The 235530-nt window shown below is 44.6% G+C and overlaps 4 protein-coding genes and 1 pseudogene across 17 annotated transcripts; 1 reads left to right on the plus strand and 4 right to left on the minus strand.

Moving 5' to 3' along the window:
* Positions 1-33976: 33976 nt before the first annotated feature.
* STARD8 (StAR related lipid transfer domain containing 8) lies at positions 33977-154399 on the minus strand. Of its 12 annotated transcripts, none has more exons than XM_087877731.1 (13): positions 154266-154399; positions 117262-117332; positions 110612-110666; positions 106740-108070; positions 101881-102054; positions 100159-100318; positions 96488-96686; positions 94869-95079; positions 93057-93171; positions 91385-91609; positions 89523-89740; positions 85706-85882; positions 33977-34452 (listed from the first exon to the last, which is right to left on the minus strand). In XM_087877731.1, exons 3-13 carry the CDS (start codon positions 110657-110659, stop codon positions 34227-34229), a joined length of 3084 nt encoding a protein of 1027 aa, XP_087733857.1. In that variant the 5' UTR covers positions 110660-110666; positions 117262-117332; positions 154266-154399; the 3' UTR covers positions 33977-34226. The 12 variants fall into 12 exon arrangements, with proteins under 12 accessions (XP_087733857.1, XP_087733853.1, XP_087733854.1 ...); XM_087877727.1 differs by having other exon boundaries at positions 110612-110735; positions 154266-154356; XM_087877728.1 differs by lacking the exon at positions 154266-154399 and adding an exon at positions 153090-153199 and having other exon boundaries at positions 110612-110735.
* On the plus strand, positions 61073-71522 carry GPR83 (G protein-coupled receptor 83). The gene is made up of 4 exons (XM_034434963.2): positions 61073-62056; positions 63512-63637; positions 65566-65699; positions 67453-71522. The coding sequence occupies exons 1-4, from the start codon at positions 61685-61687 to the stop codon at positions 68087-68089; spliced, it is 1269 nt and encodes a 422-aa protein (XP_034290854.2). The 5' UTR covers positions 61073-61684; the 3' UTR covers positions 68090-71522.
* A 17264-nt stretch (positions 154400-171663) lies between the features above and the next one.
* Positions 171664-181451, minus strand: YIPF6 (Yip1 domain family member 6). Its single transcript, XM_034435133.3, has 7 exons — positions 181326-181451; positions 178435-178563; positions 177708-177786; positions 177501-177543; positions 176729-176854; positions 175808-175965; positions 171664-173509 (listed from the first exon to the last, which is right to left on the minus strand). The coding sequence occupies exons 1-7, from the start codon at positions 181380-181382 to the stop codon at positions 173394-173396; spliced, it is 708 nt and encodes a 235-aa protein (XP_034291024.1). The 5' UTR covers positions 181383-181451; the 3' UTR covers positions 171664-173393.
* Positions 181452-182035: 584 nt separating this feature from the next.
* On the minus strand, positions 182036-205671 carry EDA2R (ectodysplasin A2 receptor). Of its 3 annotated transcripts, none has more exons than XM_034435132.3 (8): positions 205530-205671; positions 203766-203850; positions 201124-201240; positions 198792-198970; positions 196193-196278; positions 193753-193911; positions 188913-189053; positions 182036-183334 (listed from the first exon to the last, which is right to left on the minus strand). In XM_034435132.3, the coding sequence occupies exons 2-8, from the start codon at positions 203811-203813 to the stop codon at positions 183279-183281; spliced, it is 786 nt and encodes a 261-aa protein (XP_034291023.3). In that variant the 5' UTR covers positions 203814-203850; positions 205530-205671; the 3' UTR covers positions 182036-183278. The 3 variants fall into 3 exon arrangements, with proteins under 3 accessions (XP_034291023.3, XP_034291021.2, XP_034291022.3); XM_034435130.2 differs by having other exon boundaries at positions 182036-186886; XM_034435131.3 differs by lacking the exon at positions 182036-183334 and adding an exon at positions 186076-186305.
* Positions 197461-198733, minus strand: LOC148112202 (uncharacterized; annotated as a pseudogene).
* Positions 205672-235530: the final 29859 nt, after the last annotated feature.

The following is a 235530-nucleotide window of genomic DNA, read 5'->3' on the forward strand; positions in this document are numbered from 1 at the left end:
TACTACTATTAATCTTCTCATCGTTCCTATCACCCATCTCCTCCCACTTATGACTTATAACTTGTTGCTTGCTGAGGGGTAGTAGTAGTATAGTTTATTGAATAGCCCGAAGGCCCTTTCAAACAAAACAGAAGAGAAAAAGGGAAAAAGATAAAACAGTTACAAAAATAGCAATCTAAAAATATATGATAGATGACATTAAAATTTTACCATATCAAATTTCAATAGCTAAGTTGCCAAGACTAGAAGACTAGATAACCCAAATAGGATAGCTCCTCTCTAACTGAGCTCATCTTTCTTACAATCGATAAAATTTTCCTTGATATAACTGGCTCGTATTGCCGTCAACCTTTTAAGGTATCGAGTGATTGCTCTTACCAGGGGAGGAGAGTCAGCTCTCAACAGAAATGCTAATTTTTGGCTTATATTCCAGTGGGGAAATTTATTTATAATTGGGGACAGATATTGATTTCTAACTTCCTGATAGAGACTACATTCGAATATTATATGCGCCGTGTCCTCCACGACGTTTACCCCACATATGCATATTCTTTTGTCATACGGGATTTTCCGATAACCGCCGAATCTAACGTTGGTATCTAGAAGTTCGAATCTAAACTTAACAAATAACTGTCTCTCCACTGATGGCATTTCTAAATGTAAATACTTTTCCAGAGTGAAAGTTGTTTTAACTGCTGTCAGCAGTTTAAGGGAATGATTAGTTGAAAGGGTTGCCATGTCCATTTGCCCATGTATATCTTTAATCCGTTGTTTAACTTGGTTCAGTGTGTCACACAACGGGAACCCTACGCCATATCGGGTCAATATTTCTGACAGCCGGGTTAGCCAGGAATACCTTTGAGGATTTGAAATCTGCTGTTCCTCTAGACATATTTTAGGGAGTCTGCTGGCATCCATCTGGGTCATTTTAGCCAGTAGGCTACCGCCCTAGTGATTGTATAGGTGTACAGTGAGAAATGTCCCAATTCAACTCTGACCGCTGCAGCTGAAGTGGAATTGTTTACCCCAAGCATCCTCCTTAACAAATTATTTTGAGTTCTCTCTAATATGGGGGCCTCTGTAAGACCCCAAATTTCAGCACCATAGAGCATGATCAGGCTTGCTGAGGGTAAACTGCCCTCTGCAGAGTAGAGCGATGGACCAGACAGCGTTGCAACACAGATACTCTCAGACTCTGAACGTTGTTAGAAAAATAAATAGTCTTTACTTGTTGTAAAACAAACAAACTTGGCTTCTCATAAACAAAGATAACACTTTCAATCCAAAACAAAGTTTGCTTACAGTTCTAGTTCTGTAACACCGTCACAGTATCTTTAGCAGAAATATCACGAGCAGGAGTGAGCAGGAGTGAATGAACTTCCTGCCTTCCTTTTATTTCTGTTTTAACCACTTAATCAATCAGTCATCTTGTAGCAGTTAAAGTTACAGTACGTATTATCTACCCAACTGTAGGATAAGGATCCAACATTCTCCCCTATCTTTATGATTTATATTGATTGTTTCCTAGTATGATTTGATTGCTTATTTATACCCTATGACTATCATTAAGTGTTGTACCTTATGATTTTTGATGAACATATCTTGTCTTTTTATGTACACTGAGAGCCTATCCAATCACACTTGGCCAATAAAGAATTCTATTCTATTCTATTCTATTCTATTCTATTCTATTCTATTCTATTCTATTCTATTCTATTCTATTCCATTCCATTCCATTCCACTCCACTCCACTCCACCCTACCCTACCCTACCCTACTCTACTCTACTCTACTCTACTCTACTCTATTTTTTTCAATTCAGGTAATCCTAGACTTACGACCACAATAGAGCCCAAAACAAACAACGTATTTCTGTTGTTAAGTGAGACATTTGTCAAGTGAATTTTGCCCCATTTTACAACATTTCTTGCCACAGTTGTTAAGTGAATCTGGTTTCCCCATTGACTTTGCTTGTCAGAAGGTCACAAAAGTTGATCACATGACTGTGGGACACAACAACGGTCATAAATATGAACCAATTGCCAAGCATCTGAATTTTGACTACGTGATTATGGGGAAGCTGCAAAGGTTGTAACTGAAAAATGGTCATTAGCCTTTTTTCCCAGTGCTGTTGTAACTTTGAACAATCATTAAATGAACTGTTGCAAGTCAAGGACTACCTGTATGTAACTGTTCTGTCCCCGTCTCACACACGCACACAAACAGTCAGCCAGGGGTTAAATAAAACTTGCAGACAATAAATTCCTTCGATAACAGGATTGGCAGCAACCCAGTAGCTGCTTGCCAAGAACTTTGCTCACAGAGGGAGGTGTTCCTCCTCCGTCAGATAAACCAAAACAAATACACAAAGTCAAAGAATTGTCAAGTCCAGTCCATATTAAATCCAAGGCAGGCAGATAACGTAGTTTCAGAGATACAATGCAACTCGCTAGTTGTTTAGTTTTGTCCATCACAGAGCCTGAATGGCCACCACACCCACTTTTATCCCCTGTGGGGTGTGGTCCAGTGACTCAGCTTAATCTTTGGCACGCCTCCTTTTCTGCTGCGTGCGCTTGTCTCTCCGACACTGGTGTGGATCCAGCCAAGATTTATCTCCGTCACTGTCCGACTGCGACTGTTTGGAGATACGTGGCTCCTGGCCAATCTCTTCTCCCTCGGGAGACACCTGAGGCATTGCCAGAGAGGAGGGTCCTGGAGAGGGAGGCCTGGCCAACTCTGCTCCTTCACCTTCGGAGTCTTCTCCCTCCGATAAGATGGGCTCGGGGGTCGGAGTCACAACAGTAACAAACATTTAAGGGAGGAATGCCAATATCTTTATTAGCAAGTGTGGGATGAAGGATAATATGTTTAGTGGTTTGGTAGTGGGTACCACAATGGCTGAGAAAATGCCCCCAAAGAGGGATTCTCAAACATTCCTCAAATATTGAATTTGGTCACAATGTCCTACTCTGGATATTGGATTCACCAACATTTTAATTAAAGACTTTGATGAAAGGCGAGAGGGAATGAATGCCTCTTAGAATTGGGCATGGACCTCTAATACCATAGAAGACTGAGGGGCCATTGAGACCTTGGAGTTTGGATGTGTTCGTGAAGCTGCCAGGGTCAAGAAGGATTAAAATAAGGGTGTTTCCATCTGGAAATGGGCTGAAATGAATTGTGCAGGATTGATTGATTTGAATTTGATTTGATTTGAAATACATATCTCAAGTGAGAAAATGGCCTGAGAGCAAGAAAGCCAGAGTCTGAAATTATGCACACACAGTGCCTACTATTGGGTACAGCTGGTTATTATTAATATTGAAGGCAGCAGTTTAACATTGCATTCCTTTTGCCAGTCACAAGACTGTTTCCAAGGTGAAAGTTGGAAAACTTCTTAGAGAGAAAAAAGTGAGAAAGAAATGCCCAGCACTCATAGGAGAGAGGTGAGACACCCTCCACGGCTCCCCTGTAGACAAGAACTCACTTCCAAAGACACAGAAACAGCCTCCCACTTTGTATGTGTGATTTTTGTTTAACAATGCAAAGTTCTGATGATTAGTTTTGACTGAGCTTGATTGTGTTCTTGGCCACACTATTTCATCAGCTATTTCATGGTGGTGCCCTTGAGGATTAACTTTCAAAATAAAGTAAATTTATTTTGCAGGGAGCTATTTCAGATCCGTGACATGCTCGGGCATTAACCGGCCCCTGGGGTTTTCTCTTTAATCACAATGCCAACAAATGTCAGATTTATTTTTCTTTAGCCGCAGGTGCCGTGTATTCCCTCTGAGGCCAATTTTAAGACTGGAGCTCGCAAACATCTCAATTCTTCATGAGTGATTTAATTTGATCTCTGCCCTATCATTTTGAACCACATGGGAATTATTTCCCTTTCCTTTCTCTCCAAAGAAGTGCCGAACAATCTTTGAGTCCAAGAACTGGTTGAATTAGTCAGGGATCTCTCCCGAGAAGGAGAATTATCCTCCAAGTTTCAGCTCTGCTCTTTGGCCAGATCCTGCAGGGGAGCCTTTGGGCAGAGAAGGGAGTCAGGTGCAGCTCTCTTCTCACACTGACTCAGAAGGCCCGAAATGGAAATCTTTCCTGCTTGAGAACTTGGCTTTAGGCAACAAGTGTCACTGGATAATTTCAGGCTTTGGACTAAAGATCGGGAGTGTGTGGATTCCTTCCAGAGGTGGGATTCACTTACCTTCCCTACTGGTTCACAAATGTGAGTGCCTGGTGCGCACGCTCGATTCGCTCACATGGGCCGCCTCTCTGCATGCGCACAGCCTTCTGAGCATGCACAGTAGTCACGCATTACGCCCGGGCAGGTGGGCGGAGCCTCCTGCAATCACCACTACTGGTTCGTGCGATCCGGACAGAACTGGCTGAATCCCACCACGGATTCCTTCCCATCAAAGCATCTCCAGGGCAATTATGAAGGATGAGGCTCTAAACAGACCCTGTGTCAGGTTTCGATGTCATCTCAATTAAAATAAATTGCATTTCCAAACACATAATCTTTGAAGAAATCTTTCATTTTATTAAGCACGACAACCTGTCCCTGATTGTGGTGTAGCCAACTCTGACTTCCTGATCCCAAACCTTCCCTTTCCGTTCCCCAATTCTCTGCGTCTCATTGGCCCTCTTCCAAACCACTCTCCCCATATCTATTACTTCAGCTCCCAGGAATGTCCCTCCGTCCCATCTCATCTCCTAGGGGACATTATCTTCAGGGAAAATAAGTAGATGAGAAGTCAAGCGTCCTCTTGCCAGCTGCCCCCTCTTCTCCTTCTTATGTCAGCACTAGAGTAAATGCTGAAGAGGTTGAAGTGCTGACACGCTGCTTCTCTCATTTTGCAACTTGTCCCAGTTCCAACTCCTCCTCCAACAGGACTTCAAAGGGGCCATGACAAAGACCTCCTTGTTTTGCAAAGAAAAGCCGGGCCCCTTTCGTGGTCATAAGTCAAGGACTATCTGCATCCCTAGGGTTCTATAGGTGGATCCCTTGCAGTAGTGCAGTTGCTGTCATTAACCGAGAATTCCAGACATTGGCTGGTCACTCGGCAGATCCCACATGAATTAAAGCAAGGTGGCCCTTGATGTGGTGAGATCAGTCCCATTAATTAGACGGCTCCATCCAGGGGGTTTTCTTGAGAGCAGGATGGGTTGGCCGCTGCCTTTTTCTCTCTCTTCTTTATTTTTTATTACTTTATAGTATAACATGCAGAAATACAAAAGAAAATAGGAGGGAAAATAGGGGAGGGAAAGGGAAGAAAAAGAAAGAAAAAGTGTTGACCCTTCTCTTTTTTTTTTTATTGCAAAAGTTTTACAATTACATTTTCACCCCTTTTCTCCCCCACCCCCCCACCCCCCAAACTTCCCAACCTCCCTAACCCTCCCTAACCCTCCCCTCCCCCCAGACTTCCCTATAATATACTCATACTCATAAAGAACCCTAATATCACACTTATATATAAACTTAAACCCCTCCCTCCCCTATATAATTTTTCTCTTTACCTCATTACATTAAAAAAATTCTACTACTACATTATTTTCAAATAAAAGCTATTTGATACTTTCTAGTTTGATATTTGTTCTGAACATATTCTATCCACCTTTTCCATTCCCATTCATAAGTCTCTTGTGAACAATCTTTTAAATATGCTGAAATCTTCGCCATCTCTGCAAAACTGGCCATCTTCAAAGTCCATTCCTCGATAGTGGGCAAAGCTTCATTCTTCCAGTATTTACCTATCAACAATCTTGCTGCTGTTATCATATACAATATCAATTTTGTTTCACCCAATGTAAAACCCTTAACTATACCCAATAAAAACAGTTGTGGAGAAAATTGAATTTTTTTCTTCAAAACATTCTGCATGACCCACCAAATTTTTATCCAAAAAGCCTTAACTTTCCTACAGGTCCACCAAACATGATAATACGTAGCATCCAAACATTCATATCTCCAACATTTTGGCTGAACATTAGGGTACATACACGACAACTTTTTAGGGTCTAAATGCCATCTATAAAACATTTTATAGAAATTTTCCCTCAGGTTCTGCGACTGTGTAAATTTAACATTCTGAACCCAAATTTTTTCCCATGTTTCCAACATCACTGGTTCTTCGAAATTTTGTGCCCACTTAATCATACAGTCTTTAACTAGTTCAGTTTCTGAGTCCCTTTCTAGCAAAACATTATAAAGCCTTTTGATATGCATTGGACCTTTCTCTCTTATATGTCTAACCAATTCTTCCTCATGCAACATAATACCAGTTTTTTGGTCCTCTTTCCATCTCAATTGTAATTGATTATATTGTAACCAAGTTAAATTAATCCCTTCGTCCAACAGTGTCTGCAAAGTCTTCAGCTGCCATCTGCCCGCATCTGTAAAAAGAACCTCTTTGTATAAAACCCCCCCGAGTGACATTATATTTGTATTCCACAAAGTATGACCAAGATCCAGCCATAGCGGTATTTTATAATCCCATTTGAGTCGGTGCTTCTTCCAAACTCTCATCAAAGAATCTCTAAGTATATGACTTTTAAATACTTTATCTACTTTGTCGTCGTAAAATAAGTAAGCATGCCATCCAAATTCAAGATCAAAACTTTCTGCATTCAGTATTCCAGCCTTTTTACTTCCAAACCAATCACTTGTTAAAGTTAAAGCTGCTGCATCATAATATAGCTGTAGGTTTGGAAGTTTAAGACCTCCTCTTTCTGGAACATCTTGCATAATTTTCAATTTCACTCTCGGCTTCTTCTCGTTCCAGACAAACTTATTCACTCCAGATTGCCAAACTTTCAATTGTTTATCACTTTTAAGCACCGGAATCATTTGAAACAAAAAAAGAAATCTTGGCAAAATATTCATCTTAACTGCTGCTATTCTTCCAAGTAGAGACAGCTGCAGTTTTTTCCAAGTCTCCATATCTTTCTGCACCTCTCGCCACAACACCTCATAGTTATTTTGAAATAATTTCATATTTGATTCTGCAATCTGAACTCCTAGATATTTTACCTTAGGTACAGTCTCAAAACCTGCCCTCCTTTCAAGCTCATGTTTACGATCTTGTGTCATGTTTTTAGCTATCATTTTAGTCTTTTTTGGATTCAATCTAAAACCTGAAACTTTACCATAGTCTTGTATAATGTCCTTCATCAAGATTATTGATTCCATTGGTTGTGATAGGGTAACAACCAGATCATCTGCAAATGCCTTTATTCTGTAATCCTCTTGCCTAATCTTTATACCTTTCAAGATATTAGAGTCCCGTATTGTATTTAACAAGACTTCTAGTGTTAAAATAAATAAAAGTGGGGACAACGGACATCCCTGTCTTGTTCCTTTTTCAATTTTAAACTCTGTTGTCAGACTTCCATTAATAATGATCTGTGCCTTTTGCTCTTGATAAATTGCCGAAATCGCCTGTATAAATTGATCCCCAAAGTCCATCTTTTTCAAAGTCTTTAATAGAAAATTCCAATCCACTCTGTCAAAGGCCTTCTCTGCATCCAAGAAGACCAGCACTGCAGGGATCTGTTTATTCTTCTCAAGATATTCCAATAAATCTATTACTTGCCTTACATTGTCCTTCATATATCTGCCCTCGATAAATCCCGCTTGATCATCATGAATCACCTTCTGAATTACTGGCATCAGCCTGTTGGCTAGTACTTTCGCATAAATTTTATAATCTGTATTCAAAAGAGATATTGGTCTATAGTTCTCTGGTTTTTTAGGACCGATTTGTTCTTTTGGTATCAAAGATATGTAAGCTGTTGTCCATGATGGGGGTATTTTACCCCCTTGCTGAATGTTGCAAAATAAATCTCTAAATTGTTCCACCATTTCAGCTTGCAAAGTTTTGTAATACACTGCAGTCAAACCATCCGTGCCAGGAGCTTTGGCTGTTTTTAACTGTTTAATTGCTACTATTATCTCCTCCTCTGTTATAGGATAATTCATTCTTTCCTTTTGTTGATCAGTAATTTTTATAACTCTTTTATCGTTTAAATATTTTTCTATAAGTCCATTCTGCACCTCCTCTTTAGCATATAATTTAGTATAATAGTCCACAAAAGCTTCTTTAATTAATTTTTGTTGAAAGATTTCTTTCCCTCCAATATCAATACTATCAATAGTCTGTATGCTTTGTTTTTTCCTCAATGTGTAAGCCAACCATCTGCCCGGTTTATTAGCGTTACAAAATGTGTTATGCTTCGCATATTGTAAGTTTGTTGCAACTTGTTCCGCCATAAGCATTTGAAATTGGTCTTTCAAAAGTTTTATAGCACTACGTATTCTTTCATCTGTTGGATTTTTAATAAGTAACTGTTCTTTATTCTTTATTTCTATTTCCAGTTCAGATCTTTTCTTTTGTCGAAACAGTCTATGTTTAGAGTTCATGTAGATAAGTACCCCTCTCATATAAGCTTTACTTGCATCCCACACAATTTCAATTGGGGTACCTTTATTCAAGTTTATTTCAAAAAATTCTTTCAAATGCTTTTTAAGTTCTATTATATTTTTTTCATATCTAAACAAATTCTCATTTAATCTCCAAGAACGTCTCTCAACCTTGTCCATCTCAATTTCTATCCATACTGGGCTATGGTCAGTCAAAGTTCTTGGAAAAATCTTTGTTCTTTTTGTCTTAACAAGTAAATCATCTGTCAACAAAATAAAGTCAATCCTAGAGAAGGATCTGTGTCTGTCAGAAAAAAAAGTATAGTCCAATTCTTTTGGATTATGTATTCTCCAAACATCTTTTAGTTCCATATCTTCTTTCATGTCGAAAAAGGTCTGTGGTAATCTGATTCTAGACTTTGCAAAACTCTTTTTATCTAATTTAGAATCAATTACTCCATTCCAGTCTCCCATAATTAAAATAGATCTGTAATCCCATTGCAATATTTTAGTATGTAACATCTTATAAAAATAGTCCTGTTGCTGATTGGGAGCATAAATCCCAATCAGAAGAATTTGGCCATTCGATATAGACAATTCAATTGCTACAAACCTACCATCTTCATCTGTTTCTATAACTTTAGCTGTTAACTTTTTATTTACATAAATAACCACACCATTCTTTTTTTGCGAAGTTGAAGATATAAAATGTGTTCCTAGTTTGGAGTTTATCAAATATTTTTGATCTTGAGTTGTGATATGCGTTTCTTGTAAACAAATTATATCATTATTAAATTGTTTCAAATATGTAAATAATTTCTTCCTTTTCTGTGCTGAATTCAACCCATTAACATTCCAGGATAAACACTTAAGCATCATCAGCCTCTTTCTGGAACAAAGAGCAAAATAATTGAAGGTCATCCGAAAGCTTCGATCTCGCTCCTCCCATAGCCCCAATCTCTTGTGCAGTACTCTTATCTGCCTCCTTGTCTTGTCTTTCCTGTTGTTGTTGTTGCTTTTGTTTAAGTAACTTAGCTTGAGCTCGAGTTATACGTTGATCCTTAACTTCAATCATCCGAGCCGGGTCCAAGATTGGAGAAGATTCCAGCAAGGGCTCATCCAGAAAACCTCCTTCTGCACCTTGCACTTCTTCTAATTCCTGCTTAGACTGTTCTTGCAGTTCTCGTTGAGGTTGCTTCTCTTCACTCTCTTTAATCTCCAAAACTGTAGATGTACGTGGGGATGGTGTTCTTTCCTTGAAAATAGTAGTATAGAAGTGCTGTGCCTTCTCCACGGTATTCAAACGGTATCTTTCTCCCTTGTATCTGAAAATTATGCCAACTGGTGCGTCCCACCGGAAAGGTATCTGTAAATTTTGCAATTCCTTAACGAGAAAACCAAATTCTTTTCTAGCTTTCAGCATTTTAGGAGGTAATTCTTTATAAATTCCAATTCGTGAGCCCCCCACTTGTACTGAAGTGTAAAAGGATTTTTGCAGGATATCATTTCTTATTTCTCTGTCTGTAAAATATATGACTACATCTCTAGGTAATTGTCTTTGTCTGGCCACCCAAGAGTTCACTCTGTAAATTTTGTCTATTTTGTGAAAAACCACATCTGGATTAACTTGTAAAATCTTAGCCAGGGCCTCAGAACAGACTTGTCTCAAATCCTGTCTTTCCTCCTCTCGAATTCCTCGAATCCGTATAGCAAACTCCATTGCCCTGAATTGTATCATGACAATCTCGTCTTCAACTCTCTGCATTTTGTTGTCAACATCAGCAATTTTATAATCATTGTCTTTCATCTTAACATTAACTTCTGATTTAAATTCTTCAACTTTAAAATCAACTTTCCCAATAAATTCTGCCAGGCCAGATGCCACTTCTGATATTTTTTTGGTCACCTTGTTTTGATTCTGTTTCACCATATCTTTAACTTCATTAATTTCCTGCATAAATTCCTGGTCTGATTTTTGAAGTTTGTCATCTATCCCCTGATGTGATTTTTGAAGTTTATCATCTATCTCCTGTTGTGATTTTTGAAATTTATCATCCAAAGTTTTAGAAATAAATTCTTTTAAATCTCCCACATCAAATTCTTTTTTCTGGGTCTGTAACTGCTGAGCAGGGGGAAGTTGCGTTTCATGTTTATGTGTGGGGGATCCCCCCCCTGTTGCCTTCCCTTCCTGCTTCTTTGAAGCCATCCTGCCACGTGATCTAGTTTTTCTAAAGAGGGAAGTTCCTTTTCCTTTCCCTCCTGCACAAAGACTTCTAAAAAAGTCCCCCAGATTTGATCAAATAAAGGTTGAAGTAAAGCAAAGTCAAATTTTGAAAGGGAGAAATTTTCCAATTGTTTCTCTTATAACAAGCAAAGCAACTTTGTAGCAACTTGGAAACTTTGTAACAAAGCAAAATAACTTCATCAATCCACACTCGCTGGCTCGTTAACTCTGAGGCTAAACGCCATGTTTTTTCTAAGCACTTTCACTCATTCGCGTTTTCTCAGATTGAAAAGTCAACAAAGCGCTGATACTTGCGTTTCCAAGATTCAGGATTCAGATAGTTTCACTGTTGATTAAAGCTGGTTCTTTCGCTTTAAGTTTCCTGCAGCCGGCTTGTTCTGCAAAGGCAGAATCGTCCCACGTCGCCCGGAGTTTCAGCAGGTTGGGAGGGAGCCACGCCTGTTCTCTCCCCAGAAGCTTCCCTGGGGGGTTACAGGGGCTCGACCTGTGCCCTGCGATCTCTCCTTCTTCAATCCTACGGATTTAGAAGTTTTCGAGCCGCTTCCTCGTCTCGGAGCGGCTCTACGGGCGGCGGGGCTGGCGGAGCTTCAAAGGGCACCGCCGTCGCCGAAGACAGGGAAACCGGAAGTCCCAAGTGTTGACCTTTCTCAACCAAACCCTGGCATTTCCTAGTGGTCTCCCAACACTGCTTAAATCCAAGCCTGCTTAAGCTTTTCCAGAGCAGCCCACTGCTGTTTCCTTAAGGTAGTCCTCAATTTATGACCATAATTGGGACTGGTATGGCCATTGCTAAGCTAGGTGGTCATTAAGATGATCCACCTGTCAGGTTTTCAGGCTGTCTTCAAATAAATTGCATCGCAAACAAAGTCTTTTATAAAACAAACATCCATTTTATTAAGCACAGCACTTTTTACACTGACTCGTTGCAAACCCAAAACCCCTCCTCTTCCTTCCCCCACTCTTCTGCATACATTGGCCATCTTCCCAATCATTCACCTCTAATCTACTGCTCCAATTCAAAGAATTTCTCCCCTCCCATCCATCTCCTAGGGGACATTATCTCCAGAGGAAATAAGTAGGTGAAAGGCAACCGTCCCGTTGCAGATGCCTGCGTTTTCCTTTTTATGTCAGCAGTAGGATAAACGCATCTTGACATGCTGACACCGCCATGGGTGTACATTGCTATAATTTTAAACTGTTTTAATTGGGTTGTTGATTTTAATTTCATTGTGATTTGTATTGGATATTGTTTTTGTAAGCCGCCCTGAGTCCCTCGGGAGAATGGCGGCATATAAATCGCAATAATAATATAAATAAATAAATAAGATAAAGTGAGTTTTGCTCAGTTTTACAATGTTTTTGCCATGGTTATTAAGCGAATTACTGCACTTGGTGAGTCATGTCGTCATTAAGCAAATGCAGTTTCGCCCATTGATGCTACTTGTTGTAAATCCATGTTGATTGCCATGTACCCAAGTCCTGAGCATGCGACCATGGGGATGCTGCTATGGTCGTACATGCGAGGATCCGTGATAAATCCCTTTTTTCAGTGCCATTGGCACCTGGAACTTTCCTGAAATGAGAGGTTGTCAGTCGAGGACCACTGTAGGGTCCTTGGCTAGGGACTGTACAAAACTTAATCCATGTGTTTCTTTAGCCACATTCACACAAAGTCTTTTTAAGATGAAAAAATATCTAATTCTTCCATATATTTCTCTTTTAACTGCTATTCATCTGGACATGGAGAGAAAAATCTTGATTTTCTGGATCTCTAGTGCTAGATTCTGGATACAAGGGACAACATTTTCATTTAGACTTCACCCTCCAAAAAGGGGCAGAATATTTTGCTTCCCAGCTCTCCAGACAATGGACGGTTGTCCATTCACATGGACGAGTTCAGGTTGATGTGGATTCGGGGCTCCCTCGCTAGTCTGAAAAAAGGTATTCCGAAGGCCAAGACTGATTATAAGAGCAAGATTGAGGATAATTTTTATAGTAATAACATGAGGAAGGCGTGGCGAGGGGTTCAACAAATTACCAGCCATCAACAAACCAATGTCATCCTTGTTGAGGGGGATGCTTCGTTGGCAGAGGAGCTGAATCATTTCTTTGCTCGCTTTGAAGTGGAGACATCAGAGGCAGGTAAAATACAGCCACCAGCCCATTGTAGCCCCCACCTCATTGTGAAGGAAGAGGAGGTGAGGGGCATTCTGTGGGCTATGGACCCTAGTAAGGCTGCCGGTCCTGACAGTATCTCTGGTCGAGTGTTTAAAGACTGTGCTGATCAGTTGGGTGGAATCTTTACCAGGATCTTCCATCGGTCTTTATCCCAGTCCACTACTCCATCTTGTCTGAAGGCTTCCACCATTGTTCAGCTGCCAAAGAAGTTCCCTATTAATAACCTCAATGATTACAGACCAGTAGCACTCACTCCTATCATCATGAAGTGCTTTGAGAAACTGGTCTGCCAGCACATCATTTTTGGTCTTCGGCATACATTTGATAAACACCAGTTTGCATACAGAAGAAATAGATCTACAGAGGATGCTATAGCCATCACTCTTCACACTGCTCTGACTCATTTGGAACAGTGTGTGTGTGTGTGTGTGTGTGTGTGTGTAAGTGAGGATGCTTTTTGTAGATTTTAGCTCTGTATTTAACACAATAATTCCACATACTGTAGACTAATGTCTAAATTTATGGATCTTGAACTTTCTTATTCAATCTGCCTTTGGATTATGGATTTCCTGTCTCAGAGGCTTCGATTAGATCATCATATCTCCTCAGCCCTTATTCTTAACACTGGTACACCACAGGGCTGCGTGTTGAGTCCCTTACTCTATACTCTTTATGTGCATGACTGCATTCCCACTCACGCTAGTAATACTATTACTAAATTTGCAGATGATACAACAGTGGTGGGACTCATTTCCAGGTGGGGATGAGTCTGCCTATTGAGATGAGGTGGACCGGTTGCTTTCGTGGTGTGGAAAGAATAACCTGGTCCTTAACACCAATAAGACCAAGGAGCTTATAATGGACTATAAATGGAATAGATCAGATATCCAGCCCTTGCTTATCAATGGAGACTGAGTGGAGCAACTGGCCAGTTTTAAGTTTCTGGGTGTTATCGTAAAAGAGGACCTGACCTGGGGGGCACACATTGCAGCCCTGGTCAAAAGGGCCCAGCAGAGATTATACTACGTGAGACTTCTCAGGAAACAACAACTGAATGGAAAACTGCTGGCGACCTTCTACCACTGCACCATAGAGAGTATTTTAAGTTACTGCACTTGTGTATGGTTTGCCAGTTACACAGGGGCAGATAGGACAGCGCTCCAGAGGGTCAACGTCATTGCCCAGAGGATCATGGGTTGCCCCTCCCCTCTTTGGAAGAGCTTGATAGCTCCCGCTGCCTTAAGAAAGTTCAAAACATTCTTAAAGATCCATTTCATCCTGGGCACCCTTGGAATTATTACCATCTGGTAGACGGTACAGGATAATAAAAACAAGGACAAATAGGCTGAAAAACAGCTTCTATCCCACTACTGGATAGTGCAATATTAATGCAATATCGGGTTTTCAATTCGATTGTATAGAATGTGAAGGAATGGAGCACTCAAAACTTTGGGAGGCAAGCTATTCCATTGCTTAATTGTTCTTACTGTCTGAAAATTTCTCCTGAGTTCTAGATTGGATCTCTCTTTAACAAACTCCCACCATTTCTTCTTGTCCTGCCCTCCAGTGCTCTGGAGATGAAGGCTCTCCCCTCTTCTTGGTGAGAAGACTATATCATGTCTGCCCAATCCTTACCACCTTGTTTCGGCCAGACATAGTGAATTCCCTCAACTGCTCATCAAACGATTTAGCCTCTAGGCTTTAAAATATCTTTGTTGCTCTTTTCTCTTCACACTTTCCAGAATCTTTTTCTTTTCTGGAGTGACCAGAATTAGATACCGTATTCCAAGGGTGGTCTGACCAGTGCGGTTTAAAGTGGTATCAGCATTTCTCGCCATCCTGAATCTACCCTTCTCTTATTGCTGCCTAAGACTGCACTGGCCTATTTTGTTAGCTGCAACTGACTTCTGGCTGATCCTTAAGTGCTTTGCCACGAGATCCCTCTCAAAGCTACTATTGCTGAGCCAGGTACCGCCCATTCTCCACCTAGGCATTTGGGTTTCCTAAGTGCAGATCCTTAATTTTCTCACCAATGAACTGCATCTTGTTAGGTAGGGTTCAAAGTTTAAGTCTGTCAAGATCCTTCTGGATATTGAGTTTATATTCTAATAATTCCAACAAACTTGGTGCCATCTGCAAATTTGATGAGTTCCCTTTGTATCCCTTCATCTAGGTCATTTAGGAAGATATGGAAGAGTACTGGGCCCAAGGCAGAACCTTGAAGTACCCCACCAAATACTTCGCCCCATGTAGATGTAGCTCCATTAAGGACTACACACTGGGTGCAGTTGGTCAGCCACCTGAAAATCCATCTGATAGTTGTACTGGTGGATGTGTGTATCTAAGGTGCTCACTAATCGCCCACTCAATTCTCTGTTCCAGGATTTTCCCAGTTCTCTGGTAGTTCCCCTGTGCTACAGTTCCCCTGTGCCTTTCAAAGATTGCATTCAATGACTCCAAAATTAGCTCTGCATCTCAGGGCCGGATTTAGATAAAAAGAGGCCCTAGGCTATTCCACTTATGAGGCCCTTTCACCTATAGTGAAAGTGTAATTTTAATTTTGCTAACAATTTGAATGTAGGCCCCTCTTGATCTTGAGGCCCTAGGCTGAAGCCTAGTTAACCTATAGGAAAATCCAGCCCTGCTGCATCTCCTTCACAACCCTGGGATGCAAACCATCTGATCCATGTGATTTGCCTTGTCCCAAGGGGATAGGTATTCTCTTACTAATTTCATACCAATTTGGAATTGTATACCGATTCCATCTCCCTTGGTGTTGCTTTTGATACATTATTTTTTTCCTTTTGCATAAACTTAAATGCAAAGAAGGAGTTAAACATTTCTGCTTTCACTCCGCTGCCTGTCTCCTTCTTACTTTTTGCTCCCATTAGTGGACCCATGGTTTCTTTGAGTTTCTTTTGTTCCTTTCATAAAAGTTTCTTTTATTATTTTTATCATTAGTTGCAAGTGAGGGAATTCATTGTTGGAATGTACTTCTATGCAACAACTGCAGTAGTATTTAGCCAGTAGATGGCAGTGTTTACAAGTTTGGATCTATATATTCTATGCTCTTTTGTTCTAAGTAGAGTTTCTGTTTCCTGTCACAGTTGAGCAATTAAGCAGTAAAACACATGGTAACTGTACTTTTTGTTTGGTTTGTGGTGCTATATATAATAAACAGAATTTTGTACAGCACGTTTTAGCCCATTTCTGGCCTTTGCTATCCTGACTCCCTCCTTGTAAATTCAGTCTGCTTGCTGGATTCTGCTTTAGTTCTGTGCCCCTCTTTCCATTTTTTCTACTTGATCTTTTCTCCCTCTACTTGTAAGAGGGCTCTTTGCACAATCATGCTGGTATTGCACTGTATCTTTAATTTTTCTGTGTCATATTGTTTTTGCTCGGTCTTTCATTGTTTCATTTTTCAGGGTTTCCAACCTTCTTGAAGCTAAAAGTCTCTTAAAGTCTAAACTATTAGCCTGCCTGAGCAGTGCTTGGATCAGAACTCCAAGGTCCATTCAAACTCTCTTATACTGTTACTGTTACTAGCTTAAGTTCCCTGTGCTTAATTAAGTATGCTTGGGGGGGCTCCTCCTAGAGTGCGAGCCAGAGTGGTTGAATGGGATATTTGCCAGCTTCTTCGTGGGATGAGAGTCAGCTCTGGGGTAGTGTGGGATGGATGGATGAGGGCGAGGAGGGAGCAAAAGTAAGGTATATGTTAGGCATGGCCTCATCCTTCTCCTCCTTCCCCCTGAGAGGCTCTGGATCAGCAGGAGCTTCTGACTGCCCCCAAGACCCTCCACCCAGTGCTGTCCTCCCATTCTGCCACCTGCTTCCTCAACCTTGCTGCCTTGGGGCTCTCTGCTCCCCCAAAGCCTCTCCTGGGGACCCCTTGGCTCCTGCTTCAGCTTCTGGCTGCTCTCCTCTCTTCTCTTCTCCTCTCCTCTCCTGTGGGCTGCTTGGCTCTCAACTGCTTGGTCTATTTGGCTGCTCTGTTCCGGCTCCCAGATCTGGCTCTGGCCAGACTCACCCGTCACACGAGGTAGCAAGTCCCCCACCCCATCTCCCTCCCTCTCTCCCCCAATCCTCCATTCCTGCACTTCCTGGGTGAGTCCCTGATGCCAACAATAATCATTAAACAATGCAAGTTTTCAAATTGCTTAGTGCATTGTAAACCGCCCTGAGTCTCCGGAGAAGGGCGGCATATAAATCAAATTTTAAAAAAAAATAAAATGCAGAATTTTGATTTTTTTATTCCAGTCCAGTCCTGTATTTATTGCTCATTTTTTGAAGGTGTGTGGAGAGAAGGAGAGAAGGATTTGCGACTCTTGGCCAGGCAGAAAAGATGGAGGATGGAGAGAATTTGGAAGAAAAGAAGAGAAATTTAGTGGCTAGAAAGCAGAGCTCAGAGTTTGTCTGAAATAGTATATAGTCTCCTGCTTAAATTGGGGTCAGATTAGAAGACCCAAAGTTCCTTCCAGTTCTGTTATTCTGTATTCTGTTGTGGAAAGCCCCCCTCCCCAGAATAAAATACTCTTTATTCTTAGTATTAAAAAAAGGCAGAATAGAATATTTCCTCTGAAGGAGAACAGGAGGGATATCTTCTTAAAGGCAGAAAGCAGCCCCAGTCTTCCTGCCATAGGAAAACAGCCTCAGGCAGAAGCAAGAAGAGGCCAGTCTTTAGGCATGGAGATTTTGTATCCATTCAGAAAGGCTGGGCCCCTCTATTCATAAACAAAGAGCAAGCAGAAACTCCAAATAAGCAACACAATAGCCAAAGCTGACAAGATTAGCTCAGACAAACATCTAGGATTTGCATATCCCCTTTTGCCTGTAGAGCCAGCTATGACCCCTGCATGACCCCATAAGAAACTGGCAACACCCATTAAAATATTAAAGGACATATTCTTGCACAGAAACAAGCATCTCAATCACGAAGTCCCAAAGAATGCATAAAAGCCCACCTACTCTCAGCCCCATCGTGTCAGCCACCCCAGAAACATGCTGCAGTCACAGTAGTTTCTGGCTACCAAATAAACAGAGATCTCCTTTCCTGCAACCAGTCTCCATTTTATTTCAGTATCTTTCTCCCAGCTTGGAACTGGATCCAATTTTTCTTCCCGCACTGTATACAGATTTAAAGCTTTCCACTGTGTGAGTCTGCTGCTTTCCTGCTTCTCTCCTCTAGAGCTGCCACCGCACTTTCTTGGCCCTGTGGAAACCCCTCTCTCCTGCCCATCAGGTGTTTACACATCTTGTTGTGACCCCGACTCCCAAGCCTGTCCTAACAGAGGAAGAGGACTCAGAAGGTGGTGAGGAGGAACTGATAAGGCCTCCCTCCTCTCTGGCAATGCCTCAGGTTCCATCCAAAGGCCAAGAGGAACCGCCTGGGATATGCCAGGAGGAAAGCATATCGGAACAACAACAGATAGGGAGTGAGGATGATGAATCCTGGCTTGATCCCAGGCAGCATCGGAGAGAGAAGCGTGCGCAGCAACGAAAGAGGCGTGGGAGGGCCAGAGATTGAGCTGAGTCACTGAGCCACACCCCACAAGGAATAAAAGTGGGTGTGATTGCTCTTCAGGCTTTGTGACGGTCAAAGTTAAAAACCTGAGAGTCACATCGCGTTACCTGATATCTGGCTTGTGCATATTTTGGATTGGACCTTGGCTAACTCTTGCTTCGTGGATTACTTTTTGCTACTGAACCGGACTGAGGGAAAACTCTCTCTTGCTTACTGTGAGTGAAAACTGACTTGGTAGGCATTTCGCAGTTTACTGCCAAAACTCTTATCTCCAAGGGTTTCTAGTCTGATTGCTTAATAAAATCTTGGCAGGCGTGCCTGGTGGTGTGTTTGCCTGTGTGGGGAAGGGGGACAGAACACATCTATCTTGTCCATGTGTGTTGTTGGCATATGATTACTCTGGGAAAATCAAAAATATTTGAATAGAAGATGCAGTAACTTTACCTGCCTGAGGGCAGGCTTTGAGCTGATCCTCCCAGTGTCTTCATAAACAGTCACAGGGAGGGTTTGCAGAGTCAGGTAAACACTTACTCTGCATGCAGAAAGGCTGAAAGGATGAGGAGCAGAGAAGCAGGCTTGAAACAAGAGGGCTTCAGCTGGATTTATCAATCAAATGCAAGAGAAGCCACCTGGGATCACCCCGCCTGACAGCTTGGGCTCCAAAGAGGGAGGACCAGAACACCCAGATTTCAGGGAAGTTTATGAGGGCATCAGATCTTGGCTGAGCAAGCTGATCCCTTGTTTGGGCTCTAGGCTCCAACACCATGTCCCCATGCCTGCGGTTCTCTTCCTGGTGCCTTGATTAATTTGTTTGTACTTTAAGGTATTTTGATCCCCTTTGCTTTTCTCTTAATCTTCAGCAGAGAGAAATTCTCCTTTTCTTCATATCCCATACTGAGAAAGATACGATTTAATGTCAAAGAACATATTTCTCTATTAGATTTTCTAATAGGAATCTATTTTATGTCTGCTTCTTTAAAAGCAGTTGATGTGAACTTCTGGCTGGCTTGGATTTTTTTTTTTATTTTTTTTTTTAGAGAAATAGAAGCCAGAGTAGCCTTAAAGGGAACTCTAAATAGCTTCATTTCAAAGGAAAACATGTTCTATGAACTTAATTTCTCCCGGCGCACACAGAGAAGACCTGCAAGATAATGGAATTATATTGGACATATCCTTCAAAATTAGAGGAGGGCGGGGGAATGGTAGAGACCATTGAAACAGCTTGCACAAACCTAAGAATAGGTGAGGCATCCATAACTCCTTTGCTGGGAGATGCCTCCAAATCCCTTTGAGAGGGCCGTGGATTCTTGTGATTGGAGTCCACTCATTCTTGGTTTTCTCTAATCTTCAAAGTAGCTGACATGTTATAGGACCTCAACTTACTTAGGATGTTTGCTCACCATTTTTGATTTAAACTTGTGCCATGGGATTAGTGTCAGTAACTATACAGGATGTGGATGAAATTGTGCTGCAACTTGGTAAATGTTTGACTCCAGATGAAAGCAAATCTGCTGTAGAAATGTTCAAAGGTGCTGTGGTCCGCCAGCAGCCTGCAGAGCTGGCAGCGGAGTCGGACAGCGATGAGGCTGAGGAAAAACAGGGGCCAGTCCTGGAGGCTGGGGAAGGCCCGTATGAGGGCTCCGCATCAGAGGCAGAGATGGGGCCACGGCCATTGGGGAGTGATGTGCGGACTCCGGAGCCTCCAGAGGCTGACAGTAGAGAGGCAGAAGAACAGGAGGAGCCTGTTCCTAGTGCACGCATGAGAAGAGCTGCCAGAAGGCAAGAGCAGCTAAAGCAGAGAGGACGACTCGGGAGTAGGCCCAAGAGATGATGGGCCCCTCCCATAAGGCTTAAAAGACCAGCAACGGCTCTTGGGCTTTTTGTCGGAAAACAATGTTGATAGACTTATTCTTGTCTTGCTGCATTTATCTCTTGTTGGCGTCTTCTGCTTCTGAACTTTTGCCAAGAGAAGCCTTTGGCACTTTGCCTAATTATACCAAGGTTGGTGATTATACTGAAGAATTTGTGTTATGAAAAAATTGTTTTAATTTAGTTTGGACTATGCTGAGAATGAGTTAATTCTCAGCTGTTCTAATAAAGTCTGTTTGTTTTGGAACTGTTTGCGTCTAATAATACCTACTTGGGCCTGGGTCACAACAGTAGGAGGAAAAAGCTTTGATAAAACTGTCATGGATGTGTTTGTATATGTGTGTGTTTCTGCACTTACTTAGCAAAGAGGCAGCCAGTATTGTATGTGAATGTGCTACTTTTCATGGAATGGTTCTCTTTTCTGGGGGCCTTTGCAGCCTCCTTGGCTTCTCCATCTTCTGCCATGAAGGAGGCTTCAGGATAACAGCAAGCAACCCCAGCTGCAGCATCTCCTGCTACACTTTCAGGAATGCAGGCACTAAAGCATTTGAATAAGGAATCCAAAATAAATCCCTGAAAAAAAAAGAGTAGGAAAACTGGAATCCCAAAAAGAAGGCAAAAAATAGGGAAATCATTTAGTTCTTCTGTCTACAAATGTGAGAATCTCCATTTCATTTGCCTTCAGCTCTCATTTTTGCATTTGATTTACTTTTGAGATGTAAATTGCCTTGAATTTTTGGTCTGGAGCAAATAATTAAATAAAGTATTTCCAGGTTTATTGCTTCTACTTTGCTGCCCTGTGGAGATTTAATACCTGTGTCACTCTTGGTGGTTAACTCACTTGCTCATGTCTCCTGTATGCTTTAAAAATGTTTGGAAATTTCCAAGGGCACCAAATCACTGCAGTTCAGAAGCGACTTTGTGCTTTGTGTGCCAACAGCCTCAAATTCAGGGATGGGAAAATAAATTTGTTTAGCTTATATCAGAAAGCACATTTCACACCCTCAGAGCCAGATGTGAATCCAGACTTTGCACTTTTCCACATTTTGCAACAAGGAAGGAAGGAAGGAAGGAAGGAAGGAAGGAAGGAAGGAAGGAAGGAAGGAAGGAAGGGTTGAGCTAAATGGTTGATATGGAATGGGTATGAACTGATGTTGAAACTTTCAGTGTTCTTTGCTATGCTTCCTTCCTCATCACTGCTTCATTTCTGTTAGAAACATCAGGTGAAAGGATCCAGAACATGTGTATGTTCCCAAATAGCTCACTTCTGTATTAATTGTATTATTGTAATGTCTTTTATTATATACATGCATACATTATTCCAACAGGATGCCTTAAGGCTACCATACGTGAGTGTTATAATAGTCAACATTTTTCAAGTGCTGCATTTTCATGGGACTTAATTGTTAGGTAAGTTTAGGTAAGCAATTGTAAGATAAATTTGGGCTGCCACAAAGAAGAGAGGCTCAACCTATTCTCCAAAGCAAGACAAGAAGCAGTGATTGGTAACTAATCAAGGAGAGAAACAATTTGTAGAAAAATAGCAGCAGGAGCTCTGGATTGATGAGTCAAAATTTGAAATATTTGGCTGTAGCAGGGGGCAGTTTGTTCATGGAAGGGCTAAAGAGTGGTACAATAATGAGTGTCTGCAGGCAACACTGAAGAATGGTGGAGGTTCCTTGCAGCTTTGGGGCTGCATTTCTATAAATGGAGTTGGATCGTGGTGTCCTCAATGCTGAGAAATACGGGCTGCTACTTATCCATTTTCATTTTTCATTTTCATTTTATTAAATTTGTATACCGCCCTACTCCCGAAGGACTCAGGGCGGTGAACAGGCACAAAATAAAACACATAAATACGGAAGTTAAAACATGATTAAAACCTAATTAAATAATTTTTGCCCGAGACAATTTAAAACTCCCAATAATTTAAAACAAATTAAAATTTGAGTTTAAAAATTTAAAAGAAGGGGAAAAAATTAGGCCAGGCCGGCCTGCTGGAATAGGAGTGTCTTCAAAGCACGGCGGAAAGTGCGCAGATCCGGGATCCTTCGTATCTCCGGGGGGAGCTCGTTCCAGATAGTAGGTGCCCCCACAGAGAAGGCCCTCCCCCTAGGGGCCAACAGCCGACATTGTTTGGCCAACGGCACCTGGAGGAGCCCCTCTCTATGAGAGCGTACCGGCCGGTGGGAGGCTGTTTGTGGTAGTAGGCGGTCCCGTAAGTAGCCAGGTCCTAAGCCTTGGAGCACTCTAAAGGTGGTAACCAAAACCTCGAAGCGCACCCGGAAGACCACTGGGAGCCAGTGCAGCTCGCGCAGGAGAGGTGTCACACGGGAGCGCCATGTTGCTCCCATAACCACCCGCGCGGCCGCACTCTGTGCCAGTTGGAGCCTCCGGGTGCTCCTCAAGGGGAGCCCCATGTAGAGAATGTGACAATAGTCCAGGTGGGAGGTAACGAGGGCATGAGTGACTGTGTGTAGGGAGTCCCGATACAGAAAGGGACGCAACTGGCGGATCAGGCGAACCTGATGAAAGATCCTCCCGGTCACGGCCGTCAAGTGCTCTTCTAAAGACAGCCGTGAGTCCAGGAGGACACCCAAGTTGCGAGCCCTCTCTGTGGGGGCCAATGATTCGCCCCCAATAGTCAGCGATGGCACCAGCTGACTATATTGGGACGTCGGAAACCACAGCCACTCGGTCTTGGATGGGTTGAGCCTGAGCCTGAGCCTGTTCCTCCCCATCCAGATCCGCACGGCCTCCAGACACCAAGACATCACTTCAAGGGCATCGTTGGGGTGGTCCGGGGTGGAGATGTACAGCTGGGTGTCATCAGCGTACTGGTGGTACTTCACCCCGAAACCACGGATGATCTCACCCAGCGGCTTTACATAAATGTTGAACAAAAGGAGCGAGAGGACCGACCCTTGTGGCACCCCACATATGAGGGGCCTCGGGGTCGACCTCTGCCTCCCTGCCAACACAGACTGCAACCGGCCGGAGAGAAAGGAGGAGAACCACCGTAGTACAGTGCCTCCCACCCCTAACTCTTCCAACCGGTGCAGCATGATACCATGGTCGATGGTATCAAAAGCCGCTGAGAGATCTAACAGGACCAGGACAGAGGAGCACCCCCTGTCCTGAGCCCTCCAAAGATCATCAACCAATGCGACCAATGCCGTTTCCGTGCTGTACCCGGGTCTGAAACCCGACTGGAATGGATCCAGATATGTCGTCTCATCCAGGTGCTGGGGAAGCTGTTGTGCAACCACACTCTCGACAACCTTTGCCACAAAACGAAGGTTGGAGACCGGACGATAATTAACCAACATTGCCGGGTCCAGGGAAGGCTTCTTGAGGAGAGGCCTCACCACCGCCTCTTTCAAGGCGGCGGGGAAGACACCCTCACCCAATGAAGCATTTATAATCCCCTGGAGCCAGCCTCACGTCATCTCCCGAGAGGCCAGCACTAACCAGGAAGGACACGGGTCCAATAAACAAGTGGTCGCGTTCAGTCTGCCCAGAATCCTGTCCACATCCTCAGGGGTCACAGGATCAAACTCATCCCAGATAACATTCTCAAGACCTGCCCCAGTCCCTCCCCCTGAGACTACCCAGTCGGAGTCCAGATCTTCCCGAATCTGAGTGATTTTGTCATATAGATACTGAACAAAATCCTCAGCTCTACCCTCCAAGGAGTCCTCCCGTGCCTCCTGGTGGAGCAGGGAGTGGGTCACCCTAAACAGGGTGGCCGGGCAGTTATCTGATGACACAATAAGAGCAGCAAAATAACTACATTTCGCTGCTTTTATCGCCACTAGGTACTTCCTAATATGGGATCTTACCAGTGTCCGGTCCGATTCAGAAAGACTGGCCCTCCAACTGCTCTCTAGGCGTCTTTTCTGGCACTTCAACTCCCTCAGCTCCTCAGTGAACCAAGGAGCCAAATGAGATCGGCGCCGGGTCAGAGGCTGCAAAGGCACGACCCAATCCAGAGCTCCAGCGGCCGCCTTGTCCCAGGCGGCCACTAGGTCTCCAATCGAGGCGTGTGCCAGAGCCTCAGGAAATGGCCCAAGCTCTGTCTGGAGCCTATCAGTTCCATCAGGTGCCTGGGGCGGAACCATCTTACCGGCTCCGCCTCCCTGCGGCGGGGTGCAGCGGTTCAAAGGTCGAGACAAAGGAGAGAGTGATCTGACCATGACAAGGGCTCAGTGACTATATCCCCTATCTCAAGATCACTCAGCCACTGTCCAGAGACAAAAAACAGATCCAGTGTGTTTCCCCCCGTGTGGGTAGGGCCATGAATTAACTGGGTCAGGTCCATGGCTGTCATGGAAGCCATGAACTCCCGAGCCACCTCAGATGCCTCACCCACGGACGGCAGGTTGAAATCCCCCATGACCATAAGTCTGGGGGTATCAGCCGCCACCGCAGCGATGACGTTGAGTATCTCGGGCAGAGCTGTTGCCACGTGGCAGGGAGCCAGGTACATGATCAGCAAACCCATCTGAACCCCATGACCCCACTTCACAAGGAGGAACTCACAGCCGGCCGTCTGAGGAACAGTGGCCTCCCTCGGTCTCAGACCTTCTTTAATAATAACTGCTACTCCCCCGCCCCTGCCCTGTAACCTCGGCCGATGGAATGCGAGGAAACCTGGTGGGCACATCTCGATGAGGGGGACCCCCTCCTCCTGGCCCAACCAGGTCTCCGTAATACCCGCCAGGTCCGCTCCCCCCTCACAAATAAGATCACAAATGAGGGGGGTTTTATTTACTACGGACCTGGCATTGCACAGCATCAGCCGAAGGGTCGGGTCCTGAGGGTCTGTGCAACCTGGGGAATGGGTGGAGCCTTGGGGGCCGGAGCATGTCACCGCTTGTAAACAGCGGGTACGTGCTCCCTTGACTCGATATGGCCCCCTGCTCCCACCATACCTACCCCTCCCACTCATGGTAATGATATTCAGAACACTATCTGGACAAACTATGACTCCCCCCTCGACCCCGAGATCCCCACCTCCCACGCCGTGCTTCCTTGCCAGGCCCGCCCCTCCCCTTTGTGGGCTATCCCCCATTCCCATGACCCGCATTCCAATCAAACCCTCCCCCTCCCTAGAACCCCTTTAAAAATTTACAAAAATTTTTGATATAAAAAACCCCTCAACCCTCTAGTTTTTGCATGCCACCTCTCGGAGTTCATCATTCATCATCCATCATTTCCTGCCACACAGAGGGTCTCCTCAGGGTGCCATCGGCCAAGTTATGTCAGCTGGCGACACCCAGGGGGAGGGCCTTCTCTGTGGGAGCCCCAGCCCTGTGGAATGAACTGCCCCCGGAAATACGTAAGATCTCCGACCTCCGGGTGTTTCGCTGCGCTCTGAAGACCCTGTTGTTCCGCCAGGCAGGGCTGTCAATATAATAATTTTAAATTGGGGTATTTTAATTTTTGGGGGTTTTAATATTGAGCTGAAATTATTTAATAATTTTAAATTATTTTAATTGTTGTTTGTCTTTGTGCTTTTAATAGGCTGTACACCGCCCTGAGTCCTTTGGGAGAAGGGCGGTACAGAAATAAAATTATTATTATTATTATTATTATTATTATTATTATTATTATTATTATTATTATTATTATTATTTAATCTTTAGTGAGATTCACAGCTTTTGAGGCTGGTTAATAGCTCAGCAGCTCGAGTCCTAACCAAGGACCTAGGAACTGTTAAGGTATCGTCGGAGGATGTAAGCTGTTCCGAGTAAGGTGGTTTTTTGTAGAGTCAAAATGTTCAAGTCCGGCAAATTTAGAATTTCTAAATAGCGGGGTAGCCCTTTGGGTATTGCTCCGAGGGCTCCAATTACAATCGGGACAACACACGATTTCTTTTTCCACAGTCGCTCAACTTCAATTTGCAAATCAATTGCAATTATTATTATTATTATTATTATTATTATTATTATTATTATTATTATTATGTGATTGGCCCCAAATTTATTTGCAGCAGGACAACAGCCCCAAGCATATAGCCAATGTCATTCAGAACTATCTTCATCCTCAGAAGACTTGTGGTCAATTCTCCAAGATGTTTGGAACAACCTTGAAGGAATTTAATTTAATTAATTAAATTTATATGCCGCCCTTCTCCGAAGACTCAGGGCGGCTCCTGTTGCATTCCTTCAAAAACTGTCTGCAAGTGTACCTAGAAGGATCGGTGCTGTTTTGAAGGCAAAGGATGGTCACCCCAAATATTGATTTGATTTGGATTTCTCTTCTGTTCATTTACTTTCAATTTTATCAATTGATAACAAATAAAGTATTGCTACTTCTATTTCTGAAAGCATTCTTAATTTACAGCAGTTTTACACAGCCGCCTAAAACCTTTGCACAGTACTCTGTGTGTGTATATACATTTTATTTATTTGTATCCTGACTTTATTATGTTTACAAATAAGGCAGAAACATATCCAATACACTTTCCTGCTCCAGTTTTCCCCCTACGCCCCTCTGGGATGGGGTGGGCTGAGAGAGAGTGACTGGCCCAAAGTCACTCAGCTGGCTTTGTAATAAAAGGGTCAATGCCCATTGTCCACAGCAGACATTTCGCCTTGGGCTACTGAGCAGCTGCTCCCTTCTGGAGGAAACTTACAACAGCAATCTAGTAAAATACTTGTCGGGTCCGGTCCAGTCCTCTCCCCTCCCCTCCCCTCCTTAAATTCTATTCTTAATTCTATTCTTAATTTATTCTATTCTATTCCATTCCATTCCAAATTCTATTCCAAATTTTATTCTTAATTCTATTCTTATTTCTGTTCTATTCCATTCCAATTTCATTCCATTCCTTTCTTGTTAAAGAAATTCACCTTTACCAGGTTCATTGGTGGACCAATCAAATGCTGACCATTTTTTACAAGTTTACCAGTGGAGGGATTAAATTAGTGATGTAGTTTAAACTGATGTTTCTTCTAACTCAAGTAACAGAGCAACAGCAAAACAGTGGTGCTTTCTAACCAAGAGCCTGGTGGCACAGTGGACTAAGTGCTGTTAAAGTAGCACTTAAGTAGCATCAGCTGCCTGCAATTACTGCAAGTTCAATTCTCACCAGGCTCAAGGTTGACTCAGCCTTCCATCCTTCCGAGGTAGGTAAAATGAGGACCCGGATTGTGGGGGCAATAAGCTGACTTTGTATAAAAAAGAACACCTCTTAGGTGGGGGGGGGGCAAAAGCCCTACTAAGCAGGTATATATACCTGCTATACAGGCTAGTGCTTAATGCATTGTAAGCTGTCCTGAGTCTCCGGAGAAGGGAGGCATATAAATCGAACTAATAAATAAATAAATAATTGGCATCAATCCACCAGTTTTGCAGCAGGTGGGTCAGATGTGAGGAGGAGACCACCAAGGGGACTGATGGAAAAAGTCTTCATGTGTCACTGGAGACCCAACCCCCAGTACCCCCCCCCCCACCCAGAAGAATAAGGAAGCAGCAATCAGGGGGAGAACTCCTGGCCAGCATCATTGCCACACCTGACGATGTTCTGAAATCTGGACAGAAGCCCCTTCTCTACCAGCTGTTTCAGCACCATCAGAGACCCCACGAGAGCCCCAGATGATGTGCTTTATGCCTGCTGGAGTGATATGATATTTCTGACTTTCCCTTTTGGCTTTGTGTTCATCGCACTCACTTTTGGAAGTTAAGGTTTAAGCCACAAGTCTCAAAAATATGGTTTTCATCATCAAAAGGCAACATCTTACTTGAAGAGGAAAGTATCAGTTTGATGTGAAAGGCTGAAAGAAGACGGTATGCTTAATTTTTAAATCTTCTCTGGCAGCTGAGCTAACCTGTACTCCGCAATTTTTATTCTAAAGCTTCTCATAATGGTTATCTTTAATACATTTATTTCATGATTATGAACATTATTAATGGAGAGTATCTGCAAACTGGCCACGAGAGAAGCGACTCAGGCCTATGCTCCAGCTGAAAGGTTTTTTTTGAGAGCCCAATAATAAAACAACCCATTAAGAACATCAGATGGTTCATAATGTATCGCATTAAAATAATGGCCGTCTCTGAGAGGAACATAGGCAGAAAAATAAGGAGAAACATACGCGGGGAAAATAATAGCTTCAGGTGACTGTTTTTTCAACATTGAACTCAAAATGAAATCCACAGTCAAGAGTCAGAAACTTCCAAACTAGATACTTTAACTTAACCCACAAAGTTCAACCCACCAATATTCAAAAACAATGAAAGGTTGTTTAGTATTCCTGGATCTGATTCATGTCAGGTGTGAAAGATCAGATCCACAGGTAAATGTCAAATGTAACTGATTTATTGCTGATCCTGCCTATCCACAAGAGTCTTTTCAACTAAGGTTAGCAGCACCGTCTTGGAGTTAAATGAGGGTCAGCAGAATTCAAGGGAGGTTGGATTTAGTTCACCTGTTACCATGTAAGGATTCTAGGCTAATCCTCTATTTAACTCCAACCCTGGGTTCTGCCACTCCGACTCCTATAATCTTGCTGTTTTTGCAGAGAGAAAGGGTGTGTCTTTAATCACTGTGCATGCGACTTTTGTCTGAGTGTGTGACAGAAGATGGAAAGACATCCTCCAATTTTATTTCTGTTTCTACAGAGAAGCTTGAAAGGGAGTTGAAGTTGCCTTTGCTTGGCTATGAACACAGTGCTGGCAGTGGTAGGTTGCTACCGGTTCGCCCCGGATTTGGCGAACCAGTAGCAGCAGCGGGAGGCTCCGCCCATCTGCCCGGACGCTTCTGCGCATCCGCAGAAACCTTGTGCAAGCATGCAAGCGCACCCGCGCCCACAAGAGAACCGGTAGCAACGGGTTTTAAAACCCGCCCCTGAGTGCTGGGTCAGATCTAGGATCCTAGTAAACCATGATCCCTGTTCCTATGGGAAGCCAATCTCTTCAGGGTTAATGCTCTTGATCTTCGTGACAAGAACAGCTAAGCTCTAAAGGAAAAGTGCAGGATCTTGTCTGCGTCTTATCTTCAACCGTCCCTGTGCCTGCTTTTTTTCTGTTACTCAGCCACATCCACTTTAAGATGGGTGGACTTCAACTCCCAGGATGTCTGGCTGGGGAATTCTGAGAATTGAAGTCCACCCATCTTAAAGTTGCTGAGGTTGAGAAATAGTCCTCTAAGAGATTGGTAGTCCGAGGTCACTTCCTCCCCAGGCACTTCAGACACTGTCCTGGAAAGATGTAACGAATAGCAGTCAGGCGTTGCTCATTCCTGAAAGGCATTTCTTGTAAATAAATCCCCTTTCAGTTCTACTGCTTCACTCAACCTTGCTCAGATCAGATTCTCCTCTCAGAAATCCTCACCTGCCAGCCTGAATGCTTCATTTCCAGTGCCCAGCTGGAAACATGAAGACTGGAAAAAGACCATTTGATTGAAAGCCAGACGTGTGCTAGTGTCAGGCCAAGAGCTATTACCTAAACAGCAGCATGCATAAAATAATTTCACTATCCATTTGGAGAGGATTCCAAGAATCTATTCCCATTAATAAATGCAGGCGAGAAGAAGGCAGCACAACTGTCCATCTGTATCCTCACTTCAAACCTGCCACATAGACGTGATAGCAAATTCCCAAGTTAAAGAATTTAGCAAACTTCAGGAAAAAATCCAGAGACAACATTGCCCATATATTTTTCTGCACACATCTTATTTTATGCAGTCATAAAATGAGTACATTATACAAACATAATAGCCTGTTTGAATTGAATAGACCTTCTGCTTTAGCAGATCCACCTTCTTCCCCATTTGTCTATTAAATTGGAGCTTTAGTGCATAATAACTGCTTAGATACGTGCAGGGATTCGGCCTCTGAAGGTGGTGGAGCCAGAGAGCTGAGTGGGTGGACATGGTTTGAAAAACAGTGAGAAAGAAATTTAAATGGAGATGGGGCAGGTCAGTTGGTAGATTTGACTGTGTTGGTGCTGCCATGGGGCGGAGAGGGATGGTGTTATGGTTTTTATGTTGTGGTTTTTAATGATGTAAGCTGCTCGGAGCCACCTGTGTGCGAGTTGAGTGCACATATAAATTTGTTTAATAAATAAATACATAAAAACCCAGCCATCATCAGTGGCTGACAGAAGCAGCCAGAATGGTCCTTCTTTTTCTTTTTCTCCAGAATCTTTCCATCTGCATGAAATCTAAGTTTTAGAAGATGAGGCTGCTACTTGCCATTGACTGATTCCCCATCTATACTGTTCTGTATTTTTAATGTTGCACTTGCTGCTTCTTGAACATTTACCATTCCATGTTGATCTTCAGCACTCTAAGCTGCTCCCAGCAATGCATTAGGAGGCAGGAGGGACCTTGTGATTCGGCCTCACAGAGGCTCAGTGGTCATTTCTCTGGGGATCTTTGCAGAGGTGGGTTTCAGCAGGTTCTGATCAGTTCTAGAGAACCGGTAGCAGAAATTTTGAGTAATTCAGAGAACCGGTAGTAAAAATTCTGACTAGCACCACCCTCATCTATTCACTGCCTCCCTAGTCCTAACTGATTGGGAGGAAATGAGGATTTTGCACTAACCTTCCCCTGGAGTGGGGAGGGAATGGAGATTTTACAGTATCCTTCCCCTGCCACGCCCACCAAGCCACGCTCACGGAACCGTTAGTAAAAAAATTTGAAACCCACCACTGGATCCTTGTGTCAACATGCCCGGTTCTCCAAGGAATTAGATGAGCATCACACGAAACCCCTTCTGGCAGGCCGAGCCCTAAAGCCACAAATTCTTACAAAGTTTGCATTCGTGGCCTACAGAATTCAGGTTTTGTTAACATTGGAGGCGATTAATTTGGGACTGATTGCTGTTTGTGGTGTGTAGGTTGCACTGTCCTTGTCTGCTTTGGTATGTCTGTAACTTGTATTACATGCCTTCAGATAGACAGGCAGAAAGACAAGGAAAGAACATATTCCTGTTGTTATTTCTTTCATCTCTACTTCATACCAGATGTTCCTGCTGTGAAGCGTATGGTGTAAAGGATGTGATCAACAGGATACAGAAAAGCAATTTCCAGGATTCTTCAGGCTCTGTATTTTAAAGTCTAAAGTTTGGCTGAGGAAGAATGAAACCACAGACAAAGGAAAAGGTGTAATGGAGCTACTGTTGTTAGACAAATCAGACATTTTATCTAGAAGCAAAAGGAAAATGAAAGAAAGCAATGCAGTCAACTTACTAGTTCCAATTTTTATGCAAAGGGAAGGAAAATTCTTTTGCCTAGTATAGAAGACGGTGCAGTAAAAGATTACACTAGCTGGAAGGAGAAAATAGTTCTCAATGATTGTCAGTCAGTCTTGTGGGGGGCGACAGGGGCTGATCTCAATCATATGCCTAGCAGAAGCTGAACCCAGAGCAAATCTGAGAAATGTCCATAAAGACATTGGTGTGGAACATCCAGATTTAAGCAGTATGCATTGGAGGGGCCTGTAAGAACTGTAAACCAAGCAAGCATGTTACTTAGAATTTGCAAATGACACCAGGCTGGCAGGAATAGCCAACAGTCCAGGAGATAGGCTCAAGATACAGAAGGATCTTGACAGACTTCAACACTGGGCCCTATCTAACAAAATGAAGTTTAATGGTGAAAAAAGTAAAGTTCTATATTTAGGCAAGGAAAACCAAACACACAGGTATAAAATGGGTATACCTAGCTCAACAGTAGTAACTGTGAGAGGGATCTTGGAGTCCTAGTGGACAACCATTTAAATATGAGCCAGCCGTGTCCAGCAGCTGCCCAAAAAGCCTACACAATCCTAGGCTGCCTTAACAGAGGGATAGAATCAAGATCACATGAAGTATTAATACCACTTTATGATGCCTTGGTAAGACCACGCTTGGAATATTACGTCCAGCTTTGATTGCCACGATATAAAACAGATGCTGCAACTGTAGAAAGAGATAGAGAAAAACAACAAAGACAAAAACAAAACGAACAAAGGGGACTGGAGACTAAAACATACAAAGAACAGTTGCAGAAATTGGGTATGTTTAGTTTAATGAAAAGAAGGACTAGGGGTGAGATGATAGCAGTCTTCCAGTATCTGAGGGGCTTCCCCAAAAGAGAGGGAGTTAATCTATTCTCTAAAGCACTTGGCCAGACAAGAAAAAATGGATGGAAACTAAACAAGGAGAGAAGCAACCTAGAACTGAGGAGAAATTTCCTGACAATGAGGACAATTAATCAGTGGAACGACTTCCTTCCAGAAGTTGTGGCTGCTCCAATACCAGAGGTTTTTAAGAAGAGACTGTTTAAAATGGTATGGGGGCAGTGGTGAAATTCAGCCAGTTCTATCCAGATTGTGCAATCCAGTAGCGCTGGTGGTGGGACGCTCTGCCCACCCGCCCAGACGTCATCATGTCCTGTTTTTGACCCTCTGTGCATGCGTGGAGGAGGTGCGCACAATCACATTTGCAAACTGGTAGTGAAGGTAAGTGAATTCCATCCCTGGTACAGGGTCTCCTGGTTGAGGAGAGTGTTGAACTAGAAGACTCCAAGGTCCCTTCCAACTCTGTTATTCTGCCAAACATCAATAACAGAAGAGTCACTGTAGGGACACAGAAATCCAGCAATTAGACCCATTTGCAAACCAATCAGGGAAGAAATGGATCTGCATTATAGGTAATCTTTGATTTACTACCGTCCATTTATTGGCCCTTTGAACATACAATGGCCCTGAAAAATATGACTTACAACAGATCCTCACATTTATGACCATCACAGCATCTCCATAGTCACATGACCAAAATTTGAGCACTTGGAAACCAGCATGTATTTACAACAATTGTAGGATCTCAGGATCATGTGATTGTCATTTGCAACTTTCCCAGCCCGTTTCCAACAAGCAAAGTCAACAGGGAAAGCTGAATTGACCTAATGATGGCGTGATTCACTCAACAACCATGGTAAAAAGTCTGGTCCCAATTGTGGTTGTAGGTTGAGAACTGCCTGCATACTTACTATTTAGAGGTATTTTTATTTTGTTCATTTATTAAATAAATAAATATCCAAAGCAACTCTAAACTTCTGATAATTTTAATTTCAATCAATCAATCAATCAATCAATCAGAACAGAGCTGGAATAGAGCTTCTAGTTCAACCACCTGCTCAAGCAGGAGACCCTCAACCATTTCAAACAAATGGTTGCCCAGTCTCTTCTTAAAGACCTCCAGTGATGAAGCACCCACAACTTCTGAAGGCAACTTCTGAAGGGACATGTATATTCACCTTCATTCGCAAGCTGTTTCACTGGTTATATCCTGTGTCCAGACCATGTAAGAGTTTTCTAGAATTGGTAAGACACAATAGAAGATCAAACTAATGAGTTTTGTTCTTTTTAAGAACCAAAAGAGCATGCAGTAGTCCCCGCTTCTATGCCTTAATAACCAGGAACATTGCTTTCAGAGGGAGCCAGAGCTGCAAAGAGGATGTTGGAGCCAATACAGTCTATGATTAGATTAACTGAATTGATGGAGGGTGAGAATACCAAAAGGGATAGTATTCTGGTTTCAATTGTAATTTTTCTCTCTATTAAATATAAGGCCAGATAAGATAGGCACGAATACATGGTGTTTGATTGTATATATCACAACTGCAACAAGAATATGTTTTGCTCAATATTGGAAGGGGAAAGACTTACCGGCTGAAGATTTGATTTCGGGAAAAATTATGGAATATGCGGAAGCTGACAGGTTAACAAAAATTTTGAGAGATCAAAAGGATTCTGCATATTTTCTTTTTTTTTTTATTGAAAAGTTTTACAAAAAAGAAATACAAAAATTTTCCCCCCCATGTTCCCCCCACCCTTTCCCCCCCTTCATCCCCCCCTCCCCCCGACTTCCCAGAGCAAAATACAAGGTATTTCATTTAATCAAACATAAACTAGATTAATCTACTTATCCTCAAAGTACTACCTCCCCCACTGAAACCTTAACTCCACTACAAATAACCAAATACTTCTAATACTAACATTCATTCATAAGCTATTTGATATTTTCTTGTCTGATACTTATTTTGAATATAATCAATCCATCTTCTCCATTCCGATACGTATCTTTCTTGCGTGTGGTCCTTCAAATACGCCGAGATTTTCGCCATTTCTGCTAGGTTTGTTACTTTCAATATCCACTCTTCAATAGTAGGCAAAGAGTCCTTCTTCCAGATTCCGCATATTTTCAATGCTGGGACCAATGGTATACTTGGTTGAATAATAGAATAAAAAGAAGATAAGGTTAGTGTAGATGTTATATCTTATTTGTATATTTTGACTAAAGTTAATATATTGTGTAAAGCTCCCGTCACAATCTGTATGTGAATAAATACTTTGTTTGTAAAGAAATAAATTTTTTTTAAAAAAAAATACCAAAAGGGGTCATTTAGTTAGCCCCAAGAGCCCTAGACATGGCCCCACAGAGACTCAGCCGTACATAACTCCATCTATTCAGCCACGTTATGAGCACACCAATTTTTACCTCTCAGAAAAAGGGCTAGAAAATTAAAGCATCTAAAAAAGCCCAGGGTTCATTTTAAATTATGCTGCTGGAGTTACAAGTGCATGCAGGGCTGACTGCAGAATATGATTTAAAAAATAGTCAAGAGATCAGCCACAGCAGGGTGACCACAAGACGCAGGAAAGATTTGATAGTCTGTGGACACACCAAATGTCTCTAAAACTCCTTTCGTTGCAAAAGTCGCGAATCGATTCCCAGTCCTCTTAGGCTGCTTACAAATATGATTTCCACAAGCAGCAACTGAAAACAACTGAGAAATAACCCTCTGCCTGGTGTCTGTTGTAAACTCTGCAAACTTTCCCTCACTTTCTCACAAAACCTGCCAAGTGCCACCAAGGGACCCTAAGATTTTTCACAAGCGTCTCACTTGTTCAGGTCATGGAGCTAATCCTGGAACCAGCCCTGTTCCTTTCAAAGCAGTTGGGACGGTTTTAAGCACCTCAGGCTTCCTCAGCTGAGTGTAAGGTGAAAGAGACTTTCCCCATAAATCTGGAACATTCTGGGTTTGATTTTCTGCCTTCTGCTTTTTATTACGGGCTGCTGTTAGCCTCAGATTCTATAGAATGCAGGCACTCTATTTATTGAGGGAGAGCTTTGAAAGAATCTAATTTCAAGAAAAGCTCATAGGGGAATTAGTGGAATTATTGAGTGGATTTCCTAATGGAAAAAGGAAAGGTTAAGCCAAGGGCTTTGTTTCTGGTTGAAATTTTCTTTGAGGCAGTATAAGCCAATGTTTCTCAACATCAGCAACCTTAAAATGTATGGACTTTAACTCCCAGAATTCTGGCATGTCCACACAACTTAAAAATATTAAGGTTGAAAAACTATATAAATTATTTGGTTGCATCTTGAATGACTTGAGCATGCTCTTTAGTTTTAAGAATAGCTATCAAATGTTCACTTGCAAAGTCTCTTCTAAATTAATTAACTATAGCAAAGAAGTCAGTTGCAAAAACTAAAAGGAAAAACGTTGCAGGAAAGAATAAAAGGGAGGGAAGGAGAAAGGAATGAAGGATGAATGTGCCAACATCCAGAAGTAATGTATTTTATCAGCAAGTTGATCACTCTATTTCCAATGTATCTTTTTTTTTTCTTCATTGTAATATTAGAATGCAGCGTCAAAGGAATTTCTCCTCATTTTAAGAATGTTGGATTTGGAATGGCTAAGACGACTTCCCAAAAATGCAGCACAGTAGAGATAGTGGTGGGATCTCCCACTACTTCTAAAAGGGTAAATTTAGCCATCTTCTTCTTCTTCTTCTTCTTCTTCTTCTTCTTCTTCTTCTTCTTCTTCTTCTTCTTCTTCTTCTTCTTCTTCTTCTTCTTCATCATCATCATCATCATCATCACCATCATCATCATCATCATCATCATGCTACTTCCATGTTTTCTTAATATGCTCCTGCTTTATGTATGGCATACTTCTGAGTTTTTAAAATATCCTGATTCTAGAAAAGAATAAATATCAAAACCAACACCCAACTCTTGGAAAACAAAATAAAACAGTAGCATCAAGTCTTATTGCTCCTAGAATATGTCTTGATCCTCCCTATTTTAAATCCCAAATCAAATGTCTGTATTACAAAACAGAGGGGGGGAATGAAAGTATAGCTGAGGAAACCTGAAATGCTCACCCTTGGAGTATCTCAACTGGAAAATCTATCTCCTTCTGCCTTTATTTCAGCTGGAGGGTCCTTCCATCTGTTCTCCAGGAGGACGAAGCTGGGCAGAAGATGCTGAAGAGACCATTGTGACTCAGGTTGGAAAAAAAGAAGAAGAAATTGCTATTTGCAATTTCTTGAGCAGAAAAACGTTCTGCACAAAAATGCAGTTTTCTGTGGAGAGTAAAATAGAGCAGCCGTAGGGTGGGAAATAATGCCTTTCCCCCCAAGAACAGAAAGTCCAATATCTTTAAAAGCTTTTAAATAGCCTCTTGAAACAACCGAACAGGAGAAATGGAATCATTTCAGTACAATACTTTAAAGTGTGTAAATAATGCTTCTACATTTTAAACAGCTCAGAAAGTGCGGTAAAATGCTATGGGGTGGTATAGAAGTCCAAGTGCTACTGCTGTTGCTACCTCCAATTTCAGGCAAAACGTTCCTTGAATTCTTGAATTGTGGTGCCCAGCAGTGTCAATCTGTTTGCCATTTCAATGTGGTCCTTCCCTTTTCACCAACTTGACCAGCAGTTCTCCAAGAGCCTCAGCAACACAGGTTGCCCTCCACCCACCCACTCCCCAAGGATGGATGGACTGAAGGAGACCCACTCCCAAAAGAAAGGCAAGGCTTCTGTCCTGTGGACGCACCTGCTGCCCTTGCTCTGTTGAACTTCTGGGCTGTGCATGCTTCGGTCCAGCCAGAGGCCTTCCTGAGGTCAGTTGCAGGATCAGATCTACAACTCTTGTACTCTTGTACTCTTGTACTACCAAGGAGCCTTGGTAGTACAGCGGTCTAAAGCACCCTGTTATTAAGACCAGCTGCCTGCAATTATTGCAGGTTCGAATCTCGACAGGCTCAAGGTTGACTCAGCCTTCCATCCATTCTAAGGTAGGTAAATTGAGGACCCAGTTGTGGGGGCAATAAGCTGACTTTGTATAAATATACAAAAGGATGAAGGCTATTGCTTAGCACATTGTAAGCTGCCCTGAGTCTCCGGAGAAGGGCGGCATATAAATCAAATTAAAAAAAAAACAACTCAGGGAGGTTTGCAGGTTGCCAATGACCCCTGGTGGCCTTCTGCTAATGCAGAGATTCTCCTCTGGGCTAAACACAGGTTAACATCGCATTGCGGCCATTTCACTTCCTTGCTTTTTGCGGGTTCATTTTCTCTCCTTTCCAGATTCGCTTCTTAATAGAGATCAGGGAAAGTTACTGCATTGCCTGAATGCACCTTGAATAGAATAAAATGGACTTTGTTATGGACCCAAAACAGAAAAGAAAAAAGAGTAAAACATTGCAAGCTATGTACCCATTTTTTTTTTTTTAAAAAAAAGGGGATTCAGAGAGGAAGATGTAGTTTCACAAACCATTGATTTATACTTTGAGTGGGCACAAATGACTTCTCAAAATTCTCCACCCAATTGGTGGGCAGTTAAATTGAGTAGACAATTTTGCCAATATTATCTTGAATCAGAATAGAGCTGGAAGGGGCCTTGGAGGTTTTCTAGTCCAACCACGGCTCAAGCAGGAGACCCTATATTATTTTAGACAGGTGGCTGTCCAGTCTCTTCTTAAACACCTCCAGGGATGAAGAATCCACAACTTCTGGAGGCCAGCTGTTCCACTGGTTAGTTGTCCTCATTGTCAGGAAATTTCTCCTTAGTTCTAGGTTGCTTCTCTCCTTGATTACTTTCCATCCATTCTTTCTCATCTTTCCTTCTGGTGCTTTGGAAAATAAGTTTATCCCCCTTTCTTTGTGGCAGCCCTTCAAATACTGGAAGACTGCTATCATGTCACCCCTAGTCCTTCTTTTCTCTAAACAGCCATACCCAAATCCTGCAACCATTCTTCATATGTTTTTGTCTTCAGGCCCTTAATCATCTTAGTTGCTCTTCTTGTTTCAGTGTGTGTTGGGAGAGAGACTGGCACTACTACCAAAGTCCATAGGCAGTGCCGCTTCCCCAAATTTCCATTGGGATTTAACAACTCTAGAAGTTGCAACTCAACCCAGAGAAGCTGAGAAACAAGGACATTCATGCACCTCCCCTATGAGTTGATACTGTCCCCTTAAAATGCAAAAGACTTTCAGAACAGTAACGCTTGTATGGAGAAGGAAGGAAGGAAGGAAGGAAGGAAGGAAGGAAGGAAGGAAGGAAGGAAGGAAGGAAGGAAGGATATAACTCCCCATATATATAATTCAGAACATGTTGAGTTTCCTGTGGCTGCTATTAGAATAACATTCTAAGTTGTAATGTATTGTATGGTTTTACTTCATTTTATTTCCGTTTATGCAATTAACTCGTTGTTCAGTTCCGGCTGAAATGTTCTATTACATAGGTCACTGTTTCAGAGATTTTATAACAGAGGATTGGCAATTTAAGCACACTTTATCTACTTAAATGAAGGAATATGGTTGAAAAATCCTGAGAAGGGGTAATGTTTTCTCAGAATTTCTAATTCCACAACTACATTTACTATTCAAGTAAGGAAATAAACGCCATTTAGATAATTTAGATGTTTGCTCTCTGAAACATCTAATTAGAAAAAATTGAAGTTGGAAATGGTATCTGAATTATTACTATAATTCAGATTATGATGGAATAAGGCTGGTACTCCATTGGGCCTACTCATCGCTCTCCAAAGATACAAATGGTTGTCCAGTTCTCTAGTGGTGGAGAAACAGCTCCATCCCCAGTGGTTGGTTCTGGTGTCTGGTGTGGGGGAAAGAGGATTTTCAGTTAGAAGATCTGCAAGATCTGGGCTGCAAAACTACAGGTTACCATAAGGGGGCAACAAGGAGTTATGGAAATTGCTAGCTGTACTGCCACCTAGTGTTGAGACTTCTGGATTTTTGAAGTTTAGCTCTGAGGGTTCTCGTTAAGCCTCTTAAGAGTCACACATAAATGCTCACACTTTTCCTGCTCCAGATGAGTGAAACGTCCATTATATCTATAACTGGATTGTTTGGTTTTAAATTCCAAACAAAGTCTTTTCATTTGCAAAAGTTTGCTCCTGTCTTTCCCTGAAGTGTTTTCTATTTCAGCTGCCTACTTTAGAAAGATTTATTAAGGTCAGGATAAGGAAGTCAATAATCAATTGCACACAATGCGAGTTCTACTAATGGATCCCAGTATAACTTTTGTCCATTTTTGATTAAGTAGCAGAGGAGATGGATATTGATGGAGCATTGATGGGCTATAAATGCTAGAAGCAACAATTGAAAATAGTTGGTACTTGAAGATGGAAAATGTAGTGATCACTGTTAAGAAAAAAGGTTGGGAAACATCAGCATTGCATGCGCTCAGCTCAAAATGTGCCAGAATTTTATCAATCCTACGCCAGGTTAAGGGACCTCAGCTGATGGTGTTATGCATGTGTTTTCCTCTTCAACAAATCTAGATGAAGGACTGGTGGTGAGGCTGAGATGAAAGATCTTCTGCAGCTACCTGGGATCGATTGGAGCCTGTGAAAATTAGACAGGGTGTTCTCTGTTATTAGCTCTGTCACCTGTAGATTAGAACCCCAAATATCTAGTGAGGAGATGCGATGAAGGCAACATCTCAAAGATGTTTTGAGGGCATTTTTATGACTTGGTCTGGTGCCATGGGGAAAGATCTTAGTGTTGTGGCCTGCCAGCGGCCTGCGTGAATCGTGGCTGATCCCGACGACAAGGAGGCTGGTGTGGGGTCGTGCCAGCAGCCTGCGCAGCCAGCGCTTGCGTCGGATGGCGAGAAGGCTGAAGAGGATGTGGTGCCAGAGGCAGAGACTCAGCCAGGGCCTCCAGAACCTCCAGAGGCTCCTTCAAGTGGAGAGAGTGAAGTGGAGGAGCCTCTCCTCAATGCTCGAGCATGCAGGGCTGCCAAAAGGCAGGAATGGCTACTCAGGAGGAGGAGGAGGAGGTTTCCTCGAGAGTAAGGTTTGAGGATAATTGGCCACTCCCTTAGCCTATTTAAGTAGCACACAGTTAGTAATTTCTTGCTGGAAACAATGTGTAATTATTACAGAGCATTTTGGAGAGTGAGTGTCTTATCGTATCTTGTTTTCTGGGCTGGTTGCCAACCTTTGCCGGACTTTGTTTATTCTTGGTACGTTATAACTTTGATAAGGACCGTTGGTGTGTGTCACAATCCTTGGGAATCCGGAGCTGGGGCAGAACATTTATGTTGGTGGTCGGAGGGTAATTGTTGGAGTCCTTCCTGGGAATGAGAGTGATTGACCACCCAGCTGACTTTTTGACTAAGGGAGGACTAGAACTCACAGTCTCCAGGTTTCTAGCCTTAACTATTATATCCAACTGACTGTCTTCACCAGAACTGCAGGAGCAAAGTTCCCAAAGAGACCTCCAGAAGGCTGCAAGTTCTTCCTGCCAAGTTAGCATTTTCATGGCCCCCACTAGCACCAGCCACTGAGCTTCTGAAATTATAGTAGGGTTTTTCAACCTCCACAGCTTAAAGATGTGTGAACTTCAATTCCCAGAATTCCCCAGCCATCCATGTGGGGTAGGGAATCATGTGAATTAAAGCCCACCCATCTTAACGCTGCTGAGGCTAAAAATATTGCCTTAGAGAAAGACCAGGCAGTGGGATAGATGAAAACGAGACACAGACACACACATGTCCTTTATACATAGAATCATAGGGCTGGAAAGTACCTTGAAGGTCTTCTAGTCCAACCCCCTGGCCAAGATTGTAGTCCTAATATCATCCCAGAAAAATGGTTGTCCAATCTTTTTTTGAATGCTTCCAGAAATGGAGCACCAACAATTCCCAGAGGTAAGCTGTTCCATTGATTAGCCGTTCTCACTGTCAGCAAATTCCTCCTTATTTCCAGGTTGGACCTCTGTTTAATGATCTTCCATCCATTACTTCTTATCCTGCCCTCAGGTGCTTTGGAGAATATTTTGATTCCCCTCTTCTCTGTGGCAGCCCCTCAAGGAGTGGAAGACAGTCACCATATCACCCCTAATACATCTCTTCCATAGGGTGGACAACGGCTCCCTCAACTGTTCATCATATGATGTAGCCTCCAGACCTGTTATCGTCTTTTTTGCTCTTCTCTGCATAATTTCCAAGGTCTCTCAACCTCTTTTTTGTATCGTGATGACCAGAATTGAATGCTATATTCCAAGTGTGGTTGCACTAGTGTGGTATAAACTGGTACTAGAACTTCTCGTGATCTTGATGCTATCCATACATTGATGCAGTTTAGGACTGCATTGGCTTTTTTGCCAGCTTCAACCCGCTGCTCGCTCATAATTAAGTGGTGGTCCATTAGGACCTGTAGATCCCTCTTTACATCTTAATGTCTTCTCTCACAAAGAATCAGAGCACCAACCCTGAAGAAATTGGCTTCCCATAAGAACATGGAATTTGGTTTATTAGGATCCTAGATTTGGCCCAGTACTGTGTTCCTAACTGAGCAAAGTGTCAATGGAGATTCTCAGTCAACCAGGTCCTGGTTGTCCCAAAGATGCTTTTTCAAGAGGCAACTGGACTTTCTTGGTTTTTCTTTAAAGATGTTTCGCTTCTCATCTAAGAAGCTTTTTTGGCTAAAGAAGGTTCTTGGATGAAAAGTGGAATCTCTTCAAAGAAAAACCAGAAAGTCCAGTTGCCTCTTGAAAAAGCACCTTTGGGATACAGATACCGATTAACAGAGTTGGAAGGGACCTTGGAGGTCATCTAGTCCAAACCCCCACCCAAGCAGGAGACCCTTCACCATTTCTGACAAATGGCAGTCCAGTCTCTTCTTGAAAGCCTCCAGTGATGAAGCTCCCACAACTTCTGAAGTTCCACTGGTTGATTGTTCTCACTGTCAGAAAATTCCTCCTTATTTCCAGGTTGAATCTCTCCTTGTTCAGTTTCCATCCATTATTCCTTGTCTGGTCTGCTTAGTAGAATAGGTTGACCCTTTCGTCTCTGTGGCAGCCCCTCAGCTGCGGATAGCTGAGGATAGCTGAGCAAAGACAAGTTCAAGTCTCTCTCAAGCCTCTCAGAGGAAAGTACCAATTCACCATAAATTAAGCCTCACTCCTACTCTCCCAGCATGCTCTCCACTGTCTCCCCTATCAATGTACCCAGTCTGTGGGAATTCCTGGTTTCATCCATCAAAATCCATCTTGTCTGCACATATTGACCCTCTACTGATATTTTCAAAGACCAGGGTAACGATGGCAGCTTGGCATCTGCAGGAGAGGCACCACAATTGATGCCTTGAAGAGTGATGCCATGATCCACATATCACGGTAACTTGTACAACTCTAGGTACAGCAGGGACAAGTTTGAATAAATGAGATAAATTGCCCTGTAGCTAAAAGCCAGAAATGTCCTGGCCACTTGGTAAATATTATGACACAAACACCAGAGTGGTTGACTCAGCCTACTTTGCTTAGCTAACTTCTCTTTCCACCCACATTCTACAAGCAGGATGGTTGTGAGGCTTTTTATTCCCACTCTTGAAATTCTCTTTTCACCTATTAGTCATGTGCTGGTTTGCTCTGAGGAAACAAAAGAGGAGGCATCATGAGGAGGATCAACAGAGGCAAAACCAGGGAGGCCCTGGGGTCACTAATGGGATCCCCGAAAAAAGACTAGGCCTTAGGAATCCCAGAATCCCCTTCCCTTGTTCCTCTGGAAGGAGCAACTCAGCCATCATCTTCCTTTATCTCATATTATATTATATTATATCATATTATATCACCCCTTATATGTGGGGTGCCACAAGGATCGGTCCTCTCGCCCCTTCTACTCAACATTTATGTGAAGCCGCTGGGTGAGATCATCCGTGGTTTTGGGGTGAAGTACCATCAGTACGCTGATGACACCCAGCTGTACATCTCCACCCCAGACCACCCCAATGATGCCCTCGAGGTGATGTCCCGGTGCCTGGAGGCCGTACGGATCTGGATGGGGAGGAACAAACTCAGACTCAACCCATCCAAGACCGAGTGGCTGTGGTTTCCGTCATCCCGATATAGTCAGTTGGCGCCATCTCTGACTATTGGGGGCGAGTCGTTGGCCCCCACAGATAGGGTTCGCAACTTGGGCATCCTCCTGGACTCACGGCTGTCTTTTGAAGAGCATATGACGGCCGTAGCCAGGAGGACTTTTTATCAGGTTCGCCTGATTCGCCAGTTGCATCCTTTTCTGGATCGGGACTCATTACGCACGGTCACTCACGCCCTTGTCACCTCACGCCTGGATTATTGTAATGCTCTCTACATGGGGCTCCCCTTGAGAAGCACCCGAAGGCTCCAACTGGTACAGAATGCGGCCGCGCGGGTGGTAATGGGAGCAATGTGGCGCTCTCATGTAACCCCCCTCCTGCACGAGCTGCACTGGCTCCCGGTGGTCTTCTGGGTGCGCTTCAAGGTTTTGGTTACTATCTTTAGAGCGCTCCATGGCTCAGGACCAGGGTACTTACGAGACCGCCTCCTGCCACCAATAGCCTCTCACCGACCAGTTCGCTCCCATAGAGAGGGACTCCTCAGGGTGCCGTCGGCCAAACAATGTCGACTGATGGCCCCCAGGAGGAGAGCCTTTTCTGTGGGGGCACCTACCATCTGGAACGGGCTTCCCCCGGAGTTACGAAACATCCAAGACTTACGCATATTCCGCCGTGCCCTGAAAACATTTCTATTCCAACAAGCTGGTCTGGCCTAACTCTCCCTTTTTAATTGGCTTTTAAACTGGCTTTTAAATTGGGTTTTAAACTTCTTTAGATAAATTTGGATGTTTTTAATCTTTGAGCCTAAATTACTTAATCTGTTTCTTAATAGTTTTTAACTTCTATATGTATTTGTATTTATTATGGCTGTTCACCGCCCTGAGTCCTTCGGGAGTAGGGCGGTATACAAATATGAAAAATAAATAAATAAATAAATAAATATTGCAAGGACTGCCAATAATGGAGTCTTCTCCCAGAGGTGGAAATCTGGAGTAGTTGTAAGGAGAAAAGTGGCTGGGGTGGAGAGAAGCATTTATTTATTTATTTATTTATTTATTTATTTATTTATTTATTTATTATTTATTTATTTATTTATTTATTATTTATTTATTTATTTATTTATTTATTTATTTATTTATTTAATCTAATTTTTATACCGCCCTTCTCCCAAAGGACTCAGGGTGGTGCACAGCCAAAGATAAAACAAACACATACATAACATTTAAAAGCAATTTAAAAACATATTAAATAATTTGGCCCCGACATCATTAAAAAACAAAAGCAACCCTATTAAAATTCATGTTTAGGCCAGCCCAGCTTGTTGGAACAATAACGTCTTGAGGGCACGGCGAAAGGTGCGTAGGTCAGGGATCATACGTATCTCCGGGGGCAATTCATTCCAGAGGGTGGGTGCTCCCACAGAGACTGGCTGGGGGATTCTGGGAGTTGAAGTCCACCCATCTTCAAGCTTCCAAGGTTGAGAAACACTGGTCTAAGGACTGCATGTAATTAGAAAGATCTACAAGTGATATGCATGTTGGAAATTCATAGAATCTCTTTCCTGATTGAACAGGATAGGAAGGTTCAGCTCAGCGGAAATCTCTGGCAGAGAAAGGGTCAAGATCCTTCTACCCCTCCTCTCCTTTGTGGCCTTCAAGGATTCTTCCCAACCAGTAAGGAAAAAGCTGAAGAACCAGTGGTGAAATTTGAACCAGTTTACTACCAGTTCGCTGGCTGTTCGCTACCAGTTCGCATGCTCAGTGCACACCACACATGCCAAAAGGAGGCATGGGGTAAGTAGAACAGTACGCGGGGGAAGGGGGGATCAGTACATGGGGGAAGGGAGGATACGCGGGGGAAGGGGGGAGCCCTGGTAGCGCAGCAGACTAAAGCACTGTTATTAACACCAGCTGCCTGCAATTACTGCAAGCTCAAATCTCACCAGGCTCAAGGTTGACTCAGCCTTCCATCCTTTCTAAGGTAGGTAAAATGAGGCCCGGTTTGTGGGGGCAATAAGCTGACTTTGTATAAATATACAAAAGTATGAAGGCTATTACTTAACGCATTGTCAGCCACCCTGAGTCTCCGGAGAAGGGCGGCATATAAATCAAAAAAAAAAAAAAAAAAGCTGTAGCACGCCATTTTTTTTTTACTTTTAAAAGCATTTTTTTACAACCTATTCGGCGGAATAATGCTTTTAAAAGTAAAAAAAAAAGGCTTTGACGATCGCGCGGCTCAGCTGGAATCGTCAGAGCTTTTTTTTTTACCTTTTAAAAGCATTTTTTAAAAGAAGCGACAAGCAGGCGATTGGGCGATTGGGTGGGCATGGGGGGTGGGGGAGGGATTTTTGCTACCGGTTCTCCAAACCACCTGCCACCATCACTACCGGATCAGCTGATCCGGTCCGAACTGGGAGCATTTCACCCCTGTGAAGAGCCCAATGCCCCATCGCATCTGGTGCCTCACAAAGCCATGAGTCACCGCCTTGTGATGTTCCAGGATTTATCTATTTATATCTAGCAGTTGTTCAATAATCTCTTAGTACTCTGTGGTTATTATTCCAAGCAACTTGACAATGGCCATCCTTGACCGTGGGGAGCAGAACAAATCTGGCAATTACCACACATGAAGAATAGGTTTCTAACCCTCTTGCTTGCAGAACCTTGCAAGGCAACTCATCTTCTCATTTAACAATTGTAGAGTTATGCCGAATTTCTGTACACTTTTATTTTTGCGCTCTGTTTTGTACTATTGACAAGGAAACATAATTCACCGAGGAGGGTTCAAGCAAAAAACATTTCTGGCAAAGAGGTATTGAAAAGGAAGAAGAGGGCATTAACTGCCTGGTTTTTTCAGTTCTACTTTCTGGTTGACATTTCAGGATTTGTTCTAGGGTTGTTCTGACACAAGATCAGTGGGTGAGGACTGCAGATGTAGCACTGACTGTCCTGGTTCAGGTCTTAAATTCACACACAGTTACTAGGTGAAAAAAAAACAATTTACTCAAAGCTGAGTCAAGAACTGCAGACAAAGGAAGGAATCTAACTCAAAACAGAACCTATGAGAAAGGAATTTTCCTGGGTAGCTTCAGTGGGAGCAGGGGTGCAGAGAAGAGAAGTCAAATCCAATCTGAAGACCCCAGTCAAGTTTGTCAGCTGGTCTAATGGCCAGACTAACAAAGTTTCAGCTCAGAATTCACGGGAACTACATGCCAGCACAGGAGATCAGATGGTTGTTTCCAACAGAGAAACGTGGGTCATGGCTGCCTCTTAAAACAGGCTGCAGGCAGCTAGCTTGAATTAGGATACTGATTTCCTTTCTTGTCAAAGTGCCTCTTGCCTTTCTTAGTTTTAGTACCACTTTATAAAATCTTAGTAAGACCACACCTAGAATTCTGCATCCAGTTTTGGTACTATGTTATAAAAAAGATGTTGAGGCTGCGGAAAGAGTGCAGAGAAGAGCAATGAAGATGATTAGTGGGTTGGAGGCTAAAACATATGAAGAAAAGTTGCAGGAATTGATATGTCGAATCTAGTGAAAAGAAGAATTGGGATGACAATAATAGCAGTATTCCAGTATTTGAGGGACTGCCACAAACAAGAGAAGGAAGAGAAGAGAAGAGAAGGGCGGCATATAAATCAAATTAAAAAAAAAAAGAGTGGGGCAAACTATTTTCCAAAGCAACAGAAGGCAAGACAAGAAACAGTGGATGGAAACTAATCAAGGAGAAAAGCAACCTAGAACTAAGGAGAAATTTCCTGACAGTGAGAACCATTAACCAATGGAACAGAAGTTGTCTCCAGTAGTTGTGGCTGCTTCATCACTGGAGCCTTTTAAGAAGAGACTGGACAGCCACTTGTCTGGAATGGTACAGGCTCTCCTGCTGGAACAGAAGGTTGGACTATAAGGTTACAAAATTTTGCAAGCCAAGAAAGTTAGCCAATTGCTGAAACATTACAACATGGAACAGCATTGATTAGGAAAGTTGTTGGGACTACAACTACCAAAATTCCCAGCCAGCCTGTTGTGAAAAATTTGGGCAATGCAGTCCTAGCACATCTGGATTACATCGGGCTGGGGAAAGTTCAGAGAGGACAGACGATGGTCTATCTGAGAGGAAGATGCAGCCTCCCAATGAAAGTTTCTTCAAGAAAAATCTTCAAATCATCCCCCGCATGGAAAGAAGTAATTCTTCTTTTGTGCTCATTTGATAAATAAGGCTCCAATTTTCTCCAGACACCTTCTGTCCTGGCTTCATACTACATCAGTAAGCTGTTTCGGGAAACTAATTTTTATCTGAAGATGCTAATGAGAGGTGGAATCACTTTTCTTTTACATTGAATTTCTATTTGAAGGCAATGAACTGTTTCAATTCTTTAAAAACAGCTTAAAATATCTAGAAATGACTACTAGAGGATACCTGAGGAATTTGCAATACTTTATTTTCATTTTTCATTTTGTAAATTGACATGAGATTTTCTGGTTCTGAATTATTTGTAGTGTTATAATTTATTGTCAGTCATTTTACCGATGGCCTTGTTTGTTTAACCCATCAAACTGCCTTTCTATTTGAAGAATAAACACTCGATGACTTACAACTAAATCAAAACCATTCCCTTAGGGTCTTGCGTAAAAACAGGGTGGAATGACAACTGATGACCTCCTTTTACTGGGCCACAATAGAAAGCATCCTCACTTATTGCATCACGGTATGGCCTGACAGCCGTGGATAGGGAAACATTACAGAGGGTGGTGAGGACAGCACAAAACATTGTCGGCTGTGCCCTGATACCACTAGACGAAATCGCTAGGGCTCGCTGCCTTAGAAGAGGGAGGAAAGAGCCTTGGTAGTACAGTGGTTTAAAGCAGTGGTCCCCAACCTTTTTATCGCCGCGGCCCGCTGAGCGCGCGCAGGGGTGGGGGCACGGCCCAGGAGCTTTTGCGCATGGCCCATTGCGCACGTCCCAGGAGCCTTTGCGCTGCAGCGTTCATGTCCCCCGGCCGCTGCGCGGCCCGGTGCCAGGTACTCCACGGCCCGGCACCGGTCCGCGGACCAGGGGTTGGGGACGACTGGTTTAAAGCACCCTGTTATTAACACAGCTGCCTGCAATTACTGCAAGTTCAAATCCCACCAGGCTCAAAGTTGACTCAGCCTTCCATTCTTTCTAAGGTAGGTGAAATGAGGACCCGGATTGTGGGGGCAATAAGCTGACTTTGTATAAATATACAAAAGTATGAAGGCTATTGCTTAGCACATTGTAAGCCGCCCTGAGTCTCCGGAGAAGGGCGGCATATAAAATCAAATTAAAAAAAAAAAAATCCTCAGGAACGACTCTCACCCTGGTCACCACTTCTTTACCCTCCTACCATCGGGAAGGAGATATAGAGGCATAGCCAGCTGCACAAACAGGCTGAAGAACAGGTTTTATCCATGGGCTGTCAGACTCCTGTGTGCGAAATAACATCATAACTACGTAGTACAATGGACTTGCAGGGCCGGTGCAACGTGTAACATGTTCACGCTGGTGCAATAGGACTGGGTGTTTGCAGCGGTGGGATTCAAATAATTTAACAACCGGTTCTCTGCCCTAATTATTTCTTCCAACAACCAGTTCACCAAACTGTTCAGAAAGTTAACAACTGGTTCTCCCGAAGTGGTGCGAACTGGCTGAATCCCACCACTGGGTGTTTGTTAATAGGGTTGCCAGGTCTGCTTCCAAAAAATAGCGGACAAGTGGGGGGGGGGTTTAATTAGTAAAAAAATTTTTTAAAAATTACAATTAAATTATATATTTTCTTACAAACATTTTTTTAAAATTTGATTTATATGCCGCCCTTCTCCGGAGACTCAGGGCGGCTTACAATGTGCTCAGCAATAGCCTTCATACTTCTTTGTATATTTATACAAAGTCAGCTTATTGCCCCCACAAACTGGGTCCTCAATTTACCCACCTTAGAAAGGATGGAAGGCTGAGTCAACCTTGAGCCTGGCAAGATTTGAACTTCCTTTAATTGCAAACAGCTGGTGTTAAATTACAGTGCTTCAGTCTGCAGAGCTATCCAGGCTCCTATTTTAACACATATTAAAATAATCACTTCAAAATTTTACTTAAAATTCAAAACATCAAATATATTATAATAATATGTAAAATATTAAATTACATTTTAATTTCATCACAAAGCTTTTGAATAAAAAAATATCCACTATTTTGTGAAAAAAAATAGTGAACATAATGTGAAAGAAGTGTACTGTCCGCTCAAATAGTGGACACCTGGCAACACTATTTGTTAATATGATTTATTGGGTTAGGGATTTTCTGTTTCCACTGTGAGTTGCATTGTGTTGGGGGTGGGGTGCACCAATCTCATTGTACACATGTTGTGCAGTGACAGTAAAGGTTATTATTATTATTAAGAACACAAAATAGTCAACATGACCTTGAAATCAAGATAATTCAAAGTAGCTTCACTACTAAAAGGCTGGTGGCTCAGAGAGTTCCCTGATTGCTGGAAGGGCCAGGGTTGAGGGCACCTCCTTAGGATACACATCAGTGGTGGAATTCAATTTTTTTTTACTACCAGTTCTGTGGGCGTGGCTTGGTGGGCGTGGCAGGGGAAGGATAGTGCAAAATCCACAGTCCCATCCCATTCTGGGCCCAGCCAGAGGTGGTATTTGTTGGTTCTCTGAACTACTCAAAATTTCCGCTACTGGTTCTCCAGAACCTGTCAGAACCTGCTGAGAAGCACCCTTGATACAATTCTCCAGGCTGAGAAGACCCTGTCCCACACACACTGCAGCCATGTTCTGGCAACAGGAGCATCTCCACAAGGTTCTCTTGATGACTGTGAATAACTGGGCAGGTTCATAGCAGGAGAGACAGCCCCATGGATCAGTGTTTCTCAACCTTGGAAGCTTGAAGATGGATGGACTTCAACGCCCTGAATCCCCCAGCCAGCGCTGCTGGCTGGGGGATTCTGGGACTTGAAGTCCACCCATCTTCAAGCTACCAAGGTTGAGAAACACTGCCATAGATAAATAAGTCCAGAGATGTCTATAGTTTCAAAACTCAACATCAGCCCCTCAAATTGTACCTATCAGACCACTCAGCCAGTGCAGAGTATTCAGTGTAGGCAAACTCTGTACCAGTATGTGTTATACCGCTTTGGTCCATGGTACCCAGCACTACCCGTTGGACATATCCCAACAAGCAAGACCAGAACCACTACTAAACAGTCTCCTCCATGTATAACCATACCAGGAAGAAACTAAGCTTGATGGTATCTAAAGCCATCAAGAAGCCCAGAAAATAGCAGAGTTGCACTCTCTGCGTCCAATTTCAGGCATGGAGATTAAGGCATCTGAGCAGTCAGAAGACGACTTTCACCAGCCCATTAAACAAGAATGGGATATTTGAGAGTGGCTTATAAAGTGGGAGAAGGCAGTTCAAGTAGAATCTTATAATTTCCTCCTCCTAGCAAGAAACAGCACATCCCTTACTGAAGGAATGATTAATCACCCTCCTTAAACATAGAGCGAATCCCAGCCAAGTCAATTGACTCAGCCAGAAGGGATAAGAATCGAGTAAATGAATGATGGCCCTCATGCCTCCCCACTTCAGCTGAACATCCTAGAGAGCCACGAGCAGAAAAGAATCCCTGTGAACAAGACAAGTGGTTGCCAAGGTTACTTCTGACTGACCTGGCCCAACATAAAGAGGATCCAATTAACCTTGCTTACAAAGGTTGATGGAAATTGCTGACCATGAACCTCTGGATCTTCCACTTCCCCTCCCCAAACGTCTTAATGGAGGAGATGCCATACACAATGGCCTTGCCCATGGGCAGAAGCAATGGAGACTGAGCCAGTCGTGCAACACAGAAGCATTTCTGATGGGCCTTAAAAAGGGACAGTTCCATGTCCCAGGAGTTCTTCTCCTGGCAACCCACTCTTCCTCGCATTCCAAGCAATCAGGGTCTTGATTCCACTTCGATTTCTGCGCTGCACATGGGGTTGCCCTTGAAGAGTATTCAGAAGCTTCAACTGGTGTAAACTATGGCAGCGGAAGAGGCAGTTATGGGTGCCGCTCGTTCACCACATGTGACACGATTGCACGAATAGCATTGGCTACCAGCATTGCTTCTGGGTGCAGCTCAAGGTCTTGATGGTTACCCTTAAAGCCCTTCATGACTTGGGGTGAGGGTTTTTCCGGGGCCACCTCTCCCAGTGGTGTCTCCTTGTCCCCTTAGACCAGTGTTTCTCAACCTTGGAAGCTTGAAGATGGGTGGACTTTGACTCCCAGAATCCCCCAGCCAGCAGCGCTGGCTGGGGGATTCTGGGAGTTGAAGTCCACCCATCTTCAAGCTTCCAAGGTTGAGAAACACTGCCTTAGACTTTTACAAGGCATTGAAAAGCTGGCCTTGCTTTTTTTAATGGAAGGTCTCGGCTGCTCTGCTATTTTGTTATTTCTGTTATTATTAAATTTGATTATTTATTTATTTTTTTACTATTTTGTTCTGTTTTTAGCTGTTTGCTACCCAGAGTTTTGCGAATCAGATAGGTGGCCAGATACATTTATTAAATAAACACATCAATAAATAAGTTGGTTCACTAAACAGTGGAAGCTGTTTACAGAGAGGATGTCGGCTGCCAGGCTACTCAATCTCAGAAATGTCTGCAGGGGATGATGGCTGTGATGGTGCCAACAAGATAGAAGAGAATATTTGTAGTTCAGGGTTAAAATGAGGGATGATTTGTGCTCTCTGTGCTTGTTGGTTTTCTTGCAAACATTTCATTACCCAACATCATCAGACCTGGAAGGGAGTAAAGTTTGCTTTTCAATTCTTCTAGCATTGATTTTACCTAGATTGGGCAATGATATGCCTGCAAGGAAACCACCAAGTTTGGAGAGCAAACAAGGCTCTGCCTGTATTTTATAGGAAATTCCCTGTCAGCTGTCACCTTATGTGCTTTGCTGCTATGCGATGATGCTAAACGGGTCCAGATGGGAATGATTGATGTTGCATTAGGATGTCACCTCCCCGAAGGGACTGCGGTCCCTGGTGAGGAGGAAATTGGGAACGTTTCAAAGAAGAGAGTTTGCAGCTTCACCCAAGAGGAGGAGGATACAGGAAATGCAATTTTATCATCGCTGGCAATAGCAGGATATTAAGCTCGATTGTGAAAAGCCTCGGTTTAAATTGAGCACCTATGAAACCCGCCATGTCATTTCATTTCATGTTTCATTGTAGCAGAAAACAGTTGAATTGGACTGTGCTGATTTTCCATCCTTCTTTCATGTACTCTAAATAGATGAATATCCCCTGCCTGGCTTTGAGAGCAATCCTAATGACCGCCATGGGGATGTTTTCGGAGCACTCCTGGTACTCGACATGGCAAGATGCTTGTGGAGGTGGCCCAGAGCAGCAGAGACACAGGAAGGTCCAGGGTCACCATTCATCTCTCCATACCCTTTCCCCCTTTCTGAGTTGGGTCTCCCCTACTTCATTGGAAAGACCCAAATTCAGGACCCCTAAAAACAAAAACCCTCTACCAATTACTTGTTGTGTTCCTTCACCCCTTTCTAGGGAGAAATTAAAATTTTGGCTGTAATTACAGTGTTGTTGCCACACTTTTTTACAGGAAAGAGAAAATGAGTTGCCAAGTTGAAGGAAACTGAGTGCATTTGTGGGGGAGGGGAGTGTGAGAGGGAGGGAGAGAGAGAAGCCCTCGCGAGAATGTGGGAATGTGATATATATATATATATATATATATATATATATATATATATATATATATATATGTTTATGTAAGTTTTCACGGGTATGTATGTGTGTATAGTTAATATTTCGGGTTTCTTCCCGTGTAATTGTGGATATATCCCTAAAAGGGTAGAAGCGACGTTTCGACAGAATCCCATCTGCCATCATCAGGCTTATGTCAGTAGTCATTTTGCACTAACTGACGTTGGAATTTCAAATCTGGTGCTGGTATTCTGGGATGGCTCCACCTTTTCATTCTGATTGGTTGGGAGTCCCAGTATGTGTTTATTGGCTTGGCTTCGGGTGTATGGTCGGTTTTTCTCCACTAGGTGGCAGGGCTTTATCTTTGTGGCTGGTTTGAATATGATTTGGTTGGGATTTTTTTGTGCAATGTTTGGTCCATGTTCCACATATGGTGTCAAGATTCGTCTATCTATGAGAGCAGGTTTCCAAATAGTAGGCAGACGTGAAGTGTCATCCCGTTTATTCATGCAATATGGTCTTTTTTCCATTTCTATTGCTTCTCTGATTATCCTGCCATTGAGATGTTCTATTTTTGCAACTGTTTTTGTTTTATTAAAATTAATGTTGTGTCCTGTTGTATTTATATGTTGAACTAATGATGATGTGTGTTCTTGCTTTTGTATTGAGTTTTTGTGTTCCTCGATGCGCACACTCATTCTGTCTATTTGGAAACCTGCTCTCATAGATACACCAAATAGACAGAATGAGTGTGCGCATCGAGGAACACAAAAACTCAATACAAAAGCAAGAACACACATCATCATTAGTTCAACATATAAATACAACAGGACACAACATTAATTTTAATAAAACAAAAACAGTTGCAAAAATAGAACATCTCAATGGCAGGATAATCAGAGAAGCAATAGAAATGGAAAAAAGACCATATTGCATGAATAAACGGGATGACACTTCACGTCTGCCTACTATTTGGAAACCTGCTCTCATAGATAGACGAATCTTGACACCATATGTGGAACATGGACCAAACATTGCACAAAAAAATCCCAACCAAATCATATTCAAACCAGCCACAAAGATAAAGCCCTGCCACCTAGTGGAGAAAAAGCGACCATACACCCGAAGCCAAGCCAATAAACACATACTGGGACTCCCAACCAATCAGAATGAAAAGGTGGAGCCATCCCAGAATACCAGCACCAGATTTGAAATTCCAACGTCAGTTAGTGCAAAATGACTACTGGCATAAGCCTGATGATGGCAGATGGGATTCTGCCGAAACGTCGCTTCTACCCTTTTAGGGATATATCCACAATTACACGGGAAGAAACCCGAAATATTAACTATACACACATACATACCCGTGAAAACTTACATAAACATATATATATATATATATATATGGGTCTTTGGTTATTTGGGTTTTCTCCCGCGTAAAATTGGAAGTGTCTTGGTGATGTTTCGACGAAGTCTCATTCGTCATCTTCAGGCTGGTGTTTTCGGCTTCATGCTTCTAGGAGCAAAGGAGCAATATATATATATATATATATATGTCTTCTTAAGTTTTCGCAGGTGTACATATACAAAAAATTAAAATCTTGGGTGTTTTCCCGCGTCATTGTAAATAACCCATAGCTTCTTGTTTTGTTTAGAAGCTATGGGTTCTATGTTGCGAGGTCAGAACTGTCGCTTATCTATATTTGTTGCTGCTGACATATGCTGGCTAGCCTGCAACTCTGTGTCCCGATTGGAGGACAGCCGAAACAAGAGCCTGAAGATGACAGGGTTGTGAGCCTGTCGAAACGTTGCTAGAAAGAATTTTTTTAAAAAATACTGGTAGGATTTTAGCTGAAGTTTTAAAGGATCTTGCAGAGTACTCTGTAAGGATTTTTAGAAGATTCTAAAGTCCCGATTCTGGTAGTCTTCAATGCATTTGTTAGGGACTTGGGTGGAAAGAGGGAGGAAATGCTTATCATCTCTGTGACACAAAGCTAGGTCTGTCTAGAAGACAGAGAAGCAAGAAGGGGGAGGTAGCGATACGGAAAGAAAAATCAGGTTCAGTTCCAAGCTGGGAATAAAATGGAGGCTGCTTAAGAAAGAAAGCTTATTGAATCAACAACAGCATGCAGTCCTGGGACAGCTACTGAACCCTTGGCTGGGTGAATGGATGGATTTTTGTAGAGATTCAACCTGGAAATAAGGAGGAATTTTCTGAGAGTGAGAGCAGTCAACCCATGGAACAGAAGTTGCCTTCAGAAGTTGTGGGAGCTTCATTACTGGAGGCTTTCAAGAAGAGACTATTTGGATCCACTCCAGTCCGGTTTCAGGCCTGGGTACAGCACGGAAACGGCATTGGTCGCGTTGGTGGATGATCTCTGGAGGGCTCGGGGTAGGGGTTATTCCTCTATCCTGGTCCTGTTAGATCTCTCAGCGGTTTTTGATACCATCGACCATGGTATCATGTTGCGCCGGCTGGAGGGACTGGGAGTGGGGGGCACCGTTTTGCGGTGGTTCTCCTCCTATCTTTCCGACCAGTCGCAATCCGTGTTGACAGGGGGGCAGCGGTCGACCCTGAGGTGCCTTGTTTGTGGGGTGCCACAAGGGTCGGTCCTCTCGCCCCTCCTGTTCAACATTTATGTGAAGCCGCTGGGTGAGATCATCCGTGGTTTTGGGGTGGAGTTCCATCAGTACGCTGATGACACTCAGCTGTACATCTCCACCCCAGACCATCCCAACGATGCCTTGGAAGTGATGTCCCAGTGCTTGGAAGCCGTGTGGGTCTGGATGGGGAGAAACAGGCTCCGACTCACCCTTCCATGACCGAGTGGCTGTGGCTGCCGGCGTCCCGGTATAGCCAGCTGGCACCATCGCTGGTTATTGGGAGCGAATCATTGGCCCCCACGGAAAGGGCCCGCAACTTGGGTGTCCTCCTGGACACACGGCTGTCTTTAGAAGGGCATACGATGGCCGTGGCCAGGGGGGCCTTCTATCAGGTCCGCCTGATACGCCAGTTGCGCCCCTTTCTGGATCGGGACTCCCTACGCACGGCCACTCAAGCACTTGTCACCTCTCGTCTGGACTATTGTAACGCTCTCTACATGGGGCTCCCCCTGAGGAGCACCCGGAGGCTCCAACTGGTGCAGAATGCGGCCGCGCGGGGGATTATGGGAGCAACGGGGCACTCCCATGTGACTCCTCTCCTGCGCGAGCTACATTGGCTCCCGGTGGACTTCCGGGTGCACTTCAAGGTGTTGGTGATCACCTTTAAAGCGCTCCATGGTTTAGGGCTGGGGTATCTACGGGACCGCCTCCTGCCACCAATTGCCTCCCACTGGCCAGTTCACTCCCACAGAGAGGGCCTCCTCAGGGTGCCGTCGGCCAGGCAATGTCAGCTGGCGACCCCCAGGGGGAGAGCCTTCTCTGTGGTAGCATCCACCCTCTAGAACAATCTACCCCCAGAGATACGAGTGATCCCAGACCTCCGGACTTTTCGTCGGGCCCTCAAAACCTATTTTTTTCAGTTAGCCGGGCTGTCCTGATTTTATGATTGGTTTTAATAATTTTGATATGGCTTTTAATTGGAATGTTTTAAATTAATGGGCCAAATTTATTTAATTATTTTGAATTTATTTTAACTTTTGTATATAAAATGTTTTATTTTTTGGCTGTTCACCGCCCTGAGTCCAAAAGGAGAAGGGCGGTATAGAAATTTGAATAAAGAAAAGAAAGTAAAGAAAGAAAGACTGGGCTTCCATTCGTCAGAAATGGTGTAGGGTCTCCTGCTTGGGCGACAGGGGTGGGGGTGGACTAGATGACCTCCAAGGTCCCTTCCAATTCGGTTAATCTGTTAATCTCTCTTTCTCTCTGTGTGTGCGTGTGCCTGTGTAAATGCCCACGGTTTCCTTGGGCCTCTGTGTTGATTTTCTGGATGGTAGCCTCCTACCTCACGTTGTAGTTCAACAGGTAACTTGAGAGAGCAGCACTTTCACCAGAATGACTCTTGAAGGCTCAAGACATGGCAAAAGAAACCACATCGACTTCCTGCCTCTGTAAAGCAGATGTGTTAGCTGGCTGGGGAATTCTGGGATTGCCATGGTTGAGAAATGGTATTGTAAACACTTCCCAGCACCTTGGAATATGCGCATGGTGCCTTCCAAGGCTTCATCCAGCACTTGTCTCATAAAGCAATAGCTCATAGGGAATAAAACTGGAGGGCTGGTGGTCCTATGCCTCCTTCACTCCTCCTGTCTTTTTTGGAGGGTACAGTTTGGCAGATTTTTTTGACTAGGTTTTTTTTGGGGGGGGAGTGGGGGGGGAGGTGATCAGAGATTTGAGCAAAGGCATTTAGCTGAAGCCACTTCTTGCCTGGGGAAGGTGGTGGGGGGTAGATTCTGGCTTTTGAAAAAGCTGGATCAAAGCTGTGACCCATCTGGGGGACTTCCTGTTTGCTGTTTGTCGCTGCCAGACGTTCCTTCGGGATCGTCAGCTTCCATCGCCTGTCAGAGCCGCCTTCACAACAGAATGGTGGCTCGAAAAACTCCGTTTCCATGAGGAAACGGAGATAGAGCCGGCAGGGGTGGGTAGAACTCTCTGCGGAGTCCCAAAAGTTTTTCCTTTACTTTTGGGACGGAGCGGATGAGATGCCCCATATCCCCAGCCGCCGCTCCGGGCTTTGGGAGACCTCTGCTAATGCAGAGCTAGGCGTCAAAAGCAAGCCTGCAAATTTAACAGACTACTCAAAGAAAATGTGAGCTGGACCTGTAATACTGAACTGCAAGTATTTTACTGATTTTTTAAAAGAAATTATTTAAGAGAGAGGAGGAAAAGAAAGAGGAAAAAAAAAAAGCCTTTTAAAAAATGGCGTCGGCTGGAGGAGAGGCAGAAAGGGAAATTCCTTCCGTTTTTTATTACTACAATGTAGCGGAATAAATACCACTGGCTACATTTGTAGACAAAACTTCGCTCCTGTGTTTTTTTCTCTTTTTCTCTCCCTTGGAGACCTGATATTGTTGTTGATTGGAAAGAAGTCTTTCTTGCTTTTTTTTTTAACAAAGTCTGCTTGGGCGGAAACATGGCACTGAGACTCATAAAGTCAGATACACAAGAAGGGGGGGGGATTCCCCCACCAACAACTTAAAGGAACAAGTCTTAATTCTTCAGTCTGAGAAACCTGATTTTAATATAATAGAATTTTTTATAGAAGAGATTGAAAGAAGGGAGGAGATTGTGAATCAGCAATTTGAAAAATTTAAGCAGGAAATTAAAGAATTGGTGAAATCTATGGCTAATGGTTTTACAGAATTTATGATGCAGTTGGACACAAATACTAATGTACTAGAGTCTAAAATGGAAGGAATTCAAGATAAACTGGACAATAGAATCCAAAAAATTGAAAATGACTTGATAAATATTCAGGATAATAGCTTAGAAGAAAAATCTAAAATGAATGCTGATAAACTGGACAATAGAATCCAAAAAATTGAAAATGACTTGATAAATATTCAGGATAATAGCTTAGAAGAAAAATCTAAAATGAATGCTGATCAAAAGTATGGTAATGCAGAAAATCTGCAACAGAAGATTGAAAAAGAGATTTTAATGGCACAATATAATTTCACAGAATATGCGATAAGATTAAGAGGTTTGCAGGAAAATAATAGAGATGATTTAAGGAAAATATCTTCTGAATTTCTAGCTGGGATTCTAAAGGTTCAACCTGATGAAGTGTTTTGTAGGATTGACAGAGTTTATCGAATTAACTCCTGGATTGCCAAGCATAGGCAATTGCCTAGAGATGTGGTGATTTATTTTACAGACAGAGAAATTAGGAATAACATCGTGCAAAATTCCTTCAATTCTAAGTTGCAATTGTATGGAAGAAAGATTTGGATTTACAAGGAACTCCCACCTAAGATATTGATGGAAAGGAAGAAATTTGGTTTTCTGGTGAATGAGTTAAAAAAGAGAAATATCTTATACAGGTGGGACGCCCCAGTTGGTATTATATTTAGATATCAAGGAGAAAGATATCAGCTAAACACTGTTGAAAGAGCGGAAGAATTTTATCAAAATAGGTTGAAAATGAACTTAACGTCTTCAGGTATAATACAGGATAAGCAGAAGGAGCCGGAAATAAAGGTAAAATATCGAAATATAGAGACTGTACCAGAAGAATTGCCTTTGGATTTATTGGATACCCCAGCTGGATTATCTACAAATCTGAGAGAAGTGGCATCTAATCTTATGGTGATGACTTATCAAGGCAAGGATAAGCATGGAAACCAATTAGGTGAAATACAAGGGATAAAAAAGAAATATGAGATACAAAAACAAAACCAACAAGACCAATCTACAAAGCAGAACAAAATCTGACCGGATGATACACAATTTGTAGAAAAGAAACCAGGATGGAAAACAAACCCACAAAAAGAAAAGAAAAAAAAAAAAAAGAAATAGGTGGCATAAAAATAGAAATTTCTAAATCAGGCAACAGTGAAGCCAGTGACTTTAAAATATGAATTATTATGTGTAAATACAGAAGAGGCGACGTATTGGTTAATATCATCCTGAAGATTGTGGCAGATCTCTGCATGGCCGTAATTTGGGGACGTGAAATGAGCCTTAAACTGATGGATTTGAATTATCCATTTTGGAATTTTTTTTGTGTGTTGATAAATATATTATATTATCTCGTTACAAGGCAAGAGAATTATGCTGGGGCATGCAGAAGATCGGGTTGTTACCCACTACGATGACGGGAATTAATAATCCTGATGAAACCCATAATTATTACTATATGGAATATAATTATAATGTCACTCGGGTGGTTGTTTTTACTTTTATATATATAAGAAGATATTTACTACTGATGGGGGCAGATATGATTGAAGATCTTGAATAAACTGTTGCACCAGCAAGTTATGTTACCCGATTATGGATGTTGGTTCCACCAATCCAGTGGAAAGATCTTAAAGAAGATACTATATGGATTATAAATTTAAAGTTATTGTCTTTTCTTTTTTTTTTTTTTTATTTAGATATAATGGAAAATATAGACATAGATTTTTAAGTAGTGTGGGCAGTGAATTAATGATATTAAGAAATGTTGTGTATGGTAATTTTGCTTGATAGTGGGTGAATAAGCTAGTTAGTAGATTGATTAGTCTAAGAAAAGGGATTTTTAAGTGATATATTTAGGGGAGTGGAGGAAATGGATAGAGTGGAATAAATGTTAAACTAGATTTGATGGGGAAGGCTGTTTTGAAATGTCATAGTAATATACATAGAAGATTAAATGTTAAAGTAGGACTTATTGTATATTTTTAAAGTGGAGAAGTTATTTTATAATGTCATAGTATAATGTCTTTTTTTTTTTCCTTTTTTTCCCTTTCTTTTCTCTTTTCTGAAATGTATGGATAAAGGGGGATGTTATAATATTAATAATATTTTTAGTAAGTAAAGGTCAATATCTAGAGGAGGGAGTAAGTAATCTGTTATGAATTAGGTTTTTTTTTTGTTATGAAGAAGTCACGGGGGGGATGGGTGGGGTGGGGAGGGGGGGATAGGGAGGGGGAGGGAGAGGGGGGGGAAAAAGGGGGAAAAATCTGTATTTGAAAACTTTTTCAATAAAAAAAAAAAAAAAAAGCTGTGACCCATCTGGAGACTGTTGGGATTTATGGTGGTCCTGGATTAAGTTCTTCCTGATTTCCAAATTCTTTATAGGAAGGGAGGGGAGCCCTCTCCAGTGGACCGCAAGGCGACCTGCAAGATCTTTGCCAACAAAAGGTTGGCAAGAAGCAGCAGCCCCCCCCTCCCTCTTTGATCCAGCATTCCCTCTTGGGCATTTCTGTTGCCCCCACCTGTTTCTGAGCCCTGTATTCATGCTGGTGTGACTTGCTGCAACTTGTGGACAAACAATTCCTCCCCAGGGCTTGCATGCAAATGCTGGAAAGAGAGGAGGGGGGGATCCAGCCCCTGAAGGAGGTTGGTCTGCCAGATTGATGGATAAGCAGCTCCCAGCAATAGCTCTGGAACAGCTTCCTTGCAACTATTTCTCTTCCCCCTCAGCCCCCGCCCGCTTGTATCTGGGATTGGGAAGAAGTGGCAAAGGACGCTGCTCGTGTCGCTCAGCATAACATCCACACAGCTGCAGATACACCTAAGGCAGAGCAGGCGTCCAGCGCAGCCTGGCTTCCAAGCAGGACGTGGAAGGAGAAAAGCTGGGAAAGGATTTGCTTGCCTCCTAAGCCTTTCCGTCTTCATGCGTGGCTTTGATTGCTGGGAAAACTGACCAGCCTGGAGGAACAGAAAGCAAACTCCACACTTTTGAAGAGCTCTGCGGAGACAGGAAGCAGGAAAATCTAGTGGAAATTAAAAGAAACAGACAGTAACTGTAGGAACTTAAGAGGAAGGAAACAATCACCATTCCAAGCTGGATCTGAAAAATCTGGAGGAGCGTTGAGATCAGGACAGGCACTAAAAGGAGAGAAGTTGGGAGAAGGGGGACATCCCTCCAGGTCCCCTTGATTCTGGAGAGAAGAAAACTTTTCTGTTGCCTTGTCTTCTCCCAGCCATGAACAGGCACATGTGGTTCTCTTCTCCACACGTCTCCAAGTCATTCAGTTGGGTGGGAAGATCCAACAGCACCAGCTCCATCCTCTTTTCATTCCACAATCGATCCTCCTTCCACGAGGACCTGGACGTAAAGCCCACGGGAGAATTTGAGAGTGGCACCGGTTACAAAGAGGAATCGCAGAGCCAGATGGTGAAAGCTCTCCTGATTGTGGCTTATTCTGCCATTATTTGCATCTCGCTTTTTGGCAATGTTGTGGTGTGCCATGTGGTGGTCAAGAACAAGAGGATGCACTCAGCCACCGGCCTTTTCATTGTCAATTTGGCTGCAGCCGATATCCTGATCACCCTCCTGAACATGCCTTTCACCCTGGTAAGTAACCCTGGCCCCACAATTGCCTTCCTAAAGAGGGGCCCCCAATGCAGACTCCTCCACTGAAAGACCGGTCGATTGGGCCAGTCGCTGGGGCTCAGGATTCCCCAGGGAAAGTTCTAGAGAAGTCCAATGGATTTGGGGTCCTTCCTTCCTTCCTTTTTGCCCAAGGCACCAGGACTTAAAGCTTAGGAAAAGCACCTCAGCTCTGAAAAAGTGTTTCGTTTGCCAAACTTTTTTGCTAGAAGAGGAGTCTGTGAGATCTGAAAAGATGTAGTCTTGAGAAATTGTTGAAGGTCACCTCCTGGGTTAGTCTTGTTTTGCTTTGTTCAAGTCCGTGATCCAGTCCATCTTATTATACTCCCAAGTAGAACTTTCAAAGAACAGAGAGGAATGGATGAGGAAGAGAGTTTGGAGGAGGGTGGTCCTTCAAAGTTGAAGCTGTGATGTGTTTTCTTGAGGAGAATGATGGGGCTTAAGATCCTATACACTTGGAAGTCATTGGGCTGTGTAGGCTGCTCCAGGCATGGTCTTTGCAGAAATTGTGCTAAGCTGAAGGCATTCCAGAAACATTGCCCCTCTCCCATGGAATTCTCCTTCCAATCCCCACCTCCACCAAAATCTCCCCAGGAATGGGATGTCCACTAGCTCCTTTCTTTGAGGGCTTTCATGGTGACCTGAGTAAGGTTGTGACCTTTGCCTGGTCCCACCTGAGCACCGAAAGTTGACGTGGCATCCTAAAGATGGGAGGAACCTTTCTTCCTAGATGTTTGAGTTTGTGGCTTGAATAGCTGTAACAACAGCCTATGAAGTCTGGGTGGTTGGGTTCATACCCAACACCCAGGTGCCCAAAACAACTTGCTCTGCTCACAGGCAGTGCATTCTTCACCAAGGTCTGAGCCACGCCACCTGTGATCAATCAGTGTTCAATAGTTCGTTCAATTAATGAGTGGGTGGGTTTCTCTCAATCTGTTGCATTACAAGCTATCCATTTTAACAGAGTCCGGTTAATTCAGCGAGCAGTTGAGTTTAGATGTTCAGCTGTTTCTCCCAGCCTAATGTACCCAATAAGTCTGCTTTGAGAAGACTTAAAGCAGAGGTCCCCCACTCCTGGGCCTTGCCCCAGTACTGGGCTGTGGCTTGTTTGGAACTGGCCACAGAAGCAGTGGGCATGCACACCTGTGCACGCAGCTGCACTTGTGTGAGCAGCGGGCGAGTGTACATGTGTGCCCAGCTCCATTTGTGTGAGTGGCAGGTGATGAGCAGCTGATGCGCATGCCTGCCACATGTGCAAACGGAGCTGCACGTGTGCCTGCTGCTCATGTGAAACCATCCCCTCTCAAAAGGGGATGGCTGCTGTACCATCTGGCTTCTGCTGGAGGAGAGGCATGGGACAAGCCCAAGGGGAGCCTGCCTTAGACCTGATTCTAGGCGGAGCCTAACTTTCTCTTCTAGGTGCGCTTTGTCAGCAGTACCTGGGTTTTTGGAAAACTGATGTGCCATATAAGTCGCTTTGTCCAGTATTGCTCCATCCATGTGTCCGCACTGACCTTTGCCGCCATTGCTCTGGACCGTCACCAGGTAAGGGCCGCTCTAGAATCTCTTCTGGGAACTATTTATTTATTTATTTATTTATTTATTTATTTATTTATTTATTTATTTATTTATTTATTTATTTATTTATTGGTTCGAGACCTTAGTGCCTTCCGCCGTGCCCTTAAAACCCACTTTTTCCAGCAAGCCGGGCTGGCTTAAGAAGAAATTTTAAATGTTTTAATTGGTTTGTATTTTTAATTCTGGGCCAAATTTATATATATTTTAATTGTTTTTAATATTTGTATTTCATGTTTTTTAATTCTGGCTGTACACCGCCCTGAGTCCTCAGCGAGAAGGGCGGTATATAAATTTAAAAATAAATAAATAAATAAATAAATAAATAAATAAATAAATAAATAAATAAATAAATAAATAAATTTAGATGCCGCCCTTCTCCGGAGACTCAGGGCGGCTTACAATGCATTAAGCAATAGCCTTCATACTTTTGTATATACCTGCTTAGTAGGGCTTTCGCCCCCCCCCTAAGCGGTGTTCTTTTTTTATACAAAGTCAGCTTATTGCCCCCACAAACCGGGTCCTCATTTTACCTACCTTAGAAAGGATGGAAGGCTGAGTCAACCTTGAGCCTGGTGAGATTTGAACTCGCAGTAATTGCAGGCAGCTGGCAGCTAAGTGCTACTTTAACAGCAGTTTAGTCCACTGCACCACCAAGGCTCCTTTAAAAAATCTCTAATCTCTTTGTTTCAATTTTCAAAACATCTCACAATGTAAACAATCCTCGACTTACAACCATGCGTTCAGTGACCTTTCAAAGTTACAACAGCACTGAAAAAAAAGTAATTTATGATCATTTTTCATACTTACGACCATGGCAACATCCTCATAGTCACAAGATCAAAGTTGGGACACTTGGCCACTGGCTCATTATGACGGCTGCTGTGTCCCAAGGACACGCGATTCTCTTTTGCGACCTTTGTTGACAAACAAAGTCAATGGGGAAGCCAGATTCACTTAACAGCCCTGTGACTAACTTAATGACTGCAGTGATTCACTTAACAACGAGGGCAAGAAAGGTCGTAACATGGAGCAAAACTCATTTAACAACTGCCTCGTTTAGCAACAGAAATGTTGGGCTCAATTATGGTCATTAAGTCAAGGACCACCTTTAATACATCCTTTAAAAAATACCTATAATGTAAAAATTAAGCAGCGGTGTAATAATGTACCTATATTAGTATTGTACAATTAAAAATGTAGTTTAGAATAGGTACACACTGCTCTATTTTTCATATGTGTGTGTATGTGTATTTATATATGAGAAAGAAAAAATGAAATGAATCTATTAGATTGCCTATGAAAAAAATCAGAAAGGAAATAATAAAAAAAACTTCTCCCAAATGTTAACAAAAAAGTTTTATGCTAGAACTAAAAATTAAAACATTTGAATTTCTAAGCCATCATGATATATAAATATAAAAGTAGGTAGGGAAGGAAGGAAGGAAGGAAGGAAGGAAGGAAGGAAGGAAGGAAGGAAGGAAGGAAGGACGGACCTTACTGTCTTCGATTTTTTGGTGATCCACTTTTAAACATGCTTTGAACCAAGGCCCAGCAAAATCACATGTGCTGATCTTGGCTCTTTACTACCCCAAACTCAGACTCAGCTCTGCACTAAGAGAATATCTTGTTCTGCAGCTGGAATAAATGGTGCAGCTGCAGCTGGGGAAGGGAAGGCATCCCACCAGAAGATGCTGATTATTAGTGGAAGTGGATTCACCAAGATTGAAATGAATTTGCCCTGAAGCGTTGACCATCGGGGTTCACAGGGACATCCCAAAGGCCGTCAAAAAGGTCAAGCTCATACACACAACTCTAAACCGTAGACACCCCTTTTGTGCTACCTGGTTGGGTGTCTTGATGGGGTTTCCGCCTGCTTAACTCTGACTCTCTTTTAGGCTATCATGCATCCCTTCAAGCCCCGAATGTCCCTCGTGAAAGGAGGGTTGTGCATCCTGGCCATTTGGGTGATGGCCAGTTGCTTCTCTCTGCCCTACGCCATCCACCAGAACCTCGTGAGGCTGCCTTACGGGTAAGACTGACCAAGATCACCAAAGAGAAAAAGGAAGGCCTCTCATCCGCCATCACTCTCAACATCAGAAATGATGGACAAGGATTGGGGAGGGATTGAAACCTTCTCCCCAGGCACTTCCCACGGGGGAGAGGCTTGTACTGTGACACTGCGCTGGCCTTTGTGCAGATTTTGGTACACACCAGTGGTGAAATCTAAAATTTGTTACTACTGGTTCTGTGGGCGTGGCTTAGTGGGAGGGTGTAATGTGACTGGATGGGCGTGGCCAATTTTTTTTTTTTACTTTTAAAACTATTTTTTACATGTAAAAAAATGCTTTTGAAAGGCTCTGACGATCCCAGCTGAGTTGCCTGATCATCAGAGGGCTTTTAAAAAACCCTCTGCCGATCAGGCAACTCAGCTGGGCTCGTCAGAGCTTGGATCGTCAGAGGCATTTAAAAGAAAAAAAGCCTCTGATGATCGCCCAGCTGGGCATGGGGGGCAGGGGCAGGGATTTTTGCTACCGGTTCTCCGAACTGCCCGCCGCCATCACTACCTACTTGCCCGAGCCGGTCCGAACCGGGAGCATTTCACACCTGGTACACACCCTTCTGGCATGCCTTTCATGCGTATGATTCTGTGTTGTGTTTGGCATTCCCGAGAATGCATGTACTATATGTGTAGAGGAGAGCCACTTTGGTGTAAAACACCAGCCTAGAAACCAGGACATCCTTGAGTTTCTGGCCCTGGTTTAGGCACAGAAGCCAGCCGGGTGACTTTGGGCCGGTCACTCACTCTCAGCCCCAGGAAGAAGGCAAGGGCAAACCGTTTGTGAAAATCTTGCGAAGAAAACTTCAGAGGCGAGTCCAGGTGTTTCCTAAGAATCAAGACAGACTCAAAGGCACAAGCACACACACAAATGTACAGAGTAGGTGTATATAGTTATATATTTAAATTTCCATAAATTATCTTGAATGGTTTAATAGTCAAAATGAAACCCAATAATGTTTTAAAAATTAACATATGAATGGATGGAAAAATACAAGTAAAGCCTTGCTATTCATGCATCTTTGCTTCATATTTGGTAAGTGCATATTTCAAAATAATTTGGAAGTGATTGCAATTGTCTGTCCCCTGTTTCTAAAGAGGTAATGCAATTGCCTCTCCCCTTCTTTTCAAGCTATTACGCAAACCTGAAAGAAAAAACGATTCCTGATTTAAGGAATTCAGCCATAAAAGATTCTTTCCAAGTAGCTTTTTCTCCCAGGCTTCTGCTGTGTTCATGCAAGATCAAAAAGCATTTCTTCCAAACAATCTGCAAAGCACGGGCAGCTCTCTTTTATCCTGACAGAGTCCAAGCTGAGATCCAGTCGGTAAAAAATTGATAATAATCAGGCAATACAATTAACTGTTGGACTCATTGATTGTAACATGGTATGAGTAACAATTTAAAAAATAATTTCATCTAAGTACTGGTATCTATGTTTTTGAAAATTGCTTGTGCCTCTATTAACTTCGTCCACCAAATAATTTTGGCCAAAATCTTTACAAAACGATACTTTTGCCAGTTGCATCAGAAATTGCTCTCAGTGATTTGTCTGATTTGTCTGAACGGGTGAGCTGACAAAAGAGGAGCTGTGTTGTCCATCCTCTTTCAAGCAGAAAATGAGAGGAGATAGAAAGGAGACTTGATCCCTGCCACCTGTGGCAGGATGGACCTTTCAAAGGGCAACATCTTCCACTAAACATGGTTTCATCATCTTCTGTCTTCCAGAAACAGGACCATCCGGATGGCGTGCCTCTCCAGCTTCCCTCCTCCGACAGCTCTCTACTGGAAGTACTTGGACATGGCCACTTTTGTGCTTCTGTATCTCCTGCCCTTGGCAGTGACCTCTGTCACTTACATATCGGTGGCCAAGAAACTCTGGATGAGGAACGCCATTGGCGATGTGACCATGGACCAATATTATGCCCAGCAGCGGAAAAAGAAGATGACCCTGAGGATGTTGATGGTGGTCGTGATGGTGTTTGGGGTCTGCTGGTTCCCCCTGAATTGCTACTTGATCCTCATGTCCAGCCAAGCCATCGATCGCAACAATGGCCTTTACTTTGCTTTCCACTGGTTTGCCATGAGTAGTGCCTGCTACAACCCCTTCATTTACTGCTGGCTCAATGAAGGTTTCCGCACAGAACTCAGGGCCCTGCTGGGAATGTGCTGTAAGAAGCAGGCTTCCAGCAGTCAGTCCCTGCGGTCCCTATCGGCTGCCTTCAGGCTCATCTGGGATGGCATTAATTGCTGCAAACAAGAGGCCGCCACTCAGCGGACAAGGGAGTCGTCTCACAGGAACTCTGCACAGACGGACATCTCTATTGTCGAGTTGATCACAACAGGCACCTTGAATGTGGAATGAAGCAGCCTCACTCCGGTTTAGTAACACTTCTGTAGTTGGGTCATCTACTGTCCAGCCCTTTGCCACACCCACATCTCGGGCTTTCTGACAAGAATTTATCACATCAGCATTACACGAGTGGACATCACTTTAGGTTGCTGCTTTCCATGAGTGATGGGGAAAATTGCAGTCCAAAAGCCTTGACGTCAGTGTTGATACCTTCATTGTCTGGAGCCCAACCCAGTGTTTCATGAAATGTTTCTCGGGCCTGACTGCTTTACGATATGTGGACTTCAACGCCCAGAATTTCTCCAGCCAGCATGGAGAAGTCCACGTATCTTAAAGTGGCCAAAGTTGAGAAACGCTGGTTTTAACAAGTCATTATTTTGAAAGAAAATAATCTGCAGACCAAAACGATGTAGATAAACATTGGGCAGAAGAAGAGGCAGCTTTCTCTGTGCTTTGCCTAAAAGAAAGCTACAGATTTGAACACCCATTTGTGACTGAAATAAATCAGGCTGGGGAGCTTCAGAGGCCTCAGCAGGGACAGAATTCGCTTTCAGGTGAGACGGTCTGGAAATTCACTTCATTATTTTTAGCAAACACTCGGTGGCAGGAGCAGGAGGTAAAAGTAGCAGCAGCCCACAATTCCTGGGGCAAGGCTGGGATTTTTCACCCACTTGGGAGTGGGTATGTTTTGAGCAATGACTTCAGTCTCAAAGTGATAGCAATTATGATGCGATACTTAAATTTGGTGTGCTTTTGGAAAAGCGGCCACAGGAAAGGGATCTTGTGGAATCAAACGCAGGACCCCACAACCAATAATCACGGCTCACTGCAGAATTTATTTACTCAGCGTGCCCTGGAGGAATTCCCTGGGGAAAAGCATGGGAAGGACTGCTGCAAGCAAAAGGACACACTCACATTTATACATTGCTGGAAAGGAGGAGAAAATGATGCGGTCATACGTATGCATAGGCAACGGGTAATGTAAGCACCGATATTTATAATTCGCTTTAACAAAACTCATGTTACTTCTCCATCCTGCTCCCATTACAATCCTCAAGAAAGAGTTATTGTCTTAATAAAAAGAACCATAGCTGTTAAGTTGCCATAGCAATTTTGATAAAGCGTACTGAGAGCCAAGCCCTTCAAGGTTGCCTCAATCAGCACACATTCCTTCCTGTGTTTTTCTCTTGCTAACATTTCTGACCCCAAAGAACGCAGCACACACAAAGTCTGTACGAACCTTAGTTTACTAAAATAAAATCAGGGTTTTTTTTTCAAACAAAGGCTCTTAATTAACTTTCTTAACAGCCTGCAAAAATCCAAAGAATAAATAATCTTAATCTTACTATGGTTGGCAGAAAGCCCAGAAGCAATTTGCAGAGAACTAAGATCAAGGAGAGTGAACGAAGTTGTTCCCTGCAAATTGCTTCAGTCGGCATTCCTCCTTAAATAGGCTAAGGGAGTGGCCAATTAGCCCCAAGCCTTACTCTCGAGGAGACCTCCTCCTGAGGAGCCACTCCTGCCTTTTGGCAGCTCTGCGTGCCCGTGCATCGAGAAGAGGCTCCTCCTCTTCACTTAAGGGAGCTTCTGGAGGTTCTGAAGGCCCTGGCTGAATCCCTGCCTCTGGCACCACATCTTCTCCAGCCTCCTCATTGTCTGACTCGAGTGCCAGCTGCACAGACTGCTGGCGCAGCACCACACCAGCCTCCTTGCTGTCCGAATCAGCTACAATCCGCACAGGCCGCATACGGGCCACAACAAATGGTAACCACCATGGTGCAATCAAAGCTCCACCTGGTTTTTAAGTGCATCATATATGCAGCATCCTTAAAAACACGGGCAGAGCATTGATCCCTTCATCATGGTCACCACCATCTTGAATATTTTTACCCTCTTCAGCGGATAGCCCTAGCTCAAAGGAACTTGTTCTGGATTGGGACCACGTGCTCACCCATCAAAATTTCAGCTGTAGCAAAGGAAGCCCCACTCTTCTGCCTTCGGCCATTCCTTGTACGGCTGAAGACACCAGTTCCCCAAATCCCCCAGGATGGGACCCGATTAGAGCAAAAGATTGCAGAGGAAGGAAAACGAAGAGCCTTAAAGTGCACCTTCCCAAAGAATAGAACTCTGTGCAAACATCATACAGAGGACTAGAAACATGCTGTTTCTACACTGTGAAAGCGGACAGCCTCCCTCCCAAGGAAGTCGGCCTAGTCATTGTGCTGCAGATCAGAAGGGTATTTCTGGATCAGAAATGTCCACCTCTTCAGCCAAGACGGATGGCTTTGAGAAGCCTGGATAGCTCACGAAGGAAGATGCTCACAAAGCCATGGTGGAGATCAGGTGTGAAAGGCTGACCCTCCCATGAACAGTTGTGATGTCTCAACATTGCTGATGGTGCAGAAGCCCATCATGCTGACATGGCCAACCGAAGGGATGAAACAGAGGCACAGAACTTCGGTCTGCAGAAATATTACTTCAATCCACCAGGGAGATGCCACCCCTCAACAAGCTTCCTTCTCCACATTCCTCTGCCTCTGAGCAGAACTGGATCCTTTCAGATCATTCTACCTGATCTCTTCTCATGGCACAAATTTCATTCAGAGAACTTACACTGTGACCGTGGCTTTTGCTACTAAAGCTGGTATCCTTTCCTAAATAAAGCAACTTCAGATTAAGATAAAACTCTGCAGATCTTTTGCTGTTTCATCGGTTCAGTTTGCAAAAAAGGCTCTACTTGGTTTTTATTCTTCTCATATGCTTTTTACTTATCAGAGTTGCATTTAATACAGGAACCCTGTCTGGGAGCCCATTCTGAATCCAGAGTCACTGGGAGTTAGGCAGTATATAAATTCAATTTATATGTTCTTCACATAGAAAATCAGATGTTCAGGTTGGATTTGGCATTTTTGTCTATCTATTAAGTTCTTTCCAAGGGATGTGAATGTTTGATAGTGTTAAAGGTCTCACTGCAGGATGTCAGCTGTTCTGAGTAAAGCTGCCTTTTGCAACTGCCTTTTGCTGACTGACAGCAAATTTGTCAATTCCTATGGTGTTCCAGTCCAGTTGTTTTGGGATTGCACCCAAGGCGCCTATTGGTACTATAATGGGTAGTTGCACAGTCAGCCAGAAGTTTAGATTGGATTTGGCATTTTTGTCTACAGTACCTATTATTCTATATCACAACAATGTGAAGTTATAGCTGCCAATTCTTCAGCTGGTGTTGGTCTTCATAAATATCAGGTTTTTCCTAAGAACCAAGTATTGTTGTAATATATGCATAGTATATGTGTGGATCCAAGCAGTGTGACCCTTTGTAACTGGCCAATGGGAATTTTGTCAACATGCAGGATTTTGGGGTAAGGCGCTCAACTGTGATGATAACTATCAGGATCACCACAATTGGTTTATGCCATGATTTTCAACTTCACTTTCCAGATCTTAATACTTTGTGAGCTTCTCCAATTCTTTGCCGTCTATTCTACCATCCCCTGGTATCCCCACATCCATTATCTTGCTGGTTTGCTTCCCCTTCCAACAAATAGCAATATAGCACTTAGACTTATGTACCACTTCACAATGCTTTAGAGCCCTCTCTAAGTGGTTTACAGAGTCAGTGTATTGTCACCAACTATCTGAGTCTTCATTTTACTGACCACAGAAGGGTGGAAGGCTGAGTCAACCTTCAGACGGTCAGGATTAGAATAGAATAGAATAGAATAGAATAGAATAGAATAGAATAGAATAGAATAGAATAGAATAGAATAGAATAGAATAGAATAGAATAACAGAGTTGGAAGGGACCTTGGAGGTCTTCTAGTCCAACCTCCTGCCCAGCCAGGAAACCCTACACCACTTCAGACAAATGGTTGTCCAACATCTTCTTAAAAATTTCCAGTGTTGGAGCACCCACAACTTCTGAAGGGAAGCCGTTCCACTGATGAATTGTTCCAGCTTCCAAAATAAATCCAGCTTCATATAAACAATAATCTGGAAAAGCACTCTCTCTTCCTAGGTCTTATCAGATGCCCTATTTTAATTAATATTCTCTGCAAGTGGGGGGGGGCAGCAAACCTAGGCCTACCCAACCACTGAAATGGATTATGGAGTGACATTCTGTGTTGTTTACAATTCTCTGGTTTGAAGTCACCTGGAGATTCAGAAGTAATTTCCAGGAAAAACACCATTGCTCAAATGCTATGAACTCCTGCCTCTGGCTGAAGACCTGGGAGAGAAATGCAAGTATTTCATGCAATGATAAGCAGGCTTAATGATCATAATGCTTGCCAGGAAGTCGCTGCAGAAGAAAGAGACACAGAAAGATTAGCCCAGAGTTGGATGTCGTTGGTATAAATACACTCCAGACCGGATTCACGATGTATGGCGAGACACACTTTCTACAAACTAATTAATGATGAGCAGAAAACAGGCTGCTTCGTGGTCCAGAATGGCTGCGTTTACACAATACATTTAACTTGTTTACTGACCTGAACAATTCTCTGGGTTTCCACAGTGCTGTGAATCCCAAGCCAATGAAATACGTTGCCTTCACATCTCCAAAACAAACCAGGGAAAAACTGCTCTTGAAGTGATTTGGTTTACCCTGCGTCACGCGCACAGTCACTGCCAAAGGTGGAATTTTCATCACGCTGCCACTGCTGACTTGTTTAAGTGGACCTGAGGACACCCTGGCCGTTGCCTTTCCTAAATACAGGTCTTCTCCAGACTGACTGATCCCCTTTAAAGAGTGCTGCCAGCAATCCAGCTGCAGGAAGCCTCCACAGAAGCTCAAAAGCCGTTGGGGGCAAAGGCGGCAAGCTGGGAGGCAAAGGCCACTTCTGACCTGCCAGGTGTGATTCTCTCCTCTCCTCATGGTGGGCTTCCATGGTCTGGTCCTGCCATCCAGACCACAGCTAAGTCCTCTGGTTCAAGCACCCTCTTCTGCTCACCTGATTTTGCCCATTGTATGCAAAGGCGTTTTTCCCACCTGCAGGTGACAATTGCTGGGAGAGAAATGAAGCCTAAGGAATCCCACGATCCCTTCCTTCATTTGTCCCCTACACAGAACCAGGATTGGCAATGAGGGCAGCACAATTTATTCTGACATCCTTTTTGACTGTCTGGCTGGGCCCTGAGAGCCTCTTAGGGCACAGCGAGGCTCTTAATGGGCAGTTGGAAGGTTGCTGCATTGTCCTTCCTTCAAACTTGCTCCTTATTTATTGGAGATTATTTCCAAACTTCAATGCAGTGAAACTCTGGAAGACATCCACATGAAAGTTGACATGGTTACAATCCTGTAAAAAGATTATTCCCTTCAGGGCAATCCTAGAAAGGGGTACCAAAAGTCAAGGGGGCAACTTGGATCACATAGTTGGAGTCATCATCTTCTCTTTTGGGATCTTTCCATGGATAACCCTGTGCCAAAAATGAAGTAGCTGGTAGCATTTTGAGGTTTCTACTTTATAGTACGCTCCCATAGAGAGGGGCTCCTCCGTGTGCCGTCGGCCAAACAATATTGACTGGCGGCCCCCAGGGGGAGAGCCTTCTCTATGGGGGCACCTACTATCTGGAACGAGCTTCCCCCGGAGATATGGAGGATCCTGGATCTGCGCACCTTCCGCCGCGCTCTAAAGACCTTTTTATTTCATCAAGCTGGCCTGACCTAAGTCTTTCCCCTTTTTAAATGGAAATTTTAAATTTGGTTTTAAATTATTGGGGTTTTAAATTTGTTCAGCCAAATTATTTAATTTGTTTTATTTTATTTTAAATTTTGTATTTATATGTTTTATTCTATGGCTGTTCACCGCCCTGAGTCCTTTGGGAGTAGGGCGGTATATAAATTCAATAAAATAAATAAATAAATAAATAGTTATGGACACTTTTTTTTTTTCAAATTAAGTCTTGAAGCAGCCCAAATCATATTCCTTTTGCTCTCAGATTGGAAACTTGAATCAGATTGGGTTCTCTTTGCATGCCAGAAGTGGCTTAGGTTAGCTTTATTGGGGGGGGGGGTTGCTGGTACTCTTGGAGGGTCTTCCGTGGCAGTGCCACCTCAAGCATCCCAATCATCAAGGTGTCGTCACAGTCCTTTATTCCACGCTTGGCTCTCTCTCTCTCTCTCTCTTTTTTTTAATTTGATTTATATGCCGCCCTTCTCCGGAGACTCAGGGCGGCTTACAATGCGTTAAGTTTGTCCCAGTTCTCAGACTCTGCTGCCCTCCTGTGCCGTTTAGTGGAAGCTTCACCTCACCTTGGACACAAAATCCCTCTTCTGCTCCCAGCTGGCTTGCCTTGCCAGGTAATATCCACTCAGTGAGGTTTCTTCATCAAAACTGGAAGAAAGAAGGCAGCTGAGGTGAAGGTGGAATTGCAGACTGACTGAGCGTATCCAGAGTAGCCAGTTTGCTTCTTCAAATGTAACCTTGGATTGTCACCAGGAGTCTCCGCAGACGTTGCTGGGAACAGATTGCAGAGTATTTGCTAGAAAAAGAGTATTTTTATGCTAATGGCTTTTATTTGGTTATTTATTAATCCAATGTATACATTGTTGGATTCTGAGAAATATACTGGTTTCTTTATTGTCTTACTGGGGTGATTTTTAGTGGGCTTTCTTCAGCCCAAATAAAGCTATTTTCTTCTGAAATCTCGCCTGCTCTTGTGGCCCCAGAAAGAGATTTCTTTTTCTTCCTTTGGCTCCATTTAGCACAGGACCATAAATTGAACTCTTCAGTCGGGCCTGTTAGGATATGTTTTGAGCCTAACAAGTTGTCCAGGCAATATATGTGTTCTGTGACTTTAATATGAATATGTATTGTGTGACTTTAAAGTTTTACTGCTGAGTCATGCTGTAATTAGATAATCACTGGTTGTGAATGTATTTAAGAGAGGTACTGTAAAGTATTCAGTTGATGATAAGCTACCATAGTGTGTGGAGTTGCTACCATTATGCTATCATCGTTGGATGGATCTGCTACCATCATGGTTTGTTACCAGAGTGAGTTTGTTATTCTAACCAACTACTGTTTGTGTGGTAAGAAGAGTTCTTGTATCACTGGACTGATTTAACTGGAAAAGACTTCGATTTGTTTAAAGACTATGAGATTGTTATTTCACTATAAAGTAAACTTTTGATAAACCAGTTTGCACATCTCTTATTCATTGCTCTCAGCAACGTTTCTCTGTGCTCTACATTCTGCTGGTTGGTAACACAACAACAATATCCTTAACAGGGCCTTCCAAACAATTGATCACCTGATTTGCATGGACTGCAGGGCCCTCAGAGTTCTGAGAACAATGTTGATCCTTTGAGGCATCTCTTTGACTTCAGACCGTTTCTAGCATCAAATTGCTTTTCCCTACTAAGGAGCAATGCAAAAACTCCATGACAATAAAACCACAAAATTAGAAGAGGGAGCAGCATTTAAGGTGTACTCAACTCCTCATGGAAAGATCTCAGTGGTCTTGATCAAACTCTACAGGATTGAGACGTGTAGGTGATTGATGGGAAGGACTGTTCCACTGGCAGATCTCCCTCCAAGGTCTCTTGAGAAGTGATGAACAGAGCCAAATGGGGGAAGCTACCCAAATTGGAAGACATGATAGCAATCTTCCAATATTTGAGGGCTATCACAGAGAAGAGGGAGTCAACCTAATTTCCAAAGCACCAGAGGGCAAGACAAGGAGCAATGGATGGAAACTAATCAAGGAGAGAAGCCACTTGGAATGAAGGAGAAATTTCCTGTCAGTGAGAACAATTGGTCAGTGGAGTGGCTTGCCTTCAGAGGCTGTGGGGGCTCCAACACTGGAGGTTTGTAAGAAGAGATTAGACAGCCATTTTGTCTGAAATGGAATAAGAGACCCGAACTCATTGGTAGCCTCACTGCAATGAACAAGGACATACATGCAGCTACTAAGATTGTTGGACAAACAGACACAATAACAGCCAGGGAAGTGATTGAAGCCTGGGAAATGGGCCCCTTGTCAGACAACAGGAGTGCTGATTTACCACCAGCTTATCAAGTACTTAGGAGGTGAGAGCTTGGTAGCAGAAACAAACAATTGCCAATGACCTAATAGCCAGCTATCATCACCCCAATCAACATCTAAAAAGCCACATACAACAGGCACTATAATAATACCACCAGCTGAACAGCCCAAAGCACACACTCGGCTAGAGAGAAGTTCCCTGAAGATGGGCTCCAGCATGAGTCTGAAAGCTCGGAAGACTAAACCTCTGGTCCTGGTAACCGACCCAGATTGGATCCTGCAACATATTCCTGGGATGTTTACCATGTGGGAGGTTCTGTTCCAGGGCCTGGAGGTCATGCAGGTTTGGATGGGGAAGAACTAACTGACTCAATCCTACCCTGACCAAGTACCTTCACCCAAATCTGGGGATATCCCAACTTTGACCGTGCAGCAGGATGCACTTTCCCATTCAAGGGTGGTGTGCAATTTGTGGGTTTTCCTGGACTTACAGCTCCTGCTTGGGCAGCAGATGGCCGCTGTGGCCAGGAAGACCTCTGTGTCTGGTACACCAGTTGCATCCTTTCCTAGGTCAGGGGCTCCTGATCACCTCATGGCTTCATTACTGCAGTGAGTTCTAGATGGGACTGCCTCACCTGACTCTGAGATCTTAGGCTGGTCCAGGACTGATTCGGAACAGAAGGATCTTGACAGACTTGAACATTGGGCGCTATCTAACAAAATGAAATTCAACAGTGAAAAAAGCGAAATGCACAGGTACCGTCTATGTGGTACCTTGCTCAATAGTAGTAACTGTGAGAGGGATCTTGGAGTCCTAGTGGACAACCATTTAGATAGGAGCCAGCCATGTGCAGCAGCTGCCAAAAAAGCCAACACATGGGCTGCATAAACAGAGGGATACAATCAAGATCATGTGAAGTGTTAATACCACTTTATAATGCCTTGGTAAGGCCACACTTGGAATACGGCATCCAGTTTTGGTCGCTACGATGTAAAAAAAGATGTGGAGACTCTAGAAAGAGTGCAGAGAAGAGCAACAAAGATGATTAGGGGACTGGAGGCTAAAACATATGAAGAACGGTTGCAGAAACTGGGTATGCCTAGTTCGATGAAAAGAAGGACTAGGGGAGACATGATAGCAGTCTTCCAATATCTCAGGGGCTGCCCCAAAGAAGAGGGAGTCAAGCTATTCTTCAAAGCACCTGAGGGTAGAACAAGAAGCAATGGGTGGAAACTAATCAAGGAGAGAAGCAACTTAGAACTAAGGAGAAATTTCCTGACAGTTAGAACAATTAATCAGTGGAACAATTTGCCTGCAGAAGTTGTAAATGCTCCAACACTGGAAATTTTTAAGAAGATGTTGGATAACCATTTGTCTGCAGTGGTGTAGGGTTTCCTGCCTGGGCAGGGGGTTGGACTAGAAGACCTCCAAGGTCCCTTCCAACTCTGTTATTCTATTTCTATTTCTATTGGTGCAAAGCCTTCACTACAAGCACCTTAAGAGGGACGCACCCTTCTCAGATGTAGTTGGTGGGAGAGCGGCTGGAGGCCCCAATAGGAAAAATGCTCCAGGATCAACCGTGTCAGGAGCAGGCAAACTACTGCTATTTTCAAAGACTTTTCTATTTCAAAAACCATTTGGAGAGATTCCTCATAAGAGTTGCATTATTCTGTCTGTCATCTTCATTACAGGATATAATTTGTTCTCAGGTCTAAAATTGTCCTCTGAAAGAGACGCGTTGTTTTCAAAAGGCTTGGTTGATTTGCCAGTCTGCCTCAGCAAATATAATAGGAGAAAACAGGTGCCATTTTTTTCACCCATTACCTAAATACATAGAAGATAGAATAACAAAGTTGGAAGGGGCATTGGAGATCTTCTAGTCCAATCCTCTGCTCAAGCAGGAGCCCCTACACAATTCCAGACAAGTATCCGTCCATTTTTTTCTTAAAAACCTCCAGCGATGGAGCACCCATAACTTCTGAAGGCAAGCTGTTCCACTGGCTCATTGCTCTCACTGTCAGGAAATTTTTCCTTAGTGCTAGGTTGCTTCTCTCCTTGATTAATTCTCATCCATTGCTTCTTGTCCTGCCTTCAGGTGCTTTGGAGAACAGGTTGTTGACCCCCTCTTCTCTATGACCCCCTTCTCAAATACTAGAAGACTGCTATTGTATCACCTTCTCTTCCTTAGACATACCCAGTTCCTGCAAACGTTCGTTGTAGTTTAGCCTCCAGTCCCCTTATAATCTTTTCTGCTCTTTTCTGCACTTTCCAGAACCTCAGCATCTTTTAAGCATCACAGTGAACAAAACTGGACGCAGTATCCCAAGTGTGATCTCACCAGTGTCATATAAAGCAGTACTATCATTTCTCGTGACCATGAAACTACCCTTCTGTTGGTGCAGCCCAGGACTGTATTGGCTTTTTTGGTAGCTGTAGCACATTTCTGGCTCTACCAAAGTATTGGCAAGGGTCTTGCCGGACCTGAACACTGGGCCCTATCCAACAAAATGCAATTCAATGGTAAATGGTAGGTTTTACACGGAGGCAAGAAAAACCAAATGCACAGGTACAGAATAGGTGGAGACTGGCTCAACAGCAACAACCGTGAGAGGGATCTAGGAGTCCTAGTGGACAATTACTTAAGTATGAGCCAGAAGTGTGCTGCGACTGCCAGAAAAGGAAAGGCAGTCCTAGGCTGCATCATCAGATAGTGTAAGACCTGCCCAAAAACAATAATTTAGGAAAGCAGGCTCTCGACTCCAATTGATTGAAGTAAAAAGAACTTTTACTAAAGCTGTTGGTTGCAGGAGGGTGAGGTGGGATCTGAAGTTTCTGCTCATCAATACAAAGAGCCAAACCCAATATTCCCCATCCCTCCGCCCCCACAATGTCTGCTCTGGTGCCACCCAATCCAGGATCACCACAATGTTGTGGCCAACTCTGAGTTGTTTAGGTTGCTGGAATTTCACACCCAAGGCAAGTGGCCTTGAAGATGCCCAGTGTAACTGGTACAAACAGCTCTGGTCTTATTCACGTCACCTCCCCCTCCCCAATTCCCACCATTAGATACACAGGTATGGATTGCCGCAAATGCCTCCCCCATCCCTCCACCTTTAATGGCAGCAAAGCACCAGGCCGACGATGGAGATCCTGACAGATAGTATCAAGATTACATGAAATGATAATGCCACTGCATTGGTGAGCCCACATAAGGAATACTTCATCCAGTCTCGGTCACCACGATACAAAAAAGATGTTGAGATTCTAGAAAGAGGACAGAGAAGAGCAAGAAAGATGATTACGGGACAGGGGGCTAAAACAATGAATGGTTGCTGGAACTAGGTATGTCTATAACAAAGAGTAGGATTAGGGGTGACATTATAGCAGTCTTCCAATATTTGAGGCCTATCATAGAGAAGAGAGGGTTAAAATATTCTTCAAAGCACCTCCGGGCACATCAAGAAATAATGGGTGGAAGTTTGTTAGAGATCTAACCTAGAATTAAGGAGAAATTTCCTGACACTGAGAACAATTAATCAATGGAAAGCCTTGCCTCCAGAAATTGTGGGGGCTCCATCGTTGGAGGTTTCAAGAAGAGATTAAACAGTCATTTGTCTGGAATGACTGGAATGAAGGACTAGAGTCTCCCACTTGAGGAGGAAGTTGGACAGGAAGACCTCCAAGGCTCTTTCAACTCTGTTATTCTGTAATTCTACAGTACTCAGCCATGATCATTTTGTTGCTCTATTTAGATAAGAAAATATCTCTGAAATGATGAGTCAATGGGGCACAGGTTGTCTGTTGTCCTATAAAGGTAAAAAAGGGATCCCTGTGAATTTTACTCCACCAGTCGTTGCCAACTCTAGGGGTGGTGCTTCTTTCCATTTCAAGGCCATTGAGCCAGCGCTGTCTGAAGGCATTTCTGTGGTCATGTGGCCAGCATGATGTCATGGAGCACTGTTAACTTCCCACTGAAGTGGTACCTATTTATCTACTGATGTTTGCATGTTTCAAATTGCTGGATGGGCAAGAGCTAAGGTGAGGATGGGAGCTCACCCCATCATGCATGGAGCTCAAGTCTCGAACCTGGGCTGCTGGCTTTCCATCCGACAAGCCCAGTGCCTTAACTGCTGATCTATCACACCACCCCTATTATCATATAAAAGATAAGCGCTATGTCAATCACCTCAAGACATTTGACTGATATATCAAGTTCAAATGTCCTTTCAAGGACATTTCTTTAGGCATCTGAGATCTCTGTACCATAACTTGAATAGACTCAACAGCATTTTGGCTCACACTTTGGTCAATTTTGTTGACTCTGCCGTCATGGCCTTCAGGAATCATTCAGAATTTGTCTTGATGAATTTAATAACAGTTAGCAAATTTTTGGTTTTCACAGTTCTGATGCTGAAGAACTCAACCCCAAATACAATTAAAATCCAAAGTGTCCCTCTATTGTCAGATGAAAAACAAAATCACAGGCGACTCACTTCAGGATTTGGTAGATGGTCTCTGAACCAATTGTTGGGAATTGTTAGTCTTTATTTGTCATACAAATAGAGGAGGAACCTCTCTCCAGTCAACCGTCTGCAGAATTGTACAAAACGTTCATTAAATATAAAACAGCTTTTACTGAGAGTACATCCATTTCACAGGCTCTCACACTCTTTATATATTAAATTAATATTTCAACTATACAATATTTACAGTTAGTTAGGAAAAAATATCATTTATGATGATTAAAAAATAATAGTCCCGTAAATAATTAACCATATAAACCACTCAAGTTCTTACCAGAAGGAAGCTGGCAAGAATCACTGAATCAGCTCTAAAACACCCAGCTACATTTCTAACAGGCTAATGTAGGTTTTCTTGCTTCCAGTTGGAAGGCTGTCTGATCAACTGGCTCCCTGGTTAAAGAACAAACTGACATTCTTACAGGCCAGTATTAACCAAGGTCAAACTGTACATTTGGAACAATTAGAGGATCAAAATGGCGATGGAGAATTCTGGATCTCAAATCAGTCCTCTACCTCAGGGGTCTCCAACCTTGGCAACTTTAAGACTTGTGGTCTTCAACTCCCAGTTCCTCAGCCAGTTTTGGGAATTGAAGCCCACAAGTCTTAAATTTGCCAAGGTTGGAGACCCCTGCTCTACATAACTCTGAGGACAGCCAGGAGATAGGAGATGCCAAGAGGAAGTTTCTGGCTTTCTGTGGCCTTTCTGGTATGGTGTGCTGAGTTTGGGAGATCTTAGGTGGCTTCTATCTTCTCATGTAGCGTTTAGAGGTCGAAGGCTCTTCCTTCCCCTTCCAGACCACCAATTAGCAGCTTCTGAGCATTTGGGGATTCATCCTCCTGAGCTTCATCAAGTTCTGAGGGTGACCTTGGATGTGGAGTGGATGGATGAAGAAGGGCAGGTTGTGCTCAGCGTTTTCTTCGACTGGTTTGTTTCTGAGAATTTGGAGCTGCCCAAGCTGCTATTTCACTCAGGTGACCAGAGGGGATCTACAGATGGATTGACTGGTGTGATCAGTGTTTTCTGCTGAATTATTTGCAGATTACTGTTAAAAGTAGTTTTTCCTCCCTTTATGTGTCCCCGTCCCCCGTTCCCCCCCCCCATGGGCCTTGGCAGCGTCTAAGAGGAAATACAGAAAAGGAGGTCCTGGCAGATCACAAGATTGGCTAAGTGGAGAAATGATATGGTGCCCTTGCTCAGGAGGATCCCCAAAACACAGAACACACCTTTTCCACACACGGCAGAATGCTCTCTGGCTACGGTAGTTCTCAGGCACTTCCTTCTTTGGAGGTCATTTCCAAAGCAATTGCTTTAATTCTTGGCTTGACTTGGCTTTCACTTCCTTCGTGGTCAAATTCTCCGAATGCAGGCATGTACTTGTGCTCCTACGCAGGGTGTAACAGCCATGCTGTGTCTGGGAAGTGGAGGGGCCAGCCTGAAGAAAGCTCTCCGTCTCTCTCCTGCCTCAGCAGCCCAGAGAATTCTGCGGTTCCAGTGCCATCCCTTTCCCTTTGTCCTACTTCCCACCATAAGGATGGAGGTCCTGAAACACTTGAGATGAACAAGATCGTAGACAGACAGGCTAATCTTCCCTAATCCTCCTCTTTGTCAACCCTAGCATTAAAGGCTGACTGTCGTCTCCCCAAAACAGTCAGCATCAAATGAAATGTGAGCTACAAAAGAGTAGAGGTTTCCCTCAATTCCCTGGGATGGTTTTAAGACCCAAAGATTTTGCACATCTTAACAACCTGCAACCCTTGATCCAGGTACCTGGACGGAACCTTAAATTATGCTGAAGGAAAAAAAAAGCAGGAAGTCTGGGAATTCCTAACTTTTTCTCCATTGTCTTGATTCTTATAATTACTGGGGGATTCTCATTAGCTGACAGATTAGACTCCTGGAAAAAAGAAGGTCCCCTCCACTTAAGCAAAAGAGGACAAAGGCCTGGAATAATTTCAATCCCTTTTGGCCTTAAACCGCTGAAGAGACGGAAGTCAGGATGAAAAGAGGATCAGAGCAGCAAAGAAGATGTCATGGGCACCATGCCCAAGATGCGACCTCCGGCTCTTTTTCGTACACGTGTTCTGATCTATTCCTCTTTCTCCGTCAAGTGCAGTATTAAAAACTTCTCACCCGCTGAAGTGCCTCTGACACACACAGCTCCCCTTTCCTTTCTCCAAGACCACTTCATGCTTAAACATGAGATCAGCCCGCCATCTTTGACTTCATTCCACCTCTGCTACTCTTCCCCTGGTTCTTACCAGGTATTGCACCACACAGGTACACATACCTGCTAAGGAAACAGTGATTGCAATTAAAAAGCTGCAAAGAGGTACAGGTAGTCCTCAACCTACAGTCACTAAGTGGACAGTTGTAACTTGAGGACTAACCTGTATTTTGTGCTGAGACGGGGCCTAATACTGATTCCCCAATTCCCAACCCTCTCAAAACAGATGAGGATATTTTTCAAAGGCTGCAGGAAAGTGGCTTGGATTTGGGATGGTAGCTCCTGACCCCAAAACACCGTACCTGCTACATCTGAGGACAGCCCTCAGCAAAGCAGACGAAGCCTTTAAAGCAGGGCTGTCAAACTCGATTTCATTCAAGGCTGCATCAGGGTTGTGTTTGACCTTGGGGGGGGCAGGGCAGGGAAGGCATGACCAGCTCAATGTCACTCGTGTCAGGGGCACCTGTGGTGGGCCGGACGGGGCCGGGGGGATCCTCCTGCAGCCCTCTGCCAGTGAAAGTGGAGCTTTGTTTTCGCTGGCAGAGGCACTGTGGGCAGGTCCTGCGCTATTTCCAGGGCGGCCCCGCTGGCGAGGTCTAAGCACCCCATGGGCCAGATCGGGCCTGTGGGCCTTTGCTTTGACACCCCTGCTTTAAAAGGTTTTCAAAGCTGGCTTTCCCTGACTTAGGTGGATTGAGAGACTCCCCAGAAGATCATGAGAAGTTTTGCAGGATCAGTCCAGATTATCGAACATCTTGTCCTCACGATAACCAGAGGCAAACTGAGAACCCCAAAGCAGGCAGGAGCTCAGGAGCTTCTTCACAATTGTGTCTTTTTGTAAACGGTGTTGAAAGAATCCTTCTAACCCTGGAGATAATTTATGGAGAAGCAACCCCTAGCACAAAGCTTAACCTCTGGATCATGTTGCTGAATCATAACACAGGAACATGCTTGTTAGGAAGACTTGGATCTCATGTTCCTTGAAACAAAGAAGCAAAGGGAAAATTAAAGGGTGGAGGGTGCACTCCATGAAACAAAGGATCAGTTCCAACATTCTGCTCCAACAGCATTCCAACTTGAAGTCTACCCATCTGGTGGCATCCTTCAGATCTTGGTTTCTGGTCCACACTGATTGAACACTGGGAAAGAATCACGAATCCTGACCAGCTCCATAGCACAGAGATGACCAAAGACCTTGTTGTACCAGTCTGGAGACCTCCCTCTAGTAATGTAAAAAGCAGGGAATTAGCAACAGAATAATGGAAAGGATCTTGGAGATCTTCTAGTCCAGCTCCCTGATCAAGCAGGAGACACTATACCAGTGTTTCTCAACCTTGGAAGCTTGAAGATGGGTGGACTTCAACTCCCAGAATCCCCCAGCCAGAGTTGAAATCCACCCATCTTCAAGCTCCCAAGGTTGAGAAACACTGCACTATACATTTTGAGACAAATGGCTGTCCAATCTCTTCTTAAAAGCCTCCAGGGATGGAGTAGCCACCATTTCTGAAGGCAAGCCATTCCACCAATTAATTTTTCTAACTGTCAGGAAATGTCTCCTTATTTCGAGGTTGCTTCTCTCCTTGATTAATTTCCTTCCATTGCTTCTTGTCCTGCGTTCTGGTGCCTCGGAGAATAGCTTGACCCCCTCCTCTCTGTGGCAATACCTTAGATATTGGAACACTGCTATCCTGTCTCCCCTAGTCCTTCTTTTCACTAGAATAAACTCCTGCAGCCATTCTTCGTGTTTTAGCCTCTAGCCCTCTGATCGTCTTTGTTGCTTTTCTCTGCACCCTTTCTAGAGTCTCAACACTCAAGCCAAGAGCTCTCTTTGAGCACTCCATGGCTTAGGACCTGGTTATCTAAGGGACCACCTGCTACCACCAATAGCCTCCCACCGGCCAGTACGCTCCCATAGAGAGGGACTCCTCCGGGTGCCATCGGCCAAACAATGTCGACTGGTGGCCCCCAGGGGCAGAGCCTTCTCTGTGGGGGCACCTACGATCTGGAACGAGCTCCCCCCGGAGATACGGAGGATCCCGGATTTGCGCACCTTCCGTCGCGCACTTAAGACTTTTTTATTTCATCAAGCTGGCCTGGCCTAAATCTTCTCCCCTTTGTAAATATAAATTTTAATTTGTTTTTAAATTATGGGGTATTTTAAATTTGTTCAGCCAAATTATTTAATTCGTTTTTATTCTATTTTAAATTTTTGTATTTATGTGTTTTATCCTGTGGCTGTTCACCGCCCTGAGTCCTTCGGGAGTAGGGCGGTATAGAAATTTAAATAAATAATAAATAATAAAATAATAATAATAAATGGGATCCAGAACCCAAACAGACTCAATCATCTGGAACCTCAGAAGCAATCTGGGGCAGGGGGAGGTAGGAGGTTGGGTTTTATCCTTTACCACACAAGCAGAAACAAAATACTAAAAGAGGCAATCTAAGTTTACTACAATTAAATTAAGTTGCAAAATCCTGGCCTTGCTTTGAATAGGTTATCTTGGGGAAATATTTGTGCCCAGCAAGATTTCCCCATATTTCAAGATTGGACTGAAAAGCAACAGGTTTAGCTGAAGGTATTTTCTGTCTCTGTGGTGTAAACAATATTCCCTCATCTGTTGCTCTCAACCCTCAACTTCAATCATAGCTAGCCAGTGCAGGAATTACGGCATTGAAACCAGCACGTCTGGACAGCAGCAGCTTGTAGAAGTCCTGTTAGACCTACCATGATATTGTCACCCTTTGGACTGAGAAATTATCTTGGCTAAGCAAATTGGAACGGTCTTGGCTTTTTGTGTTGCTGAAAGCTAAACCCTTTTATGGGGGTAGAGGCCAAAGGGATGCCCATCTCCCTGCCATTAAATGTGGGAGAGCTGGCTTGAATTCTTACCGGAGATCAGTTTGACAGATGTGTGTCACTCTGGAGTGTCCCGTTCCACAAGGCTCCATCAGGTACTGGGAGGTGAGCACCGTGGCCCTGACTCCAGCTTCCAGTGGCAACTTCTGATGCTCCAAAGAGAAGGAGACCAGGAGGCAACTCCCACGAGGCAGGCCTGTCCGCCACGACCTAGAAAAGGAATCTTGGCTCAGGTATGACTAAAGGTGTCTGCTCCTTCCAGTCTCAAGAGGCTACCCAAGGAAGCAACTGATGGGAGAGCTGCTGGGATCCTCGGGGCAAGAACAGGCAGGCCCTGATGGCTTGCTTTTGGCCCAGAGGACAGACAGAATCCGAGAAAGGCTAGAAAAAGACCCGGAGTGATCTTCTGGGCCCTGGGAGGCCTCAATTTGTGGTTGGGGGGGGGCTGGGGGCTCGAGAAAACTGCCTCATTTTGCCCCATTTCTCTCTCCCCCAGCGTTCCCTCGTTAGAACTGGGCCCACCTGGACCAACTGTCAGCCTGTGGGACTCATTGGTGCTATGCTCTATTACTATTCTGAACCCCCCCTGACTCTGGAGAGGGCTATTTTCCACCTGAATGGGAGACTGGGGGTACATGGCTGCATCCCGTCGGCTGAGGGGGCCAGACATTGCCTGACCACCGTGAGAGGGTGGCCAGGTGTCAGAGCCCCTGGGGGCTAAACCGGGATGCTTTTTTACATATATGCACTTTACCAGCTTTCTACATATATGCACTTTACCAGCTTTCTACATATATGCACTTTACCAGCGAGGGGACTTTACCAGCGAGGGGACTTTACCATCGGTCTTTACCACTGGACAAAACGCTGTGAGAGGGCGATTTTTGGACCTGACCCCTGGACGCTGTCTATATGCATCGGCTCATTGCTGCCACCCCACCACAAGAGGGGGCTGTCCAGCTGACCTAACCACCGTGAGAGGGTGGTTGGATCTATTTCCCCCTTGGAACTGTGGTCGTCCTGGCTTTGGACTATGTCCTCTGTTGTGAGGGGACAGGGGACTTGGTCCTGCAAATATGTCTCTGAGATTTCTCCCATCTTTTCGTCTTCTCCTCGGTCCTGTATATACACCCTCAGGATATGGTCGTGTCACCCATTATGATTAATGTACTCAGCAGCGGAGCTTCTTGGTCTGCGAAACTCCCCCCTCTCGCAGGCTTGGCCCTCCATTCTATCGAGGGCCTACCTCGATGACGGGCTCTGGAGTCCCGAGAGGTGGCATGCTGCAAAGAGGGGGCTGCGGGGTTTTTTAAAATTGTCCTTGTTTAAACTTTTAAGGGGTTCTGGGAGGGGGGAGGGGGGTGGGATTGGAATTAGGGTTGTGGGTTTGGGGGATAACCCACTAGGGGGAGAATCGGGCTTGGCCAGGACGTTCGGCGGGGGTGGTGGGGGATCCGGAGGGGGTCGAGCTGGTCCAGACTGCGTTTCTACCATCGGTACTGTGTGTGGGAGAGGTAGATATGGCGGGAGCAGGGGGCCATATCATGTTAAGGGAGCACGCACCCGCTGTCTTCAAGCGGTAGAGTGCTCCAGCCCCCAAGGCTCCACCCGTTCTCCAGGTAGCTCAGAAAGAGGCGGTGGTAAGGCCTCTCCTCAAGAAGCCTTCCCTGGACCCGGCAGTATTGGCTAACTATCGTCCAGTCTCCAACCTTTGCTTCGTTGCGAAGGTTGTTGAGAGTGTGGTTGCGCGACAGCTACCCCAGTACCTGGATGAAGCGTCGTATCTAGATCCGTTCCAGTCGGGCTTCAGACCTGGGTACAGCACGGAAACGGCATTGGTCGCGTTGGTTGATGATCTCTGGAGGGCTCGGGACAGGGGTTGTTCCTCTGTCCTGGTCCTGTTAGACCTCTCAGCGGCTTTTGATACCATCGACCATGGTATCATGCTGCACCGGCTGGAAGGGTTGGGGGTGGGAGGCACCGTTTTACGGTGGTTCTCCTCCTTTCTCTCTGACCAGTCGCAGTCTGTGTTGACAGGGGGGCAGAGATCGACCCCGAGGCCCCTTATATGTGGGGTGCCGCAGGGATCGGTTCTCTTGCCCCTTCTGTTCAACATTTATGTAAAGCCGCTGGGCGAGATCATCTGTGGTTTCGGGGTGAAGTACCATCTGTACGCTGACGACACTCAGCTGTACATCTCCACCCCGGATCACCCCAACGATGCCCTTGAAGTGATGTCCCAGTGCCTGGAGGCCGTACGGATCTGGATGGGGAGAAACGGGCTCAGGCTCAACCCATCCAAGACCGAGTGGCTGTGGTTTCCGACGTCCCGATATAGTCAGCTGGCGCCATCGCTGGCTATTGGGGGCGAATCATTGGCCCCCACGGAAAGGGCTCGTAACTTGGGCGTCCTCCTGGATTCACGGCTGTCTTTAGAAGAGCACTTGACGGCCGTGACCGGGAGGATTTTTCATCAGGTTCGCCTGATTCGCCAGTTACGTCCCTTTCTAGATCGGGACTCGTTACGCACAGTCACTCATGCCCTCGTCACCTCTCGTCTGGACTATTGTAATGCTCTCTACATGGGGCTCCCCTTGAGGTGCACCCGGAGGCTCCAACTGGCGCAGAGTGCCGCCGCGCGGGTGGTTATGGGAGCAACATGGAGCTCCCATGTAACACCTCTCCTGCGCGAGCTGCACTGGCTCCCGGTGGTCTTCCGGGTGCGCTTCAAGGTTCTGGTTACCACCTTTAAAGCACTCCATGGCTTAGGACCTGGTTATCTACGGGACCGCCTACTACCACCAACAGCCTCCCACCGACCAGTACGCTCCCACAGAGAAGGGCTCCTCCAGGTGCCGTCGGCCAAACAATGTCGGCTGTCGGCCCCTAGGGGGAGAGCCTTCTCTGTGGGGGCACCGACGATCTGGAATGAGCTCCCCCCAGAGATACGGAGGATCCCGGATCTGCGCACCTTCCGCCGCGAGTTGAAGACGCTTTTATTTCATCAAGCGGGCCTCGCCTAAATTTTCTCCCTTTTAAATGAAAATTTAAAATTTTTAATTGTATTTTAAAATTATGGGTATTTTAAATTATGGGTATAAATTCAGCCAAATTTATTTTATTCGATTTTAAATTTTGTATATTTATGTGTTTTATTTCATGGCTGTACACCGCCCTGAGTCCTTCGGGAGTAGGGCGGTATAGAAATTCAATAAATAATAATAATTATTATTATTATTGCCAGCACTAAATTTGTTCAAAAGTCAAGTACAATGTTAGGAGGCTTTGCTCCAGTTTGGACATTAAAGAGTCACCTTTTCAACTAACACTGAAGCTCTGATTCTAACTTTCAACCAACCTAGGCTGAATATCAACCTGGCTATAGAGCCTGGTCACCACTTATCGCAAAAGCACTGAAAAACTAGGTGGCAATTCTGAATTGATAGGGAAAAAAGAAGGGCTTTGTGTCCAAAGAGAAACAGACTTAAATAGCAAATTTAAAAAAATTAGCAGGCAGATGGGAGCTGGCACACTATATGATGAGCCCAAACTATGTGGAGCTGCCAGAGAGAGAAGGAGTAGCCTAGGACTGCATCTCACAGCCACTTCTAATCACTGCAGCCCAAAATCGAGAGAAGTGGCATGAACCTGGAAACGTTGCATGAGGGAGCAAAGGAAGGCTGCAAGCTGAAGCCCAGGAACTCTCAGCTGCTTCCCAAAGGCAGAGGGCATCCTCAACTGCAGCTAAAAAGATCTAGGCAAAGGATTAGTGCGGAAAGCGATGGGATCAGAGAGCCGGAGATGGGACATGGTGTTTGTTTACGGAGATTTCCCCTCTAGAGTTCCTCACCTGAGGACCACAAAGTCCCGCCGTGGGTGTGGAGCCATGCTATCGGTCACATAATGGTAGACTTCGGTGTTCTTGTCCAGGGCCTCCACCACGTGGCCCTGCAGAAGGTCCTCATCCCAAAAGTGCCGCTCCCTGAGAATCCGCTTGAGCACCACGTGAGGTGGTGCAGCCACTTCGGTGGAGACCTTCCAGAGCCGCAGGGGATGCCCATCCTCCACCTGGATATCACAAAGACGTTGTTATTGCTTAGGGCCAGGTAGTGTCCAAGTGGCAGAGCCACAGTGAAGTTTCAATCACTTCTTGTGTGTTTTTATTGGTGTTTGGTCTTGGACAGGACAAAGCTGGGTACTTGCGGGACCGCCTACTACCACAAATAGCCTCCCACCGGCCGGTACGCTCTCATAGAGAGGGGCTCCTCCGGGTGCCGTCGGCCAAACAATGTCAACTGGCGGCCCCCAGGGGGAGAGCCTTCTCTGTGGGGGCACCTACGATCTGGAACGAGCTCCCCCCCGAGATACGGAGGATTCCAGATCTGCGCACCTTCCGCTGCGCTCTAAAGACCTTTTTATTTCACCAGGCGGGCCTGGCCTAACTTTCTCCCTCTTTTTAAACTATTTTAATATTTTAATATTTTAAATATTTTTAATCCTCAAACTTTAAATTTGTTTTACATTGATTGGGGTTTTAATCTGTCTGGGCCAAACTATTTAATTCGATTTTATTTCTGCTTTTTAAATTTTGTATGTATGTATTTTATTGTTGCTGTTCACCGCCCTGAGTCCTTCGGGAGTAGGGCGGTATACAAATCAAATAAAAGTAAAAGTAAAGTAAAAGTAAAGCTGGATTCAGCCTATGTGAATACTGAAGAGAATAAGCATGTGGCCCTGGGCCAGACTGTTTGATGGTGCCACCTTAGTTGCTCTCCTCTGAACTTTTTCCAAAGTCTCAACATCTTTTTTGTAGCATGGTGACCAAAATTGGTTGAAGTATTCCAGGTGTGGCCTTACTAGGGTTTTATAAAGCGGTAGTAACACTTCACGTGACCTTGATTCTATGCCTCTCTTGATACAATCCAGGATTGTATTAGTCTTTTTGGCTGCTGCTTCACATTGCTGGTTCATATTCAAGATGTTGGCAAAAGATCTGCCTTGGTATTAAAAATTACCAAAAGATGCATTTTTGCCTACCAACCAGGGGTGGGTTCTAAATTTTTTTACTATCGGTTCTGTGGGCGTGGCTTATTTTGTGGGCGTGGTTTGATGGTCATGTGACAATTCTTTAGGATTTAGCAGAGGTACTGGTCTACCAGGCTTTTAACTGCTTGCAGAGCTGTACCGGTCTACCCATTTATTTTTGCAGGCACCGGTCTACCCATTTATTTTTGCAGGCACCGTTCTACCCATTTGTTCTTGGAGGCACCGGTCTACCAGCACACTGCCTTTTAACACTGATCAGCTGTAGGGCGGTCCTTTGAAGCCCCATAGCAAGAGTTTAAACAGTTTTTTTCCTTCTAGCCAATCAGCTGGGACTCGGGAGGCAGCAATAGATTGGGGGTGGGGCCAAATAAAAGGTAAGAATAACGCGGGAGGGTGTGGGGGTGTGTGTGGGCGGGCCCAGCTCCCGAACAAAGAGAACCGGTTCGGTGACGTCATATTGTCACCGCTACCATCTCGGCCAAACCGGGCCGAACCGGGAGGAACCCACCACTGCTACCAACGAATGGTGAAACAACAGGAAAATCATCCTAAAACAGACACACAACTATCATGGATGGCTACCTAGAGAAACAGTCCAATGGTTGCCCAGGGGATACATCAATAACTCGGAAAGCGGCTGTAAGGCTTCCCTTGGCCCCCTCTTACCTTCTTGCACGAGAGCTCCGTGTTTTGGGGGCCAAGCGTGCCGATCCAGCCTTTGAAGTGTTCGGATGACTCCTTCAGCAGGCCTCGAATGCTGGCCTCCAAGACTGGGTGGGAATCCTGGATCTCTCCTTGCAGGTTTTGCTCCATCAGCTCAGGTAAGGAGAGCGGCTGAGCATCAGCCAAGAGGTAGGAGCTGCTGAGCTGCAGTATCATGTCTTGGGGGATCTGGAGAAAGGAAGAGGATCCTTTGAGTGAGTATACAAATGAGGACAAACATCTGCTTACATCAAACGGCAAAGCTCTCCCTGTCCAGACGGATTCTTCTGGTGCTCACTGTTTTTACTAGAGGGCGGGGATGTTTGATGCTGGGAGAAGTGGAATTAAAGAGAAGAGGACAATCACCAGCAAGAAGCAGGGATTCTGTTACATTGGCATTGGGGCACTATTGGAAGAATAGAATGAATGAGCTGGAAGGGACCTTCCTTGGAAGTCTTCTAGTCCAGCCCACTGCTCTGGCAGGAGAACCTATACCATCTCAGACAAGCGACTGTCTAGAGACTCTTCTTAAAAACCTCCAGTGATTTCTGAAGGCAAGCTGTTCCACTGGTTAATTGTCCTCACTTTTAGGAAGTTTCTCCTTAATTCCAGACTGCTTCTCTCTTTGGTTAATTTCCAACCATTGTTTCTTGTCCTGCCTTCTGGTGTTTTGGAGAATAATTTGACCCCCTCTTCTTTGTGGCAGCCCCTCAAATACTGGAATACCGCTATCATGTCATCCCTAAGTCTTCTTTTCTTTAGACTTGAAAGATCAAGCTAGGGATAGATCATGTTGGAGAAAATATACATTTGCAATTGCTAAGCATTGATAACAACTTGATAGAATGTGTTTGATTACATAAAGCTTTTTATGTTGATTTGCTATCCTAAGTATACTCTTATTTTGCATGGTTCTGTTTTTTAAAATTTTTTTACTGTAAAACATTCTATAAACTGAAGTTGGAAGCAGTAGAAAAGTATATTATTATTAATAATAATAATAATAATAATAATAATAATAATAATATTAATAATAATAATAATAATTTAAAAATCATCTGAGGGAATCTGGAGCCCTCCAGGTTTGCAACATCCAGAACTCCTTTGGGGTCCTACTTCTTATGTCAGCCCTTTAAAGGCAGATCAGACAAGAAATCCAATTGCTCATATAGATCAATACTACTTTTATTGTATAACAATAGCAATAGCACTTAGAACTTCTATACCGCTTCACAGAGCTTTCCAGACCTTTCTAAGCAGTGTACAGAGTCAATCTGGGTCCTCATTTTACCCACCTCAGAAGGATGGAAGGCTGAGTCAACCTTGAGCCTGGTGGGATTTGAACTGCCAAATTGCAGGCAGGCGGCAGGCAGCAGAAGTAGCCTGCAGTACTGCACTCTAACCACTGCGCCACAGCAGCTCTTTAATACAGTATAACTTTAATAACAGACTTTTTCAAGTATGAAAGCACTCAACCCCTCCCTCCCTTTATCTTAGTGAGAAGTGGGGGCAAGCTCAGTTCTCCTTAGCTGACCGCTCTCTCGGGAGGGGCTCTTCCTCCTGCCCCTCAAGGTCATGCCCTCTGCAACCGGCTAGAATCCGGCTAGAAAGAACATGGAAAGCAAGCAAGTGGCACCTGGAACAGCTTCTTGCAGTTGGCAATCATGTGGGAGAGGCCTTGGGTGGCTGCCATGTTTTCATTCAGGTCTTTTTGGTCTGGTTTCCCCACAGTGCCCCTCCTGTGAATCGACCTGCCATGAGGGGACAAAGAGAAGTCAGCAACGTCTGTGCTCGTAGTCGAGCCGTTCTAGCCACGGTCAGCAATGAGGGAGGATTAGGGGAAGTTCTCTTCTTCCAGGTTGGCTTCTTCCAAGCCAACAATGAATCCTCCACCAGTGTCACCAACAGATAGGACCTGCGTCAATGCCTACTGCCAGTTCTTATTTTTCCAGGATTCTAAGTGTTTTATCTAAGAAAAACTCTGATAACCCGCCATTAACTTATAAGTATGATAAATGTCAGTTTGGCCTCCTTAAGGGTTGCACAGCTATAGATTTCTGATTTTAATTCATGTCAAAAATTATTAATACATATTCAGGGGGCCTTTCAACATAAGACTCTCAGATGATAGACCTTTTCTTTTTCTCTCTCTTTTGGAAAAACGTATTAGAAACTGTACAAACGCAGCGTGAAAACTCAGGTAGTCAGCACAAAAATCACACTGCTTTCCAAACAGAAACAGCTCTGCAACAATGGAGAGTGGGGGTCCAGGACAACTCGCCACAGCCATCTGGGTGCAGCCATCTTGGTGTGGTCCACTTACGCGGAATAATTTGCTGCGGGAAATCCACATGGGATAACTCAACACGATAAATGTTATCTGCCACTGTTTCTTCTACATCAGGGGTGTCAAACTCAATTTCATTGAGGGCCACATCAGGGTTGTGTTTGACCTCAGGAGGGGGGGGCAGGGTGTGTGTGGCCAGCTTGACTCCTGTCGGGGGCACCTGTGGTGGCCCAAGCACTCTGCTAGCAAAAACGGGTTCCTGAGCTTCGTTTTCGGCTGCAATGGCCTCTTGCAACCCTCTGCTGGTGGAAACGGAGCTGAAAACGGAGCTTGGGAACCTGTTTTCGCTGGCAGAAGCACCGCAGGCCGGTCCTTCACTGTTTCAGGGAGGCCCTGCAGGCCAGATCTAAGTACCCTGTGGGCCGAATCCGGCCCCTGGGCCTTGAGTTTAACACCCCTGTTCTACATTATTTCCATGTTTGTCAATCGAAATACCATCGAAAAAATGGTGGTGGATAATATTTATCACATTGATTTATCCTGCATGGAATTGTCCCGCGGTCAGTTGGCTGCAGCGAGATGGCCATGGTGAGTAATCCCATTCTGTGGAAAATGGCATGTAACAGCATGAATTTAAGCCTTATTCTCTTTATAAACTGTTTCTGGGTTTTTTTTAAAAAAATCATAGAGTAAGAAAGAATTTTGTAAATGTACTCATATTCGCTGCAAAGAAAATGGAAAACTTCCTTCCTTCCTTCCTTCCTCCCTCCCTCCCTCCTTTCCTTTTTTTGTGTTTTGTAAAACTTCGATAAAAATCTAAAAACAGTTTTGTAAAACTGTGATAAAAAATCACAGAGTAAGAAAGAATTTTGTAAATGTACTCATATTCGCTGCAAAGAAAATGGAAAACTTCCTTCCTTCCTTCCTTCCTTCCTTCCTTCCTTCCTTCCTTCCTTCCTTCCTTCCTTCTTTCCTCCCTCCCTCCCTCCCTCCCTCCTTCTTTTTTGTGTTTTGTAAAACTTTGATAAAAATCTATTTAAAAGAACAAAAACGGACACCTTGCTGCAGTTCTGCAGTAGTGACTCTCTGCAACCTCTAAAGTGCCATGCACCTGGGGTTTGAGCATCAGGTCTGACCTGCTGCTGGGAGATATCACCTCACCTTGGAGAAGCGCTCTCTTTCTTGGAGACGTTGAGGTGAAAAATGGAGGGGGCCAAGCACACGGCCAGGTTTCCCACCGTCATCTGGTTCTCCTCGGAAGAGGCAACATCGCTGAGAAAATAGAGCAACGTCTGCAAAACCTCCCGATTCTCATCCGGCATTAACATGATGGCGGCCTGGACAGCTTGCAGCCTCTGCTCTTTGGGCACAACTGGAAAGTTCAAGAAACAGAAATCAGTACCTGCGCTGTGGGGGACTAAATACTAACAGCAGCGGGAACTTGCTAGCATCCCATTGGACTGGAGGCGAAATGGTCCATCCCAGCCCTGCTCAGTCCTGCTCTGCTCTTCAGATCAGGACAGAGGACTTCCCATCCCTCCCCATGGGAAGAAATTCCATTTCCGCTTCTATCTCTGGTTTCTGAGATTGTGTTGTGGCCCCGCCCTCTGAGCCTGTCCCATCGGAGGAAGAAAGCTCCGAGCATGAGGAAGAGGAGTCAGCCAGGCCTCCCTCTCCAGGCCCCTCCCCTCTGGCATTGTCTCAAGTGCCGGTCGAGGGAGAGGAGACAGCTGATTCGAGTCAAAGTGATAATGAAACATCATTCCTGGACGCACGCCTCCGAAGGCGTGATAAACGTTTGCAGCAGCTTGGGAGGCGTGCTAGGGATTAGCACTGAGTCACTGGACCACACCCCAGAGACTATATAATAGAGGGTAGTGGTCAAAGGATCCTTGTGACGAACAAAGCAAAACCTTGGAGTCACTAAAGCCTCGTCCGGAACTGCTGGGAGGAATATTATTTCTGTTTGGACTTTCTTGAACGTTCGTATCTTATCTGTCTGTTTGTGAAAATAAAGACCCTTGGCAGACGGTGTGTCTATCGCTGCCAAGTCGGAGATAAGACCTGGGTGCGTTCCAAAGTGTTTCCTTAACCCTCGACTGGCTGTGTGGGTGTGTGTGTGGGTACGGGGACAGATCAGATTGTGCCCAGTTTATTGGCAGATCTTTCCTCCTACTGAGTATAATAAAATTTAAAAAAAGGTGTTTCCAATTCTTAATACATTTGGATATTCAACCAACAGATGAACGGGGGGGGGGAGGGGGTTCTAGTGAGGTGGGCAAAACCCATTCAGTGAACCCATCTGTGGGATGACCATGCTTTCCCCAGCTGGTGGTGCAGTAAAACCAGCAGCACCAGAGCTGCAGAACAGGAGCTAAAGTTTATTATTTATTTATTTATTAATTCGATTTATATGCCGCCCTTCTCCGGAGACTCAGGGTGGCTTACAATGCATTAAGCAATAGCCTTCATACTTTTGTATATACCTGCTTAGTAGGGCTTTCGGCCCCCCCAAGCGGTGTTCTTTTTTATACAAAGTCAGCTTATTGCCCCCACAATCCAGGTCCTCATTTTACCTACCTCGAAAGGATGGAAGGCTGAGTCAACCTTGAGCCTGGTGAGACTTGAACTTGCAGTAATTGCAGGCAGCTGGCAACTGAGTGCTACTTTAACAGCACTTAGTCCACTGCGCCACCAAAGCTCATCAGCTAAAGTTCAGCTAAAGTTCCAAATCATGGGTCTCCTCCTCCATCCCCCCCCCCATCCCCACCTCTACTCACACTGGTATATCTGCAGAAATGTATCTGTGAGCTTGCCGGTGAAGACCGGCTCTGGAAGATCACGGAAGTACTGCTTCAACAGGTCAGCCACATCATAGGCTGATTGCCCTTCGTAATTCACATAATCAGGAGAGGCTTCACTCATCTGCCTGAGGTTCTGGATCCGGGACTTTACACCAGATTTGCGGAAGATGCCAACCTGTGCAGGAAAGAGATATCAGGTAGGTGGACAACTCTGGATGTAAGAGCTTCAGTGCACAGGATGCCACCACAGACTGCAGCCACAGAGTATCTGCAGCTCAACCAATGTGCTCCAAGTCAGAAGCCCCAGCTGATTAAATGGCAGCTTCACCTCAGAAGGGAAGGCAGAGCTTTGGACTTTAGGTGAGTCCAAAGCTCTGCCAACCAGTGGCAGGAATAGCCAAAACCCCAGAAGATAGGCTCAAGATCCAGAAGGATCTTGAAAGATTTGAACACTCGATTCTATTAAACAAAATGGAATTCAAAGGGAGAGAAAATGGAAAGGACCTTGGAGGTCTTCGAGTCCAACCCCCTTCCCAAGCAGGAGACCCATTTCAGACAAGTGGCTGTCCAGTCTCTTCTTTAAAACCTGCAGTGATGGAGCTGCTGACAGACACTCTTGGCTCATATTTAAGTGATCGTCCACAAAAAACCAAATGTACAGGTACAGAATAGCTGGACCTCCTGGCTCAAGAGCAATAACTGCTAGAGAGAGTCTTAGTGGACAATCACTTAAATATGAGCCAGCAGTGTGCTTCAGTTGCCCAAAAAGCCAATGCAATCACGTGAAGTATTAATACCAATTAATAAAGCTTTAGTAAGACCGCACTTGGAACACTGCATCCAGTCTTGGTGACCACAATATAAAAAAGATGTTGAGATTCTGGAAAGAGTGCAGAAAAGAGCAACAAAAAAAAAAGAGAGCTGGAGGGTAAAACATATGAAGGACGGTTGTAAGAATTGGGTATGTTTAATCTAGTGAAAAGAACGACTAGGGCTGACATGATAGCTGTGTTCCGATATTTGAGGAGCTGCCACAAAGGACGGGGGGGGGGGGTGCCAACTATTTCCCAAGCATAAGAAGGCCAGGCAAGAAGCAACGAAAGAAAATTAATCAAGGAGAGAAGCAACCTAAAACAAGTCATTCCACATGAATTGTTCCAGCTGTCAGGAAATTTCTCCTTAGACCTAGGTTGGGTCTCTCCTATCAGCCCTGAATCTACTTCCTTGTAATTTTAACTCAATGATTCTAGTCTTAAACTCAGGCTAGAGAATCCAGCACCTGTATGAAGAGAACCAATTTTTATACCGGGGATACGCTAATACATTTACATCAGCAGTGTGTTATAGGTAGTCCTTGACTTACAACAGTTTATTTAATGATTGTTCAAAGCCACAAGGACACTGAAAAAAGTGATCCATGACCAGTTCTCATACCCACAAACTCCACAGCATCCCTGTAGTCATGCAATCAAAACCTGGACGCCCAGTAACGGGTTCACACATCCATGACAATTGCAGTGTCCCGAGAACACACAATCTTCTCTTGCAACCCTCTGATAAGTCAAAGTTGAGATTCACTCAACAACTGCATCACCAATCCAACACTTGCAGCAACCCACCCAACACCGGTGGCAAGAAAGGTCGCAAAATGAGGCAATAGCCACCCTACAACTGTCTCACTTAGCAACAAAAATCTTGTGCTCAATTGTGGTCATAGGTTGAGGACTATTTAGCACTGTCTACAGGCCTTAACAAAGAAGAAATGCCAAGGAAATTAAAAGTGAATCCCATCGGTGGGGGGGGAACCTCCACTTGTATATCAACAATGCCAGAGAGTTGTATTTCTTCAGCCTCCTGCTCTCTTTCCAACTTCCCATTTAACAATGCTTCGGCCCAGTCTGTGCAAAATTAGCTTTCAGATGGGATCATCTATAAATCTCAGTGGATTCAGACCATGTGTCAGCAAGTCTCAGCTCTGTTCTCCCATCCACCTCTGCTCCTCTACAGTATGGGAGCTTGTGCCCCATTATCACAGGATCAGGCCTTTCTCTGTCTCCTCAAACTAAAGGCAAAACAAAAGGAGAAATGTTCCCCCTTTTGCATTTGAGCATCCAAGAAGGGACAGGAAAGGAAAACGGGAAAGACAACGAAAAAGAAGGAAAGATGGGAAGAGAGCAAGAAAGGAAAAAGAAGGAAAGAGGGGAAGGAAGAAGAAAGGAGAATGAAGAGGGAAGGAAAAAGAAGGGAGGGAGGGAGGGAGGGAGGGAGGAAAGTCCTGCCTTAGCACTTGGGAAGGCTGCTCTGGTTTCGCCTTCCTCTGCTGGAGACATGGATTCCCTGAGCCCCGCCTAGGCCACCACAGGTGCCCCCAACACAAGTGACATTGAGCTGGCCACGCCCCCCTCCCCCCGTCAAACACACCCTGTTGCGGCCCTCAATAAAATCGAGATTGACACCTCTGCACTATAGTATCTCTAACGTCCGTCCACGAGGACTCAAAATGACACAAATTTGATCTAACCGGGACCGCAGTGGTAACCCAGGCAAAGTCAAGGAGCAAAAGAGAATTCTTTGAAGCCTGGTTTTCCACCAACAAGTCCAAAAACAGACATATTGACACCTATCCGATCTACCAATCACTGAGAACGGAAGAACTGCACCAGCTTCACCAGCTGTTGGCTTCACCACCACCAGACTCAAAAGTAGCCAAACCAACAACACTAATTTACATCACACGGACGGTACTTAAAACCAAAGACCATGCCCTGGCAACAACATCCAGCCAATCAAGCAGTCTGAAGTCAGACCATGACTCAGAAATAGCCGAACAAACAACATCCACACCAATTTGCATCATACAAAAAAAAAGGTATTTAAAGACCAGTGTTCTGACAGACGAGCACAATTCAAAGCGCACTGACGATGTCTCCTCGAATGGTGACACAATGTTTGCAACCAAATTGCCAAGCTTGGAGCCCAAACCAACAACCTAACTATCAACCCAAGCTACTAATATTGTTCTGCCCCAGCTCCGGATTCCTGAGGATATTGACATACACCAACGGTCCTTATCAAATTTATTAAGTAGCAAGAATAAACCAAAGTCCGGCAAAGGTTGGCAACCAGCCCAGAAAACAAGATATGATAAGACTTTTCCAAAAATGCTCTGATGATAATTACAAGTTGTTCCCAGCAAGAAACTTACTAACGGCGTGTGACTTAAATAGGCTAAAGGAGTGGCCAACTATCCTCAAGTCTTACTCTCAAGGAGACCTCCTCCTCCTGAGTAGCCACTCCTGCCTTTTGGCAGCCCTGCGTGCTCGAGCATCGAGGAGAGGCTCCTCCACTTCGCTCTCTCCACTTGAAGGAGCCTCTGGAGGTTCTGAAGGCCCTGGCTGAGTCTCTGCCTCTGGCACCACATCCTCTTCAGCCTCCTCGCTGTCCGACGCGAGTGCCGGCTGCGCAGGCTGCTGGCGCAACACCACACCAGCCTCCTCGTCATCAGGATCAGCCACGATCCACGCAGGCTGCTGACGGGCCTCAACAAATATTAAAATTAATTTCATCTGTCTCCTCGTGTCTTCCTTCCCCCTGGTTTGTTTTAGGCCCAGCGAGAAATGAGGGTGCGTGTGTGAATTTTTCCTTACCTGGTCCAAGCACCGGCTTCGGATGTAGCGCATGGCCTGCTGAATGCTCTGGGGCAGGGGCTGTCCCGTCCTTTGGACACTGACAATCAAGGGGACTCCAAAGACCATCTTGCCCCTGTAGTTTGGGAGCTTGCTCCTCTTCATGAACTTGGGAACAGTCCTGTCAGAGAAGAGAGTGTGATTTAGGAGGCAAGATCTGGCTGGGGAATTCTGAGAGTTGAAGTCCAGGTCTTAAAATTGCCGCGATGTAGTGCTTAAAACATTTTCAATGCTATCTTTTTAAATTTATTGCCCATCTAAGCAACTTAGAACTAAGGAGAAATTTCCTGACAGTTAGAACAATTAATCACTGGAACAACTTGCCTCCAGAAGTTGTGGATGCTCCAACACTGGAAGTTTTTAAGAAGATGTTGGATAGCCATTTGTCTGAAGTGGTGTAGGGTTTCCTACCTAAGCATGGGGTTGGACTAGAAGACCTCCAAGGTCCCTTCCAACTCTGTTATTCTATTCTATAATTGGAATCATACTTATTTCAAATAATGACTAATGGAGCCCCAATTCTGCATAAATACGACCCCAGATGGGATACATTTTGCACGTAAGTCTTAAAATGAAATATATAGAACCCAGCTAAATAAATTGGTCAAAAACAAAATACGTTCATTTCTTTATTGAAAATTATCCAAAGCTACATATAGTATTTGTGTGTGGCAAAAGTACGTGAACCTTTGCTTTCAGTAACTAAAGTTTTCTGATAAATGTTAATCAGTCCTGCCCATTGGTGTGGAGAAATATTACCTCATTCCTCTTTTATTTATTTTATTTATTTATCAAATTTCTATGCCACCCATCTTAATTAAGGAAATGAGTCCTGGAGAAGTCCTATTTTGACAGGGCCACACAAGGTTGTCCATTTCCAGCTGGTGGAATAGAGAAATGATCGTCTCCAACCAAAAGAGAGCAGTTCTGGCGCTGTGTGGCGTTAACCCTTTGTGGTCAGAGTTTTCTTGCCCACGTGAGACACTCGCGGCTAGTGACTAGGCCCTCCATTTGGTGCCTCATGAGATCAGAGTTGAGTAATTCCCTGGGTCAAGATCTGAAAGAGTCAAATGACTTCTGTGCAACAACTGGACGATTGTGTGCTCCACTCTAAAAAGGACCCTGACCAACTGGAACCAGTTCAGAGAAGGGCAGCCAAAGTGGAAACCGCATTTTAGGAGGAGTTGTTAAAAGATCTGGGTCTGTTTAGTCTTCAAAAAGATAAGTGAGAGGAGAGTTTGTAGCAAATCTTTAGAATAAGGAGTGAATTGACTTGTATTTGCCCAGAGAACCAATAGTTGACACTATAGAGAAGTAGATTTACATATTACGAAGAGTATATTGACTATAAAAATCAATGGAATAGGTTGTTTCGTGAGATGCAGGGCTTCAAATCATAGCTGGATCTGTTTAAAATTGTTCAGTTAACCCTGTTTCAAGGAGGGAGTCAGACCAGAAGACCTCTGAGGTGCCTTCTAACTTGGCAATTCTATGAGCCACCTTGAACCACAGGCAGCCTCACACAGAAAAGAGAGCCCAAAATGTATGGAACAGAAGCCGCCCCACAGAAGGAGGACACGTCAATGCCATGGAGGTCCTGCTTTTCTTCTCCCCCCCTTCAGTTGCCCCTCAGCTCCTAAGGAGAGCTGTGGCCTGAATACCCTCCTGTGCTCATGGACTTACCAGGCCCAGGACTGCTTGTGTGGAATGGAGAACTTCTCCACGATGGCTGTGAGGCGGAGAAGGGAGCACTTCTGGAGGAGGCTGAGCTGAGCTGCTGACTGGCAGTTGATCTCTAAGGAGGCCGAATTTAAACTGGGCCGGTGGGAGTTCTGGAAACTGTGCCAGCGGAGTTTCCTGTGGTGGGACAAGAAGGAGAAAAGCAGTTGTTTGTTTATCTAATGAGCAGATACAGTATATTTGCTTAGCAATAGCACTTAGCAGTTGCACTTATATACCGCTCCACAGTGCTTTTACAGCCCTCTCTAAACAGTTTACAGAGTCAGCATCTTCTTGCCCCCAACAATCTGGGTCCTCATTTTACCCACCTCGGAAGGATGGAATGTTGAGCTGGTGAGAATCGAACTGCTGAACTGCTGGCAGCCGGCAGTCAGCAGAATTAGGCTACAATACTGCATTCTTGGTGATACAATGAAGGCAATACAATAAAGGAAATTGAAGGGCATGTTGAATGTGGTTGGTAGACATTCGGCAAGCTAAGCATAATTTTCAAGAACAACCTCCCCTTATGCCTGAAGAGAAAAGTTTTCGATCACTGGGTGCTACCTGCTCTAACATCTGCCAGTGGATATGGACACTAACCTCACAATCCATACAAAAGCTACGAGTGTCGCAAAGAGCCATGGAAAGAGACATGCTCAAGACGAGATAGAAAGACCTGCACATGGATTAGAGAACAAACAGAAGTAGACGATGCCATCAAGAGAGTCAAAGAATTGAAATGGAAATGGGCTGGTCACAGAGCAAGAAGAACTGAGGGCATGGTCATAGAATGGATCCCACTTGATCAAAAGCGTCCACGAAAGAGACCTAAAACAGGATGGATTGAGGACATCAGCAGGTACTGTGGGCCCAATTGGCAAAAGAAAATTCAGGACTGGAAGAACCCTAACCCTAACCTAACCCTACATCTACATGGAGGGAAGCATGCAGTGGGGGGACCCCGAAGTTCAATACTCTTCAACATCTTTGTATAGGATTTAGATGAGGGAATAGTAGGGGAACTCATCAAATTTGCAGATGCCACCAAGCTGGGGGGGGGAATTTTAGAAGACAGACTCAAGATTCCGATGGACCTTTATAGACTTGAGCATCGAGCCCTATCCAATAATATGGAGTTCAGTAGTGAGAAAAGTAAGGCCCTACCCATGGGCAGGAAAAACCAAATGCACAGGTATGGAATAGGTGCTACCTGGCCCAACAGATGTAAGAGTGAGCAGGATCTAGGAGTCCTGGTGGACAACCATTTAAATATGTGCCAGCAGCCTTGCTTTAGCTTAAGCAGGGGATTGGACTAGAAGACCTCCAAGGTCCCTTCAAACTCTGTTATTCTCTGATTCTATGAGCGAAAAACATAATAAAAGAAGAGCTGGAAGGCCGGTTACTAGAAGCAACCAGAAAGAATTAAAGTTTAGAATTAAAGGAGGAGACCCACTAACGCAGAATGGAAAAAAATATTTTAATTCTGGAAGAATTCAAGTGTCCCCAGAACCTACTCTTTAGATTTTCTGATGCAATAAAAAGGGCCTTACAAGAAGAAGGGGAACAGGATATTATTAGATATGTGGATTTAAAGTGTTAACTTATTCAAAATGTTTCTATTTGTCTCTTTTGAATTGTTTCTTTCTGTATTTCTTTTCTTTCTTTTCCTTTCTTTTCCTTTTTTATTTTTTCCCCTCTCCCAACCTATCACCAACATGGAGGTGTCTCCTTCCTTGGTCCAGGAAACTTTTGTGTGGAGCGGAATGGGAGGGCTGGACCTGCTCTCCAAACGGCTCTTCCCACCCTCTGATTGGAAGAAAGCCCAGACGGAGGCCACCTTTCTGCCATCGCTATTGTAATGCCGTTGTAATCGCTATGGTAATTGCAACTCACTAGAGGGCACCAAACACCCAGCCTGAATTTTAATGCTTCCTCTGAAGGACGCATTTCCCTTTTTGCAGTTGCAATACACTGCTGGCTCAAATGGTGGTCTACTAGGATGCCTAGATCCCTCTCAGATGCTGCTGTTGAGCCAGGCACCACCTATTCTGTACCTCTGCATTTGGCTTTTCTTGCCTAAGTATCAAACCAGTGGTGGGTTCCGCTTACCTTCGCTACTGGTTCGCAAATGTGACCGTGCACGCAGCGCTTCTACGCATGCGCAGACAGTCCGTTATGACATCCGGGTAGGTGGGCGGAGCCTCCCGCTGCCGCCGCTACCAATTCGTGCGAACCGGGGTGAACCGGTAGGAACCCACCACTGTATCAAACTTCTCTTTTCTCACCACGGAATTGCATTTTATTGGATAGGATCCAGTGCTCAAGTCTGTCAAGATCCTTCTGGATCTTTGGCCCTAAGTGTTGGCTATTCCTCACCAGCTTGATGTTGTCTGCAAGTTTGATGAGTATTCCTTCTATCTCCCACTTAAATCATTGATGAAGATGTTGAGGACTGTTGAGGACCTAAGAGAACCTTGAGGGACCCACTGCATGATTCCCTCCATGCAGATACAGCTCCATGTCTCTCAGATCGTGTCTTTCTGTGGAGAGCCAAAGTGGATATCGGAGCAGAAGGGCTCCCGAGAGAACTCTGTGTAATTTGTGGCTAGCCATAAGGAAGTGCTTGCCCAATACCACATGCTGGTCTATGCAAGGCTGGGTGGGGCTGGGAACTCATGTCGCCTTGCCCATCACGAGTAAATTAGGTAATTCACAGATCTGTGGGATGACTTGACATGGCCAGCTGGAATGGAAGCGGGTGATTTTGTCCTTAATGAAGAATTTCCACCCTGTAATGTCCTGGAGCAGAAGCCGGGACAGAGAGCTGGAAGGCGCCTTACTTGTCTTGTTCAGGATAAGCAGCCTCTGATTCGAGAGCCTAACATCCTGTGCCAGGCAGGAAGCAGCGCCTAAGGTCTCTTCTTGCACATCTGGTCCTGCCTGAGTGCAATTTTAAGACCAGAGCTTCTTGTTTTAAAATTAAATGCAATAAAAAATTAACCAGAAAGGAATAAAGGTGATGTGGCCAAGAATTCAAATCAGAAAGCCTGTCACTCAAATCTGACTTCCTTGTGGGCCAGGGATGCAAGGGGCAAGAACCCTTCTAGATGTCTTCTGCTGTCATTCATCTTGAATAATATGCCACAAGGAGGAGAAAAAACATACTACAATAAGGGTAGCTGGAAGCACTCAGCCTCCTAGTACCTTTGCTATAACCTACTGATTAATTAAGCATTTGTTAAATTGCCAGATTTTTCTAGCTTGGTTTAGAAAACAAGTTAGGAAAAATATTATTTTTATAGGTGGAAAACAGCTATCAAATGAAAGGTGGTGAATTATTCTGCCTCTAAGAGGCTAGTAACCGTGTTCATTGTCCATTGCTCAACAGGTCCATTCCTGAACAGAATTAGAGGGAGAACTGGGATTAAATGGCAGGCTGACCCTCTCTGAAGGCATCGAGAAAGACTGCATCGGAGAACGCACAGCCTCCCTTGATCAAAGGGAGATGATGAGATCAACCACGTGCACTCTGGATGACCGTTCCTTGTGAATAAACTGCAGAAATGGAGTGCCTTAGTTGTAGGTGAAGAGAAGAGAAGTCAGGATCTAGTGGAGAGTGCAATTCAACCGTGGTTCTTGATTCCCTCCTCTTTCAACAATTGTAATGTGACTTCTGCATTTGGAAAGAAGAAACCTGGGCCACCGCCTTCTTCTTTACTTCTGAATGCCTGAGTGTCTCTTGCATCTGAAAACGTTAGCAAAAATTGCAGCCCCCAATGCAATCTGATGTCTAGAGCCACAAACTTCCCCTCCCCTACGTGGCAAAGCCTCCACAGCCAGCCAAAATTTGATTTTGAGCTATATTTTTAAAGTGAAAAGAGAGCAAGTTTTTAAGTCAATATTTGAGGAATAATCATATCACTATTTTTCATTTGGTTTTAACTGAATTAAAATGGGATCATACCCAGTTTAGTTATTGTCTTGGATCCTTTCTCCTTGGACCAGCCTGGGACAGTCCATTCAAAGTCCACTCCCAGTCTTGGATCCAGAAATGCCTTCCCTTTCCTAGTCTTAGGTCCCCACAAGCATCCCAACTCCAGCCTCAAATGCTGCCAATTACCCACTGGCATTGTGCAGTGGGTAAAGGTTGAGCTTAGGCTGGGAAGTGCCTTTGGTGCCATGGCAGCTATCACTCTCTTTCAGCACAGCCTACCTCACAGGGATGTTGCTGGAATAAAACTAGGAGGGACATTTATTCAAGATGCCTTCAGATAGGGACAAAGCTCTAATCCATCAATAAATAACTAAGCCCCATTGTAAATCATTTTTGTAAAATGATTTAAATCTCACAAAATTCTTAAAAGTCTAATTATTGATCTTTCATGACACTGAACTGTAGATAGTAGTTTTCATTTTACATGTAACGCTAAACGTATTGCCAACGTTCAACTTCACCCGAAAGAAATTTGCGGAATTTCTAATGGTATCGAAAACTACAATTTCTGTCCTGAGAACAGACAGTGTATCTTGCAAGAATTTACAGAACAAATTTTGGAGAGAAGAATGCTCCAAAAGACAGCACTGGGGCGTCTTCATCAACGGCCATCGAATGGGAGTGAGGAGCTTCGATCCCAATTCTGAACAGGGACAGGTAGACCAATCTGAAATTATTATTGCTCTTTATTAAATGCATAGGCTATACAATTCCATCACAACCCTGAGCAGCATTCAGATGGACTTTCCTAGAGACAGAAGAGGATCATGAGATTCCCAATTACCCCAAAAAAGTTGCGTCTGGTCCAAACTCTTCCCACACTTACCTGCAAGGTCTTGTAAGCGATTCCCCCACGCCAGAGTCTCTGCGTTCCCTCATTTCGGGCTCCTCAGTCTCGTTCAGAGAGTTGGCCGTGCTCTCAAAGTCGCTGGTGGAGGTACCAATGTCAGACATGGAGTGGTTCTCCAAGTTCAGGTTGGTGGGCTCCTCTACGGAATCTGTTTCCTCCCTTTCCTCCACCCCAATAGTTTCATCCTCCATGTCCAACTTCACTGCCTTTGACCAGAGCTCTATTTTTTGCTGGAGACCCCAAACATGATGCAGGATGTCATCTAGGTTTTCATAGATCATTTCCTGGTCCAGATCAAAGAGATCGTCTCCACTGCCAAAGTCAGGAACGTTATCGTAGAGGCTGGTGCGGCTATCTGTGGAAGTGCTTGAAGGCCTCCTTGGTCGGTGCTCCAGGGCATGAGAAGAGTTGCCCGCATGGACACCACAGCTGATGCCAGTGCCACCTGCCAAAGGACTGGAGGCTTTGGGGGTCGATTTCCAGTCTGCCAAACAGCCACTCTCCAAGGGACACAAGCTTTCGATGGAGAGAGATTTGGGGAAAGTGCCTGGTTTGTAATCCCCTGGGATGTGGAATAAATAATCTCTTTTAAATGCGATTTGGTGATCCCACATTCTGGCATCCCATTTCTTGTTTGGACTCGTTTCATAATCCTCTAAATAAATACTACCATATTTGGGCTCATGTTGCAGCTTGCTTTTAACTGAGGCCAGAGCCTGGTTAGTCCGACTACCTGTTGAAATTGTCTTAGTGCTGTAGAAAGAACGTGGCTTTTCATTTCCTACTACAACCTGCGTCCCAGAGACAGGTTCCCCGGCATCCTTTGAGGAGTTCCAACCAGACATGAGGTGAGTTCTATCCCCATCTGGAGCTTTAGCGGAGTTCAATTTCTCCTTGTCTTTCTTTCTCAGAGATTCAAGTCTTTTGAGGAAACTCCGTGTCTGACGTTTCTTGGGTTTTTCTTTGCTGCTTTCATTTGGAGACTGGGCTGCTGGAGAATGGTTACTCAAGCTGTCAGGAGAGTTGGTTAAAGTTGGGGAGTTCTGAGTGGATAATGAATGGGGTGCCACAGCCACAAGACCTTGGGTGGTGGTGCTGCTCGTACTGTGGAGTGAAATGGCCTCCAAGTCAGCACTGAGGTCTGTGAGGACACTTTCCTGGCTGGAAAACTTCCTCATTGCGGCATCTCTCTGCAAGCTCTCTCCAAGATGTTCCTTTGAGTCAGTTTGGGACCACCTTCTGCGGTTTCTTTGGGAGGCCCATCGTTCACCAAGAGCACAGATGTCTTCATCATCCAAGTCTTCATTCTAGATCAAGCACAGAAATCAGAGTCATTGGACAACTGGGTGGGAAGAGGCTGGCTCTTAAAGAAACCGCATGGCCTCTGTGCATAGTCAGAAGCATCGTTTTATGACCTCCGCTAGATGGGTGACAATTGATTCAAAGAACTAATCCCGAAGAATTGTACAATGGATTACCTCAGGGGTGTCAAACTCAAGGCCCGCAGGCCAAATCTGGGTCGCGGGGTGCTTAGAACAGGCTTGCGGGGCCCAGGGTTGGGTTCTATTTTTTTTTTTTACTACCAGTTCTGTGGGTGTGGCTTAATTTGTGGGTGTGGCTTGGTGGGCGTGGCCAACTTTTTTTTTTTTTTACTTTTAAAAGCATTTTTTCTACAACCTTAAGAGGTTGCAGAAAACAATGCTTTGAAAAGCTTCTGCCGATCAGGCAACTCAGCTGGGATTGTCAGAGGATTTTTTTTTTTACTTTTAAAAGCATTTTTTCAGCCAAAGAGGTTGTAGAAAAAATGCTTTTAAAAGTAAAACAAAAAAACAAAAAAACCCTCTGATGAGGTGGGCGGGGTAAGCAAGCGGCGACCGGGCCGGGGACCGGTTTGGGGGCGTGGCCAGCCAATGTTATTACCGGTTCTCAGAACTACTACAAATTTTTACTACCGGTTTTTGCGAACCGGTGCTAACTGGGAGCTACCCACCACTGGCAGTGCTGCCCTGGAAACAGTGAAGGACAGGCCTGCGGTGCCTCTGCCAGCGAAAATGGGCTCCCAATCTCCGTTTTTGGCTGGGACGGCCTCCTGCAACCCTCTGCCAGCAAAAACGAAGCTTGGTGCGGCCCTCCCGAGCTCTGTTTTTGCTGGCAGAGGGTTGCAGGAGGCCGTCCCAGCCAAAAACGGAGATTGGGAGCCCGTTTTTGCTGGCAGAGCATTCAGGCCACCACAGGCACCCCTGACACGAGTGATGTCAAGCTGGCCACGTGTACTCTGGCCACGCCCACTGAGGTCAAACACAACCCTGATGCGGCCCTCAATGAAGTTGAGTTTGATACCCTTGGATTACCCATCCATCACTTACCATTCATTCAAACCCTAAGTGTGAGAGACCCTTCAGAGTAATTACCGAAAGTCCAACTAAATTGACGATGCTTTTGAAAGGGCAGAACACCTAATATTTTAATTATTTATATCCATTTTAGTTTTCTTTCCATAAAAGTGACCTCAAACCTTCTCGATCATGATTCAGAACAAAGACAGATGTTGGATGTTCAGGTACTTTTCCAGCAATGTGGAGACTCAGATTACATTTTAATAACTACAAATTAAAAATACACGAATCTTGTGAGAATTTGGCAATCCTTGGATTGGGAGAGGTTTCTAGAAAGATGGTTGATCTCTGATTGTGCTTCACAAAGTCCCTTGCAATCCTGTTATTCTATGTTTTTACCCTAACCCTAACCTTTCTGTCTTTTTCTTTGATGGTTTTATTCTCGCTGGTTGCTCCTTTTTCTAGTTAATTTTTAGGCTGACTGAACCGGCTTCTTTTGACTTGAGCATTTTTATGAATTCTTCGCCACACTTGCTGTATTTACATAACCGTCTTTACCTGGATAGTTAAAGACCGAGCTAAATCATTCATTTGAATATTAAACTTGGTTAGCACTGACCTTAATTAGAGAGGCTTTGAGTCATGGTCCCCAGCACATTTGTTTCAACATACTGTAGTGTGCAATCTCAGGAAATTGATTGATTCAGGTGAAATAAATACAAAGTGTGTACAGGGAACTATATTTGTTAGTGAAAAGGCATGATGTAAGTTATCTAAGTAAATACAGCTTTAATTTCTGGGTCCACCACTCCCCCCAGGGCCTGTCTCCACTCCAGGGGTGGGTTCTAAATTTTTTTTACTACCGGTTCTGTGGGCATGGCTTATTTTGTAGGCGTGGTTTGATGGTCATGTGACAATTCTTTAGGATTTAGCAGAGGTACTGGTCTACCAGGCTTTTAAGTGCTTGCAGAGCTGTACCGGTCTACCCATTTGTTCTTGGAGGCACCGGTCTACCCATTTATTTTTCGAGCGCACTGGTCTACCACCACACTGCCTTTTAACACTGATCAGCTGTAGGGCGGCCCTTTGAAGTCCCGCGGCAAGAGTTTAAACAGTTTTTTCGTTCTAGCTGATCAGCTGGGACTCGGGAGGCAGCAAATAGATTGGGGGTGGGGCCAAATAAAAGGTAAGAATAACGCGGGGGGGGCAGCTCCCGAACAAAGAGAACCGGTTCGGTGACATCATATTGTCACCGCTACCGGCTCGGCCGAACTGGGCCAAACCGGGAGGAACCCATCACTGCTCCACTCCTGGATTTCTCTTTCCCAGGGTCTCAAGAACTGAGGCCTGGGACTCTCCAGCTGAACTCCCCAGGGGTTGCTCTAGGAAAACGTCCGTGTCAGCTCAAAGGGCATCTGGACAGGACCCGGGGAAGGGGCAGCCAGGGGATGGTGGAAAGGGCCAGCCAGCGCGCTCCCCATCCCAACCCTTGCACCCCGCTTTACAGCTTACCTGTTTCTGCTGAAAGTGGACTTCCAGCTTCATCGAGTTCAGAGTCATGAGCCTCCTGCAAGCAAAGCAGAGATCCGTTTCACTCGGCTGTTCAGCCCCGGCGGCATTTGTGAGGTTGGTCATGCTATTTAAAAACAAGCAGCCCTTGTTTTAGGCCATTGTCACTTGACACGCAAACAGCTGGTGATCAAGGAAGCACGCAAGGCTCTACAACACACACAATCTCTCTCTCTCTCACACACACACTTGAGGAAAGCAGGCTCATCCCCATGAGGTGGGCTGGCTTCATGTACCTCCCCCCACAAGGAGATGCCAGCTCGTGGGCCTCTCACCCTCCAGAGCCAGAAGCTTCAAGCCACTCCTGGCGTCACTGCCGGGCCTTTTCATCTGGTGCCAGCAAAGGCTTTCTAAGCCCCAGATGCAGAGGAGGCTGCTGCCCTTCCCAGCCCCTCGGCTCAGCTGAAAGGCTCACTTGGACCGCAAGCCGTCTCTGTTTTCATGAGCAAAAGCCCCAGGACTTGGTAAAACCCTCTGCATCCAGGTCCACTGACCTGACCTTTATGATTTATATTTTAAATTATGGCCTCGCTTTTTGCTCTAATCAAATCCAATCAAAATCAATATTAACCTGGAATAAGAAAAAAAAGGCAATAAATGAGCGCAACAGGCAGAAAACAACAAATCAGAAAAAGCAGCCACCATCATTCCAATTATCATCGTTTTCCTCAAGGGGCAAAACTAATCCAACTTTCTAGAAAGTTTACAAAAGGAAGGAAAGGCTCAACAGTGGAGGCAGCACAAATAATTGGGAAATTGCATTAAATAGCATTAAATAGGGCCTTGGTAGTACAGTGGTCTAAAGCACCCTGTTATTAAGACCAGCTGCCTGCAATTACTGCAGGTTCGAATCTCGCCAGGCTCAAGGTTGACTCAGCCTTCCATCCTTTCTAAGGTAGGTAAATTGAGGACCCAGTTGTGGGGCAATAAGCTGACTTTGTATAAAAATATACAAAAGGATGAAGGCTATTGCTTAGCACATTGTAAGCCGCCCTGAGTCTCCAGAGAAGGGCGGCATATAAATCAAATTTAAAAAATAATAATAATTAAATAGCATTATTTGAATTAAGATCTATGTTTAAATTTTAAATTGCCATATTTTTAAGATTAGTGATAAGATTTAAATTTGATAAAGTAATAATGGAATAAAGATTTAATGAGCATTACATGAAGTAATAAATAAATGTAAGGAAGTTTTAGAAATGGAAATAATTTTGGAATATAAACATGTTTGAACTGTATTGTTAATAGTGAGGATTTAGGGTAAGAATTGTGAAATGTACAGTGCTCAAAAAACTAAAGGGAAGACAAGCAGAAGACATCCGAGATCTGAACGAATGAAATAGCCTTATTAAATACTTTGTTACATACAGTAGTTTTGTGTTCCCTTTAGTTGTTTGAGCAGTGTATAAACTACTGTATGTAACAAACAAAGTATTTAATAAGGCTATTTCATTCACTCAGATCTCGGATGTCTTCTGCTTGTATTCCCTTTATTTTTTTGAGCAGTATATTATGAGGTATTATTTGAATTAAGATTTAAGGTGGGTTAATAGAAGGGTAATTATATTGATTATGTAAATATGAGTAAACTTTTTCTACGATGGTATTAGTTGAAATATGTGATTTAAGATTAAGAAATAAGTGTTATGGTAAAATAGAATATAATTTTTTTTGTTAAAAGTGACAAAAAATGGAACAAATTGATGACCTGATCAAACCTCTGTTCTGAAAAGATGTAATTTGTATGTTTGAAAAAAAAAAAAAAAAAACCTTTTTGCAAAAACAAAAAAAACAACAACAACAACAGTGGAGACAGCACGAAGGCTGGGCCAGAATCGAGGCCCTCCGCTGTAACCGAATGGACCACAAAGCCACTCTTGAAGTGAGCAGATTTTAGGCAAGTTGATTCAAAATTCGTTGCGATATAATGTGCTATATAATATATAGCATATTATATATGCGATATAATATATTGGGCTAACTTGAGAGTACAAACAAATAAACAGATAAACATAATGAGAGTTTTACTATCATATAAATGCAAGCATTTATGCTACAAAATCAACAGCACTTTTTGTGAACTTGCCACGAGAATGTCCACAACGCTGGAAAAATAGAGCGATGACCTGAGCGCTCTGGTACCAAAATGTCTGGCGCGTGGCCAGAGCTGGAAAGTGGCCTCACTGCATTCTGGTGGAGGGAAAGTTAAAGCCTTCTCAAATTTACGATCCGAGTTTGTATCTTACACCAACAACTATAATTGTTTTATGCCAGATTAATTACGTTAATGGGAGGGAAGAATACTAAAGGGCTACTACTACTTGGTTTCATTCATTGTTGTTGTCTTCCTTCTTAGCCAGCTTGCTCTACCGTTCACGCTTACTGCGTTTTTGTTTAGAGTTCTTCTTTAAAGGAACCATCAGCAAATCTGCAAAGTACCACCCTGGGAATAAGGAGACTCAGCAGACACCAATCTTACCACCAGAAATTTGATAACATATTCCAAAGGTTCTCCCACCCAGAGTGGCATAAAGGATGGGGCCAAAGCATCTTTTCCCAGGAAAAGGGGCAGGTGGTCTGATCTTCGCCCAGGCTGCTCTTTTTCATCAGATTGAAGCCAAGTGGCTGAACAATCTCTCAGTCCTGAGAATATCCATCTGGGAACGTATTTCTATGTTTCAGGGAAAGCCAGGAGAACCAGGAGTGATTTCCCCATTCCTTTTTCTTTACAAATCTTTCAACAGGGCCTTCACCAAGCCAATTCTCTGCTCAGGGCACGAGTCTAAACTAAAGCACCCCAGATAGATGGATGTCCTACCCCCCCCCCCCACAAAAAGAACGCCACCGTTCTTTCTGAAGTCATGATGCTGCCTGCATTTTGGAAGGTGGAGAACAAGACCTAGTCATTGTCTCTGGAGAGCTTCCTCGGATATTGAAATGGGACAATCACAGCCTCAAGGTACACTACAAGGTACACAAGTCTTTTGTTGCAAGACTTAATTACTAGTTTGCTTATCACCCTTGCAACCTTTTGTTGCATCTGTTCCAGTTTCTGGATCTTGTTACTCTGGTGCCCCCAACAGGACTCAGCACTTGAAAGGGGGGAGTCTACTTAGAGCAGAATAAAGAGCAGCAATTGCATCCTGTATTCGGGGAAACCTTCAACTGCACTGGCCTTGCCTGCAGCCCCACTGCACTACTGACACTCTGCTTGTGGTCAATTCCAATTCCAAGATCCTTTCTGGAAATATGATTGCTAGAAAGGGAATCCAGGATGCTACACCTGAATATTTGACCATTCACATTTATCTTTGACAAATTTCATTGATACTTTCACTCAAATTCTCTCTCGAAGGCACTTTGAAGTTTTCAATTCAATCTTTTTTATTTTTCATCTCATTTTTAAAACCACCCAACATCCCATAGAAAACAAGTCTGCATAAGCACAAACCTTTTGCCAAACGATCACGAAGGAAGGGTTTTCCTTGTCTGTCCCTAAATAGCCTGGAATATAACTATTAGTGGGTCTTGGCAAAGTAGAGCGCTGTTCATTTGGCTTTCAAACAACAATTCAGAGAAAGCAAAAGCAACATGCCATAGAAGCAGCAACAGAAGAAGGAAATTCAAGAAGAGAGACATTAGTTGTGTCCTTCGAACAGGATCTAGATCAGAAGTGGTAAAATTCCATGGTCAGACGGTGTGGTTTCTTTGTGCCGAAATTTGCTCCTTGGCTGTGACTGTCTGGCTCAGAGCAAGGAGTGAAGTTCCTGCAGTAGAAGCCAAGGCCTCCTTCCCGTTCTCTCTGGGCTGCAATGTGGGGCAGCGGGATAGAATTTCTTGAGGAAGCCAATAATCCAAATGGAAGCAAGAGGAAAACAAGAGGGTAGCAGGAAGGAGAGTCTTCCTGTGGATGCTACACTGCAGTGAAGCTAACGGAACATAGAACGTAGAATACAGAACATAGAATAATAGGGTTGGAAGGGATCTTGGGAGGTCTTCTAGTCCAACCCCCTGCCCAGGTCAGCAGATCCTACCATTCCAGACTTTCTTTGGGCTTGATGGGATGGAAACACATGATCATAGAAAGAAGAACAGAACAGAATAATAGAGTTGGAAGAGACCCCCTGAGGTTCTCCAATCCAACCTTCCACCCAAGCAGGATATTCTATACCATTTTAGACAAAGAGAGGCCCAGTCTCTTTCACTGGGCCATTAGTTGAGTCACTTTGTCAAAGAATGAAATAAGATTTATTTGACACGATTTTTTTTGACAAACCCATGTTGGCTTTTGGTTATAACTTGATTTGCTTGTAGATGTTCACAGTTCTGTTGCTTGATTATCTTTTCCAGGATTCTCCAGGTATTGATGTCAGGCTGATTGTCCATTTTCCCCTGTTTTTGAAGATAGGAATCAGCTCTTTTCCAGTCCTCTGGTAGGTTCCTGGGGCTCCAGGATCTTTGAAAGATATTATTTAATGGTTCCGAGTTCACATCTGCCAATTCCTTTAGGACTCTGGGACCTAATCCATCAAGTCCTGGAGGTTTGAACTGGTCTAGAGTGGATAGTGCTGTCTTACCAAGCAAGATTATGATTGGCAATGCAGTCAGCCAGGTGGTTACATTGGATCTGGCATTTTTGTCAACCTATCGAGCGCTTCCCAGAAACCTGGGATAGGCAAACGTTGTTTGACAGTGTTAAGAGGTATCATCGGGTATGGTTAAAGGCAGGATGCAAAGCTGTCTTTTGCAATTGACTTGTTGGTCTCTTGAGTACTCAGTATGCCTACTAGCTTCAGTGCATCTTCTTCATTGTCCTTCAGACACTCTTCCAATGTCCTTTTTTCTTCTTCAACTATATGACGTACTTGCAACATTCCATGCCCAGCCATTTTCCTTGCTAAATAGACTCTGTCAACGTCACTGTGGGGATGAAGGACATAATCCATCGTCATTATTTTTCTGGCCTTCCTATCCAGGACTTTTAATTCTGCTTAGGTTCAGTCCATTATTCCAGCCACCTGGAATTGCCCAAGTGTTCATTGCCTTGATGGTATTTCCTCCACTGAGTTTGGACTTTACAATCTTCTTCGCTCTTATAATTTGTTCCAGAGGTGGGTTTCACATAATTGTACCACCGGTTCGCCGCACACCGAAAATGTGAGAGCGCACACATGCTCACTTGCTTCTCTTGAGGGGGGAGAGCCATTCCGCGCATGCACATGGTCTTCCGTGCATGCGCTTTGCTTGTGCACGCAGCTTGTTTGCACGCATGTGCGGGGCTTAGAAAATGTGGCTAAAGATGGCATAGTGCCAGGGTGGGTCCCGCATGCAGCTCGCCACTACCAGTTCGCTCAAACCAGTCCGAACCGGCTGAATACCATATATTCCCAACAGTGGGTTCGGAATTCGCTAATTCCGTGCTCATGGTGAATTGATAGAACATCACTACCAGAATAACCAGAAAGTACCAGGCAGGATATAACCCTTCTTTCAGCTCTGTGAAAGCTCATGACAAAACAGTTTCCTGGCATTTGCCGCAAAACAATCCAACCCCTGAGTGAAGTTAGGCTAGGAAGTAAATCCAACTGAGTTCCATATATCGTCCACAGGACTGCAGCTCACACTATTTTTTTTCTTTGTCTGAAGGGAGACGCATAGGGAGCAGAAGCTGAATTGGAACCAGCCTTGAAAACATCAGACAAGTCTTGGTCCCCAGCTATTTTTTTTTGGAAGTGCGTCCCATTCTTACGATGGCAGTGCCTGAGTTGCTGATATTTTGCACACACAAGTCACGGCCTAGCAGAGCTTTCCCTATCCATGTCCAGCCAGCTAAACTGCTGATTCCTGCGCCAGCCTGGAGCCCCCCTCAACTCTCAGAGAGACAGGATATGCCGGCATTCCTTAAACATCCTGTAAAATCTCAGGCCAGAGGATTGCCTGAAGGGAAAACTTCAGGAATGCAAAACAGCTGAGAGCAAGAGCCGTGGAAGTTTTGCAGAGCAGGTTAACCTCTGTGGAGTTTAGCAAGGGTGCTCGAGTTATGTCCCTAAGACGCAGAGCAAGGGAAGGAAGCAGGCACAGAACAGACAACGCCTTAGAATCATCACAACGCATTTCTTAGCAACAAAGCAGTGCCGAGGTAGATAAAAATCACTGAAGCAGAACTAGCAATTAAAAGCAGTTATTGAATGCATTGGTATTTCCAAATCTTTAAAGAATTGTTGCGAGACCTGAATGGAACTTAAGACTTTCCATTTCACATCCATACAGTATTTCCTTTTTCATTCCAGCCTCGAACTCCTACAATTAATAGAGGTTATGGAAGTAAAAGGAGATGGGTGTTTATCCGGACTGTGTGGAAGAGGAAGAATGCTAAGCTGGCTGAGGAATTCTGGGAGTTAAAGTCCACAAGTCTTAAAGTTGCCAAGCTCAGAGACCCCTGATCTAAGGGGCAAAGAAAGGTCATCTGGCTACTTTAATGACGGACATGACTGTTTTCTGCAAAGTGACCGACATGCCCACTGTGTGAAGAGCACTGACTCTCCCAAGAGACCCCTTATCCCCCTTGGGACCCCAGAAGGGCTTCCTACCTTCACGGAGTTGTGGATAGTGAGGGGATCCAGTGGCTGCCCCCATGCAGGACCTTCCTGAGCCTCGGAGTCTGAAAGAAAGCCAAGGAAGGGTGAGGGGACAATGCAGCAAAAGCCCCAAACTGTTTACAATTCTTTGCATTTGCCAAGGGTATCTCACGGAAAACAAGGGAAGGAGAGCAGGACAAAAATAACGGCGTTAATTGCAGGTTAGCAAGCAAAGATTCAGTTGAATATCCTCTTGGCTACAGGCAGTCCTCAACTTATGACCATTCAAAGTTGCCACAGACCCCCACCCAAAAGCTACTTATGACCCAGTTTCAATGTGATGGCCATTGAGAGCCCCTGCAGTTGTTCACCCATATGTCTGACTGCGGGGACCCCCCCCCCGGCCATCTCCCCCATCCCTCCCCCACTGGGTGCCCCCAGGTTCTGATTTGGAGCTGCTTCAAAAGGCCACAGGAACCCCCCTTCTCCAGGACAGCCCTTTCTCTTCCACATCAATTGAGCCACAGCAGCCCACAGGGCATCCAGAATGCCAGGATCATTGCAGTCCTAATCAGCCTTCTCAAGGCAAGGCCCTTCAAAAAGATCCTGCAAACAATAATCTGGACCAGGCCAGATGGACTAACTCAAAAGAGGCAATCAGTTCTCGCCACGGAATCTGCCTTCAAGCCAAGCCATGGCGTGGGATGGAGGCAGGAGCCCTTCTGGGCTCAGGAACAGGGAAGTTCAAGAGACCGCCTGCTGCCCTGCGTCCTTTAGTGTGGCCTCCAAGGTGAAGTTCTCGCATTGGGCTCCAGAACTGCCGACTGTTTATAACTCTGGGATGAATCACTAGAAACAAGACCCCAAGACAGTGTTTCTCAACCTTGGAAGCTTGAAGATGGGTGGACTTCAACTCCCAGAATCTCCCAGAAATGTCTTTGGACCACACTGGTGCTCTCGGCTAAGAACTGGAGATAAGCACCATCCCTAGAGTCAGGCATGATTGGACTAGAGCAGTGTTTCTCAACCTAGGAAGCTTGAAGATGGGTGGACTTCAACTCCCAGAATCCCCCAGCCAGCAGCGCTGGCTGGGGGATTCTGGGAGTTGAAGTCCACCCATCTTCAAGCTTCCTAGGTTGAGAAACATTGCCCTAAAACAACATGGCTCTGCAGAATGCAACTGAACCTAAAGCAAATTAATTCATTCACTGGCCAAAGTTCAGCAGAAGAGAAACTTGGGGCAAGAGGGAGCAAAACAGGACCTTCAACTCTGCCTTGTTTAAAGCCATTCTGGAAGACCGAAAGTGTTTTGCCAGCCTCTTTTCTGTTGTGAATCTCAGGCCAACTGGGCCTGTTGCAGAGCCAGCCTCCGCGGATGGTTCAAAATCTGAACTCAAAGGAACAGCCTCTCCCGGCAACTTCACATGACAGCAACAAGGCAGCCCAGAGCCATTTCTGAAGGACCTATTTCACAACTATTTCCCCCCCTCCCCACCCCCCACAATTTGCTTGGAGACAGAAATACTCATTTAATACTAAGCCCTCATTGATTTTTCAGAAGGAACACCGGAGGCGTACTCTCTGGATCTGGGATACACAGTTAGCCTATATCAGGGGTGAAATGTTCCCGGTTAGGACCGGATCCGGTAGCGATGGAGGTGGGTGGTTCGGAGAACCACTAGGAAAAATCCCTGCCCCCCCCCCCATGCCCAGCTGAGCCACACAATCATCAGAGGCTTTTTTTTTAATTTTTAAAAGCACTTTTTCTACAACCTCTTCCACCAAAAAAATGCTTTTAAAAGTAAAAAAAAAAAAAAAAAGCCTCTGATGATCGTGCGGCTCAGCTGGGATCGTCAAAGGCTTTTAAAAACATTTTTTCTACAACCTCTTCAGAGATTGTAGAAAAAATGGTTTTAAATGCCTCTGACGATGCAAGCTGAGTTGCCTGATCGGCAGAGGCTTTTAGAAGAAAAAAAAACCTCTGCTGATCAGGCAACTTAGCTGGGATCGTCAGAGCCCTTTTGAAAGCATTTTTAGGTTGTAGAAAAAATAGTTTTAAAAGTTAAAAAAAAAAATTGGCCATGCCCACCGTCACATTACACCCCCCCACCAAGCCAGGCCCACAGAACCGGTAGTAACAAATTTTAGATTTCACCACTGGCCTGTACGATGTCTGACCTCAGCCCTCTTCCCAGCTCCGGATGCAAAAGAGTCTCCTGGCTGGAAAACAGAGTGGACTGTCCCCATCACTGAGTGGTCTTGGGGCAAATAAAAGCCATTAAAAAAAAAACACATTCCAAAAAGCCTGGTCCAGAGAATCCCACTGCTCTGAGACGCTCCAGCTCTCACAAGTAAAAGTCCAATTTCCCAGCGTAAAGACGGCATATCCTCCCCTGCAGAGCAGAGGGGAGACTCGGGCTCACCCCTCTGAAGGCAGGAAGCGGCTGCCGATATAAGCCCCTCGAGGCTCCACCATCCAGGCCCCTCAGAAGCAGAAGCCAGACGGAAGCCACCATTCCCTCCAGGAGAGGATTGGCTTGTTGCTCCACGCGGGAAGCAGGCAAATCAAAGCATCTCTGCAGACCCGGCCAGGCCAGAGCTGTGCAGAGCAGATGCGGAGCTGGGCGGGTGAGCTGGGCAGGCCTGGGATCCTGCTGAACTCTCCTTCACATCAGCCCTGGGAATGTGAACTCCAGCGGGGCATTTCCTTCCTTCCTTCCTTCCTCTCTTCCAAAGGGCCCTGGATGGGAGTGGGGCGGAGGAGTCCGGAAACGAGGAGGGAGCCGGCCTTTCCCCGAGACTATAGCAGAACAGCGTTTGTTTTTGTAACTGCAGAAGACGAAAACAAAGAAATTTGGGGCAGGGCAAATGGGTGGGTGGGTGGGGGAAATATGCCTTTTTGCACACCGGCATCAAAAGCTGTCCAAGCCACTCCCTCAGGCCAAGGGATCCGAGCCCGGCCCCACATTGCACAGTCCATTGTGCAGGACTAACGCTACCCTTTTTCATTGTAAAAAGTCAGTCTGTACGCACAAACAAATATACACACATCCCTGAACAACTACAGGAAGTCCTTGACTTATGACTGCTCGTTTAACAACCATTCAGTTACGACAGCCTCAGAAAGGGTATTTTACAGCATGTAGCAATAGCAAAGACATATACCGCTTCACAGTGCTTCACAGCCCTCTCTAAGCGGTTTACTGAGTCAGCCTCTTGCCCCCAGCAATCTGGGTCCTCATTTTACCCACCTCGGAAGGATGGAAAGCTAAGTCAATGTTGAGCTGGTGAGAATCGAACTGCTGAACTGCTGGCAGCCGGCAGGCAGCAGAAGTGTAAAGCACAAGACGGCTCCACACCCATTTGCACCACTCAGGTGACCCTGAGGACATAGATAAACCTCCAGGTGGCCTCAACGACCCTCTACAAGGATGCAAATGACTGTCTGTCTGCAAGGAATATAAATCCTTTCATTCCCCACCATCCAGTCAGAGCTGAAGAAGCTTTTTGGATGAGAAGCAAAATGTCTTCAAAAGAAAACACAAGGAAGTCCAGTTGCCTCTTGAAAAAAGCACCTTTGGGATAACCGTGACCTGGATGACTGAGAATCACCATAGACATTGCCCTTGGGGAAAGAAAATGTGGTGGACAGCCAACCACAATCATTGGTTTTACATTAATTACTTTCCTTAACTCGGTCTTCTAGTTGTGAGGACCCAATAAAAGTACCTGCAATCTTAAGACCAACATCTCATTCAGAAGCTCACCTACAACGTCTACCAGAAAGCAAGCAGGCTGTTCCTCCTTCCATCCCGAGACAGGCTCCTTATCAGTGGTGGGTTCCTCGCAGTTCCACCCGGTTCCGCCAAGCCGGTAGCGGTGACAATATGACGTCACCGAACCGGTTCTCTTTGTTCGGGAGCTGCCCGCCACCGCATTATTTTTACCTTTTATTTGGCCCCACCCCCAATCTATTCGCTGCCTCCCAAGCCCCAGCTGATCAGCTAGAAGGAAAAAAAACTGTTTAAACTCTTGCCGCGGGACTTCAAAGGGCCGCCCTACAGCTGATCAGTGTTAAAAGGCAGTGTGGTGGTAGACCAGTGTGCTCGAAAAACAAATGGGTAGACTGGTGCCTCCAAAAACAATCCACATCTGGTCAAGTCAGCCTCCCCTTCAATTCGAACGAAATGCTTGCTGACTGCATGAGCACAGCTGGGTCATTTCCTTGGCAAGGATACCAAGTCATTGGGCACTGCTATTTCCAGGGTTGTTTTTTTTTTAATGTGCCAGTCCAGCCTCCTGTCCAGATCAGGTGATAATCAAGAATTGCTGAATCCAGAATCCAGTCAAGTCTTGGGAAACTTGTTTTGCTGCACCTGAACCTCTTTCAGGGGAACTTTAACTCAATGTTCTTATTTTATTTATTTTACGTTTTATTCAATGTATTTGCACATCAGGGCATTTTGCATATATGAATGGGTTTCCTGTATTCCGGGGGACTCAGATGCAGAATACAGGGAATCCCAGAAGAGGGGTTTCAATTCAGTGTTTCCAGCATGTGCAGCCAGGAGGACACCAGGTCTGTAGCTGAGGGGGCTACAGCCCATCCCCCCCACCCCTAGAGCCCTGATGGCTAGTCAGCATCCAGCTGGAAGCCTCCCAGGCTGCAGGTATTTTGGCTAGCCCTCCATCAAAGCCAAACCGGGTGGTCTCCTTGCTTCAGCGAAGCCAATCATATCACTTTCACTCTTTGAAATGCTTAGAAGAAAATGTATGTATTCTTTTTCAAAGTCCAAAGTTAATGGACTTAATTAGGTAGCAAATCTTACCGTACCTTTTCCTGCAACAAATGCATGGTAGATACGAACACGTATTTCATAGCTTGTAGAATCTGGCCTTTAGTTTTGGGCTCAAATTAGTCAATTATATACTTATAAGCACTCTGTTTCTTCATTCCAAGTTCACTACCCTTCCCTCAGCCCCAACTGTTTTGTACTTCACATACTCTCAAGGAAAAAAAAGGATCAATCTAGGCAGCCTCACTCTGCCTCCTCCTTTATAAGAGCATCAAAGCCCCCAGGCTCCTGAATTTTAACTGAAAGAGCCCAAATTCCTCCTTTAAAAGAACCCCACAGTCAAGTCATATGCTGATTTTTTTTAAAAAAAGGCTATATCTGACATCATGGAAAGCTGTGAAAGAGGAGAGTGGGCAGACTTTTCTAAGGACCAGCTGTTGCTTTCACATGGCCTAAAATAAATGGCTTTTCCAAAGTTTAATGTGAGCTATTTTACTGCTCGGTAATATAAACGCTCTTCTGTTTGGTGCAAAGAATGCACGCATACGAGGAAAGGCTGACGTATCGCCCCGACTTAGGCACCGGGAAATCCTGTTCCAGAGGCCGACTGCAGGCAGGCGCATGAGATCAGCCTGGAGAGCCGTTCTCTTCACCACTTCAACGTGACTGAAGGAAAATGCTGTCTGGTTGAACTGGGGAAGAGCTATTTCAGGGAATGCAGCTCCCTGGAGGGCTAATTTGCTATCAGTTTGCTACCAGGCAAACGTCTATTATTTCTTCAGACATTGAATCACTTTTTACTTGCTCTGGGTTTTACTGAGCTCCTTATGGGGTCGTGATGGTAGTGTTTAATATCCTGAAAATACAGAGATGGGCTGGTATATAAAGATTTAACATTGTAATAATCTTTTGGAAACTGGAGATATTCTGAAATATTTGCTGAATTGTCAAGGATCTACCCTGTTTTCCCCAAAATAAGACATCCCCTGATAATAAGCCTAATCAGGCTTTTGAGTGCATGGCAATAAGGCCAAGCACTTATTTCACGGTTCAAAAAAATATAAGACAGGGTCTTATTTTCGGGGAAACACGGTAGTAGAATATCTTTCCCTTTTACTAAAATGTCTTTCCCTTTTATTAAGGCTGCCACAAAGAGGAGGGGTCAACCTATTTTCCAAGACACCCAAAGGCCAGACAAGGAATAATGGATGGAAACTGATGAAGGAGAGATTCAACCTGGAAATAAGGAGAAATTTTCTGACAGTGAGAGCAATCAACTCATGGAAGAGAAGTTGCCTTCGGGAGTTATGGAGCTTCATCACTGGAGGCTTTCAAGAAGAGACTGGACTGCCACCTGTCAGAAATGGTGTAGGGTCTCCTGCTTGGGTGGGGGGAGTGGACTAGATGACCTACAAGGTCCCTTCCAACTCTGTTAATCTGTTAAGGCAAACTGGCCACAAATAATATAGATATTATAGTTTCTATAGAGTAGTTCATGTTATATAGATAGCCAAATTTTGCTGGATCTTTGAGAAAGAGACAGGGGAGAAAGCAGAGTCAAGGGTGACAAGAAACTGGGCTGGGATTAGAGTGAAACTTGCAGTTTGGAAGCAGGAGCAGAATCCATCCTTTCTCCCTTTTCCTTCCTCTGGATTTGCCTGGATTTTATATCCCAGGCAGCTGGGCCAAAAAGTTCATTAGGGACTCCAAAACTGGCTCTAAAATCAGATCCGCAAATCCTACGCCTATAGCTAAAGATAAAAATCAAACCATTAAGAATGAGTGGAACCTGTCGATGGTGTAAATTCTCAGTGTGATAGACGCTCTTTTCATTTCAGACGGTCTCTCCGTGGAAGGATGGGTTCCACGGAAGGAATGTGGCAGGGACAAGCCTGGAAAAAGGAATCACAGACTCTGAACTGCTGGTGACACAATACACATAAAGCAGATAAGCATTTTATCCGTTTTCAAATTCAACTTGTTCATGACAAGTAGCACATACATTTTCCTTGGGGACAGGTGTGATTGAAATCCTACAAAAGGTAGGATTTGTAGCAATGGTGGGATTCAAGTAATTTAACAACCGGTTCTCTGCCCTAATGATTTCTTCCAACAACCAGTTTGCCAAACTGCTCAGAAAGTTAAGAACCGGTTTTCCCGAAGTGGTGCGAACTGGCTGAATCCCACCACTGATTTGTAGGAATGAAAATGAAAGAAGGCAAGAAGACATCCCATAATCACAATGAAGGCCCTTGGCTGGAATAGCCCCACACCCTATTCAGTACTTGGCCATGGATCAGCTCCTCCAACAACAAGACTGCCTGGCCTGGCATGCAAGTGCCCCTTTCAAGATCCTCAACCATACGAGCAAATCAAAAAAAGGGGCCCCAAAGACGATCTCACATAACTCAACTACAAAGTCTTAGAGTAATAGGGTTGGAAAGGATCTTGGAAGTCTTCTAGTCCAATGCCTTGACAGGTTTTATACATCTGAAGGCTCTTTTCCTCTCTTTAGACATAGATTTTATTTTTTTTAATGACAAGTGGGACTGAATCAATGAGACTCAATGAGAGGTTATTTACGGGACCACCTACTACCACAAGCAGCCTCCCACCAGCCGGTACGCTCTCATAGAGAAGGGCTCCTCCGGGTGCCGTCAGCTAAACAATGTCGACTGGCGGCCCCCAGGGGGAGGACCTTCTCTGTGGGGGCACCTGCCCTCTGAAATGAGCTCCCCCCAGAGATATAGAGGATCCCGGATCTACGCACTTTCCGCCGTGCTCTTAAGATTCTCCTATTCCAGCAAGCCGGCCTGGCCTAATTTTCTCCCCTGTTTTAAAATTCTTTTAAATCAAAATTTTAATCTGTTTTAAATTATTGGGATTTTTTAATTGTCTCGGCTAAATTATTTAATCTGGTTTTAATTATGTCTTTTAACTTTTGTGTGTTTTATTTTGTGCCTGTTCACCGCCCTGAGTCCTTCGGGAGTAGGGCGGTATATAAATCTAATAAAAGAAAGAAAGAAAAAGAAAGAAAGAAAGAGACTCAAAGGCTACTCTTCTTGAATTGTGGGAATGTGCTTTTGCTGCCCGACCTGAGAAGAGGATCTTTAAGCAAGTCTAGAAAGATAATACTGCTTTATACCATGCTAGTGAGGCCACACATGGAATACTACGTCTAGTTTTGGTTACTACAATAAAAAAAAAGATGTTGAGACCCTAGAAAGAGTACAGAGAAGAGCAACAAAGATGATAAAGTGTCTGAAGGCTAAACCATACAATGAACGGTTAAGGGAATCACGTATGCCTAGACTAATGAAGAGAAGAAGTCAAGGTTGACTCAGCCTTCCATCCTTTCGAGGTAGGTAAAATGAGGACCCGGATTGTGGGGGCAATAAGCTGACTTTGTATAAAAAAGAACACCCCTTAGTGAGGGCCAAAAGCCCTACTAAGCAGGTATATACAAAAGTATAAAGGCTCTTGCTTAACGCATTGTAAGCCGCCCTGAGTCTCCGGAGAAGGGCGGGATATAAATCAAACCAATAAATAAAATAAAATAAAATAAAATAAAATAAAATAAAATAAAATAAAATAAAATAAAATAAAATAAAATAAAATAAAACAAAACAAAACAAAACAAAACAAAACAATAAATAAATAAATAAATAAATAAATAAATAAATAAATAAATAAGATATGAGAGCCATCTTCCAATATTTGAAAGGCTGGGGTCAACTTATTCTCCGAAGCACCAGAAGCCAGGACAAAAAATAACAGGTAGAAACTTGTTAAGGAGAGATCCAACCCAGAACTAAGGAGGAATTTCCTGACAATTAATCCACGGAAGAGCCTGCCTCCTGGAGCCATGGGTGCTCTATCACTGGAGGTTTTCAAGAAAAGATTGGACATTCAATGGTCCGGAATGGTATAAGGTCTCCTGCCTTGTGCAGAGAGTTGGACTAGAACAGTATTTCTCAACCTTGGTAGCTTGAAGATGGCTGGCTGGGGGATTCTGGGAGTTGAAGTCCACCCATCTTCAAGCTTCCAAGGTTGAGAAACACTGGACTAGAAGGCCTCCAACCCCAGTAAAGATCCTTCCAGCCCCAGGATTCTATGTTCTAGGATTTCTACCGTCAAGTTTTTCTTCTAGGACTCCAGGGCTAGACTCCAAACTTAAGGTAAAAACATGGTGACAAAGGGTATGTTTGCAAATGAATGTTTGTAAACAGTTTTTACAGAATCAACCCACAGGCAGATTTCACGCGTCAGAATGAGATCTTCTTCCCAGGGAGCAGAGAAGGGGAAGACAATCTGCCTTGCCTCACCAAAACGTGGAGCCCCCGCGCTGGTCTCTTTTTCTCAACCAGGAAGTTATTCTCCCTTCAGACTAGAAGTGGCCACCGAGCAAGATATGGAGGAGGGCGTCTCTTTGAGCTCCTTCCGTGGCCCCAAAATTAGAAGCCTCCTCCCCTCTGTGGCGAGGCTTTTTCGGTTTTAAAACATGACACGGGGTGTCAAAAGACAAGATCGCTTTAGCAAGAATGCAAGGAGCCTTGCCAAACAGGATACAAGATGGCCAGAGTGATATCCTGAAAGCAGGCTTATGCATCCGGGATAGCAGGACTTATGCGCATCCATCTGTCCCTGACTCACAAAATGTACCGTGAGCTGTAGAAGAGAAGGGCAAGTGGAGCTCAGCTGAGGAACCCACTGCACCCGTTCCAGATGTCAGATTCCTACCAAGGACCCACTGGGTGAAGGTGGCATGGGAGCCAATCTCCTTATTTATCTGAGCTTTGTATGTGCCGCTCTGCTCTCAGCAAGCTACCCCCCCCCCCGCAGCATGCAAAGGCTCACTACCCCTCTGCCTCACTTTCCCACTGCAGGAAGGAGCAGGGCTGGATCCCTGCAGGATCAGCCAGGATGGACTTTCCGGAGTGGGGTCTGGCTCTTCCTGGGACGGGCCCTTTTCAGTTCTGGAATTTTCTTTTGAGTTTTCTTTGGCTGCCTGGCTGTTGCCTTTTAGGAAACTGCTGGAGCCTTGTGGAGGACAGATTTCTCCTCTAAATCCATCGGCTGGCCCTCCTTCCGTCTGAACAAAGCTGTGTTCAAGATTTTAAAAATCATGCATGGGATATTTTTAGCAATTGTTTCCTGTTTATAAGCAGCTTTAAAAAAAATGCTTTAAAACAGTTCCAAGATAAGTCCAGGAGAGCAACTATTTTTTGCCAGTTCCTGTTTTAATGCCATGGAAGGCCAAGGGGGCGGAGGGCATCTTCCACCCCAAGAACACACCAGGAGCTGTCAATAAATATCTTGAACTGGGCATTCCTGTGATGCCTGACACGCCTGGTATATGTCTTCAAATGTGAGCCGAGTGTGGAACAATAAAAGTCGTAACAAGGAAAGAAGCCAAGCAGGAGCCCAGGTGGCATTCCTGAGCATGCTGTAGCTAATGGTCTCCAGGCTGAGTTGAGGCATTGCTGAAAAAGGTTGGTTTCCCCAGGTAAAAGCCTGCAGGGGAGCAGAGGGGAAGAAGCTTCCAACTTGAAGGTGCAACCAGAAGACAGATATTTTTTAGATATAAGAAAAATCCCAAAGATTCTGGGAAGACCGTCAGTTTCCTGGAGCAAAGTTTGTCTCAGTGATAAGATAATTGGACACAGTATTCCAAGTGTGGTCTCACCAATGCAGTACAGAGCGGTACTATCACTTCACATCATCTTGATGTTCTTCTGCTGATGCAGCTCAAGGTTGCATTGGCTTTTTTGGCAGCTGTAGCCTTCTGCTGGCTCATACTTAACCGGTGGTCCAGTAGGAAACCTAGATCCTTCTCACAGTTGCTACTATTGAACCAGGCGCCACCTATTCTACACCTGAACATTTGGGTTTTCTTGTCTTAGTGTGAACTCTTACTTTTCCTACCACTGAATTGCATTTTGTTAGAGAAGGCCTAGTGTCCAAGTCTTTCAAAATCCTTCTGTCTCTTGAGCTTGTCTTCTGGGGTGTTGGCAATTCCTCTTAGTGTGGTGTCATCTGCAAATTTGATGTGTTCCCCTTCTACCCCCTCATTTAAATCATTTATAAAGATATTTGAGAGTGCTGAGCCCAAGGCAGAACCTCGAGGTATCCCACTGCATGCTTCCCTCCATGTAGATGTAGTTCCATTGAGGATTAATGTTGAATGTGGTTGGTCATCCAATTGTGAATCCATCTGGTGGTGGTATTGTCTATCCTACATTGTTCTAGCTCAGTGATGGTTAACCTTTTTGGTGCTGAGTGCCCAAAGCACGTGCGCGTGCCCGAACCCCTAAAATGCAATGCGAGCGCTCCCCTGCACATGCATGCACATCCCTGTGCATGTGCCCCACCCACCCACGCATGTGCCCTGCCCCTCCCGCACCCCATTTTGGCTTCCAGGTTAGTGCAGGAGGCTTTCCACAGCCAAACCGAGGTGCGGGGGTAAATGCGCAAACCCCCAAAATGCAATGTGAACGCCCCACATATGCGCCCCACCCCTGCACATGCGTGCATCCCTGCATGCACCATGCCCCTCCGCACATGCGTGGCTGAGACCCGAAGACCAGCTGGCCGGTGAGAGGTGAGCGGGAATGCACAGTGGAGCTGGGCTGGCATAGCCCACAGAGAGGGCTCTGCGTGCCACCTGTGGCACGCGTGCCCTAGGTTCGCCATCACAGTTCTTACCAAGAAGAAGGCTGTGGTCTACTTTGTCAAATGCCTTACCAAAGTCCATGTATACTAAAGGTAAAAGGTAAAGATTTCCCTGTGCAATCATGTTCAACTCTAGGGAGTGATGCTCATCTCCGTTTCTTGGCTGAGGTTTCCAGCGTTTCCGTGGTGCTCCACATTTAACACATAATTTCATGCTCTGTCCAAACAATAAACATGCAAGACACAAGATGGTAAGAGAAGACTTGGGTTCTCACAACCCACTCAATCCAGTTTAGTGCAGCCTAGCACAGTATGCCACCCAGCCATTCAATACACAAGAAGTAGACACTGTCTTGCCACCTGTGCACATTCCAGCAGAAATTCTCTAACTCTTTGCTTCTAGTTGCTATGCCAAGTCTAATGCCCACTTGGCAAAGGAAGAGCTTGGTATTCAGTTGCCAGATGGCTCACATGAACCATAAGAGGCCTGAATGTTTTGGGGAAAATTCTGCCCTGTGCAAAATAGCTGCCACATGAACCTTCAAAACCCAAGCATGCTTCTACATCACTCACTCCATTCCAGTTGCCCAAGGTTTTGCTGTGGCTTCACCTGCCATCCTGCCATGTCCGTCTCCTGAATTTGCAAAGTAAATATCCCTTCGCAAATCAGATTGTTTTTACTAGAATTACTACTGGGCAAAATGTCTCTTTTATGTAGGGGAAACTGTTTTCATCATCCAATTTATTAGTTCAGAGTTCTTTTTTAAAAAATTAATTCACTTGAGCTAATGCATGCTAAACTGAGTCAGTCCACTATGAATTCTTTGATTTTTACGTTTCAATTACATTTGCAGATTTATCCAATTAGATGGATTAGTGTAATCATATATCAATATCTTTAGGGCCAACTGTATGTTGCAATCTAGGGGCCAGCATATTTAGGTAAAACAAATCCAGAAAACCTGAGCTGGAAACCTGAGCTGGAAAAGAAAAAGGATCCTTGAAAAATGTGGCGATCCCCAGATCCGATAAGGAACAAACTGGGTTTCCACCTGGAAGGGTGGCGAGTCCACCTGGGTTCATTTTGACCAGTTCAGGCCAGAGAAATCCAGGGTCCCTGCTCCCCCCCCTCCACTGAAGGCAGTTGAAAGGAGCAGAACCTAGGAAACGGATGTGGAAACGGGGTACCTGCAAAATGTGATGACCAGGACAGACAAGAGGAAACTATGAGTGGAATCCATGAGAAACATGTTGTTGTGTCTTATCTGTAACATCGGGAGTCCTCGGTGAGGAAGGGCAGGGCAGGGGACTGCGAGAGGAAATCAAGCGAGAGAGGCTTGCCGAAGGACCAGGGAATGATCACAAGTTGGACGGTGGCTAGGCACACCGTTTCAGTCCACAAGGGCCAAAGAGCTCATGCAGGCCAGTTGCGGGGCTCTGAGAAAGGGCCGGTCACTTGTTTCATTTGGTTGGCTGAATATTTTTCAGTACTCTTGGAATGTTTTCATTCATTGAGATGTCACTTTAATGTACAAGCTAATTGCACTGAGCTGTGGAAGGCATCACAATGTTTCTTTTTCTTCTCCTGCCCTGCCATTCCTTAATTTCCAAAAAGAAAATATCATATAGAACCTATCCTTGGTTCGGGGGGGGTGGGTGAATTGTCCCCCTCAGAACGGGCTCACAATTTGGGTGTCCTCCTAGACTCACAGCTAAGATTAGAGCAACATCTGACAGCTGTGGCTAGGGGGACCTTTGCACAGGTTCGCCTGGTGCACCAATTGCGACCCTACTTGGATCGGGAGGCTCTCCTCACAGTCACTCATGCCCTTGTCACCTCACGGTTAGATTATTGCAACGCGCTCTACATGGGGCTACCCTTGAAAAGTGTTCGGAGACTACAGTTGGTCCAGAACGCAGCCACGCGAGCTGCACTGGCTCCCTATTGGTCTCCGGTCACAATTCAAGGTGTTGGTTATTACCTTTAAAGCCCTACATGGCTCAGGGCCAAGTTATCTTCGAGACCGCCTTCTACCACATAGTTCCCAACGACCGGTAAGATCCCACAGAGTTGGTCTCCTCAGGGTCCCGTCAGCTAAACAATGCCGGCTGGCGGGCCTGTAGGGGAGGGCCTTCTCTGTGGCTGCCCCGGCTCTCTGGAACCAGTTACCTCCTGAGGTCCAGACCATCCCCACCCTACTGGCCTTCCGAAAAGCAGTGTAGCACTAGCTTTCCCAGCAGGCCTGGGGCCGTTGATCTCGCTGTTGCGATCTTGTGAGATCTGGCCATGAATGGTGTGAATGGGTTTTAATGTTTTAATTTTTAAATGGTTTTATAATGGTTTTTTAAAAAATGCATTGTAGGCCGCCCTGAGTCTCCGGAGAAAGGCGGCATATAAATTGAACTAATAAATAAATAAATAAATTCCTTGGAAAAAAATACATTGGAAACAGATGTTCTTCTCCAGGAAATAATGCTGCTGCAGCTGCTGGCAGCCACCAAGGACTTCCCTTGCTCCTTTGCAATCCCACCAATTACACACACACAAACACACACACACACGCACGCACACAGACACACACACACCGTTTTTCAGAACTACACATTTCTACAGTAGCTCAAAACATGGGGGAGATGGAAATGTAAGTCAGAGGTTCAGCCTAAGAGGAAAATGACAGTTGCCATGGAAGACCAGTCAAAAGGGGAAAAAATATCCACCCCTACGTAGGTGTTCTCCAGACGATGCAATGACGCAGTGCCCATTTTGCCTGGCAATCCCACCCATCATTCATGTGCTGCCAAGAGGAACTTCTGCTCAAAACGCAACAGGAAGGAAGATTGAAGGGACAATCATCATTCCCTTTAATGAACTTTCTGAGCACGCAAAGAACAACCTAAAAATGGCCACCGGATACAGATTAGCATTCTGGGTTAAATGGTAGATTTTGGATTCATGTTAGTTCAAGAAACCTTTGCAATAAAATTTATTTATTTATTTATTTATTTGTTCAACTTGTATGCCACCTTTCTCCGAAGACTCAAGGTGGCTTACAATGCATTTAAAACCATATATAAAACATTAAAAGCGGGGCATTCGCCCAGATACGTCTGGTGCGCCAGTTGCGTCCCTACTTGGACTGAGATGCCCTACGCACAGTTACTCATGCACTGGTCACCTCACGGATTGACTACTGCAACGCTCTCTACATGGGGCTGCCCTTGAGGACCACTTGGAGGTTTCAGCTGGTGCAAAATGCAGCCGTCCGGGTTGTGATGGGAGAATCCCGATACTCCCATGTTACACCCCTCCTGCGCAGTTTGCATTGGCTACTGGTTGCCCTCCGGGTGAGATTCAAGGTGCTGGTGTTGACCTATAAAGCCCTACATGGCTTAGGACCAGGATATTTGGCGGACCACCTACAGCCAGCAACGACATCCCATCGCCCGGTTCGCGCCCATAGAGAGGGCCTACTCAGGGTGCCGTCGGCTAGACAGTGGCGGCTGGCGGCCCCCAGGGGTAGAGCCTTCTCAGTTGGGGCGCCCACCCTCTGGAATCAACTCCCCTTGGAGCTCCGACTAGCGCCTGACCTTCGCACCTTCCACCGGGAATTAAAAACTTGGCTTTTCAAATCCCTCGACCTGGTCTGATGATGGGGTTTTAAGGGTTTTAATGGGTTAATTTTAAATTTTTTAGATTTTAGTCTTTATTTTTATTGTGGCTTGTGTTTTATTGTTGTGAGCCGCCCTGAGTCCATTGTGAGATGGGGCGGCATATAAGCCGAATAAAATAAATAAATAAGCAAATAAGCAAATAAGCAAATAAATAAATAAATAAACAAACAAACAAACAAATAAATAAATAAATAAATAAATAAATAAATAAATAAATAAATAAATAAATGTTAAACCATTAAAAACAATTAAAACCCATTCACACCATTCATGGCCGGATCTCACCAAATTGCAGCAGCGAGAAATCTCTCCAAATACATCTTATTTTGCAACTGTGCCCATATAGCTAACTTTTCCTAACGATTCTGCCTAGCTGCATAATTTTTCTTTCCACATAATTTTCAGATATATGGTTTTGTGCAATTTTGGGATGGAGAAGGAACAACTTTTTAAAAATCGAAGTGCAGGATTTGAAGGATAATTGAATTTCATACTCTGCGTTAGTTCAATTAAAAAAAAAAAACTAGTGAAGTTTACATTCAAATTTCTTCCTGTTAATTAATGAGCTTTGTTTTCATGTTTGTGTTTATAGTGTTTAAGCCCTAAGTAGTTTAGAACATAGAATCATAAGGCTGGGAAGGACCTCAGAGATCATCTAGCCCAACCCCCTGCTCAAGGCAGGAGACCTGATTTATACCATTCTGGACAAAAGGTTGTTCAATTTATGCCTGTGATTCCATTGAAGACTCTTAACTTCTGCCTATTTCTAACTGCTCTGGATTCCTCCAGAAACAAAATAAAAGCTTTTGGCTTTCGTGCCCTGCAGGGAGAGGCCACCTAAGACCACTTGTGCTGATCAACCAGGTCATTTTTATTCCACAAAATGCTCCTACTGCTGACTACACTAAAAAAAAACACCCAACAACCCAGAGGCCCTTCAGGAATCCACTTGGAATCAACTGCCCACATCCTTGCAGAACTGAGAGGTCAACAAAAGTTTAAAACTAACCAGACAGCAATTTGTTCACTATAAAGAGGGAAGATCTCTCCCCCCACCCTTTCTCTCTCTCTCAACATCTTTTCCTTGCTCAGAATGAACTATCAGATTATTATTTAGCGTATGGCATTCAATGACAGGGAAATTTACACATGCTAGACACAATAGCAATAGCACTTAGACTTCTATACCGCTTCACAGTGCTTTTACAGCCCCCTCTAAGCAATTTACAGAATCAGCATCTTGCCTCCCAACAATCTGGGTCCTCATTTTACCCACCTTGGAAGGATGGAAGGCTGAGTCAAACCTTGGGCCTGGTGACATCTGAACTGCCAAACTGCTGGCAGCTGGCAGTTAGCAGAAGTAACCTGCAGTACTGCACTCTGACCACTGTGCCACCGTGGCTCTTAACAATACAGTCCTGTTCAGCATGGCATGTCTATCCTTGGTGAACCGCAGTGGGCAAACTAGCTTACACCGGCTGACCAGAGGCACTCGGGTTGCTGTCTCTTCCAGGCTCACATCCAGCCTGGTCCAACGCCAGCATCCACACTCCGCACACAGGAATGCAGTTAAGTTTTTCCCACCAAAGTGATACCCATTTATCTTCTTGCAATATTGCATGCTTTCAAACTGCTGGGTGGGCAGGAGCCATGGAGTGAATGGCGGGAGCTCACCCCGTCTCACGGAGCTGGACTCGAACTGCTGGAGTGCAGACCATTTCTGGCTGGCAGTTCCAGAATTATTAAGCAGCTGCACCTCTGTGTCCCCTTATCTGTCAGGTCAACCACATGCACTGTACCATGAGTAGGTCAATTACTAACTTAGTAAAAAACCCATGGCTGTCCCTGAAACACACACCAGTAAATTTTATCAATAGTGTGGTGAACAGTTCAGTCAGGAACTAAGGCCTCCCAGAGACAGGTGAGACAACGCCCATGGGCTCAGCCCTAAGAATGGTGGGCCTACGGCAGGGGACTGACCCTAACAGAATATTGCTTATATAAAGAAAATCCCTCTCCCCCTGCCCCTTCTCAGACCCTCCTCTCAATCAAAAGGAGCGTCCAGAAGAGGAGAAACCTCTAGAGCAGTCCCCTCCAAGTCAATCTGCCAAGGATAGTTTACTGCCCATGAAATGCTCCAGAGATATCCATCCATCCATCCATCCACCCACCCACCCACCCATCCATCCATCCATCCATCCATCTGTGTGAACCATGAATCATTTCAAGCAATAACTACAATGGACTGGAAGACCTCCAAGGTGCCTTCCAGCCCTAGCAATCTATAATAGGATTTATTTGGGCATACCGTGTCAATTGTGATGTTTAGCAAGGGTCTAAGGACCCCAGAAACCCAGCCGAAATGTGACAGCTGGAGGAGAGAGACTCGGGTTCTTCATGATTACCAACAACTCCGCTGAGGAAAGTTCACCTGTAAACCCAGGGACAGAGGTACCTGGACACATTCATTTGCCTTACTGAGTTTATAGCCCATCTTTCCTGTAGGTCAGTGTTTCTCAACCTTGGAAGCTTGAAGATGGGTGGACTTCAACTCCCAGAATCCCCCAGCCAGCAGCGCCAGCAGAGTTTGGGCCTTGACTCACCCGTTCTCAATTCTGCCCTAGGCTTTGCATCCCCCTCTCCCAAATTCCAGACCCCCATCTGCCCACTTGGCCTCAGCTCAACCTGTCTCATCAGGCTGTTGTTGCAGGGAAATTAAGAGGCGGAATTTCTGTACAACACTTTGAACTTCTGCCCAGAAGGTGAAGGGCAAATTAACAGATAAAAAGGTAAAGTTTTCCCCTAGTCCAGTGTTTCTCAACCTTGGTAGCTTGAAGATGGGTGGACTTCAACTCCCAGAATCCCCCAGCCAGCGCTGCTGGCTGGGGGATTCTGGGAGTTGAAGTCCACCCATCTTCAAGCTACCAAGGTTGAGAAACACTGCTCTACATGGAACAAAGACTTTGGGGGAGCCCCTGCCTGCTCCCCTGTGCCTCTGAGGGGTCTGATGGATGACCAGAGACCAGTTCTTGGTCTCCTGTGTATTTTTGAGGGTGGTTTTTTTGCTTCTGTTTAAATCAAATGCATGCTGGTTCTTTTTTTCCTCCCTCCCTCCCTGCATTTCGCAAAGATTTTCAGCAGAAATTCAGAGCAAAGCCACTGATTGCTGCCTCTGCATGACTTTGGGTTTAATTTTTATAGAGAGTTCGACTGCTATTAGTAATAAGATATATTCTGGCTCCAGATTACTCTCTGGCTCTGTATGTATGCGCTGCTGGCTGGGGGATTCTGGGAGTTGAAGTCCACCCATCTTCAAGCTTCCAAGGTTGAGAAGCACTGCTGTAGGTGCTCATAGTCCACCCATCTTCAAGCTTCCAAGGTTGAGAAGCACTGCTGTAGGTGTTCATAGTCCAGAGTCTCTGGTTGCACATATTGAGGGCAACTCTATAATGTCTATCTGGGAAGCAAAAAGAATGGAGCTTTCAATTGGCCCCGAGCCATGCCCTTTGCCAGGTGGCCTCTGCAAGAAAGCCAAACTCTCCCCCATTGTCGTGGGAAGAAATCTAAATGACCAACTGCCAAATGCTCACCTTCAACACAACCTCCATTCTTGCATCTCCCTCTGGATACACGTGACCCTTTCTTCCCTCCTACTCTCTGTGGCACTTCTGCGCCTTAAAACAGGCTAGATCTGAGAGGTCCTAAAACTCCATCTGGATTGGAAGAGCAGAAAGCCATGCATTTTTGCCACACCACCTTCAAGAAAAACCAGAGGAGGGAACGGGCTTGCTTCCAGCAGCTGAGATTCCCTGGATTGGCCCCAAGAACAAGTAACCTGTTCAAGTCTCATCCCCGCTGACCGTTTTCTACAAAGGAGCCATTTGTTGCTGGAGTGCAGCTGGCAGCCGCAGGACACAATCGGCTTAAAGCCTTCTGCTAATCAAGGGCTGAACAATCGTCCCAGCAGGCAGGCCAGGCCCATTTCCAGCTCTTGAGCAAATGAACTCAGTTGCTGGCACTGCCAGCAGCCAATCGGCTCAAAGTCAACGGTGGAGCTGATGTGCCCTTCTAGGACAAAGCAGGCAGCCAACAACAGCAAAGGGAGAACGGCGGGAGACGGAGGAAGCCAATGCAAGATGGGAGGGCCGTTGTCCAACCATGCATCACCATCCTCTTTCCTCAGGGACAGGATTCGGTTCGGTTGTTCCAGGCAACACGGGAGACACAAGGCTTTTGCACTTCTACAGGAAGGGAGGCGAACGACCAACCCCAGAAGAAAATTAATGGTGGCTCAGCAATAAATCATTACTTTATATTTAGTCAGGAAGTGAAAGGAAGTTATGCAATCTCCTTCCTCAAGAGTTTTGCATTTCTCTCTTTCTTACTCGGCATTCAAGGAAACTTCTGGGATATATAAAATCTAGGCTTGCCAATGATTCTCTTCTAGAATTCTGGCCCAAGCAAAGATACAGATTAACAGATTTGGAAGGGACCTTGTAGGTCATCTAGTCCAGAGGTCTCCAACCTTGGCAACTTTAAGACTTGTGGACTTCAACTCCCAGAATTCCTCAGCCAGCTTTGTGAAGTTGCCAAGGTTGGAGACCCCTGATCTAATCCAAACCCCCCTCCCCATCCAGATACTTCTGAGCAGCCCCACTTTATTAAAAATGGGATTTCCATGATCCGATGTACCCCTAGGACAATCTTTTTCTGAGCCAAGAAGATTGGCTGGGGGTCAAGGAACCAGAGCTAGCTTCGAATGAGGTGGCCTTTCACCAGCTGGGAAGGAGTGTGTAGGATTGGAAACACATCAAAATTCTTAATTATACAGACATCTAAACGGTCAGAACTTATTTCCTAGCATGATTTTCATTTTTTCCTTCTGAGATAATGAACCTACAGATTGTAACAAGAGCTTTTAAGTGTTTTCGCCAGGGACTGAAAAGTTGACTCTGGTCAGGCTGTAGCTACCACCAACTGCCACTGTTACAATCTGTTATAGTCAACTTTGCTAAACTGCTCTCTAAGAAGAGCACAGTTAACTCTGCACCCATCGTTTAATGGAGGAGATCTTGCCTCATATAGGAAATCAGCACATTTAGGTGCAAAATGGCTGGAAATGTTGTGAGAGCCCAACTGGACTAAGCCCCAAACCAGGAAGCGATCATCCTCTCGCTGCCTCATCTTCCTTTTCAGAAAAAATGAACAGGAATAACTGCCAAGTTTATCTTTCTGGCTGAGAAAGGGCTTTTAAAGAATGGTTGCTGGAATTGGATATGTCTAGTTCAATGAAAAGAAGGACTAGGGGTGACAGGATAGCAGTTTTCCAATATTTGAGGAGCTGCCACAAAGAAGAGGGAGTCAAGCTATTCTCCAAAGCACAAGAAGGCAGGCAGGACAAGAAGCAATGGATGGAAACTAAACCAAGGGGAGAAGCAACCTAGAATTAAGGAGAAATTTCCTGACAGTGAGAACAATTAACGGGTAGAACAGCTTTTCTCCAGAAATTGTGGATGCTCCATCACTGGAGCTTTTTAAGAAGAGATTGATTTGTCTGGAATGGTACAGGGCTTGCTGCTTGGACGGGGGGTTGGACTAGAAGACCTCCAAGGTCCCTTCCAACTCTGTTATTCTGTTGCAATGGAAAATCTCTTCTTTCCATCTGTATTCAGCAAGAGTACAGTAAAAAGAGTTGCAGAACCATAAATAGTGTTATGCAAATACTGGCAGAATTGTCCTGGTATGTACAAAATTCCTTACCGGCTCCAGACCTGTCTGTGCATTTCACCATCCTATTTCCAGATCTCAGGTCACCATTTCCTCCACCATGCAGATTACTAAGACACATACTACTGACTACTATCAAGTTTATGAACACCAGCCGTATCAGAATAATCAGCAGTACACTCTATCTTTTCCTCCTCTATTTTACCGCACCTTCCTATGTAAACAGCAGAGGCTTTTTTAATGGTTTAAAGCAAGTATTAAAACATTTATAAATTTACTCGGGCCACAAGAAGCACAGAAAATGTACATGACCTGCTACACCAGATCAGAAGGATTTTAATCATCACTCATCCTGAAGTCCCAAAAGCTTGTCTTTCAGATGCACTCCTTTCCCATCAGTTTGAAGGAACATTAAAGCTTAATCCACAAGGCATCCTCCACCTTTTCCATTATATTCATTATGTTAAGAATTGGCATACTCTAATCCCGACAGGCTCTACAGCATGTGAATATCTGGGAAGTAAAGCAGGCTGGAGTTGCATATATGAATCCTAAACTCTGAAGACGTCATTCTATCATTATGCGTCAACAAACATACAGAGGATATTAACAAACGTTACATTTACAATTACAACTCTAAGAGGAATGCCTTTCATTGCAGACTAATTAAGATTGACAATCTTTAGCACTTACAAAACGACCTTAAGTTGGATAGTCTGATTGTTCTGGCAGTCAAGAACTCCACTGCCTTCTGGCAAACCATGGAAAACCATCTGAGGAATGATGTCCTCTCTGTAATTAGCAAAGTGCCCATGAAATCATGGGAAACCTACTTTACATGGGAAACCTACTTTCTACAACTCTTATAACAGAAACTTAGTAATTTAAAGACTGAAATTAATGGGGAACCCTTCCTGAATGGCTCCCAGTTTCTGTTACCACAATAAGAAATTGTAGAGTCCCTAAAACCAGGGCAGCCCCCCACCCCCAGGGGGTGATGTTATCCCACCAGAGCTGCTGAAGGATAATGCCAACTGTTGGGCAACAGCTTTGTCATTTTCCCTCTATAGATCACATGGGCACATTCCTCAGGATTTCCACACTGCCATTATATTGCATCTAGTCAAAAAGAGAGACGGGGAGGCTCAGCTAACTATTGACCAAGACGTTCCCTAAGTGTTGTTAGCAAACGTTATGCCTGCCACCTGACGAACAAACTGCAGCTTTGCGCTCAAGCAGAATCAATTCTGGGTAATAAACAGCCCAGTTTTCATCCCAGTCACTCCAGCTTGGAGCAGCAACACCTTATTGAAAAAGTTAGCTGCCAAATAGGCCTGCTCTCTATACATCATAGCCTCTCCCAAACCAGCCTTCAACCTGATATTGACAGCAACTCTTTGGGAGAAGTTGAGTAACACAAACTTGGGCAGGCAGTCCCGTCCTTAATTCGACAGCTTTAACAACCCCACAGTGAGATGCAACCCTGAAGGCATCTTGCCCAACACAATCTCCATTTGAAAGGGCGTTTCAAAGGCCTGTATCTAAGGTCCTACCCCATTCAACCTCTGCTTGAACTCTAGCAGGCAGATTATCCAGCCCAAATGACCATCCTCCCAAGACCGTTGGGGTGGACAACATCCCTCCATGAACACCTGTAGGACTCTGAGCTGTCCCCCATTTTTGCTAGAATCACTTATTGGAAGTGACCAATGACCAGAAAAGCCAAGTGGTGGATTTTCCCACGAAACCCAAAAGGTTTAAAGAGACCAAATGAATGGAAGGAAACTGAGCAGGTTAAGCATGTCATGGAGGTGGGGGGAGATAGGGGTGTCCCAATCTTCAGGTGCCTGAAAGATGCACACTCATCATTCTCCACAAGGACAAAGGAACACTGCAGCTATTAGGAAAGTTGTCTTTCAGAATTAAACGTCAGTATATTTAAAGAGAGTTTGCCATAGGTTATAAGGTTAATTAATCTATTAACACAGAACAAGTCCAAGCTCAATGGCTGTCAATCATCTCTCTACAGCAGGTGGTTTAGGTGAACAGGCTCTCAGGTGGCTGAGGATTTGCGGTACTGTAGTCCCAAGAACTCTGCGAGAACCAAGATGGAGAAGCGGAATGAGCTTGCCTTTCTTTTATTCCAATGATCACTGCCAAAATAACAGGTTCAAGAACCACTTCAATGGCTGGCTAAAAAGACAGAGATTCCCAGAAAAGGTTTTTAAAGGTATTTTGGTAAAATCCTAATAAAATAAAGTCTGTTTAGTAGCCTCTATGGATGCGCTTAATGGGGCTTCTCCAGAAAATGTGAGCATCGGCTGCTTTTAAAGAAATATGCGACCTCTTTTCTGGAAGAATCTAGGGAATCATCATTTTTTACACTTAAAATTCCTGTTGCTTTTTTACTGCTATGCTCTCCCCAAATGGGTTAAAGAGGACTTATGCTAAATCTGAGGAGCATCGCCTTTGGGTTGGGGGGGAGAGTGAAAATGGCTCTGAATGTATCTTGCTGTTTTCAGAAACCCCAGTTATCGAGGCATGTCCGGGCTCCCAAATCCAGGAGATGGGAAGCAGAAGCCCATGAAATGTTTAAACAGAACCGGCATTGAAGAGACTCCTAAATGTAATCAAGGGGATTTCTCTTTTTAAAGACGTGATCAGCCCAAAGCTGAGCAGAGGCTTTCGATCAAAAGCAGGAGCCTCCAAACTTGGCAACTTTAAGACGCTGGTCGGGGAATTCTGGGAGTTGATGTCCACAAGCCTTAAAGTTGCCAAGCTTGGAGACTCCTGGTCGAAAGCCTCAGTTGCTGTGGCTGATCAGTCTCCTCTCTGTGGTTGAGGAATTTGGTCTTGTCCACACCCAATCTACTGGGGCTGCCCATCCCTGAAAATATATGAAGTACAGGAAAGGAGTGGGGGGAGAGAAGTCGACATTTCCTATGTGCTTCTCAAGCATGAGGGAGTGATTTCATTTCAGTTAATGAAGTGGAACTCAAAAGAGCAAGAAATGTCTTCCCTCTACTGCGCTCTTCCAAAATTATACGCACCCAGATCCCGTCCTTTGCTTCCCTTAAGACTAAGATCATCTTTCGGACTATCTCCACTATTTCTTAAAATCCCTTTTCAGACGGCCTCGTTTTCCAAGGAAATTCCGATAGGCATGTGTCTGCACAAACACACTTCCTGCATCAAAATGATTCAAAATGAGATGGTGGAAATGCATGAACAGAATTAAGATAAGCTAAACATTTAAACAGTAGCAGATTACCGGTAATTAATTTTTTAAAAATGCTCCAACTAATGTACAGATTAACCTACATGTTAATAAATTAGGGTTGGAGTAATTTAGAGCTCCAAACATTGTTAGAGACCCCACACACCCACTTCACGGTCTGTTTCTGTTGCTCCTCTCTGGGAGGAGGTTTTAAAGTATTTCTAGCAGGGCTACCTGATTATGGAACGGCTTCGTTCCCCCGGCCATCCGTCTGGGAAACTCACAGGATTCGTTTTTCTCGCAATGTACATGTATACATCTGGGTTAGACTATATTGTTTCTCTGTGTCATAGAATATATGTGGGTATATGCATATGTATGTATGTATTTTTGTCATGTTTATGTAGTGTATATTAGAGGTGGTGACCTTTTCAGAGTGGTGTGAAACAAAATTTCATCTTAATGTATGCTGATTAGTGTACATTTAAAGTGGCAAATAAAGTTATTCTAAGTCTACGTTGGGCATAATTTATCGTACAGTCAGTGGTGGGATTCAAATAATTCAACAACCGATTCTCTGCCCTAATGATTTCTTCCAACAACCAGTTCACCAAACTGTTCAGAAAGTTAACAACCGGTTCTCCCGAAGTGGTGCAAACTGGCTGAATCCCACCACTGCCTACGGTGCTCCTAAAGCTCCTTCTGCAGAATGGATTTCTTGTTTAGCACCAGGTCTCTCCCAAAGTGCAAGGGTCCAAAGAAGAAGGCAGGAAACACCCCTGAAACTTGGGAGACAAAAGGCTGGGAGAAGCCACAGGGAAGCAGCCAAGGAGAAGAAGCCACCGGCCTCAGCACAGAAGCCGAGCGCCTAAAGAAACCCACCCTTAAATGAGGGCCTTCTGCGGAGGTGCATGAATCACAAACCGCTCCCAAGGTTGAGTCTGGCCCCAAGCGAGGAACGGATGGGCAGAACGGAAGGGGCAGCTCTGCCTCGTCCCAGGCCCGGAGGCAAAGGCGCCTCAAGCAGTCACTGGATGTCCCAGGGCCATCCTTGCAACCCCCATCATCCGCAAAGCAAAAGCAAAACAGGTTTCTCTCTCTGCTGCTCCTATGTGTCAACTCCCCACACGGCCTCCACTCCCTCCACACCCCGGAAAGCCCTCGGGGGGGGGGCCCACAGTCGTCCATGCTCTGCTCAGGGGGAAGAAGGCGACGGTGTGGTTTTCCTCTCTGTGGAAATTCTTCCTCTGCTCTGAAAACTCTGCAGCTGCAGCTTATTCGCAGACACACTTCCTAGAAACAAAGAGGACCACAGACCAGCGTGAAAATGTTTCTGCTGCTATTTTCCAAGATGGGCTGGGCAACCAGCAGCTTGTGATCATAGAAATAATGGAGAAGTTGTTGGCTTCCGCTGCAGCCATTTTTGTCTTCTGCTAGGAAGCTCCACCATTTTCCTTTCCCTCCCACAGCCAGCAATGCCCGTGAAGAACCTGCCCCGGTTAGACAGCAGCTCTGCCCCTCTGCCTTCCCACAACACGGGAGAGCACAGCCGATGCTCCTGCTCTTGTCTTTGTCTTGTGAGACACTCTGTGTAACTCTCTTCACCACAAGCTGAGAGGAATGGCGTTCCCACTACTTCTGGGGAGGAAAGAGTCCAACATGGGGACAGGAAAGGTTTTGGTGTGGCATATGATCGGGGGTTTGCCAGGGTCGCTGGGTAGTGAGACAGGTGGCACACAAGTTGAAGTACAAGTAGTCCTCAACTTACAACAGTTCATTTAGGGGCCCTTTGAAGTTACAACGGCACTGAAAAAAATGACTTGTGATCATTTCCCACACTTATAGCATCCCCATGGTTACCCGAGTTACATTTGGATACTTGACAACTGACTCACATTTGTGACAGTTGCAGGGTCCCAGGATCATGTGATCTTTGTTTTGCGACCTCCTGACAAGCAACGGGGATGCCAGATTCACTTAACAACCGTGTTACTAACGTAACTGCAGCGTTTCACTTGACAAACGTGACAAGTCTTAAAATGGGGCAAATCTCACTTAATAAATTTCTCACTAAGCAACATAAATGTTGGGCTCAATTGTGGTCGTAGGTTGAGGATTGCCTGTAAATGAAAACTGGCCATCCACAGCTTGTGTGGCCTGGCCAAAATAAGGGTCCTTCCCCAGCAGGAGTGGGTTCCACTTACCTTCACTACCGGTTTGGAACTGTGAGCGCGTGCGTGTGCGCTCACTTCACTCGTGCACGGCGCTTCTGCGCATGTGCAGAGTGTCCGTGATGATGTCCGGGTGGGCGGGCGGAGCCTCCCACTGCCGCCACCTGCCTTTGGGATGCCCCACAGCACACTGGCCTCTCTCATTCCGCTGGACGCACCAGAGGATGGATTTAGGTAATCCACCAGATTCTGACTGAACACGAAGAAAAGCCTCCTAAAGCAGCAGCAGTCTCCAACCTTGGCAACACCTGTAAGCCTGGTGTTGAAGTCCACAAGTCTTAAAGTTGCCAAGACTGGAGACCAGTGGTGGGTTTCAACATTTTTTACTGCTGGTTCTGTGGGTGTGGCTTGGTGGGCGTGGCATAGCTTGGTGGGCGTGGCAGGGGAAGGATACTCCAAAACCCCCATTTCCTCCCAATCAGCTGGGACTTGGGAGGCAGAGAATAGATGGGGGCAGCTGGAGGGTTTTTCTTTCATAAAGGGGCTACAAATGCACAGGGTGGTCTCAAGCTCTGCGCATTTCCTCCCACTCCCGTCACGGGCTTCTCGCTTGCTGCGATGAATGACAGGAAACCACATGACCAGCCCTGAGCTGGGCACAAGACGGCCACCTGCCTGCAACGCCTCCGATGCCAGGGAGCTGCCTCTGGCCCGACTCCGGCGATCAGGACCTGCCTTTCACCCTGAAACCTTTGCTGAAAGGGGAAAAGGCTGCTCTGAAGTTCATCGACGTTCACCTTTTCTGAGGAAGACGGGCCAGCCAAGGTGCTTGAGGTGGAGAAGGAGAATCCACAGCAATTGAAGACGGGCACAGCCAAAAACGGGGATTTTCATCTGTGCCAAAACATATTCATGAAACGGTGTTATTGAAGAGCTGGGCAGACATTTTGTGCTAGTGTGTGTCCCTTTGAGAATGTGTTGTGGGTGCTGTCACAAAATGGCTTGTCCACCCAGGATCACCCACTTGCCTGGAAGTAAAGTCGTTGCCTTCCTCTCAGCTCAGCCACAAAAAGGGGTGGCTGGAGAAAAGGCCAGGCTGCCACCTCTTTTTTTTTATCTTCTCGGCAGAAACTCCAGGGTCCCCGACGGGTTCTAGACCATCCAAATTATCCCTGAGGCCAGACTCTTTCTTTTGCAGCTGGTCAGCTCCACACGCATTCTTGATCTCTGGGCTGACATTGTCTACATCTAACTATCTTAAAATTTAATACACACACACACACAAAGCAGGTGCAGCAAGAACCTGGAAGGCACTAGAGAGGCAAGCAACATGGTGAAACAGCGGCAGCTGCCCTCTGTGCATCCCCTGCAACCAGTGGTGGGATTCAGCCGGTTCGCACCACTTCGGGAGAGCCGGTTGTTAACTTTCTGAGCAGTTTGGTGAACTGGTTGTTGGAAGAAATCATTAGGGCAGAGAACCGGTTGTTAAATTACTTGAATCCCACCACTGCCTGCAACTCTCTCGCCAAGCCCTGAAGGTCAAGGCGCTTCCAGGAGGCTCCTGCAGCTGGAGGAGGACATGCTTCCAGGTGAAGAGAGGTCAATGGTGGAAAATGGCCTCCAGGGGCCCAAGAGCCCGAACAGCTGGGCTGATTCAGGGGAAGGGAAAGGGAAAGGGAAGGGAAGATGTCCCAGCACAAGAGGAGAGCACCAGCTCCCTTGCACCAGGATCCCAACTGCTGACTTCTTTGGCGTCTTTGCCCCCCGCCCCTCCAAATCAAGGACCCTGGAAAGGCCATGTCAGTAAGAAGCCGGAGGAAAGAGGTGTTGCACAAGAACCGTTGCCCTTCGGAAGGAAGCCAAGGCTGCTCCCAGCCCTCTGGAAAAGCTGTCCTGGCCATTGGGATGCAGGTTTCTTTTGGCAGAAGGTTGGAGGTTGCCTGGCTGTTCTTCTCAGCACAGCCTGTGAATGCCTGTGTGCAATATTTTAAATCTAATCTTTCCCCTTCATTTAAAATATCGGAGAGGTAGACTGCCTCTGGCTACGGAGGGGCAACTCTTAACTATTTTACAGCAAACCTATTCAACCAACGAGTCCTCGGGGGGAAAACTGGGCTCTCTTTTCTCTGCCACTTTGACTGGCCCAAAGCTGGAGGACGGAAGGCGTGAAAAATGCACACCTTGGGAAGCGTTATCTGACGATGGATTCGGAGAGGTCAGGCCGCCTGTGGTTGGCTTAAGCAAGGCAGCCTCCAGTCTTGGCCAGTCCTGTTCTCTCCCCCTTTATTCGGATGCCAAGCACAGGGCCCCGATAAGCAGCTGATAAAACGGATAAACAGTGCCAGGAAATGTCCCGACACCGGCTGGGAGAATAATGCATCATTATTAAGTGGCAGCGGAGATAAAACTGCCAGTCGTGCCAAAAGGGGCAGCGGATGGGGTGGAATTCGGAGCCGCCTGGTGCATAATCTCCCCCAAATCCAGGACAGAACTCCTTCATTCATATCTCGGGGTAACGTCCAGATTCCTCCCGAGCTCCTCCGAACCAACAGGAAAGACAGATTTGCCGTCCAAGGAAAACAAAGAGGTGGACTGCCTCGCCCTGGGCCAGCCAACCAGAAGCTGACACAGCAGCCACCACAGTAAATCCAGCGAAGTGACAGGGAGATGACTCGGAGGAGGGGGGGGAAACCTCCGGCCCTTTGACAGCTTTCTCCTTGTTCCCCATTCTGTGCAATTTTTTTCCAAGCCCAGGGACAGAAATGTCGAAACAAGGTTGGCAGGATTAGTGAAGGGAACACTGATGCCAAGATAAGTCTTGCGTGGCTGATGCCCACTGTACAAGCCAAACCTTGGCATGACCCAGGACAAACATCCTCCTTGTTCAAAGCCGCAGAGAGCTTTGGACGTGGCCCAGCCATTTTCATACCGATCATCCGAAGAGGCTGACAGTAGCTGGGTGGGAATATTGCAAGTCAATTGTTTCACATTTTAATCTTACAATCTGGGAAGAAGGAAGATGGAAAGGGGTGGATTTTACAGGACGGAATTTACCCAGCTACGGAGGAAGGAAAACTTGGCTTCTGAGAAGCAGGCAACTGAAGGAGGAAAAATGGGAGCCAGTTTGGTCTAGCGGTTAAGGCACCAGGCTCAAAGACGGGAGACCTGAGTTCAAGTTCCATCTTAGCCACGAAAGCCTGCTGGATGCCTTTGGGCCAGTCCTTCTCTCTCAGCCCAACCTACCTCACAGGATTGTTGTTGTGGGGGAAATAGGAGGAGGAATGTGTGTTGGGTATGTTCACTGCCCTAACTTAGTTGTAAAAAGAATAAAAGAGGAATAAAAGTATGAGCCATGGTGGCGCAGTGGATAGAATGCAGCATTGCAGGCAAACTCTGCCTACAGTCAGGAGTTCGATCCTGATTGGCTCAAGGTTGACTCAGCCTTCCATCCTTCCAAGGTCAGTAAACCAGGACCCAGATTGTCGGGGGCAAGAGGCTGACATTTGCAAACCGCTCAGAGAGTGCTTTAAAGCACCATGGAATGGTATACAAGTCTAAGTGCTATTGCTAAAAAAGCCATTTTAAATAGGATAGACGGCATGACCCGAAAAGAATGACAAAGGCAAAAAGGCCCTGGCTGTGAAAGGTGGCCGAGACCTGCAGGAGCCCCAGGCTGAGGGCCACGCTCGACAGCTGCCTCTGCAAGGCAGGCAACAGTGAGAGAAGCATCAAAACAGACCTTTTTAGGAAAAGGCTTCCCGAGAGAAGGCAAGGCTCCCCTGGCATTACAGCCGTGGTGAAATCTAAAATTTGTTACTACCGGTTCTGTGGGCGTGGCTTGATAGGGGTGTGTGTGTAATGTGACTGGGTGGGTGGGGCCTTTTTTTCTTTTTCTTTTTTACTTTTAAAACCATTTTTCTACAACCTCTTCGGGGAGGAGGTTGTAAAAAAATGCTTTCAAAAGGCTCTGACGATCCCAGCTGAGTTGCCTGATTGGCAGAGGCTTTTTTTCTTTTAAAAGCCTCTGCCGATCAGGCAACTCAGCTGGGATCGTCAGAGCCTTTTAAAAGCATTTTCTTTTACAACCTCTTCGGCCAAAGAGGTTGTAGAAAAAATGCTTTTAAAAGAAAAAAAAGCCTCTGACGATCCCAGCTGAGTTGCCTGATCCTCAGAAGCTTTTAAAAGAAAAAAAGCCTCTGCCAATCAGGCAACTCAGCTGGGATCATCAGAGGCTTTTTATTTTTTTACTTTTAAAAGCATTTTTTCGCCCGAAGAAGTTGTAGAAAAAATGCTTTTAATTTTTTTTTTTTTTTAAAAAAAGCCTCTGATGATCATGCGGCTCAGCTGGGCAGGGTTGGGCCCAGGGATTTTTGCTACCAGTTCTCCGAACCACCCGCCTCCATCACTACAGGATTGGGCGATCAGGTCTGAACTGGGAGCATTTCACCCCTGCATTACAGCAACTTCCTATATCATCTGGAAATCCCTGAATGATTTTCTTGAACATCCAAGTGTGGAAATTCCCCAGCTTCACTGTACAGTTGGGCTAAATGGCTGAATTCCCATCAGGGTTAATCTAAAATCACCATTTCTTTCATTTCAGCCTGCTGTTCCTTGCTCTGTCCGAACTCCAGCTGTTTCCAGCTACCCTGTGTAACGAAACACTAGAAATCTTTGATGAGTTGTCACAGGAAGGTTTTGAAACATGCCTCTGGTTTCTAACACCCAGAACCAAGATAGCTTTAGGAGGAATATCCCCCGCCCAAAATTAAAAAGGACCTCTCTCTTTAAACCTCTGAGTCCCAAACGCCTGCAGAAGTTAATATAATTATGTGCCGTGACTTTGACGGAGACGCAGCACAAGGAGAGTCATTGTGGCTCAATTATTAACTGGGCTGGGGGAGGGAAGACCCTTGACTTAATCGGAATGTGGTCTAACTCAGCTGCTGCAAAAGGCGGCAGGACCGGGCATAAAGGTTAATGCATTCCTTCTCCGTGCTGGCCTTGGTCCTCCTTCCACGTCATTCCGAAAGAGGTCCTTGCTCTCTGGAACGGCTAAATCCCGCTCACCAGCCTCTGCCTGCACTTCCTCCAGGGAGGAGGAAACAGGCTTAAAGAGGCAGGACTGTAGAACTTCTCCAAAAGAAATAACCCCCAAGCGAAGGAGAAAAGGGCAGCCGGGGACCCCTTCTCAAATGCATGAGGACTTATTCATTGGTTCGATTTATATGCCACCCGTTTCCAGAGACTCAGGGCGGCTTACAATGCGTTAAGCAATAGCCTTCATACTTTTTCAATATACCTGCTTAGTAGGGCTTTCGCCCCCCCTCCCAAAGCGGTGTTCTTTTTTACACAAAGTCAGTTTATTGCCCCCACAAACCGGGTCCCCATTTTACCTGCCTCGAAAGGATGGCAGGCTGAGTCAACCTTGAGCCTGGTGAGATTTGAACTTGCAGTAATTGCAGGCAGCTGGTGCTACTTAACAGCACTTTAGTCTGCTGCGCCACCAAGGCTCTTATCTTGTAGAGCTACTCACCGACAAGGGAAGGCAACTCTGCATGTAAAGATTCTGCCCCAAGGAACCCTTGAAAACTAAGCTTGGGTTTCATTTCTTAAGGTCTAGACTCTAGGGCAGTGTTTCTCAACCTTGGAAGCTTGAAGATGGGTGGACCTCAACTCCCAGAATCTGGGAGTTGAAGTCCACCCATCTTCAAGCTTCCAAGGTTGAGAAATACTGCTCTAGGGCCACATCCTGGGACCCCTCCCCTCCCCTCCATCTTCATCTCCCTATAACCTGAGCACAGCCTGACCTATGCTCATCTTTGAGTATGCCAGTAGTTAGATGCTCAGATATGGAGAGGCTGTTCGGTTCTCTCCCTTCAAACTCCAGAACTGAATATTCCACCTTGGCCGGGAAGTCTGTGCTGCAAGAGTAGCCTGAAACAGGTTAAGAGAAAGAAGAGGGAGAGGGAGGCAAAGAGAGAGAGAAAGAGAGAGCACACTAGAAAGGTTTTTTTTTAAAACATTTCTTCCTTTTAATGTTTTGTTTCTTGGACTGTTTTTATTTCTTGGCTAACAACAGTATAACTGAAGGAGTTTCTATTAGAACGCAACACCCGCTGACCCTCGTAAAATTGCTTTTAAATTAATGCAACACTCCTCATGGTCATTCATAAAGCATCTGCTGCAGACAAAATAAAGCTTGAAATCACACACCCCCACCAGAAAAATTCCACTCAAGCACCAAATGGCCAACTGGGCCCACTAAGGAACATAAAGCCAGCCAACTGGAGTTCAAAGCACTCCAAAGCCTGTATGGGATTCGGATGGAGCTCAGCCTAGGAAGGAGCCTGACCCACTTCCCGAGGGTGGGGCACCCCAAGCTTTTCCTCCCACAGCAGGGCTTCTTCCTGGCCTTGGCAGGATCCCCGGAAGGCCACTGGCCCCTCCAGCTGCAGCCTCTTCCCCTTCTTCACTTCAGGGTTTTCAGGAATCCAGGGACACGTCTGCCTCCTCTCACACAAACCAACTGATTTTTGTAGCCAGTTAGCCTCAGAGCTGCAAAGAGGATACTGGCTGGCCATTCCTTCCACAATTCTTTTATCAAGGAACTATGAGAATAAGATTAGCTGGTATACCCACGTAAGACCCACGCTGGCTCCCAAGACACTCCAAGCAGAATTTAAGGTGCTGGTTGTCAACTTTAAACCCTTCATACCAAGAGGCTGGGCTACTCATCGACTCTCCCTGCTGGCTTCTGCTAGTCTTACTAGATCTGGCAGAGTGGGCAGATGCCATGTGGAGGAGGGCCCAGAAAGCGTAGGGCCTTCTCTGCCCTATGGGACACCCTCCTTGGAGACATGGACGGTGTCTACCCTGCTGGCTTTTTGGAAGACTCAACTCTTCCCCCAGGCATTGGGGCCAGACTTTTGGTAGAGGATTATTAAGAATTTTTTTTTCCTTTTCCCATTCCTCCTTTGGAAAACCACCTCTTCCATGGATCAGGAGCTCCCACAGAGCCAGCGTGAAAGACCACAGCCTGGAAGGAGAAAAAGACCATCCTTCTCTATCCTTGAAACATCCCTGCTGTTCCGCATAACTGGCCAGGCAAGACAAAGGCAAGTTTGAGGAAGCCATCCCCCTCCCCAGAAAATTTCCTTATAAAATAATCCAAAATGAGTGGGAACAAGCTGACCCAATTCCAGCAGCAAATGTGAAAGCCATCCTGGCTCCACCAAAATCTGGAAAAGCTTAGGGAGAGGTCAACAGATGGTCTTAGTTATTGATGGAAATTAAAATATGTTTTGAAAATGGGAAGAGGGCTGAACAAGAATACTCCAACACAGAAAACTGAATTAAAAATTAAAGCGATTAAACTATTTGGGATACAATGAAGAAATACTCTAAGGAGTCAGAATTTTGCAGAGCAGATATATGAGGCAAACACTATAAATGTCAGCGTTCAAGAAAAAAATTAATAGAAAGGAAATCGTAAATACTGGAGAATGTTGAAAAATGACAGGCTGCAGGTACAGATAGTGTATTATATGCTAAAATATATGCTTGTGGTTTGCTTGGGGAATAACTGTGCAATTTGCCAAAAGGGTATGATGAGGCTTGCGTTGGTGTGGGATGATTGTTCCCTGTGCAAAATGAAAGTGAATGCAAAACAAGAAAGTGAAGGCAGATGAAGTGTGAAGTGCGCCTGGAGGGCACTGGAAGAGTTCTGACTGAAGGGGAGGGAAGGAGGAAGGGAAACAATGATGGACACATTTATGGTTAGTGTATAAAGAACACTTTCACTGTTGTTAGAGGACTTAGTTGGTGACTTAAAAATACATATATTTTTGTATACAAAGATGCTGTATTGGTTGGTTGAAAAGCCAAAAGTTGGAAATACCTTGACAAAGAAGGAACCTTTTAACCTGTGTGGTGGTTATGCAAAAAAATTCAAAAGTGCTGGAAAGAAATACACCAAAACATTCATAAACTTCTGAAACTCAAATACAAATTAAAATCACAAATATTTTAATAGATATGATCCCAGTGAAGATAAATGAAAAGTTTCACAATGTATGTCGAGCGGGACAATAATCAATCTTGATACAACAATAAACACAGAAATAAATTCCTATTACACACAAAAAAAGGAAGCAGATTTTATGTACCTTATTTCTAACTATAAGATCTATTGTTCAGCATAGGAAAGACAAATGTATGGCCTCAAATATTCAGTTGTCAGAATTCAGAATTGATGACACCGACAATTTACAAATCAATAACTTATCAATATAAATTACTTATAGATGAGAATGAATTAAGGCTTCCATTCATTGAAACATTCACTCTACAACTTTATGTTTGTATATCTGGGAGTATATAGTAAATGCTCTATATATTTATGTTTCTTTTTTAAGCTTTCTTTTTTTAGAAATGCTGTATATTCTTTTCCTTTGGTTTTTGTAGTCAGCTAATAAAAGAATAAAACAATAAGAAGAAGGAGGAGCCAAATGATTTGTAGAACATGTTAGACAGATCATATGATTCAATGAAGTGAATAGTCCAGAAAATTACAGTGTCAAGGACCAGGTTACCTGACCGGGAAAATGCAACTAATAACTTACAAGTTACAAATAAATGGTGACAAACTGAAGCAGGAAGATAAATTGCGAATGTTTACTAAAGATGAGGAAATACATGGAGAAATGTTAATGATCATACAAAGCTAGTAGCTACCATATGGTCTCTTGCAAGAAATCAACGCTTGTTTTAAAACTGCAAAATGGCTATCAGTAAAAGTATGCTTCTTCTGCCCTCTGGGTTATAGGGAAATAAGGTTTACATCAGGAGCAGCATGAACATAAGCTGGATGCAATGGGAGGGAATGGGCTAAGAAAGGTGAGTGGTGAAACTAGAAGAGGCAGGATCAAATATGAATGGACCTGAACAAGTGCGAACCAAATACAGGATTGAATGATCTCTATGAAGGACGCATATTGAGGTAGTTGGGAGATGCAGAAATAGCGAGGATCAAATACGAAAACTAATGCACGAAGGAATTGTGCTGGAGAAGCAGAGACAAAATCATGGCTGGGCAGAGTTAAGAAGAGTAAATCTCTAGTCTCGGTGCCCAGCCCAGATTGGACCTTGCAACATTATCCTGGGACCCATATATTTGTCTTCCTTCATTCGCGAGAGTTAGAAATCCTTAAAAAGGCGCCAAGTTAAAGAAAGGCGACAGGTGAAATTGTGTTTAATGAGAGCAAGCTTGGAAAGCTAAGGAGAAGCAGTGGTGCTTGGCGCCGTGTCTCCTGCCCTGAAAGGGCCCGGCCTTCCACCACAGACCTCCCGGGCTCAGCAGATGCTCCGACTGGCAAAGACCCTCCTGAGCGGATGACCAAAGCTGTTCCCCCAGGGTCGGCTGAGGCTTGTGCCAACAGGCTGGTCTCTTGGCAGCTGGCAGTGGGGAGAAGGCAGCGTGGGAGAGGCAGGTCAGTTGGAAGGAAGCCCTGAGCCCAGCCCTGCCATGCTTCTTTCACCACTGACGCCCCCCACCCTCCAGCAGCCCACGCAGGAGAGTCTCACCTGCCCAACTGCCAGGGCCGGCTCTGAAGGTATCCACAAGGCTTTCCCTTCACTTTCTTTTTTTCCCCTTCACTTTCGCCCAGGCTGCTCAGCCAACCATGAGTTGCTCTGAAGGCGCATTCAGGGGGCGACTCAAGTCTCCCTTTTCAAGCTCTATTAAGGCAATGAAAAGCCCTGAATGCCACCCTCCCGACAAAGAAGCTACTCATCTGCTTATCTTTCTCTTTTTCCACGCTCTCATTCCGCCACCCTCGCAGCACGCGCCGCCTTAACCACATGGATACACCAGCAGATCCAAGCGTTGAACAGGAAAGGAGAAAGCCCAACCTTCGCTAATAAAGGCTGCCTTTCCCCTTTGAAGCAAGCTCAGAAAGGAGGAGAAGCGCAGATCATCGGTGGAAGTTACAGCTTAAATAAAAGGGCGACTCGGACATCTGGGGCGGGGTTGAGGTTCTCCGCCCGAGTCGGTCAGGCGGCATCAGCACGAGCTCCCTCCCCAAAGATGCCACCGAGCCTGGATCCACAACCAGAACCGCCGCCTGCCCTGATCCGCCTCCCCGTCGGGGAGACCTCTCGGCCAGCCCAGCAGAGTCTCTAAGGGGCTCCAAGAGCCCCCCCAGCACAGCAGCCCCCGGCATTCCAAGGCAGGGAGTCCCGTCCACAGCTCCGGACGGGCTCCTGCCTGCCTGCCCGCCTGCCTGCCCAGGGCAAGAGACGGGCAGAGGGAGGGCTCCAGCCGGGGGCAGAGAGCCTGCGGCACTCCAGGCCACAAGAGCCCACTGGGGAGCCTGACTCCCGCCCGGCTCTCCTCCCCTGCCCCGGGCAGCGCGGCTCCCCGCGAAGGCAGCAGCTGGCCGGGCAGGAGAAGGGAGGCTCGGCTTCCGCTCCTCGCGCACCGAGCCGAGCAGCGGACGCCCCGGCCCCGCACACTCCCGGCGGCCGCCTCCCCGCGCCAGGAAACGGGGGAGCCGCGCGCTGCTGCCCGGCCGCCGGGGCTCCCAAGCGGGGCTGCGCGGCATCCTCCGCCCGCGCAAGAGGCGAGTCCTCGGTGGCTCTGGGCCGGCGCAGCTGCAGCCCAGCCAGCCCCGAAGAAGCCCCCGGAGCGGAGTCCAGGGAAGGGGGTCCCGGCCCCTCCAGCGCTGCAGCCCACCAAGGCCGCCCCGCCGCCGCTCTTACCCCGAGGCCGCGTCCCCGTCCCGGCAGGAGCCGCCAGCCGCGAAGAGCAGCCCGTCGTCCGAGCGAGTGAGCGGCTCTGCGCTCAGGTGGCCGGCCGGATGAGGCCGCCTCCGCCTCCGCCCCGCCCGCCCGCCTCTCCACAGCGACCCTGCGCGGTTGGCCGGGCTGAGAGCCGCGCGGAGCTTTCGGGGCGCATCTCTCCCTCCGGCCCCGGTCAGTGTTCCCGAGCCCTGGCTGGAGAGCCTGGAGGCGCCGCCCCAATTGGGCCATTCGGCCCCTAAGTAACAGAGTTGGAAGGGACCTCGGAGGGCTTCTAGTCGAGCCCCTGCTCAAGCCTCTCAGTTTAGACCAGGGCAGTGGTGGGATTCAAATAATTTAACAGCCGGTTCTCTGCCCTTCTGATTTCTTCCAACAACCAGTTTGCCAAACTGCTCAGAAAGTTAACAACCGGTTCTCCCGAACGGGTGCGAACCGGCTGAATCCCACCACTGGACCAGGGGTGGGCAGATGTGGCCCCTTTACAACTTGTGGACTTCAACTCGGACCATCTGCGGCCAGCGACTGCTCCCCATCGCCCAGTGCGTTCCCACAGGGAGGGCCTCCTTGGGGTGCCATTGGCCAGACAATGTCGGCTGGCGACCCCTAGGGAGCGGGCCTTCTCTGTGGGCCCACCTACCCTGTGGAGTCAGCTCCCCCTGGGGCTCCGGGTGGCCCCTGACCTTCGCTCTTCCCGCCATGGCCTTAAAATATGGCTATTTCGCCTGGCCGGCTTGGACTGAAGGGGTTTTAGAGGGGATTTTAATGGTTTTTATAGTTTTATTGGGTATTTTTTAAAAATTGAACTTTGTGTTTTTTTATTGTTGTGAGCCACCCTGAGTCCTTTCGGAGATAGGGCAGCATATAAGTCCAAATAATAAATAAATAAATAAATAAATAAATAAACTCCCAGAATTAAAGCACTGTTATTGACAGATTAACATCTGCTGCTTGCAATTACTGCAAGTTCAAATCTCACCAGGCTCAAGGTTGACTCAGCCTCCCATCCTTTCTAAGGTAGGTAAAATGAGGACCCAGTTGTGGGGGCAATAAGCTGACTTTGTATAAATATACAAAAGGATGAAGGCTATTGCTTAGCGCATTGTAAGCCGCCCTGAGTCTCCGGAGAAGGGCGGCATATAAATTAAAGCAAAAAAAAAAAAAAAAATTCTGAGACCGCTGTCTCAGGAATTCTGGGAGTTGAAGTCCACAGGTTGTAAAAGGGCCACATTTGCCCACCCCTGTTTTAGACACAAGGTTGTCCAGTCCCTTCCGAAAAGCCTCCAGTGGGGAGCACCCACAACTTCTGACGGCCAGAGTTTCCCATTCGGAAGGCTTGTGCCTGGGACGCTGCGTGTGCCCACATAAAGGGGTGGCAGGCCGGAGTTGGGGCCTTGACTCACCCGTTCTCAATTCTGCCCTAGGCTTTGCATCCCCCTCTCCCAAATTCCAGACCCCCATCTGCCCACTTGGCCTCAGCTCAACCTGTCTCATCAGGCTGTTGTTGCAGGGAAATTAAGAGGCGGAATTTCTGTACAACACTTTGAACTTCTGCCCAGAAGGTGAAGGGCAAATTGACAGATAAAAAGGTAAAGCTTTCCTCTAGTCCAGTGTTTCTCAACCTTGGTAGCTTGAGTTGAAGTCCACCCATCTTCAAGCTTCCTAGGTTGAGAAACACTGCTCTAGTCCAATCATGCCTGACTCTAGGGATGGTGCTTATCTCCAGTTCTTAGCCGAGAGCACCAGTGTGGTCCGAAGACATTTCTGTGGTCATGTGGCCAGCATCACTATACGCCAAGGCACCTAACCAAAATGATACCTATTTATCTACTCTCATGTGCATGCTTTCAAACTTCAAGGTGGGGGGGAGCTAAGGCAGAAACGGAAGCTCATCCTGCCACACACTACTTGGGCCTCAAACTGCCAAACTTCCGGTCCACAGCCAGCGTCTTAACTGCTAGGCCATATGCCCCCATAAAATGAACAAAGAACCACCCAATTCTATCATCCATTGTATTTGCTTTCTCCAATGTGGTGCCCACTAGATAGCCCACAACTGGGGCTACTCAGGTTCAACTGAGAGCAGAGCTGCAGGTCTGAAAGGCTACTATCCCAACCTCTTTGGAGATTCTCCATCACCCAGGTCATGGTTGTCCCAAAGTGTTGTGGCTCTGTTGACTGAGCCTGGGCTATCAACAGATGCAGACTCTGAGAGTGAGAGGGAGGCCTCCCTCTCCAGGACCCTCCTCTCTGGCAATGCCTCCGGAGGACACCGAAGGCCAAACGATAGGCTCAGAGCCAAGCACGTCCCCACAGCCACAGGTGGACAGCGATGAAGAAGATAAGTGCTGGCTGGACCCTCGGCAGAGGCACAGGGAGAAGCGTGTGCAGCAGAGGGGAAGGCGTGCCAGAGATTAGCTGAGTCACTGGACCACACCCCACAGGGTATAAATGTGGGTGTGGTGGCCGGTTCAGTTTGTGACGAGCAAAAACTAGAAATAATCCATGATCTCTGCATTACTGGACTTTGCCTGCTTTATCGGACTGCATTTGGATTAATCCTTGTATTGTTGAAACTCTGCCTGTTTTATCAGAATGCTTGCAGTCTAATCTTTGTTTTGTGTGAGTAAAGTCTGAATTGGCAGCTAGCCACTGGGTTGCTGCCAGCTTTATCTTCAAAGAGTTTTGTCGTGTGGCTTATTAACTCCGGGCCGTCTGTGGGGGTGCGTGAGTGGAACAGGGACAGAACACAAAGGTGCTTTTTCAAGAGGCAACTGGACTTTCTGGTTTTTCTTAGAAGACGTTTCACTTCTCATCCAAGAAGCTTCTTCAGCTCCCTCCACTGTCCCAGCATTTCTGCTGCCGCCGGGCAAGGAAGATGGGCTCCCCAACCCCAACCAGTGCTGCTGCTTTGGTTGGCAACTCTTTGAGAGATGGTTGAACCTGCAGAACTCCAGCCAGAAGGTGAAAGGAGGGAGGAGGCCTCTGCCCGTCAGGCTCCAGGTGGATTCTGACCAGCTGGAAGAACAGAAGGCCCAGGAGCCATTGCCCAACTTGGCTCCCTTCTGCTGCTGGACCATGTAACCCTCCTCCTGCCAGCTGGGCTTCCACACCTGGTTGGGGCTTTTCTGGGGCTGGCCCAGAAACCTGGCAGTTAAGGGAGAGCCCAGATGAAAGGCTTCCCATGCCAAGGCAGCCAAGAAGGATTTAGTGCAGGGCTCTCCAACCTTGGCAACTTTAAGACTTGTGGACTTCAACTCCCAGAGCCCACAAGTCTTAAAGCCCACAAGTCTTAAAGTTGCCAAGGTTGGAGAGCCCTGCTTTAGTGGATCCTGCCTCCTCCCACCCCCATCCTGAGGGAAGGGACACTTCTTTAGCCCCAGTCAGCCAAGAATGACTTCAACTTGATTCAGGTGCAGGTTGGGAGGTGATGAAGCCAATATCAGATGGACATGGCAGAAAAAAGGTTGCCAGGAGGGATTTATATCACGGGGGCAAGAATGGTCCACAGTTTAGCCTTCCTTCTAAACTGACACATAGGAGGCCAAAAGGATCCTGCCTTAAGGTAACCTTATACACACCCCGCTCATTATTTTCCCCAGCTTCTTTATTGATCAAATTTATGTCCTGCCTTTCAAGGCAGCCTCTTAGAAAAAGTGCTCCTTTCTCACCCAGGATTCCTTACATCTTACAGATCTGATTTCCCATTTCTAAAACAAGCTGGGCAGATCTGTTTCTCCTGTCCCCCAAACTGTAGGAAGACACTTGGTGCCAAGACTGCTCCCATACTTTTAACAGGTTAACAGAAAGGAACAGAATAACAGAGTTGGAAAGGACCTCGGAGGTCATCTAGTCTAACCCCCTGCCCAAGCAGGAGACCCTACACCATTTCTGACCGATGGCCGTCCAGTCTCTTCTTGAAGGCCTCCAGTGATGAAGCTCCCACAACTTCTGAAGGCAACTTCTGTTCCATCAGTTGATTGTTCTCATTGTCAGAAAATGTCTCCTTATTTCTAGGTGGAATCTTGACCAAATCCATCTGTGGGTCTGCAAGGATGCCACACGCAGCATCTAAGATTTAACCAGCCACGTTTGCCTTCCCCTTTTCTTGCTCTGAGATGCAAATCATTTTTTCTGAAAACTTGAGCTGTCCTCAAAAAGGAATTCGGAGTAGTCCCTCTTGTGGTCAATGCAGCCGCTTTGGCTTTTGACATAAATACTGGATAATATTCATCAAGTTTAAAAGATGCACTTCTGAAGTCGTGCTGTAACCGCCTATGCATGCATCCCCCATTAAAAACTGGAATTATGAGCGAGTCCTTGGTGCTTGTTCAGCAGGGACAGCCTGCTGTAGTCCAAAGGAGGGAAGGATCATAGAGGCAGAATATCTGACCGGTGGTTAGAACTATTGTGAAAAAGATCCAATACCAAAATGCAGACATCGCGTCACAGATTTTAAACAAAACGAGGAAGGCATGATGCTTTTGCCTCTGAATAGGTCCCCTCTAAGCAAAAGATCAGATTTGTATTTAAACACATAATTTTTTTGCAAAAGGCACAATATGCTGAAAATTAGGGAGGTTGAAAGAATGTGAGTGGGTTGGTGGGAATTTTGGTTATTTCAGCAATTGAAATGGGATCAGGCCCTGTTGGAAGGCCACTTTCTGGACTCCTCTTTGGGGGAAGGTGACTGAAGGACAATTTCGAACCATTTTTTTTTTTCAAATAAAGATTCATATGAGTTTTCTTATATCTGGCCTTAAGGCTGTAATAAACTGATTTGAACACAGCTATTTTTTAAGAATTTGGGTATAAAAGAGCCTTGGTAGTACAGTGGTCTAAGGCACCCTGTTATTAAGCTGGTTATTAAGACCAGCTGTCTGCAATTACTGCTGGTTCGAATCTCGCCAAGGCTCAAGGTTGACTCAGCCTTCCATCCTTTCTAAGGTAGGTAAATTGAGGACCCAGTTGTGGGGGCAATAAGCTGACTTTGTATAAATATACAAAAGGATGAAGGCTATTGCTTAGCACATTGTAAGCCGCCCTGAGTCTCCGGAGAAGGGCAGCATATAAATCAAATTTTAAAAAAAATAAAAATTAAAAAAAAAAACGATGCCTGATGGTTTTGTTCAAATGTCTACCAAACAACACAGACCTCCGTTCTTTTCTGTGTGGCAGGCAGGGAAATTCTACTTGAAAAATACCCACTTGGGAAAAGCGTTTCCCCTGGAGGGGGGCAAAGCAGGGGCAGGAAGGACCGTTTCCCAGGCACAAACTCTGAAAAGCTCCCAGTGGGTCACAGCCAGGCTTCTGTTGCAGAAAGGGGCTGTGCAGGATGAGAGTCTCTAGGCAGAAAGAAGCCTGCCTGCTCCGGTCAGACTCAGCCAGCCCGGTGAACAGCTGGATCAGGAGAGACCCGGGTGGTGGTGGGGACCTTCGGAATTTGCAGCCAGGGCTGGCTGATAGCAGCAACTCACACAAGCGTGGGCACGTGTACACCTGCGCATGCATGCGTGATCACATGATAAAAAGTGAAACATGAGCTAACGATGACTGCTGTCCACATGTTTCCAGTCCCTGCTGCTGGCTGGCTGGGTGGGGGAGCTGGAAAGTATTGGCCAATGCAGCTTTTAGCAGAAGCATGGAGACAAAGAGCTAAAAGGAGGAACTTTCCCCAGACGACGGACTTTCCCATAGATACGGCTGTGGAAATTCTCAGTCATCCGGCTCATGGCTGTCCCAAAGGTGCTTCCCTCCCCGCAAAAAGGCAACTGGACTTCCTTGGGTTTTTTTCCTTTGAAAACATTTCATTCCTCATCCAGGAAGCTTCTTCAGTTCTGAGTGGTGGGGAAAGGAAGGATCGATATTCTTTGCCATCAGCCGATCATTGGCACTCAGAGAGGAGCTGTATCCTCAGAGTCACCTGAATCAGAGGGCAAACTGGTGTGGAATCATCTTGGGACTGCGGAAAGGACTATGTTAGAAACAGCACCCATCTCCTGTTTCCAATGCCGTAAATTAACATTTCAAAGCTAGATGAGATCTGTTTCGGCCATTTCCCCCAAATATAGTCCCCCTCCCGTTCCCTGCTTTGGTGCCACCCACGGGAGGCCTTCTCCTGCACGCCAGGTAGTGGAGCCTTGTCCGAAGTGACTGGGCAAAATTCCCCATTGCAAAACTAAAACTGAAAAGAGGAAATGCATTCGCACAGGAAGTAGCCTTCTTCTCACAAAGACTGTTTTCCATTAGCTGCCAAAGGAAGAAAATGCTTTGCCTGCTTCTCCCCATTTTATAAAACCAGACCACTCTCAGATGACATCAGCCTCCCAGGTTTCTTCATCTTTCTTCACAGGCAGGAGAACAGAAGCGAAATGGCCTCCTCCTGCCTGGAAGCATTTTCTACTCAAGGATGAGCAGCCTTCCTGGGCCAGGCAAAGGTCTGGGCGAACAAACATGGCTACCTCATCCTGAAAATGCCAGAGAGCCTGGCTTTGAGAGGAGCCTCCAGTCAGATGGGAGCGGGGTAGTGAGTCCGTTTTTAATTCCAGGTCTCTGCAGTTTCCTTGGCACGGGCTTGAAGAAGGGCTTTCTGCAAATGATTCATCCACAGAGAACACATGGGTTAACAACCCATCTGTAGATCCCCTCTGGTCATGGGACACGTGAAGTGGCAGTTGGGGCTCCAAATTCTCAGAAACAAAATTGGTTTTTCTTTTGATTCTGGCAAATAGTGGAGCTTCCCTCTGCCTTCAGCAGAGGCAACAGGCTGCAGCTGAGGGGGAAATCCCAGGCTGGAAAGCAAATACATCCAGATCTAACACACACACACCCTCCTCCTCCCACTTCTCCACTCGTGACGTTTCACCTTCCCGTGGAATAAATAAGAAGGACAAATAGAAGGGGATATTTGTAGCTGAGGGTGGAACTGTGGGGTCCTTGGTGCTCTCTGAGCTTGGTGCTTTTCTTCCAGACATTTCCTGACCCAACTACACTGAACATCACTGAACCTTAGAATCTTGCTTGACTGTTTATCTAAAAGTTTGTTACAAACCTTTTATTTTACTCATTTGCCTTTTACATTCTGCTAAATTTCATCATTACTACTGTAATGCTCTCTACCAGTTGGAGCCTCCGGGTGCTCTTGAGAAGCACCCGGAGGCTCCAACTGGTCCAGAATGCAGCCGCGCGGGTGATTATGGGGGCATCATGGCGCTCCCATGTAACACCTCTCCTGCGTGAGCTGCACTGGCTCCCGGTGGTCTTCCGGGTGCGCTTCAAGGTATTGGTTCTCACCTTTAAAGCGCTCCATGGTTTAGGACCAGGGTATCTACGAGACCACCTTCTGCCACTGATAACCTCCCACCGGCCAATACGCTCCCACAGAGAGGGCCTCCTCAGGGTGCCGTCGGTCAAGCAATGTTGACTGGCGACCCCCAGGGGGAGAGCCTTCTCTGTGGGGGCACCCGCCCTCTGGAATGAGCTACCCCCAGGGATACGACTGATCCCGGACCTCCGTACTTTCCGCTGGGCTCTGAAGACTTTTCTATTTCAGCAAGGCGGGCTGGCTTAAAATTTTTAATTGGTTAATTTTATGGGTAAGGGGTTTTAAATTGGGGAAGCCAAATTGATTTAATTATTTTAATTTTCATATTGTATGTATTTTAATCTTGGCTGTTCACCGCCCTGAGTCCTTCGGGAGAAGGGCGGTATAAAAATTTAATAAATAAATAAATAAAATAAATCATTTTAGGAGAAAGGCATTGTGGGTTTTTCTTTTGCTGTAGGCTGCTGATGAAGAATAAAAGTGCAATAGAAACTGTAGAATTGGAAAGGGTCCCATGGATTTTCTAACTCGATCCTTTACAATGTGTAGGAAAACCAATAAAGTTATATTTGAGAGGTGCCTGTCCAGGGTCTATGACACCCAAACTACATTAGGCTCTCTTACAAGCAGCACTGCACCCACTGATTCATGCTGTTGTCAGCTGACTGAACCCTTCTCGTATGTAGCACTTCCAAACATGTGTGTGTGCCTGACATCACTTGCCTCCCTCTGCAGACTTCCATGCTAACATAAAAGACACCCAACATCTGCACTAGCAGGCAAACTCCAAGCACGTGAAGTACACAGACAATCTATCTGTTGAAAACATCTCTCTCTTTTCACATTAACAGATAACATTGCCTGGGATGGTATAGTGTCTCCTGATTAAGTTGGGGGCTGGACTAGAAGACCTCCAAGGTCCCTTCCGACTCTATTGGAACTCTATTATTCTATAGTATTCTGTAAAAGCTGCCACAGAAGGGAAAGGGGAAAATGAACAGGCTACAATGTTATGACTTGAGCCATAAGGTGATAGGCAACTGATGGAGAGGCAGGCACCTCCGAGGTAGTGAAGTTGGCCCTGATGACAAAGGGCAGAAAGGAGGCAAGAACCTGCCACCAAGTGTGGTGCCAGACTTGACAGCAAGTCTCACCAAGACTCCGGAGATGCCCCCATGAAAAAGAGTTGAAGGTCTCCAGATGCCTTTGAGTCTTCCTGCTCAGCAAGAGTCTCTTGGGCCTTTTAGGAATGTTCTCTTATGGTGACTTTACTTTCCCCATAAACCATTACGGAGCCCCCTTCCTGCCTAGAGATTGAGAATCTTAGGAAGTAAAGAAGAGACACCACAATCCTCCTTTCTCGCTCTTTTTCTCCAGCCAGAATGAAGAAGAGGCTTCTAGATGAATTCTGTCAAACTCCCAAAACCCCGGACAGGTTAGAGAATTCCAGCAGGTGACACTCCAAACAGATTTTATGATTCTAGAGATCCTATGAGGGAGCTCTAGATATTTTGTCAGGATTTTGATGACAGAGTCTCTGAACTATCATCCTGTGCTGGAGATGGTGAGTAACCATCCATACCTGGTTGACTGTCTTCTTCCAGGACATCATCAAGAGCTAAAAGTATGAATCTGACACCTGTTCTCTTAATGACATTCTTTATAAAATTTACCCCTAGATATTCTTGAACCCAGAGAGTGTAGTTTATTATTTATTTATTTATTGGTTCGATTTATATGCCGCCCTTTTCCAGAGACTCAGGGCGGCTTACAATGCGTTAAGCAATAGCCTTCATACTTTTGTATATACCTGCTTAGTAGGGCTTTCGGCCCCCCCAAGCGGTGTTCTTTTTTATATATATACAAAGTCAGCTTATTGCCCCCATAAACCAGGTCCTCATTTTACCTACCTCGAAAGGATGGAAGGCTGAGTCAACCTTGAGCCTGGTGAGATTTGAACTTGCAGTAATTGCAGGCAGCTGGTGCTACTTAACAGTACTTTAGTCTGCTGCGCCACCAAGGCTCAAGTTAGGGCCATGTCAACATATATTGTGCAATATTGTGTAGAATCTGGTTCGGGTCCTTGGAAATAGTCATCCAGATCAGATGCTTACACAATCCTGCACAGTAGATGCTGTATACAAAGCTCACTCCAAGCTGTGCTTTGATACAAAATGAAGCAATCTTTGTAAAAACAAATATTATATAAATATTTCCATAAGCACTTGGTGACATCTACAGGCCAAGCATTTCAGCAAAACAGAGTTGGAAGGGACTTTGGCGAATCACAACTTTCACACTCCAGTTTAATCTAGTGTGGTATCTTGTGCACACAGAGTCAGAGAGTAATCTGGAGCCAGAATATATCTTATTACTAATAGCAGTCGAACTCTCTATCAAAATTGAACCCAGAGTCATGCAGGGGCAGCAATCAGTGGCTTCGCTCTGAATTTCTGTTGAAAATCTTTGCGAAATGCAGGGAGGGAGGGAGGAAAGAAAGAACCGGCAAGCATTTCATTTAAACAGAAGCCAAAAAAACCCCTCAAAAATACACAGGAGACCAAGAGCTGGTCTCCGGTCATCCATCAGACCCCTCAGAGGCACAGGGGAGCAGGCAGGGGCTCCCCCAAAGTCTTTGTTCCATGTAGAGCAGTGTTTCTCAACCTTGGTAGCTTGAAGATGGGTGGACTTCAACTCCCAGAATCCCCCAGCCAGCAGCGCTGGCTGGGGGATTCTGGGAGTTGAAGTCCTCCCATCTTCAAGCTTCCAAGGTTGAGAAACACTGATGTAGAGGCACCAGAGAGGCAGTGGCTTTTTGAAACACAACCCCTGCTCCAAGACACACAACAACAAAGGGCACAGTGCGATTCCTGCTGGGCGTACAATCTCCTAGCCACACAGCCTCGTGATCAGAGGCTGGCAGCTCCAGGAGCCGTTTTGCAGTTCAGCCGTGAATCAATGACCCCGTGCAGTTTGTACTTTCATATCTGAGACAATATTCGGGGTGCGTCTTTTCCTTCCAGGCCCCCTCCCTTTTCTGCATAACTGATCCACTGCGGTTTACTTTCATAATAATCTCTTCACCACTTTCCCCAAAACAGCTGCAGGACTTGATTCTCCCTGTTTATGTAAAGAGCAAGCGCAGCGTCCCAACTAACGCAATGCTCCAGCATTTTTTCTTTTTTATTAATTTTATTTCTTTTATATTGTGCTTTTATGTAAGCCGCCTTGAGTCCCCATATATATATAAATATAAATTTTCTAAATAAATGAATAAATACATTCTAACCACTGGAGCACCAGTGCTCAAAGAGCATCTGTTCGGTTGAAGAATATTTGGATTCATAGTCCTCCACCGCCATTTGCTGTCCTCTCAATTTATCCGGAGAAATAACAACTGAGTGGGTTTTGGAATATGGGAATATAGGAAGCTTTCGTTAGTAGTGGCTGAAATGGTGCAATGTGCAAATATAGTTTTCATTGTAATAAATGGCAAAGAATCTCCTTGGATTAAATAAACATTGCTTCTCACAAAATGTTCAATCCCTCTTTGCTAACAGTGGGATGATAGAGAGTTTCTAGAGCTGGGCATGGTTTCATAATTACCAACATCTATTGTCTCTTCCAAAGCCTACAACTTTGACAAAACGACTGCCTCCACGTCCCGTTTCTACTTCACACATTTGAAATCACAGTCTTTCCCTTGAGCATCACTGGGTTACCATTTGAAGAGTGAGAAAAGATCCCAGAGACTTACTTGTTCATTAAAGAGACAGATTTAAAGACTCAACTGTTTGCAAAGGGAATGTTTATTTTTAACCTCCCCACGCACAACAGATGACCCATCGGCCAGAGGTGGCTTCTTCACACTGGCCCACTTCCAAGAGGCCACCGGACTCAGAGGCAGCTTCCAAATATTTCAGAGCTGTTAAAACTCTGACCTGATACCCATCAGAAAGGAAGGGGGGAAATTGTGCCTGGCTGTGTGGGAGGAAGCCAAGATATCCAGGCCAACAGGCCCACGTTTTGCCACTAACAAATTCAACAAGCATGGATGGAAACAGAATATCCCGAGGAGAACATCACAGCTGCATTTGCACAGTTCTAACTTGTGGTTTAGTGAATCATGGCTTCTTTATCTCAATTCTGTGGTTTTGCACAAGACATTTGACTAAAGAAATTCATCACCCTGGTTTGACCCAACAGCCTGAAGTACAAATTAGTCAAGCTGACTTAACTTTAGGGATTTGTAAATTCAGCCTGCAGGAAAGAATACAGGACACACATGTTCTCAGTCCTCTGGGGGTTACAGGAGTGTAGCATGAATGTGTCCTAAATTGCCCAGTTGTACCTTCAGTTTGTAGGAAGCCCCCCCACCCCCATTAAAATATTCTTTACTCTTAATATTAAAGAGGCTGGATATTATATTTCTCCAAAGGAGAAATGGAAAAACATGTTCTTAAAGGCAGAAAGCAGCCCCAGTCTTTCTTAACAGCCTCCAGTAGATGCCTGAAGTCTTTAGAGATGGATATTTTGTGCCCATTAAGAAAGATTGGGCCAATCTATTCATAAACAAAACACCTTCAGCTCCAATTGATGGGATTAAGGATTTACACCCCCCATCCAAATTCTAAGAACAGGACAGGACTTTTAGGACATAATAGGATTAACCCACCACCATTAGAACAGCAAAAGACACAAGGCTCATTACATTGCACAACCCTCTGGAGCATCTCAGAATCCTATAAAAATCCATCCATTCCTAAGCCAAGGGGTTAGCCACCCCAGAATCATTTGCTGCTGTCATTGAAGTTTCTGGCATCCAAATAAATAGAGTCCTTCTTTCCCATCAGCCTCTGTTTTATTTCCAGCGTCTTTCTCCCGGCTTCGAACCAGATGGGATTTTTCTTCCAATAAATTCAGTTAATATCAGCAGAGTCACATTTACTTATGAGTAAATGTGCCCAGATGCACACATAACAGGGATGAGACAGATTTATTGCAAATTGACGCACAGAAATGCCCAACTTTTTTTTTTTTTAATTTGATTTATATGCCGCCCTTCTCCGGAGACTCAGGGCGGCTTACAATGCGTTAAGGCTTCATACTTTTGTATATTTATACAAAGTCAGCTTATTGCCCCCACAAACTGGGTCCTCATTTCACCTACCTTAGAAAGGATGGAAGGCTGAGTCAACCTTGAGCCTTGGAGAGATTCGAACCAGCAGTAATTGCAGGCAGCTGTGTTAATAACAGGGTGCTTAGACCACTGTGCTATCAAGGCTCTTGCTGCACTGAACTCAGTGTGGATACTTACACACTCCAGTCCAAAGCACACACACACACACATTAAATTAGGCACCTCAGCCATTGTCTTCTGTATGATCAAACAATCCTCAAATACCCCCCAAAAGTAAGAGCACAAATGTCAGGCTAGGTTTGGCAGTAAATCTTAGCTTTCTGACTCTTAACCCTTTATTCCACAGGCGCCTTGACTTGACTGACAATTCTAAATGGAATTCAGCCACATTGTCACTTTTATTGCAGTTAAAAATGGAAGCTTATACACAACAGAACATTTGTACACTGCGGTGCAAATATGGTATCCATAGTCCAGACAGCCTAAACTCAAAGAGATTTTCTCCCAACTTTCTGAGTGAACAGATGCTTGACTGTCCGGTTCACAGCCCCAAGAGCAGCCGAACGGGGAATACAATCAGCGGCACAATGGTTCTCTCTCATCTGGAAATCTCCCGTCCTTGCCTTGCCCATTTCAGCCTTTACACAAGTGACCCAAAGGTGTTTTTTTCAAGAGGCAACTGGACTGTCTGTTTTTCCTAGAAGAGGTTTCGCTTCTCATCCAAGAAGCTTCTTCAGATCTATTTTTATTTTTATTTTTTGCTTTAATTTATATACCGCCCTTCTTCGGAGACTCAGGGCAGCTTACAGTGCATTAAGCAATAGCCTTCATACTTTTGTATATTTATACAAAGTCAGCTTATTGCCCCCACAATTTGGGTCCTCATTTCACCTACCTTTGAAAGGATGGAAGGCTGAGTCAACCTTGAGCCTGGTGAGATTCGATCTTACTTTAATTGCAAGATATTAATAACAGTGTTTAGTCCACTGTACTACAGGCTCTTTGACAATTTATATATTCCACAAATTGGTTTTCATCTGGAATAATAACTCCATGCTTCCATTGATCAAGCCTGGCTACCTCGTAGTGTAATTAGAAGGTCTTGCCTTTTTTAAAAATGTAAGGTGTACTTCTATTAACAGCACGCAAATACATCAAACCAGTCATTTCACAGCATGTACAAAAAAACAAATAAATGATGTGACAAATGGAAGATTTTTAAAAATCCAAGATAGGGCCATTCAATGCTTTTTAAGATAGAAGGAACGACATCCAAAGGCCCATATTATATAGTGGTCAAACTTCTACCGTTCGTGGAAGTTTAGCATAGACTTGTAGAACCTGCACAAAACCTGCGTTTCCTAACGATTTCAGATAAACAGTATTTTATGCAGTTCACTTGAAGGGCTTTCAAAATATTTTACTGTACATGCATGTTTAGTTTTTGAAAAATAATTTATTCATACTATATATTTCTCTAGTATATAATATAGAAACCTCTAAAATGATACACTTTATACAGTGGTGAAATCTAAAATTTGTTACTACCGGTTCTGTGGGCGTGGCTTGGTGGTGGTGCTGGTGTAATGTGACTGGGTGGGCGTGGCCATTTTTTTTTTAACTTTTAAAACCGTTTTTTCTACAACCTCTTCGGCGAAGAGGTTGTAAAAAAATGCTTTCAAAAGGCTCTGACCATCCCAGCTGAGTTGCCTGATCAGCAGAGGCTTTTTTAAAGAGGGTTTTTTTCTATTAAAAGCCTTTGATGATCCCAGCTGAGCCGTGCGATCATCAGAGGCGTTTTTTTTTAACTTTTAAAAGCATTTTTTGGCCGAAGAAAAAAAGCTTTTAAAAGTAAAAAAAAAAGCCTCTGATGATTGTGCGGTTCAGCTGGGCAATGGGGGGGTGGGGGAGGGATTTTTGCTACCGGTTCTCCGAACACCCGCCTCCATCGCTACTGGATCGGGCGATCCGGTCCGAACCGGTAGCATTTCACCCCTGACTTTATATCAAGACAATGAAAGAAGGCTAGGTTTGACAATTTATTAAATACATGTCAGTTTCATCCAAAACCTGTCCTTGCACCCCTCCGTTAAAATATAGCATCCTGCAATTTCAACATTTCTTAGAAATGCATCATTCCTACCGGTAGAGTTTACAGGTAGTCCTTGACTTACAACAGTTCATTTGGTGACTGTACAAAGTTACAATGAAAAAAAGTGACTTATGACCATTTTTCACACTTATGACCATGGCAGCATCCCCACAGTCATGTGATCAAAATTCAGATGCTTGGCAACTGGTTCATATTTATGACGGCTGCAATCTCCCAGGGTCATGTGATCCCTTACCCCCCTTTTGCAACCTTCTGACAAGCAAAGTCAATGGGGAAGCCAGGTTCACTTAACAACTGTGGCAGAAAAGGTCATAAAAAGAGAAATTTTACTTAACAAATGTTTCACTTAGCAACAAAAATTTTGGCCTCAATTGTGGCCGTAAGTCGAGGACTGCCCGTATTTTATTAAAAAGCAGTCAGCAAATGTCAGCAACTTTTCAATTCCAAGCCGGTCAAAGGGCCTTCTCATACCACAGATTTGGATACTTACATAACATTTTAAAATTTGGTATTTTAAGAATTGGAAGTGATGAGTTGAAAGTTTTTGTGAGCTACATAATATAGATTTACACCACATATTCCTGTCAGCATATTAATTTATAAAACAATTCTACAATTTACACATATTATGCCCTGCCCCAATACAAACACTGGCAATTTTATTGTGTACAGCTTCAATATTAAGGGTATCAATTGGGCTCTTTTGTGTGCAGCACAAGATGGTGAGCAATTTGTAGACATGACAGATTATTAAGAACATTCCTAAAATGTATGGAACCCCCAAATGTTGCCCTTCTTTCCGTATCAATCACTTTCAAACCAATCAACGTTCTATACTTTTGTAATATTATTCCATAGGGTTGTCATCGAATGCGTCATCAAATTTAAGCGGTCTTACAAATTTCAGTGATGATGATGATGACAATATTATCATCATCTTCACTGAACAACCCCATAATCCCTTGCGCGGTGGAGTCTGTGCAACTGAATGGATCTAGCAGCATTTTAATGGCCGGATGCCCTTCCTGTCACCAATGCGGAGTTTTGTTCAGCAGATAGATTCTCATTGTGCCGAGAGAGAGAAATATCTGCCTCTACCTAGGATCGAACTCACAATCTCCTGATTGTGAGGGGAGAGCTCCACCTCTAGGCCACCGCACCACTCCATGATGATGATGATATAATCTTACATATTATGTGCTGTGTTTACGGGACTTCACCGCAGCCTCTCCTAGGCGTGGAGAAAGGAACCAAAGTCAGCTGCTGCTGCTTCACTCTGGAGGGGCATCGGGTCATTCTAGTGACAGCTTCCAACCACGTTTTCTCGGTTGGTCACAGCAGAGAGAAAAAAGAGCACCTTTATTGCTCCTTTTCTGAACCTCAATATTGGGGGGGGGGACTTATTACAAAGCCAGTCACCAGAGCAGAGAATTTACTACTTGTAAACAAGCATTTGTGTTAGTGGAGAAAAGACAGGCTGCTATTTAACCAGCAAAAGGTAAATTAAAAAACTCTGTAAGTCTCATCAGAGTAACTGAAACGTATCGCCAATACAGACTAGTTAACATCACACTTCAAATTTCTTAGTAAAATGTTAGAAAAAAATAAGAAAAAAGGTACAAAGAGCCTTGGTAGTGCAGCAGACTAAAGCACTGTTAAGTAACACCAGCTGCCTGCAATTACTGCAAGTTCGAATCTCACCAGGCTCAAGGTTGACTCAGCCTTCCATCCTTCCGAGGTAGGTAAAATGAGGACCCGGATTGTGGGGGCAATAAGCTGACTTTGTATAAAAAAGAACACCGCTTAGGTGGGGGGGTGGGGTGGCGAAAGCCCTACTAAGCAGGTATATACAAAAGTATGAAGGCTATTGCTTAACGCATTGTAAGCCGCCCTGAGTCTCCGGAGAAGGGCAGCATATAAATCGAATAAATAAATAAATAAATAAACGGTTGGAACAAGCATGTAAAAACCTGCACCTCATTACAGGACGTATGTTATCAAAAGAGGTGGGATTAACTACATCAAATATCTTACTTTGTTTCAGGCTAATTGACTACTTTTAGAGATAACATATTATCTCAATAAAAAAAATAAAACCAAAGACCTATAGCCGTATCTCTCATCCGGAGGAACAACATTCTTCTGCCATGCAATTCCATTTAAGTGCTAGGATTCAAGTCAGAAGAGCGACACCAGCTTCCCTTTCTAAAACCAGATGTTTTTCCTAATGATGAGGAGTGGAGATATTTTCAAGCAACCAAACCGGCTGTCAGGGTTCCAAGTAATACATCCGTAGCAAACAGAACTCCAAGGCAAGCAGGTTCCTCAAAGAACGGGTTTATTGGACATGTCATATTGGCACAGACTGGTGAAAGCCGACTCTAAAGGTTCCCACTGTTTTCACCTTATTAAAAGTTATTCCCCCTTTCCCAAACGATCAGTCACGTGGTCCAATCAAGGTGCTGTTCGGTTGCTTGGAAACTTTACTCCTCCTCTCTCCAACCAGCTGTGGGAATGTCCTTGGTTCTCAGGGGAAGCGGTTTTGTTCTGGCTACAAAACCCCAGCGATTTCTATTCCCCCTTCCCTACCCCTCAGCTCCAGTGTGGCAACACTGAAGCCTCCAAGATGGCCTCAATCAGGCCAACTTCAGAGTTGACACGAACTTAAGCTGCTGTTGTAAAAAAAAAAAAAGCAGGATCCTTACCTCTGGTTTTGACCAAGAGTCCTTTTCAGCAAACTTATTCAATTACCTTGTAAGCACATACACACAACGAGTGAGTTAAGTCTGATTCAAAAGAAAACTGTTTATTTGTTAAATGTATATGCTGCCCATCTCACCTCTAAATTACCATGTAAAGTTTTATTTCCAGGCCAAATCTGGAATAACATATATTGATCTACAGAAGGATAAAGTTGACATTTGTGTCTAATTAGAATGATATATGAAATAAAATTTTCCCAAGGAAGATTAATTTTAAAGGATCCAGCAAGTATTTTAAAAAGAACTTTCCTTACACAGAGATTATTTAAATTCAGGTTGTTATAAGCAGAAATATCTTTAAAGAGGTCTCCCCACAGATACCTTTACATTTGAATAGAAATAATATTCCATATCAACTTGCTCTTTTCTACATTTGATGGCAAACAAAGCAAGGAGAACAAAGCCATTTATCCCAGACTTTATTTACCTGAGAGAAACAAAGGCCCAACAGCTGGAATTTTAGGGGAAAATAAAAATGGGGCCTGTAAAACCCATAGTAAAGAAAAAACTGCAGATATTTTCAGTAAGAAACACAAAGAAGCAATTTATATATTATATAGAACAGCTTTTACTCTTCAAAACCCCGACAAGTATGCAAGAAAACAAACTTAATTTAACAGGTAATATAATAATACAAAATAAAGTATTACACCATGTGAATTAAACTGCGTATCAGTAAGCTGTCAGCTACCGCCTACATCTCGCTAGGCAAGAACAAAGAATTCCATTTCAAGAGCAGCTTCTTCCAGAGGCTTCACAATGGATGTGAATGTGCAGAAACCAGAAAGTACAGCTTGTGCCACACCTTGCTACATAAATAAGTTTCCTCATTTTATAATGAAAAAGTCAGAGAACTCACAAAGGAAGCCCGTAACCCTATTCACAAGTCATTCTAGAAGACCAAACATCCCTGCAAGACAGGCAGCGGGATGCCAGGTCTGACACAGCTGAAATCCTTACTGTTGACCAGGCTCCACTCGGAGGGTCAGAAGTTGAACTTCGTGTTTCGTGTTTCCAGGATCAAGACCTCCCGTGCCAGAATTGCTCGGCATCTCTACACTTAACGGTAGCTGTTGATTATTCTGGTGCAACTTATTTTTTTGTCTCCTGCATTAAAGAGAGATCCAAGATCTCTTGTGGCTGATCTGGGCCAAATGGCTTTATTCTTGTCTTCTTCCACAAGACCTTTTGGACCCATGCGCAGGGAGCGAAGAGAGTGCGCTAATTTGAACAATTAAAAACAGATGAAAAAACTAAAAAAAAAAAAAAAAGACAACGCCTCTTTCTTGCACCCTTTCCTTTTAGTTTTTGGACACTAAGTGAAACTGGATAGCATTTCCCATCCCAAGAAATCAAACGTTCTGAAACTGCAAGACAGCATTCTCCTAAAGAAGACCTGCGGCCGTCTGATAAATCCGATAACTGTATATAGTCCATATTTTCTTTTGTCAACTATCTTGATGGCCCAAGATACGATTACATCTAGCCTTTCTCCTTACTGGAGGCTCACACAGAATCAGTAGAAAACAGAACTCAGTCGGGAGAGGCATCAGTAGTGCTCTTCAAAGGAACAGGAGTGAGGGAGTTGGAGGCCTTTCGTGAAGGAACCTGCCGGCCTTTTCACAACATTCATTATAAATATCGGAAGAAACAGAGCAAGAGGCGGGCAGGTCAGCCACAGAGAGAAGTTTTCATTGGAAAGCAACAAAAACACCTTCATTCGGTTTTGCCGTCTTTGCCGAGAGCGCCTTCGCTACGGCGTAAAGGTGAGAATCATCCAACTGATGACAAAGTAGAAAAGGAAAATGGGGTAGACGACCAGAGCTTTGCGGTTTGGGGGTTGACTGTCTGCCAGGAAGGCCGTAGAGGCTGGGAAAAGAAACAAGGAAGACCACATGTTGGACAAATAGGCACCAGGAATATAACACATCAAATCAAATCAGCCTCACGTCCGTACCCTCAAAACCCACGGCTCTTTGCCAGCCCCCGGCTCTTCCCTCCCTAAGGGGCAGTACAAACTGATGCTTGGATCTGGAGTGGATCTGGCCCAGGAAAGCTTGCTCTGATTGGCTGGGGGGGGAGGGGGCAAATAGAAAGGCATCCCCTCCACTGGCCACGGAGGAAAGGCTGCTCTCAGGCTGGCACTCCAGGAAGGAAAGCTGGGCCCACCTGGCGTGCAGCCTCACCAGGAGGATTCCTGACTTCTCAAAATCTAAGCTTGTCTCCCTCGTGGAATTGGCAACTTGGGAAGCAATAATCATTTATTTTTTTATTTATTTGCATCATTATTTTTATAAATAAATCAAGGCAGCAAACATACCTAACACATCTACCCATTCCTATGTTCCCCCAAATGACAACTCTGCGAGGCGGGTTGGGCTGAGAGAAAGTTACCCAGATGGCTTTCAGGACTAAGGCAGGACCTGAACTCAGAAGCCGCTTTCTAGCTGGAGCCTAGACTAACTGAGATCATCATTACAAAAGCCAAAGAAAAAGGCTGCAAATAAATAAGCTGGCTGGTTGTTCAGCTTTTTAATGGAATATTAATTCTTGTGCAATTTTAATTAATTTTGAAAACCGGTGTGATGTAACGATTAAAGGTGGATTAGTACTGAGCAGAATCAGATTGAAATCCCCCCTCAGCCTTAGAATAGGAAGGGAGACCTGGGCCCAGTCCTTCTCTTGGCCCAGCCTGCCTCACAAAGTGGCTATAGGAATAAAACGAGGTTCCTGGAGAAGCCACCCGGAGATCATGCAGAAATGGCAGGGTTATATGGACAGTAGATACCTTGGCTTCCCAAAATAAAAACAGAAAAATGTTTTTAGAATAAGATATGCAAAACAATACGGATTATTCTCATGCCAGTGAGGAAGTACCAGTCCATTAAAATAAAAATCTCAATTTCTATTAAAAAAACACCCCACAGGTTCACCTATTCTAATTGCAGTCGGAAGCAGCAGTTGTTGGGAAAAAGCCTGAACTTTTCTCCTTGCAATCCTGCTTGAAAACAGAAGAGCAAAGAGAAGAGACGTCCTGAGGCAGACAAGGTGGAAAGACTGGATAAAAATGACTCTATGTCTCCGTCCAGCCCGGCTTGGCCATCCAGGCAGACCTCACGCAAAAAAGCTGTTCATCCCTGATCTATAACTCGTTTAGACTGAAAAACTCACAAAATATTTTTTTTTTCAAAAGGAATTATGCTTCTAAAATTAAACAAGTCAAACAGGATGGAAATATGTATACAAAATCATAATCCAGATAACCTAATTGATACTAATAGAAAACAAGTAGGGTAAACATTTCCTTTTATTATTCAATTAACATTAACATATTTACTCATCTCAGGAAATATAAATAAGTCCCAAAATCCATAGAATTCTTGATCCCAACAAACAATTCTGCCCAGGATAAGGGCCTTTTTGGAAACAAAGCCTCAAGACATCCCAAGGGCAACAGCGTTAAAAATCAGAAGTCTTATGGCCCCCTTCCCCCCCCCCAAAAAAAAGGCTGCTCTGAGACACCTTCAAGAGTATATTGGGAGGCAGAAATGCTCAGGTATTACTTTATCCTTATTTTGAGTCCTCATGTCAAACTTCTGTTCATTAATTCTTCTGTGCGAAGTTTGTCCTGGAGTTCTTGGTGTTCTCCTGGCAGACATTTTATTTCCCATCCAAGTAACATCATCAGTATGAACGATTGTGGGATTTCCTGCCTCACTATATAAAGTAGCTGGCCCTGCCAGTTTTTGTGGAGATATGGTTTTTCTTGGTGTTCTGTGATTATTGTTTCCCTCCACACGGCTTGTCTGTAATCTGCCTAACCAAGCCCCTTCCCCTCCTTTCTGCACCTCCACCAGACCCCAATCTAAGCCATCCACCTCATGCATTTGGTGAAGTGAGTTATAGCTCTCAAAAGCTCTTAAAAGCCTTTTAATAACGTTAAGTCAGGAGAGGGACTGTTGACCTCTTTCTAGCTACTAGAAATTAACATGGCTCTCCTCCTACACTGCATATGATACAGTTAGTGAATTCATTTTCTGCTGCTCCTGTTTTTTTTAAACAAAACTTGTAATACAGATATGATGTGCAGATGAACTCAAGAATGACCCAATGGTCCTCGTTCCCATGTACAGAGATAGTTCTGATGGCTTTCCATTCCCAACTTACCTAGAGTTGACCAGCCAAACATTGTTATTACGACTAAAAGACGCACAATGAAGCCAACGGTTCCACTGTTTGCTATCAGTACAAGCCTGCAGACCAAAAGAGCCACGGTGAGGGGCAGGATGCAGTAGCCCAGGACACAAAGGCTCTGGAAGAAAGATCTGGCCGAGAAAGAGAGACGCCTTGGTAAAGGATCACGTGCAAAGACAGGAGAGAAAAAAAGAACCGCCAGACAAAATGGGCCCTAAACTGTCTGCTATCCACCCGCCTGTCATTAAAAGATTTTAGAAAGCTTTCACAAAGCTAATTGTTTTCACTTTCTCCTTGATGATCAAGCTAGTAGCAGGAAAACAACATGTTTAAGATGAAAATGTTTAAAGGCTGTTTTAAAAATTAAGATGTTTAAGTAAACATAACATGGGCCGTTTAAAAGCACTCCGGTTAATAGGGCAGGATCCTTAGGCCACATGCATGCCCCAACTTCTATCTTTTGGGCCTCCAGAGCCCCTGCTCTCAAGAGATGCTAGGGATCTATTGTTTCTCTTTTAAATAACAATAGTGTTATTTCCTTTCAATAAGGCTCACTGTACTTTACGGCTTCAAGATAAAAATTCTGAATAAAAACAGCCTACCGTGTTTCCCCGAAAATAAGACCCTGTCTTATATGTTTTTTGAATCCTAAAATAAGCGCTTGGCCTTATTGCCATGCGCGCAAAAGCCTGATTGGGCTTATTATCAGGGGATGTCTTATTTTGGGGGAAACAGAGTACTTCTCAAGACCAGAAATTGCCCCCGTCAGGTGTGCCTTTATCATCCTAAGGCAAAAACTGTCTGTCCCTGAATTAAAACAATCCTCATCTGGAGAATCCCCAGGAAGACAAACTCTTCCCCCACCCCAGAAGAAGGGATCTCCGGGTCTCTTACATGGTTCCTCCCAGGAGCTTGGAATTTAGTGTTATGACAACTGCTCCAAACCAGATGATCACAAACACTTCTGCAAACTGAGGGCCTCTGTCTTCTGTGCTATCTGCCGCTCCTCCCTGAAGCATTCTAGAGAAGAGAAATGGATTAGGAGAAAAAAGCTGATACCTCTCTTCCGATTTATTTTTTAGGGTTTCTCTTTCCTGTTTCAAAATGAATCAGTGATTCTAGGCTAGAATTGGGACAATCCACGGCAGCTAAAATGGACTATCCTAGGATAAGTATCTAGACACCCAAGAATGTTTTAGCAATCTGGTCAGACAATGGCATTATAAGAAATAATCTTTATTTACTGTTGTGCCACTCTTTTATTTCTCTTTATGATGGCCTGAGTATCCTTCTCAGACAAGAAATATGGGACAGAAGTACTGAATAAAAACTGTGGCAGAAGAACCCTACTCCACTTGACTGTCCCATCCCTTGGTCTAAGGCACAGAAAAAGCTTTAAAATTGGTGGGGTAGGTTTATAAAGGAAAGGTGGATTGTAAATTCTGTAATTAAAATGCACAAAAAAAATGAAGGGCAGCCTCTTATGCAATGTACAGATCTCAATATTCATATGCATGTTTATTAAACCAAGCCCAGACATTTAGTTCTTGAAGTAGTGCTCCATCGGAATTTGTAGTATGTACTGTGTTGCATTTATATTTTGCCAGTGAATAAACACAATTTTAGAGCACTAAGGGGGGGGGGGGGAAATAATATAAGTACTTACAGTGCAAGTAAAACACACAGGATTAATGGACCCCATAAATCCCCTGCAAAGAAATAAATCATACAGATTTATTAAGGGAACACAAAATTGGCAACCCCAAATGTTCTATTTCAAAGTTCTCCCTCCCTCTCACGTTACACTCTATTCTGAGGCAAGTATTTTGCTTTCACAGAATTTAAGGTTTTCAACATTATTTCGGGCACCTACAGTCTCTGAGGAGGGCGCTGCTCTTTTTGGGATACATGACATGGACAAATTTCTTTCCAACTGCTTTTAAATCCCGCATCTGAAAAATTCAATGAAAGTTCAGTCAAAAACAAGTTTAGATAAGATACATTTACATAAGTCATAGCAATGCTAATTGCAGTGATTGAACTGAATTTCTCTTTTCCTGTTTCTAGTGCTGGTAAAAGATTAATTTAAACCTACAGATTTCAATTTTGATCAAAGGGGATTTCACTACTCAGCTTCTTATTCAACCCTGCAAACTAAGTGATTCATTAAAAGGAGAGATATCTCAAATGAATTATTTTTAAATTACAGCAATTAACAATAATGCAAACACATCTTCAAACTCAATACAATATTCCAGGAAATCCCAATTCTGAAAGTTGACAAACAGGCTTGAGATTTCTTGGAATACTCTACTGAGCTTGAAAATGATTTTTGTATTACATAAATATTGCTTATGAGAGAGCAAATTAAGGCAGACAGCAGGAAAAAACATACAAAAATTAACTGTAACAGGATAACGGTAATCTGACACAAAGCAACTGAAGCTCTTTTGTAATGGCTTCATTAATATTGCCACAATAAACTGATTTATTAAAATCATCCAATGTTGATATCCTCAAACACCTTATTTTTGCACTTTATTGCCAAGAACACTAAGAGAAATTTGATGGAAATCTCTTCCCTTCACCAAGGCACTTACAACGGTATCTTTTACTGGTTCATCTAATGTGGAAAAGTCTTCGTCTGGGGTATTAGAGCCCACAGGAACAGTAATTTCTCCTTCTACAGGGATGTCTTCTGATATTGACACATCTGCAAGACCTGCAAACTGTTTACACAAGGTTTGAAAGCATATTTATTCAGCTATATGTACCAAGCAATTAATAAATAGCACAGCAGGAGTATTTGCATTTGAAAACATTTTGTACCTGAGCAATCCCAGATAACGGGAAATATAATCAGAAGCATGCAGAATATTTTGATGTTTAAGCATCCCAAACAAGAAGTGACTTTCATTTCACAGTTGGAATGGATCTAAAGCAAGTCTGAATCCTGATGATATGGCCGAACAGCCATTCTGGTATCAGAACGCTTTGATTTCAAGATGGTTTATGGACTTCTTACTACTTTTCATATCTGGATTTAGATATTCACTCACGCCCACATATCACAGAGAAGGATATGAATAGGCCAAACCTGCTTAAGGAGACTCCACATTAATATTCACCCTTCATAAAAAGGCAATGGGACTAGATGTACAGCTACAACAAAATGATCAGAGACAACTGGATTTTGGACCTTGAAGCAATGGGTTGAGTTTAGTTCCATTATTAAATGCAGGTAGTCCTCGACTTACAACCACAATTGAGCCCACAATTTCTGTTGCTAAGTGAGACATTTGTTAAGTGAGTTTTGCCCCATTTTACGCCCTTTCTTGCCACAGTTGTTAAGTGAATCACTGCTTGTTAAGTTAGTAAACTGGTTGTTAAGTGAATCCGGTTTCCCCATTCACTTTGTCAGAAAGTCATAAAAGGGGATCACTTGACCCAGGGACACTGCAACCGTCATAAATATGAACTACTTGTCAAGCATCCAAAGGACAATAACCGTGGGGATGCTGCAAAAATTGTAAGTGTGAAGTCATTTTTTCAGTGCCGTTATAACTTTGAACGGTCACTAAAGGAACTGTTGTAAGTAGAGGACTAACTGTACGACATCAGGGGCCAGTCCTTTTATTGTACATCTTTAAATCCCCGTTTTGAAAACCGCCCTGGAAGCAACTTCTGCCATTCTGGAGAACGACGAACCGCGTGCAACTTTGCAAGCCACGTCCTTTCCATGGGTGTCTAATGGTGGCCTATCCTTTTATTTATTTTATTATTTCTTTTAAAAAAATATTTATTAATTTTTCAATAAACACGAAACCAAAAACGTACATACAAAAATACAAGCGAAAACAAAACAAAACAACAACAACAACAAAAACAAGAGATACAAAAAAAAGAAAGAAAAAAGAAAAAAAGGGAAGAAAAAAAAAGAAAAAAAGAAAAAACCATTTTTTATGCAGAACTGTGTCATATCCTTTTAACCAGGATCATCAGCAAAATAATTTGCAAGGATTTGGGGGAAGAGGAGGACCGAATTATCTCAGAATTCTAGAGATAATTCGGTCCAATTCTCTAGACCAATTCTCGTCTAGACCAATTCTCGAATACAGCTCATCTGTCTGGAACCCGCACTGCATATCGGACATTAATACAATTGAGCATGTCCAATTGTTCTTGAAATAAAAATATTTCACAAGAAGAGTCCTCCACTCCTCCACTCGCAACAGAATACCTTATGCCACCAGACTTGAAATTTTGGGCTTAGACAACTTAGAACTACGCTGCCTTCGGTCTGACTTAAGTGTAGTGCATAAAATCATCTGCCACAATGTCCTACCTGTCAATGACTACTTCAGCTTCAACCGCAACAATACACGAGCACACAATAGATGGAAACTCAAGCTAAACCACTCCAAACTCGATCGCAGAAAATACGACTTCAGCAACAGAGTGGTCAAGGCCTGGAATGCACTACCTGACTCTGTGGTTACTTCCCCAAACCTCCTAAACTTTTAACCTTGGACTGTCTACTGTTGACCTCACCCCATTCCTTAGAGATCTGTAAGGGGCGTGCATAAGAGCACCAGCGTGCCTACCGTCCCTGTCCTAAGGTTCCCTTTAATTCGTATTTTTTTTTAAAAAATATTTTTATATGCCGCCCTACTCCAGAGACTCAGGCCAGCTTACAATGCGTTAAGCAATAGCCTTCATACTTTTGTATATTTTATACAAAGTCAGCTTATTGCCCCCATAAACCGGGTCCTCATTTTACCTACCTCGAACGGATGGAAGGCTGAGTCGACCTTGAGCCTGGTGAGAATTGAATTCGCAGTAATTGCAGGCAGCTGGATGTTAAATGCTGCCTTAGTAGGAGGCATTAGTCTCCTACGCCACTCAGGCTCACTCATTTTATGTATTCATTTTATGTATTCAATTCATGCTTATCCTGATTACCAAATGCGTTCTTGACAAATAAAATAAAATAAATAAATAAAATAAAACCAATGAAATAAAAATAAAAAAATAAAAAAATAAAAAATAAATAAAATAAAAAATAAATAAAATAATAAATTAATAAATTAATTAAATAAGTCAAATAAATAAATCAAATAAATGAATAAATAAAATTAAATAAATAAACAAACAAATAAAATAAAATAAAATAAAGATGCCGTTCAATCTTAACGTCCCATTTCGGAAGCTCGGAGCGCTAGAACAGGGGTCTCCAACCTTGGCCCCTTTAAGCCTGGAGGACTCCAACTCCCAGAATCCCCCAACCAGCGAAGCTGCCTGAGGAATTCTGGGAGTTGGAGTCCTCCAGGCTTAAAGGGGCCAAGGTTGGAGACCCCTGTTCTAGCGCTCTACTATTTTCCAGCTGTTTCCCAAAGATGGAAGGAAACTTCGGACCGAACTTTCTGCCTCGCCGCCCTGAGGGTCCCGGCTCGCCCTGGGAACGCCCCGCAGGCCCGCCGCCCTTTCCTACCAGCGGCTTCGTGGCTCCGTCGCCCGCCGCCTCTCCGTCCACTGCCGCCGCCGCCATCTTGATCTGTGGACCGGCGACGTGGAGATGGCGTCATCGCCGCGCGACGGCGCCGGGATGACATCACTCGGCGGTGAGGGGGTCCTCCCGACGCACGACGCCGGGAGGTGATGACGTCGTGACGCAAAAAAAAAAAAAAAAAGCCGAGGGAAAAAGCCGGGGATTCCCCGCACTTCGCTTAACAGAGTTGGAAGGGACCTTGTAGGTCATCTAGTCCACCCCCCACGCCTTCCTCTCTTCGCTCTCCGATCGGCCCGGCAAGAGAGGCGCTGCCCAGAGGCCCAGCTGAGAGCTAGAAAGCCCCCAACCTCCCCCCTCCCCCGTTTCTCTAAGGCAGGCAGGCAGGCGGTCCTCGACTTACGACCGCGACTGATGCCAACATTTTCATTGCTAAGCAATTCAATTTAATTGCTTCGCTTTAGGACCTTTTTTTGCCACAGTTGTTAAACGAATCACGCTGTCATTAAGCGAATCTGGCTCCTGCCATTGACTTTGCTGGTTGGCAACCAGCTGGGAAGGAGATCCCACCTGATTGCTGCCACCCTCTAAGTCACTTTTCAGAGCTATTCTAACTTCAAGTGGTCACTAAGTGAATGGCTCTAAAACAAGAATGATCTGTTAAGGATGTTAATGCGATAACAGCACGGAGAATGTTTACTGGAGACATAACTTTTTATTTCTTTTCACTGCAAGTACAAAATATTTCACAAGGATAATTGTTTCATTCAAAATAAAGAATCCTGAAATCGCTATTAAAATAGTGGCATTTAGGAATTACACGAAAACCAATGCAGAATTTCACATACCAAAAAACACATGAGGTATTTTCTCCTCGGAAATAAATAAATGCAAAGAATCAGGAACTCTGAATTCCCAAAGGTGTCCCTAATTTTTTCCTGTTTTAGAAACAACTTCCTTTTAAAAATAATACAAGTTTCAGTTGGGGTTTATTAAAAATGAAAACTGAAGCTAAATACAAAATTACTTTGAAATGCTTCTATTTCCAGCCTGTTAAAGAGTGTTTCTGATAGTGTGAAAATAAATAAAATTCCTTTTAAACCCAAGCTTTGATACCCTTCGTCTGCCTACAGTTTTCCAGTATTGTTGACTGGGAAAAGCAAACACCACATTTCTAAGCTGTGCTGTGCCTGAATTTTCAAAAATCTATTGATTCAAACCAAGCTTATAAATCAACAATATTTTACCTTTGTGTTTACTTTGTTGAGAACAAGCATTGTGAATGAGGTAGAAAAAAGATGGCCTCTTTTACAGGAAATTTTGTGAAACAGGAAAAACAGATTTCAACCAGCAGTGTTTCTTCCACTGTACAGTTGCAAAACGAATTCTCATTGCTTAAAAAAAACACATTAGTCTGTATCACTACAGCAGTCTTCTAAACACGAATCATTTGCACCCAATATAAAATAAAGTACAGGAAGAAGTTTTGAAATGCAATTCTTGTTTTTCACATTATTCAGACAGGGCAGCTGACAGGTAAGATCTTCACAACTTTGTACATTGCAGCAAGCTGATGCCAAGCAGGAACCCAAGGGCTGGTAATAATAGTGTAGCAGTAAGATTCCTTTTGTACATGGGTCCGTGTGATCCATTTCAGTTCTGATCTTTGTTTTTTATTCAGGAAAAGTCTAAAGGTAGTGGAGTCATTTGTACAAGATGCGAGGCTTCAGATGGTATCTGATGGCAACTTCCTCACATCAGTCTCCTTGACTTACTAAGAGTACTTGGCCTAGTTGGGAGGAATTATTCTACATGGTGGTTGTGGTAGATAGTCTTCTAAAGGAGCCAGCTCCTCTACACCCCCAGCATCTGGTCAGAGCTCATATAAATCAACTTATCAAGTGACTATATCATGTTTTGAGGAGATCTCTATGACTCCTAAAAGGAATGGCCTCTCCCCCGAATTAGCGCACCGTGAACATGTGATATGGTTCCTAAAATTAGGACAAGATAACAAAATACAAATGTAAGATATTAAGAACAATTAATCAGAGATCATTTGGTATTCTGATCAAAATATCTTTTCTAAACTTGTTTTAGTCAACATGTCATTCACAAAACACAATAGAATTTTCCAAGGAAAATTCCTATTAACTAATCATTAAAAATAACGTACATCTTGTAAGATGAGTGAAGTAAGTTACTATAAGGACCTCTGAAATGATGGCCTTATATATGTGTTTACCCAAAGAGCCTTGGAGGCGCAGCAGACTAAGTGCTGTTAAGTAACACCAGCTGCCTGCAATTACTGCAAGTTCGAATCTCACCAGGCTCAAGGTTGACTCAGCCTTCCATCCTTTCGAGGTAGGTAAAATGAGGACCCGGATTGTGGGGGCCATAAGCTGACTTTGTATAAAAAAGAACACCGCTTAGGTGGGTGGGGTGTGTGTGAAAGCCCTACTAAGCAGGTATATACAAAAGTATGAAGGCTATTGCTTAACGCATTGTAAGCTGCTCTGAGTCTCCGGAGAAGGGCGGCATATAAATTGAACCAATAAATAAATAAATCATATGCATGCAGTGACAATCACAGCTGAATTTAGACAATCTGCTGCATATCTGCAGAGAAGCCTGAATTTTTAGTGACCAACTGCAGTCTCCTATAATCTGACAGGGGTCTCCAACCTTGGCAACCTCAGCCAGCAAATTCTGGGAGTTGAAGTCCACAACTCTTAAAGTTGCCAAGATTGGAGACCCCTGTCATAGATTATGTGAAACCCCAGTCAACCAATTCACCAATCGTGCTGACATTTCAGGCAAACCTGGCAGTGATGATGTAAGAAAGAGCAATTTAACTAACCCAAAGTCATTTCAATCTATTAAATGAGATGGTAAAAAATGACAGCTCCATCCTGAAGCTGTATTACAAAAAAGTCTGTACCAGAGGCTCTCGGAAACATTACACAGTAAAATTGCATTCACCAAAACGATTCCACGTGGCAACAGCCACAGCAGTATTAGGTGGAAGAAAAGCCACACATTTGGCTGAGTACTTATTGTCTTAATATTCAGTTCCAAAATACAGTGATCCCAACCGGCAAAATTGATCCTCCTGATCCCTCCTGTCTGAAACCCACAACGACCACACCAAACCCTTATTGAATTCTATCCCTTTCAGCATATTATACAAGAAACACACCTTTCCATTTCTGATCCCCAGGTATCCTTCCATTCCTGACAGAATTGTCATTAGCAAGCCAGGATGACGAACTGTTAGGATGCCTCCAGGCTCAGTTAATTAATTACTAACAATGTAAGAAAAAGATGTCCAATGAAGCTTGGTTAAGCCTGACTCAACAAGGCAGTCTTGGCCTTCCTTCCTTCAATTATTTCCCTAACTACTGGCAGTCCTCATGGCTCCCAGACCCCCCCCCCGCCCTCCCTGCCCCCAGCAGCACAATGGCTTTGCTTTCAATGTGCACAAGAGAGGAAGAAGGAATTGGAGTGTTGCAAAGGTGGCAGTGCCAGGGGGGCGTGCTTAGGAAGTTTACAAAAATCAAAGGTGTGAAACTGAATAATTTTGTCCCTTCCCAGCCAGTGAGCACAGTCCTGGTCACAGCAACAGTCTTGTACAAGCAGCAGACTTGTAAGTTCGAATTAGGGTTATTAAGTGAGGACTACCTCTGTTTATACAGGGAACTGAATTCTGGAATTGACCACATGAAGGTGGATTGTCAGATACGACAAAGTTGTATCTGAGAAGGAAGGAAGGCATTTCAGAAGGGCTTGTTACCATGCAAAGGCAAGGAAGGAACACTGAATGAACAGCCTCACTACCAGTACAGGTAAGGCAGGCAGGATCTGACTCCTCTAGAACCAATGAAAAATGCATAATGAAAAAATACATAACACTCAGAGCTTCTGGATTTAAAAAAATGAGTCTTCTTCTGCTACCATTTTTGTGATTTAAAAAATCAATTTCATGCAGTACCTACAGTACCTGCTCAAAGAGGAAATAAACAACTGTGGCCAGAGCCCTTCCCTTTATATTTGCTGAAGAGCTCGGAAGCTCAGAATGATCAAGGCATACTTTGAAAACAGCCATGTTGAAATTATTATCAGTGTCCAGAGGGAAAAGAACACCTCAAATCCACAGTAATGTAAGATAATTTTTCAGGGTTCATTGTAACTTACCTCCATGCCCTGAAAATAAACCACATTTTTAACAATCAACGAAGAAACCCACTTAAGTTCCGGGATTTTCAAGTATTGTACAATGACTCCATCGTGAGATGGAGCTACACACTTCAAGCAGCCAAATGGGAGAAACCAGGAGGTAGACCCGGAGTGCTGAGAAGCTGTCTTCTGACTCTGCAGCCTTCTTGTGAAGCTGATCAGAAGGTGACTTTCATGGAGAAATCAAGTAGACACGTGATAGTCCAGGTCTCTCTTGGATTTCCTTTCTCCCACTATCTTCAAGTAAACACTTTTTGCTCTCTCTTTTAGGATCTTACTCTAAGAGACAAGGTAGTGTCTTGCTCAGCTGAAGCCACTCGACTCCCAGCAGACCCTGGATGGGCTTGTTCGGCTGTTCTCATGGATGAGTAGAAAACATCCTAGAGTTGGACATTATGGCCTGAAGTCCGAATAAATTAGTCATAAAGCAAAAAAAGCATCAAAATGCTTTTTGCATTTTGCAACCCTCTGCAGAAGGTTTCTGCAAAACCTTCTGCAGAGCTTTCTTCCAAAACTGGCCTGGAAGTCAATAAACTTTTGCAACCTTAACGTCTGGCTCAGTGCCAGCCTTCGGGATCCATCAATGGAGATGGGAGAACCTTTTCAGTTTAGGATGAGGCTGGATGGTATGAAAGAAAAGACAGCCACAGAATCCACCTGGAAGGCAGGGTCTCTTTAGCTCGGCCAATGTTGCCAGTGCCACAAGATCCATGTGAAGAATAGCAATGGCTGAAGTGTACAAAAGAGAGGAGAAATCGTAAATATTCAGAGTGGTGGCTGCTCCAGAGAAACATTGCTAGAGGAACTTCGCAGGGGCTCCCCACTTTCAAGGGTCCGGTTTTGGAAGGAGGAACACAAGGCTGAAGCCGCTTCCAGAGAGCACCCAGCTTGGGCTGCTGGACAGGCAGATCCTGAGAGCACTTCAGTTGTCGGCTTCTGTTTGCCTGGCATTCCTATCTCGGCCGTCCCCTTCCCGGCCCAGGCAGAGAAGGCCTGCAGATCCAGCTCAGTGCATTCCACCGGGGCGTGAGGCCAGCAATGCTGCGATTCCCTGGCGCAGGAGGAGGGCTGGCCTGGGCCATCAGGACCTCTGCTGCGGTCCTCTCTGCCCTCGGAAAAGCCCCCGTGGAAGGAGCAGCTGTGGAGCCCAGGAGTCCCTATCAGGGGCTGCACCTCCAAGGGGCTCCTGGCTTGGGGGGTCGTGGAAGTGACTGTCATCATCTTGGACCAATCTGTATCAGGCTGTGGATGGGGGAGATGGGATCCAGGAACATCCACTCCTGGGATAAACTGAAGAGCTCTGACAGGGCCTGAAATTAGGAAAACCCAGTTAAGGTTGCCGGTTTCTCCAACCCACTCAGATGAAGATGGAAAGTCCTACAGCCGCTTGCCCAACTCAGGGAAAGGAGAGGCCACAGCCACAGAAGGCAGCCAGGCAGCCCTTTGGATTTAATTGGAAGCAAAAAAGCAGCCACCTCTTTCCCGGGGTGCCCCCTCCCCCCTCCCCCCTCCCCAGCATCAATTTTGCCTTCACCTTCAAAGTGCTACACAGCCCTAAACCCAGTGGTGGGATTCAGCCAGTTCGGGAGAACCGTTTGTTAACTTTCTGAGCAGTTTGGTGAACTGGTTGTTGGAAGAAATCATTAGGGCAGAGAACCGGCTGTTGAATTATTTGAATCCCACCACTGCCTAAACCTTGGAAAAAAATATATGAAAAAGATCAGTTTCAACTGAAAATTGAAATTGATAAAAAATATATATGAGCATTTTGGAAAATAAAATCACAAATGTATTGGGCAGGCAATTGTAAAGTAGCCTGAAGTCAACAAGTTCTTCATTTTTATTTCACAGTCTTCATTGCTGATATGACAATAGCCCCTGTTGTAAGTCACCCAGTGTCATTGGATGCGAGATGGGCGCCAAATAAATTTCATGATAAAGAAATAAACGCCAACCAGGAGGAGGAGGAAAGTCCCCTTTTCCTCTGACTAAAAGGTCATCGGGCCAGAAGCCCACCTGAGCATCTTCCTCTCTCAGGGCCAGAAGGACCCAATTCCACCCAAGAGGCTTCCAGAAGGTCAGAGGAGAGCCAAAGGCAGATCTGAGGAGGTCTGGAGAACCCTCAGGAGGCCCATCGTTCCCCACCAGCGTTGAACTCTTTCTTCCTCCTTAACAAGTAATACAGCTAGTCTCCGACTTATGACAATCGAGCCCAACATTTCTGTTGTTAAATGAGACATTTGTTAACATGAGCCTTGGTGACGCAGCAGTGCTATTAAGTAGCACCAGCTGCCTGCAATTACTGCAAGTTCAATTCTCACCAGGCTCAAGGTTGACTCAGCCTTCCATCCTTTCAAGGTAGGTAAAATGAGGACCCGGATTGTGGGGGCAATAAGATGACTTTGTTTAAAAATAACACCGCTTGGGGGTGGGGGCGAAAGCCCTACTAAGTTGGTATATACAAAAGTATGAAGGCTATTGCTTAACACATTGTAAGCCACCCTGAGTCTCCAGAGAAGGGCGGCATATAAATTGAACAAATAAATAAATAAATAAATAAACAAACAAACAAACAAACTACGTTTTGCCTTTCTTGCCACAATTGTTCACTGCAGTTGATAAGTTAGTAACCCAGCTGTTAAGTGCATTTGGCTTCCCCGTTGACTTTGCTTATCAGAAAGTCACAAAAGGCCTCTGAAACCCTCATAAATATGAGTCAGTTGCCAAGCATCCAAATTACGATCCTGTGACTACGGGGATGCCACACAGGTCGTAAGCATGAAAAACGGTCATAAATCACTTTTTCCAGTGCTGTTGTAACTTGTCATTCAGTAAATGAACTGTTTTAAGTCGAGGACTGCCTGTAATGTATAATTTTAAGAGGAGTGAATTATGTTTACACCTAATTAAACTGAATCATAAAATACAAAATATTCTGCACACAAGGTGTGAACATGCTTGTCTTGTCTTCCACCCCAACCTGTCTGCAGATGTCTTGGCGAGTTTGCGCAAATGACGATTTTGAACCTCCTTTGCAGATCAAAGCATTAACTTCCCACCCACCCCAATTATGGAATTGACATTTGAATTCCAAGCATGGGGAGTGCCTTCTGAACATGTACATGTTCCTCTCTTGAAACAAGTAAAGGAGCATCAGGCTTCTATGCAAAGCGCTGGAGGACTCATTCTTGAGTCCCGCAGAACATCTTCTCAAGGTTCATTGGGGCTCCTTTCTACATCTCTAGCTCAAAGAACGGTAAGCACCTAAGAAAGAGGCTCTAAGTGGACACAGACTCCATCTTGGTTACTCTATGAAAACCCACTGGAGAAATTCACCTTCTGGGGGTCTGTAGGGAGACCTGAAGTTCCTGATGTCCAAGGAGCAAGCATCTGGCGGCAGTTCATGGATACCAGTTGGCCCAGCAGATGTCCGAAAGGTCACTCTCTGACCAGAGACATTCTGACTTCTCAAAAACACTTCAGAAATATGCAACCAAAAAGAAGAAGAAACAGGAGTTTACACACCTTGCGAGAAAATCTCCACAATGAGGGCAGGCTCATATGTGGAGAGCTTTTTGGGATTGTTTGTAATTGGATCACAGTTTATAAACGTGCTCTTTGTTTTAATCTGCCCACTGAATGCATAGATACAGATGATACACTTGGATACACTTTCATAAGGGTTTGTGCCCGGTCCAAGATAGGAGAGGTCGGGGGAGAAATCTCAGGGACAGGTCATCTACCACAAGAGATATGGCAGGAAATGAGGTGGGCTGCTCTTGGGGAACACCCCATAGATACATGGCTCCAGTGACGCATTCTGGCACCGTTACCAGACCTTCAAGTCTTTCAACTGCTGCTGCAGAATGCCAGGTCAGTCTGTAACAAGGCTGCCCTCATCAAGGAGGAGAGGGCCTGAGGAAGGGAACAGGGTCCTTGCGCTGTTAGCTCAGCCATCTCTGCATCAGATCCATCTCCTTCCTGGATGGTCATGGCTACCTGGGACAGGGCAGGTGTTTGGGGTTTGGATGCAGGGGTGAAATGCTCCCGGTTCGGACCGGATCCCCCATTCCGGTAGCGATGGCGGTGGGTGGTTCAGAGAACTGGTAGCAAAAATCCCTGACCCCCCCCCAACGCCCAGCTGAGCCGCATGATCATCAGAGGCTTTTTTTTTTTTACTTTTAAAAGCATTTTTTCTACAACCTCTTCCGACGAAAAAATGCTTTTAAAAGTTAAAAAAAAAAGCCTCTGATGATCGCGCGGCTCAGCTGGGATCGTCAGAGGCTTTTCAAAGCATTTTTTTTCTGCAACCTCTTGGCTGAAGAAGTGGTAAAAAAAATGCTTTGAAAAGTTAAAAAAAAAAAAGTTGGCCACGCCCACCTAGTCACATTATCCCCCCCCCCCACCAAGGCACGCCCACAGAACCTGTAGTAACAAATTTTACATTTCACCCCCGTTTGGATGTGATTAATTTCTCTTTGAAAGAGCAGAGCCCTGTCAAGGAGGCAGAGGTTCGTCCCCTCCTCCTCAAAAGGCCATTGCTGGACTCCACTGTCCTGGACAATTTCCAACCATTCCTTTTTAGGAAAATCGTAGAGATGGTGGTCGCGCTGGAACTTCACAGCATCAACCTAGACTGGAGGATCTGACTAGTGGTGACATGACAGCAGTGTTCCAATATCTGAGGGTTGCCACAAAGATGTGGGGGAGGGGGTCAGCCTATTTTCCAAAGCCCCAGAAGGCAGGGCAAGGAGCAATGGATGGGAACTAACCAAGGAGAGAAGCAACCTGGAACTAAGGAGAAATTGCCTGACAATGAGAACTTGTGACCTCTACATGCAGCTGCCCTCGAACACATCCGGAAGCTTCAGCTGGTACAGAATGTGGTGGTGCAGGCAGTTAATGCCATTGAGTTTGGGCACATGCGGCTCCCAATATGCTTTCAGGTGCAATTCCAGTAGTTGAGGTTACCCTGAAAGCCAATGAAGTTCAAGATTCAAAATGATTTCTGATGTTCTCCTTGAAAACGGTGCCTGCATGTTCACACTCATATTGTGGAAACTGACTGGCTTCCTTCTGTAGCTCAACTTGTGCATCAGCCTTTCCCGATCTGTTCCACTATCAGCACCTACCCACATTTTGGATACTATAACTGAGCTCTTCTCCTTCCTGTAAGCAATAAGCAAGCAATTTGATTTCTGTATATGCCATTTGGTGATGTCCATGTTTGGTTGTTAGAAGAGTGTTGGCTATGAAGAAATCTTTGGCCTGGCAAACGGCTAAATCAGTCTCTGCTTCATTTCAGTTTCCTAAGCCATAAAATCCAACTACATTTTCCTCTTTCATGTTTCCAGCTTTTGGCATTCCAGTCTCCAATCACAAGCAGCACATCAAGTCTAATTGATATTATTCTGGCACTGCCTGCCTTATAGACAACTCCTCCTCTGGCTGTCTTCTTCCTAATTAGAAAACTAACTTTGTTTTTATGTCCTGAGTAATGAACTATGTTATCTTCTGACTGAAAGTGGCTGATCCAAGTCCATCTCAGTTTGCCAATGCCTACAATATCAATCCGTGGTTGTTTCATTTCAGCTTTCACTGGGTTGAGCCGTTCCATGTTCATGCTTCACACACACAATTCTCACTGTAATTCTTTTCAGATTTTCTTTTTCCTGCATGGCAACTCCAGCAACCAGATCTCCCAAAAGCTTTAATCCAGCCAAGTCATAAGAACTATTAGTGCTCCTAAAGATTCTCAGCTCTTTTTCAGCACCATGTTGATATTTATGGATGCAGAAATATTGAAAATTCAGAAGGGTTTGCAAACTTTTAAGCGCCACTGTATAAAATTGGCAGTCGCTCTTGAGGGCACAAGAGAGCCCTGCCTGAGTCTAAATAAACAGCGACGGAAACAATACATACATTGTGCCTGCCTTCTGTCACTCACCTGAGGTCTCCTTAATTGCCCGAGGCCCCTCTCAGAGTCCCAGGTGAGGGCTTGCAAAGTTTCCTGCAACACATCTTGAAACGGATGAAGCCCTCGCTTGCTCTATGGCCTGCAGAGTCCTAGAGAGGCATTTCACAACTGAGTCAAAAGGGTGAATTTTAATTATGGCACCTGAGGGCTTCGTACCAAAACCAGAAGCTTCGGTTCTTCTTTCTTTCTCAGTTTCTCAGTTTCTCTCCTGGTGACAGAAACCGTTTGACTGCTCCAGTTGGCATGGATTCTCCAGAACTGGAGTCAAAGGGAGCCATCAGGAAGGGAGGACTATGGGAGAAGAGGTGCTTCAAAACTCTTCCCCTTGCCATTTCTCCCTTGCCTCAACTATTCTAGTCAGCATTTGTTATCCTGCAACATTGGGACAGAACTTCCAAAGTTTCTGGGCTGCCTCATTTCACCAGTTCAGCTCTCTGCAAGTCCTTCTCTAAACTGGTCAATTAGAACCCAATCATTCCATCCCACATCTCTGGCCAATAATTTTAAACCCAGTATCTACACCCAGATTCAACACTGACCCTGCTTAGTTTGCAGATTTTATGGTTGGTGGTCCCCCATCTCATGGGATCACTGAAACATCTATCAATCTTGGCACCAGGTTTGTATAATTGTTCAGCACGGGGTCATTGACCTGAATGAGGATATGTCTCATCTGGCCATCCCTTCTTTCACCAAATTCCACACAAAGGTCACTTTGGTGCGATCTGTGAGTCATGAAGGTCCAGAATTGGCCTTGGTCTTCTCCAAAACCCTCTGGGAGCCCCCAGGAGAATGCAGAAACACTGACTCTGCTGCAGGCGTCTGCAGCTGAGGTAAATTCTGTCCCAACGGTTGGGTTTGTTGCATTATGGAATTTTCCAAGTTCTTTCTACATCTGCCTCTTGTTGGTGTGGCAACAATCCTGCAGGAAGGTCTTCAGTGGTATACTTGAGTTTCAGAGGTCATCTTGATCAACAAATGGGAGATTTTCAGCTTCTTTTGAAAGAGCACAGGGGGTCCTCAGCTTAGGACCACAATTAAGCTCAATTGCTAAGCAAGGCTGTTGTTAAGTGAATTTTGCCCCATTTTACCTTTTTTGTCATAGTTGTTAAGTGAATCATTGCAGTTGTTAAGTAATCATGTGGCTGTTAAATCCCCCCCTTCCCCCCACTGACTTTGCTTATTGGAAGCCAGTTGCGAAGGTCTCAAATCACAAATAGAATAACTGAGTTGGAAGGGACCTTGGAGGTCTTCCAATCTAACCCCCCCCCCCCGCTTAAGCAGAAGACTCTACACCACTTCAGACAAATGGTTATACAATCTCTTTTTAAAAACTTCCACTGTTGAAGTATTTGTAACTTCTGGAGGCAAGTTGTTACACGGATTAATTGTTCTAAATGTCAGGAAATTCCTCCTTAGTTCTAAGTTGCTTCTCTCCTTGATTAGTTTCCACCCATTGCTTCTTGTTCTACCCTCAGGTGTTTTGAAGAATAGTTTGACTCCCTCTTCTTTGGGGCAGCCCCTGAGAGATTGGAACACAGCTATCATGTCTCCCCTAGTCCTTCTTTTCATTAAGCTAGACCTACCCAGTTCCTGCAACCGTTCTTCATATGTTTTAGCCTCCAGTCCCCTAATCATCTTTGTTGCTCTTCTCACCATTTGTTGTAAATGGCGATCACCTGACCCTGTGTCTCTACTACCGTCATAAATGCATGCCAGTTGCAAAGCGTTCGAATTCTGATCATGTGACCATGGGGAGGCTACAACGGTTGTGACTGCGGGACCAGACATAGGCCACTTTTTCAGTGCCACTGTGATTCTGAACGGTCACTTTGCGAATGGTGTAAGCACTACCTGTACGAGATTTGCAAAATTAGTAGAGCAGACTTTTTGTTGTGACTGGTTGTCAGGAATCTGCCGGTCTGTTTTATCCAGTACCTCCTCCCCTCTTTTTATATTCCACTGAATCATCTGCCTGAGATGCTTCCAAATATTATCTCGTTTCTCAGGACTTCAAAATACGTTTCTGCCCCTTTTGTCTCGGTAACATCCGTGCGTATTTCCATCAAGTCATCTTCCATCTCTGTTCGAGACTAAAAAGCATATTGCTGAGGCAGAGAAAACCCTGGTGGGAGAGAGACCCATTTCCCTTAGCAAGAGTGGGGAAAGGAGGGGCAACTGCAGGCAAAACCCACTCACCATGTTGGCACTGGCTCTTCCAGAATTGCTGGCAGTAGAGAATGGCGACTGTCAGGAGGATCAGCGCCAGGAGTGCCAGGGCACTGCTTGTGAGCACCACCAGAGCCGGATCTTGGGCAGGTTCCGTGGAACTTTCTTCTAAGCCAATTCTAGAAAGGCCTACCAAGATCAAAAACATCATTCAAAGCAGGAAGGCTGATACGTATAAGCTGGGTTGACAAAATCAGAAATGAGGAGGTGATAAGCCATCTGGGAAAGCCAAGGGAAATCATCAAAACCATTAAAAAGTGAAAGTTAGAATATTTCGGATATGTGATGCGACACCTGGAAAAATACAACAAATATGACATACTTCACTTAATAGGGCCTGGTGGCTCAGCAGACTGATAGCATTGTGATTAACACCAGCTGTCTGCAATTAAAGTAAGTTCGAATCTCGCCAGGCTCAAGGTTGACTCAGCCTTCCATCCTTTCTAAGGTAGGTAAATTGGGGACCCAGTTTGTGGGGGCAATAAGTTGACTTTGTATAAATATACAAAAGTATGAAGGCTATTGCTTAACACATTGTAAGCCGCCCTGAGTCTCCGGAGAAGGGCGGCATATAAATCAAATTAAAAAAAAAAAAATCCTCCAGGGAAAGATTGAAGGCAAACGAGGTCCAGGCAGCAGAAGAACATCATGGCTTCAAAATCTAAGGGTCTGGTTTGGGCAAAACTCAGCAGCACTTTTTCATGCAGCTGTTCATAAAAATAGGATCGCCAACATAATCTCCAACGTCCGATGACGGATATGGCAGAAGAAGAAGAAAGCAGAAAGGAACAGGTTCCCGTCTTCTATTTGATGGGCAACAAATCCCCGTTAGGAACCTGCCTTTGGCTGGACAGGATGTGTGTGCGCTCCATAATGCAGAATGGAACATTTCCATCTCCCAAATGCAAAATGAGCTTTGTTCCAATTTCCCAATAATCAGCAACTGCAGAAGTTCCCTCTTCCTATCTTGCTGACTGGGGGCGGGGGGGGGGGGGCAGGAGGGCCTGCTTTGCTCTTGTGAGTGCACAGCTACTAAAACCCTTCGAGCCTTCCTACTTAGAGGACACGTATAGCGAGACTTAGCATGCCTTGCAGTTGAACTGGAATATATTAGAAATGAAAAATAAATAAAAGCATTTTCAGCAAGGCAATGCAGATTCCGTTCAGACAGAAAATGTGTGCTTGGAACCTGAAATCACCACTGCAAAACCTCTTAAGGGATAGATGTTTCTAGCCCTCTTCACTGGAACAACATCTCAAAATGCCACTAGGTCTCAAGAGTTTTATAGGCCATGAAGTCAGGCGGCTTTGGCTGAGTTTTCTTCCTGTTGATCAGGAGTCAGCACTGATAGGTTCTGCAGGGTTTCCACATATCTCACAAGGCTATCAGGAGCAGGGCATTATTGGCGTATAATTTACTCACCGTGCATCAAGAGGCACAACTAAATAAATGCCAGTGGTTATCGATTTGCTCTCCACCCCAGATGCCTATGCACCATTTGCAGAATCAAACTTCCCCAATATGCAATTTTATATATGGAGGCCAGGGGTGTAATGGCTCAGCACTTAAAGATGCTGAGCTTGTCAGCTGGAAAGCTGACAGTCTGGGTTCGAGACCCGGGTGCCATGTGACAGGGCGAGCTCTTGTTCCTTGCTCCAGGTCCTGCTCACCTAGAAATTTGAAAGCATGCAAACGTGAGTAGATAAATAGGTACCACTTTGGTGGGAAGGCAACAATGTTCTGAGCGCCTTGGCGTATAGTCATGCTGGGCACATGACCACAGAAGTGTCTTTGGACAATACTGGCTCCCTTGGCTCAGAAATGGTGATGAGCAATAGACCTTAGCATTGGACACAACTGGACAGGGGAATCCTTTACCTTTACCTATATGTAGGCAGGGAGCCCAAATATTTGGCAAGCCTCAATCTTGCTACATTGTAGAACAAACTTGACAACTTAAAGACTTGTGGATTTCAACAGGAGCCTTGATGGTACAGTGGTCTAAGCACCCTGTTATTAACACAGCTGCCTGCAATTACTGCTGGTTCGAATCTCTCCAAGGCTCAAGGCTGACTCAGCCTTCCATCCTTTCTAAGGTAGGTAAATTGAGGACCCAGTTTGTGGGGGCAATAAGCTGACTTTGTATAAAATATACAAAAGTATGAAAGCTATTGCTTAACGCATTGTAAGCTGCCCTGAGTCTCCGGAGAAGGGCGGCATATAAATCAAATTAAAAAAAAAAACAAAAACTCCCAGAATTCCTCGGCCAGCCATGGAATTCGGGAAGTTGAAGTCCACAAGTCTTAAACGTTGCCAAGTTTGGAGACCCTGGTGTAAAACTCCATCAGGAGGTTGAGTCCTGAAGCATAATGAGGACAAGGAGCTCCTGGAAGCCTAGTTAGTACTTACACTGTGGTTCGGAGGGTGGGGTCTGCTTTGTGCAGGGCACACATTCAAGGTCCTGGAATCCACCAATCTGAGTTTTACTGTAGAAGCTATAAAGAGGAAGAAAATTGGACCAATGTTTAATATGGAGGAGCTGCAGAGGGCTACTTAACACCTGAACATGGGCAGAGGGCACCAGAGGCTTCCCAAAGGCTGCAAAACCCATTATTCTCAGTTAACTACTTCCTTGCTCCCCTGCTGCACTGAGGACCGATTCATACACCAAAATCATTTCCAGGGAACTGAACATGTAATCACGAGAGCAGTTCATCATCCATAACAAATTCAATGAAATCAATCAATCAACCCAGTTCATATTGAATTACCGTAAAGCAGCCCAAAATGAACTGAAGTAGCACCAAGATCAGAGGAAATAAGTGAATAATTGGCTTCCTTTCTGCTCCCTTGTTCATCTGCTTTTCCTGAGCTCTGCCACTTCTCCTTGGTGCAAGGATCTTAGGCATATGGAAAAGGAGGGTTATGAGCAGCCCATCTAGTGAACTAACCACTTTCTGAACATGGCATGGATTCCCTGATTTGACACTGCTGCCCCAAAACCTGACAATTTTGTTTATTCATTCGTCAAATCTACACCCCAACTTTCTTCCAGGATGCAATATTCCTTTCCTCTTGTTTTTCCGCCACAAAAAACAAAAACAAAAACAAATTCAGGTTCTGATTGGGCTGCGAGAGAGTGACTGGCTCAGCATCACTCAGGAAGTTGCTGAGGCTGAACTCGAACCCGAGGCTCCCCTGAGTCCATCTCAGAAAGAAAGAATAGTAATAGTGCTACCCTTATGAACCCCTCCATCCCTGCTGGGCAGGGGATGTTCCTGTGAGGGGTGAGGGAAGAACACCAGCAGGAGAGCCAAAAGTATCCCTTCCCCACAAGAGCACACAGTTGTGAAGATGGTTCCAGCTGGGTGGCAAGAGACTGGAGGCAAACGTGACAACTGCCAAGCATCCATTTTCAATCGCAAGGGAGAAGACAATGACAAACCACGCCAAGGAAAGTTTGCCAAGAAAATCATGTGACTAAATGATATAAAGTGATTGACAATATTGTGCCAGGCCCCTCCTATCAGAAGGCACTCAACATGCTACTGAAGTAATGATCACATTTATATTATTATTATTATTATTTATTATTATTATTTTATTATTATTATTATTATTATTATTATCGTTGTTGTTATTATTATTGTTATTATTATTATACACAAACCTGACAGTATACACAGCAAACAAGATAACCATGCTGGATTTCGTATCTCAAATCACTAGTCGAACACTTCCCAAGCGTTTAGGACTGCGTGATGTATCGGCGGATTATGCGAGCAGATCCCAATAAGGTGGCCTTCTTCAGCTGACCAATGGTGATCTTGTTAGCGCCAATTGTTCTTAAGTGCTTGCCTAGGTCTTTAGGCACAGCACCCAGTGTGCCGAGTACCACTGGGACCAGCTGCACTGGTTTATGCCAGAGTCTCTGCAGTTCGATTCTCAAGTCCTGATATCTGGCAACTTTTTCAAGTTGTTTCTGGTCGATTCTGCTGTCACCAGGTGTGGCAATGTCGACGATCCACACTTTTTACTTCTCCACAATCGTGATATCCGGGGTATTGTGTTCTAAAACTTTGTCAATCTGTATTCAGAAGTCCCACAGCAGTTTTGTATGCTCATTTTCGACCACTTTTTCAGGCTTATGATCCCACCAGTTCTTTGCTACAGGCAGATGGTAGTTGTGACACAAGTTCCAGTGGACCATCTGAGTGACTGTGTTATGACGTTGTTTGTAGTCAGTCTGAGCTATTGTCTTGCAACCACTCAGTATGTGATCAATGGTTTCATCCGCTTCTTTGCAGAGTCTGCATTTGGGGTCATCAGCAGATTTTTCTATTCTGGCTTTGATTACATTCGTTCTGATGGCTTGTTCCTGGGCTGCAAGAATCAGGCCTTCTGTTTCTTTCTTCAGTGTTCCGTTGGTCAGCCGTAACCAGGTCTTTTCTTCTTCTTCTTCTTTCTTCTATTATTATTATTATTATTATTATTATTATTATTATTTAATTTTTAGTGAGATTCACAGCCTTTGAGGCTGGTTAATAGCTCAGCAGCTCGAGTCCTATTGTTGTTGTTGTTGTTGTTGTTGTTGTTGTTGTTGTTGTTGTTATTATTATTATTATTATTATTATTATTATTATTATTATTGTAAAGCTGGATGCTCATCAGTCTAAAAAAGTTTATGAAGGGATTTCCAAAGTTTGGACTCTCTCAGTCAACTGCCAGGAAGATTGTGTACAAATGGGAGCAATTCGACACCATTGTGAATAGCAATCAGGATCACACCAAACACAAGGGGTGTAATTCATGGGAGATCTCAATCCATCTTTCCCTCGCAGGATTTGATTTTCTTGGTGATGCTCTTAAAAAAGTAATTTTATAGGATAGCTTACTCGAGCACCCCATCACAACCACGAATGGACTCTCAATAGCTGCCCAGTTCTGCATTTACCGTTAAGAGGTCTTGTTTTGATCAAAGGCTCCAGGTGGAGCCAGATAGCCTTACCCGGGGAAGCAGCCTCCACAGGTGGCGTCGGAGGTGGTGCTGCAGTTGGACTTTTGGGCCCGGTTGATCAGTGCACAGGAGAGACAGGACTTGCAGCCATGCGGTCCCCAGCTGTCCTTGAACCTCCTGGGCTGGCATGGGGTGCACTCAGCCTCCCTCCCTTCCCCGTAGCCACACTCCTGCAAGAGAGACGCATCCCGAGACTGTTATTCTGTCTATGCATACAGAAAAATCATGGGAGGGAGGGAGGGAGGGAGGTAAGAAGGGAGAGGGGGGAGGAGGATTTCTGTTTTACAGAGGAAATGCAATGGATTACTTTGCAGAGATGACGATGTTCCAGCTATTCCAATAAGGGTAATTTAGCACACAGGTGAAATGCTCCTGGTCGGACCAGATCGCCCGATCTGGTAGCGATGGAGTTGGGTGGTTCAGAGAACTGGTAGCAAAAATCCCTCCAGCCCCCCCCCCCATGTCCAGCTGAGCCACACAATCATCAGAGGCTTTTTTTTTTAAGCATTTTTTCTACAACCTCTTCACCCGAAAAAATGCTTTTAAAAGTAAAAAAAAAACATCTGATGATCGTGGGGCTCAGCTGGGATCGTCAAATGCTTTTAAAAGCCTCTGATGATCCCAGCGGAGTTGCCTGATCAGCAGAGGCTTTTAAAAGAAAAAAAGCCTCTGCTGATCAGGCAACTCAGCTGGGATCGTCAGAGCCTTTTGAAAGCATTTTTTTACAACCTCTTTTTTTTTTTTAATTTGATTTATATGCCGCCCTTCTCCGAAGACTCAGGGCGGCTTACAATGCGTTAAGCAATAGCCTTCATTCTTTTGTATATTTATACAAAGTCAGCTTATTGCCCCCACAAACTGGGTCCTCATTTCACCTACCTTAGAAAGGATGGAAGGCTGAGTCAACCTTGAGCCTTGGAGAGATTCGAACCCTGCAGTAATTGCAGGCAGCTGGTCTTAATAACCAGCTTAATAACAGGGTGCCTTAAACCCCTGTACTACCAAGGCTCTTCACCGAAGAAGTTATAGAAAAAATGATTTAATTTTTTTTTAAAAATGGCCACGCCCACCCAGTCACATTACCCCCCCAAGCCACGCCCACAGAACCGGTAGTAACAAATTTTAGATTTCACCACTGATTTAGCACCAAAATTGTCATGAAATACGTTCCTTATGACAATCCATCTAGCATACTCTTCACTGTTGCCTTTTCACCTGGCTAAAAGAAGCCCACCAACAACATCTGCCTCTCCTACTGTATTCTCAGCAAATACAACACCTAAACCAGCTTTAAAGCTGAAGAATTTGGGGAGGGGGGGTAAATGGTCTTTTTTCAGATAAATACAATATCTATACTTTTGAAGGGTAAAGACAGGATTGTGGCTTATCCCACAAACTAAAAATGTCAGAGAAAAACATTTGATTTTAAAGTGCATGCCAATTTGCAAAAAAGGAACAAGGTGGAGCAAGAGTTTAATTTTGAAAATGCCTGACTGATTTCATTTGAAATAAAATGGCTTTAAGTTGAAGACTATAGTCATAAACGGCTGTGGTAGACTCAAAGAGTTTCCTATGCAAATTCCATTGGACAGAATAGAACAATAACTTTATTGTCGCTTTGCATGTACATTAATCGGCATACATTAAAATGAAATTTCGTTGCATACAGCTCCCAAAGAGTCGTCACCTCCAATATACACTACATAAACATGACTAAATAAAGAAATAAATAAATACAAAATTATGTATATACCCACATACCCTCATATATTCCATGATGGAGAGAAACAACACAGTCTAGTTCGGATGTATATATGTACATGGCAAGAAAAACGATTCTGTTACAGAATCTGGTAGTCCTGCTGGAAATACTTTGAAACCTCCTCCCAGAGGGGAGCAACAGAAACAGACCATAAAGTGGGTGTGCGGGGTCTCTAACAATGCTTCAAGCTCTAAGCACAGAGCGCTTATAAGCAGCATCCTGAATGATGGGAAGCGAGCTTCCTATAATCTTCTCGGCTGTCCTCATCACTCTCTGTAGGGACTTTCTATCTGAGGCGCTGCTGCCACCAAACCAAACGGGGATACAGTTTGTGCCTCGTGCCTCTGTAAAAAGGAGAAAGATGTGCTCTCCTCATCCAATGCAGGAAATGCAGATGCTGGTTTGCCCGCTTCACTAAGGATAACGTGTGGAGACACTAGTTTAGATTGTTAGTTATCTAGTATAACTAAATTAGTTATCTAGTATAATCAGTTAGGTGTCAGGTGCAAAAGCTAGGGTGTAAAAGTCTGAGAAGGAACAATAAGCACATCTTCAGGTTACCTTGGAAAGTTCGAATCCAGGGCCACACTCCTTGCAGGGGATGCATACACCATGATCGCCCAGGTATTCGCCTTCTCGGCATTCCACAGGGTTTGCAATGGATTGGGACGCCAGAACCTGGTGGGAAAAACACCTCAGGAGCCAGCATGACATGGCATCTCAACTCACTAGGAAGAGAGTCTGAGCACCATCTCCCCAATAATCCTTCCACACAACACCAGAGACTGAGCAAAGCGGAATTACTACGTTTTTTTTAAAGGCTTCCATGCCATTCATCCAGAATTTCCAATAAAGTCCAGGAGGCACAAACAGAATTGGATCAGTAAATTCCACTGAGACATAGTTTCCAATGGCTGCCTGCCACCAGACTTCAAAAAAAGCTAAAATAATATCGCTTCTAAAAGCTGGCAAACCACAAGACAGAGTTGAAAGCTACCATCCAATTGCCCCTTTGAGCTCCAGCTTCAAACTCCTGGAAAGATCAATTGTAAGCAAGATAGGTTCCATAATAGATGAACATCTGTCCGTGGAACAAGCCGGCTTCCTACAAGACTGGAACTCTGGAGATCATATGGGAAGCTTAATTTATTGAAGCAGGATTCCAAGGAGGCCTCAAAACCACGGCCGTGTCCGTAGGCCTAAGGGCAGGATATGACAGAGTTTGGAAGGAGGGGTTGTTATACAAACTGTGCCATATTATGCCCTGCAAAAATCTCTTATCGACTAATTAACAACATTTTTATTATTATTTTTATTTTTATTAATCATATTTCTATGCCGCCCACTCTCTGAGGACTCTGGGCGGCTTACAACTATCGACAGTATACTAAATAGCATATTGCCCCCAACAATCTGGGTCCTCATTTTACCCACCTCGGAAGGATGGAAAGCTGAGTCAACCTTGAGCCGGTGAGATTTGATCCGCTGATCTGCTGAACTAGCAGTCAGCTGAAGTAGCTGCAGTACTGCACCCTAACCACTGCGCCACCTTGGCTCTTAGAGGTGCAACATGCAGAGTGATAGGTCCTCTCAGATAGAAATGGGAACAAGGTAAGTAAGATCATTCTACCCTCTGGAAAAAATGTAGTTGCCCCTAAAAGCAGCTTTAAGTAAAAGGAAGGTGGTCCCTGGTGGTGGAAGGAGAACCCCGAGTCTCAACCAGCCCAAAGAGAAACCCAGAGATCAGGGGTGAAATGCGTTCGGGCGAACCGGTAGTAAAAAAAAAGCTACTGGTTCAGGCAAACGGGTAGTTAGCTACCGGTTCAGTTGAAACCGGCAGTTTAAAAAGCTACCAGTTCAGGCAAACCGGTAATTAAAAAAAGCTACCAGTTCCTCTGAACTGGTATTTCGATGATCAGCTGTGCAGCGGGGTTTAGCTTTGCTAGAAAGCAGGAAATCCTGCTTTCTAGCAAAGATAAACTGTGCTGCACAGCTGATTGCCCCCTCGCTGTTCTACTTACTTTCCCAAGCCTCCTTTTGGCGCGTACTGTGCATGTGTGCATGCACAGAGTGCGCGTTTGGTGTGCACTGTGCATGCACATGCACCACGTGTTTGGCGCATAGCATGCATGCGCAGCCAGCAAACCAGTAGCAAACCAGTTCAGATTTCACCACTGCCAGAGACCCTCACAGGCAAGGGAGGTTCCAGGTTCAGAGAGCAGCTGCAGAAACTGGCACCTGAACCGGAAGGATTAACTAGCATAGCCACCGGTTTCTGCTTGCTGACCAACAATTGTGCGCTTTTCAAGAGGAGGAGCGCATTGAGTCGCTCTGAAGTTGAATGGAGCAGCAAGGCCTCACCAGCCTTGTAGGGCTGCTATGCTACTGCCTCGCCTGCCGATGGCCAAAATGGGGCAAGGTAGGCTAAGGTGCTGCCAAGGTGCGGTGCCCAACCCTCACCCAGGGAGCTGTGGGCAAGCTGGGTGTAAGACTTCATTATGCAAAGGCCACGGCTTCCTTGCCTGCTGTTGTGGCTCCGTTACCTGAGCTTGTGCCATCGGCAGGAGAGGACTCAGAGAGTGAAGGAGAGGATTTGGCAAGGCCTCCCTCTCCAGAACCCTCCTCTCTGGCAATGCCTTCGGGGCCGAGTACGTCCACGCAGCAACAGGTGGACAGTAATGAGGGAGATGAGTCTTGGCTGGATCCTCGATAGCATTGCAGAGATAAGCGCACTCAACAGAAGAAGAGGCGTGCCAGAGATTAAACTGAGTCACTGGACCACACCCCACAGGGTATAAAAGGGGGTGAAGTGGCCATTCAGATTCTGTGACGGACAAAACTAACTACTATCGAGTCATATTGCATCTTTGGAAGAAACATTATCTGCCTTGGATTTAATTACGGACTGGACTTGACAATTCTTGAACTGTGTGTATCTTGTTTATGAGTAAAGTTCTTGGCAAGCAGCTACTGGGTTGCTGCCAATCCTCTTATCGAAAGAATTTGTTGTCTGCCAGTTTATTTAACCCCTGGCTGTCTGTTTGTGTGCGTGTGTGAGACGGGGATGGAACACCTGCCTCAGACAGGGGGACACAAGTCCCAAGAGCGGCATTTGCAGGATAACATCGCTGGGAGCATCGCCACTTTGGTTTGTCATAGATCCCACCTTTCCACAGCTTCTTATCCTCAGGGTGGACCCTTACCTGAATCACGATGATCAGCGTGAGACGCAGCGCAGCTCCCTTCTCCATGTTAAACCTCTTTGTTTGCAGCTCTTTGGAATACAAACTACGCAGAAACAAAAACATAAGTATCTCCCCAAAAGCCCCATTTCTCTCCCCTCCAATAAATCTCTTCGGTTTCAAGACAGTGTTTGCTTAGGCTTATTGTTTGGTTTAGCTAAAAAGTTGGATGGCTCTCCTAAATAAGAATTACTTAAGATTTGGATTAAGAATGAAGATTCAGATGTGCATGCCTCTCTATGGTATGAGAAGGTCAAAGTAACTGTTTATTTCAACGACCACTTTCTTTATTGAATTGGAATAAATATAAAATTAGGTTCTCTGTGAAGATGCTCCTTTGAGGGCCACCTAGGAAGCTTTTTTTAAAAAAGAAAAGAAAAAGTGGCGAGGCCAAACTGCTGGACTTATGGTCAAATAATACTTTTCAGTTATGGTGACCCTATCCTCAGACCTAAAGAGGAGTTGGAGTTAGAAGGATGAGTTTGCCATTGGTTTACATATTTACAACTGAAAGAAAGATTTAAATTAGATAAAAAAGCTATGGATTTGATTTTGTAAATATGAATTGGAAATTCTATTGTATGGTAGCATACATATTATTGCTAAAGTTTATAAATTGCTATTGAACTTGAACTTGGAGAATGAGTATGTAAAGCATGCTATGATTCAGTGGGCAAAGAGTTTTGGATATAATGCTTGAGCAATAGGAAAACATGTGGACAAAAGATTTAGAATTTACATTTAATTATAATTTAAAAGAAAATTTCTATATGATAATGTAATGATGATATTCGTCCATCATGTTCGAAGAGGACTTTGACATCTAACAGGTTGTGGGCTGTCCACGATGTGTCCGCAGGTGGCTGGTAAGGCCGATACGGACACAGAATGTTCTGCCACATGTCGGGCAGACATGCGTGGGGACCATTGTTGCAGCATTTGCAGCTCTGGCTTTGCAGAGAGCTCGCTTCTCTTATGCTATGGTTGATATGATATGATAAGGTACCGTTGGTATCTTAACAGTAGACAAATAAATAGTCAAGAATGCATAAAAGTACTTCAAATGAATGTTGGAAATGTAAATATATAAAGGAACTTTTTAGCATTTATGGTGGACTTCTGATAAAGCAAACAAATAATTGGAGTAGGATTCGCATCTTAATACAGAAGATTCTTAAAGTATACATAAAGCTAAAACCAGAGTCTTTTCTTTTGGACTTAATTGATAAACAACTTGAAAAAAAGCTAGAACTTTGATAATATATGCTGACAGCAGCAAGAATACAAAAACCGGAAGGATGCTTTGATTCCCAAGTGGATGAAAGGCTGCAAAAGTGGATGGAGTTAGTGGAGGTGGCTAGATTGACTTTTAATGAAAGGAAAGAGCACAAATAATTTGGAAACCACTTGTGGACTTTGTGCTTGAGGTGGGAAAAAAACGAAATTCTGATTTTGGGCTTTGCTGATTAGATAGGCTTTTGTTATAGAAAAGGCTAATACATACTACAGTATTATGTAAAAGTAAGAAGTTGAGGTTGTTGTGTTACTCTCTTATTCTACGGCGCCAAAAGTCCAGGCTTCCTTTTTCTTTTTCCCCTGACACTTTTTCCTCTTCCCTTCTTCCTCCCCTATTTTCCCATTTTCGTTTTTCTTGGCAGTTCAGATTTGGATAAGCTAATAAAAAGTATCCAGCCAGGGCCAAGGAAGAAAGACGGGTCCACTCACCGGCCGATCCCCGCCGCCTCCGCCGAATCGGGCCAGGGAGGCACCGCGCGGCCGCAGCTCCGCTTCTCGTCCCGCCAGCACCAGCCGGCGGGGAGCCCGGGACGTGTCGGGACTTGCCCGCCGCCGCTCGCCCTGCCCAGCCGGGAATGAGGGAGGGAGGGCCGGCTGGCTTACACGCCCCTCTCCGCGGGCTGCTCGGGGTCGGCGGGGGCTTCGCCGGGCAGAGGCTCGGACAGCGGGCTGGACCGGCTCCGCCCGCCCCGCACTGAGCCTCCCTGCGCGGAATCCCAGCCGGCTCGGCAGAAGCTCTGCTCTCCCTCCGCTTCAGCTGCAGCCTTGCCCGGGCAAAGGGTAGAAAGCGGGCTCCGCGGAGAGCCCTGGCCGCTCAGGGACTCAAGGCGAAGCAAGCGGGCGCGGCCGAATCCCCAGCAAAGCCTTGGCTTGGATGCCGCCTAGCAAAGCCCCGGAATCGCAGCCAACGTGGCTTCCTAATCCAGCTCCCAACTTCCCTGGACGCTCCCTACGCCCCGTCCCGAAGGTGCTTTTCCAAGGGGCAACTTTCTGCTTTTCCCTTGAAGACGTTTCGCTTCTCCTCCGGGAAGATTGCAAGGAACGTCAATCCTCCCATTCCCCACTATCCTGTCAAGAGCTGAAGAAGCTTCTGGGATGAGAAGCGAAACGTCTTCAAAGAAAAAAACAAGAAAGTCCAGTTGCCCCTTGAAAAAGCACCTTCGGGACAACCGTGACCTGGAAGACGGAGAATCTCCATAGATTCACGTGTTTTTGATTCTGTTCCTCTGTTAATGCAACCTAGGATTGTATTGTTAAAAAGATGTGGAGACTCTAGAAAGGGTGCAGAGAAGAGCAACAAAGAGGATTAGGGGACTGGAGGCTAAAACATATGAAGAACGGGTGCAGGAACTGGGTAGGTCTAGTTCAATGAAGAGAAGGACTAGGAGAGACATGATAGCAGTCTTCCAATATCTCAGGGGCTGCCCCAAAGAAGAGGGAGTCAAGCTATTCTCCAAAGCACCTGAGGGCAGGACAAGAAGCCATGGGTGGAAACTCATCAAGGAGAGAAGCAACCTAGAACTAAGGAGGAATTTCCTGACAGTGAGAACAATTAACCAGTGGAACAATTTGTGAATGTTCCAACACTGGAAGTTTTTAAGAAGAGATTGGACAACCATTTGCCTGAAATGATATAGGGTTGCCTACCTAAGAAAGGTTAGACTAGAAGACCTCCAAGGTCGCTTCCAACTGTTATTCTATTCTATTGGGTTTTTTGGCTGCTGCCACATACTATTTGCTCATATTTAAGTGATTGTCCACTTGAACTCCTAAATCCCTCTCAGTTACTTCTATTGAGCCAGGTTTCATCTAATCTGTACCTGTACATTTGGTTTTTCTTACCTAAGTGTAAAACCTTACTTTTCTCTCCATTAAATTTCATTTTGTTAGATAGCACCCAATGTTCAACTGTCAAGATCCATTTGGATCCTGTGCCCATCCTCTGAGTGTTGGCTATTTCTGCCAGTTCAGTGCCTGCAAATTTGATGAGTCCCCCTTCTGTTCTCTCATCTAAATCATTTATGAAGATATTGAAGAGTGTTGGGCCTAAGACAGAACCTAGGTGTACCCCACTGCTTCCTAAGGACTACATGCTGAGTGCGATTTGTCAGCCAGTTACAAATGGTGGTAATGCTGGCTATTCCACATATGTGAACTTTTATTGGTATTCTAAGTTGGATTTATGTTTAATACTTAAATAATATAGACTGTTCAGTTTGTACTGTAGGTTAAATGATTAAACTCTGTTAAGGAGGAGCAGGATATCTTAACTTTTGATATTCATAGCATATCTGACTTTGGTATGCATCTCATGGAATTCTATCACTGTTAAAACCCTGATTTTTTGACAATTGGCTATTTGAGTGGTATTTTAATGCCAATATATTTGATTTAAGCCGTTTAAAGCACACTGCTTTTTGCAAGCAACTCAAATATTCTTAGAATATATTATTTTTCAGATATTTGAAGTGGGAAAAGCAGTATTTATTTTTTACTTGTAAACTGCTCAGAGTCATTTAGTGAAAGAGGAGAGACATATGAATTTGATTAATAAACAAAAAATAATTTAATGCATTTATATTTCTAAGAAATCAGATGGGAGGCAAATTTACTCACAATGGAATATATGGTGAAAGTTTTTTACATCTCTAGGATATTCAGGTATTAATGTGCAGGTGGCTGTATAATAGTGTAAATAGATCTTGTGCTATTTTGTTTTGCTTTGATTTCGGGAATCCTAACTGCACAACCAATCAACCACCCAATGGGCAACCAGCAAACTGAAAAGAATCCATCCTTACTGATTGGAGCCAGTTCAGTGGTGCCAATCAGTAATTAAATTACAACAGTAATTAATGACTAAAGAAAGTCCACTTGCCTCCTGAAAAAGCCCCTTTGGGACCACCATGACCTGAATGACGGAGAATCTTTACAGACTTTTAGCTATCCAATTTGGGATGAACATCTGTTGAATGATGTGGAAGTAGGAATGGATTTCCAGAGGAAAAAAGGGCAGACTAAAAGAACCATTTGCACTACTCAGGTGACCCTGAGGACACAGATAAACCTCCAAGTGCTTCAAGGACCCTCTAAAAGGATGCAAAGGACCAGCTGTCTGCAAGGAATAGAAATCTTCCCCTTCCCCATCATCCAGTCAGAGCTGGTTTTCCTTTGAAGACGTTTCGCTTCTCATCCGGGAAGTTTGCAAGGAATGTCAATCCTCCCATTCCCCACCATCCACTCTGAGTTTAAGAAGCTTCTTGGATGAGAAGCAAAACGTCTTCAAAGAAAAAACAAGGATGTCCAGTTGCCTCCTGAAAAAGCACCTTTGGGACAACCAGCTCAGTGGTTACTTGGTGTCTATTCCGGTGGATTCTCTGCATGGCATCCACAACTATGAAAACCTTCAGGATCTGGCACATTGAAGGCCAGGAAGGCAGGAATCCCGAAAAGTATTGTATTAATTGTATTACTCTATGTTCTATTCTTGGAACTTTCCTGAGGAATTTTATTTTTTAAAAAATGTTTGTGAACATTTTGTTTGTGAAAAGAGCCTTGGTAGTACAGTGGTCTAAAGCACCCTGTTATTAAGAACAGCTGCCTGTAATTTACTGCAAATTCAAATCTCGCCAGGCTCAAGGTTGACTCAGCCTTCCATCCTTTCTAAGGTAGGTAAATTGAGGACCCAGTTTGTGGGGGCAATAAGGTGACTTTGTATAAATATACAAAAGGATGAAGGCTATTGCTTAGCACATTGTAAGCCGCCCTGAGTCTCCGGAGAAGGGCGGCATATAAATCAAATTAAAAAACAACAACAACGTAACCTTGACTTCTGTTCGGTTTTTACTTCTGTTGTTTCTTTTACAATATTTTCATGGTGCAAACGGGGGTGGGACAAGTTGAGAGCGCAAAATTCAGCCCAGGCAGCGGGTGATTGAAAATGCTGGGCTGTAAAATGAAATGGCTGCATTGCCTGTTTGCAGAGTCCGTGGAAGGAAAGGATGGTCTCTCTGTCCTGGGTTCTAATTACTGATCGGTACTGGATTGCATCAGATTTCACTGTTATGCAGGAACACGCCAATGAGCCGTCCTGTTGACAAAAGACATCAATTGCCCAAACGCACAAGGGGTGTTTCTGCCATACTTGGATTAATCCAACTACCGTATTTTTCGGAGTATAAAACGGACCTTTTTCCCCAAAAAAAGAGGGTGAAAATCTGGGTGCGTTTTATACTCTGAATGTAGCCCCACCCAGCTTCTCAAATGGAGGTTTCAGAGGCTGAAAAAAGCATCAGAAACAAAGCTTCAGAAAAGAAGACCCCAAACAGAGCTTCAGAGGCTTTTTTTCTGAAGCTCTGTTTTGGAGGCTTTCAGAGGCAGAAAAGAAGTTTTTTCTGAAGCGGAGTTTCAGAAGTTTCAGAGGCAGGGGGAAAAAAAAAAAGCAAGGCACAGAGCTCACAACCAAGGAACCTGTTGCTAAAATTCACCTCTGGGAACAGCTGATTGGGCGTATTCCGGAAGGCTGATCCACCTGCCAATCAGCTTTTTTCTTATTTTCCTCCCCAAAAACCTATAGTCTGGTGCGTCTTATACTCCGAAAAATACAGTAATTATGAAGCAGCTTGGGATACTAAAATGCTGCAAGACACAGAGCAAAACATAATGGCACTTACACTCTAAAATGTATTGCCCGCCAAGCCTTGGCGTAAAACACTGAAAGCATCAGATTACCTGATGAATTATGGTGGACTTCCGGTATTCATGCCTTTAAAACTCTACCAAAATTCCAGCTATTAATTTGTGCTATTTCTTGGCTGTGGCCAGGAGGAATTCACCAGCTCTCACCATGACCAATTAAGTGGCCATTTAGACATTATTAAACAGACATGTGGTGGGTCCTACTTTGCCATTGATCTGGGTTTCAAGGAGTTGGGTTTCAAAGGAGCCTTGGTGGTGCAGCAGACTAAAGTGCTGTTAAGTAGCACTTAGCTGCCAGCTGCCTGCAATTACTGCAAGTTCAAATCTCACCAGGCTCAAGGTTGACTCAGCCTTCCATCCTTCCGAGGTAGGTAAAATGAGGACCCGGATTGTGGGGGCAATAAGCTGACTTTGTATAAAAAAGAACACCGCTTTGGGGGGGGGGGCAAAGCCCTACTAAGCAGGTATATACAAAAGTATGAAGGCTATTGCTTAACGCATTGTAAGCCACCCTGAGTCTCCAGAGAAGGGCAGCATATAAATCGAACCAAGAAAGAAAGAAAGAAAGAAAGAAAGAAAGAAAGAAAGAAAGAAAGAAAGAAAGAAAGAAAAAAAAGAAGAGAAAAGGAGGGTGCTGAAGTAGAATAGAATAGAATAATAACTTTATTGTCACTTTGAATGTACACAATCAGCATACATTAAAATGAAATTTTGCTCTCAGAAGGGTCACCACCTCCAATATACACTACATAAACATGACAGAATAAATAAATACAAAATTATGTATTTATAATTTTATAATATATACCCACATATATTCTGTGACACAGATAAACAACACAGTCTAATGTAGCCATGTACATCTATGTATACATATACATGGCGAGAAAAACGAATCCTGTGAGTTTACCAGACGGATGGCTGAGGGAACCAAGCTGTTCCAGAATCTGGTAGTCCGGTTAGAAACCCCCTCCCAGAGGGGAGCAACAGAAACAGACCGTGAAGTGGGTGTGTGGGGTCTCTAACAATGCTCTGAGGTCTTTGTTGTGCTTTTTTGATGATATTTTTGATGTTGGGTGTCCATTTTAAGTCTTGAGATATGATAGAACCTAGAAACTTGAAGGTCTCTACTGTTGATACTGTGTTGTCTAGTATTATAAGAGGTGGTAGTATGGGAGGGTTTCTCCTAAAATCTACCACCATTTTTACAGTTTTGAGTGTATTTAGTTCAAGATTGTTCCGGTTGCACCACAAGGCTAGTTGTTCAATCTCCCGTCTGTATGCAGATTCCTCGTTGTCTTGAATGAGACCAATCAATGTTGCATCATCTGCAAACTTCAGTACTTTAAGAGAAGAATCTTTTGAGGTACATTTTAAAAATTTGCAGAAGATACTAAACTGGCAGGAATAGCCAACACCCTAGATCAATGATGGCTAAGCTTTTTGCCGTCGCGTGCCAAAAACGGGGGGAGCATGGGCTTTTTGCGTGCGCGTGCCATAATTCAATGCCCCTGCGCCATGGGTTTGCATGGGTGACCCCCCCGCACTCCCCCCCACTTTTGGCACACAATGGCAAAAAGGTTACAGGTGGGCCTGGTAGGACTGTTTTTCGCCCTCCCCAGGCTCCAGAAAGCATTTTTTCAGCCAAAGAAGTTGTAGAAAAAATGCTTTTAAAAATAAAAAAAAGCCTCTGATGATTGTGCGGCTCAGCTGGGCATGGTGGGGGGACAGGGATTTTTGCTACTGGTTCTCCGAACCACCCGCCTCCATCGCTACCAGATCGGGCGATCCGGTCCGAACTGGGAGCATTTCACCCCTGATCTTAAGCCTATCATCTAGGGCCGTGATGGCGAACCTATGGCACGCATGCCACAGGTGGCACACGGAGCCATATCTGTGGGCACGCGGCGTTGCCCTAGCTCAGCTGCAACGTCGGTCAGCTGATTTTCAGGCCTTCCAGGCCCACCGGAGGGGCCTCCAGAAGGCCTCCGGGGGGGTGAGGAGGGCCGTTTTCACTCTCCCCAGGCTCCAAGAAAGCCTCTGGAGCCTGGGGAGGGTGAAAAAAACAGTCCTACCATTTTTTTTTACAACCCAGCTGACTTGCCGGATCGGCAGAGGCTTTTTTTCCCTTTAAAAACATTTTTTCTATAACCTCTTTGGCCGAAGAGGTTGTAGAAAAAATGCTTTTAAAAGCCTCTGATGATCCCAGCTGAGCCGTGCAATCATCAGAGGCTTTTTTTTTTACTTTTGAAAGCATTTTTTCGGCCAAAGAGGTTGTAGAAAAAATGGTTTGAAAAGTTAAATCGCGACCCCATGAACAATCTTCTTCCAGGCCTTCCTGTCCTCTACCATCCTCTGGAGTCCATTTAAGCTCACGCTTGCTTCTTCAGTGACTCCATCCAGCCACCGTGTTCTCTGTCGTCCTCTTCTTTCAATGTAGGGAAAATAAAGTCTTACACTTAGGCACGAAAAACCAAAAGTAAGCATATAGACCGTGTGAAACCAGGCATAATAGCAGTAACTGTGAGAGGGATCCTGGAGTCTTAGTAGATAACCAATTAAATATGAGTCAAGAGTGCTGGCGGCAGCCAAAAAAGCCAACACAATCCTAAATTGCATTAACAGAGGGATACAATCAAGATCAAGTGAGGTACTACTACCACTCTATAAAGCCTTAGCAAGACCGCACCTAGAGTACTGCATCCAATTTTGGTCACCACACTATAAAAAAGACATTGAGAGTCTAGAAAAAGTGCAGAGAAGAGCAACCAGGATGATTAGGGGACTGGAGCAGGGGTGAAATCCAAATTTTTTCCCTACCGGTTCTGTGGGCGTGGCTTGGTGGGCATGGCAGGGGAAGGATACTGCAAAATCCCCATTCCCTCCCCACTCCTGGGGGAAGGATATTGCAAAATCTCCATTCCCACGCCACTCTGGGACCAGCCAGAGGTGGTATTTGCCGGTTCTCCGAACTACTCAAAATTTCTGCTACTGGTTCTCCAGTACCTGTCAGAACCTGCTGGATTTCACCCCTGGACTGGAGGCTAAAACATATGATGAACTGTTACAGGAACAGGGTATGGCTAGTCTAGTGAAGAGAAGGACCAGGGGAGACAGGATAGCATCTTCCAATATTTGAGGGGCTGCCACAGAGAGGAGGAAGGGGGTCAAGCTGTTTTCCAAGGCAGCTGAAGGCCAAACAAGGAATAACAGATAGAAACTGATCAAGGAGAGATTCAACCTGGAAATAAGGAGAAATTTTCTGATAGTGAGAACAATCAACCATGGAACAAAAGTTGCCTTCAGAAGTTGTGGGAGCTCCATTACTGGAAGCTTTCAGGAAGAGACTGGACTGCCATTTGTCAGAAATGGTGTAGGGTCTCCTGCTTGGACACGGGGGTTGGACTAGATGACCTCCGAGGTACCTTCCAACTCTGTTAATCTGTTATATTTGTTATAAATTGGATGTAGATTTTGTGAACTGCACATTTAGCAAAAAGGGCTGAAAGCTGGATTACTGGCTATTTTTTAAAGAAACGAGAGCGCTTTTTTGTGGACAAAATAAAATCCCCTTTTTTGCGAATCTGCTGCTGTGGAGTTGGAGTTTGGAATTCTTGGATGAGGCTTGATGGAAACCGGCCTTTGTGCTGAAATAAGGGTCCTTCCGTGTTCCCTGTTCCTTTCCCCCCCTTTTTTTCAAGTGGAATTGCCAGCTGCAGTTCATTTCTGCAGACACTAGAGGGTGCTGCTGACTACCTTGTGCTGATTCCTGAGCATTTCTGTGTAACAAAGAATGTGTAGTTGAACATGGGTGTGAAATGACAATTCCCCACCCGAAGGATCAGATGAAATGGAAATATTCAGAGAGATGTTTGAAGAATTTACAACTAAAGTGATTCAATCTATAGAAACAAAATTTGATTTTTAGTTTTGTTTTATCCTTGTTGAGAAAAGACCTTAGACAAGTTGAAAAAAAAATAATGGCTTTGAAAATTTAAAAAAAGAGCTATGAATTGAAGGCTTTTTTCTGATGAGCCGGTTTTGATCTTACAAGAAGCTAATAATGGCATTGAATTCTGAATGAAGAACTGAAGGACTTTGGTGTGTTAGCTGATTTTAAGTAAACAAAAAACAAAGATGTTGGTTGAGAATATGAGTACAGAAGATCAAGAACTTTGAGAAAGAGACTGGCTCCAAAATTGAAAAGAAGATTAAACGCCTGGGGGTAACACTGATTAGGATGAAGTGTATGTTGTTTCAAAACAACTATGTTAAGGTATGATACGTTATCAAAAAAAGGCTTTTCAAAGTGGGATAAATCACAACTGTCATTCCTGGGTATAATTTCAGTGATAAACATTGTTTTACCTGGGATGTTATTTTTATTTTTATTCAGGCAGACCCAATATTAACATCTGATGTATCATTTAAACAATGGCAAAATGATATTTCTAAATTTGTATGGCAAAGGAAAAAAACAAGAATGAAATATAAATTGTTGCCAGATGCTAAAGAAAAAGATGGGTTAGCATTACCTGTTCTAAAACGCTACTCTGCTGCTTGCTGTTTGATATGGATGAAAGGCTGAGTGACTTTGAAAAACAGGAGTTTATCGGTGTTGGAAGGATAAGTCATCTTATCCATGGGCGAATAGGCGGCAATATAAATTCAATCAGTAAATAAATAACATTTGAGTGGCTGATCTGGGCGAAGGGATTTTGTAAGCGTCACTATGAGCACAAAATTCATCCTCTTTTGGGTCCAGCATGCTTTAGTTTGGGGCCGGGCGCAACCAGAAGATAAGGAAATGCTTCCCCTTCATGACTGCAAGGAGATTTTCTATAGATTGACATCAAATCAAGAGATGTCAGCCCAGTGGTGAAATCCAATTTGTTTTACTACCGGTTCTGTGGGCGTGGCTTGGTGGGCATGGCAGGGGAAGGATACTGCAAAATCCCCATTCCCACCCCACTCTGGGGCCAGCCAGAGGTGGTATTTGCCAGTTCTCCGAAATGCTCAAAATTTCTGCTACCGGTTCTCCAAAATCTGCCGGAACCTGTTGAATTTCACCCCTGTTTCAGCCCCATGGCTTCCCACTTTCCCTCAATTCCATGGACTAGCCGGGAGCTTCTCCTGGGGGCTGTTCATTGTTGCTGTGGGGAGGGAGCTCAAGGACCCAGTTCGCCCCTCTTTGTCCCACAGGATGCCTTGTTCCTGGCCTCTACTAAAAATGGCCCCCTCCTTGGACTTCGTTCTCTCCTTCAGAAATTCATGGATGCAGTACATGCAAAGAATGGTTTCAAAACTGTCTTGTTTGAATGCTGATGTGAGATGGAAATTAATCAAGAACAATAGCAGGAATTCATATATTTCATATACAGTACGATGAGCAGTTGTGGGAACTGGGAATGTCTAGTTTAGTGAAAAGAAGGCGTAGAGGTGACATGATAGCAGTGTTCCAATATCTGAGGGGCTGCCACAAAGAAGAGGGGGGTGGGAATCAAGCTATTCTCCAAAACACCTGAAGACAGGACAAGAAGAAATGCATGCAAACTGAAAAAGGAGAGAAGCAACCTGGAACTAAGGAGAAATTTCCTAACTGTGAAACAATTAACCAGTGGAACTGTTTGCCACCAGAACTTGTGGGTGCTTCATCACTGGAAGTTTTTAAGAAGAGACTGAACAGCCCCTTGTCTGAAATGGTATAGTGTCTCCTGTTTAATCAGGGGGGGGGTGGAGTAAAAGACCTCCAAGGTCCCTCTAACTCTATTATTCTGCATTTTGTATTTGCCACAAAGTCAAATATTCTGTTTAATCATGATGAATAACCAGTGAGAAATTGGATCTTGACAAAATATGTTATAGTGGGCGCTCCATTGCTCCCCCTCCTTGGCTGAAAGCTTTCAAATTTCACATTGCAAGTTAAGGCAAACTACTAAATGGGCAGCTGCTCTATTTATCACACTTTGCCTTGTTCCATCCACGTTTTGGAGTGCTTGAATAGAACCTGTGACTCAAGGAAATGAATTGCTCCAAGACCATTTGCATTAGGAGAAATTGCTTTTAGTTTTTGCTTCCTGGCTTAAGACTTTTGATGACGGGGGTCCTTTCCCCATTTGCAGTCTGTGGCTGGACTCAGCTTGTGCTGCAAGTGCTTAGAAGTGGGCAGGAAGGGGCTTCCACTCTCTCCTGCCCAATCACTTGTTTCCATGACTGCACTACAGTGTCAGCCTTTGGAAGCACACAGGGGCCCTCAAGAAAACACAATGGATGCGAGCAACTTCTGAAGACTCTTCCAAAAAGGATTCATCCTTGTTCCTAGCACAAAGGCAACATCTCGGGGCCTTTGCGCTGCCTATACTAATCAGTGGCGCAGTGCCGTTTCCCAGCCCTGCCTGGAGCTACCAAACTCTATTTCATCTCTGTTTTTTTCTCCGGAATGTGCCTTTTGAAAATGCTCCTAATGATGAATTCCGCCTGTGGTTATTTCAGTGTAGTTGAACTGCAGATGGACACCACCTTCTCTTGGCCTTTCCGCAGTAGGCCAGACGTCTTTTGTCCTTTCGCTTTTCTTTTGTCCGACAGCCTCCATCTCTGCCAGGAGTCTGCAGTGGGCAAAATTTGAATTTAGTGAGTATGTTGGGGCTGATGTAGCTTTAGGGGGCTCCAATGGCAGCTATCTTTTCAGAAAATGTTGCTATAGTGACATGGAAGTAATTTAAAAAGAATAATGGTCCAGGATTATCACTGTGGCTGAAGATTAAGAGGAAAGATCTTAACAATAAGAGTAGAAGACCGTGGAATTCCCCACCGGCAGAGATTCACTAGAGGAATTCATGCAGAGACCAGACAGACGTGTACAAGAAAGTGCAATTTGGATTCTCCAAATGGAGCTGCAAATGGTGGCAACCGAGGCCTCCTCCCTCCATCACAGCCTCTGTGATCCCCCCAAGAATTCCCATGCACCCCATTCTTAGAAGGGGGGAAATGTTATAAACAGGAATGCTGGTTCACAAAGCTTAGAAGACAAGAACTCTCCCTGCTTCTCCAGGAGAGCTGGCATCTTGCCCTAAGTGGTGGACAATCATCTCAGAAGGTAGAATCAGATCCTGTGCCCCGAGTGGTAGCAGATCTGGCCCTGCATTTTTGGGGATTAACTCTCAGTTGGAAAAAGATCAGAAGGTAAACTATAAGTTATATCATGATTTAAAATATTACTTTGTGCTAGAAACAGCAGTGCAGAGGAGAGGGAAATATGTGTTCTGTCCCCGTCCCACACGCACACACACCAACAGACGTCCAAGAGTTAAAGACTAAACCAGCCAACAAAATCCTTTTCCTTATGATAACGGAACTTGGCAACAACCTAGTGGCTGCCTGCCAAGAGTTTATTACTTACGAAGAGGAGAGATAACTTCTCCCTGCTTCTGGTACATCAAAGGAAACAGCTCAATAATTACAGAGTCAATCAAGTCCAAAGATAATCCAGCAAAGTCTATAGCAAAAGTCCGGCAATGCAGAATGGCGTGGAAGCTTTCAGCTTTGTTTGTCACAAGGTTTGACTGGCCACCACGCTCCCTTTTATATCCTGTGGGGTGTGGTCCAGTGACTCAGCCTAATCTCGGGCATGCCTTTTCTTCTGTTGTGCACGCTTATATCTGCGACGCTGGCGTGGATCCAGCCAAGACTCATTACCCTCATCACTGTCCATCTGTGGCTGCGTGGACATGCTTGGCCCCGGCCCTATCTCTTGCTCTTCGGCGGACAACAAAGGCATTGCCAGAGAGGAGGGTCCTGGAGAGGGAGGCCTTGCCAACTCCTCTCCTTCACTCTCGGAGTCCTCTCCTGCCAATGACACAGGCTCAGGTAACGGAGCCACAACAATATGTGATACAAACAGCAATAGCAAAACACAACAAAGAAATCAGGAGAATCTTGGGGCTTATTTTGGGGGGTAGGGCTTGTATTACGAGCATCCTGAAAAATCATGCTAGGGCTTATTTTCCAGTTGGATCTTATGTTCAAGGAAACCAGGTATTACTACATTCATGTTGGAAGTATTCTTACCAAGGTGCTTCTGGGTTGAAAGGATTAGCTGGTGATACCACCATTGCCCAGGGGACACTGGAGGGGGCTCCTTTCACATCCCCGATGCTTTCCCACCGAAGTGGTACCTATTTATCTATTTTCATTTGCATGCTTTTGAACTGCTAGGTGGCCAGAAACTGGGACAAATTGATGGGAGCTCATTTGGTCACACAGCTCATGGTCTCAGGGTTCGAGCTGCCGAAGTGTCAACCTTTCAATGGTCTTCTGACTCAGCATCCTAACCACGTGAGCCACCGCCTCCCCACCCTCATATCAAGACAATGACATGGTACTTGTCTTTCCCTGGCACAGCTGGATGTTCTTTGTAGCAAAAGGATGAGATTCCTGGAAAGACATAGAGACCCATTGTTTAGATGCTTCTAACAGGACCCACTTTGAGACAGGAGAAAATCAGCCAGTGAAGATAGGGCCTCTGTGCAAGTCCAGCAAAAGCCATGGCAGCCTCCTCTGCTTCCTTCAGTCCAGCCTCCCCATCTGGGGATGCTCCTGCCAGTCTCTCAAGCAGAGGTGCCTGCATTCTCTCAGTGTTGCTACCACTGGCCACCCAGTGCCACCCTACGCCTTGGCATCAAAGGGGCAAGGCCTGTTCCATCTGCTCTTTTGTTCTGTAGTGAGGCTCATCTGACTCCAGCATCCTGGTGGGCAAGAAATGTAGTGTCTCACAACTAGGTGCAGAACTTTAAAATACCCCCAAATGATCTTTTCTTTTCTAGGGGAAAACGACAATCTGTGTGCATTAAACCAGGTCTGGTACTGCTAAATTATCTTGATCTTTGGGACTCAGGACCCAGGAAGGTGCAACCTAAGGTATTCATTCTGGAGAAAGTGGGGGTCCTACATTGCTAACCTTAATCCCACCCCCCAACCCTATCAACATTCTGACTGATGAACCCAAGCAAAGCAAACACGGCTGAGACGATCCAATCTCTTAATGCGAAACTTTATTGAGTACATCATTTCAGGACAGATGAGGGCAAAACCAGATCTAACTATTTCCCGTGCAAACACACATAAAGTTGAGATTCTCCCTCACTCTATTAGACCAGGTCACATTGTCCAATTGAGTCTCCTGGTAGTGTTATGAGAAAGTCATTTGGTTCTGGTAAACACCTGTTGAAGTGTCCTTGGTTCTCACGGCTGTCTTCTTGATGTCTGGAGCCTACATTCCATCTCCCTCTTCCCTCCCCCTGGTTCATTAGCAAGCTGAGAAGCGAAAATAGTTGCAACAGCAAAAGCACATTTTGAAGCTTGACACCCCGTTCATCACTTTCCATGCACAAACTTCCATTACATGTAAGCATGCAAATACATTGGATAACATTGAAAAATAATAAAATCCACACGGTGGACTCAAAGGTGCTTTTCAAAAGGCAACTGGGCTTTCTAGTTTTTTCTTGAAAAATGTTTCGCTTCCCATCCAAGAAGCTTCTTCAGCTCTGACAGGATAGTGGGGAATGGAAGGATTTACATTCTTTGCGGTCATCTGGTGTTAGGTTTCGATATCATCTCAAATAAAATAAATTGCATTTCCAAACAGATAGTCTTTGAAGAAATCTTTCATTTTATTAAGCACGACAATCTGCCCCTGATCGTGGTGTAGCCAACTCTGACTTCCTGACCCCAAACCTTCCCTTTCCGTTCCCCAAATCTCTGTGTCTCATTGGCCTTCTTCCAAATCACTCTCCCCATATCTACTACTTAAGCTCCCAGGAATGTCCCCCCTCCCTCTCATTTCTTAGGGGATATTATCTTCAAGGAAAATAAGTAGGTGAAATGTCAAGCGTCCTCTTGCCAGCTGCCCCCTCTTCTCCTTCTTATGTCAGCACTAGAGTAAATGCAGGTTGAAGTGCTGACATTTGGTCATTGGGGATTTATCTATTATCCTGAGAATCCTCTGAATTAGAGCAGAAACGGTTGTAGCACCTTCTTAAGACTGCTGAAAGGACTGTGGAAGGAATCTCTCTCCTGTCTACCACACAGTCCTTTCAGCAGTCCCAAAAAGGTACCACAGCCATTTGCACTCTGATTCAGGCGACCCTGAAGATACAGATAAGTCCCCAACTGGCCTCAATGACTCTTAGAAAGAGTGCTAATGACCAGATGACTGCAAATCCTTCCATTCCCCACCATTCAGTCAGAACTGAAGAAGCTTCTTGGGTGAGAAGCAAAACATTTTCAAGAAAGAAACAGAAAGTCCTTTGAAAAGCACCTTTGGGACAACCATGGACTGGACAATTGAGAACCTCCATCGGTACGTGGTAGACCGAATACTTCCTTCTGACATCTAATAAATCATGAGACAAAGAAAGATAGATGGTCCTCGTTTAATTACTCGCTCCAAGATCTTTCAAACTTGCAACGGTGCTGAATGAGTGGTACTTACGATAGGTCCTTGAAGTTTCACCTGCTGCATTATCCCACAATCCCGTGATCACAATTTACAATATTCCCTCCCAGCTTCCCACAGACAAAGTCATTGGGGATGCTGGCAGGAAGTCAGAGGTTGCAATCAGGTGAATTCCTTGCTTAATGACCCCTTAAGTGATCGCTTAATGATGATAACTGGGGGTTGCTGGAACTGCCGTTGCTAAGCAATGCAGTCACATGACATCTTGCTTTACAAACGCACACTTAGCAACAAAAAAAAATTGGTCCCAATTTCTGTCATTAACTGAGGACCACCTGTAAATAAAGGAGAAAGCCACATTTCTTACCGAATGTATGATTTAAATTTGTGCCTCAATCCTGCTTGACGTCAGCTGGATCATTAGAATGTCTTATTACCCTAATTCAGTGTTTCTCAACCTTGGTAGCTTGAAGATGGGTGGACTTCAACTCCCAGAATCCCCCAGCCAGCAGCGCTGGCTGGGGGATTCTGGGAGTTGAAGTCCACCCATCTTCAAGCTTCCAAGGTTGAGAAACACTGCGGGCCTAATTAGTTTTCCTTCTGCAGTTTTGTAACCATGAAATTTAACAGTCTGAGTAGCTGCACACTTGGATTAACAGTATTTTTCTTCTTACGGAGAAAATTCCTGTGATTTCCAGTTTAGTTTGCACCCATTCCAGTCAGTCCCAGATCTGGATCACAGCAAGCATGCATCCCCCTCAGATCATCTGAGGGAAAAAAAATGATGTTTATTTATTAAAGATCAGCCAGCAACAAAAACATTTGACTGAAAAAGGAGATAAAGGCAGGAAAAACAGGAGGGGGTGGGGAAAAGTAGGGTATCTTTATCCATCTTTGCAGGATATTTGGCCATCTTGTCTGCCTCAATAGATGTGACACGCAACTTCCTCCAGCCACAGGAGACCACGTTTTCTGTCTCGTAAAGGAGAAGCCACCACCACACCATCGGGGGTGAGGAGGGGGGGGTGTTAATGGCTGTTTTCCTGCCAGCTTGGGTGGCACTTGCTGGGGTGGAAACAGAGATGGAGAATGCAGCCAGCTCTTCCTTGCCTTCTCCTATGTGGGAATCGTAAGAACCAGCATGGATGCGGAGACAGAGCTGGCCGTCAGAACAGCAGATTTTATGCTGGCGGGCTTTTCTATATCTTATCTTTTTTTTAAGGAAAGAAAAGCAGCCGTGAGATATTAAAGGACGTTTATTTCCAACGTAAACGTGGAACAAATTATGCCACAGATTGTCTGGGCCAAGGGCACACATGACATTTGAACAATGCGGTTATGCTCGGAAAAAGCAGTGACTGGGCTGGGACAGAATTTAAATCTGATTTTGGTTCCATTTAGATTTCATTACGATCAAATACAGTCACGATCATGACTCCCAACTCAACTATTTAATTATCTCTCTCTTCCACCACATAAACGTTACAACTTTCTTTTTGCAAATCCTTATGTGGCCTTGGGGTCTCTGTCGTTTGTCCTCCTCCTCCTCTTGAGAGCCATTTTCATCCCCGGCCATGTGTTCTTCCCAGCCACAATACTTCCCCTCCGCACGGCTGGTGAGTGCCTCTGGAGCCATGCCATCTTATGCCTTTGTGCCTCCGGGCAGAGCAGCGGGCCCCGTTACCATGACAACCAAGCATCCTTGGAAGGAAACCTTCATTGCTGAGCATCTGAATTGTAGTTCTCCATCCCAAAATGGAATTATTGTTTTCCCCAAACACACACACACACCCCACTACCTTATGTTATAAAAAAGATTTTAGTTCAAACCTTTTTGCTCAGCACAGGTTTTAGTGGCCTGATAAACAATGAATAAAATAAATAAATACAATAAAAGATGAATTAAATGATGAATAAGTGAAGTCACACTTATGGAATACTGCCTCCAGTATTGGTCACTGTTAAGGAATTCGCAGAGTAATCCATGAGTAGCAAGGGTATGCACATGAAAGCAATTGAGAGTAGTTACAAATAAACACAGACAACACACAGATATACTGAGTTGTGTTTACTTTCAGGAAATAGTAAGGCACAGTCCAATAAACAGTCCAGGTCATACACATATAAAGCAGAAGATAGCCAAAACGACAGTCCAGGGATATCCAATAACAAAGTCTTCTTACCAGTCGTCGTAGTCATTCACAATAAACAGTTCTTCTGGATTTGCAAACAGTAGCATACAGAGATATGAGAGAGCAAGATCAGCAAAGAGAAGAAACCATGTTTCTAGCTCCCTCTTAAGGACATTGGCTACAGAGCTAACCAATCAGGACACAGTATGATGCAATACAGCAGTCTTAAAGCTATATTGATAGTTTATATATTGCCAACCCAACAAGTTAGGTAATAATCATTTCCTAACAGTCACCACGATACAAATAAGAGCCTGAGACGCTAGAAAGTATGCAGAGAAGAGCAACCAAGATGACCAGGGGCCTGGAGGCTAAACTGTAAGATGAACTGTTGAGGGAACTAGGCATATCTAGCCTGTCGAAAGAGAAGGACTAGGGGGTACATGCTAACTGCCTTCCAGTACTAGAGGGGCTGTAACAGAGAAGGGGGGGTCAATTTTTCCTCCAAAGCATCAGAGGGCAGAACAAGAAGAAATGGGTGAAAGATCATTAATGATAGATCCAGATTAGAACTAAGAAGAAATTTCCTGATAGTGAGAATGATTAACCAATGGAAGAGCCTCCCTCTCAGAGGTCATTCAAGAAGAGGTTTACAAGAAGAGATTGGACAACCACTTGTCCAGGTTGGTATAAAGATTCCTGCCTTGGGCAGGTGGTTGGACTAGAAGACCTCCAAGTTCCCTTCCAGCTCTGTGATTCTATGATTCTCCTTTTCTGCCAAAATTCCAGTCTTGCAAAGGTGAGGAAACCAAGCTACATTCTTGCGCAGGAAAATGTGTGAACTCAGGCACTTTCTGCTACAGGGGATCCCCTGCAATGAATGGAAGTGACCCCATCCCCCCAAGCAAAAGTGATACCGTTGACAGCTCTGACAGAATCGGGCCCTCGTGGGCAGCCTGTGAGGGATCCACTGTATAGGTTACCCAATCAGCCAGAAGGTGTTTGGATGTTCCTGGTTCTTCCTTGGAGCTCTTGGAGGCACAGAAACAGAAACAGAAGTTCCCCCTGCCCAAGCAGGAGACCTTGTACTATTTCTGACAGATGGCCATCCAGTCTCTTCTTGAAAGCCTCCCAGTGATGAAGCTCCCACAACTTCCAAAGGCAGCTTCTGTTCCATCTGTTGATTGTTCTCACGGTCAGAAAATTTCTCCTTATTTCCAGGTTGAATCTCTCCTTGGTCAGTTTCCACCCATTACTCCTTGTCTGGCCTTCAGGTGCCTTGGAAAATAGCATGAAGAAATTTAAAAATCTAAATTGTTGCTACACTTTGTCCTCTTCTGTCTCCAAAACTCTCTGGTGGTCTCTCTAGTTTGAGGGTAGTCAAATGTTAGTCACTAAATCCAATCCTTTCTCTTGTCTCGCAATCATAGTATGATAAAAAATGCAAATGACAAGGGCTCCCCCTCCCCCCCTCTCTCTGTGTGTATGTTGGTGTGCATGTGTGCCATTCTTCATAGCACACTGAAGTTTTGGAGAAATAGATTGGCCAAAATTCAAATGGATTTGGTGAGGCACAAATAACCAGACTATTATGTCTAAAGTTCAAACTAGCTACTTTATTGTCCTCTGCCTATTCCACAGGATTACTTCCACTGACTGCTGGCTGCCAGCAGTTCGGCAGATAGAATCTCACCGGCTCAAGGTTGACTCAGCCTTCCATCCTTCCGAGGTGGATAAAATGAGGACCCAGATTGTTGGGGGCAAGAGTCTGATTCTGTCATCCGCTTAGAGAGGGCTGTAAAAGCACTATGAATAGGTATATAAATCTAGGTGCTAGTGCTATTATCTCCAGGTTGGCAGTTTTACCTGGGAAGACTAGATAAAGTTGAAAGGCATTGGGGAAGGGGGTGTCAGACCTTGCATAATGAGTCCAGACTGATCCCTCGCTCGAACCCTTTTCTCAACGGAAATGGGTTTAACTTCTTTGCTCTAGAAAGGGTAATACTCCAATATGAATTAACTCAGGGTTTGGCACATGTCTAGTAATAAGGCGTAAATGAAGGGGCAATTATGAAAATGAAGCTTGAAATAGTAATTATATGAAACATGCTTAATTCAAATTAAATTTAAATGTGGGTAAGATTGATTTCATTTGTATCCTGACGTGGTCAACACTTATGGAATGAGGTCTTTGATGCATCACCCAAAGGCGAGGGTGGGGGACACTTTGCATACCTCTATTTAAGGTACTTTCCTTAACCAGGATGCTTCCAGAGGGCTTCCACACCCATGATTCTCGGCTAGCGAGGCATTTCTCATGGTTCCCGATTGTATTGAACGTTGGAAGCAGAACTGACTTGGCAAAACACACAGAAGCATAATTTGCATCATTTATTCAAGCAGGAGAGTATTTTAATGCTCGCTACAAAGCACATCATGCCTTTTGGTCATAGTTGCTAAGTGCCAAGGAGAAAACAAACAATACACCTCGCCCATTTAACCCGCAACTGGCACCAGGTGGCTACTCTTAAAGGGAGGAGAGGAGAGGCCTCTAAGGGAATTGGCAAACCCACCCTGCTCCCCTTCCCTTCCTGCCTCTATGATCAGCACCTCAGGCAGACTTCAGGAACTCGCTTGTGTTCAAGCACATTTCAACTCCCTTGTTTGTTTTCGTGGCCAAGGAGGCTGTTCCATTTTCATGCTTTGAAGGATCCAAGATCCTCTCCACCTTGCTGATCATCTCCTGATTCCATCGTGCAAACGAAGTCTGACTTTACTAATTACCATTTTCTCTCCTATCCACCCAACATTCCCATTCAGAGTATCCCTTAGTTAGAATAGTAGGGCTTCTTTAAGATCTTCCCTGAAATTCTCTTTCCTTTGACACTCATGAGAAATTCAAGAAAGCCAAATTCTTTTCCAGAACCTTTGATTGGAGCCATCTCTATGCTTGAAGCAAAGGGAAGCAGATATTCCTAAGAATCTACTCCTTCTAAATCAGGGGTGTCAAACTCGATTTCATTGAGGGCTGCATCAGGGTTGTGTTTGACCTCAGTGGGCTGGAGTGGGTGTCACCAGGGTGTGTGTGGCCAGCTCGACTTCACTTGTGTTGGGGGCGCCTGTGGTGGCCCGACTACTCTGCCAGCAAAAACGGAGCCTGGGTGGCTGCAATGGCCTCCCAAGCTCCGTTTTTGCTGGCAGGGGGTTGCAGGAGGCCATCGCAGCCATCCAAGTTCTGTTTTTGCTGGCAGAGGCACCGTGGGCCAGTCCTTCGCTGTTTCCAGGGCCCCCCCGCGGGCCAGTTTGAAGCACCCCATGGGCAGGATCCAGGCCTTGAATTTGACTCTACTGTCCTAAATCCTGCACTGAGAAGAAGCCGTGTTCTGGTGAATGAGGCTCTTGCCTTGGGAGGCTGCACAGTAGTCATGCATAAGCAGCACATGGACTTTAGAAAGCACTCAGCTAGGAGTTCCCAGAAGGTGCCTTTTGGGATGGAGACCTCCATCATCATCTAGTCAATTTTTGCCAAGGAAAGACTCAACAATCTTACCTGAACAAAGGAGAAAAAAAACCCCAGCCTACAGAGCTTGGTGGGCACAATGGCCATTGGAGTCCTCATTTTAGTGGCCACACTCTTGCCTTTTTCAACAGACGATGTAAGATAACCAAACTCACTTCGTTCAGGTTTCCTTGAGCCTTCCTAGAGCAGCCCACTTTTCCAACAAAGGAAACCAAAGTTCTCCCCATGGAACACAAGCTAGTTCTCAAAGATGGAAAGTGGGCAGGCTGAGAAAAAGCTGGCAGCAGGCATGATTTTACTGCTCCATCTCTAAGAAAGTAATTGCCAGGCGTTTGTCAGCCAATGTTTTGGAAGCTTTCTTTTTTTTTTTTCTCTTCATTTAATCCTGCCAAGAACTGACTTATTCACAAGGTGGCAGGCTTTGTCTATGCATACAAAGTTTCCCAGGGTTGCACCATGGATTGTTAAAGCAAAAATGATTTTACTAGTGTTTTGCTAGCAAATTTAATATCTTCTATCATACAGATCACTGACAAATAAAAGAAAATAGCTGTATTGCCGACAGTGGTTTACATTCTAGCGTTATCTCCTGCGTGTTTTCCATGGAAGTCAGTTATGATTATCACTAGTTTAGTGCATCTTAATTTCCCAGGACTCTGGCCTGGCTCTAGCTTTCATCAGCTGCGCTATCTATTTATTGCTGAAATAATTTGTTCACATTAGTCTCACGACTTATAGCAGTCTCTGTTGACTGAGATGTGATGGAATTGTCACCCGACATCCTTGGACTGCAGGATCTTAGGCCGGAAAGTGGGCCCGAGAGCAGAATGATTTTAAAAAACTTTCCAATTTTGACTGGTATAGTAGTACAAGTTCATTTAGAAAACAATAACCTGTTACCAGCTGAACACGTTTAGATACATAAAGGTAAAGGTTTCGCCTGTCCAGCTTGTCCAACTGTAGGGGATGGTACTCTTCTGGGTTTCTAGCTGAGGGAGCCAGTGTTGTCCGAAGACATGACTAGATGCTGAGGCACAGAGAACATTGTTACCTTCCTGCCGAAGTGGTGCCTATTTATCTACTCACATTTGCATGCTTTCCAGCTGCTAGCTGGGCAGGAGCTGGGGCAAAGAACTGTCACTCAGCACTTGGGTCTGGAACCCCAGGCTGTCAGCTTTCCAGCTGACAAGCTCAGCATTTTTAAATGCTGAGCAATCACACCCCCTAATTTAGATACACAGAATTAGCTAATTATGTCATTTCAGACGGAGGAACACAATTTACAAATTTTGGAAGGGCCTTTTTCAGTTATTAAATATTCAAATTCATCTGTTGCAAGGGTGCATACCAGAATCAGAATGGAGTTGGAAGGGACCTTGGAGGTCTTCTGCTCAAGCAGGAGAACCTATACAATCTCAGACAAGTGACTCTTCTTAAAAACCTCCAGTGATGGAGTATCCATGATTTCTGACAGCAAGCTGTTCTACTGGTTGATTGTCCTCACTGTTAGGAAGTTTCTCCTCAATTCCAGGTTGCTTCTCTCCTTGGTTAGTTTCAAGGCTATATTAGTTTGCAGGCCCTATGCAGCTCACATAGCAGTGATGACACACAAACACACCGAGAAGTTTCTGCAAGTGATGTAGCTTCCATCTATCTCACCCTCCCCTCCCCTGAGATCACAGCTGGTTCAAAACCTCAGCCTTGGGTAGTTTCATGCTTGAGAGGAGAACAACCCCTCTGAGCCCATCTAGGTCTCAATTATATATGCCAGGTTGGCACCCTCGACCACAATAAGGTCCGGGATCAGGCAGAGTTATTATAAACTGACCTGGCATTCAGAAGCAGCAGCAGGAGCCCAGATGGGCCATATATATTGACCTCAGCATCTGTCACATTTTGGTATATTTTGGGCAATGTCCCATGGGCAATAACACAAGTTGTTTTACTCCCAGATACACTGACACCGTTTCATGCAAGCTTGGATCTCTAATCTAGAAATTGTTTTTCAAACCAACATATGACTGTCCACATATCACCAACTAGAAATCCATGCATCGCCCGATGTGACTGCTGGCGCAAGAACAAAATCTGTAGATGAGAAAACAGTTGGTTAGCTCTGAGCCTGGATTCCCCTACTGCAGTGTCCTCATTTGTCTTTTGCAACTTCATTGATCTGTTTTTAGTACTGCAAGCGGTGACCTGAATGAGTGATTATATGAGACATTATTCAACTTAAACGTTAAGTATCTCAAAGGGTGCCAGATCTGAAATTACACCCTCATCTGTACTTGCATTTACTTCTGGTGTTCCAAATTCTCTCCAGTTGGAATCCAGTTTCCCTCCTATTTAAGTGATTCAGATAGATTTAATACGTGTCTAGTGAATCAGTGAATAGCATTAGCACTTAAACGTATATACCAATTCATAGTGCTTTACAGCCCTCTCTAAATGGTTTACAGCAGGGGTGTCAAACTTGATTTCATTGAGGGATGCCTGAGGGTTGTGTTTGACCTTGGAAGGGCCAGCGTGGGCATGGCCAGCTTGACATCACTTGTGTCAGGGGTGCCTGTGGTGGCCGGAGCACTCTGCCAGCAAAAATGGGCTCCCGAGCTCCGTTTTCAGCTGCAATGGCCTCCAACCCTCTGCCATCGAAAGCAGAGCTAGTGACGACTGCACGTGGCCCTCTTGAGCTCCATTTTATCTGGCAGAGGCACCATGGTTTGGTCCTTCACTGTTTCCAGGGCAGCCCTGAGGGCCAGATGTAAGTACCCCGGAGGCCAGATCTGGCCCCTGGACCTTGAGTTTGACACCCCTGGTTTACAGAATCAGCCTCTTGCCCCCAACAATCTGGATCATCATTTTACTGACCTTGGAAGGACGGATGGACGAGTCAACCTTGAGCAGGTCAGGATCGAACCGTTGGCAGTTGGAAGATTTAGTCTGCCATACTATCATTAAGTGTTGTACCTTATGATTCTTGATGAACGTATCTTTTCTTTTATGTACACTGAGAGCGTATGCACCAAGACAAATTCTTTGTGTGTCCAATCACACTTGGCCAATAAAGAATTCTATTCTATTCTATTCTATTCTATTCTATTCTATTCTATTCTATTCTATTCTATTCTATTCTATTCTATTCTATTCTATTCTATTCTATTCTATTCTACTCTACTCTACTCTACTCTACTCTACTCTACTGCATTCTAACCACTGTGCCACCACGGCTCATACACTATTGGTATATATGTGTATTCAGATGCTGCATACAAACACAGATGTGAATGACGTGCACTAAAGTTAGGCTTGCTTGGGTGTCAACATGCTGACCCAGCGGTTTGGCAGCTCCCTGTTTGGCCCCTGCCACCAAGAGGGCCTCGGCCTGCCACCTGTCATGTGCTTAAAAGAGCAGATGGCTCCACTGCCAATCGGAAAGATGTCCCATGTCCCCATTCACTGGTTTCCAGTTTAGTTGCAGGGCATCCAGAATGAAGGGGGTGGGGAACGTGACAGAAGGAGGAGCTGAATAGGACCTACCAGGGGAGGTTAGGCTCCTGAAGCAGGAATGATTGGAATGGCCTAAGACAGAGGTCCTCAAACTTGGCAGCTTTAAGACTTGTGGACTTCTCCAGCCAGCTGGAGAATTCTGGGAGTTGAAGTCCACAAGTCTTAAAGCTGCCAAGTTTGAGGACCTCTGGCCTAAAACTTCCCAGGTCCTTTTCAGCCCTGGGATGCTATGATTCTCTGCCTGTGTGTGTGTGTGTGTGTGTGTGTGAGAGAGAGAGAGAGAGAAGATTCTCCTGCTTTGCCTCCTCCTTATATCATTTCCCTTCTTCTTTCAATGCTGCTCAGCAGCACATACACTTGTCATCCATAATTATAGATGATTTTGTGTGTGTTTCTAGATAATCCAGCCATAATCTTCCGTTTTTCCCAGAACCTCCGGCTCTTCCTTTCTCTCCACTCCGGAGGATTCTCCTCCTAGCCCAGAGTTAAATCCAGGCCAGTCGGGGAGGCTTCAACGCCTCAGAGAAACTGAGGGCACGAGGTGGCACAGGGGAGCCATTTCCTGGCTTTCAAGGAATAAAACGAAGCCCCTCAAATCCCTCCTGCCTCAAACACATCGGTGGGCTCCTTTCCGTGGCTGCAGCAAGACCAGTCGTGTCTTAATTGTGATGGGGGCACTCAGGAAGCGTAGCGAATCTTTGAATTGGAGACACTTAATCGATTTGCCCAACAAGCGTTTTGATGAACTGCACCTCAGTAAATAAACACGGAAATGCAAGAATTCAGACAGGTCAAGCTGCTTGTGCTCCAGGGAGATTGGAAAGTGTGTCTGATGTCATGATAACGTTACAGGTAGTCCTCAACTTACGACCACACTTGAGCCCAAAATTTCTGTTGTTAATTGAGACATTTGGTAAGTGAGTTTTGCTGTCAGCATTCCAGAAAACAGCCCCCCCTTCTCCAAGTAAACACTCTGAAGCAAGCATTTTCCAAAGTTCTCTTTACTAGAATAGGTAAACTGGCACATCTGGGAAAACCCGAATCTGAAAGGTCCAGGTTTTCCCTCAGTAAATCAAAACCCCCAAAACCATCCCCTCACTCCTCAGTCGATCACATGCTCCAATCAACGTCCGTCCCATCTCGACTCAGCACTCCGACCACTCCTTCTCCAGAGGCAGGATCGGCCTGACCTTGACCGACAGGAAGGATGCTATTATGTCTACAGAGAACCCCTCTGCTAAATCCCCCCTCTTACTTTCCCACACAGGAGAAGGTGGCAGCATGGAAGCTTCCAGCCTAATATGGCTTCCAAAGCTGACATATGCCCCATTTTATGACCTTGTTTGCCACAGTCGTTAAGTGAATCACTGCAGTTGATAAGTGAGTAACTCAGTTGCTAAGTGAATCTTGGTAGCACAGTGGTCTAAAGCACCCTGTTATTAACACAGCTGCCTGCAATTACTGCAGGTTCAAATCTCACCAGGCTCAAGGTTGACTCAGCCTCCCATCCTTTCTAAGGTAGGTTAAATGAGGACCCAGTTTGTGGGGGCAATAAGCTGACTTTGTATAAATATACAAAAGTATGAAGGCTATTGCTTAACGCATTGTAAGCCGCCCTGAGTCTCCGGAGAAGGGCGGCATATAAATCAAATTAAAAATAAATAAATAAATAAAAATCTGGCTTCCCCGTTGGCTTTGCTTGTCAGAAGGTCGCAAAAGAGGATCACATGATCCTGGGACACAGCAACGGTCATAAGTATGAGTCAGTTGCCAAGCATCGCAATCTTGATCGCGTGATCATGGGGAGGCTACAAAGGTTGTAACTGTGAAAGATGGTTCTAAGTCACTTTTTTCAATGCCATTGTAACTTTGAATGGTCACTGAATGAACTGTTGTAAGTCGAGGACTACCTGTAGTGTTATCAGCTGTGATCAGCAGGCAGCATGGTGCAAGCACACTTGTTTAGAACGTGAGTTATACAATGGGACCGTAATGGGATGCTGGCTCCATAACGTTGTGTAAAATGGCCACTCTTCCTCTCTGCGTACAGTACATTTACATGGACAAGAGGCCCTCGGCCACCCTCCTCCTTCCATCCTCACACGTGGAAGGGAGACCTATGAGTGGGAGGATTGGGAACCCTTGCCCACTCACAAGTGGCTCGACTGCATCCTCAGGAGCCATCTCTTCGTGCCATTGGTGCAGGTTGCAGAAGGATGGGGAAAAAATGCTGAACATTTCAACACAGGGGAGGCAAAGCTTGGTAGGCAGGAGGCAGGAGGGGAATAGGGGGAGTAGGGGAGAGGAGGAGAGTAGGGGAGTAGGGGGAGTAGGGGGAGGCAAAGCTTGGTAGGCAGGTTGACCTTCTGTCTGGATGACTTCATCTTTGGATGCCAGTAAGCCAGCTGAGGGGCAGGCAGCAACCAGAAGTCATCCAAAGACCACTGGCTCTGCTTTGTATACCATATACCTTACTTGTATACCTTCCTTCCTTCCTTCCTTCTTTCCTTCCTTCCTTCCTTCCTTCCTTCCTTCCTTCCTTCCTTCCTTCCTTCCTTCCTTCCTTCCTTTCTCATTTACTTGCCACCAATCTCACTGTGGGGCTGTTTTAGGCAGTTTACAACAATAAAAAGGAAAAAAATGAAAAGATGTAAACAGAACAGAAGTAAAATAAAAGAACAATAGAATAAGCAATAAAAAATGAGAATGCATCAATATGATAACCATAAAGATGGACAGGTAGAGAGCAGAGAGCAGGAGGGTGGGGGTGGGGAGGGAGATGGAGTCTGTCCTTAATCCAGCAGCCACATCTAGCATGGATCTGCCTCATTTGGACCCCAGGCCAACCAGCAAAGCCAGGACTTCAGGCTCTTGAGCGATGGTGGGTTGCCCCTGGTTCGGACCGGTTCTATAGAACCGGTAGTAAAACCGGCGGGAGGCTCCGTCCACCGACCCCGACGTCATCAGGAAGCTTCTGCGCATGCCCCATTGCGAACTGGTAGTAAAGGTAAGTAGAACCCATCCCTGCTTTTGAGGAAGGAGAGGAGGGTGGGGGAAGGATCTACTCTAGAGGGTTGGATGTCCCAGAGGTGATGGGGTGATGGGGCAGAGAAGATTCCACTTCTGGTTCCTGATAGTTCTTTGACCAGCAAGACCTGAAGTGGGCCCTTTCCTGGCACAAGTAGGATGGGTGGGGTGAGGGGGTTCATCACTAACCTGGATTTATGCCAGTTTTTATTTGATGGACAATTTGGCATTGATAGATTTTTGGAGCCAGGAAAATAGAAAAATGGAAATTCAAGAAAAAAAACTTCTTTCTCGGGAACACATAAATCTTTCCCAATAGTTGATATAATATGGGTTCAAAAATTGCTTAAGAAGTTAGTCCAGCTAGACGTTTTACCAAAGAATTTTTCTGACCATAATCCTGATAAATTAAGACTTAGGAGAAAGTTTTGTTCCTATATATGACAATGGCAGCAAGACATAAATGCACAGAAATGGAAAGATATAAAAATTCCCACAACCAAGGAGTGGATTTAGAAATTAATGGAATTGGCAGAGATGGCAAAATGACCACTTTGATGAAAGTCAAAAGCCTGTCTAAGCCTCATTTCTGCTCGGACGTCTTGCTTGAGAATGATAACAATGAATTTTTGGATGATTAGATTTGTTGTTGTTAGAGAAATATTGTGTCTTTTTATTTGTCATGTATGTTGTATATTCTTTATGTTTAAACTTAGAGGCTAATCACTTATAAATTTAATATTATTTTGATTGTTTAATTAGTATATTTTATATGATATGTATTTGTTTTTTATTTAGCTTAGAGTAAGAGTATATATATTTGTATCTGTACCAAAGAAGGTTGGAAGTCAACTTTTTTCTTTTTTTCTTGTCACTTTTTAACATTTTCTTCTTTTTTGATTCCCTCCTCTCAGTGTTTCCTTTTCTGTTATTTTGTTATTTTATTTCTCCCTGAAACTTAATGAAGTTAATTTTTTAAAAAGAAGGAAAGAGTGGAGAGGACAGCAATAAGGATGATAAGAGGTCTGGAGGCTATGATGTACAATTGCAGGAACTATATATGAGTAGCACATGGGTGTCAAACTTGTGACATCATGTTATCATCACATGATGTATTGTGACTTTCCTCCCCTTCGCTAAACCAGGGGTGGGCGTGGCCAGTGCGTTATTCATTCGGCCTGCGGGCTGCGAGTTTGACAGCCCTGGTGTAGCACTAGCACTTAAGACTTATATACCGCTTCACAGTGCTTTACAGCCTTCTCTAAGCAGTTTACAGAGTCAGCATATTTTCTCCAACAATCTGGGTCCTCATTTTACTGACCTCGGAAGGATGGAAGGCTGAGTCAATTTTGAGCCGGTCAGGATCAAACTCCTGGCAGTGAGCTGAATTAGCCTGCAATACTGCATTCTCACCACTGCGCCACCAGGGCTCCTGTGTAGCTTAACAAAGAGAAGTAATGAGGGGTATTAAGCATTAAGATGGGTGACATGACAGCATCTTCCAATACTTGAAGGGCAATCACAAGGAAGAGGGTATTAATTTACTTTCCAAATCACTGCAAGAAGCAATGGGAGGAAGCTCATCAGAGGGAAATCCAATCTGTTGCATCCCTTTCTGGATCGGGACTCCTTGCGCACAGTCACTCATGCCCTCGTCACTTCCTGCCTGGACTACTGTAATGCTCTCTACATGGGGCTCCCTTGAAGAGCACCCGGAGGCTCCAATTGGTCCAGAATGCGGCCATGCAGGTGATTATGGGAGCATCATGGCGCTCCCATGTAACACCTCCCCTGCACGAGCTGCACTGGCTTCCGGTGGTCCTCCGGGTGCAATTCAAGGTGTTGGTGACCACCTTTAGAGCGCTCCATGGCTTACGACCTGGATATCTACGAGACCGCCTTCTGCCACTGAGACCCTCCCACCGGCCAGTATGCTCCCACAGAGAGGGGCTCCTCGGGGTGCCGTCGGTCAAACAATGTCGACTGGTGGCCCCCAGGGGAGCACCTGCCCTCTGGAACGAACTCCCCCCGGAGATACGGACGATTCTGGATTTACGTACTTTCCGCCGGGCCCTCAAGACTTTTTTATTTCAACAAGCCGGGCTTGCCTAACTTCTCCAATTGTTTAATTTTAATTTTAAATGGGGTACTTTAATTGATGGGCCAAATTGTTTAATATATTTTAAACTGCTTTTAAATTTCTGTATTCTATGTTTTTTACCTTTGGCTGTTCACCACACCCTGAGTCCTTCGGGAGAAGGGCGGTATATAAATTTAAATATAAATAAATAAATAAATAAAAATAAGGAGGAATTTCCTCACAGTGAGAATGATCACCAGCCTGCCCCCTGGAGTTGTGGATGCTTCCTCACTGGAGGTTTTCAAGAAAAGATTGGATAACCGTTTCTCTGGGATGATATAAGGACTTCTGCGTTGGGCAGAGGGTTGGACTAGAAGACCTCCAAGGTCCCTTCCAGCCTTATGATTCTATGAAAGAATGGCGGGAAGTTGGAAATGGTATTTCTGAAGGTCCGACTGCTTTTCCTTATGTGACAGCAGGCTGAATCCCTGATCAAGGCTTTTGACTTAAAAGAACCCTAAGAGACGTATTCAGAGTGCCCGTGGGTACAGTTGTCTCATGTACCTGAGCTGCAATATTTCCGCATTGAGCAGACTTTGGGGTCCACCAAAGCAGGGGCTGCTCTTCTGTGTCTGGGGGGGGGGGTTCCAATTGGAGTCGGTAGCACATACCTGGCTCCAGTGGTGGGTTTCAATTTTTTTTTCTACCGGTTCTGTGGGTGTGGCTTGGTGGGCATGGCTTGGTGGGCGTGGCAGGGGAAGGATACTGTAAAATCTCCATTCCCTCCCCAATCCGGGGGAAGGTTACTGCAAAAATCCCGATTTCCTCCCGATCAGCTGGGACTTGGGAGGCAGAGAATAGATGGGGGTGAGGCCAGTCAGAATTTTTACTACTGGTTCTCTGAACTACTCAAAATTTCCACTACCGGTTCTCCAGAACTGGTCAGAACCTGCTGAAACCCACCTCTGCCTGGCTCCCCTGTCCTTAAAAGACGTCTCCCCATTCGAATC

This window comes from Pantherophis guttatus, chromosome 12 (assembly GCF_059756535.1).
Source record: "Pantherophis guttatus breed Tessera chromosome 12, ASM5975653v1, whole genome shotgun sequence".
Classification (NCBI taxonomy): Eukaryota; Metazoa; Chordata; class Lepidosauria; order Squamata; family Colubridae; genus Pantherophis; species Pantherophis guttatus.

Coding starts and splice junctions, on each gene's coding strand:
- YIPF6 (XM_034435133.3), bottom strand. CDS start 181,382: ATGGCGGCGGCGGCAGTGGACGGAGAGGCGGCGGGCGACGGAGCCACG. Junction 178,564..181,325: donor ACGGAGCCACGAAGCCGCTG/GTAGGAAAGGGC, acceptor TTGTGTAAACAG/TTTGCAGGTCTTGCAGATGT. Junction 173,510..175,807: donor GTTTGGCTGGTCAACTCTAG/GTAAGTTGGGAA, acceptor TTCTTTTCCCAG/CCTCTACGGCCTTCCTGGCA.
- EDA2R (XM_034435130.2), bottom strand. CDS start 203,813: ATGGAGAAGGGAGCTGCGCTGCGTCTCACGCTGATCATCGTGATTCAG. Junction 201,241..203,765: donor CGCTGATCATCGTGATTCAG/GTAAGGGTCCAC, acceptor TTTTCCCACCAG/GTTCTGGCGTCCCAATCCAT. Junction 198,971..201,123: donor CTGGATTCGAACTTTCCAAG/GTAACCTGAAGA, acceptor TCTCTCTTGCAG/GAGTGTGGCTACGGGGAAGG.
- GPR83 (XM_034434963.2), top strand. CDS start 61,685: ATGAACAGGCACATGTGGTTCTCTTCTCCACACGTCTCCAAGTCATTC. Junction 63,638..65,565: donor TTGCTCTGGACCGTCACCAG/GTAAGGGCCGCT, acceptor ACTCTCTTTTAG/GCTATCATGCATCCCTTCAA. Junction 65,700..67,452: donor CTCGTGAGGCTGCCTTACGG/GTAAGACTGACC, acceptor TCTGTCTTCCAG/AAACAGGACCATCCGGATGG.
- STARD8 (XM_087877727.1), bottom strand. CDS start 110,734: ATGACCAACCTCACAAATGCCGCCGGGGCTGAACAGCCGAGTGAAACG. Junction 102,055..106,739: donor TCGCTTACAAGACCTTGCAG/GTAAGTGTGGGA, acceptor GTCCCACCACAG/GAAACTCCGCTGGCACAGTT. Junction 100,319..101,880: donor CACAAGCAGTCCTGGGCCTG/GTAAGTCCATGA, acceptor CTTCTCTGACAG/GACTGTTCCCAAGTTCATGA.